This window comes from Gymnogyps californianus, chromosome 3 (genome assembly GCF_018139145.2).
Source record: "Gymnogyps californianus isolate 813 chromosome 3, ASM1813914v2, whole genome shotgun sequence".
Taxonomy (NCBI): Eukaryota; Metazoa; Chordata; class Aves; order Accipitriformes; family Cathartidae; genus Gymnogyps; species Gymnogyps californianus.
In genome coordinates this window covers 40,267,353-40,511,145 of record NC_059473.1, presented here as the reverse complement: position 1 = coordinate 40,511,145, position 243,793 = coordinate 40,267,353, and the positions used below count along the sequence as shown (strand labels likewise).

Below are 243,793 nucleotides of genomic sequence, written 5' to 3'. Positions count from 1 at the left end.
TATAAGACCCCTTAAACAACTTCAACTGCTGCTTTTATGCCTTCATTTCTTGCATGTATAATGTTCGATTCTCCATGATTGCACATGAACCTGGAAGTTCTAAGTGGCAGGCTGGGTGAGCCCAGCCCTTCTGCTTCTTCTGTAGTATCCAACAGTAATTAAAAAATAATATATATATATATTTATATATATCAACAGTTTAAGTCCTTCTCTCAAATGTTTCCCAAACAAATTCCAGCCAGATGTTAATGACAGAGACCTGCTTCAAGTAATGATATGCCTAACAAAAACCTTGCATATGTACATCACCACCCCTATGTTTCCTCCTTCTAACCAGCACAAACAGATGCAAGAAAATGTTATAGACTAGTCTTTTTAGACTAATTACAATTTTGATTCATCTTCTGGTAGAAGATAAGCTGGACCAACACGTTTTTTGTCTAGCCTCCACTGTGAGGAAAAATAGATGACTACTTGTGCACAAAGTGTACAATGCTGAAGTCAAGTCATCTACCTTCAAAGAAACTGTTAGTAAGTTCTTGACGTTGCTATTATACCGAGACTGTGTGCAGGAGCGACAGCAGGAGAGCGTAGTAGAGAAAATCTCATATTTCATGCAAAACCAAAATGGATTTTAGGTAGGTTTGCGAAAGAAACTTGTTCAATTTGGAATGGTCTCTGAAAGTGCCCCTGCTATCTTAAATAGTATCTAGTACTGGTGGTGATGTTCAGGAATCGTTTTCAGTGATAAACCTAAGATGACAGTGAAGCAGCAGAACAAAACAGTTATTCTCGTCCACTTGCAGAGTAGGAAAACTGGGGGAAATGCGGCCGCCTCTCATTGTCCATGCAGTCCATACCATCCTCATCATCTGTATTAAGGGAGAAGTTCAAAATGTCATTATATTTGCAAGAAAATTGTATTATCCACCTGATATGCAGTACATCTTTCAGGGTTCAATGCTGAAGTTAAAGGCTCAAGTTAAAGTAAGACTTTACTCATGTAAGCTTATGCTCATACAGTAGAACGATGCTCACTGAAAGGATATCCTTTCAATAAGTCACCATTTATTTCAGGGTGGGTTGGTTGGTTTGTTTGTTTTATTATGACTATCACCTGAGAACTTCAAGCATTACTACCTGTTCTAGGCTAATCAAAACATGCCAGCACACCTAGCTTCTGGTAGCACAGAAGCCGATTGCTGATTGAAGTGGCCAGTTGTCATTGTTTCTTAAGCTGAGTTCAGGAAATTATAAACTTACTGTAGATATATTTAAATATTCCTCCATTTCGAAGGGAGTTAAAAGGAAAAACAGCTACAAAATTAATAATTCATGCAGGTTCTACGTGTTTCAATTCTTACATATTATTTTTTAGTAAACTATTTATTTTTAGTGTATTTACTGGGATCACAGGAAACACAGACTAAGCCAAATTCATAAATATTTTTATTTACATATTTCCTGCAGTGCCAATGGAAACCAGGCACCAGATGTTGCCTGACTCTGAGAATTTGGATCTACAGTCTCACATGGGTTTTTTGACAGTGCTTATCCTTAAAGACTCCTACTGAAACTGTTATTCTAATGATGTATTTATATGCAACCTTTCAGAATTATGTATCTTTTGTATCTTCATATATTCTACATATAAAAAACTAGAGTTAATGCAGGTTTGAGCAATTGCTATGATTAGGCTGCTTGACTTCAACAGTGCCTCTCAGTTCTGTAACTTCAAATACAATCTCCCTTTTACGCCGTCAATTTAAATTAGGTTCATGTACAGAGCTTGTTTGGTTTGCTATCAGTTTGATTACTATAGATACAAGATATAGTTTCAATATTCACTTAGCATGATTTATAAAACTTTGATATCTGAATAACTGGCCTAAATGTTATGAAAATTATTTCTTGAACTATAAAAGATCTTTAGTTCAGCAGTAACTTTCTGATACACAGTTACGAAGCCTCCATCTCTAAAACACGTTTTAACCGCCTTTTGCATAATCACGTCAGGCACAGGTGACGCCATAGTGTAGATAACACAATTACTTGTAGATTTTAAAAGAAAAATAATTAAAAATCATTTCCTGTTGCAATACCCAGAAAAGGGAAAACCCCATGTGGTCCCTGAACCACTGCAGTTCACTAAAAATGGCAGCAGTTTTCCAGATCTACCTGGCACGAGAGTAAATTCACCTTTGTGCTGCTGGTGATGCTACTTACCGCAGCCTCAGGTGAGGCAGCCCTGCCAGCTCTCTGGGAGGGCTTCCCGCATCAGCAACGCCGCAGTTGATCTCTGCACTGCTGCCGGTCATCACCCCCCCGTTTTATTATTCTTATGATCGGGGTGGGGTTGCAGCCCGTGCTATGTTTCATGCTGCAGCCGCCAGACCATTACCAGAGGCCAAGACGGGTACTTTAGGCAGGTAGGTCATTTCCCTGCATTGGTACTGATCACCTGCTCTGAATGCAATAAATTTAAAGCTGAAGTCTTGGTAGCATACATGTATTTTGTATTGCTTCAACTTTCGATGGATAAATAGCCATTCTCATTGCATATATGGAGTTTCAAGAGATCAGGACTTCATGACATTGAATCAACTCACTCCAAGTTAATCCAAATTTTAGCAAAATTTGTTCAAATTACAAATATGAACAAATTCTTATCAAGATAGATGGGAGAAGAAAGAGTTATTTTTTTCACAGCAGGAAGACTTAAAATCACTTAAATGACTGTGTTCAAACACTAAAAATGCAAAATCCAGAAAATATTCCAGATCTATATACGAAAAGAAAACTGCAGCTAAACCTGGAAATCCTAAAACACCACAAAATGAGCTAGCTCTATGAAAGGGTAATCAACCTTAACTATAGCCTTTATTGTCTACCTTTCTGATCCTCCTTCCCCATCCTCCAATTTAAAAAAAGAAAAATAAAAATCTCACTTAAAGGAAATTCATTCAAGAACTCAGCAGCAAGATTTTAACTGCTCTGGCTTGGTAAGTAACTCTGTTAAGCCCTAGCTCGGCCGATCAGATGATGATTCTTGTGTGTGTAGCGGAAGATGACAAAAATACAAACTGTGGTGAAGTTACATTCACTCCAACAAAGAAACTCTGTGCAAGGCCCAGTGCAGCGGTTACATCTATATTAATAACTTCTTTAAGAGCTCTGCTGAAGCACAGGACTTGATAGGAAATTTAATTTTCAAGTAATTGATATCTACACAAGAGATATCCACTTGTCTCTGGCAGCTTTTTTTTTTTTTTCCTTGGTCCTCAGAGTATTTTAAAATATGCCTAACTCACTAAACCTAGACAACCCACTGAAGCCACTAGCAGTGTCCACATGCCTAAAGCAGGGTCCATGTTCCAAATACTTTGCTGAACTGGGACCTTGACTGCCAACCAGCAAACATTTGAAGCTGGTGTTTTCTCTTATTTAAAAAGAAAACAAAACAAAGCAAAACAAAAACCCCAAACAAACAAAAACAAAACACACACCAAAAATGCCCCCAAAACCCAACCCAGAGTGATCTAATATTCTAAGCTTTGTAATTACTCCTTCTTTAAAAGAACACTGTCATTCAGAGTTACTCTCACACACTTCCATATGAAGATTTTTATTACTAACAGTGAGAATAGCTTTTCCATTCAAACAGAAAAAACTTTACACAGTGCTTTATTATAAACTGATTATTTTTAAGTTATGCTTACGCATAATTTCTGACTTACATTTTTCAGGCGGCGTTATTGTAATAGTCTGAGCTGTAAATTCTTCATCAAAATACCTGGTGTCTGTCTCAGATGTCACTTGAGGTTTAAAAGGAGGTACAAGCTGAAAGGGACGAAGAAACAAAATGAAATTACTATAGCTGAAAGCAGCCAAACTACTACCAGGAAAACAAGTAAGTTGTTCTTTTTCCCTGCACCCCAGATCAAACGAGTAGGTCTGTGGAGAGGCAGCTGAGTCTCTAACTTCTAGTAAGAGACAGAAGCCATTAGAGTCAATCCCAAAAATACTAGTTCACAATGTACCTAATAGCACAACACGGCTAAATTCCAAGTATCACTCTCACATGACTTGCAGATAAATTGAGCTGCATAAAGATAATTACCTAGAAACTCTTCAGGCCATTCTAATTACCCACATAGATGTCAGGCAAAGACACCTCTAGGTACTTCACCACAACTGGGTGGTATAAACAGCTAAGGCAAAAAGGACTACACAGAGAGCACAGTAAGCACAATGCATTTTTTTTGCAGGGTTAAGGCCTACATCTGAACTTACCTTTAGAAGAAACTATGTGAATGTGAAAATAAATTTTATATTCAAAAAAAGGCCAGTTCATACTTAAGTGAGTTGCTGGATCTAATCCTGCCTACTGCTTTCACAGTACAGTGCGGTATTTCCCAACAGCAAATCACTAGTATTTGCTCACTGCTCACAGGCAGGACTTCCTTGCCCCTCTTTTGAACCAGCCTTGCTATCCACCTTCTCCTCCAGAACAGCCGCCTATAGGCCAAAGATTTTAACTGGAAGGCATATTCAGTATGGAATATCACACTGCATGGTGCCAGTCCAAAACGATACAGCCGTTTAGTATGTACGATATTGCAAATGGGGGGCAGGGGGGTGACAATGTTTTGGGTTGTACCTTGGAGCCCTTTGGTGTTTTCTCCTCATATGCAATTTAAAATACACACCCTGAAGACAGTGTATGTATTTCCCTTTCTATATAACAGGTTACATTATGGCTCACTGATACTATCAGAGCTTGCATGCGGTTTTCACTGGTTTTATGTTATCTCTCTCCTCAACTTCAGAACACTAACACCGAACAATTAATTTGTTCATTTACCCCACAGCAAAGGAAGGAGAACTGCTGTTAAACCCCCTCCCCTCACCAAGTTCAATGCACTAGACACAATTTACAATACACGATGTACATTGCAGAAACTCTTCTTTGTGATGATAATTTTTAACAATAGTAAGAATCTTTGTTATTTTACTATGTTCGATACACGAGACTTTTTTTCTTTTTTTACAGCTTGGAGAGATCTGCATGAACTGGTGAATGTTAGAAGCAGCTCTGGATCTCAGTGCTAACCAAAGGAGACTACACAATACACAAATAGAGCCATCCAAAAACCAAAAAAGCTAGCCTGCCCTGTGAGGACTAGACTGTGTAAGTATGTAGTGCTGCACAACCAGCCAGAGAAAGGTGGCTTTCAACAAGATGCTCTTCACAGTAGATTTCTATCCAGAAAATTATTAATTCCTAATACTTTACAGTTTGGGATGAGGTATAAAAGATTAAAACGTGGTAAAGTGCATAAATGGGGCACTTAAACAGCAAGACAACAGCAAAAAAAACCTAAACAAAAGCATGTGTAGGTGCATACACTCACACAGAACCTCTCTCCATTTTTTAATCACCATTACAAACGCACACACAAACTCCCATTGTTTCCAAATCCAGGTTGAAAACTGCCACCCAGTTCTTTTCATGTTTTCCCTCTCACACAGGACATATTACACTGACAGCTGGTAACGTGAAAGCCATGTTAGCTGGAGAAAGACACCTTCACTGTACTTTGCAATATGAGAACCACACCAGAACGCTGGGTGGTTCTTTGGACACAGGACCAGATTCTGCTGCCATCCCTCCCAGGATACACGTACAAGTCCTTCAGCATTACCCTTCATTCAACAATTTGACTCTTTTTCTCCCTGCAACAGTTTATTTGTCCTTTTGAGTACACACTAAGAGCTCTATTTTACCTGATCCAAACCTTCAGTAACAGTCCAAGCAATTATTAAGCAACAATAAATCTATCACTTGCATATATTTAAAACAGTACAATAAATCTGATTAATACTTTTACAAAACTAAATTCAGTTTTCCCTTACATTTTCCTGAATGGAAAACATACAACAGCAGAGGGGTATTTGAAGTAAAGGTTTTGGGCATTGTAGGATAAATGCTTAAGGAGCTAACATATATAAACTTAACATCAGAAGAATCTTCCAGGTAAAAATCCAGTTACAGCCAGTGTTTAAAAACAAAGTATTCTGTTTTATTGTACAAATTCCTGCACTTTTATGAAAATTATTTTTGTATGCATCCTGGCTATCCCAATCAATTCTGCACTATTAAAACAGACTTCCAAAGTTGTACATCTCCCCAGCAAAGCAGCCACACAATTCCTAAGCACAGAATTACTCCAGTGGAACATCCCACACTGCCATTTTTCTCATTTTTCTGTCTCAGAGAAGAACACTCAAAAAGTCAAAAAAAAAGAATTTTTTTTTACATGAAGCCAAGTAACGTACTCTGCTCAAGGCCAAGTGACTGCCACTGCACATCCTTTTAAAAGACACTTTCACAGTTCTCAGCAACTGAAGTAAACTTCAGATAAATTCAGTATGAAAAAAATCCATTAGATAACAGGTTATTATAACAATTTTACTGCTTCCCCGATTGGGATCATTTTTCCAGATCAGAAACAAAAAATGCCATTTCACAAGAATTAAAACTTTTCATATGAAAATACAAGCTTAAGAAAAATTTTCTTATTTCTCAAGTCAAGGACAAGAAACAATGTCTTTCCAATGGTGCAATATACCTCTCCAGTAGAACAAACCACTCTTGCTATAAAGTAAACCAGAGACCTTTCATGCTACAACTACTGTATGCAGAGAAGGAGAAAACACTCACTCTGCAGTCTTTAACAACTGTGATTTAGGTCAAAGTAGTTAATGAAAAACAAAAGGAAGGGCAGGGTGAGATCATAATATATAACAACGTATGGATCTGCAACTGGAGAGGAAAAAGAGAATGCATTAGCTGACAAGTTTCTTCCTCAAAAACTTACTGGCTAATTACTGGTTTATTCATGGTCCCCCCCCCCTTTTTTTTTTTGTCCACTGAAATGAACAGGCCTCACTAAAACTTTAGATCACCCCCTTGTTCTCTCCATCTATCTGAAATAGTAAAGGTTATGAAAATACTTCGAAAACTTTACTTTGGGAAGAGAAGCACAGTACTAAATGACTCTCAAGGAACAAATAATTACAATAATAATTTCAATCAGGTATGAAAAGCACCATTAAAACAAAATTCATCGGTCACTGGTGATGGGAGGAAGTTGGTGCTCCAATTCGATGCTCAGTAGCTAGGCTTAACAGAAAAATGTTTATCAATAACATCCAGTAAGTCAGCTGATGAAAATTCCAGTTATGGCAGAAGTTTAGCTGACTGGGGAAGTGAAACAAGTAAAACACACAGAACTCCAGGCTGTAACCAGAAGGGAGGAACCCGATGCAAATTTATGCCACTGGTGTTTTAGGATTCATGTGTCTTACAGCAGTACCTTTCATATCCTGGACATTAAAAGCAGTCAGAAACTCCAGTGACTGCAAAAACAAACCATGCAGCCACGTGGCTCTCCACAACAGCTTATGCTGGTATTTATACAAGCTATACCCTCACATACACCAACCATCCCCTACAGCCTATAGAAAAGAGGAAACGGTAGCTGAGATTAAGACGCACACATACAATTCAACAGAGCGCAGCAGGAAGGTTTCTTAATTCTTTCCACACACTTTGCTTCCTTCCCCCACAGTATCATTTCCACCAGCACAGCTGGGAGGACAGCCAGAACTGGGGATCACTCCTTTCAATCTGCTCTACCCCAACTACACCAAACCAACTGTGGCTAAAAGTCTTGTGGACATCCCACTCCAGACTCCTGATCTGCCACCAAAGGCACACCTCTCCCTCCCCCAGGTAAATTCTTTCTCTGACCTTCATATAATTGTTGGGATACTTGCAAGACACACTCCCATTTCTAATGGGAGAACCTCTAAAATAATTCTTGTCAAGAAATGAGGAACTGGCACACAGAGCTCGACCATCACCTCCAGAAGAAAAAGAGAGAAATGCAGTAAGAAATCCTTTCCTAACAGCCTTTCAGACAAAGCAGAAGCATAGAGTATGACATAAATGATGCGCGCAAGTGTACGCAGAGGAACACGGTACTTCAACACCACATTCAGGAGACTGGGGACAGAACCATTCAAGACCGATTCTGTAAGCCATTTCACCAACACGCCAGGCCATGCTACAGAAACTTGGCAATCATCTTTCTGGAGGGGTGCCACCTTTGTTCACTAATTGTCAGATTTTATTTAAAAACAGAAAGTAAAATCTCCACAAATTTCAGCTGTAACGAAACTGTTAGAAAGACAAATAAGGTGCAACTGCTGCAGAGCATGTGCACTTAGATTGCACAAACAACCTAAGTGTGTGCCACTTAGATGGACACACAGCCTGAATAAGAACTCAGAAGCTTCTCCATATGTCCCAAGGGAGACTGAAGCTGAGGTTTAATGACAAAGAACAAAACACCCAACATTAACTACACCTCTGACAATCACAATATGAAGATGCCACTCTACAGCCAGCGGCATTTCATGTTTGGTGCCACAAGGAAACGGTATCCAGCCGCTTTTCCCCAATTCTGACCTGAGAAGTCAGGATGTCCAAGAGTAATGTGAGCACTGCAAGGCACACCCAGTAACCTCTGTCCAAAAGGAATAAGATGAGCTTTTGATGAGCACAGGCCTTGTCAGTCTGCAAGAGAATCACACTGCTTGGTCCCGACTGCCAAGCTTCCGTACAGGACAATTTTCCTCCTCTAGCAGTCTGCGCAAATTCAGGCAGAACACACTTGAACCAGACAGGAGACTGCACCTCCAGCACCTGACAATTTACTCTAAGGACCAGAAATACAGATTTTCTGCGTTTATGCATTACACACACACATATACATAGATATGTATGTGTGTGTACAAATAAAGAAATAAAAGTCTAAACTCAGTGTGACTTAAAGCAACTCTAAGAGTTGACGTTCAAGACAAAAATTCAATTTCACACCCATCTGTCAAGCTGAATCCTCCCCGGACATTTCCAAGGCTTGATGTTAGAAATGACAGCAAAAGCAATATCAAATTCTTAGTGTCTTTATTATCTCCAGTGAATGGCATTTCCATTTGGCATCCATCAAGAGCAGTGTGTGAGAAACACCACTGTTTTTCTACAGTTCAAGACCTGGGAAACCTGCCACCCATCTCTCAGGGGAAGGAAAGGGGCAGGTACAGTACCTGATTGTTACGGTCACACAGAGGTGAATGGACAGGCTCTATCCTACACCTTGAGCTTTCTCACCCCTACTGAACAACTACACAAATACTTCAGTATGAGAGAAAATACGTAACGTTATTTGCTCAAAGATAATCTGACAGGAATCATTTGTCTTGATGTTGTATAGGAAGTGGCTGAAGCTACTTCAAAGTAACTGATGCACTCGATCTGCCAAATGAAAAATACAATGCTTAAGAACATCAAGCTGATCTTCCTTCTCCTTTTAATTTAAAGGCAATTTTCCTTCCAGTGAACTCAAAATTAACACTACCATAAGAATCTCATCTACCAACAGACTGCAGCTGAATAGTACTCTGAGATAAACTGTGAAAGGAATAAGAGGAGCAGCTATACATCACCCCCACTGAATTATTCATTTACATAAATGAGATAACTACATTATAATCTCAAAACTCCAAAACACATTAATTCTTTATGTATAATATAAATAGTAAAGAGTGAGCACCGTTGTTCAATTTCAGGTTTTATTCATAAGGAGCAACTATGTGAATCTTACTTATGGTTCAACTTCAGTATGACATTCCAAGTTGTCCAATTAAAAAAAGTCACTGCGGCATCCCAACATATACGCCTCTTCTTTATTAATAAATTACAATGTATGAGATGAATTCTGCTTTTCTCACAGCTTATGTATTTTGAAAATTTATTATAAAAATAACTACAGAACAGGTATTTCAATAATGCCTTGTATTGTCATCATATGCTGTATTTCAACAATTTCCATTTAGTTTATTATTCAAGTCTGACATATGTCAAAAACCGTGTCAAATGTTACAGTTCCTTCTGACTATGAAAGTTAATTAAGTATTGGTAATTAAGTGCTCATGATTTGATGTCCAGAAATCAAACTTTCACCTACCTTAAACTTTCCTGGAGAACCAAAACTGCAAACTTGGTATTTTCAAGAATCAAACAGAAGAGAGACAGATTAGCCAAAATAGAATGGTGGAAAAAATAAATTATACTGTGAGAAGAGAATGGGGTCACATCACTGAAATACACCTTTGTATTTCATCACAAGCATGCTCAGCTGGAAGTGCCAAGAACATGTCACAATTCACAGACTTCTCAAAAAAAAAAAAGTATTTGTATTAACAAACTAGCTAACTTACTAAATGACGTTCCAAGTAAACAGTCTATTTTCACATAAACTGAAATTAATTAACGTACAAAATAGCACTATAAAACATTTTAAAAGGACACTAGCAAAGCTTGTCTCAAAATTTTATATTTTTCTGATGCCTATCTGTTAATGCATGTTCCCTCATTTATACATCTTTTAAGCTCCCATCAAAGCAAATGCTTGGTGACCCTAAAAATCATGCAGAGATACTAACAACACAAAACCTTAGTTCAGTCTTTCAACATTAGATGCTCAACAACAGTATTTTAATTAAAAATATGTAAGTCCTTTAAAATACCAATTTTCCTTTCCTAACAGTAATTTTCTGTCCTTTTTCTGATATTAGCTCAGTTACCAAAGGAAACAGGAGCTGATGAGATTATGGAATCTGTCAGTCTGTATGTCCTTCCCTAATAAATTTTGAAAGGCTGGGCAAACGCACCACGACAGAGAAAAGACTAGGAACACAGACACTTCCCACAGACTTACTTAATCTAGTTTACTGAATAGGAGAGAGACATCCCTGTCCATCCCCACCCCCCCCCCAACTAGAGTTTCCACTGAGGGAAACACAGTAATTTGAGTTGAGCTTCAAGCCAGTCAGTAAGCATTCATGTAGGGACTGGTTCATCCCCATACCCGGCCCAGAAGCAGGCAGCCTGCTGCCCAGCCAGCAGCCACAGCACGGCCAGGAGCTGGAAATACCCTGCGAACCCTGCTAGGACACTGCATGTGGTGGTCCTAGGCAGGGGGAGGAGGAAGAGCTGGGATTTCAGTGGTGGAAAGACACACAACACAAATCCACAGGAAGGCAGGCTGCAGTGGGGGTTTTGCCCATGGACAAACTCTGTTTTCCAAGTGATACAATGCTGATACAATGGACAGAGAGAAACCATGACCCCCAGGACTACAGCAACAATTTAAGTTTAAGAATCAGACACCCTTATGTGTATTTTCCTCCCTGTAAATTCAAGCAGCTGGGGGAAGGGGTGGTAATCAACCACTAGGTCTGCCCATAAAGTTTAAAGTATCACTGAAAACACAATGAAAAGATCAGACTGGTTAGCAGTTTTCTGATCTTTTTACTACTTCGCATGGCAACGACACAAAAGCAAGTTAACGAGGGTCATTTCTATAAGCTTTGTTGCACTGCAGATAATTGTACAAAAATAGTACGACTCAAATAGCAATGGCCTAAAACCAGATGTTAGTATTTTCTTATTTCCCTCCTGCCCGTTCCCTTAAAATCTGATACACGAAAGTACTTAAACATGCATTTAAGATTATAGTTATATCGCAGATTTTGTCAGGCCTGAACCCAGTGCTTCAATCACGGGGTTTCATCATCTGCTGTTGTTGTGTCTTAAGTAAAGCAAAGGTAGTCGCAGCTGAAGGGTAAGGAACAGCTTCTTGCCGCTGTCAGACTTCACGCTCAAAGTTGCTGCCTCCACACTGAGATAGGTGCCTTCACAAGTGCTGCACCTGCAGCAAAGTCAGACACCCCAGCTTTAACCACTACTGCCACTTGCCCCTACTCCCTTCCCAGTACTAACAAATAAATTTGTTAGCACTCCCTAATTTGCTTCAGGAACAATCAGAGGTGTTATCAGAAATCAGAAGGATATATATCTATCTCAGCCCAAATTCCTGTATGGTTTCTTTCTTATTTCATCCATATTACATGCAGGAGCAAACCTAGGCTTTGCTAAAAGGTCTGGATCTCCTTTGCCATGAGGCTACCTGATTGCTTCAAGCTGCCAGCCTGAAGACATACCCAAATTCCTACCTTTAAATTAATGCCCATATGGTTTTTGTTTGGTGAAAGACCCTGGGCAGAACATCCGACAACTTAAGAATATTTCTACAACCCAAATAAAAATATGCTAAAACAATTCTTAAATGAGTAACAGAGAAATTTCAAAAAGCTTCCTGATTCTAGCTAAAATTAAAACAAATATTTTATTTAGAAGTATATGGGCTTTTGAAGTCTTCAGAGTTTGCCAAACTATTCAATTTCTCATACTCAGGCACAGAGATAAAAACTCATCAGGGCTGAGATGATCACAGGAAGAACCTGGCACAAGCTGCTCTCTTTCATATGCCCTCATGGTTTTTCTGCCAAAAATAAATACATCTGATCACAAATGTTAACTACTATACATTTTTCATTTAAAGGCAACGACCTTCTCTGCTCCAGTGTGCCATACAACATTTTATTATCATTGCATAGTACCAAATTAGTTTAACTAGTCAGCAGTATCAGAGATCTAATAATTCCATTTGACCATTTGGATCCATTTGACCTGACAGAGCTACTGTTTGTTGCATGAAATACTCTAAGTTTACAGATATATAATTCCATCTCTAATCACACTAGTAAAGTGATAACCTATTAGGTACAGAGATGTACTTAATCTCCAGTAAAAATTATAAAATTAGTGGCACAGGAGCATAGTGTGCACATGCACAAAACTATCTCCCAGCAACTACCTGGAATACACGATTTTTTGGTTTCCATCACTCTGAATGTGAACATCAGTTCTTTCATTGCTGACAGAAACACACCCCTGAAATGCAGCCAGAAAATTACAGTTTCATGGTGCATAAACCTCAGTCAAGAATACTGTGAAATATTTTTATTATGCAAATACTTATATCAACTATCAATTTCATCAAGTGACCCTACTGCTGAAGACTATGCTACTAATAATAAACGGCAACAGAAGCAAGCATAGAATAAATCTATTTGAAAATCAAATTTGTTTGATGCACATCCCTCCTGAGTTATTTTAGAATACCAAAACCTCAAAAATATTCATGTAAGCATTCTAATAAACATACTCAGTGAAAGTTCATTAACCTTATTATTATGTTTGAAGTTTATATTTCAGAGCACAGTCTTACACTCTGTATACTTCAGAACTGATAAGGCTGTGTGTGCAGAAGGAACAGCTGGATATTTTAACCAACCAGACAAATGGCTTTGTAATAGGAACAAAACTATTTTTTAATTAAACAGAAAAACATACTGTCAGAAGTCATTTTCATGAGTTATTTTTCCATAAAGAAACACATTGTGGGCCAATACTGCACAAAAGCAATTCCTATCATCCTTGAAGTTAACTGTTCAACTGAGGAAATTCAATTGATTTTTTACTGGCAAATTTAGTATCTCAAAGCAACAGTGGACAGAGTAAACAATGAATGACTACAATTTCTCCAGTTACAATACTCCAATAAGCCATATCCACCTCCATTAGCATAAAAACAAAATACCTGCATTTATATACTTACATGTATTTTTATATATTTATATAAATCCATAAAAATATATATATATATATACACCTGCAAAATATCTCCTTTTATTTTAATAGCTCAGAATAAGATCTTGACTGATTTGCCATGTTGATTTGGAAAGACTCAAAGCTCATGCTTAACAATTAAGAGTATCTACATTTTCTTAACTAAATATGATGTTGAACACAGTATAGAATTGAGCGTTCTATTTCTAATGTAAAATAATTACAAAATCTTTTTCAACAGAGCAAGAGTAATGTAACAGCTTTTTCTTTCTCACCCACTCCTAGCACAGTGCAAGCCAATCGATTTTAGTGGGTTTTTCTGAACTCCAGAAAGGTCCTCAACTTGTATTTTTAGGTTTTATCCTCAAAGTGCTTCTCTACAATGTCCTTACATAACCAACCAGTGGTGGAGCTCATAAAGTAACCTGATTAATATACTTGCTCTGCTTATTTATTTTAGAGTTTCTTGAAACCTCACAATACTGCCAGGGAAAAATCACACTTGTATCAAGTAACTTCAGAGTACCATATTTTGTATCATCATATACAGGCTCTTATTTCAATTCCGGTATTTGTCAGAGAAGTACCACACCAACAACCACACATTTTTAAAATTCCAGTTCAACAACAACTGAAAAAACAGTTTGTATCATTGACATTGTAGCATAAACATATTCTGCTCATTCGTATGTCTTCCATTTTCCTTTTATTTGAACAAAGCAAAAAAAGGAGAAAAATCTATCTTTTAAAATTACGCAGCTCAACTGGCAGATTAACAATGCAAAACAGTTGGGGGGAAAAAAAAGACTATCAAAATAGAAGGGGTTTATAGCAACAAGTAAATTCTTACAAAAGTACTGAGATAAAATCAGCTTCTGTATATAAAACAACTTAAGTCAAATTGAGTTTCACTACTGAGTAAGATAAATTCATTTTCTAAAATCATCCCCAAAGTGTTGATCATTACAGGAACAGGACTGGGTTTAGAGAAAACTGTTCCAATTGGATTCCCAGTACTCACTTTCTCCACAAGCTGTTTTGGCTCAGCGTTTTAATGCTATTTTAATTTTCTTAGATATCTCTTTAAAAATAAGTTTGAAAAAGATTTCAACTTAAACACAAACAATCAGAAAGTAGACTTTTGCTATGAGTCCCTTCCAATCACTTCATGTTCCTATTTCCATTAAACAACTTCTCAATAAAAGCAGAAATAAAAAGATAATTCAGGATAAACTTCCATTACATTTTCTCACATTATCTTGAGTCATACACCAACTTTTCTCTTGAAGGCCCAGGAAGAAAAAAGGAAAGGAAAAGATTTGGACATTTACATAATAAAAGAAAAATCTTTGCTGAGTTTCGGTTGGTTTGCAAAATTTATTTTTGGTCCACTGACAAATAATTACTGAAAAGCAAAAGATTAAGTAAGTACATCTAGTTCAGAATAATTATTCATTTGTATTAACACAAAAAGTTGCAAAGAAAAACATGACTAACTTCAGAGAGCAGCAGTCCTATGACTATCAGTTGAAACCACCTTGCAGAAGCCAGATTATTCAATGTCATATAAAGACATACCTTTTTATCATATACATCTTGCCAGTTTACTCCAGCAAAGAAACTATGACGCATGATTTCTTTTGCATCATCTGGGCCTCCACCAAGTCTAAAGAGAGTAGAAAAAAAAAAATCATATTAAACAAGCGTTACTCTTAAAGGGATATTAAGTTATTGTAATGGTTGGAAAAGTAACCATTTGGTTTTGACTATCTAGGAACAATTCTCACCCATTTAATATGTAATTCTCCCCTGTTTAATATGAATCTAGGTGATCTCGAGAGAAAATGTGATAGCAGAAGTCTCCATGCCATGGTCTATTCTATTTGATTATTCCAACTACAGTGTTCATTACTGTCCATGATGAGCTTTTTTAATAATTCGTTCATTTTAAAAACATACTTAAGTTTAGTTTTCTTGAAAGACCAACTAACATTCTGACACTATTAAAAACCAAAACCAACCCAACAATGCTGACATAAAATTTTGCCAAGGAGGTGCCAGGCACTGAATCAGTAATGACTCACACATAATTTTTATACAGTTTTCACTGCTGTTGCATCTGGGTGCTGTAACAATTAACCAATTACCATAAAATAGTCTCAATCTGAGTCAATTAGTATAAATTAATAAATTGTAGGCCTGCTGAGAAGGTTATTTAAAGGCCATTGTAAATAACCACACTATTCACTGTGGCCCATAGCTTGCCAAAGCCAGACTCTGTCTGGTAAATCATCTTGGGAAGTGAATTCCACCTATTTTGGGTGAATTTGCCCAAGGTGATTTGAGCTCATGGAAGTGGTCACTGCTGCCAAAAGAGGAGGGTCCCACCCCTGCCCATACCTCTCCCCTCTCACTTGCATCTACAGCATCACTCCCACTGATGACTGTGAGCTGAGTCAGCTCACTAACCTGGAAGAAAACTAACCCCGCAATGAGAAAACGAGAAAGAACTGGCCGTTTTTGTTTGCATTAGCAAGTCAAATTTGACTCAACAAGTTTAGTGAGCTCCCTTGAGCTGCTGCTGTTGGTGGAGAAAGAACCACACATCCAGTGAGGAGAAAGAACCACACATCCAGTGAAGGGAATGTCTGCCCCTTTCAACAGCACGTGGACTTTCAGGACTGCTCAGCTCTCATCTAACTTCTTCCTGAGCCTGGCTATCCTACCAGTCTAACACAGAAGTTGCAACAGAAAAAAAACTAATCTTAACTGAACAAGCAGCCCATACATGTTAAAAATTGACAAGAAGAGTAACACAAGCAGTTTGTGTTTCATTAAAAGGAACTGCTAAAGATATAAAGACAAATTTTAAAAGCAACTTTTTCAGTAAGATAAATTCCTCTCTAAAGCATTTATTGCAAGGAGCAATAATTCCCACAACCAAGAAAAAAAATCTGTATTGGTGTTACCCTGCTGCCAAATTACAAAAATATTCTGGACTATTACCTCAGTCTTGCAGTAGCTGGGTGTAAAGTTATTCTCATTTCCAAGCTGTATTCCTCTTTGTTTCTCAACTACTCATTGTAAAATTCTCTATGTCTCTGCAAAGCATCCCAGTTAGCCTGCAGTCTCCAGACTTCTCTCAATATCTTCCCATCCAGCTGCTCAGAGAAAAGCTGAGTTGCAGTTAACCTCTGTGCTCTCACCCTATTTAGCATTCGCTAGCACCAGAACTTGAATATGAATAAGCTTGTAAATGTAAGTCTGTAATAAACACTACTGTCTGCAAAGATTAATTACAAGGAAGTATCTTTTCAATTCTAAAGGTTAATATATTTGATGGGTCAGATTGTTTGGAGGTTAAAAAGTATTAGGAGTTGCTACAGGAACAAATTTTTATTTCACTCTCCATGTATTTGGCTGCTTGGTCACAGTTTGCTTTTACTGCATACAGTAAATTCAGTTAAACAGGCATTGCCAGGCAGCAGCAGAAAGGCTGACCACTTGTGTTGCCTTGGCTGTTGCACTTGGCTGCATGCAGGCAAATCCCTCAGAGACACACAGCAACCAGTCCTGCTCTGAGTGCCAGCGAGCAATGCCCACTACCGAAAACTTCTTGAGAACAAACTGAGGATGAAGGAGGACTAGACAAGAGAGACACAGAAAGAAGAATGCCTGCAGCCTTAAAACGTGCCAGGAGACTCACAAGAACAACAAAGAGATTGGGGAAAAGAGGGGACCTACAGACAAATCTCACTGATTTACAAAGACAGAGATTTTTTTAGAACCACAGGTGACTGGACGCTGCTGGTCCAGTGCAGGAGCCACTCAAAAATGGCTCTCCTAGGCAACAATCCCAGAGGGAAAAGCCCACCACAAAAGGGCACAGGCAGCAGCTGGGTGATACTTGCTTTCAAACCACTGTATTTAAATTTCACTCAGAAGATGTATTCTTTAACAAGTTACTAGTTTACATGGTCTAATACGTGACTTACGTGCCCTAATAAAATTTAGCTGTGGCTGTCTATACATGTCTTCTGGCATAATCACTTCCAAGAAAAAGTGCTGTAGTCCCCATGAGACACTACAGCCAACTCAGGGTTAAGTCATACTCTGAAAAACAACTGAGAGCTTTCCCTTTGTTCCAGTACACAATCTAAACCTGAAAAGATCCCTGTGTTTGCTGTGACTGATTAAAAGTGTTCTCTTCCACGTGCTTTTTCCCCTTTTGCTTGTTAAACTCACTTTGTATATCGCTGCTGTATTGAAAAAGGGGAAATCTGAGACTGTATGGCTGCATACGGCCCTTTCCTGTGACTGACAGGTCCTTCAGCAAGGAAGACCAGGCACCACTGGCCTATTTTTACATTACCCAGTATAATTAGAGTATTTATTATGCCCGTATACCCAAGTAATTTCACTTACCGCTTATTTGGATCCTTTATCAGTAGGCCTGATAGTAATGATTTTGCATCTGCAGACAGAGTTCGAGGAAATTTTATGTCCTCCATTAGTATCAGTTCAAATAGTTTCTCATGATCTTGGTTGTAGAACGGTAATCTTCCACACATCATTTCATACATGACAACTCCTAATCCCCACCAGTCCACTGCACGACCATAGTCATTATCTTCCAACACCTAGACAGAAACCAGAACCAGCTGTTAAGACATTCGCTATTTCAGATACGATCATTTCAGTCTATTCGATGCATCTCTACATGAATGTGTTTCCAAGACTGTATTTTCACAGTGTGCTACAAGGACTCTCAGAACCTGGCTCAATACACGAAAATGCATGTATTGACTCACTGACTCACACACCCGAGCTCACGGAAATTCCAGGCATTCCAGGGACCGTACTGCTAAAAGCAAAATAAAAAATTGAGAATGACCTGCTCAAAATGATCATGACTGCATTTTCCCCTTTCCTATGTCCTCTACCATCCCATTTATAGTGCACACAGCTTTAGGAAGAGACACTATCTACGGGCACTACTGTCTCGGTTAGCATTCTTCTGGGAGAAGTGAAGCATCTCCTTGCTCAGTCACTTCCTCTCTCCTTACCTCACCTGTAAGAATAAAGCCTCAAATTTAGAAACACCTTAATCTTACTAAGACAAGCTTAGCTTCTTTATGATCTTTGTTTATATTAGAAGTCCTCAATGTGTTTCTCCTGACAGTTACAACGTTCCATGAAATAGTCCAAACAGCTGAACTGTGTTAACGCAAAGAAATATGACAATGTTTATATGATACTATGTTTACTATGATACTATGTTTATATGGTATTATACCATCACAGAAATATGGTAACATTTATATAATTTGTTAACATAATGCCTCCAACGCTGTGTACCTAAAAACAACCTACTCCACAGCCCTTCTCCCAGCAGCCCCAGAGAATTGGAATAAGGAATCTAAGCAGTGTGTCTTGACCTTAATACACCTTCATATTAAATTGTAGAAATGGAGACAATGTAAGAGCAGCATACACCCATAATGAAACCATACGCAATAAGGAAACTGAAGGCTACTGAATATATACATATATAATTCCAATTTCTGTGAACTTCTAGAAGATCATACCCTTTCATTCAAAAAAGAAGCAACAGTTAGAAGTTAATAAATGGTAATACAGAAGGCACTACAAGTGTATGTGCCAAATCGCCAATATTTGCTGCAGAAAGGTCTACTAAAGAGGCAAAAACCTTAAAACAAGGAATTAGACTTAAATAATAAACAGTTAGAAAGATCAAAGAAATGCAACTAATAAAGTTGGACTGTATTTATAAAGAATTAAATAATTCTTTATGAAGAATTGTTTCTGTATCATTAAAAGGCAGATTCTGAAAGGCAGCACATATGACTGACTTAAAAAAAACCCAACAAACTAATCCACAGAAAACAAAATACTTTCTACAACACACAGACACATGCAATCACCACCACAAAGAGCTCACCCACATTCAAACTGTAAGTAAACACACAGTCATTTAGATATATAGTAGTGAAAATCTGGTGATGTGTAGTAAAGCCTTCAGGCTTTAATGAATAAGGCAACCTCTAACAGATCAGAAATAACCTTTTTCCATGAGTACATTATCTTGTGATTGTCTAAAAAGTGTAAGATGACTTCCAATAATTTCCTCTGAAGCAAGGGCAGACACAGTCCTTACCCATCTGGGGACATTAAACGGCCGTGACCACATCACAGGACACGTGCACTACCCTAGCCAGTCCTAACAAGGGTTGTCGAGCTCGTTTATCCGCCTCTCCTTTTTCTCCCCCAGTGAATCCAAGCCTGCTCTGAAGTATCTGGTACATGCTATTAGCAGAAACAAAATGCAACCTGATCCAGTATGGCAATTTTGACAATCCCACAGTAATTAATGCATTCATATTCCTAGTTTTCACTGTCCTTAAGGATTAGTAGCAGAAACATGATGAAAAGAAGTGTATTACAAATCCCTCTTGTGTATATAAGATTAAAAAAATCATAAATATTAACACATTAACACATACTATTTACAACTGTGCCAAAACACACAGACTCGCTACATCATTGATATTTCCAAATGGAGGGTGAAATTTTGGAAAGTGTAAAATACAACAAATTACCTGAATACGTACATATGACAAAATTAACTAAAATAACTCCTGCATTTTAAAATTAATTAAATGTTTTATGAGTTTGAGCATATTGCAAGCTATTTGCTGAAAAACTGTATATGAAATCTGTGACGCTTGTCTTTAAATCACTGCTTCTTCTGCCACAGAATAAAAGCATTATATATTTTTCTACTATATTTATTAGCACTGTTACTATTTCTCCTATCTGTACAGTTAGCTACTCTTATCTTTTGAAGCTAGTAAAATATACAAAACTGCGAGGCAGTGGTAGATTCTTTTTAAAAGTAAGTTGAGGTGTAGTTTGCATGTGTGATTTATAAAAGAAGGCAATGGGATGATAAAACATATCATTCTCTGAACAAGGCAAATCACATGGCCAATAGCTAAAGCAAACTGTATCTGGGGCTTTACCTAATTTATGCAGGACTTCACCTAATAATAATAAAAAGTATGAGCAACCTTTTGCTGCATTCCCACAACAGCAACAAAACAGTGGTACAAAGAAAGAGCCAAATGTGATTTTTAACCTCTTTTTACATAAAATCATAAAAAAGCATAAAAGCTGGATTAACTGCCTCCCGAACCCGCATATCACCAGCCGGGTTCTCATCCCCAGCTGGCAAAACTGGCAACTCTTTATTTTTGTTTAAATACCTGGTTTACAGCCAGCCAGACAAGCAAGAGCATCAAAAGGGTTTCATTTAGGAGAAAGGAAAATAGCCTGAAAATAGTGTAAATAAAATAAGTTGAGAAGCATTTTGCTTTAATATAAATGTAATAAAATTGTGCATCATGCATTCACAGTAAATACACACAATTATTTTCTTTAAGTCATTTATACTCCTCATGGTGTTAAGAAACTCCAGGATTTGTAGACTGTGACAAATCAATGGAAGTGCTGGAGTCCAGCAGCTCCTACGACCAAATCCATACAATTAGGGCAGGCATGAGAACATGTCTATACACACTGTCCTAGCATTACAGAATCCTTTCCAAACAATTCTTGGATTTGATGGATTTGTTTTTAATTATACTGAACATAGGTCAAGACAGCTTCAACTCAGTGCTAAAATGACCACAACACACAGCTGCAGGCTTTGAACCTATGAATAATTCAATCTTTTGCCTGCCATGAGGTGGATACCTGTTTTTGGAAATGCCTCCTTTGGCTGTGAGGACTGATACTGCTGTCCCTCCAGTATTTGTGGGGTATCCTTGTATATGTGGGGTACCAGCCTAAGCACCTGGCCAGGCACAGACACAGTGGGAAGTTTGATCTCTTGGACTTTGTACGCTGCCCTTAAAAGCTGCCTCCATCATCTCCAGCCAATTCTTGTCCCCCCCTATAAGGACCCACAAATCTGTCTTTAAGCAAATATACTGTCCTAACAGTCCCTTCAAGGTCACAGCAGGAAAGGCAGCAGGCCCACCAAAACCATTGTAAAGGGCAGAAGCTCAACCACTCTGACATCTGTTGTAAAGTAATATATTAATATTTTCTAGGGTACCACACAGAAGGATCACATGGAACTCATAAGCTACAGAAAGAGCAGTTACACTGAGTATGTACTCCAGTCAGGTGCGTTTTCATGAAGTAAAGATGAAGTTACATGCTTTCTTCCACAAAATTTGACTATATAGTCAGATCATACAGATATATGACTTCCCTTCCTTCATCTGCTTCACACACATGGGGTGCCAAAATCCCAAGCCACCTCATCAAGATCTAGGTGAGGTTTTAGGAGATGACAGCTCTAGCACGATGTGACTTCAGTGCGTGGATAACATTCGTAGTCACTCATCCCTATTTTACACCTCACATCATCAGTGTACCCAAGTGACTTCCCAGTGTTGAGTAAAGCAGGAGGTAGGCTGACTGCAGTTCAGTCTGGATGACACCATAGATTATTGGAAATAAAACTCAAAAAATGACCATCATTTCTATTACTTGAGGGAATCATACTCCATTTGGTTTTAGGGCTCTAGTTCAACAACTGCTTCTTTCAGAGGTAGTGCCAGCCTAACTAACACTCTTGTTTCTGTTCCCTCACCACAGCTTCCCTTACCTTGTCAAAACTATGCAACACACTACATCAGAGACTAGATTAGTACTAAGAAGAAAAGGAAAAAAAGTTTCACTCTGGGTTATTTTTCAGCTGAATCAAGTTTTCTGACTTAAGCCACTCAATTGCCACACGAACAGTCATAGTAGCACAAGTGAGAACACCAGGGCAGGCAGCATCGAATGTGGTATTGCTGCAGAAAGAAATGCTTGTCAAACTCTGCCCCAAAGTTAACAAACTGCCCCAAGTCAGTGTAACTCTGCCACAGAAGTTACACTGACTCTGCCAGTTATTCCTGCATGCACAGACAGCTGCAACAGCCATGCTCACTTAATGGGACGATTAAGGGCCTGATTCTCTTCCCAACCTGTATTTCTCGAAAGCACTCCAGCAGTATAACAGGGTTCCAACGTGGGCATAAACTCATTGCTGCACTGAAACTGCTGCAGTTTTTACAGGCATTGATGCTCCTCTAAAACTTACACCTACACCTGCAGTACGAGGACACAGCCTGGGTTTATACAGATGCTTTTAAAAAAGCTGCAGAGGTGCTACTGAAGTTTGTATTTTTCCAGTCTTAGATAAATATGCAAGAGGTTAAGTAACATACACACTTTCTAACAAGCAGGAAACATTAGCCAGGCATCTGCTTCCACACATATACAGGTACTTAGTGCTTTTATGGATGTTTTAGAGGCACTGGACAATATAATAGTTTCAGCTAAGGGAAAGCTATTTATTTACCTTAAAACTTTCATTTGTATTGTGGTCAAAAAGCAACTCAACTCTTTTAAATTACTGAGATAGCAGAGATAGCCAACCGTAACAAGGGAAAACAAAGTATTCTCTAGTGACTCAACTGTCTTTGCACAGTTTGGGGTTTCTGGAGAGTATTGTCAGCAATGACCAAGTATACGATGGGATAGTGCTTCGTACACAGAGCAAAGACCATCAAGCCCTACATACAAAACAAAAAATTCAGTTCACAGCCTGAACTTTGCCTTTGTGATGACTAAGACAACACAAAGACGCTGCAGGGCTGCTAAGATCGCAGTAATTCAGTTGTGTTTGCCCCTCACACGTACCAATTCATTTTGTTGACAAGTAACTACAGATCAGAAAAGAAAATTATTCTTGTATTTGCATTTATTGACCAAAAAAAGCAATCTTCTAATACTATTCCCCGCTGCTGAAAAGTCCAGTGTCTTGGACTCGAAAATATTAATAAAAATTGTTAGCACCACTGGAAGTTTTCTCTTCCCCAGAAAACAAAATCCATTAAAAAGACTTCCTCTTCTACTTCACCAGTGGAGTAGAAGTAGATCTTAATCTTCAGGTTTATCAGTCAATACATCTCCAGGTGTCCTTTGCTTTAGCTATGTCACTCCTTTAAGAGACTAAAATACAGTCCACAGAATTTGATATCCATTTAATTTTTAGGGTGAAAACCAGTAAAAAGATATCTTTTATTATCTCTTTATTTCTTCAGGAGCTAGAGCTGAAAGTTATTTGGGAGGCAGCAGCTTGAGACACATCTGCAAACTCTTATTTACAAGGGCTTGGGGCAGAGACTTAGGAAGCAGGCAATTAAATGAGTCAGCCAGAGAGAAGTCAATACAAACACATGCAATGCTTTTATAAGATTCTGTGAAAATAAATTTTTTTAGGAGGCTAGCCAGCAGTCTTACAGGTGAAGTCTGTGACCACCTTAAGTCAATCATGTATTTCCCCTTGCCTTCAGTGAAACCAGGATTCTCTGATACTTCACTAATCACAGAATACTGGACAAGGTGTGACTGCCTCGGACACAAACTGAGCTGAATGTAGAAAATCCCTTAATTTTGTTTTTACTGCATTTTCTTGAAACAAAACATCCCCGATAAGCAACCTCTGGAAGATTTTTGGTTACACAGCAGAAATTCACACAACCAAGAAATGTACTTCCCACAGACCTCTAAATGGTAGTTAGTTGCTGTAACTTCTGCACTCTGCAAACACAGACAAATTTAGCAATAACCTTGAGCATGAAAGACTTCATACAATTCATTGTCAATCTTCTACAAAGGGTTGTCAGCACTGGGTTTTATCTTTAAAAGAATAATATCAAAACATTGGTTTCATACTTTGTGCTAGATAACCAAGGCAGCTTATTGGAAAAGCAATTACATTTTTGACCAAGTTATGGTTTCTCTTAATACATTAGATATAGACTTTCTGATAGGACATTACAAATAGCTTGTTGCTCAATCAATAATTTTGACAGAACAGATGGAAAAATATTTAAACATCTAAACAAACTGTCTGCACACCTATGTTGTGAAAGAAAACTGAGAACTTGGATACACCAATGTACCGTTAATTTAAGGGGAAAAAACTGTTTTCAATTAACCTTACAGTTCAGGTGGAGTGTATGTTCCTTAAGCATTCCTGGTAACCCTTCACACATTTTTATTGCTACAGTTGTTGATCTGCTAACAAATATTCACCCACGTATTATTCAACAAAAGTTAAAATATATTTGCTAGAACTTTCTATCAATTGTGGTAACAACTACAACAATGAGAAAGTTTATAATCTAACACTGATGAACAAAGGTAATATACATTTCTTTATAGAAACAGACTTTTATCCAAATGTATGAAAATCCTTCCTGCAGAAAGGTATGTTTGCCAAGTACTATACAAATTTAGTTAGTATAATTGTATCTTGGTATGAACAGTGAAAGTATTGCTGCGTCAATAGTAAAAAAACACTTGAATGAATACTCATTGCTTTTATTATACAGAGCTGAAAATACAAAATGTCAAGGTTATAGATACCCTGGGAAATAGATACCTGAGAATTAAGTCAAGGAGGAAAGTTTTCTATTACTGCTCTAATTTTCTACTGCTCTAATTTTTGCAGGCAGTTTTTCTCCATTTTGTATCTGGCTTGCACTGCTGTTTTACTTCTGGTCCTAATGCAGACTATCTTCCTAATACATTTTTGTACTAGAGATTTCCCTCGCCTTACCTAGCTTTTTGTTATGTAACCTCAAAAAAAAAAAAAGGGCAAACTAATTTTTTTTTAATTTGGTAATGGTTTACCAAATTAAAGAATTTATAAATTCTGGTATAAATGTGAATTAAGCAAAGCAACCTATCGTAAAGAGCATGCAATACTAATTAATGCGTTTAACCTCCTACAAGAGACTCTGACTTCAGTAGAAATTAAAATCTAAAAAACCAAAATAAGTTAAACTATTGCATACAAAAAAAGTTATTCTAACAAAGGACTGTAAGAAGTCAATGGCAACCCTGGCAATCAAAAACAACCCACAAACAAACAAACAAACCAACCAACCACCCACCACCAAAAAACCAACCCAAAAACACAAGAAAGCAATCACATCACATTAAAAAGACCCCCTCAAAAGTAAAACTTATTCAATGGACAAAAAAAACCCCCCAAACCAGAAAGCTAACATAACTCTGTTCTAGAATTAACAGACACCTTTCATAGAAGGTGGCAAGTAAAAGCAAAAGATTATTTCAGTCTACAGAAAGATGGTACTTGTCCCTCATAACTCTACCAACTCTACTGTTGGAAGAAAAACTGCAGACCTGTTCATATCTGTATTAATTATCACTGCACTAACAGTAGTCTCCATAACATACACTGCCATAAGATGCGAGATGTGTAGGAAGTAATAAATAATGACAATATTGTGATATTTCTTTCTGGTTGCTCATTCTTCCTGAAATGATTTTGAATTTTTACCGATGTTAAACAGCAGTTGTTCAGCTTTTGTTTATGCTTCATTACTCTCAGAAAAACTAAAGACTTTTGATGAGATGGAAATAATGTTTGCATTGATTAAATGAAAATTAATGAAAAAAAGCTTCAAGCATGTTATTGAGACAGTCTTTGTAAGAACTGTCATACTTATTTGTTTTACAAAAAAAATGTGGTTTTTATTAGGAAATTGCTCTCTGCTTTAAAGTTCTGGTTTGAATACAACAGTTTATTTATGGGCAGTGTGGAGCTAATCTGTTTTCTAGTCTTCTGTTTGTTTTCTTATTTTTGCATATTTGTTACAACTTTCCCCTTGAGAAGTCTGATACTGCATGTGGACAATTGGTTTTTGTGTCTGGTGAGATTAACCACATTGCATGAAAATTCAAATTCTTGTTACATCATTGGTTATCTGGCTTCAGGAGAAAGTCCAACTCTTGTGCTAATTTATCTGTTGTTGCACCAACTCTTCTGTATATGTAACTGAGCAATGCTTTCATACCCCCATCTAAATGCTCCCCATCTTTTGATCTTGATACTAGTTATTGCCAATAAATGATGTTCTGCTCTGGATACCCTGCCTTGCGAACATTCCATCATGTTCATCTCAGGGCCCCGCTGGCAACGCCAAGCTGACAAAAATGCCCAAATTCAAATCACTAGCATTTTTGATGACTTAGGAGCATGAGATGACACAATGTAATACACTAAAATACAGTAAGTGATAACAAAACAGAAAAAAGAACACATTTGAATTTTCATGAGGTGCTAGCATTTCAAGATAAAACAACTTTTTGCACTTCCATTTCCTTTCAACGTGAAAAAATAATTTGGTACTTGGAATTCTAGTGTAAAGAGAAAATTCCATATCATGAATCTTCCATAAATCAGAAGGGAAAATATTTTCAGGCATAGATGCTATTCATCCTCACCCCACCCCCCCACTGGTCCTCACCCAGAAATAAAATGTAGCCAAATATACAACAGACAGCTGTTGAAGAGCACACGCCAACACTAAACCACATTTCCACAGGTAAAATAAATTCTATTGTGCCTCTGCTAAGAATTAGATTATGCATGAAGCGTCTAGGTAAAGAGAGAGTAAATAAACTTGAACTATCCTTTCAAAGCCAAAAAAAAATTAATTAAGCAAAGCACAACAACATAACTACAGTGTTTGGGTACTGAGCAAACTAACTATACTTTCAGGAAAATGAGTACAAGTTATCAGAACTTGGGGCTTTCTGGTTTTAAGTAAAAGCCAACAACCAAAGGCAAAGCATTCTGCCTCACCAGGAAGTAATGTCTCATACTATAGGTTAAGACAAACACCTACTCAAATATATAAAGCAAAAATAATTACGGCATCAGGTAGAAGACTAAGCAATTAAATATTCATCAGATTAGATACTTTTTATCTTATGGAATAAAATACATCTCATCATTGAAATTTTTTTTAAAGGAATCTTTTTTTATTTATATAACTCCATAGATATGAAAGTTAAGATTTCATTAAACTAATGTAAATGAATAAGCAAATCTTCAATCTTCATAGTAGGGTAGGTCCTTGGATGTGGTGGTCCACATACAAAAGATGGTATTTTTTTGTTTATACCTTCTTTACTTTCTTAGCTTTACGTTTGCCTATATGACAAAGAGGTAATGCTACCTGTTACAGATTAGCTCTAGTCATACGGGTATCCCCATTACACACATAATTTATTTACCATTGTAATAAGAGGGTTAAAATCTTTCTTGTGACATCACAAGAAAAATATTATCACAACCTGCAACTCTACCGATATGTGACATTAAAGAATGACCCTTTTGACAGCATTCTTTGAGCATGGAACACAATTGATTTGAATGTATCATTTTAAAAGGAAGTAAGAATACAACTACCACCTTTCCAAGTCTCTGGCTGATAAAAACTAATGTTCTATCCCTGGACAAAACAACACTATATAACATACTTTCCTAAATATACATTGAACACTTATAGGTTCTATTTCTTTTTATCAGTAAAGTCTTTTTGGGTGGGTTTGGATTTTTTGGGGGGGAAGGGGGAGAGGCACTCTATTTTGTTCATTCTAACTTGGCGATCAAAGAATTTTTATTTTTACACTATTACAGAAGTGCATTTTTCTAGGTTTCCAAATCCACCTTATTCAACCTTCCCCATCTGTCACCATCTGCTTCTTTTTAGCATGTACTTTTTGTGTGATCACATAAGCATGTGAAAAATAACTAACATTCAGATGATTGTCTGCTGGTACATTTGAGGACTGGGCATAATAAAAGTGAACTGCCAAAACGTACTTAACACTTCTAATTTTGTTGGGTCTTGCATGTAAGCTACATTTGATTTTCAAACTGTTTTACAGTTGGAAAGTTGATCAGGTACTCTAACTCAACAGTAAAACTGAGACTACATAATTAGCTCAGCACTAAAAAGATTATATTCAGAGAGAGGAACAAAACCCAGAAATACATCCACACGAGTTCACACATCCATCTTGACTGAGTCTGTCTGCACAATGTTGCCTGAGGCACAGGATAAGATGCTACAAGCAGCCTACTTCTGGACAGTCACAGCCTGTGTCTTCTCTCCAAGCTACCACAGGACAAGGAATAAAGGACTGTCATAATTACAAGGGTGTATGCAATCTCATGGAAATGCTGGAGAAGCAAAGACACTAAGCCAAGGGTAGAAATGCATAGAAATGCAATGCAATTCCTCAACAACGCAGCAGATACTGCTTCTAGGTGCAAAGTAACTGGAAATTGCTATCAAGGCACAAAAGCTGAATGGTGAAGGTATCTGTTTCCAGAACTCTGTCATGCACAGTATTTCTGCTTGTAAATGCACTTCTTAATACAGTTTTAATGTGAAAAGAACAAAACAGGTCTAAAGCTAGAGAAACAAACTTACCTCCCACCCTCCAAAAATATATTAACCTTACCCTAAGAGAATTTCATATATGAAATTCTTTCTGTCTTGTTAGAGCACCACTACAGGCCTCTCAGGTCTTCAGCAAAACCACTATGAACCAGAATACCAATATATTTATATCAACACAGACAATTTGGTGGAGTGTCTCATTATTCTTTCTCTAAAAAAAGAATTAACAGAAGTGAAGAAAATAAAAAGAAGCCTAATAATAACAGGAACTACCCCTTCCCCTAAATAAATCCAAAAAGCCACCAACAATCAGTCTTCATTAATGCTTACTAGAGGTAACCAAGTATGAGTGAGAACTTGCTCTCTGGAGCATGATGGAAGACCGAGCCTAATATAAAGTTTCTTTTCCACTGTCTCTCTTTACAGTATTGTTCCAACTCTTAGAAGTTCATACTGGTCTTAAAGCCTTGTGAATGCAGATGCCATCTAGCAACATCTTAACAGCTACTTTCCCTTAATTTGTGCCATTTTCCACAAATTCCCTTTTCCCCTATCTACCTTTTCTATCCAGTAGTTCTAGAGGTGGAAAATAATGGCACATACAGATTATTTATATAAAAGTTGCATAGAATTTCAAAAAGCACATTACTTCGATGCCTCAATTATCTTTAAATTCAAATGAAATTTAAAGTAAAAGGAGATAAAAAGGAAACTGCATAAGCCATGACAAAAATTATTCTGTCCTTCAGTTCCTCTATATTCCTAGCGAAAAAACTCTCCAGTGAGCTCCTCTTCTTTTTAAGTTGCTCATCAATTTCTCCTGCCTTTTGTATCTCTCTGCAAAACATTCTACTAGTTTCTATTAAGAGAAAATTAACAAAATAATATAATTGTCTTTATTCCAAACTCTCTTTCCTGCCCACAACCACATTTTTCCCCGTAAGAAAAACCTTCTCATCTCTAAGCTGTGTTTTCTGGCCTATCAATCTACCTGCGAGATCATTAGATTCATTTCATGAATTCCTTTTACCTCCTGTTAACCTCCCTTGCTATCCTCCTTCTTATGTTACTCAAATTCTTTTCTCTCCTCCATTAAAAAAAAAGAAGAAAAGAAAAGAAAAAGGCCTTGGCTGTATTACCCATGCAACTTCACTTTCTCTGTAGTATAACATGCTGGTCTTTTTACATCCTCACCTTCGCTAATCTGTCTCAATTGGCCTGCCTCAGTTTATCCATGATGTTGGCTACTTTCATCAAGCTCTTTGCAAACAAGCACCTTCATGCTTTTCCCCACACCTGAAGGGGCTCTTTTGTAACATTCACATTGCAACTTCCATCTGCATTAAAATCCCTGTTTAAAACACTGTTTTGCTATGATACCTGCAAAAACTGGAAACATCAATTTCCATGCTAGCCTGTTGCAGTGTATTTCAGTGGTTCCCCCTCTGCCTATATATCACTTAGTTTCAACTCATATCAGACGAGCTATGTGGCAGATCATCGTATTCTCAGTCCAAAAATTTACCAGACTGCCTTTGGCAAATATCCTGATCCAACACAAGCAAGTGTTAAAAGAATGAAATAAATGTATAGCTGCACCAGTGACAAAATGCTTTTTCTGCCTCTACCACAACATTTTATAATCTGCATATACCACAACATTCTTAGAAAATTCAACTGTAAACATGGGAAAAGTGTTTTTTTCTTGCTATAACCATGCCTGCAGTACAGGGTACCATGCTTCCCCTTGCTGAAATTCAGCCATTGAACCTCGATGGCCAAGTTCTAGATTTTGGGTCACTCCTACATCAAAGCCATATCCTTCCCAAAAAGAAAAGCTGTAAGAAATTAAGTGAAAAGTCAGGAAAGACAGCAGTTGCTTCTTGATAAAAGAGTTTGACCTTTCATTTCTCTGAGATAAAATTCAGGGAAATAATTGATTACACATGATCTCTCTCACTCCCATTTCTAAAAGAAAGATCACCAAAAAAAATACCGGCCAAACAAGCATTGTGTAACTGATCTTAATATTTCCTTCATCTCCACTGGTCTCATTTTAAAATAAGTTATAAGACATGCAGATCTTCTCAGGCCTATGGACAAAGGCTATGAATCTACTCTGGTCTTATTTATTGTCACATACCTTTAAGTGATAGTAACTGCATAAACTATATTGAAAAGGTCTTGCTGTATTTTTTTTTAAATAAAAGACTACTGTTCTTATAGGAATGCATTCATCCATCTAGTCTGTACTTTTATGCTAATAAAACTTAACGAGGTCCTGCCATTTCCCCTGTTATTAGAATACACCTAAATATCATTGATCATCTATGAAGAGTCATTTGAATGATCATCCATGAAGTCTCTTACAGACTTGTCCATAGCCAAAACATCTTCTCTCCTGTTATTAAAAAGATTAAAAGCCTCAAAATTAATTTCTGATATTTAAACTTGTATCTCCCATGACACCAAAACTTAGTACCACAGTGACGGCCCTACTATAACTAAGACTGTGCACTTAGTCCTAAGAACTTGAACTGAAATGCCGAGCACCAGAAACTGCAATCTCATACAAGAAATTACCCTTAGAAATGATCAGAGCTGCAAGAACTTTTATTTCTCTGCCCAAGTAGCTTCATTTCCTGAATGTTCTATTAAAGAAAGTCTGTAGAGGTCTGTATCTTTATTAGCAGGTCTTTGATCCTTGACGATCAACTGAAAACTATCAAAATCCAAACTGCTTTTAAATGTCTCACAGGTATATTTACAAGCACAAGTACCTTCTCAGTTTTATTCTTTCTTTATTAAGCAAGTGATACTGTCTGGAAAAGACATATGGTCCTGTCCTGCCTTTGCCACTGCAAAACAGCAAAAGAAACATTTTGTGGGTTTTTTCTGAAAAAAATCACGAATACATCTGTGTTTCCTAAATGGGATCACAGTTCATCTTTTTCTCATTGGATCTATGTTTATTCTCTGACACCACAATGATCTCTAATGTGACAGCTTGCTTTGAAGGATAACAATGGAAACGGACTCCTAAGAAACAGTCTCTTCTTCCTGAAAAACTACTAAGGAATGAGAAATTATAAAATATTTTATACCTTTCAAATGGGGAATACCACAGATTCCTAGAGCAGAGGGAAATATTAAATATTACCACTACACTTACACACACAAAAAAATGAGGCTTGTATTAGTTCTACTGCAGATGATAAAGGAATTTCACTACTTATCAGATAACCAAATTACTCTTAAAAGACGATATAATTTCACAAATAAAGAGTTACTTACTCATTCTTCAGTAATTGTGACCAAAATATACATCTGTACTGTAAACATACATAAGCCCTGCTATTTGACAGTGGCAACTATTTTCTTGCTAGAGGACGTATTCATACTCTATGATCTTTTATGCTTGGCACATAAGTATGTAAGACAAGCACAGTCAATGCTATTTTAGTTTTCTTTAAACTATAGAATACTGGCATTGGATAACAGGGAAGGACCAGGAGAGGACAACAGGAAGGGAATGTACCTGTGGACCACCTAGCTCGAAGCCCTGCACACCCTTGTAACAGCACAGTGCTTGGTGAAGGTATGTATGAACTTCCAGTTGGGTGCCACGAACGATAAATCAGTGATGGTCCAGAGAAGTACTTCCAGCTCCAAAGATGAAAATTGCCGCCAACCTGGCAATCTCATTACATTTTTTTCCTGTGGTCCACCATCCATTTGATCTTCACATGGACAGGGGCATTTTTCTGGATCTGCTAGATATCAGCACAGTCAGTCTCAGGCCCTATATGAAAGGTCAGGCCCCATCAGTATGAGATGAAAGACCCTTTTCAACAGAGGGTGGGAAGGACTACTTTGATCTCAGAAACATAAGGTTTGCAGGGAAAACGCAGCAACAGGTGTGCTTATTTTCTGATTAATTCTGAAATCACCTTGGGAAATAATTCTATATGGATCCACAAGGACACCTTCACCTCAGAGAATGTCATGCAAGGAGGAAATCCACCTTACCCTGGCTTAGCTACTTCCCTGTTTTCCTGTTGGAAGCAACTGCAATCTAGTTTTTGCAAAAAGATGGAATAGCGAGCAGGACTCTCTGCCTCAAACAATGGTCCAAAAAGCATTTGGAGATCCAAGCTCAAGCTCTTGTTTGAAACTGAATCCACAACATTGAATTAATACAAAAGAAAACACTAAGTCAGTTTTCAGGCTAGGTATAGATTCCTGTCAGTGCAAGGTTCCTGGGTCAACTGCTTGCTGACTGGTAGACAGCAGCCTCAGGCTACCCCTGCATGTTACACAGTACACTGTCCTAGTGTCCTCTACCACCAGCCAACAAGTACATGGGAAACTGAATCAAAAGGCCTGCAGAAGGGATGCACCCACCACAACTGACCTAGATGAAAGAGAAGGATGCAAAGGTATTATTAAAAGGACAGATGCTGAATGGATTTCTCCACATAACTGGAGAATATGTTGCTTCTAAAGAAAGGCTAAAAGGTATCTGCCTTTACACTTACCACGACCAGGCAAAACATAAGTATATGCTGCCATTTGTCTTGCGATAAACAAGCAGGAATTCACTGTGGTAACAGGATTAAAGTCCAGCTGTAACACTAGGTTCTCATGATCTGCAATTTGTCAAAAGGTAGTAAGTCTTTGGCATCTGGTAATGATTTCTGTAGCCTGAATTGCAATGAGAAGTGATTTTTGCGCATTCTTTCTCTGACACATGCACATGAATAGACTGGAGGACCCAGTCTCTCTTGACGGTCCCTTTATCTGTCAGCTGTCCCAGGTATAAAAGAAGATACAATTGTCTCAGCTGAGCAACTAATCAGCCAATGCACTGGTAAACACTATTGTAGCAGAAGAGAGTACGAACAGAAAGTTTGTATTTTGCAATGGTGTCCACATACTGCTAACTTCACCCTTTTAAATAAGAATGTGTGGATAAAGGTGTTGAGTCTTCTTACGCTGTATCAGTAACCTGTCCAGGTTGCTTGCTCTAAACCCTTTATCTCTGAGGTAAAAGGGAATTAGTTCTGTGGTTCCCAGGGTTAATGAAGAGTCCATTTCCTTCAAGACAGATTTGTACCGGGTGGGTCTCCAAAAATACTCATAATGGGAGGTGGAGGAGAGGAGTGGGACTGCTAGAGAACAGAAAGGCAAACTGGATCAAGTAACTTGTGATAAGTGTCTAAAACTCAGAAAGATCCCTTGCCAAGTTTGATGGAAGAGAGCTAACACGTTTCCAAAAGTGAGAGATGGAGAAGCAGATGAAACTAACTGAATGGGATATTTGCACTCTTTGAGAATGTTTTCAAGACTGCTGACAAGAAGACAATGAGGGGGTAAGAGCTGGCAATGACACCTGTAGTCTATGCCAGTGATGACAGTATCATCCCTTGTGTTCTTCTTGTTGCTGGAACAGATTCTGGTTGTGGAACACAAGAAAAGTAGCCACTGTACCAAGCCAAACAGGCGGATCTGCAACTTCTTCTAAGTAGCCGTAAGAGATTCAAAGCAGGCTAAGAATAGTTCTGGAATCCTTAAATGTAGATAACCGCTGAATGTCCCTGCACTAAACACAAAGGAGATGTCAGAAATTGCCAAACAGGATAGGCACAATCTGCATCCAAGACTTCCTTGGAATCTATGGGATGGGATTCTGCAAAGGAGACCAGGTATCAATGAGTTTGTCTTCATAGCTAGAGCAGCTCGTGACTCACCAAACAGCTGAAATGAACACATTTAACCAACCAAAATTATTTAGGTACTTCAAACCTTCAGTGTGAGAGCATGACTGCTCAGATTTCTCTTCACTGCTGAAAGAATCAAGGAAGATGGAACCAGATGGACGAAGAGAAAGTTAGTGGCTCCTAAGAATACTGATGTTTCCTTTATAGTTGGAGAAAAAGAATGTATCAAAAGATCTTGCTATGATCCAAAATGATTTCATTAACTCTACATACCATATTAAGTTATAACCAACTATTAGCAGTTTCAATTTCGTCCCTGAGTGCAAATTGAAGGAGACTCCAAATTTGCTTTAAGAGGTTTAGAAAGACTCTCAAACCTGCAAACCTGACCATCCTAAAATCTTCATTTCCAGGCAGCAGTATCCAGAAGGTGATGTGTACCAGTTTCCTTGACATCCCTTAATTGTAAGGTTCAGAATAAAAAATGAAAGGCAATCTAAACTTGCTTGTTGAAATAGGCTCCAGGGCTTGCTGCTACTCAGGATTCAATATTCCTGAAAATAGTTGGGTAAAGAGCTATGCTGAATCAGTGCCTCCTCACCTCCTCCCCTCAAACTAAGGCACATTCTTCTTCAAAGACAATATGTAATAGAGACTTTCTGGTGGTGCTGAGTTGCTGCAAGAGGTGGGCAATCCCTTGAAGAATCCTTCTTAAAACAAATGGTAGGACTGAAGGGCCTTGTAAAGCCCTTTAAGTTGACTAGAAAGTTGTCTCAGTATCAGGTGTGTACTATGTCAATTAGCAATCTTGAATGCTGAAAAGAATGGAAATAAGGGCTAATTCAGCCTTCACAGAATCCTTGGCATTAAGTAAAAAAATAATGCTGTCTTTCATGTCAATACCAGAGTTGTGTTTGGTAACCCCAGGGGAGAGGCAGAACGACATTTCCGAGCACCACAATCAGTACTGTTGACTGAAGCCAGACAGGACAAAAACACAATTTTAAGAGTGCCTCCCTTGCTTTTTTTTGGTAGGCATCAGTGGCAGAGCTGTCAGCACTAATACTGCAGCAGATCATTTGGGTGACTTGAGCTTCCACAACAGATTCTCAAGTGACCAAACCAGAGCTGTGAAGGGAACCAAAACAACATCCTCATGTCCATCTTTTTATCAGTCCTCGAGAAGCATGATGTTTGGCACTCCAAGTGCTAGCTAATAGTAAAGATGGGGTGGCATACTCTGGGATGCCACTTCTGCTTACATGCTAGGAAACAGCTAAGTTTTGGTGCCCACCTCAACCAGTTCTGAGGTTGATACACTCAACTGTTTTTAGCAGAAATACCTAAAATTTCAACTCCCTCTCCCTGCAACTGGGGAGTTCGGATAAAACCCAGCAAACTCAGTACCTTCCTATTCCCCCTCGCCTCCACTGAGGCTATATAAATGCTAGTTATACAGCTCAGTTAAGCAGGATCATATGTTCCAAGTGACAGACAGATGGAAGATTATTTTTGAAGAAATCATTGGAAGATAAAAACTTTAACAGAGGAAGGCAAACATGAGAAGGAAAATGCACATTGGAGGCCTTTTTAAACACTAAGAAGCACAGCATCAATATACATACAATCACCACAAAGAGTAGTAGCACATACAACTCTGAATAACAACTCCATAGTATTAATCAGGCAGACTGTCAGTTCTTTACTACAATGAACAGTTTTCAGCATACAAACATCATAGTCTAAAATTAAATGAAAAATAAACATTTTATACTGTATTACAAGAATATCTTCTAAATCATACCTCGGGTGCCAGGTATTCTGGAGTACCACAGAATGTTTTCATAGTTGCTGCGTCTGTGATTCCTTCTTTGCAAAGTCCAAAATCTGTAATTTTTATGTGTCCATCTTTATCCAACATTAGATTTTCTAACTGTGTGTTGGGGAAAAAAATGTTCCCTTAGTATTTCTTAACAGGACAGGCTGATGCATTACATCAAATTTGTAAAAAAGATACAGAGTTATTGCTTGTAATAGAATGTAATTTGTAATTTAAAAAAAAAAATTACAACATCTATTATATTACAGCACTTAACAGTGTTTACTGTTATAGAATTTAAATAATTATTTAATACTTTAATACAGTTTACAATAGTAAATCCCAGGTCAATCAAAGTGTGACCTTTCATTCTGAAGTTTTACAAGTTTGGTGCATCTTCCATAGAACGAAAGCAAAATAATTTTCTAAATATTCTCAAGATACAATCAAATAATTCAAGGTTACAATCATGGCTGTCATTTGGTAAGAGTTCATAGGTTTCCTTTGCTGTAACATGACCTTCATTTATCAAGATGCATTTTACTTACTCTACTGTCATGAAACAGTTAGTATATATCCGTAAATCCTTAAAATATCTGCATCTTCCACAATCTTTTCAGTAACAGACAAAAGTGGGGGTAGAGAGGCTACTGATAAAAACAAAACCCTGAGGTAAATTCCTCCTTGTATACTTGCAAAGCACACTGTTCTTGAATTGTGTATGTGTACCTCTGCATGCTTTGTATCGCTTCTTAAATATATGATTCTTGCTTTGAAATGTGAAAACAGAATATAGCCTGTTATGAAGTATTTAAAGAACGGGAATAAAAACTACTGCAATATTTACTGTGGACTATCTCAAAAGCATGGCTAACATCACTTTCCCAAAAGCTTTTTATTAGCAATACTTTAAATACAGATAGAACTAAAAACAAGTAAAACATACTTCTGAACAACTTTTCTCAACAGAAAAAGGGGTTTTATTTCTAATTATAAGGTGTCTAGTGAAAATACCAACAAAGAACAATCATACCCCTGTCTTCCTAAGTCTGCATAAAGCCTGAAATACAATTCAAAGGCATATATTTCCTGTTGAGTCTAACAGTGTCATATAAAGAAGATGCAAAGTAGATGTCACCAGCAATAGAAGATTAATGACGTCGAATTCCTCTTCCCTTATTATTTAGAATTTAAAGCAAAAATCATGACCTATCATTCCTTGACCAGACAATTCCATATTTTTCCAAGATGTCACAGCATTTCATGTTATTACAACAGATTCTGCCACAAACAGGTAACCCAGTATTTTGTTTTCTGTCTGCCTCCCTGAGCAGAACTTGCCTACCATTACCTCCTTCTCCTCAGTTTCTGTACAAAGGAGTCCATGAATGAACTTCACTAGTGCACATGTATAATGGGAAAGCACAATTTCCCGTACAAGAAATTAAAGGCTTGTCACAGAAAAAAAATAGTCTCGTCGTGGAATTTAGAGGTTCCTCCCACATAAGTTAGAAAATGTTCCTGTTGAAAGCAGAGGTTATTTTCCATAGAACATGGTCATACTGTGTCACAGAGTACCTGGAGCTTCAGGCAACAGAGGATACACAACTGTATACGCAGGCAAATCTAAGATAAACTACATTCCAGTATTATAAATCTTTCCCAAGATACAAAAGACAAAATAATTTTTAAATTAAGGCTGAAATTCTTTTCCTATTGAAGTATTCTGAATTGTTTTAAATGTTTTCAAATCATACAAGAACATAACTCTTTGGTGATATAAACAGAATGCAGTCACGTTGTCCCATTTCCCCATTTCCGTTGGTTGGGGACATTGGGAATTTGAGATTTGTGTTGAAATCCAACTTAAGTTATAGGTAATGGGGGGGGGGGGGGGGGGGAGAGATCAGAAGTTTAAATCTCCTTCAAGTGCTGTTACCAAGGTATGCTGTTTCTTTTTTTAATCAAGTTAAAGTCAAGTAATGCACCCATCTATAGATTACCGTATCAAACGGCTTCCTTCAGCACACACAGAACCTTAAACTGAACACAGATTTTTTTCCCCATTAACTCTGAATAGTGCAACTTTATAATTACTTTGTGTTTGTCCCAATAGTCTCTGCAAAAACAAAAATTTGATTACTTTTTTTTTCTTTTTTTACCTTGAGATCACGGTACACAATCTTCCCAGAATGCAGATAGTCCAGGGCAGAGACAATTTCTGCACCATAGAAGCGTGTGCGGTCCTCTGAGAACACCCGCTCTCTCGACAAATGGAAAAACAGCTGCAGGGTAAACAGCAGGGACAGGATTGTAATAATTACTGATTTAGTGGGGGAAATTAACACAAACATAAAACACCTCTCATCACCATATTGTGATGATAGATAGTGTACTCTCAGTGGACACTCAGCACTCTTAGACAGCAGCTGGCTTATCTTTTCCAGGTTTCCAAAGGGAGAAAGCGAGCTGTTAAATCAGCGTTTTAATCAATATACCAATCTTGTTTAAGGCATTCTGCTTGCTACTCATTTAACCTTCAGTTACCAGAGGAAAAAAAAAAGTATGCAGCAGCATCATTCTGTACTTCTCCCTCCACCGCTTCCTCGGATTTTTATTTTAAGCCACTGAGAAGTATCACTAAAATACCCAGATTCTGGTTCTGCCTTAAGTTTTCCAGTAATTTAGTAACTTCCCTCTGAACTGAGAAAAGTCTAGTTCTTCAGTAGACTTCGACTGAACAGGTGAACTGACATTTTACAAAAACAGCACATTCATATTGCTAGCAAGATCACAGTCACTACAAAAAGTAAACCAACAACTGCTTAGGGCTTATAAAAACAAATCTAGGTATTTAGTGTATTTCTTTGCTACAATGTAAATATTTCTTTGGGGGTTTTGTCTCTTCTTTAATACTTTGTAAGTAACAGCACTTTGCAGACATTTCTTCAACTGAAGTCTTTCAGTGAAAAATATTAGTCATTACGTATTGCCAGTAACTTCAGCTGCAATGAAAAAGCGTAAGGTGAAGTTCTGTAAGGTTGTCAGCATCTTAGTGGATAAAACATCACCCTCAGAACCTGGAACACCACCTAAAACGGCAGAATTTGGCTGTTTAATTCAAATGCTCTCTAAAATGGCTAGTTTTATTTACTGCGTTATGAAAGCTTGGGAAAGTCCTCAAGCAAAGATTAGTATGTTTCCGTATTCTGCTTAAGACCAAACGGGCCGCCTGCCTTACTCCTTCAAGTTACAATGTTTTTGGTTTTACCACAAGAGCTAACAATCAACAAAACAAAAATACAGAAAATGTGATCATTAATAAACTAAATACAGACAGGGAAATCCACACAACAATCTGGTTTTTTTATCTTCACTGCTAAAAATATCAAGTAGATGAGAATTCCGAAATGGCAGGGTAGGTACAAAAAAACCCCAAAACCAACCAACCAAAAAACCAATAATGTGCTTAACCTGTCATTACCACTTTCTACTTTACACCTGTAGGAAATCTATGCTGCTCACACAGCACAGAACAGTGTAAGAATCACTGCAGCTATTTTCAGCGTGTGGAGTTTTCAAAAAGTAATTAAAAAGTCAATCCTATAAACAACTGGAAGTCAACTTCTTTCCTGACAGTTGTACTTCAAAAAATGTGTATTACTTTCTTCTGAACCTAAACAAACTTCCCACTAAACTGAGCCTTTTGGCAGCATATATTTCTATAAGCAGAGACTTCACAGAAAACAGAAACTGCAGTATGATTTAAAGAGACTACTTCATTTTTGTTCATTGTATCTGCTTCCCCTTTCAATTTCTTTTTGAATTCTCAAGACACCCTGTATAAAAATGGAATACTGGCATGACAAGGAGGATCATTATTTTGTAGGTATTTCAATTGCTCCTGCTGCTCGTTTCCCTGTTTAAACACCAATCCCTGCTGGCGACATCCGCCCTCCCTGTAGTAACCCGCTTTCTGTACTGACAACTGCTTAATTGCCAACGCAAACACAAGACCCATACAGAGTAAGCAACTAAGTCTGCCTTCATGAAGTGTCTCACATATTATAAAACTGGGAAAAGAGTAAATAAATTTCTCATTTGTGGGGTCTTTTCTACACATTTTTGCAAGATTTAAATAGGAAACAAGCACCGCTAAGCAGATCTTCATCCAAATAAAGCAAAATCCAAAATTTACGTAATTTATGCATTTATGTCTGTTTTGTGGTCTCCTTCATAAATAATGAGCTAATGTCACTCATTTTTAAGAGTTTTATTTGTTTTGATGGACTCAAAGTAATTCAAAATAAAGGCCAACTTTCAGATCACTTTTTAATGTGTACAAATAGCAAACACATTCCAAAAATTTGTAATATAACCTCCAGTTAGCCCTACATTCATATCTATGCAAAAGGACTATTGCAATTTTCTATATGAAAGAGACTAATCCAATAGCTGAGCAGCAAAGTCTTAGAAAATTCTAAAGCCTCAGGATACTTGTCAGCAACAGATGTATTAGTTTCCGCAAAAAAAAGTGTCCCAATTTGAATCTGAGAGTTGATAATCTGACAAGTTAATACAACAAAAATTTATTTTCTTTAGTGTTTACTTTCAACAAAATATTCTTGATATTAATTCAAAATACCAGCTTCAAAGTAAAATGACCAGCTAGAAACAACGAGCAACAGTTCTGTGTTTGCCAAAGAGACTATGAGTTCTCAAGTCGGTTTATTTTAACGTTATATATGACACTACAGTCACTCTTCATAAGCTTTCTTCATATTACTATAGCACTTGTTGTCATAAAACCATACATGCTAGTTTTGAATGAATAATGTACATTTAGATATAAAAATGCATGTTAAAAGTGAATTCATACACTCAGATATATGCTAAAGATACTAAAGCAAATTTTAAAATTATAATAGAAAAATCTAATTCAGTGAGAGTACAGCATTATTTTCAGCTAATTATTTAGTTGGTTCACTATTTTGGAATAATTATTCCACCAGGCTCTCTTTACAATTGTCAGAATATGAAGAGCAGATTTATTAAGTCAGAGAAGGAAAAGAAGAAATCTGATGGAAGGTTATGAAAAAAGCTTCCAACATTTGCACTATTTATTGATTTACAGTTATTAAATATGTGCTATAAAGTCATTGGAATTGCAATAGAAATAGCTTTGGCACAAAGAAAGCCATTTTGCACATAACATTTTTGACGGCATACGTGAGGGTGCTATAGTTACAGTGAGGGCTGGAGCTATAAATTTCCTGGTATGTCTTTATTTAAAAACTGAACAACAATGTTGCTATGGGGTTTTTTCCTAATAAAAAATTTTAATGGAAAAATTTTAACAAATAAAAACAAAGATCAAACATAAAAGTATATTCAACTATAGATCCAAGCATGCCAAATATATAAGACACAACCTTGTATCAATCGATATGTTAAACTTCTACACACGCTAGTGATCTATTTAGCATGTTGAAAGTTGTATGACTGGCTCTTTCTGTTGTACATTGGGTTTGCTCAGCTCTGCAGTTAAACACATTTTACATTTGACTGTTGATTTGACTCTTTTGCAAAGCATTTGCAGTAGCAGCCTTGAAGTTTTGAATTATTTGTTTATTGTTTCAGACTTTATACTGCTTCTAGGCACATTCTATACCCAAAGAAATATAGCACCCTTATCTTGGACTATCATAATTTTAGGCTAAGGAACATTCTCTCATTTACTTAGAGTTTAGGAAAACAAAACAGGACACAACTGAGATAAAAACAACAAAGCTTACAACAATATTCAGTTATTTTTCATTAGGTAGGTTGTAAATCCTCTGTCTTTTTTTCTAGACAGTAATAGCACTTGTTCAATTACAACAAACCATTTAGTTCTCTCTTGCCTAACAAAATGAAGTAAGAGCTGTGGAAAAAAAAAAAATGCCAAGTGGAACAGAGATTCAGAATTCTGGTGTGGAGAAACCATCTGAACAAATTTTAGTCTAATATTATTATACAGATAATTACCAATTAAGTTTGTTACAAATTACAGAATTTGGAATTATCCTGAAAGTGCAAAGCAAGGAAGTTAATCAACTTATTAGTCAGCTGAATCAGTGTACTCTGCAGAGTAATGTATGTAATAGATTTCATTCCTAAAGCTTTTCAACCTTTAAAGCAAAATAGTGCTAATAAAAAATGGGAAACACACACTCCAAAAGTATTCCCCTACAACAAAGAGCCATTCTTAGAATATCATTTTTTATACCACAGTTTATACCATTCTGTGTAGCCTGGAAGTTGGGGGAACACTGTAATGTACTACTAACATACCGCAATCACATAGTACTCAAAATTATAGGGGTTACAAAAGGAAGAGTAGGCAAATCAATACTAGCAGGAAAACCATCAACACAACCTTACACATTTTTTTCAAAATGTTGATAGGACAAGGACAGCAAAAAATGTACAAAAATGAAGCGGTTTTCTTTTCTTTAGAGTAGGCCTGTGTTCATCTGTAAGTACTGATAGTTTTACTTATTTAAAAATATTTACATGAATATTCTATATTTTGAACCAAAATAAAGAACACAGTTTATCATGCAATATTGCATGTACTTTTTTATCACACACTCATAAAATATACAATTTCAAAGTCTTGATAATGGAGTTTGGTCATCTCAAGCCAGATTAATTTTTTTTTTCTAAAACCAAATTTCAATGTCTTAATGCTACTGTCATGTAATTCCTTCAATCTAACAAAGGTATTGAGAAGTAATCACAATGTTAGAAGTATTCTTCTAGATCTGTACTGCAACATAGTTTATGATCAATAGACATAGCTAAACATTTCATCCACAGAGTCCAACAGCAATACTAAAAAAAGAAAAAGTTAAGCTTTCAGCCCACAACAAAGATTTCAAGATTGGGCCCTTAAGCAACAGAAAATTAACTGTAAAAGTTGTCAGTACAAGGAACATGTATTCAATATTTCCATCTGAATAATTTGCTTTAAAAAATCCTCTAATGTTTTGCTTTAATATATTTAGCTACAGAATATGCTGGGTTTTTTTTAAAGGAAGTCAAAAGAGAATTCGATATGGTAATACTTTGTATATTGTAAAAAAGCACACACATAGACCAGTAAAACTGATGCAGTTACATTTTCATTATAATGTGTTCCCTTAATAATTGAGCCTAGGCAAGGCAAGGCAAAGATAAATTGCTACTATTCTGGCGGGATATTAAATTCAACATGGATCTAGATTTTTAAAAGTTATAGAAGATTCTTGTTTAGAATCATTTTAACACAATTTCTTCTTCTCCAGAATGAAATTCAGTGAAGCCTTCCTTGACTGTTTTCCTTCCTAACCATAGGAAGAGGAACTGAAGACTCCTAGTACTGATGATACTTTTTATTACTGTATTAGGTCAGAAGCCTAAATTGTGGCATTTTCTTGCTTTCACCTGGGTAAGAGCCAAGAATATGGATACAAATTTCAAGAACTCCTTCATTCGGAGGACTGTTTGGGTAATGTGCTCCTGAAAGACATAATCCAAGAAAATTCCCAAGCAATTGACTCGGGCACAACTGTTTAACTAAACAGAAATCTTTAATCTAAAGGAATTTTAAACAGAAACACCCTGAAGGTAGTACAGCTCTGGAGAGAATCAAAAGCAACATGGTACTGCTACAGTCAATTTCCCACTGGAAGGATATAATTAAAAGATGAGTTTGCAACACCTTCAACAGTGAGAAACCATTGCAAGGAAATGAAACTTCCTTGGAACAGAGAGAACAGTAGAGGGAAGCAGCAAAAGAAAGAAGTCTGTGTACTGTATAGGAGGTATGCTTACAAATGGCTAAAATGCTGGCTAAACTTTGTGCAACTTACTTTCAGTAGTTCTGAGTTGGTAACAAGGCTATTTTTACAAATATGAAGTCCTTTGTATTTCTTAGCAGATGGTGACTAAAGTCTGAAATTCACAGGAAAATTTGGTAAGATTAAAGATTTTCCTATTAAAAAGGACAGTTTGTCCAACTTACTATTCCAGATCTCTAGTCAGAGAAGCACATAAGCAAATAAGGAGAGTTTCTTCAAAGAAAACTGCCTACTCTGAAAGGCCATTATTTCCCACTGTGGCAAAAATTTAGTTAGCTTCACTGCATTAGGGAACCATCAGCAAAAAACATGAGCAACACTGACAAACGAGCATCATACCTGGAAAAAAATGACCCACTCTTGGCAAAGTACACTGCAATTATTCAAATCCCAATAAGCAAAAGCAGGCTGCCACCAAGAAACCCATGACATGAGATGTTTGCAGCACTTGCCACAAAGGTGCACCACCCAATGCAGAGGAATGCAAGATACAAGCCTGATCAAAACACAGTGTCAGAGCATCCTCAATCATAAGAAAGGAGTCGAAAACATTCTCTGTGGGCTCTGCTCTGCATTCAAATAGGACGGGAAGTTATCTTTCAAAAAGATGAGTATCTAAATGATAGGCTGATGTTAAAAACATACTTTCAAAGTGCATCCCCTGAGATTACAGAAATGCAATAAGGTCTTACACAGAGAAAACTAAGAAGAATTAGCCAGTTTATAAGGCATCACTTTTAAAACTCGTTATAGATAGCACTGACTTAATATTGGTGACATAAGTTCAATGTCAAATAAGCCAGCTGAGTGTCCAATAGAAGGCTGTTACACCATTACTGCTGAGAGAGATTTTTGTCTAGTTCACCTAGCCAAAATGGTTCAACACCTGTGATGTCCAGAACCAGGTTTATACATATTGAGTCAAACAAGCCATCCTCCCATATGAGAACCCTACAGCACCATGTTTAGCCATGGCTGGTAGAGGACAGCCACGGATGAGTTAGGATGTAAATGGGCCTCAGACTGGGCCCAGAAATTGCCAGAGCAATGAATGCAAGACAGGCACTCTGGGGGTGCTCAGGCATTAGGGTTATAGCTGAAGACAGTTTTATTGTAGAAGAACACAGCAAAAGGGTAATGCAAAACATGGTATCATGCTGCAGCAATTCCTGAATGAAGAAACAATTTTCCAATTAAAAAAGCTAGTGGAAACACTTAGTCTTTTAACATTATTATGCAGCATATAGTAGACAAAATAAGGAAAACCCCTTAGTTCATGTTGTAACGAGATACAGTCTGAATAGCAAACAGCACCTAAAAGGTAGATAAAAGCCCTCTTCTTAGATTGTAATTCTCTTTAATTCCATTTGACAGGTACAGTTTTTGATATTCCATTCTTCAGTAAACAGCTGGAGGACAGCAACGGCTTAAAGGCTAACGACACTCTAAGAAGTTTAGCGCTTAAGTGGAAATTTCAAGACTACACAGCAAGTGAAGGGGACAGAAGTAATGAAAAATATGAACACTCCACTCTTTTCTGATAGGTATTTGCAACGGCTATACCGAAGAACAGAGCACATATTTCACATTAGGACAAAAGTAAGACTAGTCAACATTATTTTTGCTTGTTTGCACTAGATTATGACCATTTCATGCCAGAACATGCCATAATACACTTGAAGAAAAAACAATAAGCTATTTGTAATTATTTCTCTACCCTGAAATTATCTTTCACAATAAAACAGTCTGATTTTTCAAGAATGGGAACTACTTTTGACAGGATAGTTATAAAACATGTCTACATTTTAAAAAAAAACAACCTTCAAAGATACTAGAAAGCAAAAAAGGCAAGAAAAATTATATCCTTTAAAGTGTAACCCAGTGACAGCATAACCATTACAAGTCCAGAACCTCTTTTTTAAACTTACCTCTCCTCCGTTAACATACTCCATCACAAAACACAAACGATCCTTTGTCTGGAAGGAATATTTCAAGGACTTGCAAAGAAAACAGCAAAACCAAACCAGTTATCATCTTGTATTAACCCAATTTCTTGCACTTAAACTGTAACAAAATTTAATTTCATCCTCTTAAGCAGACTATTCTGACTTGGTGAGAACTTTCAGAGTAATTAAAAGTGTAACTTCCTATCTGGAGCTTGAGATGAATTAACACAAAAAACTTCATGTCTTCCTTCATCTCTGCCACATGGCCATTGATACAAGAATATCATGCTACTTGTAATAAAATACTAAATAGTTACTAAAATACACAATTTTATATTGCCTTTCTTACTGCCATACATGGTACCAGCTATTCTCACTCATCATATTTTATGATGTCCACTTCCACAATGCCCATGAAGAGAGAGATTACCATATTCTTTTTAATTTTTCCCAAATGAAATCTTAAAAGTGATCTTAACCTCCAGCCTGCTTTCATTTCCAAAGCAAGGACTCTCTAGTTTCACATACTATGCAATGTTAAAAACACTGAGTGCCAAATGAATATATTTATTTATTTATCATTTTAAAATCGTAACAAAGGTATTATGTTAATTAAAATTTTTGACTTATCAATGTTGAGTTGATTTTGCTTGGAAAAATGATACCAAAGAAAATCTACAGATGTGGGCTTGGCCTAAAAGGAACGAAATGCAGTAGAACTACACGTAACAAAATCATAAGGAGACTCATGTGACTTAAATACTGCATGTCTCCTTAAAAGATTTGTTTAATGATATCAGAAAGATATAAAGATACAACTGCAGCAACATTGTTGCATGATTTGATTGGAATTACACCCACTCCTGCTTACCTTTACACTCTAATTTAAGAAACTTTGGGGGATTTCATTTCTCTTGACTGAATTTCCAAGAATATTTTGGCCAAGCAATGTAAATGCAATCCTCTGCTTTCTAAAGGGTTTGTTTATGATTTTCTAAATAGGAAAGCTTCCATGTTATACTTCGATATCTTAATACAAAAAAGAAAATCATTTTTCCCTGTCTTAAAATACATGTTAATTATCTTTTGAAATCAATGAAAATATTTTCTAATATATTCTCAAAGGAGAGGAATCAGAATTACTTCTACAGAAGAAAGTCAGTTGTAAAATTAAAACTATTAATCATAATTTGTCATTAATCTCAAAATTTTAATCTTCAATATTTTCCTTCTATTAAATATTAACCATATGAAGACAAAGATATTGACGTAGTGGGGTTGGAGTTTTGTTACTCCATGGACAATTTATGTTGAACAAATAGTTATTTTTTATGATTTTACTGAATCCTTAATTAAGTTTTCTTGGTAAAAATTACTTACTTGACACTATGTGAAATCAATAACTTTTATTAAAAAAGCATTCATATATAAAAATCACAAAAATTGCAGAACAGTTACATTCTACAATTAAATTTTTTTTCAGTGCAGTTAAACTTTACAAAATCATTAGAAACTTTATTTCTGAACTCTTAAATACGTATTCTGATAAAGGATATCATAAACACCAGATAGCTACTGTTTTTTTACAAATCTTCATGAGAAAGACCTCAAAATTTGTTTGTAAATTATGTTCTTAACGGAATACCCATCATGTTTAAAATTATCTGCTAATGTACTTAAAACTAATTCCTAATACTTACTGTTAAAAAAGGGTGTCTGGTGTTTTTCAACACTCTGCTTTCTGTAAGCGTATGAGCCACTTCATCCTGAGAAATAAAGAGTAGAAGAAGTAGGTCTGAATTAAGGTATAAAATTGTTATTTAATTAATTATGAGGAAAAGGTCAGCACTTGTGAGAAGAGAAAGTTACAGTACAGTTTTGGAAAATTAACGAACCTGAAAGAAACATGACAAATAATTCATGTTTTTTGAGAAAAGATTTTAAAGTAAATTTAAGTTTGGCAAAATACAATTTAACATATTTTATTTGATTTTCTTATTTTCTTGCTTTAAAATGTCGTCTTTGACTTTATATCCAATGCAGGGAAGGAAGAAATGATAATATTGGATTTGATAGTTTAAAATAGTCATCACAAATTTGCAGTTCCAGTATGAATCATCTGAACAACACATCTACAGAGAGACTGAATCAATTTGCAAGAGACATACACAGGTAGTAACTGACAGGCAACTATGAAACCTAGTCTAACCTAGCCTAATGTTAAGTCAAGTCAGTTTTTCTGTTTTTAAACACTCGCTTGGTTAGGTGTTTGTTTTGTTTTTCTTTAAAACCATGCAGCCATACAAAACCCCCTCCCTCATCCACCTGGGCTGTCCTTCCTCGGATCGGGTCCAACCTCGCTCCCCGAGGACACAGACCCCGTCCACGGGAGGTGGCAGATGGCCACACAACCCCCACCCCATTTCCAGCCAGACTTTGAGAAGGGGGCAATTCAGAGAGAGACAGCGACACTCTCCTGTCTGTGAACCTGAACGGGGAAGATTAAAATGAGCCCTGTGCCAAAGGGAGAGAAAGAAACTAACCCGGCCCCCGCGGGTGTTTGTGCCCCGGGAAGCTCACCCGCACTCATCCCCGGCTCCCTCCACAGCCCGGGCCCTCTCGCCATCCCCCTGGGTGGCTGCCAGGCAAGGGGCACACCGGAGGCGAGAAGCAGCCTGGAGGGGTGACAGCGAGGCCCCAAGGGCAAGGGCTACGGCTACGGCCCCTCAGGCCATACCCCTAGGTGGCTGCCAGGCAAGGGGCACACCGGAGGCGAAAAGCAGCCCGGAGGGGTGACAGCGAGGCCCCAAGGGCAAGGGCTACGGCCCCTCACGCCACCAGGTTTGCAGAGAGCAGGGGCCGTGCAGGGGCGAGGGGGAGAGGATGGCGGGAAGAGGGCTCACCCTGTGCTACAACGGCGAGCAGCCCCTGAGGACTAGGGAGAAAAGCAGGGCACTTAGGAGGTTCATATTATGAATACGCAGCCCCTTTATGCAATTCTGCATGTAATACATGCTGTGAATCCCCCCTCCCCAGGCTGCCAGGGGCCGGACCTAAAAAGCCCGAGAGCCACTGGGCTGGTTTAGCCATTTTCTGTAGCATTAAGCTACTGTCGAGTATTATATTATACAGAATTGAAGACTAACTTAGTGCGACTCAAACTTCTACCATAATCCTGCAGAAGTAAATGTATTTAGTCAGGGTATAATTAATTATTGCTACAAATAATACCAATATAACATTATTGTACTACACATGCTTATCAGATTATGCTCTGAAGATAAGGTATTATTAAACTAGAAAGTAAACACAGATGTCAGGAGTTTTAAATTAGACTTTAAAAATTGTCAAAATAAGAAGTTAAACAACAACAGAGTTAGTGGTAATAAATTATGATGCCATTTAGCTGAATAGCAGTGCATCACTGAGTGTATACACTACAACCACATACAGGGGAAAAAACAAAAAACACTTCAAGGAGAAAAGCAAGCCTAAAGATTTTTTTTTTTTTTTAAAACCTCAGTGGTTCACCAGATATGGGACATAAAAAGTTGGCAACAGCCAGTTTTTCTGGCATTGTCTCAGAAGTTTGTAATACTGGTAGCAATTTCCCAGTAAGTGTAATATTAATCTGTCAAGAAAATTTACGATCAACAGATTTAGTCTGAACTGGGCAGATGCTATACAACCTTCTAGATACGGGTGTCAATGCACCACTTTTCTGCTTCATATTATGCTGTTACAGGTATGACCTTCTACAGTGTATATCACATTATAGGCTGAGTTGGGACTGCAGATCTATTCTACCTAGTGACTGTATCCTTAGCACTCATCTCCAGAGTTAAATGTTATTGATAAATCACCGTGGCATACTTACACACTGACTGGGCTAGACAGCTAAGTTCAGGCTCAAGTCTGCTTTTGTTTTTAGTTTGGGAAGGAGTGGAAAAACTGGTATTTGGTGACTATAGGGAAAAAAACACGATCACTCCACTTGTGAAGATCTAAGCATAGTCTATTTTTTATTCTTTCATCAGTTTCTTATCAATATACAACCATACTATGGAAAACTTAGAGGGACTCCCTTCAAAACAAAATTCCAGTTCTGAGGAAGTCAAATTTAAAAGACTGAGGTACTCCCATTTTCATCACAGGATGAAAGGCATCTTTCCTCACACACTTAATCATCTTGTTAGTCTACAAATAGGCAGAAAAACAGACCCTGGTCTGCTTCAGGGAGTGCCAGGTTCCGCCCAATCTATCACTGAGCTAGCTTTCTGTTTTCAGGTAAACAGATCAATGAACAGTTGCATTCCTGATCTCGTCAAAATTTCTCCAGCTTTACACATACTTCTATGAACAAGAATTTTCACTCAACAGAGACAGACAAAGTTATCTGAGAATCAGTTTTAACCCTTCTAAAAATTCAGTGATATTGTAGCAGCCAGCAAAGTAAAAGGAAAAACCCTAAAATTCAAAAATATGTTTTGTATTTTATTGATACAAAGAAACAAACTGAAATGCTCTGAAGGCTGGAAGGGTATAAACGAGCAGCAGCAGAACAGGAGCTCATAGCAGTCAGACGTAAGACTCCCCTGAGAACCCCCTGGGTGCCACAGGTGAGCAAAGCACTGGAGAAGGATGTCAGGCTGGAGACTGGGCCACAGCATGCAGCAACCAGATAGATTCTGAGACCCACAGGGCAACCCGCAGAGATTGCTGCCATTTACAGTCTTACAAGGAGGGCCACTGAGATGCTCCTTCCTGTGCAGAATCAGGAGAACACAGCAGCAATACCCTCTTTTCTTTCTGTATCTCCTGATGATGAAGAACAAAAGGGCACTCTGTTGCTGTTAGCCCAAATCGTATACATGCCGACTAGCCTGCCAGTGCATGCAAGACAGCTGCTAAGGGCATGCAGAACTCACACGTCAGTCTCTTCGATGCTGAAGACATAAATTTAAGTCTCTCTCCCTACACCAGGGCTGGTTTTAATGAAACTCAAGGAAATATAATTGTCTTTGAGGTTTCTACTCCTCTATCAAATTTAATCGAAACTGATCAACACGTTCTAAAGTTATTAGAAAGTGAGTGACAGATAGACAAATGAACATAGAGATACACTGCAGAACTCTGTAAGCCCTGTTTTCATAGGCCAATAGGAAAATTACAAAAATCTGAAGGATATTTTAAAATAAAATATATGCAACCCACAGTAGTTCCTATCCACATTCAGTTTTTACGAATACTGGTATTGTTAGCCTCAAGCATTCAAAAATCTCAGTCAGATCCACATCCCTCAAAAACTTCCTTACTTAATAATTGGGATTATTTTTAATTGTGTCTCATGGTGATAAGAGCATGTAGGTTTCTTGCTCTCAACTTGTTCTGTGCAAGTGGGATTCAAAACTTTAGAATTGCTAGAAACAAGGGTCAGAGTAGATGATCTGCAAGTCTAAACTTAGTACAATTATGACCAAGCACAAGAGCTAGTAACACTAAACTAATAAGAGCTAGTAACACTAAACTAATCAAGCTTAAGTGACTGGACAATGCCAGTTTAAACCACTTCTTCAGACATCAGCTTCAGACTTTTCTTGTTCCTCAAAAACTGAAAAAATGAAATTGTTAGTCCCATGCACAGCAATCTTATCTAACATATCAGGAACAGAGCACAGGCCCATTAAATTAATTGCATTTATCTGAATAAACTGCAGTTGACTTAGAAAAATTTTTGAAGTATGTAATATACCCTACAATGCACTTTTTCTTGTTTTAAACTTGGATTGCACTATCTTCCTGCCCAGTGAACTCTCTCAATGCTTTAGCACGCTCTAGGTTATAAAACACTGGAAAAAGGCATGCAAAATGGGTACACATACTTTTTTGTATTCTTGTTTTCTGAAGATACATATTTCTATCAAGCTCAGTTACCATCAAAAATCAAATACATCTTATGTATTAGATATTGATTATTCCATTCAAAAAAAAATGACCCAACAGAAAAACTATAACCTTCCTTACCTTTGCAATAATGACTTCTTTTTTCAAAATCTTCATAGCGTAGTATTTCCCACTAGCCTTCTCTCGGACCAGGATAACTTTGCCAAACGTGCCTTTGCCCAGTAGTTTTAAATAGTCAAAATCATTCATTGTCTATAAGGAGCAAAGAACAAGGATTAGCAAGACTTACGCTATCCACTTCCAATATGCACACAAGTGTGTCTGCATATGACCAAATGCTGTTACCAATATAATAAGAACAGTTTACAAAAATAGGTACACTTCTATGATTAAGTGCGTAATAGTTAACTGTATCCTTAAACCACCAGGATATATTGTTTGATAGTATTATTATAGTTCTCTAAAGTCAAGTACTGCACAGTATACTACACACACACACTTATTTTTACAAAGCACACACAGAACAAAGTCTTAGCCTATACCAGCATTTCATGAATGCTCCACATCTAAGAAAGCTCATCAAATCCTGTATTATCAGGGACACAAGAACGTGGCATATCAGTAGGTTTTGCCTAACACCACCCACTGCACTGATGGCTTTTTGAAACGTACATGATCCTCACTGCAATATCATACCAGTAAGACTCTACAACAGTCTTTGCATTAGAGGTGGACTTCTAAAAATCTGAGTACAGATAACGATTACATGGGGTTTACATTAATCAATCTGGCTCTGAAAAGGAAGAGGTGGCAAGTTTTCCTCTTTCATGTGACTCCATTATAGTGACCGTTCAAGCACCTAGTATCACCCTAGTTTTGCAGGTTAAACGTAGTATATCCAAGAGGTGGTTCCACCAACAATTTGAGTCTAGTAGGTTTATCAGCTCAACTGGAGTGTCACACATGGAAAGAATATGACCAGATGATCTCAGATCCCAAAGCAGTTTAGCCACTTTCACAAGCACAAAAGCTTGAGTCAATAATAATCTTAGTTCATTTCGCAGCCAGTTCAGAAGCATCAACCCTATGGTTTATGCATCAGACGCAAAGACGAGGATGTAGAAAAAACAGCACAATACTGAGAATGCAGTGACTGCACAGGGTCACCTTGGATTGACAGCAGGGTTTCTTTGGCCAACTCAGGGCCAATCATTGGCTTCCACTGTGTGTTTCCACAGCACGTCTTTCAGCACGCTGTGTTACTGGCTTGGTTGCAGTACCACATAACCACACAGAGACCGTTAAGGCACCCAGGAACCTTGAGGAAAGCAGTTAAAAGCTCTGAAAGACAACACACACCTATTCTTGTTATAGTACTGCCCTGCAGTATCAATAACCTTCAATAACCTTCCTTCCTTTGTGAATAATACACCTCAAAACTTTTATAAAGAGTAATTATACTCCGTGTCTCAGTTTTGCTAAGTTAAATATACTTAATCCTGTTATGTGTGAGGAAAAGAAAGGATCATGCCTTATCTTTCATTTTCCTAGTGCCTCTTTCTATCACTAGTTGCAGCCTCAGGCAGTTTTCTTGAATACTGGCATTCCAGATAAACTTCTACTTGTGTCTTCCACAATGGAATTAGTACTTCCCTTATCCCTACCAGAAACACCTCTAACAGTGCCTATGTATGTCACACACATTCCAAGTGTAGAGCTGTTGGGCATATCCTCGCTGTGCAATCACAAACAGTGGCAGCAAAATACATTCTCTCTTGTAAGAAAGAATAAATGGCAAAATTTCCTTATGAAATTATTTATTCCTTTAAGCTCAAGTGCATGATACTATTACTGTGGATCTGAAATTGCTGTCGACAAACTGTGAAAATAATTTATGCAACTGCTCACTCAGAGTCAGTTTGAAATCTGCTCACATAAGGGGTAGAACTGAAGTTCCATCAACCACTTTAATGCTATAATTCCTTAGCTTTTAAGTGTTCAACTTGCAACTTAAAAGCTGCAAAAGGTCTCCAACAGACTACTTAAGGTAACACCTGGATAGCTGAATATTTCTAAGTTTTATTAAAGAGAAGATGGATGCTTTCCATGTATCAATTTTCTAGCTATATCAGTAGGATTTAAATCTTTTTCCCATGTAATGGTTGATTGGTAGCTTCTAAGCAAACTAACCTTGGTGAATTCCATTCTTTGCTCAACCATAAACATACTTAGACATTTTGCAGTGAGAGATCTTCTTTTGCTGCCAAAACCACCTCACATCAGGAAGAACAAAACTTCATTTATCCCAGTAAGAAATACGAGTAACAGAGATTTCAAAGGCTCAGTATACTTTTTACATAAAGCAAACTCACTTTACACAAGTGAGTGTAAAGTTAAAGTTTATGACCACAGACAAATCCTTAAATGGTCAACTTTTCCAAAAACTAGTATAATGTGTTACAACTAGTGATGCACGATGTAGTATGTAAAGTTGTGATCCAAACACTATATGGCTACTAGTACTTAATCAACTAAAGGTAAGACTTCTCAAATATCACAGTCAGTACTTTGGAAAGTCAGGTTATCTACTTCAATAGTTCTATGATAACCATCAAGCAAAACCAACTGCCTTTGTGCTACAGCAGTGAAAATTGACAAAAACACATGAAAAATCAAAAATGCATTCAAAACACAATTCAGGCAGAAGATGAGTAATTCAGGGCAGAATCCTCCGTATCTGCAGTCATAACCTATCGCATTCCCCAACAAAGAATGGCCAACCCCTTTACTGATAAAGAATACCGAGTTAGTGACCGTAACACCTTATCACTTCTAACAGTCAAAAATTTATGAGATCATAAGCAGCCTCAAAGGGGTAACTTTTTCCCGTACTTATGATCTTCTTTGAGAGGCTGGACTTAGAGAGAGACCATCACAGTCTGAATAAAACCAGCTCAGAAAAGCAGCCCTTTGCCCACACACAGGAGGAGGATCTTGGCTCGACTGATCACAGACATGGGTTTCATGCTAAGGGCAGCAAGCCAGTCAAATCGAAAGACTCATTCGCCCAAAATTTGCTTACATAATGTTCATCAAAGCAGTCATGAATCTAGCTGCAAGCTCAGTGAAAACAAGTTAAAAAATATATGTATATTTATAAGAGGAAGGTAATAGGTTTGCAAGATTTTGAGCTGTAGCTTAACAGCAGGTTATGGCGGTAGTGCTAGTTCTAAGAATAAAGTCTCCTGATGCTCTCATTCTTTAGAAGCTCAGCAGAAGGCTTAGAGATGATACGCAGTGCAGGGTAACTCAAAAAGTCTGCCAAAGAACACAAGACCTTGGGAGATAAAAACACAGATGCCATAGCTAAGGGTGTGCTGAAAACTGGTGGAAAAATGGAAATACTTTCTAAACCTGAGGGATGTTGGTAAGCAAGTTTGGAGGCTCCCATAAGACTGGATTCTTTCTCCTTGATGATTTTCCCACCTTTTTCATTCCTACCGAACTCTGAGGATTGAATCTTTTTCCTCATTATATTACCTTTTAATTTCCTCTGAAAAATCTATTCTTTACTCATCCTGCACCCTGCAAAACAAATTTGTAAACAAAGGAAAAGCAATGAAGCTACAGGAAACTGCACTAACCAAAGAACCATATGATGTTCAGCCTTCCATAAAGCCTATTTACTCCCCTACGGATGATCTGTTCAAAAGAACACACCCTACTACCAGTGTTGAAAACTCCTACCAAGGAAATAATTTTTTAAAATTCCTGATTTGCACAAAATGTGTGTGTGTGTATATATATATATATATTTAAATACACACACACACACACACACACACACACACTCTTTGTGGTGTGTGTATATATATATACTTTGTGGTGTACATATATATATATACACACACCCCCCACTTGGAGTTTTCATCTGACTTCATCAGGAAGAAACTCTACTTACAAGGAATAGTGCAGCAAGAAACAAGAACAGTTTGCTAAGAATTTCTAGTGCTCCGAATTTTAGTGATGCTATTACTGTAAAACTTAAGTGGCACATTGACACCATTAAAAAAAATTGCAAAAAAAAAAAAATGTGCTTTTGGTTCTTCCAGCTAATCTGGCCAGGGACGTTGCTGTCATGTCTGTTCAAATCAAGTTCCACATCCTAAAGACTGTTTTCTTCATAAACCTTTTGCTACCTTTTTAGAGAAGAACAGGCCCACTCCTCTCTGTCTTGTTTCTTAATCTGATTATGCTCTTCTACTCATATGTATACCATCTGGTGCATGCACAAGCAAAATTCACTGGGCTTAGATGTAAAATCAGGTGACAAAACAAGCTTGTAGGACACACTGTGCAAAAAATCCCTGAAATGAAAAGAAATCCAATACCAAAAAAAACAATAAAAATGCATTAGGTCATTATAACTGAAATGGTTCTGATTATATTAACAACTACAAAAGCTTAAACAGAAGCTTTTCAGAAACATTTCTACAAAACAGAAACAGTTCTAACAACATGTATTTTTCCCAATTTCAGTTAACACAGAGGTAGTGACAACTCCCTGTCATTATGGTCACTTAATATTTTTTATTCCAAAAACTTCTGAGAACCTTTCACTAAAATCTTCCAACAGTCAGAAATCCACAGTGGGATTTTGAGTTTGGGGGCGGGGGGGGGAATCTTTGCAGTCATCAGTATGCTCTTCACTGGCTACAAAAACTCCATTCTGCTCTATTATTAGGTGTTGAATATCACCATTTTTCATTTCACCTTGTTTTGTAGAGTTTGGTTTTGGCTTGTTGCCAAAGCCATTAAATATTCTGCAGCACTGCACACACACTGTCCCAGCATCTTATTTAATCATTTCTTAAAGTGTAAGCGGCAAGACAGAAACAAAACTGATCTTCCTCCTCCCCCTGTTCCCACAACCCTTTTTGTTGTATGGGAAAATGCACTGCACTGTGAACAAGGAAAGCATACATTCCAGATAAACTACTTATATTAGACAGCATTAATTTTGACACCTTGAAAATGCTTGTTGTTATGCAGTGGTTTTGTACTCCACTAAGGGGATACACAGGCTTGGAACAGTGCTCAGATCTTTAATAGAGCAAACCCAAATCCCTTCCACATAATCGCACTGCCTCTCAGAAAGACTGACACATCTCGAACGCTGCCTCTGTCTTGCTGTCACTTATCATATTTTACCCTGGAGCACAATCATTAAACATCTATGCTGCAAGGCTAAAAGTTCAATGTCAACCTGACAATGTACGATGAGAGTATTGTTACAGCTGTATATAATTAGTTTTCACCTTTTTCTATAGCGGAAAAAGGTTAGAAAATTGCATACAATGAAACAACCTGAAAGAACTATGTTTGCACTGCAAACTCAAGTTCTCAAAAGTTAGGACATGACAGAATTAAGATTTCCTATGACACCTTTGTTATATTCATAAGGGTATAGTTTTCAGCCACTGATTTTTCTATTATTTTTGCTTCATACAGTGCAACGAACAAAAAATGCTCTATGAGTAAAGGCACACTTTCACCATTTTTTTTCATTGTTCATCATTCAAAGGCATTCAGTTACATTAGCTATAAGACTATTTTGCTCTGTCAGCAGACTTCCACTTAGTTTTTTACAGGTTTCACTTCTAGCTAGAAAGAATGAAGCCAGTCCTATAGAAACAGGTTATTATTTCTCATGCAATTTCAATGCATTTCTTGAGTCATGTCAATCCTGTGCAGTAAATGAGACATCCATTTGGATGATTCATTCTTCAAGAGTAGTCCGTACTTACAGAAGCACAGGACAAAATGGAAACACAAAATAATAAGCAAATTTTTGTGTGGCACTCAATCTTTAAAACATGCTCTTAGTTGTGTGTTTATCCTGTTGACTCTGGAGATACAACTACAAGTATGTTACAGGCAACAATGTACGTATTCCTACTTACACCAAAAGCTGTGAAGGACTGCAAAAAAATAAAACATTGTTTTCTCTTACTTCGTTGAAAACTAAAGCAGAGTTATTTTCCCAGATAGCAAAAAAACAAGGTCATTAAAAGCCAAATCCCGCCAGCCTTTCTCATGTAAATTATCTAATTTGTACCGGGTATTATTTGCATGAGAAAGGGGGCAAATCTACTTGTCTAAAGAAAATATTTTATTACCATACTTCTAAAAGAGTAAACAGGAAAAGATGAAAATAATACTCAAACAATAAGCAGAACGTTAACATGTGCCTGAATGGTTGAACTTTGTTTTTCAGAAGTGCTGTATTAGATAGCGTAACAAATAAATAAAACTAGAGCAGTTCACCTTCATTGAAATAAAACAAATAAGTACTTTTATGCTTGTAATACACTGAAATTTATGTAGAAATACTATTCCCTGTATATTGTTTTACCCAACTAGACCATTCTACAAAAGTTACTTACATATTAGTCTTGTCAGCTATTTTTTAATGTCATTACCTTTCTTTTATGATGGGTTGTTGAAGCATCCATCTCTTCTTCTCCTATATTGTCTATCTGTGAAGTTGGACTACAGTTCATCCTCTCCTCTTCTTGCCTCTGAAGTCTGTCTGCTACAGCCTGGATTGCTTCTGTCCATTCTTCCCTATCATGAACAAGCCAACAACCCTATTATAAACTCATAAAATACTTCCAAATAAATGGTTTACAATATTTTTCACATCCTACATTGCTTCAATGTTCAACTCTCATGTTACACAGCAGAAGACTCATACCAATTAACCACTTCAATTTCCTTCCAAATTCTGCATTATGTTAAAGGTGGTAAAGTTGACCAGCATCAAAAAAGATTACTGCGCAGTTCATTTCAAGAATTACCAGTGTCTGATTTTGTAAATATTTTAATAGTGAAAACTTGAAAACACTTGTTCCAGGTATAATACAGCTCAGAGCATAGAATGTCATCTCCTATCCGATACTATCTGATAATAGCTTGCTATTTTAAGAGACTTTTTGGTATTCCCCCTCCCTGCGAGACATTTTCACAGAAAATAAACGAGATTTATTAAGCCACACCGTGTGTTCAACTCTTTGTCCGTCTCCTCTTAAAACTCAACTTGTTGGCTAATTTCAAATTCCCCTAAGAAAGAGGCCCTCAAAGATAATTAAATTCCTACAAGCGTCATAAAAACGAGTGGTTGCACAGAGGGGCAGGCCCAGATGGGGGTTTCTGTGGAGGGACAAGCAGGGGCAGCTAAGCCCATGGCTATTCTGCGTGCTGGCTAACCAGCACAGATACACCAGCCGGCCCATCAGCACACCATAGCCCCACACCAAGTGCAGTACCTGCTGCTTTTTGCTCAGCCAGCAAGGGATACGGGAGGAGTCTGGTGGCATTAATGAATGCAGTAGGAGGTACTACACTGCATACACAGAAGAAAGATAGGGTGGAGAAACAGTACCAAGGTAGAATAAAACAAATTTTAAGTGAATATACTAATGGAAGAGAAACAACAGAAAAAGCAAAGTCGTTGGTTATTTATTGATACAAACAATATGAATAAAGCCAAATCATAGTATTAGTCTCAAAAGGACAGATGCCCACAGTGGGAAGACTCAGTGCATCTAACCAGAGACACAGTATAGAACACTTTAGCATGGTACACCATCCCGTATCTCCTACATGCTTTTGGTGCATTAAAAAAGTTAATTCTTAAGAGTTTGTGTATGTTTACTGAAACAAGAAAAACTAATAAGCAAATATAAAAGAAATTATAAAAAACATACTGCTTTCTGTGCCAAAAAAAGAAGCATATTAGGAGGAGTAAAAGGAAAACTTAAGACAGCGAGGCTGGAAAATACTTCAATGCAGGCTTCCATTGTTCAAAATTTAATACTTCAGAGACATATCGTGACATAGTTTTGGCTTATTTGAACACACTCATCCCACCTAATCGCAGGCAACTCTTACACTAGCTATGAGCTCAGATAATCTTTTACAGAAGCTGACTTATAAATTCTTCAAATAACTGTTCAGATGTGCTCAGAATGTCACAGTTCCAACTGCTGATCGCTGTGCAGTCCCAGCAGAGACTGTGCCGAGGCTTCTGCGTAAAGAACACAGAAAGCAAAACAAAAATAAAACCCTCACCGTTCCTCTGGAGTGTCTACATGGAACGTCCTCTCTATGACAGTGGTCCACTGAAGACATCTGATAATGAATGTGTTTGGCTTTGGTCGCTCTGTTTTCATTAGTTGACATTCTAGAGAAATACATGACATTGCCTTTTTTATACATTGCCAGTTAACGGGTGAAGAGCAAATAAAATTACTTAGATAAAATACATATAGCTTATGTATACCTATCCAGCATGTATTCAGCACATATAAGGAAATACAGAATGGCAATATAACCATGGGCTTGAACAAAAGGTAGCAGGTAATAATGATAAGGTGAAGCAAGCAGTTAGAGGAATTGATGGAACTTGTATTGTTGCCCATATAAAGAGTGCGATCTCCATTTGCAAACTAGGTCTGTGTTATGTGGGTAAGAGTATGAGATCCTGGATTGCTCTAGTATGCCAAGGTAACAGCAGTAGCCACAGGCACATTTTTCCATCTGTACCTGGCAGGAGGAATATGACATTTTCCCTTCAATGGTAACCATGCCACAATTACCCATGCTACTGTCACTTCAGGATCAGATTTATTGTAAAATACCCTATCTGAGAAAATTCAGATGTTGAAACTAGTCTGATTATTAAATATAGAATAACCCTACGCACACCCCCAGCAGGGCTGCCCCAGGAAATCATCTAGTTCTCTTTGTGCCCCAGGGCAGAATCAGGTCTACTTATGCTATTTCTCATAAGTATTTCTCTAAACTCTTTCTACAATCCCGAAAAGTAGTAATTTCAAAACCTCTGTAAGCAAACTATCCCATCCAACTATAAGGAAATTAATTATTTTTATAGTTGGAAGATTTTTCCTAGCATTTAATGCAACTGTTCCTACAATTTAAGCATACTGTTTCTTGTCCTATTGACTAATTTATTTTACCTTTTCAGCAGCTATCCCTTTCAGACATTTGAACACTATTCTATCTCTCTTCGGTCTTCTCTGGCCTAAATCAGTTCAACCAATCTGTCCCCACAGGTTGTGCTTTCAGATCCAACATCTTCCTTGTCACACAATTCTAGACATACAGTAGACTGCCTATTAGTCCTTTATCACAAGACCACAACACTGGTAATTCAGGCAATGGTTCAACGAGACTGTGTATTAGATTTTTACGATGTAGCACACTGCACTAAACATCGCATCTGCAAAACACTGACCTACCAGAACTCTTTATTCATACAAATATATTTAAACATTTTTGTGAAGTTAAGGTTACTCTGTTAAAAGTATAATTTGTTTTCCTGCAGCTACCACAAAATTGACACAAACATCACATCTCATGTTCTGGAATGCTACTGCTTGTTCAAAGCTGATCCAGATCAGATGTGTGATCTAAAATGATTTATCAGGTTCACAAATCAGTCAATAATGAATACGGCAACAGAATTCCTGTTCACTTATGATCCTACTGCAACTTCCTTTTGGCAGAGCTACCACCTAACAGTTGACCCACACCTTTTACTGATGTAGTTGACTATTCTTTAGCATAAAACCTTGCACTTCTTCTTGGTGAATTACATTTTATTTATTTCAGTTAATGTCAACACTTTACAAAAGTCATGTTATATGACATGTACCACCTCACAAGACATGTTCTTCTTTTACAGAAATAAATTATATTGGCTTGACGTATTTTTTCTTCACAAATTCAGGGTCCTGAAACCTCAACTAGTATCCGCAATTTTACAGGAATGCATTTTAAATATTCTCCAAGGAACTGCATCAGACCCAGCAAATTTCTAAACACCCAAGATACGTTAAGTACCCTCTACCCTGCTTTTGCTTTCTCTCTTATGCCTTTGTTGCTGGTGTTAATTGTACAAGATGCAAACTCATAGCTGACCTTCTGAAATGCAGCTGCATACTAAAAATACATTAAAGCAATTCTCTTTAATATTACTAGCTCATAACAAGCTTAAAGCCTTAGTTCAAGGCATTGATTTGTATGCCTGAACACCTAAACAATTTGGGACACAATTATCTAAGAAATGGCCTCTCTCTCCATGATACAGAGCCACAGCAAATATCAGCAGACTTACTTGTACTGGACCATCCTTAATATAGGCATGAAAGAACTGATATTAGGGGGGGGCTTTGCGAGGACGCCTTAAGAACTTTCATGCATACTGTAATTTTTTTATTTGAAAAAGCAAAGAGTGGAAGTGGATATGTCTGTCAATAGGATTTTTTCTGCAGCTTAGCAGAACATCTCAGAAGCTTGACAAACACATGTATAAAAACCGAAAGACGAATAAAGTAAATATTGCACTACTCAGGTGTGTATTCTTTGATGCACAAACCTATATCTTCACCATACATCTACAAATTATGACGTAAGTCAGACTGCTCACTGGTCAAGGAGATGACATGACTTTTAACAAACCTGCATACACTGTGGAGACTCAAAAGAGAAACAGTAATCCAACCTCACCGTTTTTATAAACTCAGCTACGTCTTGGATGGGATGAAAGTCATCCTCAACATTTAGAGGAAAGAGCTACAGCAGGATGGACACAGCAAGAGGGAATTTAACACAAAAGCTGGAAGAGAAACGAGGAGGACAGAAGCAGATGACAGGAACTTGGGGAGCATGATGAAGTAGAGCTGCTTAGGATACTTAACCAGGCTTGTAGCTGGGTGCAAATATTACTCATGAGATCAAAGAAACCCCCACCTTCAGGGATATGGTTGAAGTCCAAGTTATGATCACGGTGACAGTGAGACTAGGGTTAACAGGCTATTTGTTTCCTTAACTTCCTCAGCTGTAGCTCTAAGGAATGTGTCAGGCTACCTTCATAACAGAAGAGACTAGAAGCATTGTCTGCTCTAAGATTATCTCATCTTACTCCTGATGAAACCATCCTCTCATCTTTAATCCTATCACACTTCAATCATGTAGGCTGAAATTTTCTTTGCTGGGTGTCTGCCTAAAGCTGCACACTGCTGGAAAATACTACTTTTTGGAGACGAGACTTAAAACTTGGCAAACCAAGACCTTTGATATCCTTTTAGTATTCCTGTGAAAATGTAAGGCATCTGGCCACCCTACATGTGGGAGGGATAAGAGTGCAGTGGGAGGAGGGTAAAAAATTACAATAACAATTACTAAAGCATAAAATCATTGAAAAATCTATGCATTGAGTATAATCCAGAGGCTACAGCTATCTCCTGCATCTACACCTGCTAAATGGAAAGCTCTTTCGCCTATATTCATAATCCCTCATCCTATTGCTCAGATAATATGAAAAAGAAACTATCTCGTTGAGGCAAAATCCAATATGGAAAGATGGCATACTGCTAGTTATTTACAGAAGAGATGTTGGGAACAAAAGACTAGGGAATAAAGGGAGAAGAGTGGAAATGGGACAGAAAAAACACTGGAACCTGTGTGAGAAAGAAAAATTTGGGGGATAGCTAGAGTATAGCTAAACAAGAGTAGCTAGTTTAGGAGAAGGAAGATAAAAAAAGCTGCCAGGGACAGAAAAGTGAGATGACTGTTAGGACAATCTGATGGCAAAAAGGTACAGAGTCAAACCTGCAGAAAAGTCTGTACCAATTAAAAAGCACATCCTCTCCAGTGCCTGTAATGGAGCCGAAGATTTTGAATTTCATCATTCATTTTCTGATTGCAAATACATACAAAAATGCATACATTAAAATGGCATTAATTTAAGTTTGCCAACTCAAGCACGCAAAAATTGAAACTAACAGAATTAAGCCAGCCTATGTTCAAATGCTATCTATAATATGGTCTTTACCTATATATATAGTATACTACATACAGTATAATAAATATATTATATATATTAGTACGTACATTATGTAAACCTGTACCTAATATATAGACGTATTATTGGTACTACCTATATTAATTTTTTCAGACAGTCCCCAAAGTGATGATGCGCATTATTAACAAGAACAAAACATATGGATGCGTATACTGAGCTCTGTAACTACCAAAGAGTATTTACTCTCTGAGTTTTCATTACAGATGATTAACTAAATCAATTAAAGGTAATAAAAAATACCTTAGCAATTGAAAATGGCACTGAAAACATAAAACCCAAAAATGTCATTTCACTATCACTGAAGGACACTATTGAAAAATAAAATCTAGCAAAACTTAATGAGCTTTTTTAATATTGTGTTAAAAGTGGCTAAAGATTTAATTCCCTTGTGGAAGGTTAAAATTGAATATGTTTGTATCCTTCCTTTCTGAAGCAAAAAGAGTTTCAGAAAGAAGTGGAGGACCAATGTGTTTCTAAAAGTGGTGTGCTACCATCCTTCTCAAGTAGATAAAAGTAACTGAAGTCTGCTGATATTTAGTACACCCACACGCTTCATGTGCTGCTGTATACAAATGTATGGGATAAACAATATTCCTGTCATGATTGCAACATGAATAAAAATTTGTTTGTGAATGTCTTTCACCTACAGCTAGAAAAAAAAAAATCTATTAAGATGAATAAGTGCTGTAATACACAGTTACTGCTAATTACCAAAATATTTTTCTACTAATTACTGGAAAAATTGTAGTAGTTTTAGAGAGAATACTTTGGAAACTACAAAAGCACAGAAGAACGAGTGAAACTGGCTAGTGAGAGCTGGCTCCAAACGCTCGAGTGATAGTTGGGTCATTACCAAGAGTAGAGAACACTCTACCATAATGTCTTCAAGTTTGCTACTATACATAAACATATGTAATTAAAGGGCTGAATCTCAACTCAAAACAGTTGGAAGTCTAAATTATCATTCAAAAAGATGAGTAAGCCAGTAAACAGACAGACTCAACTTTGTGTTCTTGTATGCTAGCCATCTACAACTTGGAATTACACATTTTAATCCTAAAGCTTTCTGTCTTGCTGGGATTAAACATCAGTCATGAGAATTTTCCCCTTTAATATTAGAGGGGATGAAAAACCCTGGGGGAGAACACTTGTTCAAAGCAGCAAAAAACAAAATCAGTAACAGAAACTGACAACTCTGTTCCAACAAGTCTGTAGCACTCATTTGGCCATTTCTGGATCTATACAGAAAATGGAAAAAAATGAAATAAAACCAGTATAAAGAAATGCAATAGATGTTTCTCAAGTATTGAACTTCTCTTTTTAAAACAAAAGAAGTCAGGTACGCACCAGAGGTTAACTTTGTCTCCATATCCACAAACAATCTGACAATTCTAAAATGTTAGACTATCTTTTTCAAATAACTGCTACTATCTAAATTAAGTAGTTATGCTAGTTAAACTCTCCTGAGCAACTCTAACTACAAACTGTATTTCAAAACGTTCTGTTTACTTTACACCATTCTGAACCACAGATGACAAAGTTTGCTTGAAGCTGTAATTACTCTGCAAAGCTGGGAAGCCAATTAGAGGGCCTGAAACCTGCCAGTTCCAAAAAAAAAAGCACAGATCATCTGTTCAGATTTTATTAAAAAGTTTAAAGTTTGAATTCTATAACTTTAACCATATAATTACCAGTGTTCTTTTCCCAAATACATTCATTCAGCATAAAAAATAGAAAGAACACTAATACCATTTTATTATTTCATATATGGAAGCTTTCAACTTCAGCAGAATTTGTTGATATGGCTAGACAAGAATACTAAACATACAAGCAGCCATAAAAAAATGCACTAAAAAAACGAACAGAAGGTTGCATATTTGAGAAATTATTTCTAATACAGACTGAGTTTTAGCACAAAAGGTAACTTCCTGTGATTATCATATGATATAAAAGAAGCAGTATCGAACCATTGCTTACATTGTTTAGAATATATGCACTTTTAAATATATAGAGAGTGCTATCTATATACAGATACATATATCTATCTATGTATCTATCTATTTGCATTACAACTTAACCTTGATTTCTCATTCTTCCCTTGGTCTTTCCTTCACAAGATAAACACTTGTCCCAACCTTTTCCTATTCAGTTGCTACTCCCATTTTTTTCTTTCTCATGTCAGAATTTAATGAACACATTGCTTACAAATACTTTTTTCCACTACTGCTACTCTGCGCTCCAAATCCACACTTTCCTCTGATGACCTTTTTTGTTAGACAAATAGTAGACAAGCAGCAGAACTAATACACCATTTTCATAACATTGAGACAGATGTATGTGCTTTTGCTCATATACATATGAAAAGCCATGGCTTTTACATATATGTACAAATATATGTGTATACACACACACCCCCACACACCCTTAGCTTGGTCCTCTCTCAATTCTCCCACTTTTTTACCTGCTCCCTACGGAAAACCTATTTTCCTGAGGCTTTCCAAAAGGTTCTGTCCTTTCTCACTACATTTTATCTATGGGGACTAGGACCCTAAAAATAACTTTGGTCACATAGAGATTCATGTGAACAATTTAATATCCCTTCTTTGGTCCCAACAAATGCAGTTTTCCTCTAAAAATGTCATCCCCAAAACTGCTGAACAGATCATTTTTCTCCGTTGTCCCTTTGATCATATCACTCTTCTCTTTGCATTCCTCATTTCCTACCCAGCTCTATCACATCAAATATAGGTAGCTTTTCAACATGGTCTGTCCCCACAGCCTACCCTCATCCTCGGTATCACTCTTTATTCAGTATCAAAATGCCACCCACCCTTCTACTGTTCCAATTTCAGCACCATTTCTCAAAAGCAATTCTAATTTCCCTCTGTTTGCCATACTGGTTCTCTTTTAAATCCTCCTTAAAACTCTCCTTCACCATGTCTTAAAAAACAGGAGAGAGGGAAGGAGGAAGAGAGAAAAGAAGGGAGAAGAGAGTAAAAATCTAACCTTGACAATGGATTAGTTGTTGATGTGCTGCGACCACTGCCTGTACTACAGGCTAATACTGTCTCATTGTTTTCTCATACTCCCCCCATCTGTTTGCATCCATCTGCTGTCCCTTGTTTTATATTTGGAATTTTAGTATTTTGGAGCAGGGATTGACTTTTTGTTCTGTACGGGTAGAAATCCCATTTCTGTGGGGCTTGGCTCATGACAAGTACTTACATGTGCTTTGATGATACAACAACATATATGACTGCATAATAAACACAAAAAACTTAATTATGTTCCTTGAAGCTGAAAAAGATCATCCTTGATGCACTTCATCATGCTGGAAAGTCTTTTATTTCCAATACTCCAAAAAGTACTGAAGTAGCATCCATGTCTTTCTGTCATTATAACTAGTTTGCCATTTGCTCCTTCATGCAAAGAGGGAGAATGAAAATAGGAGATTTCCGCATGTTATTGTTGGGGTTTGCCTGGGTTTAGTTTGTTTTCATGGAAGACAGTAAAATTACACATCCTTCTCTGTGTTTCAGGCAAACACCCCAATTTTATTTATGCAACTGGGTGTATCACACCAGCAAAAAAACTCTCAGACCCGGCTATAAACTTTGACCTGCCATGCTCATACCAGGCCCTATTTAGAGATAATTGGAAATTACAGTATGCTATACTGGTGTCTGAGAAAGCACTGTCCATTAAAAGGGAAGGATGAGACCAAGGAACTCATTTTCATTCATGACCCAAGCCAACAACTGAATCCAAACTTCTAAGTCAAATGACAGAATACCAACTATACCACCTAGAAACCATTCATAAGTAATATGAAAGCCTCCCAAATAAAATTACAGGGCCAGTCTTCCAGAAAGCTAAACATTTCCCCATCCAACACAGACAGTAATATTGGTTATACACATTAGGTTTGAGTTTGAATTTCCATAGATGCATTTGCTTATGCAGTACATTAAACATACACTGCCTTTTTCTCCCTGCAAGTATTTTCAGTGTTGAATGAACATTATTTAGTAATTGCACCACTATTATTTTGGAATTAAATCTATACTGTAATTATAAGTATCTACAGTTACATGCTTATCTCTGGGTTCATGTCATCCAGTGTTGTGACAATTAAAAAAACCGAGACTTTAAACTTAAATCTCATTGAAAAGTTAATTGTGGAGTTGCACACAAGGTCACGTCTAATGCCGAAGTATTTTGATGCATAATTTAATCTCACTTAAAACATACATATATATTTTCCTACCCATTTCTTTAGAGAGTGTCTTCAGAATTCTTTATAGTCCTAACATTATTCCCCTGAAACCTTTCAATTTTCATGTTTTGAAGATTTTTAAATCCCCAAAATAATAAAACCTTGTCTCTGGCCCACTGAAAGATTAAGATTAGGAAAAAGTAGCACAGCTTCTCCATTTAGAATAGCCAAGGTTCATCGATAATCATTTCTGTAGAGAAAAAAAAATAAAGGAAAGGTTATAAAAGGTTACCTTCTCACAATAACTAAAATTCGCTTTTTCTTTTCAAAAACAAGAAAAGGGTAGCTGTACCACAGAGTGCTTAGAAAGCACTATCTTTCAAGATAGGAAAGAAATTCCAGGTGACATCATTTTTGGCCAAAGCTCAAAGGCTACTGTGAAGGGATACAGCTCTTCCCAATTATTCCCCACGTAAAGATCAAAATGAAGGCAAAGGGCCAATTCTTAGAGATATCTCATCCCAAATGTGCTATGTGACCTACATACTCATTGCATATGTGAGAAGTATTTTTTTATCAGTAAAGCCACAAATGCTTCTTACGTAGAACTGAAGTAGAATTCTTCCCCACTCTGCTTTCTCTAATAACGATGACTATCAAAGACCAAAGTAGTTTACACAAAGCAGTGTTGATTCTACTTATGCAACACTGAACCAGTTAAAAACAGCATTGTAAGGCCATGTTGGTTTTTGGGGGGGCCACTGAGGGTATACATCCTGTCACCCAGAGTATTAGTTTTGTTCCAAAGAAGCAGAATGGAGTTTTAAAAGCCAGGACATTTTTTTCAGGCCTCCGCCTGTACAGAGAAGTTATACCAATCGAATCCAAATTATTTTTAATCTGGTTCTGACTGCATAAATGCCTAAGCAAAAGCAATTTACATTAACATATTTTATTTTGCAGTTGAAGTGGGCTAGGAATGCACACCCACTCAGTTACCGTGACTCAGTCAATCAAGAGTATCTCTTTAAGCTACAATAGCTTGATTACTTGCAACTGCTTGTCTCTACCTGAAAAGAGCTGAACTGATTTTGAACCAGCCAATTCACGTAAGTTTGCACTTCTGAATTTATCTCTGAAAACCAGTATCAACCAGTTTTAAATTTCCACAATGAATTTCCCACCAATGTAATTACATTGCCTTTATTTATCTTTAAGTGTATGGTTAGATACCATGGCACAACTTTTTGTGAGTTTAAGTGTCAGGGCATGAGCATTAGGGAACTAAAAGCATACTTCAAATACACAGCTCTCTCAACTCCCATGTTAAAAAAAGAAGGCTGTTCGGTGTAAAATAAGCTGGCTCCACAGGAGAGAAACCAGAGTGATTCCTACACACTATCCAGTGTCACCAGATCTGGCTGATTTGTTCACCCCTGCAACCTTGCAGCAGCTTCGCAGATGCAGTGCGGGGTGCTCATCGCTGCCTTTCACATGTGCCTGAAGGCAGGAGAGCAGCAGCCACGGGGAGGCAAAGTGAAGCCCCTATCCAGGACACCGAGGGGCCAGTCCTGTATCCTTCCCCGGGGCTCAGCTCCATCCAGCCCCGCTCTGTCATACCCTTCAGTCAACTCTGTTACGCCTTCAGGGACATACTTATGCTCCAAGGAAGAGAGATCCCTCACCTCCATTTTAGGCGCACGCGGTTCCCCTGCGTTTTGGGCGGACGACACTGGGCTGAAGCATGCGTGCACTGCCTCAGGTTCTCCCTCTCTATGTAAAGCATCTACCTGTTTACACACCTGCTTCCCAATGCTTTCCCCCATATTTCCTCCCAGATCACCCCAAGCAAAAGGGATGGCCTCTGAACACTCCATCCTATGACAAAAAACTACACGATGAGAAAGGCTTTATTAACAAAGACATATTTAGCACTGCAAGCACTGTTAGCAGTATGTAAAATAACTTCATTCTCTCTGGCCTTCCCGTCATTCCTGATGGAAGTACGCGGATGACACAAGACCAGGGAGAGAGTAATGCTCAGGTGCGGGACTTTAAAGTTATCTTGGAAGAAATCAGGGAGCCACTCTAGGGAAAATGATATTATGCCTGGGAAACAGCCTTTTGCAAAAGTAAAGCTGGTGTCGCAGGAGTGGAAGGCAGCGGACACTGCTGGGAAAATATCCACATGATGGAAGTAACGAGTTTGACAGAGCTGGATATAAAAGTTTTAAACTACAGAACAAGTATACAAAGCAGAGCTGTGCAAACTTTCCAACGTTCAACTCCAACAGTACTACGAAAATAATACCACAGCCTTGGCCTTTTCTGCTTAAATAACAAGCTGTAAGCAAGAGCCAAAGATGTCTATCATTTGGAGAGCAAAAAGTAGACTGAGACCACACTCTCACTTTACAGATAGCTACAAAGATTACATGAAGATAGGACTGTAAAGACATATCTTTAAGTCCCTGCCAACCTAATCAAGATGGTATTAACAGTGATCTCACACTCCATCTGCCTGGCTAGTAATTTATGAAAAACGTACTTCACTATTACAGGAAAAATATGTTGCACTGCTTGTGGCCACAAACCTACTGCAGCAGCTCGGGAACTCTTGGATCAGAGGCCGTGAGACCAGTTCTTGACATTTACCAGGTACTGCTCATGAGATCTGATTCATTCATATAGCGATTTTGTTTGTTTGCCCTACTGATGATCTCATCTTCAGACAGATAAAATAGCTGATGAAAAACTTACAGTCCCTTGCAATTTAGAGTGTAATACCACACAGTTTTGCTTTTCACCCTGTGAATTCTACATAGGTACTTCACTTAATCTCATGGGAATCTTTTTATGAGTGAAAAATCTCCCTATTCTTGCACTGATCAGCAATCATTTCTGATTCAATTACTCCTTTTCCTGCCAGAAAACAGAAAAACTCATCCTGCTTACCAAAACTGTATTTCTTCAATTAATATTGCATGCCTGTTCCTTTAGATTACATTGCCTAAGAATCAGACTTATGGGGCTTGCTAGTTGCAGAAAGGATTTTTTTTTTTTTTGGGGGGGGGGGGGGGAAGACTGGGTAGGTAGTGGTGGTGATGGTATCATTTTGGAAAACAATATGAAATCTTCCAATTTCCATCAAGGCAAAGTTCAGGGGCAGCATTCTAATATCAGAATTACATAACATGACCTCTGGGTATCAAAACAACAAAAAAACCCCCACCAGTATCAACGCACTGGAATTAATTGCTAATTATGCATTTCTTCGCTTAGCAGAACTACCGTTTGGATCATCCTTCTAGTTGCTGCAGCAAAGGAAGGCAGGATATGTGATGAAGAACATGGTAAAGCAGGACAAAAAACCCTACTGTAGTTCTACAAATGTTCTTTCTGCTGCGCATTGGGAAAAAGTATCTAGGAAACTACTAACGGCTATAAATGAGTAGGTTAGGATATTCACAGCAATAACTAAGGAATAACAGCCTATGACCTAGTCAATTCCTACTCATATGAACAACTTAAAGACATCACTGCTTTTTACGCTGAATAGCAACAAGGTGAAATAAGCCTCTAATATTATTAGAAGGCTTACACGCTCAATACCATTTGCAAGACTTCTGTCACAATCAGAACATGCAAAGTTTTCCTCCTCTAGTTGTGGGACAAGACATGGGCTTGGAGCACGAGATTATTTTCTTACCAAATAAAATACCCAAATTACTTTGTATACAAAGGCTGAGTCAATCTCAAGAACAATTTTATCAAGAAAATAGGTAAATGCAGTCTCAGTACCATTTGTTCCATCTTCAGCAATGCAGATGAAGGGAACCCTTTCCCTAAGTACATATGCTCTGGTGGCTCCAATACTGCTCTATAAAACTAAACACTGCCATTTATTGTATTGCAGTATGCTAATATAATTTTGAAAGGAACTGGGTAAATTTGCTAGCGTTCCTTTGAAAGTTTCTAGCTATGACATCCACAACTCATACTCAGGGAGATTTTTCGCCCCCTTAGTTTTTGCTCTTCAAATACTTTCATTTCTGTTCAGAAACACTCTTCTACCAATCTCACTTTGCCAGATCAAAAAAACTACAGATTTATCTTTTAGAAACATTCTTGGAAAACAAGAAATCAAAAAGTCTTCACTTTATCCAACAGATACACACTTCGTAGCTTTGCTAATATATGCCAATTGTCTGATTGCTTGAAATTACTGATTAACCAGACTGGAGAGCTGATTACCTGATTATCCAAGAGAAAAATAATTTAGCATGATTTTGTGTCATTTGACAGTCTAGATAATTTTCTAATTAATTTGAGTTTTCAAGTGAATTCAGAGATACTACTGAAAAAAAGAGGCCAATGATCTGAATAAAGGTAAGCTTTCCAGGAATTTTCTTCTTATAACAATCATTTGTCAAATGTTATTGTTAGTTACAGACACTTCAGACACACACACACAAAAATGAGAACTTAGACTTCCAAAAATATTCAAAAAACAACCCATGGTAAAATCTTCAATGCTCTTGTAAAGATATCTTGTAGAGCTGGACATAAGATCAGTGGTGCACTGACACATGGCATCAAACTTGCAGTGTTACCAATAAATTCTGAACTACACATGAAGCAATATGTAGCAGATATTTTGTCAATATGCTGAGAGAATAATAAATACTGGAAATACGTACTTGCCACTGAAAAGTTGTTGAGTGGATATGGCAGATCCACATCCTGGGGCTTCTCCTTGTAGCCTATGAAAGAGCCATCTGTCTTTAGCAGGAAATATCTTGGCCGCCAGTTTTTTATATATTCTCCTAAAGGAGAAAAAAAAAAAAAAAGAATGTTCATTAGTACTGTAGAAAAAAACCTTTGATATAAAAAAAAAAAAACATATTATCCATGTCGAACATGAATTATACCAAAATCTTTTCAGACGTTTTCAATTTACAGAGGAAATCTTAACTTCCTTCAAAAGAAGAGAAAATGGAATTGCAATGGTAAGCCTGGACTATACAATGATGCCTCTGGAATAAGAAGCTACACACACTGTGTAGTAATACTCTATAATTCTAAATTTTATCACACTATACTCTTCAAAATCCTACATCTTTATACCTATAAACAGTTCGAAATTTGCTGCAGGCAAAAATAAGCACTACAGCTTGATTTTTAACAACAAAATGAAATCTAAACTACAACAAGGTAGAACATTTATCCTGCTGAGCCAAAGCAAAACCCATTAATTTCCTCAAAACATACACTAACCAAATACAAGAAGATTGGGGGTAATGGGAGAACCTACACAAAATATACTTAACAAATATATCTGAAAGCAAAAGGAATAAAAAAGAAAAAGTAGAAGCCAATTACCTTCTAAGAGGTAAGTCCACCAATAAACCCACCACCTCCACCTTCCCCCTACCCCAGTCTGAGCAGAAGATTCTGCAAGCCATGAAGTATTCAGGACCAGAAACATACAGAATAAGTCAGCAAAGACATGATAGCTTAATTAATGCCACTTATTTGCTATTTAAGGGTGAAAAATCTCTTTACTGGCATTATACTTTACAATGCCACACCAAAATCTCAGCAACAATTTCATTTTTAAAGTGCAATTACTCAGTTAAGTACAGGCAAGTTTAGATCCACCCAACTTTCCCTGTCTTTGATTTCTATCAGCTCTGCAGAGTAAATAACGTATGTACAAGTACTTACTAAGACTTTAAATAAGTCAGTATTTCATCATTATACAAGTGAACGTTTTAAGGAAAAAAGTGTATTAACAGTGCAGAATTTCCAGCTGTGCCCAGGACTTCTCACCGTTTGCAAAATGCTCAGAACTGACCAGTCCAGGGGCTGCACTGGTCCTGGGCTAAACCCAGCTCTTTAGTGCCATTTACCACCTCAGCACCCTGTTAGCTGTAGCTACGTAGCTTTTAGACAATTCAAAGGTCAGAAGGAACTTTACATCCATCTGACATGGAGATTACTCCATTAAAGGCTAATCTAAAAATTCATTAATTGCATCTTCACCTTTCCATCAGAGCAATCAACTAATTGTCACTGAAGTTCAACATGGGAATTGTTAATATGGCCTTGCTAAACTTGAGCACAACTTGTAAGGATTTTGATGATGCCCATGGCTTAAAAATCTAACTACAGCCATTAACATTTCCAATTTTCAACATGTATTTAAGTGGAGAAGCAGGGCAGGGAGTAGGATATGGAGAAGAGGAAAGAGTGAGAAAAATTAACACCAGGCTATTCATGCTGACTTATGTTTCCTGGCCCTCAGCAGCAAAACTCTTCCTATTTAGTCCTGCTTCTAGATAGCAGGGTACCTGCTTGATTTTGTTATCTAGACATTTTCATATAAGTAGAAAGAAAATTGAAAAAGTCAAAGTGTTACTTAATTTGACCACAAAATTAACGGAGCAGATATAGCACTTGTTACACTTGTATTGACTCAGAGCTTTCTGTCTCACATCTGTGGTGCTAGTTCAGCTGGAAACATCCCTACTGACACAGTCAGTCTGAACTGATTTCACAATGGGAAATCCCAGCTAACATAAAAGCAAACAATAAAAAAACAAGACAAAACAAAAAAAACGGTATGAGATATTTGTAAATGAGATAGTGTAATGAGAAGAAATATAAGTGCAGTATGGGAAAACAAATGTGTAACTTTAATATCAACAACAGTGAAAAACTATCATCATTACATGAAAAGGTAAAGACATTTCTCGAATTAAGTTTGCTGAATACTTGAAAACTAAATAATCATAGGCCTAAGTAAAGGTATGACTCATATTTTAAGAACACTTAAAATATGCCCTGCGATAAATTTGCTGAAATCTGCATGGACTCAAAAACTGAAGCCAAAACAGAACCTTACACATCAGATCATCCAATGTAAGTTTTAAAAATATTAACATCCTAGTTGCTTTCTTAAACAGACCATAAAGAGAATCTTCTGTACAATTCTAATAAATTATATTTTATTTAGTTGTAACAGTAAATGACTGTTACGAGAGAAAGTGCCTGTTACTAGGTTTAAAATCTATCAAGATCTTAGTCTTATCTAGAAGGTGCATTAACTGGAAGGCAGGCACCTAAAACTACCAAAGAAGAGTTCAAGGACAGCATGGAGAGAACACCAACATGCCTAAAACAGGTCAGCCATCTAATGGTTCAGGTTTCAAAGAGAGTCCTCCTTTCTGTAAGGAATAAACTGGACAGGGAGATAAGTAGACTCTGCTCTAAGAATCAGAGATGATAGGGTAAGTACACTCATCAGTCACTTCAGGAAAGAACAGAATCCTTCATTTACTTACATACACACTCTCCAGAACTAAACCTGTAGAAAAGGAGACTGTTCTAGCAGGTGCCCTTAGAGACCCAGCGCACACTTCCATGATCACCTACTCCCTCTTCTCCTCTGAGGACAACACTTTAGATTCCATTTGGCTTCTAGTAGGTACTCAGAATCTCTTAATCAGAAAACTGAGCAGATTTTTGATCATCTACTGAGTTACGCAGCTGATGTTCTGCCTGGAGAAAAACCATTAGAAGAGTATGACTAGCACTTCCAAGCTCCTCTAAAGAGAGCTAGCGACTTTGGACAAAAGCTAATCACAAGAAGATATAAATATTGAATGACGTATAAGTACCAGTTTATCCATGAGCACAGCTGTACCTCTGTCTTCGCCCTGCAAACTATAGCCAGACACAGGACATGTAATTTAAGAGCAATTGCAAAACACTATGGCTTCATAAGGATCCATATATTTCTTTCATAGACACGTTTCTTTGAAGAATGTTTCTCCTAAATGGTTCCCCAACATGAATCATGGTCAGACTACTTTTTCAAGATGTCTGTACAAACACACACACACAAAAAAAACCCTAGTTTTGTCTTGAAATGACCAATATTTCAATCCCTCTTCAAGGCCTATACGTGAATATTTATCATCTGCCCTTTATTTATTTTGTTATTTAATTAACAAATAGGTGAACTTTTGAAGACTAAAGTAAACAGTGGTATCAGTGAACAGTTCACTTAGCTGCTCAAGTGGTTTAATGGCTCTCAAGATGCACTCTAGGTGCTCTCTTATAACTGCATTCCTTCTACACAATCTGCTTAAAGACAGAAAAACATTTTAGTCCATACTTCTTAATAGACATCTGCTTACTGAACTGCTTTGAAAGAGAAATCCTCCATACAAAAAATACTAAAACACAGCAGAGTATTTGAAAAGGAAAAAAACACTTCCACATGTCTTCTAATTTACCAGCCCCGCGTTGGCGTGGGGGGAAGTGTATTTTACATTATGAGCAATATTAAATTACTTTGAAAGGTATTTGGAGTCTGTGTTTATCGAATACCTCAACACAAGCAAACAACAGGAAATTTACATCTGAAATTCATTAATTCAAGTGAAAAGAAATTCCATGAGAAAGGAGAAGTCCAGGCAGGCTAACTAAACCACAAGATATCCTGACAATTTAATGAAATGGAGCTGCAGTACTTAAAAAAGCAGTGGATCTGCCATAGAGAATTAATCAGTTTGTACCCTGCTTCCTGCTGAGTTAATGTAAGCTAAATGATTATTTTGCTTAAATTTACACCCTTCCAAGTTGAAAAACATGTTGTTTTAGGATCTGTTTATTAGACAGTAAGAAGAGGTCTCTAATTTCAACCACTGCAGTGAAGAAAGCCAAGTAATTCCTACATCATTTTAATTCTACTCAAAGTTTTTAAAGCTACTTGAAAAAAGGGGCACTAGAATATACATCTTACAGATATATACAGACAATAAATACATACACACACAAAATACAAATTTAGAATCAGTTCTAGGTTGTTGGGGTCTGCTTTTTTAATAACTACCAAGAGAATACACCCAAAAGATGAAATAAGACAGCAGTACATTCTTGAAGCACATGAAAATGCAATCTGATCTTCATGCAAAAAGAACCCTCATAACATGCAACTCTTTAATTAACGTTGTGTTTAATAGTACACTGGCTAACAACAGTAACAAAGAATGCTTAATGAAGGTTTGTTTAGAACATGACCCTCGCGGCTGGCTCTGTATTCGCCTCTGTACTGCAACCTTAATGATTTTTCTTTTTTGCCGTTGACAGCTAGTAACAAGAATCCTGCCTTCAGGACATTTCACAAAATATGTTTATTCTAGTGATGCAATGTTTGTAGTTTTGATACTGCTGAGGAGCTTCACAAAGAAGAGCTTTCTAAGAAACCATATGAGTAGTCAACAAATCTGTGTTAGACAAATGTATCACTCAAAGTTCGTAATTTTTTTACTTCACCTCAGAACTCAAACTCTCTCTTCAAACATATACTTCACCTCAGATTTGATGGTTGCTATTGTTAGTCTCACCACTTGTAATCCTTAAGCATATGGAAATTTAGCAATTCTTGAAAAATTATTCAGTAATTTAAAATTAATCTTATTATTTTTAAAAAACTGTATTTTTTTTTAAAAATCACTTTTGCAAAACATCTACATTTTTCAATATGTAAATGGTTTTAGAGGTGTGAAGGAAATGTCTTTAATATACAGTGCTGATAAGCAACAGAAACCTGAGTTCAAAAACTTGCTTCCTTAAAAGAAGCAACAGCTGCCACACAGACATAAGTGAGATTTAAGAGAAGGAGGGGGGAAAAAAAAAAAAGAAAAAAAGAAAAAAACCCAAAAACCTCCAAGCAGAGAACACCAAAAATCTGCCTCTTGTCTGTGTCATCAATTTACTAAAATGAATTTAACAGAAATAATACACAAATATTGTTCTCCCTTCTTTTTTTCTTTTTCTTTCTTTTTTAAGGCACTCTCTTTTTAAATCAAACTCCAGTTCCCCTACACTAACATTTAATAAAGAGGAAGAAAAAAATTTAATTTATCTAAGAGCATTTAAAAAAATTATGTAACAGTAAATAAAACAACTTAATCGTATGCAATTTTTCTTTAAAAGAAACAACTGTAATTAATGTCAGGTCAAGTAAAATATCAGAAGTAATGCCAGTGGTTTTGAGATTGAATTTACTTACCTTGGCCCTCTGAGGGCAGTGTTACCTAACACACGATTAGAAGCATCAGCAGACTATTTGATTAAGTCAGTAGACACTAGTAAATGTAAAGCACTTCTGCTAAATATTTACTTACTTCTGATTTCATAACAAATTTGCAATACAGTTCAAAGCCACTGTAAAAAATAAATGTTTAAAAAACCTAAAAAGTATACCTGTCCTCATGATTCAATACATGTCCTTCAATCTAATGTAAATGTGTAATTTTACGTCATGCAAAAGAATTGACAAAATCTTATTGCATACCAAAAAATTAAATTGTGATTTTTCCTAACGTGCCTTATAGCATTTTAAAAGCTATTTTTATTATATATCCCCTCCCAAGTATTTGCCGGCAGTTCAAAGAAAAGCAGAATTTTGAACTAATGCTTTCTGATTCTGTCTTTTATACTGTAAGACAGTGATTATTTATTTATACTAACTGTTTTCCCACAGTTCCCAGTAATGCTAAATGACATTTTGAGCACATCTGTACTTAAGACAACTGAATTTTTCCAGTCACAACTGAGAAATAGGAAGCATTTCATGCTATGTGTGGGCATCGGCTTATACCACAGCTAAGCTTCCATTAAGTTTCCTGCAAATTGGGGAATTAAGGTGAGAAAGTTCAAGTGCCCTTCACTGTCCATGACATCGCAACAATCCAGTGCAGACATAAAGACCAGTCAATTTATGTTCAGCTATTCACAGCTGTGTGGCCAGAAACCGGTGAAAACCACCCAGATGTTAAGATTTTGCAGAAGGCAGCAAGCAGCCTCGGGAACGAGCTCTAGCAGTTCCTCAGCTGAGCAAGGGCAGAGGAAAGCAGGGACAACCCTCTCTCCTCCATGCCAGCCAAGATGCACTGAAGGCTAGGCAAACAGTAGGATCTTTTTTCCTGAAGCAGTAGTAGGTAGTGATCAAAGACAAGGGCTCCTACTAGTAAAAGAGAGTACTTCCAAGTGGAGAGGTGCAGTCACCAGGCAGGGTGAAGCCACAGAGCGGCTCTCCATGGTCTCCGCATGCACCTCTGCAGCTAAAGTGACAGGGAGGACCACCCTCCTCAACAGAAAGTTTTTCCCTGCTCTTACTGTGGGGTTTTCTTCCCCCCAGGTTCTGAATGCAACCTACAAACATGTTCCAGCTAGAGGCTCACTAAGGTTCAAATCACCAGCTGCCCTGACTTTTTCATTACGACTACTGGAGTGAGTCACTGTCCTATCTTGTATAAATGCAACAGTACTTCAGCTCCTGCTGTTTATTCAATCCTTTCCTGTTGCATTAATAATCTTTTCTCTAAAATATTGAAAAATCTAGAGGAAAACATTCAATAACAGAGAGACATACTGCTATTCAAACGCAAATGCAGTTTTGAAACTGAGCATCTACAATATCCACACAAAATTATTGATGTGTTTTGGCATCTCATGGAAAATAAATGCTCATAGCACATACTCAATTTTCATATGCACAAAATTTTGTCCTTTTAAAAAATTGTACCAGAAATACTGACTTAGCTGACATCCTGACAAATTGAGAATTGACCTTTACCATGTCCATTTTGAGCCAACAGGAAGAAAAACTTGCCAGTTTCAACATCACTCTCACTTCCCCTTCATTCTTGAAGGATAAGAATTAGAACAATAAATAAATTAAATAGAAGTTGATTATTAGCACATGCTGTCTGGAATAACAGAGTCCTGTATTGCATCAGCATCCCTGAAAAACAAAGGAGATCAATATTTTCTAAATATGCCTGCTATTCAGGAATGGAAAACCAAGGTCTATATCCTGGAAATATTTAGGGACACTGCTCACATTTTCTAAATTTCTCTCTTGCATAAGGCTTTATAGGATCACAGTCCAAAATGCTGCACTATTTAGCTGCTTCTCAAAGCAGTTTTGTAGTTTTTAATAGTGTTGAGATGTATTTGTGGTAAATGCAAAAAAAACATTTTAGAATATTGTCTCACATAATTTTTTTTATAGCTAAAAACCTTCATGTTCTCAGTACTTTAAAATATTTATAATTTTTTATATAGGACTATCAGCATCAAGCGGTACTTTGTGTAACAGAAAAAATACGACTTTCCTTTCTTCTGTTTTTATCAAGTGCTAGTAGACCAAAGGATCTTTTTCAGATTTTGAAAATACTTGAAGAGTAGGACAAGTATACAAATATTCATCTATAAATTACACTGAATAAGAGTCAGCTACAGCAGCAATGATTTAAGCTCATGTACTTGGTACAAACGTATATATTAAATCAGACAATTAAAAAGTAAATGCTTTTTACATGTAGCTAAGTTGAATTAAACATCTTCGTAATATTCTCTACTTAGAACATTCTGTAAAACAGCCAACTCTAGTTTACACAAGAAATCTCAAACTTTCCATTGTTTGCAAAAGAGTATGATAAGTTTGACAACAGCATTATCATTCAGCTGAGTTTCTTTGACAGACTAATGTGTTGTCAAAAATTATGTGACTTTCCCCTCTTAAAACTGGTATACTTGCTAGCATGTTTTCACAAAGCAAACTGTCTCACTTTTAAAACTGGCACATCACAATAATTTTAAAATAGCTCCTCTGAACTTTCTCCTTGTCACTAGGTGTGTTTCTAGCCTCAGACCTTGCCCGGTGCCAAAAAGCTAGCATCAACATTGTTCATCTACATTACTTCCTCAAGCACATCGCTAAAGCCAACCTTTTTGCTTTACCAGTTAGCCCGCATCATTTGCAAAGAATCAGTCCAAGATATGCAGAAGCATTCCTCAAACTGCTTGAGTTGAAAGAACAGCTCCATTACTGCTATACACATCAGGAGAACTTTTTGGTTGCATGACATGCTTCAGGGTAAGCAGCAATGCAGCACTACTCAGAGTAACTTGGGCTTCACACCAGCAATGACAGAACACAGAAAACGGCACAATTCTGTGGAAAAGAACCAACAACCCAACTACAGGCAAAAAGCAATTCTCCATTTGCAGTGCTGTTCACCTCTGTCTAGGCTCAGATGCAGAAATTGGTACTTGGGTAGGAGGCAGCCACACCTGAATTTTCAGTTAAAATTAAGTTGACATAATCCAAAACTGACTTCTTCCACTCTGCCACAGTGATGATAAAAGGGGACATCAAATGCTCCCATCAGCAGTTATTATTATCAATGACCTACAGACCTGATGCTTATTAGATCTAAGACAGAAGACACAATAAAAAGGGGTTCCTTCACTTTCGGTGAGGGCTTGGTGGGAAGGGGTGGTTAGGTTCATTCAGATAATATTTAAGTGATGCTGTGACTGACCAAAAAACCTGATATGTACTGATAACCGGAAGACAGATCTGTAATCCACAGCTACAGTGCACCTCAACCACGATTTCATTTTCCATTTTTCAGTTCAATACAGATATCAGAACGTTGAATTTCACATAATATAAGAAAATTCATTATTTTAAAGTTTCCATTTTTATTTTTAAAGGAAGAGATCACCTGGATAAGACAATGCTTTCGTTTAGCCTTTCTGGGCTAACAATTTCCCTCCATGCTTGTATCCTTTTTCACGTTTCTTTCACATTATCCTGGAAACTCATCAGCAGCAGAAATCACCGAACAAGAAATAGAAACGACTTTAGTGGAAGAAAGAAAACTGTATTCCTATAGAGCGATCAAAATTTATTTTATGTGCAACTGTCAAATAGGAAAATGTAAGTTATGTCTGACCAGCTCCTTGCCTTTGGAGAAAGAACTGAAAATAAGATCAAGTGAAAGAGAAAATTAGTTGCTAATCTCATTCTAACCCCTAGCATTTACTTGTCTACTATATAATGCTAGACAATCACCAATTGGCACTTTCTGCATAAGAAAAGCTCAGGATGCAATAGTAGGAGTATGCAATGTATCAGTCTTGAGGTAGACAGACAAAGCTATGTAAGAACTTGTATAGCACCTGTCCACCAAATGTCTGAGACTGAAATAACTGCATTACTCTTTCTACTTCCACAAGTACCAAATTTATTAAGTTGTTGGGGTTTTTTTAAACTCACCACATGGAGAAATCAAAAGTTTTCTTCCCTGCAAGAAAAGGCTCTTTTTAGGAATAAACAACAGAGGGAGGGAAGATATTAAACTCCTGAACTAATTAACAGAAGTAAAGGAGGCGGTGGGGGACAATGATAATTAATATGTACCCTCCTCCTAACCAAATCTCCACGTACATTCATTCTGTATATGCACACACAACAGCAGCATCATAAACCGTCTCAAGTTCTTGCCATTATTCAGTTCGACATCTGCACATGTTTATGCGTCTCTCCAAACAACCTCTTGAACACCCTGCTGGAGCTGTCATTTTTTTCTTCTCCCTATCTGGCAGATGGCAAGTCAACAATCGGCATCAACAGCAGCCGAATATCTCCCCCCTCCATCCGACCCCCCTAAACAGACACAATAATAACTTCTTTGTGCTTCCCCACAATGCAGCTGCTTAAACCATTTCGCTACAAGGCTGCTTTGCCTTAATAAAAAAAAAAAAAAAAAAAAAAAAAATCCCTTCTGTCAAGTCTAAAAAGCAGCATAATGTTAAGCAAGCTAAAGCCACAGCACAGCTGCAAACGGGCAGACACATTGACAGCTCCTCCCTTAACAAAGCCCTGTGAATTGAAGGGGGTTCATCTGAGGCTCACACAGTAATTAGTATAAAAAAGTCCGACAGCCTCTATTATGCTACGAAAAAAAAACTGGACAGAACTGGGCTGCTGTTTTGCGTCAAGAGTTCTGCTGCAGAGTAGATAAATCATGTTGGGTTTTTTTCCTCTCTTTTTAAAGACAGTAATAAGGAGGATGAGAGAAGCTAATTTGAAAACTTGGACACAGTAATTGTACCATATGGTGAGCATTTATCCCTTCTGAAATACACGCTAACAGTCACTTACATGCACAGTGCTTTGTTTTACAGTTGTTATTCTCTCTACCATATTCATAAAATGGATCTGAATATCCGATACTCCAGAGAAGTTGGGTGTAATTAGCAGCAAAACTGCCTGAGCTTAATATATTGGCCTACCATAGCAATCTAGTTAATTGCAGAAAATCCCATGCCCCCAAATTTAAATAGTGTCCACTTCAAGGATTTTTTTATTTCTCTCAAACTGGCTAAATATCACACATAATAAAGTTCAGAGAAGTAATTTATTGACACTAATACTCCTTGATGCTGTTGGCTCTAAAATGCATGAGCAGGAGGTATTTTCCTTTTCATCCATGCAGTATAGAGGAATTAATTCAAGAACCATTTAACAGTAACCACAAAATATTTCGGTTCCATCGTACTTGGGAAAGGAATTGCTCCGTAAACTTAAAGGTGAAACTGAACTTCAGCACGGGACACAGGAGGGAGACAAAGACTTCAAATCCAATCCCCCACCTCCACCCTCATTTTCTTCCTGGATCGTATTTTGCAGTATTTTTGTTAGCAATCCAAACATGTCATTCATAAGGACCTTCAAAATTTGGAAAATATACCATCCAGCCCTCAGGGTCTGCTTGCTCTTTACCACATACTTCCAGCTTTTCACCCTGTTCATGCCACCAAATCATCCTGGAATCACAGAAGATAAGGAACCAGTTGAGTGGAGCTGGGAAAATGTAGGCTTCTTTAAATAAAGGAAACACTGTAGTTAAATGTCAAAATTAATAAAACTTAGAAGTACTGCTTACACAAAATAAGACATAGTGAACTTCCAAGCAAGGGAAATAAAAAACTCAAGCAAAATAAAAGATGAAAATTGGGTGAAAAATTAACCAGATATAAAATGAAGTCTGCAACTGAGGATAATGGTATTTGTGAAGAACCAGAATGGTTTCTTTCTATCAGTCTTTACCTCAGAAGACAACAACAGAAATCTGCTTCAGGTAACAGACAAATACTTTCACTGTCTCTGGATCAAAAAGGAGGTATTGGAGCAGAGTGCTAGGTACTAAAGAGTCCCAGAACTAGGCAGAACACATCCACAATTACTAAGAAATTGTAAGTGAGGTGAAAACTACTGGCAAAAACCAGCTATCGTTCAATGATGACAGTTAAACTGAAGGATTATAAATGGAGAATTACACCCCACACCCCCAAGAACTAAAAAAGGTTAAAAAAAAAAAAAAAACAACTTGAAAATTTCAAGTCAATTGGCTGGATGGTAATCACAGAAAACTCTTTATAATTCTGTTTTTAATCATACACTTAAATAACGCAAGCTGACGTAAGATAAACAATGCAGCACTGCCTTTCAGTAGGAAAATCATGCCCATCATACATATGGGATTTCTTTAAGAATGTCAAGAAAATAAAATGGATAAAGACTAACTGACACAATTTATTTCATCTTTTAAAAAGCTTTTAATAAGTTTAAGGAAACTGTAGTTGTATGGATGAAAAAAGCTGTGTGGTGGAACAGAACAGAAATAGGAAATTGGGTAAAAGGAAGAGAGCGAAATAGGATTACATAGTCAAATTTCAACCCGTGATGCTCTGCAGTTCTCTGTTAGGAACACTTTTAGTTAATATATACAACAATGATCTGGGATCACCACTGCATATACTGCAAGACAGTAAAACTACTCAAGTTTATTAAGAATGTGAAGAATTTCAGAGTGGCAAAGCTATGCCAGTGAGCTGAGCAACACCAGATGAAATACAAGAAGAATTACTTGAATTAATAAACAGTTACAGGAATAACCTGAAATACTCATACACTGTGTTAGTTTTAAATTAACCATAAAGAACAATTAATGTAACCTTTGCTTAAGTATGCAGTACTGAGAAGAAAGAAAGAAAAATATCATCATTTGTAAAGTTGCACAATTTTAGGAACACGGAAAATATTATTATTCCATGATAAACAAATAAATTACAGTTTTGCTAACTATATTAAAAAAAAAAAAAATGACAAGAGAACAGAAGGGCTTCAGAGACAAAACACACACAAAAAAAAGTAACCGGAGTTAGAGAGAAGCAGAGTGAGGAGAGAAAGACTGGATTAGGCTTCGGTTTCAAAGGAAGGACTACAACAAAAGGTTTTAATGACACAAATGGCCAACAGTAGAATACCAGTCATCTCACAGCAACACATTTTCAGAAGAGTTCAGGAACACATTTTCAAACTTTCAGCATCTACAGTTCTAGCTGGATTCAGTAACATCACCACGTAACTAGCAGTTTGCACCATGGCAATGCCAGCCACTTTCCCACCAATTCAGCACCCAACACCTACTAGCACCTTTAGAAAAAGCCAGCCTCTCCTTGAACGCTGTAAGGCATCTCCAAATTTGTGCGAGCACTTTTTCTTAAAAAATTAAAATCTCACATTCAGGAAATCGGAGTAAACATTCAACATAGGCAGGTTCTTCCTTTAATTGCTATGCAGTTTTGTCCTAGCACAAATCTGGTACTAGCCACGGAGTCCTGATGGTGAATGACAGTCCCAGTCCTTGGCCACTTTGGTTCACCTTAAATACAATCTACTACCAGCTCAGTGCATTTGGGAAGGTGTGGAACACTTGAGAAGGAAGTGTGCAGTGCATCCCATGGCCTGCTCCACTGCGTCAGCACTGGCATCCACGCAGCTGAGGCAGGTCTACAAAATGATCTAACCAAAAACACACCCCAAGAAAATAGGTTTTGACTAGATCAAAACAATTTCACCTCACTATAGAGCTAGTATCAGCACAAAGGAGAGACGCAGAATAACTGGCTGGGGGCAAGAAAGATGCAAGAGAGAAGGGGCATCAGCATGAACTTATGCAAGATTAACAACTGATTAATTGGACTGCTGGTCTACCTCGTGATTGCAATTCTTGTTTTCCAGTTAAGCTAGAAAATCAGCTTCAGGCGATTCAAATTTCTAAGATCAACTGCATCTCTAAGCAACGATACCATGATAGTTCTGACACAGTATTAAACCAAGAATTTCCCTAATATAATTTCACATTGTATACAAGCAAAGTATATTCTGACATATGTGTCAGAATATATTCTGACAACTTTTTCTTTTCACATGTACACAGAAATTATAGATACAAAATATGTAAACTATAAGGAATATGTACAAATCTCTGTACTCTGGCAAATAATTGAAAAATCACTTAAAATTCACAATTTGAAAAAAGCTAGAAATACAATAATTTGACATGTATTTGTGAAGTAGTTACTACAATTTAATAATATTAACAAAATCTTAGCAACACAGAGATCCCAATATAAATTCATATTTTGAGTTAGTCGTGCAATACTTCACATACTAGAAACAGTGCCAAGAAGATAAGAACAATTTGGTCAGTAAAGTATTTTCTTAAATTTGCAGACTATAATTAAAGTAATAGAAGCTAAAAAAAACAACTCAAGTTTTTAACCTCAGGATTCTACATACTTCTAAAATATTTCACTGCCTTAAAATGAATAAAACTGCTCATAACACCCACATAAGAATCATAATACAGTTCAATTTTAATATAACTAATTTACAGTATTTTATCTTGCATTATTATATTACAATGGCAATAAATATTCAGGCAAGTGAGGTCTTAAAAAGTCTTCTGCTTCAAGTTTTTCCAGTCCTCTGAATTAACAGAAAGCTTGACTGATAAGCAGAAATGCAAAATTCTCAACCCTGCAATTTTACTAGCACAAAATTTTTGCCTCATTTTCAGTGACTTTAGAAACTTTTAAAACAGAGCCTTAAATTAGGAACCCCAAAATTCCAGCCACAAGATGGAACTGAAAGATGACTGATCTGGATAAGCTATATAAATTTATCTAGCCAATCTCAGAATGAGGTTTGCTACTGTTTTTCCGCTAACAGACACACATTTTGTGGTTTCTCTGCTATAAGCATACATTTTTTTTTTCCTAATCTGAATTACTGAAAAGTTTTTAATGACTTAGCCTCCAAAATAGTTTTGATGCAAAAGGCAGTCTAATAACTTACAGGATGACCTTAAAGAGATCTCAGCAAATTCTACAATTATTTTATTCGATGCAGAAGTCAGATTTCATACAAAAGAAAACACTGATAATCTCCTCCTACATCTGGCCTTCCTGAAATTCTGATTATACATACAATAATTAACTGGCACCAAATATTTAACATTTGTGACACCAAAATAATAGGGACCAATAAGACACTGTAATTTTCAAAAAATATATTTGCATCACTATTGAATTAACTAAACAAATTTGATATGGTTTTCGTGGATGTTTTTTCCTCTAGAGAGTAAACAGCACAATTTTCTAATTAATAAAAACAAAATGGAAACTGACTTACAACACTGACTTCAAAATCCTTGTGAGTGTCTGTACTGGTGATGTCACAAATGCTGTCACATCTGAGCGGGTATTGTCTGTAGAAGGTTCAGAAATGTCCATTTTAATCAAAACATTTATTAGAGGTAGTTGTGTCTTTTGTTTTTATTTTAATGAATTACAGAATTCCTTAAGAATCATGGTTGCAACTCCCTTTAAAAATAATTAAGTAAAATCTAAATAGCTGAAATATAAGGATCTGATTTATAATGGATATAGAAACCCATGTAAGAGTTAGTGGAAATCCATACTTTATGCTTCCATCGGCCTTTAATAATGATGTTTGCATAAGACTGACGTTAACACTCACATCTCCTAATTTGCTTAAAATGAACTATAAATTACTTCCTCAGAGTACTAAAATGCCAGAAAACACAATTTCTCCAAGCTTGCAGTTACTTTTAAATTAAACCTTTTAACTTCATGATACTTCAAAGCCACGTATTATTTTCCATTTCTCCCCACTGCAAAACACTAACTACTAAAGAATTATTTTTCTTACATCAAGAAATCCTCACATCACTGGTCCAAATCCCAGAGACAGAGATGTGGACACTTGTTCACTTAGATGCAAGTTGTGTCTGAAAAAAACCTTCTCCTTCTCTCCTTTTTCTCTGTGCAATTTGGGAGCATGGCACGGCCAAAAGGCCCATGCTGTACGATGGGAAGGGATTTGAGCTGTGTAGGTGCCTGAAGAACTCTTAAAGATTCATCTTCCTATTTAGAGCATTTATAGCGTAACTATTTATATACTTAAGTTCCTTTTGATGCAAGTCATCTACATTCTATAATCATTTCTGTACGTCCCCAGTAAAGATAACCAAAGAAAGAAAGAAGCCTTTCCAATAAAGACTTACAGTGAGAAAAATAAATTCAGGTACAGAACTTCTTAAAACATCTTCTAAAATTTCCTATCTGTGACATAAGAACTGGAACAAATGACAACGGAATAAAGCAATGCTTTTATTTCAAATTCCAAAGAGGGGAAAAAAAAAAAATCTCATGCCAGAATGAGGTATGAGGACATATGGGCAGTCTATCACCTGACTACCAAACAGCAGTACTAAAGCTGACACATGTTTGTTAATCCTGAGAGGTAAAACACTGCTTTGTCTTCCGGGGGTCATGCTGCAGATGAGTGCCCGTTATGATGCTGATGCATTTTTCCATGCTGACGTTCCCCAGGGAATTTGAGTTCCCCATCGGGAAGAAGCGACACAAATTTTTCATCTCCTCTAAGAGTCTTCCATATTTTTGTTTACCAAGTGTGCACATAAGAATAGCAAGCATCAGCAGCACAGCTGAAACAGTTTTAACAAAAGCTTTTCTTCTGGATGTCTACAGTTTAATTCAGTTAAATTTTATACCAAGACTATTTAGTTTTCAGTGACAGCTTGATCTTGTACCAACAGATCACAGTTTGATAGGGAATGACTGAAATTTAGTGACATGATTATTGGTTACAGACAGCAAGCCCTCTTCAGACAATCTGAGATGATTAAGGGGAGGAACATTTCGCAGAGATCTGGCCATTCTCTAATGTACTTTTTATCTCCATACGGGGCAGAATAAGGTGAGGTCAAGGGATCAATGATCAGTAAGCTACAGAAACACTCTAGTCCTCTACAAATTTCTTATTCTCCTGAAATAAGTCTGTTTTCAGACTCCTCTAGTTCCAACAAAACCCCTCAGAGAATCCCAGGTGCAATTTTTCATTATACCTCAGCTGATTCGGCTGAGGAGAAACCCTGCCTCTTCCTCCTTCCAGTCCTGCAGTCCAGTGGTCCTCCTTGTCTGATCTGCCACTTGTCCAGCTCACTAGTCCAGAAGGGGGGGGAAAAAAAGGGGGGGGGGGGGAGCGGGGAGAAGGGCAAGAATAGGACAGTTTCCTGCAAGGTCAGATAACTGACCCCATCAGCTGGCAAGTCATATTCTTGCTAAATTCATCACAAGGTGGCAAGGGGGATATGTTCCAGGCAGGGTCTAGCTGAACCTCCTCCTTCATTAGCAGCATACCATTAGATCTGATTAGGTATTATAAAAAGAAAACATCCTCTGGATACCATTTTCAAAACTTCCCTCCCTGACACACTGGGCATCTGTTTAAAGGATCTGGTTATGTGAGTAACAAGTGGGAGGGCTGTATGTGTATCTATTGTTGATTGTACCAGCACCAAAGCAGACAACATACAGCTTCTTGTTGCAGCCTCTGTTTGTGAAAGGATGGTCCTGCTGCCCAGTTGCACCCTTCGTGCACATTTGCTCCTTAGGTGGAAGTGCAGAAATAGTAACACTCCTGCCTTCATTTAAGGAGGAAAATTAACAGTGACTTACACAATACTTTTAGCTCGCTCGCTCTCTCCAAGTCTGCATTTGTGCTACCACAATCACAACTTTTTTATTCTTAACCCAGCAACACTCCACACACTAGAGAAAGTGCCTTTACAGTATCTTTAAACAACTCCATTTACTTAACATGTCAAAGCAATATTAAGAAATTACTTGATTACCATGAATCAGTACCTTCACATAGAAAAGTGTAAAGGACTAATGGACTTAACTTAGTATAATGAGAAAACAAAAATACACAGCAAAGGAAGTATGTGGACACTCCACATCCAATAAGACAGCTCTAACTGTCCGTCATATTGAGTACGAAAGCACCAAACTGCTGGCAACAGCAACACCCAGCTAAGAGAGACTATGAAACACACCAGGAACCACAGTAATTTTATCTTTTAATACTGATACAGTGTTTCTCAAACAGCATGTCAGCGGGGACCTCAGCAAAGAACAACTGGTTTTTTACTGTTTCATTTGAATAACACTCTGAGCAAGTCTTGGACAAATTCTCAACAAGTTTACATTTCATTACTAATCTGAGTATCTCATGCGCACATCTGTATAGGACATTTTGTGATTTTTATTCATGGTATCATATATTTTAAGACAAAAACGAACATCTCATCATTTCAGTATGACCTCGTCAAGGAAACACGCCACAGCATTTTCCCCCACTATGCATATACTCGTAAAAAACTATTTGGTTTTTTAGTGCTTATCTTCCAAAATGCACTCTGTCTTCTTTTGAGGGTATCAAGATGCTCTCCTTAGTATTTTTCAATCTTTCTCTCAGTCACCCTCATCTTGGTTCTGAATGCATCTGGATTCAACACTCAGTCATAGAGCTCCTTTACTCCTTATGCTGCTACATTAAAGAGCTCTTTACGTTTCCCCATTAAGGTTCTTCCTCATGGCAAGGCAATCCCATGACCCTCAATATCCACACAGGTTCTCAGAGTCTCATGTTCTAAAGTCATTCTCTCCAATGCTGAACACATTACCATTTTTCTTCTCTACTGTTTCTCCAGGATGTAAATATTCATTTTAATATTAAATATTAAAAGAGAAACTGGAATGGAACTCATAATTCCCATCTCCCTATGCTAATTTACTTCCCTGTATTCTTACTATGCATCTTGAGAGGCTGCAAGGAAACCATTTTCTGCAGAACTTGACTAGGAACTCTCAAGAATTACAAGCATTAAAGAACCCGAAGACTTTATTTAACTCTATGGGTTTCAAAATTTTTCAGTTCATGGAACCCTAACATTTTCCAGCAGAAACATGGAGTCCTGAATACCAAGAGAAGTGCTGTGTCCTATACCCTGGACAAGTTGGCTGCATTTTTTTCAGTAACCTTTTGTAGACTCTTCCAAAGCAGTCCACAGATCCCCCTGGATCTGCAAACAGGATAGAAACTACTATTATTACTTTTAACTACTATTAACTTATTATTTAAAATAATACTACTTCTCTAGTGGAAGATTTCTCCATCTCCCAGGAATCTATCTGAATGCTTCATGAGTAGGTTTAGCACTGGAGTGGAAGACAGCTGCCCAAGTAAATCTGATATGCAAATATTCAACATCAACAGAAAAATATAGGTAAAAATAAGAAAAAGAGTGTTAAAAAAAAGGAAAGAAAAAAAAAAAGGCAAACAACCAGCTCAAAAGACCTTACAAACAGGCAGAAGGCTACTGAAAATACTGTAAGGCCAGGAAAAATGGCTGCCACAATTCAAAAAGAAAATAAAGTAGTTCTCCCTTCCTCTCCCTTCCCACCCACCAAAATCCACCTGGATGTCTTACTGGAAAAGTTAAAAGGTGATTATAGGGAAAAGGTCAGTATTAAGAATGAAAAGCTTGCCCAAATAAGGAGGACAAGGAAAGATGATAAAATATGTCAGCACAATGTAAACAAAAAATTAAGAGAGCTAGAAAAGAATTTGAAGAGCTTCTTGCAAATGATGCTCATCATCAAAACCAGGAAGTCAGACATGAAATCAGTGGAACTGCTCGATAACAAAAGCACAGAAAGGGAACTCAAAGATAACAAGGCCACAGCAGAGAAGCACTATGAGTTATTCACCCTGGTCTTTACTGCTAAACACACTGGAAAGATACCCAAACCCAGACCATTCCCTGCAGTAGACAAGTGGAAGCTAGATGATTTAATGTAAACATGTCGGAATTATTAGATGTCAGTAAGTCACCAAGACTTGATGACAGTCAGCCAGGAGTGCTGAAGGACCTGAAATGTGAAAGCACAGAGGTGCTGGCCAAGGAGTACAACCCATTATTACAAATGGCCACACACCCAGAAGACTGATGGACTGCCAACACAACTTCAAACAAAAAGAGACTCTAGAAATGATCCCAGAAACTACCTGCGGGTCTGACTCCTGCTTCTGGGAGGTCACTAGAGTCTATAATAACTAAGATCACAGAGCAGATGAGACAACATGGATCTGTTGGGAAAGAGCCATCACAGCTGCTGTGAAGGGAAAGCCTGCCTCACTAACCTGATGGAGTTCTACAAGGTGGGCAATACACATGAGGGCAAAGGGCATCCAGTAGGCATAATGTGTTTGTCAAGGTTCCTCCCCAAATACAATTAAAGAAATTAAATTGCCACAGGATTGGAGAAGAGGTTCTTATAGAGTCTGAGAGTTGGGTAAAGAAGAGGAAACAAAACATAAGGCTTAATGGTCACTTTTCAGCATAAGAGAGTCAGGAGGCCCCCCAGGGATCCATGCTGGCATCATTTTTATATGACATCTTCACCAATGACCTGGACAGTGGTGTGATCCATTAAATCTTACAGCTTACAGATGATATTACACTGTAGTGGATAGTCAAATGCCATGTCTATGGCATGGAAAAACAGAAGGATCTCACAAAATTGAATGGGCAAAGATGACAAATGAACATGGGGTACATAAATGTGAGGTAAAGTATCTAGGAAAAAAATAATCTAAACTACGCCTCATAATGTTTACCTTAGAACCACAAATTATAGTTTAGGTGAGTCCTGGATTCACCACTGACAGCTCTATGACATCGTAAGTTCACGTACCGCAGCAGCCAAAAAAAACTGACAAAATGTTGGGCATGTCAGAAAAGATACTGAGAAGAAGAGAAAGGACGTCATTTTGATGATACAGAAAACACTGCTGTGCCCACATCTTCATTACCCTGCACAGTCTCATCTCCACATCTCAGGAAGAATGTAGCGGAATTATGAGAAAATACAGAGAAGGGCAACCAAAACGATCCAGGGGATGGAGCAACTGCCTTTTCTGAGACAGGATGAAAAGACAGGGACTCTTTAGTTCAGAGAGGAGAAGGTTGAGGTTTACAAAATCATGAAGGCAGCAGGTAAGTGCAGAACTGCTGTTCACCAAATACCACAACACAATAGTTAGGGCACTTGGTGAAACAGGTCCATAAATGGATACTAGAAGGATCACACAAAGATATATCATCTAACTTTACTAATACAACAGTTCTGGACACCTGGAAAGTGCAAGAGGAACAGAATGAAAGAAAATGGACAAGTTTGCAAGCTCTCCCTAAACAACATCTCCTCTGCCACTGCTGCAGGCAGAATACTGGGCTAGATGGGCCACTGGTACGACTCAGTATGCTATTTCTTATGTTATGCTTACTTGGAAAAAGTTTTCCTGGTTTGTAAGCCAACTGCCTTGCAACAATTTAAAACCATAATTTCTTCTCCTCTCTGTTGTACACATGAAAAACAGATTATATTATTACTTCTCTTTTCTTATTTAGCCTCAGTAATTGCAATTCGTTCAACCTATACTCATAGGTCACAATCCCTAAATCGCTGATCACTCTCATTGCTGGTCTCGGTTTATAGTCTTTATAATCTGGAACTGCAGCACCCAGAAATTGATTCAGTTGTCCAGCTAAGACCTTAAGTGCTCAAAGGAGCAGAAAGATGCATCTTAGAGGCTCTATTACTGTTTATGCATGAGTTTGCCTTCTTCACAACAGTGAGATATAAATAATATCCAGTTTGTGATCCACGGTAGCTACTGGACTTTTTTCTGAAGAGCTACTTACCTAGCCACTCGTTCTCCATTCATTTCTTTGTAAAGTAGATCATTCTAGAGCGCACGTCAAACTTGCTCCCCCTGAACAGTTTCCAGCTCCTCACACACCACGTCTTCACGTTACCGATACCATTCTGAATTCCAATGCCATCCTCCAGCACACCTGCAGTCCCTTTCATTTTGGAGACACCTCAAAACATTAATAACCATTCTCTTTTCCATTACTCACCTCATCGATGAAAGTACTGCCTAGGCAGAAGTCAGGAAACAGCCTAACAAAATTCTACTCCATATTTACTTCCATTTTGATACCAAACTTTTAATAATTACTCAGCATAGTTTTCTAACAGTTTTGCTCTTAGAAACAAACCTCACAGTTGTTTCATCTAATGTGTCTCTTGTTTCCTTATGAAAATGTTATTCACAGAATATCAGAAGACTGACTAAATGCAAGAAAAGACATCCAAAGCTTCTCTCCTATACACAAAGACTGCTACCTTGTCAATAAAAGGGAATTTGAAGTTTGATACAATTTAACCTTGCCAAATCCACAGTGACTCATCTCATTTTCTAGACGTTCATAGTCTACTTGTTCTAGCATCTTCCCTTACGTTAAACTGATGTTAAGCATTTTGCCATATTAAAACACATTTTATTTGAACATAAAAAACATGAAAAGCAATCCAGATAATTTTCTTAGTGTTACTTATTACATTACAGTCTATGTTGTCCATAAATTTTATCATCAATGATTTTGTATTTGTTTTCTAAAGTACTGAACCTGTCAAATAGAGCCAGTCGTAAAACTGATCACTGCAGAATACAAGAACAGTATCATCACATACATTCATCTCTCAAATTTTTAGACATACCTTCCAGTTTGACTTTGGGTTATACAAAAATAGGAAGGAAAAAAAATGGAATCCAGCTGAGTCTCATAAAATTATGAAGGAAGAAAAAAAGAATCCAGCCTAACCTCAAAAGAAGCAAAGGATTTATTAAAGGTCTTATTCCTTTGTGTACAACAGGCCACATGACCAATCTTTAACTCTGACATTAACACAACATAGTGAGAGTGTTCCAGAATAATGGCATAATTAACTCAAAATGCCCACTGCAAATATAAAAGAAAAACACCTTCAAATATTCAACAAATAGCACCTTGCCACGACTATTGTTATCTGCTGCTGCCAATCAGTATTGTTATGGTTGTACAAAGACTCCAGTGCACCAGACTGTCGCTAATTATGTATATTCAAGTGATTAGCAAGCACTTGTTGCCTCGTTCACACCACCCTCCAAACAGCAGCCTTTGAGAGGAGAATAGACTGCAAATTTATTGAGAGAACACTGTTAATCCTTTGGGGAGAATGTAAATGTAAACAGGACTACTCTACATCAAGGTGCTTTGACAACAAAAATCATCTGCATAAACACATGCTCAACAACAAACAGGTGTTCTATTTCACAACTAGCGCCCATTTGATGCTTTCAAGTAAGCATTATGCACAAACTGTTAGAAGTACTTTGAAACCAGCTGCAATTACTATAATTAGCTGTTTTCCTACACTTTTTTTTTTCCTTTACCTGTTCAGTATTGTGTTGGTTGCAATCTGTAAACTCAAGTGAAACTAAGGTTCAAGCCTCCTGTTTAAAGTTTACTATCCTCTCAGTTCAGTATGCACTGTGATAAGTTCATACTTATCATTAAAGTGCCACTAGTTATAAGATGATGTTTGCATTAAATAATTTAACAGCCCTACAAATGTCAGGCCACTTATCTAACGCTCATCGTGAATAGGAAAACAAGGACAATTGCCAAAATAGCACCATAAAAATAGTAAGCCTTCAATGTTCAGGATTTCCCTTTTTTACAGAAATGTCCCCAGGAACTAACAAGATTTATTTTTAATAACAAGAACTTTACTTCTAGTTTTATCAGACAATGGAGCGGTGAAAAGTCTTGCTTGTAGACAGCTACTCGTTCTAATATGCTCCAAGTAAAAGTTTTTTAAAATTATTTTATTAGAATGCACCTGCTTCCTTCTGTTTAATGAATACAAAATACATACAAAGCACCTCTACATTATTTTTTATTCTTATTAAAATGATGTATTCAAGTGTCTTTCTATTCTCACTCAGCCTTTCGTGGCATCTACACAGCTCTTGGTTTACAGCAGTTCCAAACGCTCCACCACAATGATGCACTTCTGTAGGTGAGTTCAACATGAACAATGAACAAGTCGAGTGGCCTTTTCTCGAAAGTCAAACCGTAATGTGCTAATTTCATAAGCTTGGCAGTGCCACCTATAAATAGCTAAAATCCAATTCTCCTACCTTATGATTTGCCAGATTTTAACCACTGAACTGAATAATTCCATATTCAGCACCTGCTGAGAGAAGATTTTTTTTCACAAATGAAAAGCTTAACAAGCAAAGACTGGGACTGCCCAGGGAGTAAGAACACAGCTGGGAGGAAGGGCTAAAGATGATAAATACACAGTACTAGAAGAAGGACAGGCTACAGGCGACAGAAGGAAAGAGGCTCTGTCACCTTGGGTGAAACAGGCAGGAAAATCTATGATCAGCATATGAAAATCTATGATACAGCACCTTTCCAAGACTAGGAGACAGCCTACTGTTGACAGGTTAATTTGACATCCTCCACCGATATCAAAATGTACTTGAGGTTCCTCTAATGCTTTTTCCATCTGTAACAGAAGAGTTCTATTTTTGCAGACGTCCACACCGGGTGATTTACAGAGTTCTGTACATTTTTAACAACGGCCACTACTTTCTTCCCACCAACTTCTGCTCAGCTGGAAATGATACAAAAGCTTCAGTTCTGTTGGGCCAGCCAAGCAATACACACTGTATTCATAGCAGTTATTCCCTAAGAGACCAATGAAATGCAGGGAGCATCACATGTCTAGAAAATTCCAGGCAAAGCTAATTTTTGGGCCTTTTCCAGAGAGACACCATCCTTTGAGAAGCCCAAACAGAGGATGACAAACCAATAGTTGCTCTCATTTTCTCCATTAGCTCTTATGGCAAAGATGTATGTAGTGAACCCAGCAGTTTCAATTGTACAAGCAATCCCCACAATGACATGGACATTTCTTTTTCTCTGCTGCTTCTTTCTTGACAAACAGAAAAATCTGGCAAAAATAAAGATGACTGTATCTACAGCTTATATATTCAAATATGAAGAAACACCAGATTCAGAGTTACCTTAAGCTTTTAATGTACACTAGCAACTGTAAGTTAGAGAATGTTGTCTTGTATTAGTCATCTTTGTGATTTGTATTCCTAGCTTTCACACTGTAATCCCAAATCAAATTTCACAATACAGTAGCACCCAGCCACTGAAAAAATGTAAACACTGCATAGCATCAACACTACCATTCATTTGACCTGCAGTAAGGTAATTCAAGGAGCTAGACTTTTCTTTTTGGTATAGGGTATTTTTTTATGCCAGTTTAATTCCCTGAACCAACACTGCTCACTTAAGATGAACACTGCTGCTACACCAAAAGATGTAGCTGAAATGCATATGCAAAGGTTGCAGTTAGCAGCCCCTTCTTCCCCCTTCTAGAGAGCCAGACATTAGTTTAGCTAATCTAAGTGTATCATAATCTCTCTGCCTCAGCACATGAACTGATATGCAATGGTTTAAGCTAACCCTTCTGATTTTGTAGTAAAATAGACTAAGAGTTAGTAACTTGTTACATAATTTCTGATGGGAATGGTAACGTCTACTGTCACCACATGAAGGGGTTGGAAGTGGGGAACAAACAGCTGTGAAATGCTTAAACAGCTCCAAGTAAATATACAAATATGGTTCAGCTATTTTATCGTTAAATAAGTCAGCTATATGCTAAACAGAAAATACGACTATAAGGGTATTTACTACTCATTCATATCATCACCACGCATAAAGTTACATGCAGACACATCCGCTTTCTGTTTGTTTATTTAAGACTCTTTGTGAGACTCAAAGGCAACTAATTAGGAGAAATACTGTATTGAATTCCAACATAAGGAGGAGTTTAGAGCCTGGCATCCCATTTACACACACAAGCATGTACTGTTTCTGTGTTTCAAGTAAAAGCTATGAGACAGAGTAAAAGAAGAGTACATAACAGAGGTCACTATCAGCATTTGCAAAGAAATACACGTTATTTGATAAAAGTATTAAAGCTTTACAAGCTAGCAGCATCCTGAAAAATCCATGCATATGTTAACATTCACTTTATTACAGGGCATATATTTAGGCATGCATATGAGATCGATATGAAAACATTCTAAAGAAATGCTTTGAAATTGCAAGTCTTAAGTGCACCAGTCAAAGTAAAAAAAAAAAAAACAAAAAAAAAAAAACTAATCAGCCATGGTTTCCACAGAAGAAAGAAATATAATTTTAACATGAGACCATTCTGAGCTTTATAGCACGACAGTTACCTCTGATTTACTGCGTTTCATTACACTCTTCTCTTAAAAACCCCTTTTCCATGAATGCTGCATCCAGATTTTTCATTTTTTGCATGTGTTCTGATGAAAGGTGAGATCTTCCTAAAAACAGAGTTTGGCAGATGAAAAGGACAGAAATTTTTGTATCAAGCTAATGTTCTTAGCTAACGCTCCTAGCAAGTCTCATAGCAGTCCATTGTTTTAAGACTATATTCTTCCTGCAAAACACTATATAGTGGTTACACATGCATTACATCCAAAAAGGTCAGATCTGACTGCTGGATTTCCTCAGGAAGACTGAGGATCTTTAGGATGGACCAGCTGCTCCTTCCAAAAGCTCAGGTAAGCAAGCAGGGCGAAGTCTGAAGGGGACAATCAGCCCTTCCTTTCAGGACTCCAAAGAGTAATTTGTTAGCTAGCAGCCATCAGGAATGAAAAGGTAAGTGACTAGCCCCAGCCACAGCATCACACCTACACAGACCTTGCATATATTTCTCATATTAGTTTGATGTCTTCCTGTTAAAGAGAACTAACTTGGAATGCCAGAGAAATTATGGTATTTATTAATGTGCTGAAGAAAGCACGAGCAATCTAACCATGTTCGATATTCTCCAAATGAAGTAATGTAGCCCACAGTTGTAGCCTGTAAGCTTTGGTGACTAAACTTTAGCCAAAGGTGAGGTGAGAACTTGTTTAATTGTTGGTAAGGAAAGTAAAATCTCTTTTCAGAAAGTCCTCCTTTTGTGACAAGGACTCCATACAGGTTGTGTACATGACCATCTACCGCAAAAATGAAACACTCGGGGCTGCTATGAGAGGAGATACAAAGCAACAGAGGAGTTGCAGCTAACAGACTGGGTGACGGAGCAAGCTAAGAGGCATAGCTAATGGGAGCAGTTACACACCACGCCAGTTTCGGAAATGACTAGCAGTGAACAAAGTTAGCAGGAGCAATTAAAAAAACTGTCAGAAACAACCTGGCATGGACAATGCACTAAAGCCTACACAAGAGTGACCACCTAAAGCTCTAACTGTTCATACAGCCCTGGCAACTGGGACCGATGAACTACCCTGCCCACCAGGTAGGACTACTCCACCAACAAACCAAATGAAATACAACTAGAGGAACGGGATTAGTGGCAGGCTACTTTGGCAAGGCCTCATAGCTGTAGGAGATTTGGGTCATGACTACTGCCAACATGTTTTGGGCATGATTACTGATACTGTTACAGTATTATCAATGATTCAGACTTCCCAAATGGATCTTACGTTGTGTTTTACTCCTTTTAATGACTTGCTGCAATGGGGAAAGTACTGCTTACAGACCAGCTAGAAAATGTAGTTTAGTGTCTTCGTTTTCTAGGCAAGAAATTAAGTTGGTGACGTTTAAGTGTTTCTGTAAGGACCCCTCAAACACCTAACAACAAGGTTTTGGCAGAACAGCCTCCTTCCTCGTAGACCAAGCTTCTGGAAAGAGCACATTCTCCCTACAAGAATGTGTGCTGTAAGTTGTATTCTCTGGCTGCCTCCATACTCCATTCCTCCTGATTTCCTGCAAAAAAAACCCCAAAACAAAAAAGATCATATGCTTATATAAAACGTATATACTCTCTGAAATCCTTCTTCAGCAGATTGGGTGAAAGTACTCTGCTGGTTTGTTGTTTAACAAATAAGCAATGTCTAGTGGTTGGAACAGTATTTAAAAGTGGTGAGGCAGCAGTACTTGTACACATACTTAAAATAAGTACACTTTCAAAAGCAGCTTGTTAAACAGGGCCATATTATAACTAAAACACTATAATGCATTTACAACTAAGGCTGACTAAATGAAATTTGCTTACACCAAAATATCCACGGCAGAGTTAGTGCATTGTGATGGAGATTAGAGTCCCCCACGCCACTCTAACTGCAGTATAGCAACTCTTTTTAAGTAGCCTTTGTGATGCTCACTTTCACAACCCCAATGCAGTGTAAAGCAGTTGCTCCTCTTATATCCTGTTCCCAGAGCGGGCTGGGGCTGTAAGCGGCTTTCGGAGCAGTGCCCGGGATGATGTCACTCTGGTACTGCAGGGGAGGAACAGTACCAGGAAGCGTCAAACCCTCGCATTGTGCAAGGGGATCGGCACATGGGGGCAGGTTGTAAATCTGGCCCGGGACCAGCGAGACTTTAGATCACGATTTCACCCGAGGAGGCAGCTGTAGCAATAAACACAACGTTCGCTTCTGTTCCACGGGATGTTTCAAATGTAAACATTCAGTCTATAGCTGAATTCCCAGTTTACATGACACTAAGCACAAAGAAGAAGAAATGCAAATAGCTGACCTCTAGTAAAGCTAATAAATCTCTAAGTGTTGATTCCCAAATACTTTCAGATAATTCCCTTCCCCTCTTCCACAAAATACCTTTGGAGTGACATCACTACAGTTTTAAACAGCAAACTACATTTATGACCCTGAGAAGTTAAACAGGAGGAGGAAACAATGAATGAGATCATCCAGGGAGGGGGGGGGATATGTCTTTTCACAAATTACCGCCACTTTCTTCTTCTTTTTTTTTTTTTTAATTTTTACTTTAAAAAATTTGCATCCTAAAGCTTTTCTCAGTCTCTCCATTATGTAACAGTTCTTTAGGAAACGCCAGCTACCCTGACAACTGGGATGTTTTGCCAGAGTGGCTTTGTCTAAATCCTAAAGCAGTACTTGGCTATGCGCTGAGCCCAGTGGCTGCCTGTGATCTGAATGCCAATTAAGAGTGCTGCCCCTCTTGTCTGACAAGTCAGAGACTTAAAGGTCTATCTGAGGTCAGCAAACTGTCTGGGCTACTTTTGTGAGCTTAAGAGACTGAGAAACACAGCCAACTTTTCTTTAAGTGTCACACTGGGCAAAGAGCATTTCATGTACAATTGTCATTGCATTTTATTTAAAGCAGGAAGAAGTATATTCTTCATGTTTTGCTTCTGTTTGCTTCCGAGTCTTACTTTCATTCCGTGCATCACCAATGAAATTCAACCTCCTAGTGGACAGGTAGGGATGAAGACTAAACTACTTGTACTTTAAAATCAATCAAATAAACATACATATCCAAAAGTCAATTAACAAGATTACCAAAACTTAACAGTGAAATACAGAATGTGTCCAGTTTGGCATACGCACTCTAACTCTGGTGTACTGGCTCTATACTATTTGATTCTCCAGTCTTCGAGTCCCCATTCAAACAAGCCCTATATCATATACTTTAAACTTCTATTTTCTGTCGCAAATCATGAGAAATAGTGCAGCAGGCCAAAAAGCGCTCAAAAATGCTGTTTGCCCAGATTTGTTATAAACACCTTGAAATTCTCTTTTTTTTGACACTTAGATCTTTTAAGATGGCAATGGATATATAATCCATCAACATCAGTATTTATGAGGAAGCAGTAACTTCCTTTCCATTCTTTCACATCATTTCTACTTTTGGAGGCAGAGATGTAATTATCTGCTAGCTACACAAAATGTTAACTTATTTTCTTTCTTACTATTGCTTTTTATGTAAACAGTGAAATCTTACTTTGTTTTATGAGCTCTACAACGCATGCCAACTTCTTTTGTAAATATTTAGCTAAAACTATGAGCTGAGACAATTTTCTAGTCTCAGAAACCATATCATTTACATTCCCAGTTTTACCACCTTTCTGTTGTAATTGGTGATTTAAGCTTCAGTTCTTTTCATGGGAAACTGCAGTTTAAACACTCTGAATGCTTACAGATAAGCATCTTTCATAAACCCCAAAAGGAAAGGACACCTTGCTTTCCAGGATGATGAAGACTGAAGACAACTAAATTTTGCATGAGATCTTACTCTATTCTTTTCATGAAGGCTTGGTGAGAACCTGCGTTACTGGGTATTTACCATACAGAATTCCAAGAGATGAGACGAAGAAAAATTGTAATGTATCTACTGATTTTCAGAAGGCATTTCAATTTTAGGCATTACAGCTCAAAAATTAATGAAAAAATACAAAGTTGGTCATTAACTTGTCAGATAAAACCACAAACTAAAGAGAGAGTTAAGAGAACAGCTTTGCTGAAACCAAGGCTAAGTCTGCCACTGAGAAAGGCTGCTAATACGTTTTTGAACTTGCAAACTATTCCTTGTACAGCTACATTAAGAAAAGAACTTTCGGTGATGTATTTTTGGCATATGATCTTGAGGAGGAGGTTGCTTTTTTACTTTATTTTACCTACAGTAATTCATTCATTCTGAATGTTACTGTGAGCAAGAGGGAGAATCGGTACGGAGTAACAGTTACGTAATTGATAAAACAAAATTCTGTGTGGTATTTATAAATATATAGATGTATATTTAAAGCTGCTTTTAAAATACTGAAATGAGACAGAGCTGTATCTTTTTAAGGAAAGAATTTAATAAAGCAGATATCGTATTTTTTTCAATCCATCACCTTCATTACAATACCTTAATTCTCCTCATATCTCAAAGTGTTCACCCTAATTCCTGGCCAGAAAGGGCATTTCACAGATACATCCCTATACAAAACTTACACAAAACTTACTGAAAATATTCCAAAATCTTCCTCCCAACTTTTAAGTAAGGCCCCCAGTACTTCTGCCACCGATGTCTACAAAACATGGTATGCACATCTCGCATCAGTGAGCTCCCCTCTGAAGCCTCTAGCTTTCATGATACATCTCCAACTTCTGTTCACTCTTTCACGTTCACAGGCTGTTGAGGCCTTGTGGAAATCTTCCCTCCTAATGAAGTGCTGAGCAAAATGCCTCTTAAGTCAGTGTTGTACAAGAAACCTCAGATCTCACAGAACAGCAATTAAAATTGCATCATCATTAACGTCAAGGGTGGCTTGGGGCCAAAACATCAAATTTCCGTTACGTAAAACTGAGGCATTTTCTACCCCAAATAAGTATTATGACCTTCCAAAGTGATCAAGAAGGTCTTGTGTGACCATGGAAAAATAACTCTTTATCTGATGAATTTCACAACCTCATAAAGAGTGGAAATAAGTTCATGAAAAAGAAATAAAATCAATAAACCCTGCACCAATTTTTGACCCCAAGTATTCAAAGTCTTCAGCCATGCTTTCAGTACTGCTGAAAGGCACACGCCTAACACCCCTTCCATAGCAACACGCACCTCCAGGCTCGCTGTCAGCTGATGAATCACTGACTGACAGCACTGGAAGACAAACTCCCAGAAGAAGAAATTCAAAGCTTCCTCCACAGTTTGAGGTAATTGTTAGACCAGAACTGCACTACTAATTTATCTTATCAGCCACTTGATTGCTCGTCGGCATCAGGAATAGCCATATATTAAGTGAAACCTATTAAGAAAAATACCATGATAAAATTAACTGCTCATTTTGATTTCTCTCTTTTGTCTTCTCTCCCAGTATCCATGCAGCATCACAGTGGTCATAGGGGAAGCGATTTTACATACTGACATCACTTACACCACTCTCAATACATGGCCACAACCTCCACATCCGCTAGCAAACAAAATCATTGTGCTCAGCACTACACAGCAGCAGTTGGAAAACACAGCAATTTCAAAAGGATGCCAACCAGCAAAATATCAGCTGATGTCTGAAATACAGAGAGGCCATGCAGGTTTGACAGTCTCACAGTTACAGTACATTTTACTTTAAAAAAAAAAACCCAAACCAGATTTTTACATATTTTGGGATACCTATTGTGATAAATATTTATACGTTGAGCACAGCAGAGTAGAAGTTTGCTATGTGGAATATAAATTATGTAAGTAAGCCACCTTATCTAGGCTACTTCATCTGGATTCACTCTTTTAGGAAGTAAGAAACATAATGTATTTTCTCAACTCCTTTTTTCTTCCTCCAGTTCTCCTGTAATTTTATTTCAAGCCCTGTTCCTATATTTCAATCTCTTTTACTCACTTCATGTAAGTGCAGAGCTACTGTACTTTCAACAATTTTAAGAATTGCCTCTAAAACGAACCCCCAAACTCATTCAAACCTACAAACTTAAGAGACTTTGTTGAACAAATTTCTGGAACATTGGAAGCCAATGTGCTACGTTTTCTTCCAATGTGAAGAAGTCCACTCCATGAATCTTTAAAAAACAATTGCAAAGAAAGAGAATATCCTTAACACAATGCATGCTGCATGTATGAGCACTATGATCCCCTCAGATTCTGGGTTCACAACTGAATCACAATCCCTATCTTTTGCTAAAAAACTTGGATATGACAAGGAAAAAAAAAAAAAAAGAAAAGTATCGAGAAAAAAAAGATTGTCCAAAGATGTGTTTCAGCATCCTGGACCATTGCAAGGTTTTGAGATCAGGTGAGAACATCTTACATGTCTTGACAAGCAAATTCCGTAACTGTCCATTACTGATCATCACTGCTCCTTTCTGATAACTTTTGACCTTTTTACAACAGCCCATATGTGTACACTCACTGTCTCCTCCTCAGACAACTCTGACTTTAAAAGGATTTTAATTACTATAGATTTACAAGTTTGATCACATTTTTGAGGATTTTCACCCAAGTGGTTGTGCCAGAAAAGCATGGCTATAAACTTCTTTAGGTTTATATGTTAATACAGGAAATCAGATCGAGTGCTTTTATCAAGTCTCTTCCTGCTAAAAGACGAAGGAGTTAAGCAATGTAAAAGGTAACAGCTCTCCTTCAAAGCAAATACTCTTTGGTGTCTTGACTATCCTTTCAAACCTTTGGCCTTTGTGAAAGGATGGTCTGCCTTTGCATTTGTTTACATGTGTTGATAATTCAAGAAGTGCCACCTAGGCAGATCTTCCAGGGCAACTCTGATTTCCTCTGCACTCTTCCAATTGTAATATGGCTCAAAGAAATTCTAATTTGAGTTCCAAAAGAGATCCAGAAAAACTGCAAACCAAAAATCTTGACATCTGAATTGAGCAAATCAGTATAAACTATTCTCAAGAACAGAATTAGTGGGCAGACAAATAAGTATGGAAAAATTGTCAAAACAGCCTCTGTAAAAAGAAATTACACCTCAGAAATCTGAGGGTTCTTTTTAAAGAGTTAATAAGCATTTAGATCAGAAAACAATCCAATTGATATAGACTGTGTAGGTTTCCAAGCAACACTGAACAATATCCTTAACCTAAAAAAACTAAACTTCCACAGGACGAAAGGGGTGTTCCTCGCAATAAAAATAAATAAAATAAATAAAACCATCCAGGGTCAGAAGACAGGCATCAAAAAGGCAGAGTAAATGGTCAGTTTTTGCAATGAAAAGCAAGGTCATCAGTGGAGACCTGCAATGATCTTCCCTTGGGTCCAATAGTCATAAATGACCAGTAAAAGAAGGTAAAAGGTGGTGAACCAAAGCTGGTGATTACACAAAGCTGTTCCAGCTAGTAAAGAGGAAACCCAACTGTGAAGGACTGCAGAAGGACTTAACTGTTCTTTAGGACTTTCAGGACTTCCCCTGTTCTTTATACTCTTCCCTAGCATCAAATGTTAGCTACTGTCAGAGACAGGATATGCGTTAGAGTAACCACTGGTGCTATTCTTACTCCCTTGTTAATTTGCAGGAGAACAGGTCACTTCTGTAGATATAACCAAACTGAGTCAACAGTAAGCTCCTGACTGAGTTCATTCATGCACACATTCCAGGACTTCCATTGTCACAAGCTCTAGTTTGGAGATGGATGTTGTTAAATGGTTTGTGTTTGCTTCTAAGTGGCTTCTCCTGAATGATACTTCTAGGCAGGAGTCTTCTATTCAATAACAAAAGGTTTTAGAGAATCTTTCTCAAATTCAGATCTCTACCTACATGAAGATCTCTAAACCCTTGGACACAGAGGCCAAGTCTCTCAAAAATAGAATGAGAGTGTTTTAACTTTTGAACACAGGTGCCGTAACTATGAGTACTGTTTATTTCAAGGACAGATGACAGCTGAAAGGTCTTTTTCCTGTGTGAATCCAAGCTCTCGCATATTATTTCAGTGAGAGCTGGCCACACTTAAGCCATATTTGCTTCAAAATACAATTTCCAAATTAAATCAGGTGCCCACCTTCCACATTTGTTGTACCAAGTGGGCAGTTACAAAGAGACCAAATATATTCTGGTACATAGGAGAAAGTATAATCTACAGATGATAGGGATTTCAATATCTGACCAATACAAGAATATCCTTGCAAAAAATACATATTGGGTGGGGGTAGAAAAACGCTGGTACTTTTAGCATTGAAAAAGAACCTCTGCGGTTTCATTTTATTGATGAGTAATTCTCTATCCATAGAGTTCCAGTATAAATATCATCATCTTTATAAACAACCAGGAGCATAGTTATACTTAGTAATACAATCCTCCTTCTAGATTTTTAGGTCTTGTTCAATTTAATCATTCTTGACTTCATCTTCCTAAGAAGGGGCATCATTATTTGAGAAACTCCCTGATAATCAGGGGCTGATCCCAGGAAAGCAGGACATTGATAATCTTGACTTTGAAGGAGTACAGGATCATAAGAGTAACAGAAGGGGAAGAGAACTGAGCATTTAAACAGATGTTAGAAAATTCAGTATATGAATGTGAAAAAGACTATTTAGTCACATTTTACATCTAAACAAGTATTTGCAGTGGAAGAATGAGAATAGTGGGACAAAAAAAATTTTACTGAATTAAAAAAAATAATAAAAATCACAAAAAGCAGGTTTGGGAGCTCAGGCAAAAAAACCCACTTTTGAACAGAAATACAGTTCCACTGGGAGCAAAGTGCTTAAATAAACCATGCTAAATGGTACTTCCTTACTAAGCACATTCAGCAAGTATACACAAGCATTTTAAGCCATTTCTTTCCAAACCAATTACCCTGATTTTTTTTTTTAACTTTACACTCTTACAGCCTTCTTACATTAATAGAACCAGTTGAGAAAAGGAAGTAACAACTCTGCCACCACATACCTAGACAGTCTTGCCAGACATCAAGAGTACAAACTCTCTTCTTACACTTGTGTAAAGAAAAATCCTAAGTGACATCTACTGTAAACATCATTCTCTGGTCATCTGGACAGCAGACTTCAGGGGTGCAAACAAGATGCTGGACATAATCCTGCCTTGTGTGCTGATTACCTACACTAACTGTCATACCTTACATGTTATTTTGACAGATCAACAAGTCTGAACTTCTTGGGCAACCAAGAATTAACTACTACCCAATTTCTTTGCACAATTAGCATCAGAAATAATTTTCCAAAACTACACCTAGTAAACAATTTTAAGACTCTGATTTATCAAAATTCAGGCAATTTCATTCCAAAGGGGAAAATAAATATATAATTACATATATGTATATACTTTATGCATCCTCTTAAACACATTTATGTTTTAGAAGCTCTTTGAGCTCTGTATCGGTTTACTTATTATATTTTTGTCAAATACATGGAATATTCATATTTAGTTTATATACACTTAAATTATAAGTGTCATGTCTGCATTTTGAAACATCTTTTTTCCCTCATAATGCAAATCAATTCCTTTAAATTACCTTGGGCTTTTCACAGAAGAATATGTTAAGATTGTGCAACCTCTCTACCTTCCTCCTTTGCAGTGTAACAACCATCAATTTCTGGAAGAAAATCTGAGAGTGCTAAAGGGCAGTGTCACCATATTCAAAGCATGAAAGAGCAGACAGAAGCGTGGCTGTCACCACCTCCTTGAACAGGAGTAACCTCAGCAGCCTGAGCCAATTCCCATGTTACCTACAGGCAGTCTTTCCACTGATTTAGCTGAAGTTGAATACAAGTTGAAACAAGTTAACTCAAGTCAGTTATTTCTCAGGGAATTAGGGGAAGCTACGTTGTCACGCTATTGTATAAAAACACTATAGGAAACCTTCTGTCAAAAAGCTCTAGTAACTAGGCTTGAAATTTGACTTGGAACTTGCAGTTTGGCAGGGGATTCACCTGATGTCAGAGATGTCTGTAGGAAGAGCCACCCAAATGTGATGAATATTAAAAAAAAAAAATATATATCACTTCACATCTGCTAAGATAAGACTTCTTGAGTCTGGCAGCCCAATTCTCCAAAGGCTTGTTATGCAGACCATTTTCTCTCCCCTGATGCAGTGACTGACCAGGTCATTTCCTGCAATTGCTCCTTCTGACAATCAATTTTCTGCAACAGTGCCAGGCAACTGAATGAGAGAAGAGAGGCTCTTTCTTGCACTCCAAATATTACCTTTAATGATGTCCAGGTAGCACAGAGATTAAGGAAGCAGTCCTTAAGGAATAATTCAGGTTGGGACAAATGCATTGCAGAATTGTGAATGGGGCAATGAGGCAGCAGGAGATAAAAAGCACAAGATGGCCAGAGTGGGCAAGTGGATGGCTAGAGCTGAGAGAAATTCAGAATAGTCATAGAAATGAGCTGGGAGCACAGAGCAAGAGCTGGGACTCACGATGGTCTGAGAAGACAAAGAGAAAGAAGGTGGCCAGATCTGGAAGGTGCAAGTGCAAATGAATAGCAGCAGGGCAAACAAAAGAGGAGAATTTGAATATAGAAGGGGAACGTGGGATTAAGTAGAAGGGGAAAGAAATGTGAGTGGCAAGGTCAGAACATTTTCCAAAAAGATCTGAACTTAGGGGTCCAGAGTTGTTACATTCTTCTGGCAGCATACAGCTGTGAAAACCACTGGAAGTAGTGTTTCATTCCCCTCTAGTAGCTAGTTCTCATTAGAGATAAGAGCTTGTTACAGCTACCAATTACGTATTTCAAGTGCAAATGTCTGTTCTAACCCAAACTGAGAGATGATATAACTCCACATGACGTAACTACTTTTCAGTTGGCTTTTAAATAGGAAATCATATCCAAAGCAAACTCCTTTAAAAGGCTGACTAGTTAGTTACTAAGTGAAGTATTCAAGAAGTTTAAAAAATGCCAGAACTAAAGCTGACTACGCAGACTTAATTTCAGGTACATACACATTAGCATGGGAACTCTGCTCCTGTCACTGAGCAAGAAGCTACTCAGTATTTCCTTTATTCTTTATTTAGGAGCTGGCCCCAACTCTGTTTCATATTGTCTGTTCAAATTCTCCAGCAGATACGCTGAATTTAAGAACTCTTACACACAGTTACTTATTAGAAAGCCTACCTTGTATGCATATTAGTCTTAATTTTATGTGTATATATTTGACAGTGAATTTTCCATGTTACTTTATTATTTACCTACATTTTAATTCATGGTTTTATTTTAAAGAGTAACTGTTGGCACACCATATTTTTTCTTGCATTTCTGTATCTAGAGATCTTCCCAGAAAAAAAAAACACCCCCCCCAAAATCAACAAAAAAAACCCCAAAACAAAAAACCCCAAACTCAGTGGCAACTGCAATAACAGTATTCACTCACAGTATCAAATAACTGAGAACTGTAAAACAACAGAAATTGCTCCAGCTCATACATCATCTAAAATACATGAGTGTATCTTTCACAGTGTTGAACAGCTGAGGTAAACCTAAAAATAAAATGAGCAATTTCCCTTATTTATTTTCTACAATTGCATATTTTTTCAACAGGTAGCAAAGAGTTGGAATATAAAAATTCCTATAATTTTTTTGAAAATGCAGTACAAAACTTGCAAATGGTTATCACGTTCCACTCCCCCAGCCCCAAGAAAAACCCCAAACCACAGAAAAATGATAAACACAGATCTGTTCCTCAATGAGAAATGTCATATGCCAAATGTGAAATTTTAGCATTTGAATGTTTGGAATTATTTCAATACTGAAAGCTGAAAGACTGTTTTAAAGAGAAAACAAACAAATGAATACAAAAATCATGCTTTCTTGCTTTCTGCTATTCTGAATTCCCTAAAAAAAAAAAAAAACAAACATTATGAGGCTCTTATCAGGCAAATGAAGTTTATGCTGTGATCTAACACCTCTAACAAAGTGATCTGCAACAGAACAGGAATCTATTCTAAATTATGTCAGTCTCCCATACGAAACTATGAGGATCTTTCTTTCACGCCTCTTTTTGTAAACTACTACTCACTTTGTACATTATAGAACCTAACTGGACTGATGTACATTCTTAATACACAATACTTTATCTTCCTAAAAAAATGCAGATGGCAAGTTTGTTTCTCACAACAACTGACCTTGTATACCTCTTTTTTCCATTAGTTTCGTAACTTATGAATGCTAAACTGAACATTCAAATTTTTAAGTAGAAAACTATGTTTTGTCAAAATTGTTTTTACAATGTTTCAACTCAGAAGAGAAGCTGAAGGACAAGCACACCAATAGTGGAATGGGGGGGGTCTGGTGGTGACTCATTTTAAATGTGAATCATCAAGATCTTCCTCCCTCCTATGATTTATACAGCTATCAGAAACCGCTAAGAGAAAGTCAACCTTTCATTGTAGCATATATTTTGTGTTTTCTATACAGTATGCTTTCATTACCACCCCTTAAAAAAAAAAAATGGTTTTAACATTTGATCAAGATACCATAGTATTTTGAAGTAAGACGTTATCTGCTGAATAAAGAAATGTATCAGAATGATCTCTTTTATCTGGCTGATGCATAATCAATGATCCTCCCTCTACAGATGGCTATGAAAGCATCCAAAAATGCTTAGATGTGAGAGTTCATCATGTGCCACAAGATGCTTTTTTTTTTTCCTTATTTTTTTAATTAGATTTTTAACATACACCCTCCTCCCTGATCACTAGTCCCTTCAGGGCTTCAGCAATTTTTAACAATAAATAACTAAATATGTGAATAGCTAGAGTCCTGACCTCATCACATCTGGCACCACAATTTATGCATAATAAGTACAGTATTGATGATTTCAGATGCGACTATTCCAGAATTAAATACACCTACTTGTAGGCAAACAGGCTAAAATAAAAACATACATGTCACTTGTAGGCAAACAGGCTAAAATAAAAACATACAAATGTCTCATGGATACAGCATATCAGGCTTATCAGGATTGAATATTACTGCTTTAAGTCTTCCTCCTCACCCACATCCCTCTACCTGTACTGTCAACAGATACTCAATCACTTTCTGCTACTGAAAGAGTAACTTATTCACAAAGTTAATTTTATTTAGATAAAATTATCAATTAAAGATTACAGAAATATTTATAATTTAACAAAAAGCAGAATCATCAGGTGTTAAACCAAGTAAAACTTCTAGACTTTAAACTGCTTCCACTTATTTCCATCTGTGATCATGCTCTTAATGCTTCAGTGATATGCAGAAATAAATAGTTAAGTAAATAAATAGTTTGATCAGCTGGACGGTTTTGGGGGGAGGTAGGCTGTGAGAAACTTACCTCTATCTGCAATTTACTATATCCATTTAAAATATTTTAATGAGTAATTCTTAGTACATGTTGTAAGTGCCAGGCATAACCAAAGGAAAGCAAGCAGCAAAACACAATTTCATTGGTAGAAATCATGATTTGGTTCTCTTCTCTAGCCAAAGAGCCTGCCAGAAAATATCATCTGAGCATCTTATACAAAAAAGCAAGACACATATTAAAGCACTCTTTTTACAAAAATTACCTAAAAGAAAAAAGAAATGTAATCAGTGTAAGAAAGAAAGTCCAAACAACATTGTACATAGTGCTAGACATCTTGGCTGTGTGAAAATGGCACTCCCAGTCTCATCTTTCTTGGGCTGTTTTCCTCTCCACTAATACCATAGCCACCAAGACACAATTCTCCATTTGCTCCTCCCAAGCAGTAGGAGATTTTCTCTCTCTCTCTCGTACGTATCAGCATAGGTTTTTCACTCTCCTGTAAGAAAAGGATGGCCACATTCAAGTAAAAATTGTTGCCATGCTTCTTGTAATAGTTAAAACCCCTTCTTCATTCTGTAGCCACAGTTATAGGCTGTATGAAAAGGCTTCAAAAGTGAAGCTGCAGCTACTATGAATTCAGATTCTGTGATAACCTAGCACCATCTCCAGCAATGCAAAACTGATGAGCAACAGAGTTCCTTTAGATCCAAATTAATTAATTGTCATTTTTATAGCAATAAAATCCCCACATCTTTCATTTCATTTGATACTGAAATACAGACAAAAGCATGACTTGCAAAAAAATTCTTATTCAACTCGGAACACAATTCCCACACATACTTAGCCCCCATCAACATGCATCCTTTCCCTTCTCCCACCACCACCAGCAGCTTTCTCATGTATCCTTTACTTTCTCCAACCCTCCTCCCCCAAAATCACCTTTCTGCTTCCATTTTGTTCCTCATTTTCACCTGAAACATTTTTATTTCCTTCCTCATTTGTGCGTCACTATCACTAAATTATATCTTGGGTTGCTCATTCCACTTGTTGACACTGAAATAATACAGTTTGAAATTTGCTCTAAATTATAATAATAGATAAATGAAATTTAAAACTAGGTAAAGCTTCTGATTACTTTTATTACAAAAGAAAACATTTATTTATTCTAATACAATCTTTACATGCAGCCTCCTAAGGAATGGCAGAACCACCTCTCATGAAACATGATACAGTTCGTTATGGCTTTGTAGACTGAATGAGAAATTGTTCCAAAAATACCTCTGTCCTCCTTTTTATGACATAATAAATTACAATAGCTTATTAAAGTAAGTTTCAATATATTACATATAGGGGGAGCAACATGCATTTTCTACCAATCTTTCAAAAATGTTTTCGCTCCTACTCTCGAGGACACACATCTAAACATTCGGCAGCAAGTTTCACGTTTTACAAAATACAGGTCAAAATGTACATAATCTCAATTAATGCTACCAAAATCAGAAGGCTATGACAAAGAGAGGTGAATTGTCTGCCTCAGTAAATTTCACCAAGGCACAGCACTGTGGTAGTAATATGTTTTAAATGTCTTACAAACATATAAAGAATCCTATTTCATGCACAACGGAAAATAAGAGGAGTTTAAATTGTAGTAACAAAGAACCACTAATAAAAGAAGTGAAAAACTGGAAAGTCTATATTTAACTTGGTGCTCAATCATTAGAAAGGTGCCCCATAACGACCATATGTTACTCAAATATGTTATCACACCTACAATTTCATCATATGTCTCCCAAGAAATTAATTAGCTCTAACTTTTTCAACTTTGACAAAAATGTCTGCAGTAAGTCAGATTACTAGCTGTTGCAAATGCTTCAAAATTCAAAGCTTGCCTCAGCTTTTATTTAACCTTTTAATTACAACCATTGAATAACATTTGGAAGGCAGATGTTCCTTTTTTTGCATATGTAGTTAATAATAAAAAAGACCATTTATTTTAAATTAATATTACTTTTTCAACTACAAAAATGCTACAAAGACAGTCATCATTTTATACGGCAAAGAATGGACACATCAGCAATGTTAAAATACCAGTTACCTTAACTGGACATGGAGTAACCTGAAGAGAATGAATTCCAATAAAAATCACATAGTGTGATTCATTTACACAGAAGACTGGGAACAGATTAAGACTCTCAGCTGATCCTAATATACTGAAGCAATACAGAAGAGCTCAACTTTCAGCTGCCACCTCACTTCACAAAAATTGGTGAGAATTATGTTCAAGATGAACAGGGGCATGATGAGAATTGTTTCATTCCATGTTTTGGAACCAAATAAAATATAAGGGGAAAGTCACAAGGACATGGCACCAAAAAGCAATGATATATAACCTAATCTAACAGTACACACTAAACTACCATCCCAGCAGTGGAGGTCAAGCCTATCTCACAACAAACCATAATAAACAGTCTTGGTAGATGTCATCCACAAATCTGATTTATTTTGTTGTGATAGTTACAGAAGACCTGCAAAAGTTATTCCAACAACTTTTTAAGTCTAAAAATTATCCAATAAATCATTACCTATGGAGGAAATACTAACATAAAGCTATTTTAATACAGGCATACAGACAAATCCTAAATGTTTTTACTGCAAAACACTCTTAAGTTTCAGTCTTGTTATCAACAAAAATTAATAAAAACCTAATTAATTTTACAATCTATACTTCCTCAGTTCTTAAAAAGTATTAGGCACATCAGTATAGAGCTTTTTGAAGAAGATTAGTACTTCATCATAAAATCATGAAACATATGAAAATAAAGAGGTTACATCACTGTTGAAGGGTTACACTTAGAGTTTCTTGAGGAACGACTCTATAAAGCTATTAACCTTGCACAGAATTAACAACTAAACGTTCAATGAACAATCAAGACTTTCAATAAAAAGGGTGAAACAATAATGTTTCGACCAACTTTTTCTTAAGGTAGCATGATGTAACATGTCCCCATAAAAAGTAAAACAAGTAATTCAATACTTCATTATTTTCTCTTCCAAGCTCAGAGGAAGGTTCCTATCACTTCATCCACTGTTGAAACTACCCTTTATTACTAGAATGTAAATTTAACCATGGACATACATGCATGAACACACATATGGAAACACTAAAATGGAATACATTTTTGAACAGGTCTGAAGATAGCTGTGTTATTCCTGTGATTGTCTACAAGTGTTATAAACCTAAGCTATCAGAGTTAAGCCAAAACCTAAGATAAACCCAGTTTTTTTAAATTATGGAGGAAAAAAAAAAAGTAATCACTTTTAACAAACACTAACTCTGTGTGCAATGATATCATAACTGAATTAAAGATGAGAAACAATGAAAGAAAGAACAAAAAAGTATCTCCCAAAAGGAAAAATAATTTGAAAGCTCATTTGGGTCTACATATTTTCAAATACTTTAATCCAGCAGCTACAGCTATTTGAAAGCATTCATTCAACTGCCTTTGTATACCTTTATGCTTATTTCATTCTAACTTTCCACGAGATTTTCCGTATGCTGGAATTCCTGGAAATATAAATTATTGATGTGGATGCTGAACTTCAATTTTATCTTCCTCCATTTTTCTCTAGAAATGTTTATATTCTTACTTAAAGAATAAGGTGTCACGATGCAGTATTTCTAATTAAATCTGTATGCCACTAATATCTAAATGCTACTGTATATTTGGGTATACAAAATATAATGGGCCAATTACAGTAAAACATGATCATATCCAAATATAATTTCTACACTGTCAAACATACAGGGACAATATGAGACTACAAAACTGACTTTAAAATAAATATTAAAAATATTTACAACATAAAAAGAAAAATTAATGAGTGAAAATTCATGAGTACAGCTGTACTATAAATAAAATACTAAAAAATCATACATTAAAAATGAAAAGAAAAAAAATACTGTCTAGACAAGCTCTCTAAAACCAGCAAACCATTACTATCACCCACCCCATAACTCATTCAATCCTACATTATAATTCCAAGTAGCTTTTCTACATGTCTTCTGCATCGAAACTAAATCAAAATGCAAGGTTTATCTTTGACTAGAAGAAATCTAGAAAATATTAAATTTAGAAATGTTGCTGTGGTGTCTCATGAAACTACAGTTCAGCCAACATATGCTCCAATTTTCGCTTTGAGATAGCTTCTGCAGTAGAATTACATGTTTCATAAGGCAGCGCAATGAATGAGCAAAAGAGGTGAATGAGGTGAATTACAGGAAACACAGTTTTGCCAGAAAGCCCAGCCAACAACAGAGACCAAGGAAATTAGGTGCTCAAATAACAACTCTATTTCTTTCCCCTATACCTTTTAAAACCAGCAGCTGATACCATCTAAGTGTGACAAAAAGCAGGCATCTCTGATACGTTCCCACAAAATTTGTGAAAGCGGACACCCATGTCAAAGGGAGGGAGAGATGTGTAACCGGTTGGGCAGGAGGAAAATCCCCGGCAGAAGATGATATATTATCGGACAGCAGAGGACTCCGCACAGGAGAGGTCAAACAGAGGCAGAAACACAGGAACAAGCTTTAAACTGGCCACAGATGACAGTGGGGCACAAGTCCGCAGGGAGCTGAGCCCCATCCACCACAGCCCCTGGGGGCTCTGCAGGCCACCCCAACCCGCTCCACCCAGTGGCTGAAGACACTTAGAGCCCATAATGATTTGGGGGTAACTGTCCTCAACACCAAAAACCAAACTAACTGGACCATCTGCAGGCAGTGCTTCAGCATAAGCAGACTACTAATTTTTAAAAGTGTTCATCCTATGTGTTGCGCTTAGAAAAAAAAGTCTTCCCAATCTAAAAAAAGACTGGGATGAAAATCATGCACCTATGCATTTTTCTGCTTGAAATATAAAACTGAGTTCACAATATTTTTCTAATAACCAGTCTCCAAACACTTCAGTACAGGTATAAAAACAGGAAGGTTGCTTCCCTGTCCTCAATGGACAGGTGTTGATTCACATCTCCTCAGGAATGTTCTAAAAAAGCAGATGACACCTCACTCTGATAGAAATCATACCTACCTTCAAAAGAAATCCTTATACAGGCATGTTTTATGTCCTTAAAGTGCTTTAAAGGTAACACAGAAATAGCTGTTACGTTTAAAAAATATATATATATATCCTTTTAACAAACTTATCTTTAAACTGAACTTTTGTGTGCTAGGAATATCTATATATTTTTAAAAAGCAAACTTTAATATTTACCATCATCACCTAGTTCCCTTTTTTTGAGGTCAGTCACACAAAGAGGTGCAACAAAACCCAAAGAAAATCAGTTGTGATTCAGACTGCTGTAAGTGTATGAATATGCAAACCAAAGTTGGTACGCAAGTCATGTTTTAAATGGTAGCAAAAAATTTTGTTTGGTATTCTCAAGCAACACTCCTTATATTTCTGCATCAGTGCTCTTACAACAACCATTAGTAAATATTGTCCAGCTTTTTAGTGGCCAAAGACCTTTTTCATATTAGTAATTTTAATTAACCATTTTTATATTTCTAATTAATACATGTTAAAAAATATATTTTTATATTATATGCAACCAAAGTCTTCACGTTCTCTTATTTAAAAAAAAAAAAAAAAAAAAAAAAAAAAAAAGGAGTTCCTTCAATACAAATGCCAATGAATTCACCTTTCTTGCCCTCCCACAAGACCCATGTGCTAGCATGGATGTTTCTGAAAGGAAAATGCCAGTCCATCGTAAGAAACATTTTCAAGAAACATTTTTCACCTCACACTGGAAACCAAGATCCTTGAGCACAAAGATCAGTAGAAATTATCCACGTCTCTTTCAACCCTGATCTACAAAATCCAAGAAAACCCCAAGAAAAACACTACAAGATACCATGCCATAATCAGCATAGCAAAGGGATGCCTACAAAGGGAGGAAACAAATCCAGGAACACTTATCCTGCTCAACAAGTACTGAGCACCTTACGCACTGATCCGTGCGGCTATTCTCCTTTTCCACAGGGAAGCCACCATTCTTCCAGTGTCTCTGAACACAGCACTGTAACTCCTAACAAATACAGAGCACTGAGAAGAGAGGATTCCACTCTGCTTGAAGGCCAGGTGAATATGGGTATTACCAGGAGTTTTGCTAAAGACAACCCAGAGTTCTCCTGAGCGCAGGAGCAAAATGACACACTTCACCAAAAAGTTTCTGAAACTGCCCCAGTTAAACTCTCCAGATGTAATTTCTTTTGTAGCAATCAGACTTTACTTGTTATTTCATATCCTAATCAAAACAACACAGACAAAAATAATTTGCTTACTGACGACACTTTTTTCTTAAAAACTGTCTTTTTAATGCTCTTCCTCTCCCACTTTCATTGCATTGAAATAGCGACTGACATCAGAAAGCAGCTGTGCTGCACACACCCGACCATAGTGCCACAACTGCACGAGAGCCTTCCAGTCTCCCTCTGAAAAGCTGAAACCTAATTAGGATGCTTAAGATAGCATTATGGATATTGCAAATGATAAATAACTAACCCAAACATATAAGCTATCACAAATGCAATGGATAATTTTTTAATCTTTTTCATCTAAAAATATTCTGGTGTTCCTACATATTGCAGAGAAAACAATCGATGCCACTTGAAAAAATGCTTGCTTTTCTATTTTGCACCTGCGCTATTCTGCTGTGAAAGTGTGTTTCACATCAAGATTTTTATCATCAGCTCTCGAGGTGGGTTGAATTAGAGTGACAGTATTTCTGGAAAACAGACCACCAATACACTGTGAGATTCCTTTGCGGATATAAGTAAGCAATAAAACGTCATCTTCACATTCTTAAGACTATTTTATGGTTTTGTCTGTATCCCATGAGTTTGCAATTATGTGAAAAGCAGACTTAAAAATACTTTTCCATTTTCAACATTAAAGAAATTATGCACATAAATATTCACATAACTTTGTAATTTTGTGAGTAAGCTACATAAGGAGTCAGGGTCTGCCTTCAAACACTATAGGATTATGCTTATTTAGGCACCTCAATATTTAGAGACATTCCAAGGTGTAAACATCACAGGCTGCAGAAACGTTAATACATCCAGCAGGGCAGCAGTATCTTCAGCAAAACAGGGAGCCCTACCCTTAGGGATGTAAAATTCTGGTATTGATGTTTCAACATTCTGGTGACTAGAGAGAGAGGGGAGAAAATGAGAGAGAAAGAGAACACCAAATGCGTTGCTGAACAAAGATTTTACTAATTCAGGTAGAATAACAGCAGAAGCCTGGTAAAAACAATAGATAGGCCTGATCCATCACACTTATCTCATTTTAAAGTTCTCTGATCAGCCACCAGCATAGGTCACCTAGGCAGAGTTCAAGCATAACTCTGCCGAGGTGCAGGGATCTACGCAGCTCCTCTATCCACAAGGTGCACCAGCCACAGGCAGGAGGCATCCGTAAGAAGCCCCAAGGAAGCCAGTACCAATCTGAAGGCAGAGTCTACACTCGTTTGCGAGGTCAAGGCCCTTGTTCAGTCTTCTATTATTATGTTTCACCCTAAAACCAATCTTAGAGTATGTATATTTAAATTGCAGTGCCATATTAGCTTGGAATCTATAATTTTAAGGAGAAAATAGCACTGTAAGAAGTAAGGCTGTAACAGACCAGAGCAACGCGCTGGCACTGATTCAAATTCACCTCAACAGGGCTCAGCACAGACATCAAAGACCCATACAGGCAAAACCTCCTGCAGAAAATAAGCATTCAATTACATGATATAGTAACACTACAGAGTTTGATTTAACTACTACAGGCTTTCGTATTTTTATCTGCGCAATGTTTTGCTGTACATGTAAAACGGTAAGATATGCTCACAGTTTCACATATAACAATACTACAAATTTTTACAGGAGCTCTCAGATATTTAAACATAATTCCTGCCTGGTCTTAGAAGCCTCATTTCAATGTCTGAAGCTTGATAATGAACTTCTTAAATGCATTCACTAGCAAATTTTTATTATTACAGATATATTAAATAGTTATATTCAGTTTCCCTTACACTCCCTTGATGCAGTGCAAGTCACAATTTGCGTTTCTGACATGAACTAAAATGATTTTACTCACAGGTCTTTATTCAGGTCCTTCCTCCCCACCCCAGACATCAATGGCTGGAATTGTAAGCATTACCTCTTATCTGTGTCTATCACCACATTTCTGTCAGGTTTCAAATAAGTCTTCCAAATCTAATGGCAATGAAGCAACAAGTCAAGGTACTACAGCATAACTATGAAAATATTTCTCTGTACAAGGACCATATTGATAGTCCAGACATTTGTACCAAACCACAAAGGATCCTGGGATATGATAAAACAAGTGAATATTTGAAAACATAATTTACTTTCCAATTTGTAATTTGTGCAAGTGTACTAATTCACAACCACATCCCTCATATTCCATTAAGCAAACATTAGTTTATAGAAGGGAATGACAAAATGCAGCTCTTCCCATAGGTACGCGTTCTGAAGAAATTGTACCTATCAAAATGAGTTCTAAAAGTAGAAAAGGCAAAATTTGCTACTGCAAAGCTAAAGTGAATTAGGCCAGGATTCAAAATTGCTCCAGTATCACCATCTTACACTACTTCAGTGACGTTTTATGTATCAATGCACTTACATACTGCAGAAAAAAATCTACAATGTTAAACTGCAAGAAAAGACTATTCAAGTAATATTCAGGGTAGGTTTTTTTCATCCAGAAAAGTTATTCACACAATGTACAGTCAAACACACATTAAAAAGAAGTATCTGTATCATCATCTAGATTGCTGAAAACAATGCCAACTGGGTCACTGGACACTCATATCCAATAAAAACAATTTGATTTTGAAGTAAGTTTATGAAAATTTAAAAATACAGTATGACCAAAGTTCGTAGCCCCGTTTCTTCTATTCCTGTGTTTCGCGCTTCTTGGAAGAGGGACTTCAAAATTCAGAAGCAGGTTTCAAAAAGCTGATTCGCACTCCCAAAACATTTGACACATTTGGAAAAGCATAAATTTAGCTGATTACGGAGCCCTTATTGTGTCTGGCACCACAAACAAAGCATCCAACTACATCCACAGGTAAGAATCAAACCCAATACAGAATAAAACAGACAAACTTTTTTAGGCTACTTGCAGCAACTGAAAACAGATTTCTAAGTGTTTAAGAGCTGTAAGAACAAAGAATGGAAAAGGAATTGACTATTTTACACAGAACAAATGAAATAAAAATCTCTGCTGGCTAGCTTTCTCAAAATTTAAAAAAGGAAATTTAAAAAAAAAATCAAAAAAGGGAGAAATAATGATCAGCTGTTGGAAAAATAGCTTTAATGAGCACTTGTAGCACCACATTAAAACACCCAATTTGCTTAATAAGTAGGGAATGTGAGTCTAAAACTACAAAAGGAGTGTGAATGCCGTGCTACAACAAAAACTGTATCAGAAGAGGACAGAGTGCACTGAATTTAAGTAGAATTCTACATGGAAATGTACAGTAACTTCCCAGGAAAAGTATACCAAACTTCGTATGTCCAGCTAGCACTACACGGCACTTCCAACCTCCAAAATAATCAAAGCCCTCAAAAGTAAGTGTTTACCAACATATCATGTCAGAAATCCTAGATGATGGAGATCAGGGAAAGCTGGGGGCTGGGAGTCGGGGGAGCAAGAAGGGAAATCAGAATAAACATCTATCAGAAACAGTGTTTACTGTTGGCTACATACTCCTAGGTAACCATATATTAGGGCAGCTGTGATCAGCAAGTTAAACCTGACTGGCCTATCTGCAGGTTTTGGAGCCTCTCTTGTCACCAGCTGGAAGGGTAGAAAAAGAAAAGGAGTGTCAGTGGGACAGGCCCTCCCTGCTGGGGGCTGGGATCCCAAACATTTCTGCAGATACCCAAAAGCTGAAGGCAAAAATTACTGCTTCTTTAAAAACAAAACAAAACAAACAAAAAAAAACCCCAAAACCCTCCACGTTAAGGTTTCATCTGCTGTGCAAATTCCTGCTAATGTAGCTGTCTTGTTGGAGAAATGCCTATCCACCGCAGGAAACCCCCACCTTTGACTAGGGCAGAACCTGGAAGAATCCTCCTTCACTGAGGGATTCGTTCTGGGTTGTAAGAAGATTATCTCCTCTTCAGTGGCCTCAGGTACTATGGTCAGTCCGTTGCTGACTGCTAAATGGAGCAAGGTGAACTACCATGCTACAGCAAACAGTCACGTGTGACTGCTCTCCTAGGAATTACCTTGCTTGAGCTCTAAAATATGAGGTGTCTGACAGAGATGTCAGTGAGAAGACTGCCTGCAAGTTTCCCAAAAAAAGGGAGGTGTATCTGCTAAACGTTCAGGATACATGCTGGAAACTTGTATCTCACTAACATTTAGGAAAACGGACATACTGGGTACACCCTACTCTATTTCGTTAGAGGCAAGAGAAAGGGAAGGAGGGAAACACTTCAGAAACTGATTTCCTGTATAACCACATTTACAAGCTGCTGGTACAAAAGGAACAGCCAAGGAGATCACAGCACCAGAAAGGCTCTCCTAGATCATCAAGTCCACTCCCAAGCCTATCGCAGCATCGGCCCGTTTTTGCAAACAAACTGGCGGGGAAGGAAGAAAAAACACACAAATAAACAAACACACACACATATCAAAAAGCCATGGAAGATAAATTGCCATTTTCTCTTTAAAATTAGCACTAGCACAAACTTGAAAGAAAACCTCTCAAACAGAAGTAAATGCACTGAAATAACATTCCACCTAAGCGCAGCCCCACTTTCAAAGAGATTTTGTAAGCCTCACACAATGTATGAATCTATTAAAAATACCTGATAGTAGGGGTCACAAGTAAAAACCATCTAATCTTTCATCAAAACAAGAGCTCTATGGTGATCACTGGCAAAGATTTTGTATAACATTGCTCAGGGTATCTTTGCCACCTCTGACAATTCAGAGTACCACTATATTTTCTTCAGGTGAAATCAGTATGCTTTATATAAGCAAACAGAAACTGATTTTTTTTCCAGAGAGTAAAACATCACAAAAATCCATTATTTTCATTTAAAAAGGTAATCTCTTTCTGTAGAAAAGACTAAAGATTACTAAAACATCCCAAACAGAAACAAAAAATTTAAAAAACCATGAGCAGTTAAACACTACTTCCAACTCTCTTTATAATACATTAAAACAAACAAAAAATCCTTAGCAAAAAAAGCCAGTGGCAAATTTAAATGTAATAGGATGTGTTAATAAAAGATTATAATAATATAAGATTATAATAACACTATTACAGTTGATGGAAATCAACAGATTAAAAAAAGTATTTGAGTATTATTCATCCAGCTTCCCAGAACAAACAATATATTCTGGATCACTCTGTTGTCACCACTCACTAAAAGCCAATATAACTAATCTTGCCTCAGATTTTTTTTTTTCCCAACATTTCAAATGATGGAAGAAACAATAATTCTCCACTTCTTATTTCTTTGACTTCTGTTTTTACTGATCAGGGAGTTGAATGTCACAGACACACTGAAGAGATCATTTATTTCAGTATAACAAAAAAAGCTATTTATCTTTAGCATCAACAACAAATAAAACCACCACAGAACAGTTAAGTACATCTCAAAAAATAAGAAAAAACAACTTTGGAGTAAGTATGTTTTTAGCAAATCAGCTACAGAACAATAAAGAGCAAGACAAATATTCCAAAAGGTAAAAAAAATATAATAATCCGGTTACAAATCAGTCACATATGGAGACACCCAGACAGCAAGAGCTCTTTAGAAAAGTAGTCCAGATTTAGAAATTTGATTGTCCTTGAAAAAAATCTGGGAAAAACAAACAATGCAATCATGTTACAAAAGAGACAAATATCAAGAGACAAATATCATTATGCGACATATTAACAAAATTTTTGTATATAAATCAAGGGAAAAAACTGAAACAAGAATTTATTCTTCTCTATCAGGCAAAGATAAAAGCTCTGACATATCACCATTCACAAATTTTGAGCACTACTAAATTAAGGGGGGGAACAAAAAAAGCTAAATTGAGAAAAGTCCTGAGAGAACAAGACTGTAAAGTTTTTTCTTTGTTTGTTTGTAAGAAAATACCAAGTTTGAAGTACAGTTAAAATAACTGGCTAGGCTTAGCCTAGAACAGAGAATATGGTAGGGAATAAGAGGGAGGCGGAATATAATAATCTTAAAATATGCGAGTCTCATAAGGAGGACAGTGATTAATTGTGCTTCACATCTACAGATGGCAGGACAAAAACTGATCAGCAGGGAAATTTAGATTACATATTGTTAGAAAGTTGGTCCAAATAAAGTTTAAGTTGCAGAACAACTTCGTGTCGGAAGGTCACTGGAGCTTTCAAGAACACCCCAGACAAACATTGTGCAAAGACTATTTTTGGTTTTGACTCAGCATCAAAATGGGGGACAGACAACTAACACTCAAAATCTCTTCCAACACTACATTTTTAAGTCCATTAAAAATGTATCAATACATAATCTAAGTTGGCAGCCCTGTTGGAAACACAGGCCAATATTTTTGAAGTTAACTAGTTATTTTGGTAGGTAATTTGCAACATAAGGACAGCTGTACTAGTTCACCTAGCTTAGTAAGGTTAATGAGGAAGTGATACACTTTTCCATTTTCTTATTAAGACTCACATATCCGCACTGCAAGTGAACTGCAACCGTGCATTTGTTCAATAAACATTTTTTTATACACAGGAAGTACTCTTTCGTCATCGTAAGTACAACCTTGACAACAGTCATGGATCACCTTCAAACATCATAAAATTAAAGATTACCTAGATTTTAAGAAAAGTGGGTTTGGAGGGGAATTTCTATTTTGGTTTTAATTGGACATGAGTTACACTCCTTATTCCACTCAGTTTTACTGGGGAAAATATGGAGCACCTCTCATTCCACCTGGATCTTCAACTAGACCAAATGGACTTGTTCACAAAGGAAGAGTCCGAGTCACACCTTCGCCAGCCTGGCAAGAGAAAGAGCTATGGGAAGCAGCGAGCTCTCTCTGAACTTTAACCAGAATCCTAAACAGAATTAAAATAAAAAGGTGACTTTATCCATACATCTCTTCTCATATTCCAATCCAGTGGTCTAGTTCCCCAGCTCAGGAAGAAGTCAGCTCTCTCCTATTTGCTTGTTGCTGCCCAAAATTATTATTCATGTTAACCTTAACTGCAGGTAACAGTTTTCTGGGAGAAGGGAGTGACTACATTCAGCAGTACACGCAAAGGGCAAGTGGTAGGAAATGCCAGTCTTCCTTCACAGGCAATTCCCAAAACAACATCTCAAACCAGCTATGAAAGGAATAAAGTTGAGATGGGGACAAGGACAAAATAACGCAGGCGTGCCGACCCTACAGAGCAGAAAGACAAAGACTGAAACATTCCGATTTTATTACAGAACTAATTTAGTCAAAAGCCTGGCATAAACTCTACTCTGGGAACCCACGCACTCTCATCTGTGCAAACCAGATTTCTATACCAGAGAATCACTCATTCAAGACCATCAACCTGGCAACCCCTCTTAGTCGTAACTACTACCCTGTATGTCTAGTTTGATTTTGACTCTGCATCAAAATGGGGGGATTAAGTCTTCCGCCAGTCTTTGGCAAAAAACCACTGAGGGTGTCCCTTCATCCTACTGGAGAACCTCTACGTGGAGAGGTTGCCTCTCTCTCCTAGAGATCAAGATTCTGTTAAATTAAGATTTTGTAGTATATTGTTTCAAAACACTGCAAGGAAAATACACAGAAAAATACACAATTTCCATAAACAACCACTTCCTCGATAACTAGAATTCAACGTACAAATCTTCAGTTGTAAAATAATGTTTTCTTTTTGTTCCTACTTTGTTTAATGCAATCCAACTGAATACTTAAAAACCCTCTTTCTTCAAGGTGTGTTTTTAATCCTCTGCTCCTGAAAAATAATATGTCAATATTTTTAACGATCATCCTATAATTGTTCTCTTCAAACAAACCTTGAACAAACAATACAAGGCTACTCCTGCCAACTGACTGACCACAGGTCAAAGCATGTAGTAATCCTGTATTTTTAGCTCTTTAATATTTTTTATTGTTACTTACTGTTCAGCAAAAATCTTTAGCAGTGAGCACAGGACAACTGTATTTCAAAACACTAGTCAACACATAACTTGAAATAGTATGCCTCACAATGTCTTTTCACTTTTTTTATTTCCAGAGACATAACTTCTAAGCCTGCCTTCAGTACTACTGAAAGTACTTTATTACAAACTGAATACACGGACATTTCAGTTGCCAAGCACACAAAAGAGCAAACGGTCATGGAAACGAAAGAAGAAAAAGATATTCAGGGGTGTGCTGGGTTTAGTTTTCCATATAACATAACCAAAGGCTGCTCTGAATTTGGCAGAATGGACAATCTCCGATAAAATTTTGTTAAACTAAGTTTTACCTACAGTCCTAACTGGATCTAATTACACAATAAATCAGAAACAGAATCTGTCAAAGCAGAAAATCATGACCACGTAGGCTCTGAAGGACAGACAATAGCTAGATGCCTTACCTCCAAGGCACAGGAGGAAGGCATCTAAACCGAGTTCCATCAACACCAAATGTGTAAAAATATCTGCAAATATTTTAAAAGTAAAAACAAATTATGTTACCTGAATGTTGAGCCTTTAAGTGCAGCTGAATTGCATTTGCAAGCTTTTCTCACCTTTATGAGGCATTAAGAAATAATCACTATAACACTCATCATACTCTAAGTGGAAGAAACAGAAAAGCTGCAGCTACCAATACACCTTTGAAATGTTTGAGGAGCTATTCACTTTGCCTAAACTTGTTACCCTGCTAAGCAGAACTAACAATCTTGATTCACTACTTAGACTCATAAAATGCATCTAGAAGGTGAATGGGTTGTCCAAACTTCTCACAGGAAGCATCCAGTCCCACATGTTAGCTTGGGTGTCAGTGAGATGATTCAACGAGAGGAAAAAAACCCAAGCAACCCAAATTAAAAAAAAAAAAACAACAACGTATCACATACACACACACACACACACACACACACACACTTGCTTGGGAGTGCCTCCATGTTACTGAGTGAAGACTTCTTTTTTTTGCCTGGAAAATCAAAAGGGAAAAAAAGAACACAAAACAATGCTATTTACTAAGTCTAAGATATAACTGAATACTTACATTGGACAAACTTAGTTCAGATCGTTATATTGTAATAAAATGTTTTGCATGATACAAGATCAAGAGACAGACTGAGGTAATAGATTTGAAAGCTTACATTTCAACAAGAAGTCTTTTATGAAATTTAAATTCTGCTAAGGTGCTTCTAACACAAACCTTTGTAACATTAGGCTAATACTAGGGCAAGTTAAAAAACAGTATAGTGCAGAGAGCTACTAGTTCAGAAACTCCAGAACTCCTGAAAAGTCACAAAAAGTAGAAAAAGATAAGAGCAAGTGTTCTCAGAGGAAAGGAAATCCATAGTACTGTCATTAACTGTAGGTTACTTGGATAAAATATTTCTGGATTTTTATCCAAGTAATCCTGAATGCTCTATTATAGATTAAGCCAAACAGTGGGAATGCATCTGAAGATTTATTTAATTACACAATCTTCTTTCTCTTTTCATGGCTAAAGAAGTCATATAAAAATTCTAAAATAAATGAAAATACATGACAATTAAGTACTGTACTTAATCTGTACTTTTTAATTCTGACCTTCAATTTTTAATCATCCCTTACCATCTGCAATCTTAACAGAAAACAACCCAAAACCTTCAGTTCACACACACTGAAAAAAACCAAAAAGCCAAAAAGCCTTGTGCAGTTTTTGTCTACTCTGAGCCACTCCTTGTGCATCCGGTGTGATGTCCCACAATTTTTTTTTACCTTAGGCGTTGTTCAATGGAGAGACTCTTTCAGTTGGTGCTTTCTGCGCCTTCCTCCAGCTGCCCAGTGGCATGCTTTCCATGACAGATGCTCTGGCTTCATTCTTAACATATGTTCCAGATGATAATTCCATCTTCTTTTCTGGATAACTTTAGAGCCAAGGGGTTTTTGAGCTGTCTAATGAATCTTGGCATCTGTTATAAATTCATTCCATTTAATACATAGTATTTTTCTAAGGCATTTGCTTTCAAAGGCATTTAGATGTCTGTACCTTTGTTGGATTTCCAGCTTTCACATCCATATGTTGAGATGGAAAGAAATATCTGAGTTGAAGTTTCACACCCTGGTCTTTAAAACATGGATTTTTATGACCATATCTTATTTAGTTGGTAAATGAAGCTGTTGCCTTGCCAATTTGTAATGCTAGCTCCTTACTGAAATCCCCAGATGACAGGCACCTTACTACCAAGATACATAAATTTATTCCCTTCTTGTATTCCTTTACTTTCCAGTGCAGTATTTGAGCTGGGAGTTTCCAGGCATTAATTATATTTGTCTAGATTTTTTCCTTATAATTACATAATAGCATTGTAAACAAAACAAACAAACAAACAAAGATAATACTTTTCATTTAACTTCATCTTCTAATCACTGAAGGACAAGGACATGTTGCAGCATCTCAGAAGTTACTGCAATTACCACGGATTTTTTCTTTGTTACAGAAACTTCTCATGATTTCTTAAGCAATTAAAAATTACCAGTCTCTCCAATGTAAGCTTTCAGTATTTTTTTTCTGAAACCTTATCCTCACATTAAACTTTCTCTATTTTTTTCTGATTTGATGCTACTGTATCTAGCAATAGTTACTTCATTTCTATACCAAAGTTGCTCACATTCCCAGCCTATCCAACCCATCTTTTAAATGTCTCCATGCTCTGTATCCTTCCCATTTCATCAATTGCTCTCTACCCTCGACAGGTCCACCAGCTGCTTAGAACCATGCAAAAATAGTAGCATTTACCAGCGACTCTTTCAAACAAGACCAGAGAACAACTGTGGCCAAGGGAAAGGTATAGCAAAACTAATGACAGACTTTTACACCGGGAATAACCAATAGCAGTTACAGTATGAACCAAAAGGAAAGCATCTGTAAGGGATTCTAATTCTTCCATTTTTATCATTGCAAACCAGGAACAGAATCTCTAACTACAGTAGAAGCTGAAATCATCACTGCATGTTTCTCTTTCAGAAACGAAAGCGCTCTTCAGCATGGCATGAGCATAAAAGGCTACTTCCTTGGACACTTTCCTTACAACAGCCTCTGAGAAAGTTCTCCTGATCTTTACTGCTCTCGGTACCTGGTCCGTAACCCAGGCTACACAGCAGCTCACACCATTCCATAGTTAAAAAGGCACATCAATGCAGTTAAAATTGAAAAAAAATCCACCTCTTTTCTCATAATGAGAACTTAAGGGAACTGCCATCTTTACATGCATTGTTGAGTCCTATCTTTCCAATTTTAAGCCTCTCTAAGGCTTTATGTACACTAAAAGCATTTGTATTTAAGATGATGCATTTTTAAACACCATTCTCTTCCTATACGGTATGTTCTAAATAGCATTTAATAATGCGTTCTTCAAGCATTGGTTAAATCACGATGCATCAAATTTCTTGGTAGAGAGTAATTGTTAATATTTATCTATTCTGAGGAAAGATTAAAATGTTAATGAATGGATTCATTTCTTGCTTTGTGTATTAAAAAATAAAATATGCACACTCTAAGTGAAGAAATACAAAAAGATTTTCAAGGAACTCCAAAGAAGACAAGATATTTGGAGCATATTTTAAAATGTCGATTGGCAAAAGACAGAGATTGTGGTAAGCCATCCTTTTTATAAACTGTGCATCTAATCAGTACAAAACTTTCCTCTACACTACAGCTACAAATATATTGACATCAACAGTCTACCAACCATGGATGGCTTTTAGGGAATAAAGTGGATTGTAAAAAAGCAAAGGCTATCAATATGCTAAACCTCTAATGCAGGATCGTATTTACTACAAAAATACAAACACCTATTGTGAGGCAATTTACCAGTCACAATGATTTCACTGAATATGAAGACCTGCGACTTTCTGTCTAGCAAAACTCACTTCATTATAGAGATATTTTCCTTTTGTAAGGAAAAGTCAGACACACTATGGACAACCAGACAGTGATGCTTTTGCACTCATGTTGCCTCTCAATAAAAAGAGCTTTTCTCTCTCGTTTTACCCAGCTCTAGAGTAGCAACTTGTTAACTCTTTTATAAGAAAATTCATTACAAGAAACCAACACAATTTCAGACTTTATGTTCTTATGTAAGAATAAGTTTAATTATTGAAGTATGTTCCTCAAAAACACTCAAAATACCTACTAATATTAGAATTTTTCAGAATGTGACCTTGTTTGAGCGGGTCAAGCTTTTATTATCGAAGGTAGTATTTATTATCATTTGCCTATCTACAGCAGATTATTTAAACGCTCACTACCAATACACTCAACATTTGTGGCATTATCTATTAATGACTATACTGACACTCAAGAGGCTGGCACAAAAAAAAAACCCTCACTTAGACTTATACGTAAGTATGTATTACACAGCTATTATATACCACAAATAATGTACTATGACCATAACTGCTTCCCTAACTTTCTCTTTGTAGACTAAATAGTATCTACAGCTATCTTCTTGGAGACGGTGCAGGGGAACACAAACTGTTAGAAAGGATCCCTAAATAAAGCCGGGTTTGTTTGGTTTGGGTTTTTGTTATGTTGGTTTTGTTGTTGTTATTGTTATTTTTATTAGAAAAGAGAGCTAGCACTATGGTTGTGGCAAATGGGAAACTATAAGGTGTCTGTATGTGCCTGGAGAATATGACACTCACTTGCCGTGAAATTTATCCATTTGGTCTAATATCAGCATGGTTGCTCACACTGCTGCACATAACAGCAATTCCCCATCTCCTTTGGAGCAAGGATCGTTGGATCAAGTGAGGAAAAAGTTCATCAGCTCTACATAAGCCTCTTTGTGCCAACAGCAGTTCCACATAAAATCCTATGCATATGGTGTAAATTAAATGTGTAAGATCTAGGCTGTGATTGAAAACCATCCAAAGGGATCCCAAATACAAATGTTTACAACAAAAATTTGTTTCAAATATTCATTGTGCAAGCTGAAATCATAAAGAGCTTGAACCTCCTCCAAATTTTGGTATACAACCAAACCAACCCAGAAGTAGGCCTGCAAAGAATGAATTTCAGCCAAAATCTACTTTTACAGGAATTCTACCAAATGTAGCAGAAACTCTATGGAAACTCTACTGCAGAAACTCTGTGGAAAACTCAAGAGGCTGAAAAGTTAACATTATCTGAAGGTTCACTGATTGTCCACCAACACAGTATGTATATTCTGAACTCTAAGAACCTTAAGTATAATTTTAATCTTGAGTAACACTCAGAAGCCAATAACTCATTAGCCTCAGAAGGATATCTGTCTTTTTGGTTAAAATACTCTTTTTAAACAGCTTTTAAACTCTAAACCCAAGAGGATTACAAAGCTACTGTATCATTTGGATTAAGGAACCACTTAATGTTTCAGACATTAGCCAAGTCACTATTCTGTTAAAAATTACTGTTTGTTTAAAAACTATAAACACACAGGAACAGGAACTAGCTAACCTCCTGGTGGCATTTTTTAATTCAATCACGTTTAGGACTAGCACAGAGAGTAAATCAATGGCCCTTTTCTAAACATGAACTTCAAAGAAAACCATCTTGAAATACAAACTAGTTGTGCTGCAGTCTGGTTGTAGTGATAACCTAAGTTTTAGGTGCAGTTCTATAACCAATTTACTCTTGCAAAGGGGGGGGTTGCCACTAGGAGGGAGCTGTCCTGCCCCTCCGCACTGCCACTCATGCATTCCCATGTGTGCCAGCACTACTGTTTCTGCAGCTACACGGTGAGTCAGGTCAGGGAAATGATCCATCTGAAAGTTAGCTAGGAAAATAAAAATAGATTTATTTTCAGCCAGATAAATTTCCTGGCATGATTCACCATGTCACCATTACGAGCACAAGTGCCAACACAATCGAGGAAGAAGAGGACATGACACTTCCCGCATTTCAGCAACAGCTTCCACTTAACACAAGTTTCAAGTAAACATGGAACTGCATCTATTGGGGGCAAGTTCACAAGCTCCTAATTAAAATACAGTAGTTGCTGCTGTTTCTCAAGCTAAGAATAAACTTGTTCAGAAAAGTTTCCAATGTATTAGTCAGCATACATAAACTGGCATGATGTTATAAAAGCCAGCACAGTTCAAAACAGAGTGAATACTAGTTTTAAAGTAAAGCAATCAATGCTGTATGAAAGCACACTATTTTGTAAGTATTTACAAGTGTGTAAAAGTTATACCACTAATCCATCTGCACAGTTTCATTAAGTCAAAAGAGTGTAAGTATAGGTAGAGATGTTGTCATGTTCCTATGGATTACTCTCCCAGCGATCGCTGTTCAGGGGCTTCCTCCACTCTCTCTGAAGACATGTAGCAAAAAAACTAACCTTAAGAATTGATAAAGGACAACTGGTTTTTTGCATCTTACTAACAACTCCCTTTGAACACCCTAACAGATTTCACCTCTTCCTCTGCAACATGTCAGGAAGATAAACAAAACCCAGAAAATCCACTGCTTCTCCATCAGGCTGAACTTCAACTACTGTTAGACTCATTCTACTTCCTATATAAACAATTACATTTTCAAAAGCGTGAATATTGAAATGTAAGGCACTCAAAAGTTTCACAAGGATGAACAAACTTACATCCAGGAAGCCTCTGAGGTGAAGTAGCAATACTATTTCCATTTTGTCTGAGGGAAACTGTGACTTGGACAAATTCAGGTTAAAATCCACAATACTGAGTGCCAAATTTAAGATACTGTTGGCCCAATTCTTTACATAATTTACCATCTTACATGTCTTTCTTCATTATGAACACAGTTGTCCGTGAGCTTATCGCAATCAAAAGCACAGAGCACTTGTATGAAGTGGCAATCGGATCTCTCTCTGGTGGTGTGATTCTCATTATCTAGGCCTAGTTAGCTGCTACCTGTGAAGACTATTCTGGTTTCAGTAACTTTCTTAGCATGACAATGTTGATAAAAGACCAGCAGGAAGCTAAACCCAGTAAAATTTTTACACTTCAACTGTTCAAACGTGAATAACTGAGGATTACGCAGTTTGGAATTTCAATGTAAAAATGGTAACAACTAATGAAATTGGGAACTTTCTAATTTTACACAGTTAATATGCTACCATACTGTAATTAAATATTTTTGGGAAGACCACCCCCAAAGGCAAGACAGACAACATTTTGAAAGTGAACTTTTGAATCTATCTTGAAAAAGGGTATGTGTTTTCTTATCAGTGTGCTGGCATTTGACACATTCATTTCGGATCTTCCTATCAGTTTTTAGAAAGCACTCTGCAAGAAAGCAAACTGTAAATTGAGAATTTACGGTAAACAAGATGTCAGTTACAATGATCTGATTCCAAAGAAATGTACTTAGATTTATAAAAAGTAAGCTAACACTGCCCTGATTTGCAAGGGAAGTAATCAATAATAACACAGACTAGCTGGGACACAGAGATAGTACTGAAGAGGACTGGAAAAAATGAGACTGAAGGTACATCTACATTACAGATAAGGAGTACACATCTGAAGCAAATCTCCCAATTATCAACTATTACAAGCTTTGGCTTACACTGTGACCACACCTCATACATTCCCACTGCCAAGAGGCTCTCAGCCCATAGGAACAGACATGACAGTGAGTCCAAAGCAAAGCTCTGGAAACATGCATAGATAGTACGGACACCAAAATCTAAGCACCTCTCAACAGATTCGCTCCTATTGTGCTATATTAGGGAGCTCCATTGTGCTAATGGAGAACTACCCTGAGACCCAGGAAACCCTCCCAGCGCAAGTCAAGGTCTGTGCTGCTGGAACTGAGCAACACTCTTTTGCCTGTAATTTAGGAAAGATCAAACTACTCTCAGTAAGTTAGAGGTTGAATAAATCCCAGCCACTACCACCATCTTCTTTCCACGTTTTGGTGGGGAAAAAAACTCTCATTTTGTCAACAGATTGTAGAGATGCTCATGAAGGGTCAACAGTTCCTCCAAGAAAACAGAAGGCAACCAAGACACCACCCGAGTGGTTACAAAACCTTCTTCCCTTGTCCTCCGCCTTCTATTCATTCCCAAAATCATCATTAGCCTGAGTGCTTCCGAAAGCTTATTTTTCTATAGCTCAATTTGGAGTCTCAATTGCCTCTTTGATATTCGTGCCCTAAAACTTTGACTTCTCAGTCCAGTCCTAAAACTCCTTCAGGACCTAGTTTCAAGTCACAGCTGTTGACCTTATTAATGTTTTTGATGATTACAGCAGGGGTAGTATAAAAGAAGTGGGTCCCACAGAGGCATAAGCTGATTGACCTAGCTGAGGTGAGAAGAACAGGTACATGGATTGCCTTTGAAATAAAAGAAAGCACAAAGACTTGGGAGATGTGTTGGACTGGCACGTAGGTATATTGAGGGAAGATGATTTTTAATGAGACATCAAAAGTCCTGGTATTGCAAGCAAGTTATCCTTACAATAACAACATCTTCAATGTGAAAGTGACATAAACACAAATGAATTTAAGTTTAATCAACAGATTACTGTATTCCAAAGGTATTATACAGTGTGACTATTTAAGCTTTAAGTAAAAATAAAAAGTAGTTTTATTAAATAGAAAACACATATTTGGGAAACAGTTCCTCAAAGTCTTCCCCAACAGCACACTTTCAACATCTGCTAGTCATGCAAAACTGCCAAGCCAAAAGGATTCTGAGCAGGAAGGACAATGAATTGTTAACATCTTGCTTCCCTAATCCCTGCAACAGAGAATGTTAACCTTGCTTCTTTGAAAGTATTGCCCTCATGGGTAACAAACTGGTATGAATAAGAGAAACCAGTATGAATGGAGAAAACCTTCAGAACATGAGCAATAAGGCAGCATTCATTTCATAGGAAATGGAACAGACATACAAAAATATGTAACCCAGTGTGTCCAGAATATTCAAAAAACCCCGTTGCCTACGTGTTTTCCTGTGTAACAAGCAACTTGTTGTCAGGAATAGTAAAAGCACTTTTCTACCATAAAACTCGGGACATGTGAAAGCCCAAAGCCCAAGGTAATAAGCACCAGAAACATGCCTTACAAGCCACTGAAAGGATGACAATAAACAGGGATTCTGTTTAGGTATTGAATTTGTTCAACTTCTTTTCAAAAATCTGATAATCAATAGCACCAAGGTCAAACAACGTTCATACTCCCATGAACGTTCCACATTAATAATACCCTGTTAATACAAACATAGGATAACACCTTCCTCCTTCTGAATATATTACTGCACCTTCTATCTGACATATTAGTGGTAGGAACTAATATATTTCATCAAAGAACATGTACAGAATTTTAGCCACTATCATCTACAAGACAGCTCCATCTAGAAGAGCGTCATTTTTACCGATCAGAATCACAACTGTACAACCACTTAAAAACTGGGAACAGGCTGTATTACAGCTACATCGAAACAAAAACAATTTTTAAAAAAATTTAAAAATTAATCAACCATGCACAATTATCTAAACTGGCATTCAGCAAGGTTATTGCAGAGAAAAATCTTGAGACTGTTTAAAATACCTTGCATTTCAGGCTTCAATTACTATAGCAAACTGACTTTACCTGCAGAAACTGGTAATAATCCAAGGTGGAGAGCTGCAAAAATAACACTCACCTATTTACTACCTAAAAAGTACCTGGAATAAACAGTTATTTAGCAATGAGAACACCCCACACTCATCCTAGTTACATCAAGTTTTAAGATTTTCACATGGTTCTGACCTTCCTTCAGGGACAAGTAAGGTTAAAAAGGTTATAATTATTCCAAAAAGAAGAGCTTGGTACTCAACTATAAAGTGAAGGGGACAGAGGAAGGGCATAGAGGGCTCTTCTCCTCTCCCAGTGGGGTAGCTGCAGGTAAACAGCCTCTAAATACACAGATCTCTGCTCAGAGTGTATGCAGAAGCAAAAAAAAAAAAAAAAAAAAAACCAAAAACCACAACAAAACTGTGTGAGGTTTCCCTGACTGAAAGCAACTTTAGATTGGATTTACCTAAATCCATTTCTACACTGAGTGCATGATACAGAAATCTCTAACTATTTGAGAACTTAAAAAAAAATCTAGTTTAGTTATACGGATGTATAAACATTTATATAAGAGAGCTTGCACTGTCATTTTTTCTCTCTTTGGTCCTCATGGAGCTGCCTCTTTTACATTCATATATTTTATTGGAACTTTACAGTAATTCACATTTTCTATTCATTAGATAGAATTAGAGTAGAAAGATTATAATAAGAAAGGCTTATTTAGTTTCAAGTGGTTCATCAATGAAGACTTTACCTTAAACTACTATTCGCTAAGACAATTAGAAAAAAATAGTTTCAATTTCTTCTACTTTGTGTAGCAGATGTTCAAGATAGTCTATTTAAATTTGTCTTTGTTAGAGGTGTGTTAAACTACTCAAATAATTCAGACAATCTGCAAACAAGATTTCTGACAGGTTGTGAATAACACTCAATTAGTACCATAACTTCTGAGATTAATTTTTCAATCAAGGCATTCCTGCCCCCACCCAAAAAAACAAAACAAAACAAAACAAAAAAAAAATCCCCAAACATATCACATGAACTCAATCTCCAGTGTGTATTTCCAAAATTAACATCTGTTTGGTCTTGGTTCAACTGTAAAACCCAATGTCCATTACTTAGTTCTTTTTCTGGGTTTGGGGGCAGGGGGAAGAGGGGAGGGGAAGACATGTTACCCTAAGACTGTAAATAATTTGTACTTTAAACAACAATTGTATTCCTATTTGGAACAATAGTTTTATTCCACTACACTATTTATTCTTCTTGATAGTAGATATAAAACAATAAATAATTTCCACACGGTTATTTCTTAAAATCCCATGATACCTGCATCATGTCCTGAATTGCAAAAATGAAAACGGACTAGCAGTTGAGTGAATCTCATTACAGTAGATGAGACACATCTTGTTCTACAAACTCTATGAGTTTAGAAATACTAACACTACTTCAGGTAATTCAATTCTGGATACTAAGTTATGAAAGGCTGTATTTAAAAAAAAAAAAAGAAAGAAAAATATTGAGTGAAAAATGATACTACAGTATTTCAGTGACACACTGTTTACAGGACAATCTCATTACAGGAAAGCTTCATGACATCTGTTTTTTACCACTGTCTCACTACATCAAACTTCTTAAGTTATCATGGTTAAGCCACAGCAATTTTATACTTCAGTTCCCTCTCTATAAAATTGGTATACTAGTACTTCTGTACTTCAGGTGAGTGTTGTGAGACAAAATGAGGGCATCAAAAATTGTGAGATTATATTAAAGTCACCCCCATAAGCAAGTCAGATACATTATCTACTCTATATAATTTGGTTTAAAATATATCAGGTAAGCCATGTAAAGATTGCCATGACAAACAGCATTATCTAATGTAACACACTTGAACACAGAAGCCCAAACAGAGTTATGGTAATTGAAGTATGACAACAGAAGCACTGACTGAAATTGACAACATTTTGCTTTATCTTTAAATAATGATTTATCCATCTTGTTATGCAACACACATTTAGGTATATTCTCCCCAGATAAAAAAAAAAAAACACCTTACTCCTTCAATTAAAGAAAAAGTTAGTTGACATGTTTAATTTAAAACTGGGTCCTTTAAAAAGTTTGCATCTGTGTCAATTTTTCCTTTGTCCCAAATGATCTTTTAATAACATGGTAACAAAGACTCTTAAACCTTTTCATATGTTTAAACTAATTGGAATCTTGTGCACAGGTTATATATAAAGAAATTAGGTTGCAATTAAGCATAGTTATTAATGATTCTTAAATCTAATTGTTGTGACTATTATAGACCACAGACAAGGTCAACTCTACAATTCAGGAAACTTTAGCTTTAAAGAAAAAAATACCACCTGAATTATATGCATAAAACCCACTTTTGTAATGATATAGCTCTAATCATACAAAGCATGTTCATCCATTTAAAAAACCAGCTGTTTCCAAGCTGATAAATTAAAAACATATCCTCTCTCTGTAAAACATTAAATTTAAGTTAGTAAATACTGTAAAAACACATTAAGTAAAATTAAAAATACTAACTCTTACAATAATTTAAAAAAAAAAACCCACTCTGCAAAACGTTGTGCTTATAAGCAAATCCAAAACATAAAAGTCATTTCAGCAATCACTGCAGACTCCTTACACTAACTGCATAAATGTCAAATATGTGTTTTAACTTCTGCATATCAGCAGCAAGGTTTGGATCACTGTATTTCAGATTTTTAGTCAAGATCACTTCCCTTTCACTTGTATGAATTAGAAGGAAAAATGTTGGTGTCATCTAAAAAGGAACCTCATAAAGGAAGACAACACATCTCTTTCCTAATCTGGCTACAGGAATAACTGGAGAACAGAAAGAAGAAAGAAAAATAATTATCACCTCTGAAACAAAACACACTGAGCCAGTGTATTGCAAGAATATCTTTGTGGCAGCGCAGGGACATAAGGCCATGAGATGCTTCGATCTTATCAGTAGATCTGAGACAGTAAGTCACAGACAACCATACGACTGTCCATACAAAATACATTCCCACTCCTCTCTTGCCTGAGCAGCGACTCCACTCTAAGAGACAACTGCTCTGCTGGCTCTCTGCTTGTACAAGTTCTGATGTCTCACAGGGTACATCTGCATTAGTACTTTAGTTCAGATAAGGAGAGCACTTTTGCAACAAATCTTCCTATCACCCTAGTTAATGCACTTTTGTTTGCTGCATTAAGCAGTCCTGGAGTGCACAAACCTGGTTCCTTTCAGATGAAACTAAAAACCACAAGATGTACTCCAGGAGCCCTGCCAAAGGGGCACAGGAACAGACAGGAGCCAGTCCAAAGTAACACCCACTTCACTTTGCAAATGCACTGAGTGTAGATAGGTATCATTTCATTCTCTGAATCTGCTCTCACTGGACTGCACTACTTGCTCAGGCAGGCTCAGCCGCTGTGCTTCAGGGTCTCCTTTCACCTGTGAGATGGGACCTGACCGCACCTGAGGTTCACTGAGCTTCTCGGGCTTTGCTTCCTCTTGGGTTTTGTGTCTTCTATTGTCCAAAGTTCTCTGTCATCTCTGATGATCAGCCTGTCATCTCTGCCCATTCGACCATTCACATATAACAGCTTACTCTTCCTCGGTTATCTTCTAGTCTCACCACACTGAAACTTCTCCTAAAGACTACTCAAAGCCTGAGTATGACCATCCTTAATTAAATAAACTTAATTCTGGCATTTCTTTACTTTGAGTGCTGGCTGATTTTAAAATAGTAACACTTTAATGGGTTCATCATTTAAGCACGCACAGGAAAAGAAAGCATTGAAGCCAATTGTGTAGCATCACATCGACTCTTCAGTGTTCAACAGCAGGGTTAAAAGCTCACAAACATAGAGCCCTCAGCCCTCTATTATTGACATGGATACAGCACTAAGGATAACAAAGTGAACATTTTCTCAGTGCATTTCACAGCCATTAAGAATTGTAACACTGTGCCTAACAGACCCTGTATTCCCCAGCCTCTCTCTATCAGAGTCTCAGCTCAGAGAGAGATCCCCAGCCCAACTTTTAGTCCTCCCCTCTCATTCCTACATTCAGTTTACTTAACCCGCCTTTGTAATGGCCTATTTCATCAGCTGGCTCCTCAAAACTGTTCTTCATCCCAGTACTTTCAAGTCATCCTCATACTCCTCAACTGGGCTGTGAATCACAGAGAGAGATTGTTCTGTTCTTTTCCTTCTATCACAAACCTTCCTGACTGCTGAAGGTAACAATTTTAAAAGGTCCTAGGCTATAGCCACATGACCAAATAATTTGGCATAACAGAAGCAGACCAGTCAACTGAAGCAGCTGGTGCCCGGGCCCCTAAGTTTCCAGCATGTAGGGTTTATGAGTTTTATTGCAAGTTAAATTCAGTCTGGAGCCTCAGACTGAACATTGCACCACACACGTGGTTCAGCGCTGTCCAAAGGACCGATCGCTGGGGCTGGAGTTCACTCAGTGTCTGCCTGGAGAAGAGATCCCACACTCAGCTTCCTCCAGGAGGAACCTGGTTTGTACCTACCAAAACCACCCTGTGAACTGAGCCCATGAGTGTCAAGTGGGGATGATCAAAGAATTCACTTTAAAACTGTAATAGCATGATAGCTTGCGGAAGCAGGGCAGCTTCACCCAATCCCACAACGCTTCTTGGTACAGAGAGAGAATATTTAGCTGCCAAAATGAGAAGTGTCTACTAAGTATATTCCAACTTTCAGAATTTCGATTAAGGTTGGATACTTTTACTTGGCAACAATAAAAAAAAAGCGCTTAACAACTTTGATTCTCTTGCTCCAGAGCAAGGTCAGGGTAGAAGTTGTAATTACATGAAATGTATAACCATTGAATTAAATGCTTACAAATTCTTGACATTGGAAAACACCACTGCACTTTTCCTTTTGTCTTCAGAAACAAACAAAACGAATGCTTTAATCCAACAACAACCAGAACAAGTCAGACACAGAAAACTAAGGACAATATTAGATCTAACTAAAAAGAAAACAACTTAAACCTACAGTTACCTATAGCAAGAACAAAAAGAACAACCATACATTCACTCAAAGTTAATTAAAATAAGGAAAAATGCATGTCATGAAATGTCTTTACTTAGAAAAGAAAATAATTACCAACAAAACTAACATCCAAATGTCAACTCAGCAGGCTTTTCTTCAATTAATAGATAGTAAAACAGCATAAGGAGGAAAACCTTTATTTTACATTTCAGAATTTCAAATATTCAGTAAGACATTGAGTTTCATTGTACATTGTCCTTTTCTGGACCCCAGGGATTAATATATGCATATCCAGTGCTCACAGAGTTGGTATCAGGGTGTAATAAGAATGAGTGATATTACATGAAGGAACTGATGTCATGTAAAAGAAAATTATTTAGATCATCCTAATCATTCTAATACATTTGAAAGAAATTTATATGGAATAATCAAAAAAAAGGAAATCAGATACCCAAACTGAGTAAACAACAACAAGATGGGAAGGAAAAATAATTTAAAATTTTAAATAGTTCCTGTCATGTAAAATTTGATTTGTTATAAATGTAAGTATATATTCCAAAATAGAAAGCGGGCCTTAAGCTTCACATAGTTTAGCCCATTTTCATCTACAATACCCATAATGCATCCTGAAATACAATTTATGCAGGAATAATAACAGAATAATAAACTTTTTCTCTCATTTTCTTGGCTTCTTTGACATTTAATGTCAATCTGCAATAACAAAGCTAATAATGATCTTTGTCTTCACACACTGCTATTGAAACAAAGCATTTCTTTGTAAATTAAAGGCTAATTTTGTTCCCACTATTCCAGTCTAAATCTTTCTGGGCTAGAATCACAGAAGGTCATGGCATAAATCACCCCATAATCCAGATCATCTTCTCTCTGCAAGAGAGATGATGTCTTTTGGAAATAATCATCTGTGCAACCACAATCCAAAGCAGAGCAGCATGAAACATGGAAGATTTCATCCAAAGTTCATTACATGATACAAATGCCAGATATTTCTAGAGGTTTCCCATTCAAAGCTTAACATACAGCAACCTTCCCAAACCTGTAAATCACACGGTGACACATTATAAAGTGACATCTCAAGAATTTACAGGAATTCAAATGTAACAGAAAATCATACTTTAGAGTGGCTTATAGTTAGGAACATATTCTTTAATCATACGGCTTCCAGGTCTGCTAAGTAATTAGGTATATGCTGAGCTTTATGCAAGCATTGTGTTGATTTTATGGGGGCTACACTTGCATTTGTAATACAAGCTGAGCCACAGTAAATGATTTTGGCATCTAGGAAGTTTCACACGAAGTATTGCATCCACAACAGCTTCCAGGCAACCTTGTACTGTGCACCTCTATTACTACCTCTTCCAGCTGCCGCAACAGCCTACTTAGTCTGATACATAGGTGACAGCAGCTGCAACAGCAAGGTTAAGTGGGAATTACTGAGTCTACCTTCCTCTTCACTGTCAGTTACCCCTATAAACAGGGGCAGCGCTGAGGGTTAAGTATTAACAAGACCAAGGCCTTAATGGCCATTAATTCTGTATGGTCAGATTAGCTCGCTGCAGACTGGAAGACAAAGTAAGAATGCTCATATGTGTAACCATGTAATGCCACTGTGCACAGCACACAATACGTCAGAAGAACTTTCCATTAAAAGGTAGAACTTACCCCTCTTCTGAACCCAACCTTCCTTCACAATGGTAACATCGCTCATGATGGCTCCACTCTGAACCCCCAACTCAAAAGAGTATTTCTTTGAGTTATCAGCTTGTCTGTTTGGCTTTTCTTCTGCAGCTCTTCCCAATTTCTACTGATGAGTCAGCCTGGAAGGAAATATTAGAGAAAGAATTTAAGTCTTTTCTGTTTTTCTCACTTGACAGCCAACAAAAAGTCTTTGTTGATGTCTTCCACTGACTGAGCTCATATTAAAAATCTGCCCTTTTTTTTAATTAACCATATAACAGAATCACGTTTCTTGTCTTACAGCACATTTTCCATGAACACTGTAATACTTAAAAGAAGCAGAATGTGTTAAATTTAAAGTTGTACGGCACTTACAAAATGCACACAATAGAATTCTCTCGTACTAATGCACAGGATGCTGTTAAATGAAAGGGTGCCGGTACTGCTTCACAGGTCCAACTCTGAACCCACAGGAGCTTTAACCATTCCCACATTTGTCAGAATCCATGCAATGGACAAGTGGTTCCTCTACTATGGCTACACTGATCATAGCAAGAGTGCAAGAAAATTAAAGGAAAGGTTCTGTAAAGGAGCTTAAAACCAAAGCCTTAAGTATTATGGATATGGTTATCCTCGTAACTGTTAAAATCTGTAGTAACCAGTTTACCAGCCATGCAATTAATTTTTTTAATGCTTGAATTAAAAAAAAAAAAAAAAAAGTAAAGCCTACAGGAATACAACCTTCCTACTTCCACTGTAACTTCGTTATAGCCAATACAAATCCTTAACTTACAGAAGTTTTTAAAAAACAGCATCATCTGCAAATACACGAACAGAAAAACAACTTGAGGAGTACAAATTAACCAAAAAAGCCAATGTTTAGTTTATGAAAAGAAAGAGTGCACATTCTCTCAAGGCTTTAAGCCAGGCAGTGACAAGAGTGCTCTTTTCTCTACAAAGCTCAGCTTGCAAGGGACAGAAGGGAAGTCAGCCCTCAAACAGGACATGCCACTCTCAGAAGCTACAACTCTCTCTTCTGACCACCTCACTCACAGAGTACCTAACAGCTGTGAAGAAGAGATAAATAGCACTACAATCAAGTAGGAAGAGAAGCCAGAGGGCAGGAGAGGTTTCCTTTTGCCAGCAGACTACCTTTCCCCTCCATCCTTCAAAATAAAGAGCAGCATTCAAATAATGCTCATCTAGAAAAGGGGGGGAAGCCAAGAAAAGGGATTTCTCTGATGGTGGAGGAACACCCTTCCATGGCTGTACACACAGGAGCATGCATGTACACAGTGCTCGCACGGAACAGGAACCCACACACCAGTTTAGTACTATCAAATGCAGCACATACATATCCATTAAGTAGACTGACCAACAAATGTAAACGTGGTAGAAACAAATATGACTGTGCTAGAAGCAATCTGTGCAACAAATGAATGGAGAAAGGACTGGGAAATAAGCTCTTTTAATCCAACCACGTACAGGCTAAGAACCGAACCATTACACACATGCAAGTTATTTCTTACTTATCGTTCGAAAAATGTGTATTTGCACCACGCAGCAGCTAGATGAAAGGCTATTTCTGAACGGATGCTGTGCTGTGCAAAATAAACCTTGGTATGAGTATTTTTTTTCAAGTGGTATGCAACAAAAAATGCAGTACAACCTGATTTTACAGAAACACTGAAGTGTGTCCATTTTACAGTTCTGCTTTCACTGCGCTATTTTTTCAAAAACATGCAGTATTTCAGCTGCATAAAAGTAAAAACTGCAGTGCTAAATTCATTAATACTGCAAAGTTTAAGTAATATTGAATATAGTGAGACATCTCCATGGCACTGGCAAATATGACAGTAAGACCTATGCAGGTGATGCACAGCCTTTTGCACTGGCATCATACCCTGTTGTGTCTAAAAGGACACCGGACACCTATGTTTATGCAACTGCACGCTGCCTTAAGACTTAAATATTGTTTAAGCTTTCATAAGAGTTAAAAGAAAATGTTATGTACAAGGTTTCGGAAGGACATGAGACTGCTTCATTACTGTTAATTGATCTCACTAGCTTTAGCTGTTCAGACTTTGTATTATGTAAGTCAGTGTGGCAGAAATAACCAGAACATGCATTTCCACATCCTTCACCTTACTAGTGTGAGTGTTATTTTCTGGGTCATACATTATCAGAACTTTTGTTTGCGCACTTCAAAGTAGAGATAAGCAAGTCTATCAGCTGTGCGTGGAAAGAGATCCTGACAGATTAAGACATGCACCTGAAAGCAGGCTGCAGTTTTGCCGTTCTGGATCACCGCAGCACAGTATCAGCTCTTATTACAAACACACAAATCTTTACAAAGCCAGCGGTGAGTGTCAAACAACTGTGACCTAAAAGCAGCTGTTCTGTGAAGGAAGTGTAAGCACATTAATATCCAAATATCTGACTTAAGTTCGATTTTCCTACAAGACTTTCATTGCATTATTTAAGAAGTGATCACAGGTGACTTTTTTTTTCAACTATAAAGATAAAAGCAGCAATGTAACACACAGTACTTAGCTTAGGCTGGCATATGCTGCAATATGTTTTACCCTTTTCGCAAATTTAATGTACTTTCCAATTTTGGTGTGTGCTTATGAAAAGTGCAATAATTTATTGGTAGAGACTAAGCTGTAAGAAATGAACTTCTGTACTAAGTAGCAATAATCTTGTCTGCCCACATACTGATCATTAAGTCCATGATTTCAGTAGACACCCAGTTTTAATGAATGAATTTATGCTTAAAGCTCCCTATTTATCCACTGATTACAATTAAGTTAGTATTACTCAATCAAAATCTGATCTATGGCTGATTTTCATGTCAGCCAGTGTCCCAACAACCTCAAGTGTATGTCTGTAGGATTGAATCCCACCCATCGCATGTACTGCTTTACTGAATTTTGAACAAAACCCCCAAAATACAAAAATCAGATAAATATGGTGACAAAACTAACTGAATTATCTCCAATTTAGCTTCACAATATTACTAGGAACAACTTAAGTAGAATTATTAACAGTTGTATGGTTATATTGATCACTCCCTTAATGGGTAATTAAAAGTCAAGCTGAATTACATAGTAAGCTGAAGGAGATAAAGCATTAAAAGACTAATGAAAATAAAGGTTATACGTTCACACTACACTTTCAAGAAGCCATTTGTAAGCATCTGTAGTATTATCCCTTATTAAATTCCTTTGAGGCTTTTTAAAAGCTGTATTCCTTGTACTCTGAAAGTCACTCAGCAAAGCTCTAGAAGAGCAGACTTTTGAGAATTACTTCTTATCATGACAAAAACTGACCTTAATAAAAAATAGTCATATAGAAATCTTCTTCCCTGAAGATGTAATAAAGAATTGTCTATAGACGTAAAGGAGTTGCCTGAAACACATGGAACAAGAACTCTCACATGAAAATAGCACTTCATCTCTAGTTCAACTATCTTAAGAAAACCTACAGAAATGTTTATTCTGCACAGCTGGCATAGGACTTAAATACTTGTTAGCAATCAACTCTGCTTTCCCAATGTGCTTCAAGTTTCAGCAGCTGGTATACAGTAATTTTTACAGTTTCCTTATTGCTATAGGATGAATCCACAGAAATAGGGAAAAAATGCGTAAGAACTAAAGTTGAAGATATTTTGCATTCCAGCTGCTTCCTACAGGGAAAAACTTGACTTGTTTTTATACATGTTCCATTAACTGGAGAACAGGCTGGATTGCCCGCCTCCCCCCCCCCCCCCCCCCCAGTTATCAAACAGAACTTGGAAGATACTTTTCCAACAGTATATTGTGTGTATTCTGCAGACAGTATCAGATAGTCATGTATATGCATAACACATACAAAAACCTATTGTCTGCATGCTTTATGGTGCAGGTGTAAAAATTTACTCCATTGCAGTCAGTCATGTGAAGAAAACACCTGTATTTTTTTGGATCAGGTAAAAAAAATAGTAAAACTTTTCCTTTCTTCTGTGGAAAGCTTTTAAGCCACTTTTATAGTGTCAGATGGAAGAATTCAGCACACTTCTAAAGAGCTAGTATTACACTTCTGAGTTCCTAGCTGTAGAGGTTGCAAAGGCATCTTTCTGAACAAAGATTAAGCAGAAACTATTACATGCAACAGAGTTCCAGATCCCCCTGCCAAGGCTCACAGTTTTCCCAAGCTGTGGTGAAAACTAGCCAACACCTTTTCAGTTTTCATCTTGAACTTTAAGAATAACAGCAATATAGAGAAGAACCAACTCATTTCATGATGCTACCACATGGGAACTACAAGACGAACCATTAAAATGAGCAATGGACCATTCAGTAGGAAGACACCTTTTCCTCAACTCGTATTTTTAAATTAAAGGAGGCTCTCAAGCCCATCACAGCAGTCAGGTACCTCTACAGACCCAGTGGATGGGGAAAGGAAAGAAATCCCTTCCAAGCAGAAGGACTAAAAACAGTGGTTCAGGTCTACACTTAACAACCACTATGTGTAAGTGAATAATCATCGAGATTCATAAGAACAGACAACACTCCCTTGGAATCTGGGCATCCTCCCATTTCCCCCGTGACAAGAGACAGCTGAGTAAAGAAGACAGTGCCCATAAATTCAGTGTAAATTGTATGATTCAGGTCTCTGTTGTAAGAACTTTCATAAACACAGGCTCCTACTTTCAACAATTTTGGAGCTGAGAAAAAACAGATACTCTGACATTTACCAACTCAAGTTACCAGAGAGAATACCAACAGGATCAGTTTCAGCACTTCCAGAGACGATCCCTATAACTTCTTGTAGCATTATCAACTTAGCGATTCATCCAATCTTATTCTCTTAATATATAAGGGAACTAAGGGAATTTTCCCTTTTTACAAGTAATCATTTGTTTAATAAAATGTTTGGGGAAAAAAACAGCAAGTGAATCTTTCTGATTCACTTTGCCTGACTCACTGAGATTCTTTGGTCCTCAACATAAGCAGCGCCAAATCTCATCATCTCTATCTCCTTATTTCTCAGAAAGGTAACTGAAAAATTTTGTGCATGCACACACAAGACACACTACCAAAAAAAGCAGCTCTTACTCATCCTCTAGTGGCTTCCATCACACACATGTTTGTTTCCCTGCTTTGGGGGCTTTTTTTGTAGCAGATCAAGCTCTTAAGAGATTTTCTCAAATCTGAGTTTGAATCCTCCTAGACAACCGAACAGGCTGTAACTGTCTCCAGTGCCGGTTGCAATCACAGAGCAAGGAATTCAAAAGATAAGGCTCTAAACTAAAAACAGACTTGTCTTTAGAATTGGAAGCTGAGACCCAAGTTTTATTTATATGAAAAACGCATGCATATCCTCTTCCCTTACCAAAGTTGTTATCTAAAAGTCTGGTCAAACAATTAAAGGATATATTGCACATCATCAAAAATTACACAAAAGACTACAGTGCAGAACAGAGATTGCTACAAAACCTACTAAATCAAATTAGCCTATATTGCTAATGGAAGAATCACATTCAGTTGAGTGCTTTATCTAAAAAGTATAGAGTGTTTATACAGGCTTTTACAAACTACCTATTCTGGAATTTTGGTTATACTTCAAACACACCAGAATGGATTATGTCCCTTTTTAGGGTCTCAGGAGGACTGACTGATTTAAATATTATCACTGCATAGGTTGAGAAAAAGGAATCTGCAGGCAGATAGTATTTCTTCAACTTAATAGAGTCAATTTTAAAAAAAAAAAAAAAAAACAACAAAAAAAACCCCAGCCCAAACCAACACAAAACAAAACATGAACTGGTTTGACATGAAATCAAAAAAACAGGATTATTAAAAGACAATAGATCCTAAATTTATAAAATGGTAATCTTTATGTATGCACAACTAAGACACTTAAAGATACTCCTAAACACTTTCTAAGTAGAAATGTTCATACTTCACCAATTTTAAAACAAATATAAAAAGTTCCAAGATATCTCCGTGATAGGCATTGCAAATATTTTTTAAACTCTCTTTTGTACTAAAAGCCTCAATGTCTTTAAGAATACTGGTATCAACAATTTACTCCTAACAACTTTACTTCATAACCCTTGACTTGGAATAATGAGGGGGATAATAGGAAAATGGCACTGCCTACACCTTCTGATAAGGAAAAACAACGTACTTTGGAAAAGATAAATAGCTCTTTTTAAAGCACGCTTACGCATATGCTTTGTGCCTTAATATTTTCAGTGTTCTATTTTCACTTTCAGTATGTCAAAAAGCTGCACATAACTAATATATGCTCAGATAAGCCTAGTTAGGAGACTACAGGCACACTGAAATATTAATATACAAGTTAGATGTTTTATTTAGATTCTGCAACTGAATAAGTTTATCAGGAAAGAAACCATCATTCTGTATTTCTTTTCCTATTATAGTGACAAAGCAAGTTATTTTAAGGCACAAAGGTATAATTAAAGTAAGGTGAACAAAGCCACCCTTGCCTTTGTTTACCAAGGTATAAAGGAAGTTTCTAAATGTAACTAAATTGTTTCTTTAGAATCCCACGTGAAACATTAACAACCCATTGTTTTGCATTGTGTTTATTGACAAAAATGCTTTAAATCCTTTTTGTCCTCCCCAATCACATAGAACAATAACTGAAAATCAGACAGAAGCAGTGATAAAACATACTAGAGTATAGGTCTGAAATTTAACCAAAGAATACATTTAAAGTAGAAAAGGTGAAGGGAGGGCTAAAGTTACACATCAAAAACAAGTTACTGAGACAATGAACTTGGGAGAGTTTTGAGACTTAAAGGAAGTCAAATCACGGATTAGCTGAGCTGAGTATCACAACTATGATAATGTTATTCCACTCAACACTTCAAAATACATGTAATAACTTTAACTTGCTGAGGATTAATGTAGGAATACTAATTCTTGCCTTTTTAAGACAAAGTTCCTTTGCCCTTTAAAAGAATAGTTTAGTAATGACTCAAACAATCAAGTAACATTAAACCCAAGTTCCATATTTTTAAAACAAATTAAAATTGGCTTTCTATGTCTAGAATACTCCAAAAAAGGTAATCTAATTTTCAAAAGTTCAAAGAACCTAGAAATTCCTATTCATTCTGAGATGAGGGATTTTAAAAGATATCTTCAAGAGATACGAAATAAAGTTTCATTAAGCTCATATATTTATTTGTATGATAGTAATTTTTCTGCAGCACAACATTGTATTGTGTAAAAAACACAAAGCACACTGCTGAAGATAATAAAAACCAGAAATATGCGAAGTGTCATGAGTTACAAGGAAAGTACTGAGATAAAAATGTGTTCTCAAACTATTAATATAAAAGATGGAAAAAGTTCAATGACATGTCTACCAAGTAGCTTTCTTTTAAACTCTTATAGTAGGATTTATTTATTAGCTGGATATTGAACAAATTAAATTCTGAATTGCCTTGCAACAATAAGAATGAGCTTTGTGATTCCTTCCTACAAAGCAATCAAACATTGCTGAACCTACTAACTGTCAAATTCTGACACTGCAATATAACTAGAACATAATCAGCTTCTAACCTAAAACCTTTGGATCTTCTTGTTCACTTCAAAAGCATTATTCTCATCAACTTCAGATCTGAATTTCCTAAGGACAGAAGGAATTCTCTACAACCTTAAATGAAGATTGTGTATTTTTCAAAGGTATACTATTGCTTACACACATTTAAGGCTAGATGCAGAGCTCACTAGATGAAGGTCTTTGGCAGATGTTACACAAAAAGCCAGATTACATGAAACTCACACATACAACCTCAACTCTCTGCCTCAAAGTATATCAATACATTTGTAAAAAGATACAATAATTTTAAGAAAATCTCACAAGGCAAGCTGCACCGATTACGTATCTCGAGAAGCAGACTAAATGCTTAGGGAAAAAAAATTATATGTGTTGGTAGAAATTGTTTTGCAAGATTGCTGGGACTCAACTGAGAAATACTGTATTAATTCTGTGGTGCTAACTCAACTGTACAAGAAGTTTTTGACTGTTGGGCACTGCCATTCCACACCTACAAAAAGGCAGTGCTAAGACCTTCATTGATCTCAGTGAAGCTGAAGCAGGCTCTTCATCTCTGCTCCTGCTATAGAAGGCACTCAAATAACTTTACCACATGGACAACACAGGGAAGTCTGACAAACCATGCTGTCAAGTCATTCAGACATATGAAATATTGAGGTCCCAGTTGCATTCTTAAGGGAATATGAAAATTACTACTGTTCTTTAGTCAGGATACTACAGAGAAGAAAAAAAATATCACAGGGCAACAACTTGTTCTTAATGCTATTTTTTATCAGTATGACTCACACCTAGACACTCACATAGAAATACGCGGAAAAAGAGTGTTGGTCAAGATGGACTCAACATATATGAAGTTATTTAATCTAAACATAACAAGTGTTGACACAAATAGTATCAAAAATCAAAGAAACATTTAAAGTGACCAAAAGTAAGCATCTTCATATACACAAGCCAAAAATACTTACTCTCCTTGACAGTAACATTTAATGATATACAATCCCGGGGGGATTTTTTTGGAAGTATTAACTTTGCCACAGCTTCCTACTACACCTGAACACCACCTTTAAATAATAAAGACAAAAAGAATCTGTTTGAAATCCACGGCAGGCATCAAAACAACCTGAATGTCCATACTTAATGTTTATCTAGAGCTATGGAACAAGGACAAAATGTCAAATAATGGACTACTACACCCTTGCATTTTCTGCAGTCTTTTTATTAGTATATATTAGTGATTTGTCTAAATAAGCTTCATTTATAAATTCTTCTCTTCATATAGGTAGCCCGGAATGTTGTTCATACAAGTAGTCAAGATGAAAATATAAACCAAAACTTTAAAGATGACTTTTTACACCATGTAAAACACTAAAAAGTTAACTTTTACATTCAACGTTTTGTTACTTGCCAGTAGTTTTTTGTTTCTCTGGCTTTAACAGATTTTTTAAAAAACACTTCGAACCAGCTTTTCCATTTACTATGTAACATCTTTAGAAAATAATCTTTTCTATACCACATCAACTTGTTGCAAAGAAGAGTAACTAGTGCAACACATTTACCAAGGAGACCCTGCGATACTGGGAAAGTCTCTTCTGTACAACCAAGAGGAAACGTACTGGTTGACGAGAGATTCTCACTGAAAACACACTTTTCCTCACAAGCAATGCGAAACTCCCTGAAGTACATGCTGTGCTCAAAAGTATCCCCTGCCCCCTCCACGGTATTCTTATTAGGCATATCCTAACAGAATGATAATCCGAAATGACACAAATTAATCTAACATTCTAGAATAATTTTAAAGGGCACTTAAGTTGGCGATCTTTTCTTACAGAAAACAGTACTTAAAACAACAAGTGTAAATTTCATACACACACTGAAAATAAAAGCAATGTTTTAATGTTAGACGAAACTCATGGATGCACATATTTAACTATTCCCCTCTTTTTGAATTGCTACTGTTGTTCACAAAGGGAGTACTGCGTGTTTTGAACAGAATGTTTATCTTATTAGTTGGGAAAAAGAGAACAGAGGGCTTTCGGTATATAGACAACTAACATACCTACAAAACACACAGTTACAGTATGGTGCATTACTTTTAAGGCAAATCAATTCATTTATGCATTATCCATATCAAAATGGAAGTACGGTACAACAAAGTTTCCACTCAGTGTATTTCAATGTCCTTCCACTCTCCAGTGTTGATTAAGATTAGTAGTATGCCCAAGCCATTAAAGATGCCAAAGAATACTGGGTGTCTTTGCAAAACTGAAGGAAAGCTAGGCTACCACGTCACCAAGTCCACCTCCCCCACTGCATTAACAGCACAAAAGGAAACTATAACCAAACACGGTTATAAGAAACTGTATCTTCTTTGTACTAAGAACGGCACAGATTTCAAATGTATTTTAACACAAACCGCTGTAGTAATGGTGTCATATCTTCCAAAACAATTGAGTATTTCAAACTTCTTTAGCAAATAATGCTTCTTGGGTATAAGAACGATTATTCAATAGGTCTCTTTAAATTAGGAAAATGTGCACCCAGAAAGTGAAAGAACACTCACTCAACCAGTGCTAGACAAATTCCAAGTAGTCTGAAGGATCTTTTAGTTATTATACAAACTTCAGACACATGCTGTTTCAAACTGTAGTCGGAAGTCAAGATAATGGTTTCTGGTAACATCTTGCAAACAGAAACTTGGGTTACAAACAATAGCAGAGCTCCAGTAAGTGTTTCTGGGTTAAGCTTAAAAAACCCACCAAACTATTTTCCCATTCACAAAGCATTTGTTACAGCGTCAAAAAAGTCAACATTTTCTAGTGCAAATTAATGCCATCCAATCCTTAAAACTGTACCTACTTCAACTGGGACAAAATAAAAACTAGTACCTGTCTGAATTCCCATCAACTTCCCGTGGAAAGGCAGCATTTTGCTTAACAACACATCATCTTCCCCCAAAACGCAAAACAAATGAGGGAGTAAGACACTGAAATACTGCTTTCTATGAACCTATTTATGAAACTAAGGAGACTACTGAATTCGTTCAAACCTAGTTAAAATAAGTAGGAATACACAATAGAATAAACTGTCTAAAACAAGACAGTCTTGTTAATATTACCTGTGTATACGCATACACCACGCACCTACATTAGAGAAAAAATGAGTTATTCAAATATTATGTGTAGCCTTCTAGGAAACAGAGACATTTTCTTATCTCTCCAGTTTTTCTTTGGCCTTTATTTTAACTTGACTTACTGGTTACATCCAACCAAAATATATCCACATGGACTATAATTAGCAATCCAATCCAATTAAAGATATTGGGGTCAACTTAAAGGCTCCTGTCAAAAACCCAAATAGTCCTACAAACAGAATCTTCTTAAGTAGTACACTTACTTTAAAAGTCAAAATAAGCTTCCTTCCCTATCTTATGTACACTCTTTCCATATTACAGTGCAGAACAACCAGAACTGGCCTGTACAGAAGCTGGCAGAAACAAGAGATCATGCTTAAAATGTTACTTGTCAGAAGTTTAGCTCTTCTTATTAGCATGCTTGTTGCCTTGAGAGATAAAGAGCTCTATACACAAAATGTGGGGAACCACGTTCGCCTATTAGCAAAGTTTTAGCGAAACCTAAATGAGCATTAGCAGAAGAGACTGCTATAAGTTTCTTCAGTACTGAAAAAAGCTGGCAATGCAGATATCAGGTATATCATAAATTTTGTAATAAAACTCTTAAAGAGAGGCTAAGTGAATCAAGTCCGAGACATGTTTTCATAAAAACGATGAGATGATGTAGATATATACAAGTAGCCAGTCAAATAATAATTACATTAAAGAAAAAAATTTAGACTAAAGGTCAAGAGAGATTAAATTGTTTATTCCTTTTCAGCTGTAAGACAATAAGATTTTTATTTTTTTTTTACATACACCCTTTAAATAACATATCATGGGAGAACGTGAAAGGAACAGCACTGGCTATTTCATGCCTCTTAGCTTGCCATCCAAAAGTAAACCAAGAAGCGCAGCTCTTGCAACCAAACAGCCTATAAGCCTGTTACTGCTCATTACATCACGATCATTTGCATTTAAACTACAATATATAACGGTGTGATCCAATAACTTTTTGTTCAGAGGCGCCGTACTGACCTGTCAAAACAGATCCCCATCACGTACTCGCAGTATTTCTGCATGTGTACGTACACAGGCACCCCCCGGTGCACCCATGTACATCTGGGGTGCGAGCAGACACGTGTGCTGCCCCCGGCTTACCCCACGGGAGCGTTCGGTGTTCCCCGCCCCGCAGCACCACCCGCCGGGACCCCCCCCCCGGCACCCCCACGGCCAGGGCAGGCCTTCGGGCAGACCCCGCCGCAGGCCAGGCCCGCCCCGGCCCCACCTCCGCCCGGTCAAGCGGCCGGTAACCCCCAACAGCCGGCTGCGCATCAACTTTCGCATGTGGGCCGCGGCCTCCATGATGGCCGGTGCGGGAGGGCGGGGGGGCCGGTTTGTTTACTTGCAGCCAGAGCGGCCGCCGGCGGCGGCGGCAGCATCACTTGAGCGAGGCGCTGCCACCAGCGGCCCGCCGGCCGCGCTGCTATTCTTAGCGCAGGGGCACGGGCACACGCACGCACAGAAGTTCCCAGCGGATAAAACCTTTACTACTCTCAGCACCGGCATCCCGCCTCACAGCCACCCCCGGCGCACGCACGGCGGCGGGAGGGGGGGGTGGGGAGGGGTTGGCGCGCGCGCCCGGCGGGGAGGGGCCGCCGCCGCCGCGTGGGAACCGCCGGCCCCGCGCCCGCGCAGGCAGCGCCCCCGGGCGCGCGCCCTGCCCTGCCCCTGCCCCCCCCCCCCCCCCGTTACATAACCTCTCCCCGCCGAAACGCCCCCCCCCCGCCCCGCCTTGCCCTTCTCCACCTCAGCCCCGCGCCGCCGAGAGGGCGACCCCCCCCCTCCCCTCCGCTCCCGCCCCGCCGGCAGCGCTAGGCCACGGGCGCCCCCGCCCCGCGCTCCCCGCCGCCCCCGGCCGCGCAGCGCCGCCGCCCCGCATCCCCTCACGCGCCGCCGCCCAAGCGCCCCGCCGCCGCCCGGCCCCTCCCGCCCCGTACCTGCAGAGGCGGCGGCGCCGCGGGCGCTGCTGCGAAGCCGGAGGGCGGCGGCGGCTCCGGGGGGAGAAGGGGAGGGAGGGCGCCGCTGCCTCCTCCCCTGTCCCCCCGCCGGGCTCGGCGGTCCCTGGCGGCCGGTGTCTCCGCGGGGGCGGGAGGAGGCGGCTCCGGCCCCAGGGCGCTGGCGGCGGCGGCGGCTACATGGAGCTGCCCGCCCCGCTACGCAGGGAGGCGCCCGGGCGGGCAGCGCGGCCGCAGCATCGATGCGCGGGGTCAGGAGGGCGGCGGCGGCGGCTCCCCCCGGCGCACTCACCCCGGAGCCGCCCGGGCCCCGCTCTCGGCTCCTCCCGCCGCCTCCGCCGGGCTCGTTATTGACTTTCAGGAAAACTCCCGACGTCACTGGCTCCCCCCGAGTGTCTCCCCCTCCGCGGCGGCGGCGGCGGCGGCGGCATCCCCAGCTCTCGCGAGAAGCGCGACGGGGACGGGGGGGGCCGCCAGACAGAACGGGGGGAGCCAGACAGAGGGGGGCGGCTGAGGTGAGGGTGGGGGAGGCGAGGGGCCGGCGGCGGGAGGGAGGGGGGGAGGCGAGGCGAGTCAAGGCAGCCAGCCAGGCAGGCAGGCAGGGGCGGGAGCGGAGCGGGGCGGTGTGTCCCGTCCCGCCGCCGGGCCGCGGGTGGGAGCGGGAGGATGGATGCAGGCAGCCGCGTCCGCCGGCACCGGGCGCTGCGCCGCGCCGCGCCTGAGTCTTTCCTTTAGGCTGAGGCCGGTGCCGGCGGGCGGTGCCTGCCAGGCCGGGAGACGGCCCGCCTGCGGCCGGGGAGCAGCCGCCGGGGGTCCTGCGCCTGGCTGGGCCGGGGGCCGCGGAGACGGAGCTGCCCCTGTCCCTCTCGGGAACAGAAATCCGCCTGCCGTGCCCGCGCTGCCGCTGCCCCTCTTCCCGCTGCGGCTGGAGTCTGCAGCAGCACGTCTCCTTGCCAGACCCGTATATACGTCCCGAGTTTTATTTCCTTTGTTCTCGCACTCATGCGTTTACGTGCTCCCTTATCTTGCCTTGGTACCCGGAGTGGTCCACTAAGCTCTGCAAACTCTTCCAAGAATAAAACTACCAGTTACGCAGCAGGAAGCTGTAATTCATCCCTCGTTGAAGCGTTTAGTGGGTGCACCAGCCTCAATATTGCTAAATTATCTGCAGACTTCGAGTTACCCCAACGGGTAAATAAACATCTAGAGAAACCTTACGCCACCGTTCATCAGCTCATGACTCTCTGACATGCCCTGTTGCCACAAGCAATATAGAAATGTAACGGGTGTCAACGGGGCAACCGTGTTGCAGGGTGCTGAGCGCGGCATTCTGCTTGCTTAGCAGTGGTGCCTCTGGAGCTGCACAGGCTGGGAATCCCTGGCCTGCACGCTGCTGCAGCTGAAGCCGAGCATGATCCTGCAACTCTAATTAGAGTGTGACGTTCATAGGTATGGTGCCCTCGACGCTTTATTTTATGGCTAAGTGGCTGTGTGTATGTGTCTACATACGTGAGTTTAGTGCACATAATTATGTTTTCTATCATTCATGGTTTAAATAATATGCACAGATTAATTTTCTGCATAAATGCATCTATTATACATGCAGTTGACACTGACTTGTGTCAGAACCTGTTACTGCAAAGGGGAAACATATTTCTGATTGCTTGAAATACAACTGTTTGCACTGTTTCATCAGTGCGGAATTTATTCTAAAAATGGACATGAAGACATTCATCAAAATTACATTAAAAAAACCAAACCAATACAAAAAAATGTTTCTTTAGGATGCACCCCATATTTGTTTTTTAAATTTTCCTTCCTTTCACATCCCACCTTCCTCTATAACAATTTGAAACATCAGTCCTTTTCCCTGTGCCGCTACAGGGCTTCACAGAGACTTTTTAGAGGATCTAAATAATCATATGAGTTGGCACAGGACTGGAAAGTTGCCTCCGGGGGCAGTGAATCCTTTCCCTGCTGCGGCAGGCGACCACACCAATAATCCCATTCATAAATACGCTGAGTTTCATCTCAGAACTATGAAGTTTGTTTGCTGCACTGTTCTTACTAGCAGGCTGCAGCCTAAGCTCTCCATCCCTCTAATTCTGAAGAAAAGCAAAATTTATCATGTATTTGATTAATGCATCTTCTTGAAAAAGAAGTTAAAAAGGACCTTGCCAAGCATTACTTCCTTTCCCAGAATTTACCGTTCAGTCTTCCTCTTTCTCAGAAACACTTTACTAAAGCGAGTATCTTATCAACTATCAATATTTACAGAGAGCCATAGTATCAATTATTAAAATACATTTTTTCACTAATGTCTCCTTTCATCGTTGTTGCTGTGCGGCTCCTGAAAAACTAAAGGTGTAGTTCTTGGAACGTGCCTTCTGTTTGCTGCAATTCCTCCGAAGGACCCAGAACCTGAGGCAGCATGAAATCTGCCTGGGCAGTAGCTGATACACTGGCAATCAACTGTTCAGATGCCAAATGCTGAGTGTGAAATCTGGGCCCACAGAAAGTCGTGGTATTTGATATCAGTCAGATCTGGAATTTATGTTGCATTCCTGCTATATGTTAATCCTTGCCACTAAAAATCACAAATTTCTTATTAGTAAAGTATATTTGTATAGTTGATCATCCTAGTTTATTTCTCCTAATTTTCAAAAGCCACCTATGAGATACTTCTTTTATGATGACAGTAAGTTTGCTTACATTTATAAATAGATACTTGGTGTAAATCACCCTGGAAAATCTGACATAAAAGCACATTTGTTTACATTTAAAAAGAAAAAAACTTACACCATGGTAAAAATATTTTTATTAGAGAGGATAACATTTACCTACAAGGAAAGATAGTCTTCTACATTTTTATTTTGTTACAAATTGCTGAAAATTAAACAATGGGCTGAAATCTGTCATACTGAGCTGGAGACTAAACATGTATTTTTTAGCAATACTTGATTAGGATAATTTTGATTTATCTATAAAATATGGACAACTATTCACGGGCAAATCATTTTTTTGCTCAGTATGACTTTAAAATCGGATTCACCATCATCTTACTCCTTAGAAATCAAATGTCATTGCTCTGTTTGGAAATTCATAGTTACTAGCTACTCCTAAGTTTTTGATCCTGCTCAGCCTTATATATTGACCTCGGTGTGCTGAATCTAACCTGTCATTTTTTTTGTATGGATTATTAAACGTGCTATATAAATAAATGCTACTATGCAACTTTTTTTTTTTCTTCAAGTATATAATAATTTTACTGGTTAGTATCTTACTCCAAGGCTTCAGAACGATTTCTTGTAAAGAGTTAATCACTGTAAATCGGGCAGAAATGACCCCTTGATTAATAACCAAATAGAGGCATACCTCTTTCAGAAATAACATGGCTGTGATGTACATACTGTGAACATAATGAGGTTGTAGGTTCTGCAGAAATGACATCATTTTCAGATTAATTACAATGTGACATGAATTTAATGAACATATTAACAGCATATGCTAATGAAGAAAGTATTGCAGTTCACATGAGAAGGACAATAGGACTGCATGTAAATTCAGGAGAAAATGGGAACCTCTGACGTTACATGTTCCAAATACAGAATCATGAAACAAACCAAACAAAACCCATTCATTGTCATCTATACTGGCCAAGAAGGTTGATAAACTTTTATATGATCACTTGTAATCATGATTTCAACAGAAATCAAAGGGAAAACTTGCAGATAATCTCCATAAATTCTGTCCATTCTGAGGCAAAAAAGGATGTACCTCTTGTTTCACTTAACATACTTATGTTAAGTGTTATCGCTACCAGAGTGATAGGGTCTAAGACTACAGAGATATAAATCCTGAAAATAAATAGTTAAACAGGAGAGGAGAAGATTCTGCCTGCAGAACACTGGTTCTCTCTGCCTCTACGGATTACATCGCCTTCAGTTTAATTTCATTCCTCGTTCCTCATGTCAGCTAATAAGCTTGCTTCCCTGTAAGAATGCATTTTTTTTTTTTTAAATTAACTTGAAGTGTAGCAATTTTTGAAAAAAAAAAAAAAGGACAGTAGGTCAGATAACAATCTCTGGTTTTAAACTCCCTATTACCGTCTGCCTTGTTATTCTCTGAAAAGCACACACAAATATCAGTGCAAACTAAGTGACAGGACAGCAACGAAATTTGCTCTGCATAAAGTGGTGCTTAAAATATATATGATACATTTTGTTACAGTGAAGTTAAGGTGTTGCCTGCAAAAGTTGTGGCTTAAGTGTTACATATATGTATAGCTCTTAAAAAGCTGAAACACGTCTACTAGTGAGCTTCAGTTCAGCTACTACAAGGGGTGAACATGTTCAGCTTATGTTGAGCTGTGACTCTGGATTCTCTGTATCATCGTAGGCACACAGACACTTCAGGACTTTAACCACTGCCATCCAAATTGTAGTCGTGTCTCGTGACAATTGGATTCCTCACAACAAGAAAGAGCTCATTGTAAAGCTGCAGAATTCAGATAAGACATGTAGGAAGAACATGGGCAGGGGATGTTGCAATCCACTGGACACTGGGAGGAAACAGAACTCACTTGTGGTCAGTTGCATTTTACAGTGCATTTTGTTTTCCTTTCTGTCACATTCACTTCTAAATAATGTTATTGCTTTAACCTCTTTCTCCTTTGTCTTTACTGTCTTTGAGTCTCAGTTAATTTATTTTTGGCATTTCTGCCTCTGAGGCTGTCTCAGAGGGCAATATCCCAGTCCATGTCCCTGGATATCTGTGATACGTTTGGATAAAAAACATTAGAGAGTCATTCATTTATTTCTAATATATAAAGAGTGGAGAAAAAAAAACAATCTGGACTCTAGATTTTGCCTCCTCAGGCTGTGTTTTGCTAAACATTCCACCAGTTCCATGGAACTGCTTCAACATCAGCTGTCAGTGGCTGGCTGGGCTGACCCACATTCCTGGGTGTCTCCTACATATATTGTAAAAATTGTCTGGACCCAGAAAGTTCTCCTTTCCGCAGATGGTCACAGTTCATCAGTGCTTACAGAAGGTACTAATATATAGACTCATGTTATTATTATTTTAGACCTGCAGGGTGTAGGCTATCTGTGAATAGGCAGTAAAGCAAGATAGCAATAAAGGAATTATTATTCTGTCCACCTATATTTTGCTGAGCAGCACTATAATTATGCTGAACACAGTAGAGACTTTAGATAAAAGACTGTGTAAATATCAGTTGATAGCATTTATTTTACAGCACGTTATTATTGCTTTATTATTTATCCTCCTAAGATCTAAAAAAGTGTTTTCCTTCCCCTTCTTTCCCGTACTCCCACACACTGGAGCTCTACAAAAGCAGAGGAAGGCACGTGCCCTACCCCAGTGACCTTACCCTGCTTTGAAACCAGATATGACAGTAAGGATGACAAACAACAGGAGGGAAGGATGGGAAGAGGGCAGTAAGATTACACAGTTGCACAGTTTAGCTATATGCTTAACTTGATGTATAGGCCTTCAGCTGAACTTGGAAATTTTTCCTCAGTGAGAAAATAGTTTCCATGGTGCACAGATTTATCTGAGGGAGGTCAATCTACTACAGAAGCAACCCGAAAAAAACAAAATGCCAGCCTTTCTGCCTAAGCTTTTTTCTCCCTCTTTCCTATCCTGTTTTAATTTCATCAACACAGATAAAATATGTCTTTGAATAAAATTCTGCAATTACCAGCATACAGTGATTTCTCACACAGAACCTTATCTGCGTTCTGGTCTCACTTAATTGAAGTCAATGAGGAAATGCCAGTTGAGGCTAGTTAGGAGGATCAAGTCTGTAATGCATGAGCAAAATCAAGGAGTATAAAGCTTAATGGAGAGAGGGACAGAATTTTAAACACATGTCTTCTCTTCAGAGATTTCGTGACTAGAGAAATTTTCCCCATGTGGTCCTGAGAGGGTCACAGCTGCCTGAAGAGTTAGAAAGAAACAGCTGAGGAGAAAGCTGGCTGCTGATGGAGAGAGGGGAAGCCATCTATTGCCAGGTTTAGTCCAGGTCTTCGCCTTTATTTAGAACGTTCCTCTGTCTTTGGCAAATAATTGGGTTATCAGTGGTACAGTGCACCTTACCCTTTGAGTGTGTTACTTGGAGCACCTTCCTGTGCCCCTTACTACCATGCAGACTTCACAGTGTGATTTGCTGGATGGCTTCCCTTCTGTATCAATCACCTGATTTGTAGCTGAGATAGTTCTCCATCTTTTCAATCTGTAAGAGAGTGGCTGAAGTATGAGGAAATTGTTTTAGTGTCAACAATAAAAGTATTCCACTAGACTAGACTGTTGGCTACCCTCATTGCCAGATGCTACCCTTGATCCATTACATGTCAGAAAGTACTTGCATTTTCTGGAAACTAAGTTGTGACATGAAATCAAAGAATTAGCATGAAAGTTTAGAAAACAAAGGCGGATTGGGGTTGTGATAACAAAGACCTCCTCAGATCTGATAAGTATGTTCTTGTTAATAACAAAATATAACGAGGTACTAAAATATTAATGGAGCATTCGTTAATAGTCTTCAGAACTGAAGGACAGATTGCCTTGAAGACTTCAATTACCTTACACTAGTTTGGCTGGTTTAACTGGATATAGATCTGCTTTGTACAAGGCAAAGCTAACAAAAGATAGTGCTGAATCTGTCCCTTCATACATACCTATTGTATACAGGAATCTGGTATGAGATAAGAGGAAAGGCTACAGTAAGATTTTTCTGCCAAATTTGTTAGCAATCTGTTTAATAAAACTTCATGGTAACAGAAATCTGATCAATTATTCACTTCTTTATAACTTTATTTACCATGAGCTGAAGGAAAAAAAAAGTGCATTAGCAAAGAATGGCAAGTTGTAACTAAGTGCAAGAGACAAAAGTATTCATCCATCCTCTCCTAATGCCAAGATTTGAACAGGGTGCTCCTGAGCAGATGGTTTAACAGACTAAAGCATTAGTTTGCTGATCCTCCGTGCTTGCTAATTAATTCTTCAGTTTACTAGGATTTAAGATGATTGTTAAAAACAAGGCTTCTCTTAAAATAAACTTTAGGTAAATGTTATAAAATGGTGGTTAAGATCATAATGGTTGTAACAAGAACGTTGTGTATTTTCTAGAAAAGACATTAATTATCTTAATGTCCTGAGTACTATCCTTAACAATTCTGTCTCTGAAATTTTCTTCTTACAAGAATTTGCTTTTGTTTTCCCAGCTAATTAATCCTCTGACTTCCTGTTGACACTCTTGGTTCAAGATTATGTCCTTGACTTCTGTGAGAATGGCATATACACAACCATGGGAAGGATTTAATCTTTTGTAACAAAATTGCCCCCTCCCCCTGAATTGTTGTAAGCTCGCTATCATACAAAATGTAAAACTGAAATATCTCCTTTATTGTTTTTAAAGTCATTGTCATTCTAAACAGTTAGGATTTCACATGGTAATTTATTTCAGGTTAACATTAAAACAATGAAATCTCATTAAATATCTTAAAATGCAGTATTGTAGAGTAGCTTGCTGTCCATTAGATTTAGACAGTGGGCAAATAATTTATTTCAGATTTCATTTTTATAGCAGTTTTTATAAACTGGACACCAATTTGAAGACATCAGAACTCCACCCAACAGAAATTATGGAATTTATACCACAGAAACGTAAAAAAGAATCAAGGAAAAAATATTATGATAAAATAACGTTTTACAAACAAAGTAGGAAGCAGGAAGAAAACAAAATAGCACTAGGAAAACAAGATCTTCACTTACTAAAGCTAAGGCATAAATTTTGAAGCCCCCATCTGTTGCTTGCAAAGGGGTGATCCATGCTGATATTAGTGGACTTTGAAAATTGTGAGTGGACTCTGAGAATGTCTCTCCAGTCGGCTCATGATGGCCTAAAAGAAGCTCCTCTTCCACGGTCTCGCTTTGCCAGAGGAGGCACTGTGACGTTCTGCATTTGATTTTCATGTCCTGTTTTGTTACATGTGTGTTTGTATGCATTTTGTGGTATCTTCCTTCAGGTAGAGGTTTGGATTTACTGATGAGAATTCAGAGTTTTATGTCATCTCTGTAACTGTTCCTTCTGTCAAAAACATTATTGGTTGTTTGTTATGTTAAAAACTCTTGGCAATTCCCCTTTCAGAACAACAGATAAGAATTCTTATTACTATTGTAAGGAATTCATAACTTGCCTCATTCTATAATCTATCCATCTTGTAAACCAAGAAAAAGCTGTTATTATAGATGATTCAAGGGTGAACTTTTTAGTAAGCTGTCAGTATGTCGTCTTCACAGAACCATTCTTCAGTTCCTTTCAAAAAGTAATTTTCTTATTCAAAATAACTGCAAGGAATTTTGAAATAGTTTTAACATATCCTTCACAGGGAATCTACATTGAGGCCACCGAGAATACAACATATTTGTTACATGACATTTGGATTGAAATGAAAGTAACACAATAAGCTGCTTGGTGTGAATTAATGCTAGTAAACTTGAAGTACTAATTTTAATAATTTTAGATAGGTGGGTTATTACCATATTAATTAAAGCAGTACTAGAATACTATGTCCAGCCAGTGCTCACATTTTAAAAGCTACTGAGAAAATTAAAAACAATTTAAAAATTGATCATCTGATGTTGAAATCTTACTTTACAGTGAAAGATTATAGTCTGATCTCTTTAAGAAAGGAAGAATTAAGATTTTGTATCACGTAAAATGTTTTTTTCTGTGTAATAAATTATGGTAGAGTAATGAGAGTACTCTATGGAGTACTCTATAATTCAGCATATAAAGGCAAAGGTCTTTTTTATGCGTCTTTGGGAAGATCTGGTAAATGAAAACTGAGAGCAGACGAACTCCAAACAGAAGTATAGCTTTAGCAGTGAGGAGTATTAAATTTTGGCACAATATTAATTTGGAACCATTTAAGCAATGTGTGCTAGATTCTCTGTTACTTTTGATCGCAATTAAATACCCTTGTTCAGCTCACCTGAAATTATAGTCTCGATCAAGAAATTAGGAAAATGCTGAGGTTTGCATTAACTTGGCAGTCCAGATTGATGATCACGGTAATCTTTTCTGGTCCTAAAACCTGAGCTTGTGAACAGTTTGTTTTTTTCCTTTGAACCCCAATATAGTGATCTGGAGACAAATATTGGCTGTTAAACATAGACAAATATAAATCAAAAAATAAGATGTCCCATGAGTAGTGGAACTGAAGAAGCTGGGATTCTTTATAGATTAATCCTGTCCTATTTCCCACATCGTTACACTTCTTGATTCCAGCTGCCTTGCAGATCCCTAAAATCTCACTTCTTCAAGAATACACTAAGTCCTCCCTATGTGCCCAAGACCACTGTGATTCCTCCAGTTAATATTTCAGACTTTGCCATATAGAAAACACTAACAGTAGACAGCTCCTCCACTCAGTGGCCAGTTTTCATGAGAATTTTAGGAATTTACTCTCTCTGAGATTTTCACCTCTCTTTGAAACTTGTTTGGAAGAGGGAACATAGATAAAAAGTTACTGGAAGAGAAAGGACAGACAGGGACACAGATGGGCATAAAGATAGACAGTGCAAGAATTTCCTTAGTTACCAGGCTGAAAATGATCAGGAAAGTTGTGCTTATATATCTACTTGACTTACCATAAATTTTAATGAAAACTTCAAGAGGCTGAGACTGCTTAGATAAATATCAGTTCTAGGAAAGATTCTATGCTTCTACCCTATGCTTTACACTAGTACATGACAGTACCAGAGTATTAATTGTCACTTTACTCACAAACCAAATCCAGTCTTTTCTGAGTTGAACAAGACAGCTCGCTTTACTGCACATAGCAATGCTACACAACAGTTTTTTGGGGGGAAAGAATAGAATAAGGTTGTATTTAGACCTCTGAGAATATTTAGGGAGTCAAAATCTGATTGCCAACCTTGTAACTTGATCTACAAATCTGAAATGCACATATGGTTGATATTTTTCTATTAATTAGCATTTATTTCTGGAAGTCCTTCCACTTTTGTCCCTTTTTGATCTGAAAAACATTTTTGGCACGGCCTTAAGCTGAAATTTCAAATCAACATGAAACATTTAACTCCCTTCACTAGCCAATAGGGACAGCTATCAGTAGGTGCTCCAACTATAATATCTCCTTATGAATCACTGGTATGAGATTGTAATTATAGTAAAATCTTTTTACTTTTTAACACACAATAAAGAAAGATATTGTGAGTTGAGAAAGTGCTTTGTACCATACGTTTCATTGGGGTTATGTATCTGACAGTGACTTTTTAATCATAGCTAATTATAAATGATTCATCAGAATGTTTAAAACCCTACAGAAATGTTTAAATAACTCATGGCTCTTATGCATCGTAGTACTTTAAAATATTACACTTCTCTTACAACAAAAGAGTAAATGCACTTAACACTGTTGTTGTTCTTATCTTCTTGAAGCAAGTTATAAACTGATTCCTCTGAATCATCTACAAAACATAGCACTACTAATAGACCTCACCTGGGCTGTAGCTTCATAAAATTTTTATCATTTGTCTTGTTTTCAGGTTATTTATTCCTCACTATCCTTCATTTGTGCAAATCAAGTCTATGCAAATGAGCCTGCCACTCCCATAGCTTTTTATTTCCCACTTTCAGTTGTGAACAAAGCTAGAAAACCTTTCCAAATCATACTAAAGGCCTGGGCTTAGTTCTGCATAGGGTATAGGTGAAAATTCAAATAGTTTTTTCCACTGTCCTAGTCCTTGCAACCATTGGTAGGTTTATTTGTTTCAAAAGGGTTGTAATTAAGAATTACTATAATAACTCTTGAGCCTGGCTATAGGGTTGCAGATAATCATGGGCATAAGCTGAAAATGGATTTCAGATCTCCACTCTTGATTAAACTTCCCAACTGCACATTTAGAAGTCTAAGTTATGATACTAGTTAGAAGGAGAATTCCCTGAGGGTTTCTGTGTTGTTAATGGAGTCCTGCCCTGAATCACCTCCTAGAAGAACCTGCCTGTCTCCATTCATTTGTGGGTGGTCTCAGCAGATTTGCTTTTTAATTCAAAAATGTAATTTGGGTGTCTAAAGTTACACAAGGTGAATATTGTCTTGCTTCTACTTGTCAATTCCACAGCAATTTCTTTAATTTTTAAGGAATAATTTGATAATAGAGAATGCTGATACAGAAGGAAAGCATGTTTTAGTGCTGTGCTAATTACCATCTTGATTTGGTTCTTAGATTATATTGCACCAAAAAAATGCCCTTTGTTTCTTGTAGTGCGAAAGAAAAAAGTTGATTGTTAAAGAAGAGCCCTATCTTGACAATAAACCATTGTCATTCTAGGTTAGAAGACGTGATAAACCCTTTATTCTTAATCCCTTTCAGTATTTCCCACTGTGTGCGAGATGCTTCCCAAATGTTTAATAAACGTGTGCTCCAAAGAAATTCAAATCTTGCAGCAATTGAATGGAAAGAAGTCAGAAAACTGGGAATGATGGTAAACAATGTTTGTACAGGTCCACAAGACAGAAGACAGGTTTTCATAAGACTTAAATTTGAACTAAATGGGCCTCTAAATGAGTTTGTGCAAACTGTAAAGCTGACACAAAAATATTTTCAGCTCAGAAACAGAATGTGACAGATAAATATTGAATTTGATACTATAGGTTTTTTCCCTTGGAGGGGGTGAGGAAGTATTTATTTGTGTTTCTCCTCCCTGTCTAGCTACAAATTTTCACAATGTTTGTAGAAACATAATACTTTTGAGATTTCTATATCCCTGCCAAATTTGACTGGAATTGGATAATGGATTCAAAAGTTATTAGGAAGAACTGGAAGATGAACAGATAATGACAACGTAAGACGACCTGATAACCTTATGAAACCAGGCTAAAACCTATGAAATTTTGATGCCCTCAAGTTTAGAGGGCAGTGGAGCAGCAGAGCTCTTCAGAGTGCCACTGTATACTTGTAAGCACCATTGTCTTCTCTGCATCTTGCTTCTCAAACAGTAAATGAAGCATAGACATAAGTTTCCCCAGCTTCAGCACACGGGATCACGTGGAACATCTGGTAACAATATTTTTAATTTCCTAGGAGTGGAGCAGCACAAGCTTTATGAGTAACATACAGTGTCTTTTTCTCTTTTAGTGGAAATCTGTTTTATTTTATAAACAAGGAAGTATATCATAACCTAAGAGAGTTCTCCAGGAAACAACAAAAAAGTATATGTAGCTGTTGCTGCTGGCACTAAAAAGGTACAGATGCAAACACCTGAGCTTTGTCTTAACAATCTCAAATAAAACTGACTTAAATATTTACCTTGCAACCCGGGAAACTGAATTGCATCATCATCTCAGTATAATCTGTGAGCAGTATTTCTCAACCTTCAAACACTACGTCCAGGTCTTAATTTAAACCCATTATCTGGGATAGGACATTCATTGAGAAGTCAAGTGAATAAATCTGCAATAGGATTTCAACACCTTTCTGTGGTGATTTTGCAATTATTTTATTCCGTATCTCCCTTTCACAGTTAAGTGGCTAATGAACTTGCTGATTGCCAGTCTTCCTTTTTTAAATATCCCTACAGCTATGGGAAAGTTGTCCCTGGCTGAAAGGGACCAATTCTTTGGTGGATTCATCTCCTGTCCATGAGGTGTGCTCCTGAAGCTACAGCGATCCCCAGAGAGGGATAATATTGTTTTATTTTGTTCACTCTTTTGAAGCTCCAGGTACTTTTTGAACCTCTGTGCATTTGCAAAACTACATTTCATTTGTGGTACCTAATTCAGTAGTCCTTCATAAAGATCATCAACATATGCAGTGGAGAAGGTGATCTGAGAAGTACTCATAAGGGCAGTAAAATTTTTTGGAACTGCTAAAATCAACAAGAATATTCTTAAAGTTCAGTTTCAAGCTCATGTGGTTGGTTTAGGCATGCTTGCAAGAAGTCTTTGGTGTAGTCTTTATTACTATTTTAGTTTAAAGTCTGTATTTAAGAAGCCATTCTTCAAATAGATCATATAAGTTTGTTTCGCTGCCTTCTGAAAATCTTGAAATTCTTGTTTTCTGTGTTTCTCATTATAATGAATGTTCTTTTAATTGCACTTTGGCCTGATTATGCTTACTCTCATAATGAACTCTTGTGTCTTCCAGTCCAGAAATGTCTTTCCACTTTGTTAACTGCTCTTCTTGATAAAGTACCTAGAGAACTGTTTGTTGATTAAATTCATTCTTCCTTTATACAGTCTCTTGAATCAGGTGTCCAAAACAGTAATTAAAAAGAAAGAACTTCTGAAGAAACATTTTTAGTAATTTTTTTTTGCTTCTGTAAAATCATTCCTTTTGGTCACAACTCTATCACTAATTTGTGATTATAATGTATACATGTTTTTTCTTAAACCATAATTCTGGTAAAAGTATCTTCATATTACTTTGTAATTTATAGTATTTCCTGACATTTTAATGTTGACATACTGCATTGTCTTCAGTAGTCCTGATTTTCACTGGCTCAAGAGCTATGCCTTGTCTGTTTGTATGTGATCTTAATATAATTTAGAAAACACAGTAAGAAGTGAAGAAGGCATTCTAAATAAATTACCTCTCAGGGGTTATGGTTGGGAGACTTTACTAATAAATTCTCCCTGAAATTTGAGGTAGTGGAGTAGTACAAGTTTAATTTATACCATGTTATTCATTTTAATTAGGTTAGTGGACAAGAAAAATCAAATTAAAGGTAGGTTAAAAAAAATGCCATTTAGTTACCCATGAAAAAGACATCAATGGCCCAGCAGAGCAAGCTTTTCTGAGCAACATGACCGTTCTTCCCGAGCTGTGATACAGAGAATGGCATGGAAGTGCAGACTGACAGCTCAGTCAACATTCACATGCAGTCCTTAGACTCTTCATAGAGGCTCCTTAGACTCTTTATTAAGGCTGCAAGATTGCCAGCTGGTTAGATGTTTAGATGCATATTTCCACAATAAGACCACCATAACTTATAGGAAATATGCATTATATGTTGAGCAACTTGGACAGTCTGTTCAAAGCTTGAACTGGTGTTTCACAGTATCAGCTCCTGCAGGTCAGAACTGTTATATAGAAATATACATGTAATCTCTGCTATCCTGAACTTATGTCATGCTGCAACTTTGGACAATAAATCTGAAAAGAACCAATATGCACCACACCACCCTTTCATATAAAAAGTTAGTACTAAAGGGGAATGGAAAATAAGTGCAATGCTTCAATTTTCAAGACAAATGCTCATGACATTTCTTCTGTTACATTTCTTCTGAGTACAAAAGCCACTGCCAAGTTAAAGAATGTTAGGGGACATATGCAAAGAAAGAACAGCAATGTTTATTAATAATGAACATACTGATAGCTCAGGGCTCAGCAAGAACTTCATATTATTCAGCTCGGCTGGCAAATCTCAGCAACCTCGTTTTCCAGGAATTCAACATCCATGAAGAATCCTTCCCAAATATTTTAAATCACAGGGATGATATTTTACATTTCTGAGGTTGCTTAGCTTCAATTTGCTTGCTTTCTCATTTGTACCCTGTAGAATTTAAATGTGATCTAAATATAGGTATATATTTAAATCAAAGGGTTTTTTTTCAAGACTGTTCCTATTCATTTGGGGTTTAAATCTTTAGCTTTTAAATAAATATTTTTTCACCCATCGTTAATTGAAGATGTTAATTAAAAACATTAATACTTTTAATTAGTAATAATACATTCCGAAGCCCAGTCCCATGTTTCAGGACCTTGGACAGCACCTATGGTTCTACCAGGCACTCATGATGCCGCACACCAAAGAAAAACCAACACAAAGACAAGAAGACTCCAGCAAAGGGATTATTTTTTAATGATATTGTTAATAATCTCTGGAGTACTGAAACATTTTGAGATCCATCTCTTGAAAGAAAAACTGTTAAATTACTTAGAGAATATCATACATGAAATCACATTTTGCGTGTTCTGGATACTCTGCTGGCTTCATCTGTTTCGTCAGTTGAAAGAAGTCTGAAATAATTTTCTCATATTAAGAATTTATTGATATTTCCCAATTTAGTGTGAAGACCACTGTCTGTGACTTGGTCCGATATTGTGAAAGAAATATGGGACAAACCTTATTTGGATAAAATCACAGCATAGAATTCACAGGAAGATTCTGTTTCAGTAAAGGAAATAGATTCCGCAGAAATGAAGCAATAGGTCTGCCTATTAAGGCAGATCTGGGCTAATTTGGCCTTCATTTCAGAAATGGCCAAGAAGACATCTGTATTTACATATGCACACTATTCTACATCCATAGCAGTCTGTCTTTTCATTCTCATGCAACAACCACTTTTTTAAATGAACAACAGGAGAATTTTCAGAAAACATTAGCTGCAGTCTAGACTTTTCTGTTTGTTTCTACTATTGTAAAGCTTGTTTCAGACTGAAAATAGGCTGGCAGAGGGGAGAAGCAGCAGCATTCATTCTGCGGCAGAGAGGTAAAGCAGCTTGTTTTGATACTAAAAGTCGAGTGAGGGATGTCTCTGGTTATAGTCTCTAAGTATCTAGCACCACTTAAGATCCATAAGATTTCTGAGGTAGATGTGGAACCTGCAGAAGACCTCTACTTTTCTAGAGTGGCAGCATACCAGGGGCATCTAAAATGGCATAGGTACCTATGGTATCTGAATACAATCCTTGAAGGTTCATGGCAAATAGATACTCTTTTTCAGAAACAAGAGGGGGGAAAATGCATTTGTACAGAATCAGGAAGCTGTGTTACTTTGAAGATGTGCCATTTACAACTCATTTAGGGCTTGTAAATGTTGTACGTTGTAATAAGCCAGAGTGTTTATTTAAATCATTGCAGCTATAGCAGATATATCATACCTAACCCATATCTCAGAATGAGTGGCTTTTTTTCCCCTCTTGATTTCTGTCACATTAGAAGACTCTAATCCCAAAACACCATTTTTCCTTTTTTTGATCTGTATTGAGTTAAGAAGTAGTGTAACTATATTGCCTTAACTGATGAAACTTACCCCTCTACACAAATCCTTAGATTTTTGGTTTTTCCTGGGACAGTGGGAAACGTTGTCTGTGGTTTCGTCCAGGACCTGGACACCAAATTCATGGTCATGGGCAGACCAGAATCAGAGATCAAGCCAGGTTCAAACAGCTCAATCAGAAAGCCTGAGATCATACCAAGTTCATGAAGCAAAGATCAGTAAGCCATGACAGGGAAACTATATGTCATGCCATAGTATAGTCAGAGAGAAATTGATATCAAAGCCCAAAGCAGGGTATAAGCAACAAAGCTGATGATCTGAAAGACGGCTCTGGATAGTCTATAACTCAGGGGGGGCTTGCATAGACTAGAGACTGTGAGCAATATTTGCACGTCTCACATGAAATCAGTGACACAATTTTCAGGGGGTTTTTTTTGGGTGTTTGGAAAATATCCTCCAAGGGCATGAGAAAGCATCCAAAGGATAGAGAAAGTGGGATGGAAGACTTTCAGACTGGTATTTTTTTTAGCCATTTCTTTTCTGTTCAATTAATGGTTGCAATAACAAGCCAAGCAAAATCCTAATGTAGACAACTGCTATCTATGAGACAGTGTTTGTGTCTGTAAAGGCAGCAGCCAATGGCTGCCTGCTTGAAGGATGATTCAGTCCCAGGTGCTGAGGGGATGATTCATCCTCAGTTGGGCAATGACTCACTACAACTTTCTGCACCTGTTTGAGTCTAGCCCTTAAACATGTATACGTAGATGTTTGACATCACGTGTTGATACTATGTGTAAGAAAATTCTCTGAAAGATAATAAATGGGTATCAAATGTAAAAATTCCTAGGCAATTTCCCTTAACTTGAATCCAGAGAAGGGTGCTACGTAAAGAAGTGGAACTGCAGAACTATGGTGAAAGAATCATTGCAAATGAGAAAAAAAAAAGGGCAAATAAAGTTCTGCTGGCTTTCAACCAAACCTAAAGGATTTTCACAACAATTTCCACCTGAAATTAAAATTACATAAAACTAAGCTTGGAATGGTAAGCTGATGAAAGAATGTAAGTATAAGAGCACTGTTGCTATTCTTCACAAAGCATAAAAGTCAAGTCAGGTACATCCCATGAAAAAGAAATAAAAATATATTTGTTGGAGTCCGAAATTCATCATACCTAGAAGCTTTAAGGGTCTTTTGATTCTCTGAAGCTACACTTGGAGTCTGTTCTTGGGTGATAATTTGTCAATTAAAGGTGTACTGGAAATAACAAGCAAAGACATCTAAAAAACCTGCTGTGTCTATATGTTAATTATTCTTCTTCTGCCTCATAATCTAGCAATCCAAAGCAATGAGATGGGTTTCTTACTCAGTAGCCACAGATTTTAAATGTCACCCTTCCCATTTCCCTGGAACTCAAGGGAACATAGTCAAAAGTAAATAGACAGATTTTGTTTCATGTTTCTGTTAGTGTTTAGATGTCCATCTTTCTTTCCTAAGCAGTGTAACATCTCTTGATTTCTCTTGTGGCCCTCCTCATATGTATTTATTTTCTTCACCTTTTTATGTTAGTTCAATGTGTACTAGTTATTTTTACACATTTTCTTTTGCTGCACATACATCTGTGTTTGGAACCATGAAAAACATTTATTAATACGAACAGCTTCACAACTAGCATATACTTTATGCATTTGTATGTGTATGTGTATATTTACAAATACCCTTAAAATATTACACAAAAATAAATTAGTGTGTAAAGCAGTGTGTAAAGTGATGTGCATATATATACATTGCATATATTGATACATTCCGGTTAGCAGGGAGTAGAACAGGGCAGCTGAAATCTTCATAAAGTCCAACACTTACAGTTGTTGACAAAAAATAAGGTATGTTTTATGATAGTCCTATCATGGAGCTATAGCAGAAAACTGAGGAGGAACTGACACATTCAGACTCAGCTAATATGAAATTGGGGTAAGGGAGAAACCCAGCATACCTTTATAGTTAAACTGGAAAAGCAAGCCTTTAATTTTATTAACTACACCTTGCCTTTCGGCTGGCATCCTTTATGTAACAGAATTCTAGTATAAAATCCTCTGTGAACATTTGTGAATTTCAAATGAATCTCATAACTCATACATCTGTTTAATGTTTCTTTAAACTTACCTGCATGAATATAAAGTTGGTGAAAAATATTCATTTTCGCTACTTTTTGTACGTCTGAAAAAACTCAGACTTAGTATTATTCAAACAAAAATCCACCTTTCCAAATTATCTGCTTATGGACGTGTTGGTATTAAGAGTACCCTCCTTCATTCACAAACACATCTGTAAAATGTTTATTTGTCAGTGGCGGCAAAGGCACAACCCTATGAAGGGTTACTACCGGTGCTCACTTCACTTCAACCCCTGAGGTGGAGGCAGTCCTCTGGCCACCCACTCCCCTGATCCAGAGAGACCCAGAGCCACAGGCTGACTCTCCTCCGGCTTTACCCAGCCTGCCCCATCACCCGGGGCTTGCCTGGCGGTTGCTGGCCCCTGGCTGATTTTGGTTATTGTCTCCAGACTTGCCCCTGCCTTGCTGAACTGCAAAAACAGGTTGGCGTGGGGTGCAGCATCTCCCCAGATGACCACCCCTGAGCGCTCCCCTCCCACCCAGCCAGCGCCTCAGCCACTTACCACGCTCATCCTCCTCCCTTTGCCCTAAATGATCCTCCTGCTGTGATTCCCCACCCTCTGAATCATATCAGCCCTTTCCTATCCAGATATGTGTAAATCATTATCTTTAAGAAAATAATTTGAATGTCTCTGATTTATCTAATATATCCAGATGACTTTCCTCTCAAATATCCCATCTTTCAGGGGAGGGGACTCAACTCTACTGGGTTGAAGCAATAACAATAACACATCTCCAGAGCTTTCTCCAGCTTCTGTCAAGAGAGGGATGCACTTGGTTTACTCAGTGGTCCTGGCATATGTTTCGGAGTCACTCATGTCATGTGGCAGTTGACACATGACCTAGAAAGTCCACAGACTACTTTTTCTGCTTTTTTGTCCTTGCAGAATTCATCAGGTCAGAAAGCCTGACTTTTTTCCCCCCACTATAATGACTTATTCAATATTGTGTTTCCAATGAGACTCTTGAGCCAGGATCAGTGGGTATATAAATGGGCCTGAAGCTCAAAATATCAGTAGAGCATAGCAATTTTCAGAATACTTTTATTTAGGGGACTGCCCCTTCTTCCATTTAGGCTCCATTTGCATCCCTGACCCTCAGGGCGTATTTCCATGACGCACCCCACATTTCGAGGCAGCCCATCTAGCCATACATACTTTATATTGCTTAGAAGTTCCTCCATGTTACCTATAGCAGTTCTATGGCCTTGGGCAAAGTAGGAACTTTGACACCATCCTTGCTGGTACAAGAAATACACCTGAAATACTCCTTCAAAATAACAATGCGAAGTTGTAAACAATTGTCATAAAAGGTAAATAAAAAGCATGCTGTCCTTGGATTAACAAAGCATGTAAATATTGATGAACTGAATTCCTCGTAATCTGTTACTTGTTTACTGTGATATTAACCCTCCCTCAAACAGAAAATCTTGAGAAATATTATCAAATATTGTAAAAGTCATGCAATGAAAACAAAAATGCCTTCCAGCTGGTAAAAGTTGGGATGCTAGTCACAGCCTACACACTGTGTGAATGGAGTTGGTACTTATGCTCTCTGTTTCATAGGTCAGCTATGCTCTCCCATGAGCTACAAAAGAAATCTTTACATCTTGAACGTTTGTCATCTAGGAGGGGGTCTGCTCAAGACACGTTACCCAAATCCTATTCTGGGACTGCTCCAGTCCTTTGAGACCCGTGGCCATTGTCATCCTTCATGTTTCCACTACAAATGCACACGCAGTGCAGCCTGAGCTGCAACAGCAAACACGCATTACTGTCAGGCAATCACAATTTTTGGAAACGAGAAGGAGTGCTCTTTTGGACTGAACGTGGTCAGTTCCAGTGGCTTTCAGGGGCTAACTTGCAGTGGTGCAAAATGCACAGATGCTCAAATACAGACCCAAGCATTTTTAGCAATTTGGTCCTTACTATCCCATTTCTTGTATAAGTAGTCCCACTTGGAAATAAAATAATTCCATACCTTAAACATTTAAATGAGAAAGGTTTTTGTTATGCTTTGATGATGTGTGTTTTAAACACTGTGATTTTTTTTGCTTCTTTTGACTCCTTCATTGACTTTTTAATCTGTATGGGAATTTGACTATTTCCATGTTTTTCACCATCTAACTATGTAATACTCTTCTACTGTTACTTTCCACTATAGCTAAAGAAAACAATTATAAACAGAAAATCATTAAAGAAATATTACAGTTAGATAGAGGCAAAAATAGTAATGAAGAAATAGAAGTCATAAAAGAAAGCTTGCCATGGGAAATCAATTATAAATATCCAAAGATTGATCTTACAAAAATTATTTAGTAGAGCACTGCATTTTTTCCCTTTTATATTGATCCTGCTTCCTTTAGAAGTTAAAAAAATAGACCACCTATAAGCTAACTATAAAAAATCAACATGGCATCTTGGGATTGGGTATGAGCTCTTTCTACACTCAACACAGGCTTCAGAACATGAAATTCAGGCTCTAAATAATATCTGTGCAGCTACATTCTTCATGAGTCTGAGCCAAATTGCACAAAGTGAATGAAAAGAAGGTATTTCAGCAGGATTCAGATCAGGCCACAAAAGGAAGAGTTCTGAAAATTTGGCACAAATATAATCAATCAAAACTGAGGAAACTGATCTATTGATGAGACGCTGCATTGCTGCAGTCTGAACACAAGCAAACAGCATTAAAGTTGTTGTCTTTAAAGCAAACAGATGTGGCTGACTAAGAACTGCTGAGCAAAAACCTACGATTTTCCATCATTGATTTTCATTGTAGTGTCATACTTAGAAACAAATTCTTCCCAGACTGTCCGCATTGGCTTCAAATCTCTTGAGAATTACTGATTTTTTTCAGTGACTTTAAAACATACAGTTTTTCCTTATAACAAACTTCTGAGTTCACAGATTTAAAAAAAAAAGGGGAGGGAGAAAATTGTCCTAACATAGGACTAACTTACAAGCTTTTCAGCGGGAAGCCAAACTATTTAGTCATTCAGCTGATTGCATCCTTGTCAGCAGAAAGGCCCATCTCACCGTTCAGGATGACACTTTTCGAGGTGATGCTAATGGGAGTGACTTCCAGCCTGGTCTCGGAGGGGCCCCCTGCCACGGCCCCGCGCGGGGAGCTCAGGTGCGTTCATAATCTGCGTGCGTGGCAGGAGCCTGACGCCGAGGTACCCCTATTAAAAATTCACAAGTGCTATGTACATCTCTGTGTGTGTGTGTCTGCAGTGAATGTGTGTATATTTACACACTTGTACAAACCCTCTCCTTTTATTCTCTTGTAGCTTTTCCTTTTCTTTTTCTTTTCCATTCACTCCTTGTTCCCATTTATTTCCTGTTCATATTCTTTTCTTCCTCACTTCCTCCTTCTGAGACATTTTCATTTTTTTTTCCTTTATAAGTTCAGTACCTACTACCTTTATAAAAGACAACCCTTAGGATCTTTTTTCCCCATGCTGCTAGTTATGGAAGCAAGACAGATGTTAGCAAAGCCACTGTGATTCCTCTATGCCCTACTTACTCCAGCTACAAACTCAGGAGGAAGGAGTTTTATCCGTTCTTATGAAATGCTTTGGGATCTATGAACGAAAAAGTGCTACATATGTCCCAAACAGTAATATCTTGCAATTTTTTTTTTTTGCAATTTCACCTACTTAATATTTGAATTCAGCCTGCTTTCTGTCCCTGTCAATACTGATTTACAACTCATGCCAATTTGTGCTATTTTTTTCTCTCAATGATAGCAGTGTCCGTCCTCTTACCTTTGGAAATGTAATGACACTTTTGGCCTTGTTCAGATTATATACCACCTAATTCTAACAATTCATGGCTTTTCTCAAGGAAATGGATCCTTGTGGAAGGATATTTTCCTGGGTAGGACTTTTTGATTTCTTTTGGATTGTGTGGATGCAAATATGCACACATGTGTTTCCACCTGCAGATGTTTGCCTTAATCTGGCCGTAATTATTTGCTGGTATTGATCTTGATGCACACTGATATTTTGATTTTATGGTAAAGTTCTGTAATTCTGCACAGACTATATATGCATTTCATTCTGTGCTGGTACACTGAAGAGATGGGGTTTACATGCCACTACAATAAAAGACTGATTTTCTAGATACCTTTTTAGTCCTGGGGTTGTGGGTTTGTTTCTCATTATATCAGTCAAGAGATGCTTGACACCAGGCATTGACACAGCATTGTGAGCAGACATTCAAGTAGCAAGTTATAGGACTGATACAACTTACATTATCAATTTAAAATTCAGAAAGGCAACTTGTTCTAGTTTTTTTGCTTATTTTCCTTTTTCTAGTATGTTGGGGTAAAACTAATCTAACTAACTATTAATAGACTAACTCAGATTTCAGTGAGTTCAGGTGAGAGAAGAAGTTGAACCAGATTCTCTGAGGTATTTACAGAAAATTGTTCCGCTGACATTTTTTTTTAATTCTGTATCTTCCTAACAGAAGATGTATACTGTTTCAAGTATTTTGGAGTACAGATTTTCATGGAAGAAAGAGCCTCTACAAGAGTTAAACACCTAAATAGACCTTTGAGGGTCTGGGCCTTTGCTCTGTATCTCCTTCATTAAACCCCTTACTGCTATGTGGAAAAGTTCAAGAGTTTACTGGGACTGAGGTAATCATTTTTGGCCGGGAATCCTTTGTGAAGACAGATGGCCATTGCTCATCATGTTAGTAAGAAGGCTAATACTTCTGGTCTTCAGCTGTTAATGCTAGTGTATTTGGAGTAATTCTAACTTCAGGTATCAACTGTGTTTCCCCTGTCTTTTTATACCCAACAGTTTATAATAATGTACTGAATTTAGGAATATAAGGTATAATACAAAGCATAATTGTAAATGTTCTTGCTTTAGCATGTGAGAGGAATAAAGAAGGCACTACAGATCATCAGATTTTATTAAGATGAAAAATCAAGAATACTGTCTTTTCAACAAAACATGATACCTCCGAAATAATTTTTATGAGTCTAGGGAGTTACCGGTAGATTTTTAATGATTTTTCTCAAGATTTTCTCAAGGTTTTAAAAATAATTAATTTCTTGTTTATTCCACGTTATTTGTTAACACATTCATAAAACCATTGTTGTCTTTTATTTCCATCTTTTCATCAAAAGACAAAAGAAATTGCTGCTTCTTTAATTTGTGGCGCAACCTTTCAAATTTGTGCATAATTGTTTGTAATTTTGACAGGCTCCAACAACACTTCTGTACAAGTAGCTTGAGACAATAAGCCTCACTCTGTTCAATCTGTTCTTCAGCATCAACAAGAGGGGCTCAGCAAAGTGTAATAGTTTACATTTAGCCCAAGAAAAAGCAACATGTTTACTCTGGCTTCTGATGACAGCTCATGGAAACCATTTTAATATGTTAAAATGAAGTTTTAGGAAGAAAGAAAAATGAAGGATCTGTTAACAAGTGGAAACTTATGCGATGCCATGAGACTGCCACAAGCCCACCAAACGAAGTTCAGGCTTTACCATGTTCTTTTTAGTGCAATCCTGCTTGTTATACCCATAAGCAAGTGGCTTGCCAAGTTATTTTGGGTATCGTCTGTGGTTTTCTGTTGCAGGTTGTGCAGAAGTGAAAGAAAACTACAAATTACTTTGTGCATGCTGGCTGCAGATTACTGGTGCTCACAAAGAGAGGATTATTACTTTAAGTGGAGAATGGGGGTTATTCTGTTGATAATGCACTACAGTAACCTCTGTTCATTCCTTTCATTCCTTTGAAGAAGCTCAAAATATGATCGCGCACCATCACAACCCCTGCCAAGCGACATCGACTATAGCAGCCACAGGCATCCCACACCTGCTGCCTGCTAAGCCTCTCGCTGAACAGCAGCGTGGAGTGGCCCTTACAAGCAAAGGCTCAGACAATCCCTCTCCTGGCTCAACCATCTTCTGGAAGTTCACCAAATCTCTCTTCATTTTAGCCCTTTAAGACTGTTCTGTCACTTGAGGCAGTGTCTTCAGCACACCCATGTGCTGAGGGCTCTACTCTGTGATTTTTCTGCCTGGAACACTCAGGCCAAAGTGGTAAACATTCACATATTTTCCATGATTAAGGGAGAGGAGATAGATCTCCGAAGTTAAAAGAGACGCTTTTAAATATACAGAACAAGTACAGCAACAGATATTTCTCTTATGGTGGATGGTGCTTATTTCAATCACTGGCATACCAAGTCACGGTGTTCACATTTCTTTGATAAATTATTCTTTGACCTTACAAATAATAGATGTCTCGGTACAGTAACTTGCCACCACCCTGAGTTCTATTTACAGCTCTTTTTACTCACACCAAACTCTCAGTGATTCATCTTGGATGTTTGTTTTCCCTTTAGGGTTTCTACTTAAATTCCTAGGAAAAAAAATAGAAAATTAGTTTTGGAGACCTTGATAATCAAGCCCCTGTGATTAGACATCATGTCTGTCCAACAGAATTGTAATGGGATAAACCTTCAGCAGACACAGGTCAGTGCAACTCTGCTGAAATCAACGGTGGCATTTTAAGATGTTAAAGGTATGTTATAGCTGCAAAGTCAAATAATCACAGTTAGGAAGGAGGAACTGCCCATGAAACTTTAATTTGCCCCCCTTGTAGTGTGAATCAGACTCTACACTGAATACCAAATTGTTAATCTCACCATTTTCTCTGCAGGGCTCTAAGCATGGGTTCTGATCATTTTCCTTTGCAATACTCCAAAAGCAGTAGGATTATACTCATAAAGAGGGACCTGAGACAAGGCAATTCAAGCCAACACCTTTTACTGTCCATTTGTTTAGGGCTCCCAGCTTAAAACATTCAGCTCTGGTTTTCCAAGATACACAGCCGTAGAGTAGTGCCATATTTTTGCCATCCTTCCTAAACATTCAAAGCAGGGGCTGTACAGACAGCAAGCTCATACACAGAAAACAGGTTGCCCCTGAAGCACCTGGACACCCTGTACCCTGAGGAAAGCCCTGCTGGCAAGCGCAACACCATCCAGCACTCAGAGGTTGCACGAGCCACTGAAATGCTAACACGGGTCATGGATTTGCAGGACATAGGACTTATTATTTACACAGCATCCAAAATACTCGCTGTGTCTACACTCTGCCTGAAGTGCTGTGACTAAGGACCCTCTCAAAGGTAAAGGCACCCCAAGGACCAGCACCTGGCACTGCTGTGGACTGGACTGAAGGCCCTCTGAACCCACTTCAGCCTCTAGCAGATCTCGTCCGCCTTCCAGGTTAGCTGGCGGAGCCTGGTCGCACACGGGGAACCACCGCAGAGCAAGGTGGGACTCGTGAGGTTTCCCTCAGCATAAGACCGGCACAGCCTGGTAGGTGCCAGGCATTTCAGTTTTGCAGGTGGCCCAGCTTGCCTCCAGGGAGCGGCACAGAAACCAGACAGAAGAGAGTCTAGTCCGCCTGCCTGCAAGTTTCTTCAAAGCCTTACAGCACTGATAATAAGGGAAATGATCAATACCAAGATTAAGAAATTGCTGCACTTTCCAAAAACCTATTGTTTCCAAGGATGTAATTGTGATAGTATTTTTCCTCTAGCAGAGCTATGCAAAGGCAGATTATATTTGTTTGGCATCTGCTAAATTTCTAGCAAATTGATTCTGAACTTGGAGCTACTAAAAGAAGGGTTTGCATCATTACCCCTTCCTCCGCACCTGCGCTCTAATAACATCTCCTGCTACAGCCAACATGTTCCTTGCACCAGAGAGGCCTGCAGAACCACATGCAGAAAATACATGTCATCTCCACTGCAACAAGAGGTGTGGGAGCAGTATTTCTGCAAAGGAAAGTCAAATGATAAGCCAGCAATCCGCTTTATAAATACTAAAACGGTAGCTGTGATCATGTCTTTTAATGTAAGACCCCTTGCAATTTCCCTGTGGAGAAATTAGGATCTCTCTCCAGTTCATTGGTACAGTCAGTCCTGTGAAACCTAATTTCTTATGTCCCCTCCTTGACTATTCCGTGTTCTCTTTACCTTCTCGTCAGATGACAAGCTGTGAGCTTTCCTGGTCAAACTCTGAGCCTCTAAAAATTCAAGCCTTCTGCCAGCGTTTCTCCATACCTCACTTTCTTTGTCACTTTGTTGTCTTCTTTCTTGCCATCCCAGTCCACTCAGGCTCTCTTTTTCTTAAAGACTATTTGATTAGATACCACTCCTGACTTGAACTTTTTGAACAATACAGACTACCATCCAGTGGTCCCTACTGGGGGAAGAAGAAGCATTCAACATGAATTACAGGATATTTCCTATGTTGGAGAACAGTATCATTTATGTTCAGCTTCCAAGAGGATCGTGATTATTGGCAAATGACAATGTCATTGTCATTTCGTAGAAAGCAGCATGGTGTATGTCAAGCAACATTTCAAGGAAACTCCTGTTTGTAAAATCCAGGTGACACAGCCTGGCTTCCAAACATAGTCCTGCAAATATTTTCCTTTAATTGCTGTTCATGTTACAAGCTTTATTGAAGCTGGTGCTTGCATATTAAAATCCTTTTTAAAAATAGTGGAAAACTGAAGAACAAAATATAACATTTTAAATACATATGACAAAAATAGAACAAAATCGATGTATTTTAAAAAACCTGGCACATTAAATATAGTCATAAATATGCACTTCTGACCCAATCTTTCTTTCATTTAGGAAAAAAATCATCCCTATATAATATGAACAGCATGAGTCCTGTGTACCATGACAACCCCACTGATAAAGTGATCAAGGACTTTAAACTCCATTTGACTTGTCCTGGTCTTCTGCATGGGGATAGCTTTCTTTGACAGTGCATAATTATATACAGCTTCAGTGTTTCAGCCTTCAGAAATTTCTTTGGTGATGAATAGTTTTGATGTCAGAATCTTTCTTGATCTTTCACGAGCTTTGTTATCACAAAGCCAACATTTAATTCAGGAGATAAAGTCTCTTCCGTAGATCTGTAGGAAAGCATGTATTTGAATGGATTAAGGAATTCAATAACAGTCTCTGGTTGTGCCCTTATTAGGCAATCACACCTTTGATTCTCTGCTTAAATGGAGAAGACCCAACACTAGCACTGAATGTGTGTTGCCATATACCTTATCTTACTTATACGTAAGTGAAGAACTTAAACTCATTTCAGATTTGCACCCTTAGAGATGCCCACCCCTACAGTCAAAATATGTTAGAAGGAACGATTTAGATGTGGTCGCAAATTTGTGCTTTAAATATTGACAGGACTCTCCTCTCACCACCACACTTGTTTTTCTATTATCGCCTTCTCTCACGGTTTGACTTCAGTGCATGTCTAAATAATGTCACTGCACCAGTGACAGCACAAGACTAGAAATATTAAGAGTCTCAAATAGGATGGTAAATCCACTGTGCAAACAGTTTCTTCTCTGTTGACTGTATTCTGCAGCTCACACTAAGTGCTGCACTACCCTTCCATTTAAGTAAGTCCCATCAAGCCAGTAAATCATTGCTCACTGTGAGTACAGACCTAGGCATTTGGCCCTGAGTAACTGGAAACAGAGCCGATAAATGAGTAGTATCAACCCAGTAGTGCTCTCACTGCAGAGGTATTTCCTTCCAAAGAGAACACACTTGGGCTTTCCACCCAGGCAGCTGACCATGAGCAATGGCGAGAGGGAAGGGTCTTGGCCAAACACCAGGGCACCTACCAGAGCCCCACATTGTATCAGACAACAAGGGCAATGAAGGGCAAAACATAACGATCAACATAATTCAAGTTGCGCAGGAGCTTCTAATGACCCACTTAGCGCTGACAGGCGCTATACTGAAGCAAATGTGAGTAAAAAGCAACAGGGTGAAAACAAATACAGGCATTTTTATGCATACTTCTGGCCTATGATATACCTTTTTAAACAAATGCCTTTGAGAAGAGCATTCTCCAAACCACTTTTTCTTTCTATTTCATCCTGCAGTGAATCTGTACTTCTGTTTTTACATGACTTGCTGAGATGATAAAATTGAAGAGTCACCTATTCATCATTATGACTTTATCGTAAAGTCAAACAGAAAGAAAAGACAACCAGTGAGGATGCGAGTCCTTATTTTCACACAAAACAACCGTAGTGCTTTGCAAGGAAGAGGAATAATCAGGCAAGGCAGATTAATAATCTGGCAAAGGCAGTAAAAGCTTTCTCACCGATTTATAAAGGTACAGACTCAAAGCATGTCAGAAAATACCTGACTGTGAGTTCAAGGTATCTGTGATCATGCTCCACAGAGCTCTAAATAATAAAAACCTGCAACTATTATGTTTCAAAGAGATCCATTGGTTTTACACTTACTGATTGTTTTTTTATTTCAGTTTATAGCAGCTTCAAGAAATGTATACAATGTATACATTGTATACAAAAATAAATGCATACGAATTTAAACAGACATTTCATGCCCATAAATTGAGTTATGCTCATAAATTGAGTTATGCCGCTATTTAAAAGAAGCTTGGGATTTAAAATAAATTGGATGTCCAAAGGGAGCTGGTGGGTCGTGGGAGGGACTATATCTTGCACAGCTTAGAAAATCCAAGCCCTAATAAGTATATATTAAATACAAATGAGCTGTTAGATTAGCATTTATTGAGTACTGGGAAAGATAAACAAAAATGGATTTGTCTGAGTCCTATATTTAAGACAAATTATAACTATCCACAATGAAAAGCTTTAAAACAGTTTTTAAAGCTTCTCCAAATTGCACATAACAAAATCTAAAATCAGAGAATAGAGCACCTGGGAAAGCATACTTTGAAGTGGTCACTATCTGTAAGTAAATGTATATATATATGAACAAATAAGACATGCACAGATGAATACAACATGAAAGATAGAACATATATAAGTTTCATTTTATTGTTCCATGTAGTTCAAACTGGAAGTCACAATGACTGTAGGCAATATGAACAAAAAATCATATTATTATATACTTTCTAGTTCTTGAAATCTAAGACACCGTATCTGAGAATGCTTTAAGGATACAGAGACATGTGAAAAGCATAGGAAGACTTTCACTTGGCTTATTTCTACTGGGGGAAATTTCATTTTATTGACATACAAAGGAATGGCAAAATAAATATTATCAGTAGCAGTTTTGATGAAATGCATCTAGTTTAAGTAACATTAATGCAACAACAATATCTCTAAATATTGGCAAAAGCGGTGGAATTAAATGAATAGAGTTCGAGGGAGTTTTCTGTTCCCCATGACATCACATAAGACAATTAGAGGAGGAAGGCAAACTTTTCGTTAGAAGTACTGAGAAGATGCTTGCAGAGCATGAGCCTTCTTGCACTGTCGTCGTGTTTTTTTTTTTTCATTACAGATAGGCTATCAATAAAGTAAGAATGAAATAAATTTACTTGATTTTAATCAGGAGTTATCTTTCCTTGTCAACCTCTGCCATGGTGTCCAACAAGTGTAGTTTTGAAGGATTTTTACCAGTGTGAAAAACTTTTCAGGGATAAATGTGCATTTTGAAACATTTAAGAAACTAGTGGAAGCTACAAGTTGGCTGCAGGAGGAATGAGAGATCCAACCAGCATTTGTGAGTTTACCACCTCAAAGAAACAGGGGATTCACTTAGTATTAATGAACCCCAAGTGGCTACATACAAAACACAGGCAATCCGGCCTGACCCGTGGCCTGAAAGAGGGAGGACTCATCACTCAAGGCTCCACCTCTTTCCAGTGACCTTCCAACAATAGTTCTGTCCTGAAATCATTTCTATCTCTTGCAATTTTGTGCTTTAGCTGTATTTGACATAAAATGCCAAGTACTGTGACTGAGATTTACTCATGCTTGCAAACATTGCTTTTATTTGCATTGAGTGAATCCCCTTGGGCATCTCTTATTTTGTCTGTAACAGGACAAAGTACAGTCATAAATATTCATGCTGCTGAAAGGTATACCGAGAGGGAAAGAGTAGTGCATGAGACCCCAAACAGCCCCATCCACATTTTTCAATTGCTTTTGGTTGTACCATCTCTCAGGTTGAAAAGATAATTCAATCTTTTGTTCCTTGGTTCCTGCCTAACAAGACTGCCAACAGGAGCATGTCAGTGATGGTGATTTGCTTTAGCACGTGGACACTTGTCCAATGGAAATGCCGTGAAATCACCAGCACATTTTACATAAGCCACTGAACAGTCATCAGCGAGTAGGAAAAGGATGCTGCGACATGATCAGTAAATAAGTAGGTGAAATTCTGTCTTGTGTGTAGAGATGTTGGAAGTGAAATCTGCTGCACAGCTTGCGGGTTTATATGAACAGTTTGCTAATTAGAGTTGTATAAAATGACAATTTTTCAAGAAAATTTCCACCCTTCATAGCAGCCCAGTGTGAAATCTGATATTTTTTGAAAATCCAACAAACGAGCTATTCTCATATTTTTAAAAAAGTTTCTACAGGCAATCCAATACCACTGCTCAATACTGCAAATTTTTCAGTACCACCTAAACAGTTTTTGCTGCATAGATATTCGCTGGTTTTTGGCACCCTTCAGCTGCTTTCCTCCTCCCTCCCCTGCCTATTTCTGTTGCCCACCAGGATAATGAAAAAAGTGTCAGGAGAGCTCACACAAACTCACTGTCATTTTCTAAGCTGCAAGTAATGACATTCGTTAAATGAATGCAATAAAAACTAAAAATACTGAAGCGGGTTCATTCTTTTCGAAAGCCTGGGTGTTTGCTGCTGCAAGAAAAAAATCGTTTCCAGTCACACCCATTGGGCTGTTCATGTGCAGAGTTTGCTGTGGAAATTCCTTTTTTGAGGAACTCTTCGGGAGAATTTTGAAGAGGATGCTTCTGTCTTTGTTACCGCCGCCCAGATGAAACCAGAAAGGTGCAAAAAAGCTGAGAAAGAACAGGAGCCCTATAAAATTCTTCAACGCAATCTCAGTTCCAATTACGTCCCTTTTCCATCACTCTGTTGAGCTCTGCTAACTGAGAATTTCCCCTGTGGGGGCAGCCAGAGTAGGAGAGTCTCTTGATGAAGCCTCCCTCTCCATAGGGAGAACTGCCAAGGGTGGATGTGGGATGAGGACCGTTTTTGACCTTTGGCCAGTCCCAAGATCAGGCCAGCCAGAGAAGCTAATTGGGATGGAGCACATTGCTTTTGCCCAGCATGCAAACCCTCCCTCGAATTCAATCTGGATAGTCCCTCTGTTGAAAGAATGGAAAATAAAATATTTTTAATTCTTCATACTTTTAAATCTTTTATTTACAAAATGCTATGGAAAAAAAAGATATCCTGAATGTGATTTATGCCCAGTGAGCTCAAGAGTTGGACTTTAATGGGAACTGGCTTGTGCTGCCTACAAACACAGCAGTAAAGAGACAATCATCTGGGTGTGTGTGTGAATGTGTGCACATTCATGTTAGTGTTATTGGTAGCGGTGGCAAGGAGCAAAGTGAGTATTTTTAAATAGCTAGTGCTCCACAATGCCAGGTTTTAACATATAGCCCTCTCAGCCACGTTCTTTTTCCTTTTTAAGCATACAAGCTAAACTCAAGCTAAACTGGGAGCTGCTCTGTATTCCCAGTCTTGTATGTTATTTTTTTTTTTAATAAAAAAAAGTGACCTACCTTTGCTAGCTAGGTGGCAAACGGAGTGATTAAAGGGTCAGCTGTGCTGCTTGGGACAGGGAGGGGGAGATCCATGTAATTCAAGAAGACTTGAAAGGGGAAGAAGCAATGACCTTTAGGGAAAAAGGGAATAAATCTCTTCAGGACAAAACTGAAAGCTGATAATATCCCCAGGGCTATGCCACAACACCTTCTTTTAAAGGAAAGGCTGGTTCTCCGTCTCCCTGGCCTCCAAAACTTCTCCTTATTTTTTAAAGTGAAATATGGAAAGAATCCCATATGTGACCCATCGCCAAAGGCAGCATGAAATGATGGGGGTGACAAGTCCTTCTTCACTGCTGTTCCCTTAGGAAACAGGTCACAGGGGGCAGTGAAGATGTCTGAGACACCCAGTGGGATTGTGCTTCTGGCAGGGACTACCTGCACTGCTGAGGCCAACCGTAGGAACCAGTAAGGAGATAACCAGCTCCTGCCACCACACAACAGTGGTCACCAAACACAGCCCAGTGCCCTATAGCAAACCCAGGACCTGCAGTAAACACTGAAAAGCCAGCAGAAGGCCAATGGAATAGGAAAGAGAAGCTGTTCCACCTTCTGGGCTACGAGCAAATCTCTTGGATGGCTGCAGGAAGCAGACAGTGTGATAGAAAGAGGTAAAAAATACCCCAAAGGTCCTAGCCAACCTGACTTGGAGAAAAAAAGTTCCTTTTTATGCCTGGGACAAAATCTCTTCAGCTCAGTTGTTGAGGAAAATAGCCTCAGAAATGCTTTCCAAGGACTCCTCCATAAGCCCTGCTAAGGAGGCAGGGGTGGGCTGAAGCCCGTGCATTGCTTCACAGCAGTGCAGTGATGGGATAGCCTATGCAGGTGACCGTGGAGCAGAGAAAGGATTATTTCGTTATTACTATCAGATGGTGTTTTGCAGTAGTCAGAGTGAAGACCAGGGACCACTGTTGCAAACACCATAGAAATAAATAGTTTTGCCCCTCTCAAGGCATTTGCAATATGAGTAAAGACAACGCCTGGCAGGTGGCCGCCGACCACAATGGCAGAGCTCGCAGACCGGGGGACGGGGTGTCCTCCAGTTGCACAATTTGGAAATCCAAAGAATTTCTAAAGTAATGAATCACAGATTTCAGCCAGAGTTTTGCCTGAGAAACTGCAGGAGCTATTTCTTAATTAGAAATCTGTCCCTCTCATTGGCTGCCAATTCAGTTACCCAAACCAGACGCAGAAAACATTTCTTCCTTATTTTCTCTCTCTGTTTTCTCCTTATTTCTTAATCCCATAGAAGAAAGGGACAAACAAATCAGATGGGACTGCACTTTGGAGCCCTTGGGCGCAGTAACCTCCCTGAGCTCAAGGAGCTTTTAAGATGAAATTTGTTGTGACAGCTGCAGGACAGGACCGAAGTCATCTGCAGCGTCACTGGGATCCTCTCCCTCACGGGTCCCTGCCGCCAGTGGGAGAGGTCCCCAGCACACACATCTCCAGGGCGCTGCTGGACCTCCAGCCTCCTTCCACGCCCACCGCCTTCCTCTCTGTTAAATGCCTCTTTTGCCTCTGCCTCTGCCCCCTTTCCTAAATTAACTGACTCGCTATTTTTTAATCTCTACCTTCCTTTGATGAGGAACTGTCAGCTCTGCTCATTTCAATAGCTCGGAGTGGCAGGCTGAGTTTATGCAAACCCGTTTTCTGGCTCCCCACATGGCAGAGCCGCATCTCTCCGGTGCCACGCTGCTGTCTGCGGTGGGGGATGAGTAATTCTGCCACGGCGGGGGGGCACGGATGGGACTACAGGCAACACCTCCAGCACTGCGGGTTCAGGACGCCGGGATGCCACGTATGGCTCCCAAGCTGTCGAGCGCGCTCATGCCCACGTGGGGCCATAGGTGTAGGTGCCAACGGTGCCCGGTTCCTCACGTGCAGCAACTCGCAGGTTGGACTGCAGTGCCAAGAGCTCACATCGGAGCCACTGGGTCAGAGCCGGGACACATAGGGATCTGGTCTGGGCTTGTCACTTGTGCTGAACGAGCACCCATGCAGTCGCAGTCACCTACAGGCCTTGGGCCAGCACGGTACGCCATCTGCGTCCTACTTACGTTTTATCATGAAAGCTATTTTGAGCGGTATTAGACAGGGATGCAAAACCTGGGCTTGTTCTCTTACGCAAGAATGAACTTTATTTTGAGATACCTGACAGTGGCAAATTTTTACTCTCCTTACTGACCCAGAGCGCCAAATCCCAGAGGATATGACGCACCCAGAAGTCCCATCACCTTCAATGAACATAGTGTGATCTTTCGGGATCTGGCCAAGGACACAAACTGGGACAGTCCTGTGAGTAAGCAATGAACCCAAATAAATAGTGACTCACGGATTTGGCTTTCCAATATTATGTCATTAGTGAAGCACAGAAAAGGCAGACCACATGTCACCCAAATCAATACAGGTTCAACTTTCCAATAGAAAAGCTATCGAGACTGGGTGCAGCCACAGGGTGGTTGTGGAGGGCCAGTGGCAGCACAACGGCTCCCTCTCTCCTGAGCAGGACGGTTGTGCGGAGAACAGACCTTTAGCACAGCCCTGGTAAACATGCCCATGGTCAGTACACATCCAGAGCTTCGTTTTCCTCTGTCCCTTGCAGCTTAACATACTTGGTGCAACTAAACCGACATCGGATGGGCTTCTGATCTGCAGTGGTGGAATAAGGGATTGGGACCAGGAATTTCTCAGTCAGTATATCAATGTGTGGGCAATTTTTACTGTAACCATGGGGATTATTTACAGCCTGGATACCACGACCCTCATCTTTTTCTGTTCATTTCTCTGCAGCTACATGCTCTAGAGGAAAAAAATAATCTTGCCATTAAGACAGAACTTGTATCATCACACACGATTTAATAAGATCAAAATAATTTTGACCGAACACGAGATGACAAACAAAGTTCTGTTTATGGCGAGATAGATGTAAAGCAGTTGTAGTGGTGATTTAGAATTCATTCGATCTAAGTGCATCTCAAAAAATTGTGAAATAGAATCTACCAGCTAAAACTAATGAGCACAAAACTACATTGATTTGGCCCAGGGTGGACAAATAGAACATCTGGCATATTTGGCACCGATGACACAGCTGGCATTGTTGGACCCGTTTCTGCAGAAGGTACAGATGCAGAAATGGGAGAATTGGTACAAACAGTGCAGATGGAACAGTTGGAACAGATGACAGTGGGCAGAGCTGGCGATGCTGGCACAGGTGTCATAACCTCAACAGCTGGCACAAGTTGTGACAATCCTGGGATTTCTTAGTGCAAGGCACATGTTCATTTTGGCTTTGGCTGCAGAGAGATAAGAGCATTTTATAATTAGTAAATGTGCCATTTAAAAAAGAACTTTTTTTCCCATCCTTAAGGACATCCACCTCCAACTGTTACAGCCTGGAATGTGGAGCATTTCTGCAAATTACAATTTCCCAGAGAAAGCCACAATTGATAAATACAGATTTAATATAAGGTAATTAGACATTTTTATTCTCATATAGATAATAATCATGAATAGGATTTCTTCATAAGAGGTTTGTTAAAAAACATGGTCAGATCTGTGTCCTGATCATGGAGATTAAAACAAGCTTTGTCTTAAAGCCAAGGCTTGTTTACCACCAAATTGGTGGGCTATATTTTCCAAAAGTGCAATGCTTCACAATAAAATGGAGTTTGATAGAAGCCACCAGGAAGAGCAGGGCACCGGGTGAGCACTGCAGAAATGGTTAACTCTTTGGCTGAAAAATGAACCGTACTTAGGGCAAGAATGAAAAAATGGAGAAGCCACGATATTGCCTTTTCTTTAGCAATGCAGCTTTGTTAAACGTTATTGAAAATACCACCGGTCAGAATCTGATTTTCATCTGAGAAAGCAAATACCTTGCTCTCCCTCGAGCCCCTACTCCATGAGTAGCTGTAATGAGGCAGGATCCTTTGATTCCCATGAAAAGATAAGCAACGAGGTGAAGTTGCTTGCCAAGGATTTAAAACAGAAATTAATTCTTTCTTTTATTTCGGCTGTTAAATGCTGTGGAGAGCAGCCAGGAAGTAAATTTTGCTGAACTCTGGGGCCTGATCCTGCAAAACCTTATTCATGGTTGTCTGCAGTAGCAGCACAAGCCTGCAATGGAAGGGCTTGCAGGATTCGGCTTCCCTTTTCAGAAGACTTACACCCTGCAGAGAGCTTACTTGTTGGATATATTTTTGAATGCAGCTTTTATCATGCTGCTTGCACAAAACCAGTTTTCACCAACGTGACTTCATCGCACAAAGAGACCGTTGGTTGGTATTTTTAGTAAAGTGAATTCACAGGCAAAAGGATTAAAAAAAAAAAGGGCAAGACCCAGGACAAACTAATAAAAATACTGAATTGAAAAATATTTAACAGCTTGAAAAACCTCAAACGAGTACGTACTGTCGCGGCTGGAGAGGTTTTTAGTACTTAGCCGTTTTAAGCAATTCTTTGTCCTCTGTTTAGTCATATGCTCCCCTACCTTGTGCTGTACAGTGCAAAACCACTAGTCAGTCAGCCGCACTTTATATCAAGCGATAACTACAATTTAAACCCTCATAAAACAAAAAAGGGAATAGTTTGGAGTAGAGGAAGTCAAAGCTGTGTTGCTCAGCTGTAGTCCCAGCTATGCCACAAGGAACGGTGATATTCAAAGCAAAAGTCAAATTTCCTGTCCCTCCGTTTCAAGCACAAATAGGTATCGGTCTTAGCGGATTGCTACAAAACCCAGCCTTTAAATGTCCATAAAATTAGGAGTAGGTCCTTTATGCCGGTGTAGCTGCAGTAACCTTTCCTTTCCAGGTTGCCCAGCTGATGAGCTGACCCTGGCAATTTAAAACAGGTCTGTTTCCTTCAAGCCAAGTTCAGGTAATAGCTATAGCTCTCCTGGTTTCCTGGACGTGGCCACACAGCCAGCACCACCGCCTGCTCCCAGTGGGGACCGGGAGCACCCTACAGCTGGTCACACAGCCATCCCTTCATAGCTGTCAGCCACCACTGGCTGGTCACTACCTGCCACGCATGAACGGCAGATCCGCAGCAGGAGCCAACCTGAATGCTCGACACGAGGGGAGGGAGACAAGGACTTGGGCTGCTGCCTTACTGCTCGCTGGGCTTCTTGAGAAGAAATAAACATGTGGTTTCCTGTGTTTTGTGAGTGCTTTGCTCTCTGCCTTTTCTTTAATAGCTGTCTGCACACCCAGCGCTTCATATCCTATGGATGTCTCATGAAAACATTCCTCTCTTGCTTCTGGCCGCAAGCTTTTACGACGTGCTTTAATCCCCCCTTCAAACAGTTGCTGCACATGCTGGCTCGCTGCTGTCCCTGGAGAGCTACCGCCGGGGTGTGATATTCCAGCTGGGGTGGCAACTGGGGGGCGGCAGCTAATCCCCCCTCGTACGCCAGCAGACACACCCCGAAGAAAATTTCTATTGACCTTGGGGTGAGCTTCCTGCTGCTGGTGTGTCCTACAGTAAAATGTGGCCATTTGTCTGTGGAAAAAAGCTAATGATGGACATCATCTTTTTCCTCTGCTTTGTATATGCAGTGGGTGTCCCTTCATGATACACAATGACCTTTTACTTTTGTATTAGGTGTTGCATTTTTATTTAGTCTTCCCAAATTTCTGATTTGAGTCCACCATGTTCACCAAAGCCTACTCGTAAAATTAACTCTTATGCACCATTTTTATTCCACTTAGACCTTCAAAATAAAGGTCACGTGGGATTTAATTACTGTCTGTGATGGGTGTCGCCTCTCTGTGCATAGACCATATTTCACCCATCCCCCTGGAAAGGAAGCCTGTTAATCATTCTCAAGATGCTGCTCAGTCATCACAGCTCAACATTTTCTCTTATATCAACACTCCGTGATTGAGGATCGGTATCCTAGCAGATATGAATCATTACATCTTCTCCAAAGTCAATGCAACTCTGCTGATTGCCTTATTGAGGATCTGGCCCTGTATATTATGGAGGCAACATCTCCATGAAATTGATTTTGGAAGCAGAAGTGCAATTTTTCTAATATGATTAAAGCACACGCTGTTGCGACAGCAGGTACAGGTTGGACATTGAGTTAGTAAATAATGAGTAATGGCCCTTTGTACGCTCAGGCACCAGCCTCAATGATCCCCTCCTTTGCCGAATCCACGTGCTGCCCACTGTGCATGGAGTGTTCTCCCAGTACCATGTAAATCTGGTTGTCTGGGTACTGGTTTAGGAGCAAGAAGCCTGCTCCATCACAGACTTCTTGTGTAACCTGGAGCAAGTCTTTTGTCTCCCTGCTATTCCTGGTGTGTGAACCTGGGAAAACTTACAATTCCTGGGTCTGGCTGGGTACCCCAACCCACCGGGACAGGACACCAATACCCACTCATCCTCCTGCCTTTGCTGCACTTCTGCAAAACAGAAGCCCGGGCGTAGTGGCCGCAAGGAGCCATGGTGTGCGCCAGCCAGGTGGCTGACCTTGCCTGCCTCAAGAGCCAGGGAGACCAGCTTTCCAATTTCCAAAAAAGCCATGCATAGCTTTTACTAAACCATCGAAATAGCCCTGTGCCCCCACTGGGTAACACTGTCATCTTACTACTTCTATCTCTTCCTCACACCTTTGCTACACTAAGTCTAACACCCAGAATAAAAGTAGTAGTGTCTTCATTTACCGTCCGTGAAGTGCCCAGAGCCTTGGATTCACTGCAGTCGCAGTAAGCGTAACAGTCACCAACTAATTATTCATGAACAGAGGCGCACTAGTTTTTGCTGTAATTCCATACCTTACCTTGAATTGATTCCTATATTGATGGAGTTAATCCAAGTTTCTAAATTAATTTTTAACCTGATTTCTAGTCAGTGAAATGATGAGCACTCTCATCTAGCAGTGTAACTTCTTTGCTATATCAGAAAATTGTCTAGGTTTTTTTTTTTCCCCAGTATGTTATGTAGATCTTAAATTCAAATCTGGACAAGGCTGTTGCAGGCTCTGATCCAAAACTCAATTAGGTCAATGGAAGTCTCTCCTTGGGCTCTGAATCAGGGTATTTTCAAGATTACCTGCCCCCCACATCATTTCCCCAGGACTGGTCTAGGTACTTAGGCTGCATGCTGGGGATCTTCTTGGGGCCCTGGAGAGAGGAAGGTAACTCACTTCTCTTAGTCCAACATTAATCCAGGGTATTTGCACTTTCATCCAGAGGTACCTCTGGCTTCCTCTCTGAACAGTTTATGGAGTTAAATAATCAGGAATTAACAGCCTGTGCCCTGAAACACACTCCCCTGGCCCACAGGGCAGGTGTGCTTTTGCAGCAAATTCCCAAATTCTGGAGGTCCCTTGCCAACCGTTTTCACTGCAGGCTTCAAGTGGGAGTCGGAGAGGCAGGTCTGCCTCTCTTTCCTTGTCTTGAGTAATCAGTTAGGTCTATCAGCAGAGTACGTGCACGTGCGAATAACCTCCAGCAGCGAGTTGCATCCCTGGAGTTAGCACTACGTAAATGCTCAGGAAACAAATGTTGGTGCCTTTACACTGTGCAAATTTAACTCCATAAATCTCCTCAAAGACTTCACTGGTGCTGTTTGCTGAGCAAAGTACTGTTCTTCTGCATGCTATCAGAATACGGCCCTAAGTGCTTTCCTGGACTAAGGCCCAATACCTGCACATTCGCCATGGAAGATAAAATAAGTAATGATATATAGGGCTGGGTGAGAGTCATCTCATTACATTGTCTGCTTTTTCTTGGCTACTGCAGGTTTTCTGATGTGGCTGTGGCTGAGAGAGGACAAATGTCTCTGCAGGTTCTGTCTTTGCGAGTTACTGGGCTTTGCACACTCAAGAACTGGACAGTATTTTTTCCAGTCTAGACTGGACCTTCCTTTCCCATCCAAATATGAAATTTCAGTATTGGGTCTATCCATGTACCCAGAAGAACTGCATGTTCTGCCTCTTCAGAGGTCTAATTCTGTCTCACAGTAGCTGCAATCACTATGGGAAAGACAGCCTCATTTTTGTGTCAGTGTTGGGTCATCTTTGTCATCTTAAGCCTGTGTGACCAGCCTCCACTTTCATTCTAGGTGGCCCTTTTCCCTTGTAACCTGAGAATACAAACTTGTGAAGTGCAAAGCTAGCTCCAGCACTCTCTCACTCTTTTCAGATACTAGGCACAGCTCTGTATTTCATTTCAGTTGATGAGCCTGGGCAGGGTTTGCACAGCCTCTCCTCCCTGGACCCCGCAGAGGAACCTTCTCCAATGAGGAAATGCACTCACTGTTATAAACGGCAGCGCAGAGCATGATAAAAAATGATGATGCTTGTTTTGTCTCACTGGGATATGCTTTTCTTCACTTTCTGGTACCCAGCACACCAGGATCTTGGATGAAGCACAGTTTATTGAGATTTCTGGCACCAATATCGCTGAATTATGCTTAATTCAGCTCTACAGCCACAAACCCTCAGTGCTGAAGGGCTACACATCAGGCTTCGCTGCCTTCCAGTAGGTTTCTATATTCTTTGGTCTTTTCATCTGCAACGCTCCCTTAAAAGCAGCTGATGTTCAGACAGTGTGTAAATTATTAGAATAATCTCTTTGGGGCTACTCATCTTCGGCATTTTGGTAGCCGTCCCTGCATGTAGTTGTTTCTTACTTGTGTTTTCAGGTGTTCATGTACTTTTAAGCAATTCTAGGCTGAAGTGGGGTCCTGATTCCAGGCCCAATACTTCTGCAATGCGTGTTGCACAGTTACTATTAACAATACTAATAGCAATACTAATAGCATGCTGCTGAAGAGGAAAAGAGTTCCACAGACCGTCGGTATTAGAAAATGGGACCACTTGTTTCCTGTAGCTGCAATGATTTTGTACCTATAACCAGCAGAAAAGAGTAGGTTTCCTGGAATGGAAAGGTGAAAAAAATCAGTGAGGCACTGAGGGGATCTAGAATCTAACAGGATAGTCTGGGGGGAAGCCTTTCCTGGTCTGACAGAAAATAGCTGGAAATCACATCTGTTTTGAGGGAGAGGGAGAGGGAGGAGAAGAGGGAGAGAGGGAGGAGAAGAGGGAGAGAGAGAGGAAAGGGGGAAAGGAAACAGAAAGGGAAAGGAAAAGGGAAGGTGAAAGGGGAAAAACAGGAAAAGCAGCTTTCTAACAAAAAATGTGTTTTACACCAACTTTTGCAGGGTTACTCTTTGAAATCAATGAGATTGACTGATCAAGGAGACAGCTATCTATTTCACCAGACCACGACCCAGAAGCCGGCAGTTTAAGAAACCAAAGGTTGAAGGGAAGCAAGCATTTGGATAAGAAGGAGAAGGAACAGCTGTCTCCTACGTGGGAGGTGATCAGCACATAAAAATGTTTGGTGAAGGGGCACAACACCAGCACCTGGCAGGGGCAGATCCTCCTAATCCCCGCCAGCAGCTGGCCGCACGCATCGCCCCATGCCCCGGGGAGGCCTCGCTGCGGTTGGGGCTTCCTGGAGTTGCCAACCGGGAAATTTAAAAGGCGCTTGTGACCCTCCCGATGGGCCCATGGAAACATTTGCCCCTGCAGCCTGAAGCCCTGCAAACTTTCCCTATCCAGGTGAGCTATTCCTACCAGCTTTCACTATGAGTAGAGATCGCAGCGTTCGGCTTTGTCATACCTTTTGGTAATTATGTAAATAGACCGTCTAATTTACTTCTGTCATAACCACCCACTAATCAGTATGTGTGCCAGTCTTGGAGATACAATTCATGAGACTGGAGGACAAACGAAAGGACAAGGCTGCACTCACCATGCAAGTGTCTCATTCTTCCACTCACACCTGTTGTGCATCATTTGCTTGCGGTGCAGGACATACGCTTACATCCACTGCCTTGGCAACAGTCTTGATTTGCACCACCATAAGGCAGAACCCACTAAATTTGCATGAGAAAATACATAATTATGTGATTTTATATCTTCAGATACCTTATCAGCCAAAGTTTCTAAGTTCCTATATACTTAAACACCGGGAGACAAGGATTGCACTGAAGAGGCACTTGGTGTTGATTAATACTTGCTCTCTCCTATCGTCCCTGCCTGTTTTCACAGAACGGGAGCTTTCTTCCCAGTTTCCACGTGTGATCACGTCCAGTGCTGTACCCTGACTCTGTATTCAGTAAACCTGACAAAAACCTGTGTGCTGATCGCAGACTTTCATTGCAGTCTGTGCACATTCCACACACACACACGGGATCTCCGGAGCCCTCACCGAGTTTATGTAATGCTTTCCTTAATCACATGCTGAAACCACAAAGATGTCTCCTATGAGACATCTCCCCTCATGGAGGATAATGGAGATGAGATTTCATAGGACAAAGAAAAGGACTGCCTGCTGAAGTATCCAGGGCAGTCACCCACTAGGCATCAGCAAAAAAATTAACAACAAACTAGTGTCTGTACAGTTTCTGTTACTTGTAATATATAAGAAGAAACATAATCAAAAGCTGATATTTTTTTTAGACCTGGTTGAGCTTAGAGTGTAAGAAGTAGCTAGAGAAAAGCTCAGCAAGTCTGATATGGTTGTTACTAAAGAAAAGCCAGTACAGAACCCCGTGAATTGTTGAGGCAATCCTGTATCCATAACCAATGCCATCATGCTGGCAGGCATGTTTTTGTTGGGCTGTCACATCTACGTCAGTTCAGAAGTGGTGTCAGATATTGCTACAACAAATTATCTTGTTATAAAAAATGGGGGTGCATATTTTTATAATATTAATATATAATACATAAAATAGTTGGAATTCATACCAGTTGGCACTTGGTATAAGAGTCTTGTTTTTGCTGATATATACAGCATATTGGGAGAGGAAGAAATTTGCTTTCTTTGCAAACACGATGACTTTCCACAAATCAGAATTCTTCCCCTCCTGTTGAATATTGCGGGGGCTTTTCACAATTGAGCGGAACAAATTTAGGGCTGTAAGTAATTGAGAGTTGGCTGCTTGCACACAGGAAAAAAGGAAGACAAACAAAATGTCACAGTGATTATTTTTATCTCTGTAAAGTGTGTGAAATTAATTTATGAAAGCAACATTTTTGCCCTTTTGAAAGTATACGTACACAAGTTAGAAGTCTGGGTGGTTCTCTCCAGGCTACCAGGAAAGCAAAACATGTACTGTATATCTGCCCTTTAATCTAGCAGATCTTTATTTGCAGATCTGGCTGTGCATCATGTTTCTGTATCTGTGCTTCTGCCAAGTGCAGAACCAGATTTGGTTCTTAGATATAATGGTTCAAAGCTGGAGGAATCTCACTGGCTTCAGCATACACTGCTGAAGGAGAAGAGGAGAGGAGAAGTGGGCATCCTCTCCGTTTCACCCCAACCTTTTCTGTCCATAGGGATGTCCCTCCCTACATGGAGTTTTGCTACTTAGGTATTATTTATTTTAGGTATTATCAGGTATTATATCTGTGGTTGGACAGATGGGAAGAAATGAGGTAATGCTCATGGCAGCTGAACCCCATCATCTTGAACAGGGGCTCATCCGTGGTGTAAGACCATTCACTTTACCTAGTCACTCCACTTTGATAAAGCTGTGAAAGCAGAATTGTTGCCCAACAGCATGTCAGCACAGTATGTTACCAGTCATCGTATTAAACCATCCTAGCCAAGGTCATTAGGAGGACCTTAAATTCAGGGATCAAACTAAGTAAAACAGCCCAAAGTAGCAGATAGGTCAGTCTATACAAGCTTGGTCTATGTAAAGTTAAGTTGACACTGGTTATCTGGGGGAGGAAATATTCTGAAAGCCAGTTTTCACAGCGTAGAACCCAGAAAGGGCCACTACAGATGACGGTGAGGAGGCAAGGAAGCTGCTTGCTGGGAATGCTGAGCTTCCTTCTGTCCTCCTTGGAGACTGCCCCAAGCTGCTGCTGGCTTTAAATAGTCCTCCAGGGATTACTCTCAGAATAATGTAGCCTTTTACGGTCAAACACAAGTAGAACTGTTAGTGGAGAGATTTTACTTTGGCTTTTTAAATGGCAGATTCTCTGTCACAGGGGAGGGGTGGGAGAAGGGGTTGCATTTTTAGGTGAAGCTCAAGCAGTTCAGCTCACAGAGAGAATACCAGATGTGCTCCTCTGGGGAAGAAAAACTAAATTACATTGCAGAAGAAGATCCAGCATTATACCCCTCTTCTTCCTCTTTCCCCTACCCCATCTGCTCCTAAGCTTTGCTTAATTATTTTCCTTTGTCCTTAAAATTTCCTGTAGTTACTTGTCTTTCTCTAGACTTACATGGGTCTTTAACCTTCCCCTGACCCTTGAAAAGATCTTTTTTTTTTAATTATTCCTACCCTGCCCCTAATGCTATCAGCTACTCATTCACATCACTTGTAAGAGTGCTTCAAACTCTGTAGAAACCCCATTGCACATTTTGATGTATTGGTAGAGTCGGTGGTGGCTCTAACACTTTTTAGCAGGTGGGGAATCTCAGCAGAAAATTTTGTAATAGACTTGGGTATGTGTGTATGAGTGTGTGTGTGCACGTACATTACCAAAGGTTTAAGAGAGCAATGCCATACAAAACAAGAACAGCACAGAGTATTCGTTATCGATATAACACTATCAAGGTGAGAATGTTTAGTTGTCGTATGATGGAAAATAGAAAAAGTGGACATTATTTTGTAAAGGACCTTGTAGCTTTCTCCTGCGTGCCCCTTTTCAGGCTCATCCTGTCACTGTGAGCTCAGGGATAGTCAGGGAAACCCCCACTGGGGGCTACTATGCAGGCACCCTGGGCCTCCTCTGTCAGGGTGTACGGCCTCTCCTGGTGGGTCACCATGCTGGGCTTGGCTCTAGCAGGGGCAACATCTGCACTTCATGCATAAGGGAAATAAGTCTCAGAAAGATTTCACCAAAGGCTGTGAAGTTCTGGCAGGGATGGACCAACTGTCCCCATGGTAAGAGCACAGATACTTGTCTGTTTAAAAAGTGCAGTAAGGAGCATAAGATGGACCCAAAGGCAGCATCAGCTGCAGGCAAGGGAAGGAGATGGTGGTCACCAAGGTGCTAGAGAGCAGCCTTAACTCCCTGCAAGATCCATGAGCCACAATTGCCAGCACAGTTAGAAACTCAGAGAGATGGGGATGGGGTTGGGGTGATTGACAGATTAAGAAGAACCGCCAAGCCTGGGTACTCTAGGTGACAAAGACACATTGCTCTACATGGCGTCCTTCAGATCCCCTCCCTCACTCTAGTTAGCACTCCCTCCATGAGCAACTCCACTGAGACCAATTCACTGACCAAGCCGTTATTCCAAGTGATTCAGGGTACCAGAAACCAGCCCACCAGGAGGTCAGTATTACCATTTATTCATGTCTGCGTCAGAAAGCTTTCTTGTCCTCAACATTTTAGGAAAGCATGAGGGCAGCTTTACAAGAGTACTGTTCATCTTTCAGGGCTGCTGGTTGGAGAATTGTTCCTGTACCAGTGTTGTCACTGATTTGCACCCCGAGTTTGGTTACATTTCCTAAGCCTTTTGTATGCTCATTCCACCACTAGTAAGGTGAAACCACCAATACTTGCCCATCTGCTCTATCAATAAGCACAAGAAACAGTAAAAACATGAAGACTGTAACATAAATCCAAGTCCTCATGTGAAAGCTCTGTAAACATTAGCTATTACTGTCTAAAAAGATTAACCAAAGAAATGTAATCCAAGTGCTAACAGGGATAAATCCATCTAGGCGTGGAGATTATGCAAAGTTTCCTAAGATTTTCTAAATATGGCTAAAATGTGGAGTTTCATTACCAGTTTGCTGTCTTAATTAACTAGTCTATTGAGTGATAATATGCAGGTCTTGCCAGGCACAACCACCCGTTACTGAAGGGCATGTTACTTTGGGGAATCAGATGAGGAAGTTGGGTGCCCTGGAAGCACTCCTGCATGTCATGGCATTTGATCAAAGCAGGCTGTAAATGTTCTGCTTCATCAAATGATAGCTTCAACAGAAAGCAATCAACACAGCAGGAGAGACAACTAGTACAGATTTCTGTATTTGTTATTTCTTTTTTATATTTGTTATTTCTTTCATGTTTATTGTTGAGAGCAAGGGGTTGAGAAAGCCTTTAAAATAAAATGGACTTGGTGGTGTGGTTGCTGAACCGTAATTTAGATTTTGGCTACTTGTTTTCCAAGTATATCAGTGAATTCTCTTTTCACTCTCACTTCTTTCAGCTAGAGGCATCTCCAGAACTTACTGGGGGAAGAGATGCTCCTTAAATAAGGTAACATATTATTAGCACCATGTTTCCAAATATAATATCCCTATTGTCTTAATTTTGTTACTATGGTGGCCAATTTGGAATGGGATGGAAAAGCTTTTGGAGGTTTTCCATGCCAGATTCCCTGCCTTGAGCGTGGAACAAGCTTAGTTTGCTAATTATAACTGAGGGCTTTTCCAGACGTCATGCCCCTTCCAGCCAGAATGGGTACGACGTCGGAGTTTCGATGGGCATGACCTCATCTTGCCTGATGCCACATGTTTCTTCCAAGGTGAACCAATCTTCACATTCCTGGACATGAGCAGTGTGTAAACTAGTTTATGCCAATGCCATGGATGCTCTAACAACAGGGGAAATTTATCAGGTTTAATAATTATGAGTCATCTCATTCTTAATAATAATAACTGAAGTTGAAATATTGAAAGTACTCACATAGACAAGGTGAACCTATGTATGATTTTCAGTTGTTGGGTTTGGGGTTTTTTTTCCACATCAAAAATGTAATTTAACTTACCCCTCATGAATGTACCTATTACTCTTCCACAGCCCAAACCCTGCCATCCTTACTTGCAAGACCTCTGTCTGGTTCCAGGTCTCTACCAAACCCAAGCTGCCAGTTGTTCTGCACAGCTATTTTGTGCTCCGCACAAGCCAGGATTATAACACAGAGTAATACATGGACTGATACTTTCTTCTGGATCCAGGCAGCATTTTGAAGAGTTAGACTACAAGCAAACATAAGGCCACAGACCTTAATTTTGCAAACATTGCGCACCTAAAGCCATTACTACCTCTTGGACTCTTGCCACCACTCATGGCCTTGGGATTACCCCAAATTTCTTCGATGCAGAGTTAATCACATCAGCTGAAACCACCTTCACCACTGATTTGTGCTCACTTACTGCCAGGGGAAAAGGAGGAGTACCAGCTTTTCCACCCCTCGCAGAAGAAAGGTGGAAGCAACCAGCGAGGACTGGTGATACTTCTGACCTTTTGCAAGGTAAATGTGTGGCTGTGGTCTCCCCACTGTTGGTAACCTCAGCTTTAGCAGGCACACAGCTTTCCACAAGTGGAAGGTTAGTTCCCTACTGAAAACAGTAGGAAAGATTAGGGCTTAGTTTGACACATGCAACTTATCACCATTATTAAGACCTCTCTCAAAAGAATCTGAGGAGTTTTGCCCTGAGGTAATCATCCTAATAGAGGGACTTAAAAAATTTCCATCATCACTGAAAGTACATTTAACTGAAACACTGGATTTTTGTTGCAGAAAATAAGAATGATGTTAGCAAATCTAGTATAGAACATATACAACGTATGAAGGGGGGTTTTTGTTTCTTTGCTTTTTTTTTTTTTTTTAAAGTGGTGTTTGTCTACCTACAGTTGCAACTATGTCCTTTGGAATACATAATGTAATATGTTGCTGCAGGAGCCCTGATACTTCAGTTATTTTAGGGCAGTTATGTCAGAATGAAAGAAAAAAAAAAACCCTTCTCAGTGCTTTACATTTAAAAACTATTGGCATGACATGTGCTAATTCATTAAAAAAAATCTCATTCATCAAAACAATTCATTTTTTGTTTGAACAGGCTGAACAAACAATTTCTTACTGATTTAATCCTGGCAGCATTTCTAGTGACAAGTGGCTCCAGTTCATGTACAAGCACCACGGTGTCCTTAAGTATCAAGAACAAATTGGGTACATAAAGGACATTTAGTGATCACCTCTGCATGACTGCCCAGCATTCCCACCCACCTTTTTCTTCCCCTTTTTTCATTATTTTTCTATTCTAGCAAATGACGTTAAAATCTTGAGGTTTATCAGAACATTCTGAGAAACATCTGGGTTGGATCCTTTCTTTTCTTTCTCCCGCCAATGATGGGCTGACATGGCATGAAACGTCGTCCTGAATCAGCACTAGATTGTGTACTTTCAAAAAAGGTCACAGAATAGCGCTGGAACAGTGAACAGCCGCTTGGAAATGTGCTTACCACAGAGCTCACTCTTGTGAAAATAGCGGAAAACTTAGAATATTTTCAGTACTTTGAAATGTATACATTTGTTTTGCTTATTATTTCCTTTTTCAATCAGCCAGTAAGCATAAAGGCAAAATCTTCATGCACCATGATGAAGAATACATGCTAATATCCAACAGCTACACAGGTGTGTGGCAAAAAATTAAATACATTAAAAACAGATGAACATCTAGTCCACTTGCCCTGAAGCGGTCAGGCAGTTGGACTAGATGGTCATTGTAGGTCCCTTCCAACTGAACTAGTCTAGTTCTATTCTATTCTATTCTATTCCATTCTATTCTATTCTGTTACAAGCCACTTGGTTCTTCTCTGAGTCAGGTCCAGTCAATCCGAGACAAACCTCCTCTCACACTAAGTGGTTGTCTGTCTCCATTCTCTGAACTTCTGAATGGGTTCCTCCGCTTGGCACTATTTGGTTACTCACTGCACCATCTTTCAAGACAGTTCTGCCTTGAAAATGCTATGAAAAAAATGGCACCCTCTTATACTTGAGATGTTTCTTTTGCCAATACAGCCATGCTACCATTTTAGTGATGAACATAATTTTTTCCTGGTTTTTCAGCAAGTTCTGAAGAGCAATAGCTTTCATGTAATGGGCACCCAGGCTGTTTTCCTTTTGGTGCACCAGCCGTATCACCATTAACCCTCAAACTCCATATGCAGTGCCTAATTCTGCCTGTGAAATACACACAGCCTATTCCACGGTGACTGGGAGCCAACATAGGCAGAAGCAAGGAGACTTGGTCTACTTGATTGGTAGCGTCCACAATGAAATGGGAGCCAGCAGAGGCCGAAATGGAAAGTCAGCTTATTTCAGCTAACAAGAGCCAGGAAAAAAATGATCTCTTCTTTCATATTCCAGGCTATTTTTCAGGCTTGACCATTAACAATGATCTGTTTTTATCTTGTCAGATATATTTTATCAGTATGGATAAATACAAGAGTTTTTCATCTCCATCTTACTAGTCAATTTTCATCAGAAGATTCCACGTAGCAGCTTATGAAGACACTGATAGGTAGAAATGTAAACCTTTCAGTGGCACCCAGCACTTAATTTTCCCCTCACAGACCAGGATTCAGGACTTTCCCAACTAGAAACATATCAGGTTAAACATGGGTTTGCCAACAACAGTAAAAATTAGGTTACAATTTCAAGAATTAAAATAATTTCCCTACAAAATCACATGTAGAAGTAAGATTTTTTCTAAAACTTCCCCATGTGTCCTTGCTGCACGTGTCCTTAAAAACTTGAGCTGAGCAGTTGGTACTTGTATTAGTCAGTACTTCCAATGATAATTCTCATCTTTAAGAAGAAATCCCACCCTGTTTTAATGGAAACAAATTGAAAAACCAAGTAACAAAAAAAAAACTTGAAGAAGCTCAGCTCCGCCCCTCCTGGGTATGCTCTAAGCTTAGATATCCTCCTCTCTTCCTCTTCCTAGTGCACACAAGGAAAGAAGGGAGCCTGGCAGTTACTGAGTGATTTACAGAAAATCAAATCAACACATGAGAGTTTCCAGAGACTTTTAAAAACATTTAGTTGCATATGTTCAAATGGAAGCCCGTGCAGGGTTTTTTTGGTTTGGCTGATTGGTTTTTCCATGAAAGTCATTTAAAGCTGATGGTTGGAGCCACTTTTATTTTTTAATTAAAGCTTAATGATGGTGGAAGGCAGGGAGGACTCTGCCAGCCTGATAAAAGTAGTATGGATGAGTCTATCTGGAAGATACTTACCACAACATGCAAGCTGCGTGCACTGGGCAGTCTGCGGCACACATTGGGTAGTTGTCACCATTACGTTGCCATTAACCTCACATGGGGAAAACCCCCAGGACTAATTTTGACCTCGCGGTCTCCAATGGTCTCCAAGCAGGAATTGAACCAGGGGAGAAGAGAACAGCAAAGTGGCCAAGGCAGAGGGGGGAATGGAGCCAAGCAGTCCAAGTTCTTCTTACACCCAGGAAGGAAAGACATAAGGTTTAGATCTCATGCCTTACAGAATCATGGCACAAAACCATATTTTCAGGGAATATTGATGGGGGACTAGCTGCAGCACTTTGAACTCTTGAGAAAAGCAAATGTTAGGAGAGAGATTTGACCGGTCTGCCTCCAGACACTGCTCTTTTTAGGGTCCCCAGTAAGAGGATGAACACATTACACCTTCTAGGGGATCTGCAAGCAGAAGGTAAGTAAGGCTTTGGAGTATTGTTTTCACTGAGTGTTAGGAGGACATTTATAATGCAGTCGGAGAGCTTCCACCATTTCAGAATTAAAAAGTGGGTCCCGCAACTGGACAGGATAAGGTTCACGTTTCTGTGTTTCCCCATCTCTTTCCTCTCTGCCATTCCTCCTCGGAGCAGGCTCAATTCCTTCTTATCTCACTCATAGCCAGCTTTGCACACAACATTTCTTCTTCCAGTTCGCATCTTTTTGTCCTCCTCTTCTATTACTCTCAAGCTTCCCCTTCAACCCCAGCTCGCTTTCTGTCCCACATCGCCTCCCCCCATCTCCCATGTCGTCCGCGCAGTCCCCAGCTCCTTCTGCTGCTGCGGGACCTAGCGGTGCCAGAAAATGTCCTCCTCTGCCATGGGAGGAGTTGGCAGGTTTAGGAGGGCTGGTGGGCCCTGGAGGGATTTGCAGCGGCGACTCCTGCACACCTGCCTGCAGGTGCAGAGAGACCCAGCACCATGAACCTCTACTCCCTTTGCATTTGGAAGATTTTTTGGGGTAATAGTGGGAGGAATTAATTCCTTAGGAAACATCTGTTGTCATATAGTATTGGAATAGAGCAACAAAAAGGGAAGCTCCTCACCTCAAATTGTGTCACTTTAAAAGCCGCCACTCCCAGTTTTTGCAGCAAAACAAAGAAGGTCTTGTTGGGGTAGTGGGCACCACTTCCCCTGCAGCTGGTGCTGGAGGTGGAATAGCTTTCCTTGCCAGTTGTGGGCTACTTCACAGATGTCCTTTTGTTCCCCTTTCACACTAGCCACAATTTCCTCTTAAACTTTAATCCTCTCTCCGTTTCTAATGTATGCAAATATATGCCAAAAATCAAGTCAGAGATACAAGACAGAGCAAGTTATTGGGGTGGAGGCGGGAGGGAGGGAGGAGAGGAGGCAGTGGAATTTCTTTGTTAGTATAAATGTTTCAAGGATGAAAACTGTTTAGAAAAATATCTGAAAGCAGAGAGTGAAGCGCCTTTATTATCCATGCTAACCTGCGGGAACGGGAAACAGCTGAATTTTCTATACTGCACAGTTTACATGAAAAGGGCTCTCAGAGCAAGGAAAAAAACATCTGCTTGTCCTCCCCGTATGCCAGGTTTCAGCCAATGTGCTGATGGAGGAGAGGCTTTCCCCCTCCTGGGATTCCTCAGGATTCCCATTTTGGCTCTTCCTCAGTCCAGGGCAGCGGCGCGCCTCACCTCCCACGGCTGCTCAAGTCGCATGAGCAACTGCTTGGAGGACCTAGTTCTCAAAAGCAGCAGATGCATACGGTCATCTCCAGCAACAGATGAAGAGCACAGAGAAATGCCTGAAACATAAGCAAAAAAAATCCAAACTGAACCAAAAAGAAAAAAAGATAGAAGCATTAATTGCTACTTAAGTGGGAAAATCTTTCTGGTGGCATGTCCAAGGGCCAGGCCAGCAATGTGGGAGCAGGTCAGGAGATGAGAGACTGGTTCCATCGCTGGCTGCCATTACCCTGGGTAGCTCGTATACCTCCTCACTTCCCAGCGTGTAAAACAAGGCTTTGGATGCTGCAAACTGTGAAGTGCTTGAAGATCTATTCAGAAAAATCAGGAGATTTTTATTTTATCAACCCTGAAGGAACAAAAGGGAAAACAGTTATATTGCGTGCCCACAACCTCTACCTTTCCACCTTCTGAATAGAAACAGTTTCCTAATACCCCCAGCGTACCAGCCAAAACTCACTGCCACCATAAGTGGGTGCAAACCAGTTCCATTCAATGAATTTCTGTCCCCTCATATTTGTGCAGTGCTTAGTTTTCCTCACAAAACAGAAAACTAAGATAACTGCTGAGATTTGAGCCTCTTGGAAAGGAAGCTTCCTGTGTAGTTCACAAGTGTTTACTCTCTTCTTTGTCTCCACATTTCCTTTTAATGACACCCACTTCTCTGTCCTCCTCACCTTCCTCTCACCTCCTTCCATTCCTTCGGTCGACCCTCTCATCTCCACTTCTCCTGCCATCATGTTCTACCATTCTACTGTCTACCAGAGTCTTTCTCTTTCCCTCAGTCCCTTAAGTCCTCCACATTTGCAAATATCATGTTAAAAAAAAAACCCTGTGCAACCTAACTTGTAATTTTGAAAAGTGTTGTGGTTTAACCCCAGTCAGCAACTCAGCACCACACAGCCGCTTCCCCCTCCCCCCTCCCAGTGGGGTGAGGAGGAGGAAAGGGAAAAAAAAAGTAAAACTCGTGGGTTAAGAACAGTTTAATAACTAAAGTAAAATATAATACTAACAATAGTAATAATGAAAAATAATGATAATAATAGTAATGAAAAGGAATATAACAAAAAAAGGAGGGGGGGGGGGGGGAGAAAAAAACCAGTGATGCACAATGCAATTGCTCACCACCGGCTGACCGATGCCCAGTTAGTTCCCGAGCCGCGATCCGTGCCGCCCGGCCAACTCCCCCCTGTTTATATACTGGGCATGACGTTCCATGGTATGGAATACCCCTTTGGCTAGGTCAGGTCAGCTGCCCCGGCTCTGCTCCCTCCCAGCTTCTTGCACACCTGCTTGCTGGCAGAGCATGGGAAACTGAAAAGTCCCTGGCTTAAGATAAGCGCTACTTAGCAACAACTAAAACATCAGTGTGTTATCAACATCATTCTCACACTAAACCCAAAACACAGCGCTGTACCAGCTACTAAGAAGAGAGTTAACTCTGTCCCAGCCGAAACCAGGACAAAAAGCTCAGTAGTAACCTTTTGATAGAAAGGGATCTTTTGGTCCCAGAAACGTTGGGTTCTACTAAAGAATATGGAAGAAGAGGGGGAGATGAAAAGCCTGGTTTAAATTGGTTGCTTGTTGGTTCAAACTGAAAAACATACACCAGGAGGTCTTCTCTCTGAGTCCTTTGTGCAGAACTCAGCATGGCAGGTGAGTTTTCTGTATGAAATGGTGCATACCTGTATGACGAAACGCATGCGTAGAACCAAGACACAATGCTGTTGTGGTCTCACTGGGTGTTAGGTGTCCCCCTCTAGTTCCATCACATATAGGTCTACTACGGTTCCCTCTTGTTCCTCTCCTGTTACTCCCTTGGGCTGTCAAGGTTGCAGCATGAATACCCACTGCTAGCAGCTTGGGAGTGCTGGTTCAGTCTCTACGGGGCTGACACAGCAGTTGTCACTGGCACGGGATCATCTGAAATTTAAAGTGCTGTGGGCCTCGGGCATTTAGCACGTGCTTTTGCTGGCCAAAGGAAACATGAAGCCTGCTGGCCAGGATGTATCTTACTAATCTCCTTTTAACAAATTTATGGATAGCAATCTCATGAAGGTTTTCACTAGACTCATCTATTAACTTGTGAAGCTATCCATTTCAATCCAAGAATCTAGATTATATTAAGATTTTTATGTAGGTCCATAAGATGATATCTAAATGTCTCAAAATCTTTAACATAGTCATTCATCATCAATGTCTCAGTGAGGTAAACCAGTGCTATCATTTCTCATTTTCAGAAATGGAGAATGAAGGTATGGAAGGTTAAATTGCTTGCCTGATTTAATCACCCATAGGAAGTCTGTGACAGAGCTTGAAGTAAGAGATAGCGCTCTGAATTGCACCACCGTCCCTACCTCTTCCATGAATCCATTCTGATTTCTTAGACAAAAGGCACAGGCAGACCTTGTGGATGCAAAACTAAAATGATGCTTTTAAAAAAAACTACAGACACGAAAAATGCTTCAGATAATGATAACCAAGGGAAAGGGTCTGAGCCTGACTGTGAATGCCAGATTTGGGGGAAAAACTGCCAGAAATTTAAAAAATAAGACCAAGATTGATAATCTATTTCAAGTATACGTCTCTTGTGTCTATAGGTATCAACGTGCTGGTGTGTAAGATCTCTCTAATATCACACACTATGTAACTTCTGATTTTGGGTCACTCACTTGTTCTGAGTGACCTGAGTTTGTCAGAAGATGTTTTTGAGGTAGACCAGGGTAAGAAGACAGGCACAGTCGCTGTTTTGGATGTTCCTGACTCCTGCTCTGATGTTCCCCTAACCCTGTTATAGGCTAATGCCAGTCAGAACAATCATAATATTACCTGGTCTTGTAAAAACCATCTTCACGCTGTTCAGGGAGGAAAACTATGGATCCAAGACTTCCATAAAGAAGCCTACAAAAGAGTTTACTGAAGGCTTGGTAGCTGCAAGGTCCACCTGAGTTACATTCACATATAAAGGCCATAAATAAAGCCAAGATCCAGCAAATAGATGTTCTTATCTTGAAACTCACTCATGACAAACTTCAAACTCTTGAGTGAGACTTCTGATGCTGGTACAAAAACCTCTGAGCCTAGTTCTTTGTTGGAAGATCAACTCCAGAACCCCATCTAAAACCCAGAAAACAACTCTGAAGAAACAAAGGTACGTGGAGTAGATCTTGATGCTATTCTTGAAGGGCAGATGAGCAGTTTCTAAGGTAGCTGTTGCATGAAGTTTAAGATCAGTTAACTGCATTCATTAGTGGCGCTCCTTGTTAGCCATGGATACGTTCTGCAGACCAGAGAGAGACGACTGCAGATGGACTTATGCACACGCATGGAGCAAGGTATAGAGTTCAAGCTATAGGTGCAGTATACATGCATGCCTTCTGTTCCAAAAGTTCTACCACTTGACCCACACAGAATATTTTTAAACTTTATTTTTTGGCTGATAAGTATTTCAATTTTGGTTTTTTGCTGAGAGAACCTCTTTTTTTATTTTATTTTTCAGCAGGAAGGCAAATCATCTTTGAATACTGCCAAATATAACAAACATCTACAGATGGGTTGGTCTGCAGCTGGAGGCTTTAACTTTGTAGTATTTATTTGAAATATCAAAGCCAGCAGAGCAAGGCTAAAACATAGTGGGCACAATTCACAGTGTTTTGGCTCTTGAGCAAATAGCAGTTGAACTTAGAGGTTGGGGTTTTTTTTCCTGCTGAAATGGAATTTATGCAGATGTGCTTTGCACTAAATTCATTAACAATTACATCCTGGTGCGGTTTTCACATTTTTGTAAGGGATCTGCATAAGCACTAATTAGATCTAAAACAATGTTACTGTGCAAATTACAGTGCTGATTGTTCAAGTCGCCTTACATTCTGCATCTGCTTTGCGACGATGATAACATAGGTGCATGCAGTACAAATGCCAGCTTTTTACATTTAGTAGGACTATTTATTTAAAAGATAGCATTGAACAGATAATGCTGCAGTTTAAATTTCTTGGAGCTGCTTTTAGGTAATATTGTAAAGTAAAATAAATACTAATGCTAATAAGTTGCATAAACTAATTGCCATTTCATTAGTCAAGAGTGATCTTCTCTGAGGCACATCCACGTTCCATTTGGCAACAAGTACCAACTGGGTATAGCTAAATGAAAGCAGTGCTTTGCAAAGATTGCATTCTTGCTTCAATGGGGGAAGGAGGAGAGCGAACATCTCAAATCTATTGCTTCAAACCATGGAAATGAAGTCATTGACTCGCTTATTCAACTTCAGTTCCAGATAACGTGTGGCAGTGGAAGGTCACTAGGAATGTAATCTATTTTTAAGGGAACACTAGTACTTCAGTATCTTCGTCCCCACTCCATCTGTAAGGCCCCCAAGTGTGATAAGACAGCATTAAGCTTTAAAGTCACTTTAAAGACAAAGTTTTAAATTCAGTCATTGTGCTGCTCTCTTATTAGTTTTAGTGCGAGTTGAAAAAGCAGTACGATAGGATAGGGTCCGAGATGTCACAACGACATTCATGCATGCAATGAACAATACTGTCAGCCCAAATTCATTTTCCGAAGGAGTCATCCATAAAGATCTTCTTGCCTCCCAACCAGCTACACCTTCACTCAGGATACTAACCAAGCACATAGACATGCTGGAAGTGTCCCAGCATGCGCGTCTCCCCCAGCGTTCCTCGCGGGTGGAAGCAGTGCCACGAGGCCAGTGCATGTGCGTGAACACAAGGGCACCATACTCACGCTCACCGTCTTAATCATCATTTTCAGGGAGAGCAACTGTTCTTCCCTGATCAGTTGAAGCCTTTGGGAAGGGCAGGGTAACGTGCAAGAAATTTTCCAGTTTAGCTCTCTTACAGAAGAAGCCAGAAGGAAACCATCTTTTAGGGGAAGAAAGGGTTTCCCGGCACAGCTACTAGACCATGAAGGATGTCTCTTCTCACCAGGCTTTCTACAGCTGTGATGGGAAAATAGGATAAATGGAAAACATGAGGTTTTGCTTTTTCTGGTAAATACTGGAGGAACGTCAGCAGCCCAAGAGAAACACCTGCAGGGACTGAGACAGGAGTTCCAGCTACCTTTCCTTGGGAGAGCCATGGGCTATAAGTACCACGTCTACTAAAGCCTAATAATTTTCCTGGTTCCCTGTTTACTTGTGCTTAAGCATTTCTGTTCATCCATCCACTCTAGCTCTTCTTGAACAAAACAATTTAATTTTCATCTACCTTGTAGATTCATGCACATTGTATCAGCAATGACAAAGTAGACCAGGACTCTTCTGCCTGGAAAAGAAGGGGACATGGCAAGAGTCTATAAAAAAATGAGTGGTGTAAAGAGGGTGAATAGGGACAGATTGTTTATTGTCTCTTCTGATACAAGAACTATACCGTCAGATGGCAGGTCCAAAACACATGAAAGAAGATTCACCACCTTGACACACAGCATATGGTGTAGCTAGAGATGGTCTGCCACAAGAGGCTGAAAGTTTATATAGGCTTAAGAAGCAACTGGACAAATTCATAGAAGAAAAGAAAATCCACCGAGGACAGTTAAACACCAAGATACCACCTCTAGCTCACAAGGTCATTGAGTTGCAAATCGCTGGAGGCTGGGGGACTGTTATGGGGGGATGTTTCACTACATGCTTCTCTTGCTCTTATATTCTTCCCACAAGATACTTTCGTCACTGCTCAGTGCAGAATATTTGACTAGATGGACACTTGATCTGACACAGCATGGCTCTTCTCATGCCCTCCATATCCTCTGTCAACCATTGAACTTGCACTACTGAACTTCAGCTACCGAACTTCAAACATTGACTGCACATAGTGACTTCTGTCTCACCTCTATGGACAAATGCTTTAGGCATAAAAAGCAGGCATTGTTCTGAACACACTATGGAGAGGATTCACGCTAGCCTATTCCAAATACTTCTGTTAGATATGTTGCTCAGCAGCTATTCTCTGCTACGCTTCCCTTATGGCAACAGAGAGAGGGGAGGTCCTGTCCTGGGCCCCATGTTGGGCAGGGCTCTGGAGTGCAGGTCTAATGAAGAGACCTCAGGGGAGTACCTCCCTCTTCATCGATTAGAAAGAGAGTCTTGGGAGCCTGTTCTTATCAAATTAAAGTTAATATTCATGAATAGCTCTCTGTCTTATATTCAGAACTGTCTAAAATGCCTAAATCCTGCAGACTTTCATGAGCAGGGCTATCAACATGCCTAATCTCTTTGGGTTTAGGCTCTGCAGTTACTCACATGCAAATCTTATATGTGTGTTTGAAATAAAAAAAGGAAGTTGGAATAGTATTAAAAATAAAATTAAATATAGTAGTATGCTTAAACGGTAGGCACTTTTCTGCTTATTTTATAAAAGCGCAGTAGTCTCCTAAATTTAATTAAGCCAGTCTGAGGACATGATGAAAGGGTTCTTTAGCATAAAAGCCTTTGAAGTTTCTAGAAAAGAGTGAGGTATATAACTCTGAATAAGGGAATCCCACAAGATTTCTCTGTGCTGAAATTAAAGTGCAAGCTCTTACCTCGAGGATGCTATTTCCATCATCTCCAGGGTATTATTAGCTTTTGTAGCACGTGCCGCTATGGGTTACACTGCATTGCCCACACAGGCCGAAAGCACAGACAAAGAAAGAGAGAGGATCCAAATAATCCGTAGGACTGTGTTGAAGTAAAGGCTGGGCGTATGAGCATCGTGGTCTCTCTCTACCCATGCACGGGAAGACAACTTTACTGTGTGGTCTCACCTCCTACCTTAAATACAAGCCAGCTATTCTTTCCTTCATTTCACAATTTACACCAGGTCAGCTCTAGCAGAGGTGGGAGCGCAATCCTGGTTTCTCACATGGCACACTTAGCCACTTTTTCTAGCTCTGAGACTCCAGCAGCTGCTTTCCTTTAATCAAGAAGAGACCCGGGAGTCTGGTTCTCCAGTACGTTATTGATGCGTTGCCAAATACTTGCAGAATCTATCACTTAAATCTCTGTCAGATCCTCTTCAGTAGCTGGGCTACATAAAATACATTAGTTGCTTCCCTAAGTAGTATTTATCTGATAAGGTAACTGAAAGTTTGTGGTTTAAATCTGCATGATGACATGTGCTCTTGTCTTCTTTTCGGTTTTCCTTTTTTAAACCCTCCTGCTTACATAATGAAACAGCATCCTTCGCACAATTTTTGCCACTAACCCCATGTGAATCTATGAGTTTGGATAGTTGGGGAGGAGAACTGGAGCCGGTCGCGGTTTGGTCCTTTGTCGCATGTTTCAATTGCTGGTGTCACACCTTGACAAACCTGAAAGGTGAGAAGCAGATTCCTTCCTGCTACATGGGGCACATTTATGCTCGGAGTCTCCTGCCGTTGGTCCTGAACTCAGTTTATGTAAAAAATACTGATTTCTGGAGGATTATCCTAGCTCAATAAATCTTGAGATCTAATTATTGTAATGGCATCAGGGTGCTTTCACCGGCTCCCTGGAAAAATCCAGTTATTACCATCAAGCAGCGACAGCGCGCACATATTGCAAGGTGGCAGAACTCTTGTGTCATGAATGTAATACAGAAACATTTGCCTCCAGCTCAGACACATTCTGTCAGAGCATCCTCAACGCATCTCTCCCGAGGAGTCAGATCTGACACTTGGGATGGCTGGCTGTCTACTCATCCACCCACTTCTTCTCAGGGTTTCTCTTTGCCTAGCAGGAGTGGGTACAGGGTTCACCGAGAACCCTGAAAGTAGGCTATTAAGTGACCTAGATTATTGCAGGGGGGGTTTCTATTTCTGTGCTTCTCGGCCTATGTGCTTATGTTAGTCCCTTTGTCTCCGGGGCGGCCTCTACCCAGCAGGAAATCTGGTAGGGGGAGTGGAAGATGTATTAAGGAGAGCCGGCTGTCTAGAGAGAGGAGAGAAGACGATGGTGAATAAAAATAATGGACCCGAGGAATAACTGGAATACAAAAATGCAGTTGAAATCCAATACTTTCTTATGTTTGTGGCTTAACATGTGTCAGTTGGCACATTAACAGTAGCATATGGGTTGCTCTGATGTGAGTTACTGCATACAGTATGTTATGTTCAGGCCTAAAATGTGTAATTCTTTTGGATTAGTGTTGGCAGATTTCAGTGCGCAGCGTACAGTAAATGTTCATAAATTTAATATATTTATAAGCTTTTCTGTGGAGCTCATTGCCATCTAATCTGAGAACCTCCCAAGTAGCTCTGCAGAGCACAGCCCTGGTAACTTGAGCCTCCTTTACCGAGGTAGGGGATGCCACAGGGAGTCTGCTGCAGGGCTGAGGGCAGAGCTTAGACAATCTCCCGAGTCCTAGCCCAATGACCTAAACCACTTGGTCTCTCTTCTTGAGGTTCCTACAGGGAAACCCCCATGTCACTGAAGAAAACATAGGTTTGCTGGTGAGCTGGTGGCAGGTAATGTAGATTTAGTGCTTTCTACCATGCCCTTCCTCTGGGTACTGCAGCTGAAATCAAGTACCTTCCAGATGACTTCCTTGGCTCATCTCGCCATTCCTACAAAACCCAGTCTGAACACAGAGGATGCTCTCTGAGAGTGTCGTTTTTTTATGGAGCACATCAACAAATAAGCACGCTCCACACGAGCTCTGTCCGGCAGGACAGGAGTCAGTGCTTCTCCAGAAATGAGGTGGCCAGGTTAAATCTTGCTTCCTGGCTCCCACCCCGCTGAGGGGTGGCGGGTGGTAGGGCGAGGGTGCAATCACCTGCCCTGACCCACCCTGAGGTTGAGTAAGGTCTCAAAGAAAGAAACAGCAATGTTCCAGTATCTAATGCTTTTGAAATAAAGGAACAGAGACAAATTACGTATTTCTTTAAAGCTGATTTCAGTGGAGTCTCTCTGTTCATTCCTTTCCCTGGAACTATTGCTAGCCCCATGCTCTCGGTGAAGTGGGAAAGCTCTGGTTGTGGCTGGTTCCCGGAGGTCTTTGTCCCATCAGCAGAAGGCTTAAGTATCATCAGGAGAACAAAATCCTTGGCAGAGAATATCTTGAAAGCACGACACTATTGCTCAGCCTTGCGAAATGTTTGTTCATTTGGCTGGGGCAAGGAATATTTTCTAGAGATGTGCATAATGTTTTTTCAGCCTCTTGCTAAAATTGGTCAAATTGACTTTTGCGCTTGGAAAAAGTATGTGACTCCATGTCAAGCTGGCTACTAGTAGGGACTGATACATGAGAAACTTTTGTATCGTGGTATTTCTAGCATTTTATGACGACTAGAGACAAAATAAGACCAACCAGTGGAAAAAATGCTGGAAATCATTTTTGTTAACAAGAAAATGTAACCTAACAATGAAAAGCAACCACACAAATCTGCATGAAAAACTAAGATCAAGTGTTTTGTCCTGGCTCCGGGCTACAGTCCAGCCTCTCCACTAAGAGCTGCCTCGACGGACATGAGCCCCCTGTGTCATATGGGAGACCTGGAAGGTTTCCCCGACCTGCCCTGGTGCCAGGTGCGTAAGTCCAGAACAGTGCCAGAGACTGAGGAGCATAACCAGAGGGAGAAAATGGGAAACCTCCAGAGGCGTCTCCCACCTGGGCTGCTGGGGACCCCCGCACTTGGGGGCTGCAACTGGCACCCACCCCCTGAGGGTGGCCCAGGCTGGGCTGTGCATTGATTGGGCATCTGCCCATTTCCAAGATCCCCAGGACTTAGAGCAGGCTGGCATGCAGCCACCCCTCTGCATCCTCAGCTGCACCTATGGAGCAAGTACAGCCCTGTGGCAGTGTGGTAAATATACAATACAAAAAGGAAAAAACCAAAATTTGTTTCTGAAAACTGGGGAGAAAATGTGGTATGTAATCAATATTTTCAGTACTGATTTGAATCCTGTACATCACGTATGAAGATGGCAGTGGACAAGGTTATGCAGCTTGACAGTCTGCTTGCTTTCCCCCAGTACTTTAATTTTCAGCAGAGTTTGTTTGTTTTTTTACAGTGACGAAATGCATACTTTTTTTTTCTGAAGCCCACTTGTACCTGTTCATCCTCAAAGCCTCACTGTGACTGTCTTAACAGCTCTGAAGAGAGTTTTCTCAGTTTTGGTTGTTATCATTTTTTTTAAAAAAAGGCTACTAGCAATGAGTTTTTAACAATGAAAACTTGGGTTTTCTTGGGATTTGTTAGGAAGGAAAAAGAAGGTCCTTTTTGTTGGTATTACTAGTGGGAAACTAAAACCTACTTATCCATATCAAGACAGACAAATATGCAGGCAATGACTGACATAAATAGTGTTGACAAGGCCCAGTTTTTAAACCCATGGCCCACCAGCTAGCTCTCATTCCCCTTTAAACAGGAACCAAACTATAGTATCTCCAAAGAAGTGGGTGCTGGGGGGTGTGATGGAAGGGGAGAAGAAATATTACCCCAAAATAGCCAAGTGCTACTGAAAGAATAAGGTGTCCCTGCAAAGCATGCGCTGCATAACATGCCATAAGATGGCTTTATTAAGCAGAGAGTGAACTCCAGCTTTCCTCCTTCCTTGAAAGAAAGGAGAGGCAGGGCATAGTGAAGATGACTGGGGAGACAGGGGAAGCATGTCTGTGGGGCAGGTCCGCTCCCTGCCTGGATGCAGGAACATCGACCCCCCTGGGCTGAGGAAGCTTTTGTTTGTTATTCTTTTTGCTTGTTTTACCTAGTTTGATTTGCAAAGGGTCTCCCCAGGCAAACATACCTTCCTGCCCTGCTGACGCGGTTTGCTCCTGCTCGGTTATCTCCTCATCCGACACCTGCCGTATCCCCAGGAGTGAGTGCAAGCTTCTGGGCATGGAGGAAGCAGCTCCGGCACCCTCTTAGGAGCCAGGATGCACACAGCTACCTGGAAATGGGCAGCCCTTGCTTTCTGATAGTTAGTCTTGCTACTGGTCACTGCTATGTGGACTTAAGTAATGCTAGCTAGCTCCTGACAGTCCCCCGAAGCAGCATGGTGTATTTGTAGTGGAAGTGCAACCATAATGAGTTGGCACCAGTTCTCGTTACCTAGTTTTCTCCCTACCTCCAACATGAGGCTTCACTTGCCCCTCTCTGATGGCATTCGCTAAGCTCCCTTCTTCCATCGTTTCTCACTGGATTAGAAAATGAAACCTACCCGGGCATGGACTGGGCTCACTAGGCATAGGGCTGGCACGTGCGGCCATATAAACCACATTGGGGTGAATCTCACGTGCCTGGTGGGGGTCTGGTGACTACAGCACTGGACGCCCTTGCACTGCACCCCCTTAGCTCTGGGAAGGAGCTGTGAAGACGGCACCCAAAAGCTTCCGCACATCTACAAACCCACCCTTCAAGTGGCGTTATGTAAAAGGATGATGTGCAATACGAACAACTGTGGTTTGGTCTTGCATTCGCCTGAGTGCGCTGGAAGTCGTCTCCTCGTTTCTTGTAGTTGCATCACTTCCTCAGTCTTAGATATGAGTTCACAATGTGACGTAGAAGCAAAACATCCCCAGCGACGCCAAGCCCAGGACAGACCAGATAAACTGCTGATGGCTCTGGAGTACGCTCCAGTAACTCTAGGTATGTAACTGAGGCTAAACATCAAAGAGTTGATAAACCAGACAAGAATCTACAACTGCTTACAGGCTTGGAAGGCCTAATTTGGAGGGAAATACTAAAGAGAAAAGTGGAAAACTGCTATGTGTCAATTAAATTCAGGGCATAAACCTGCTAATGTTTGAAAACTATATGGGTAAAAGAAAAAGGAAAAGGGATTCTTGACTCAGCAAGACCCAGCTTAATGACATGACACTAACAAAGCAGTGTTTTCCCAGAGAAACTGGTAAAAACCTTGTTATTTTTACTTAAGAAATCACGCAACAAAGACTCAGCAACCTAGATTGGGCAAAACACTCAAAATGGAATAATCATCCATCTGCAGTAGGATAGACAGACAGGGATGGGAGGATTTAATACATCTTTCTAGCTCTATTTTATTACTCGAACAGTAGAAAATCAAATTAAGTTATTGCTAAAGTAGTTACCTGAATTATAATGTTCTGTTTCCACTACTTCTGGCTTTTCAGAAGTTTCCTCTCTGGATTGAAACTTGTTGTGCTGAGTGTTAAACCAAAACAATTTGTTTGAAAACTCGAGCAAACCCTCTTTTTTTCAGTCAAGAGAATGGAGTAAAATAGACACTTTTGCTGGTATAGATATACATGCACCCATATTGAAAGTGGTTGAAATGGCAAGTAAAAAGATCTCCTGATGTGCAAACTTAACAGCATTTTTTTGTGTGTGTGTGTGTCTATAGACAGAAGAAAGTGCTGTGTGCCTGTTTAAAGATCCCAGGTGTTGCAGTAGGTATACTTGCAGGGCATTAAAACACAGCCAAGAGATGTGTGTGGATGTATTGTGGAAAAAAGGGTAACCATTTTTATGGGATGATTTCCCATATATAGGGGAGTGGGTAGCACTGACACAGAAGACTTGAGTATCAGATGAAGCTCATGAAGCGTGTGCGTGTTCACAGGCACATGGGCACATTCGCAGAACAGAATAAGCATTTGTGGACGAGGACGCAAAACGTACAGCTATTGCTTGTGGTATCATGGTTTCAGGATTTTAGCCTCTAAGTAAGAACTTAGGTAGGGTTTTTTTTTCCCCCTTCCCTTAAAAGAGGGGAAGAAACTTGGGTCAATTTGTGATGAGGTAAGGGAACAGATTAAGTTTGCAGTCGGTTTTCTCTCCCCTCCTTTTCTCCTGAGTGGCATAAAAAGGAGCCTCCATATTCCTCTCCCACATGCTGTCCTGAATTTCTCTCCTTTCCTCAACACTTAACTTTTTCTTGGAATGCCTTTACGTGCCAGATGACAGTGAGTTACTGTGCTAATTGCTTTATTCTTCAATAAGGACATTTACTATACCAAACTCCTACAATACTTATGTGTAAATTAGAATTTGGCCTTGGAACAGCCCTCTTTCAACAATTAAAAAGCTTTCTTGAATGGATATCTTTATAGATTTAAAAGGCTTTGTCTTGGATAGATTTTTTCCTTTTCTTTCTTTTTTCAGCATTAGTGGCTGTTTTCACCCTTATGTACCCTTATCAGCCAAGAGAAGACTAATAAGTCTCACCAAATTGCTCTTGTTTATTAATAAATCTGCATTCAGATCTATTCCATGATACAGAATTATGGAGCCCTGCATACAAATTCCCTTCTTTAAATAACAGTGGTCTTCAAATACATAAGCTGAAGTTTTAGACACATGTTTATCAACCTGTCAGCTATGCTGAACAGGGTTGCAGCTGCATGGCGAGCATGGAGAGCCACATGGAGTAAAAGAGGAACTTACCACTTAGTTCTTTTTGCCCAGAGAAGAAATGGTAATTTTAGTTATACTTTGCTCGCTTGCAACAATAAAAACAAAACGAAGCCACAGAAGAAAACTGTCATGTTACACCCCTTCCATCTGGCCTGTGCTACACACCCACATATCCCGTCATTCTACAAATTAATCTTTCACACATTTTTTAACAAAAAAAATGTGTTAATGTTATAGAAGAGAAAATAAGGTAAACAGAGAGCTGTGTAAAAATACATTAACATTAAAATATGGTGGCAGTTATGGATTTTCTTAATTGAATAGGAGAGTAAATATTCACATCAAATCAATGCCAATGGCATGCAAATTAAAGCTACATTAGGGCAGCCTTGATATAGGCATTACCATTTTTGACACTTCTGTGATTTAAAATAATGTGCAGTCTTTATTCGTTAATTTTTTCCTCCCTTCTTTATGTTATTTTTGAGTGGGTAATTTGCCATTACAGAGCAAAATCCTTCTCCTGTGCCCTCTTATGTTACGCTATCTTATTTTCTTCTTCTGCCTGGAAAGCCCTGTGAACACTGGCTCAGTTTAATTTAGGGTTAATATTGAAGCCTTCCTGTTGCAGGACAGACCTCTTTGAGCACCTGCCTTCAGGTTGTACCTGGCCCCAGCACACAGCCAAATAACCTGTTGAAAGAGTCTGAGGAAAGGTGCCTTTGATTCACCACGCCAGGTCCTACAGGCATCCCCCTCTCCTAGTTCTGTGCCTACATCTCCCCCTAGATCTTTCTTCCACCTTCCGTTCAAAAATTGCTTAAAAAAAAAAAGAACAAAAGCAAAGGCCATAGCACCTCAAGGAGGAGAAACCTGGCAGGGGCTCTTAGAAGCTGTATGGCTCCAGAGGTGAAAGTAGGAGGTATGAAACTTGCTGCCTGGCATAAAAATCAACTCCACTGTGCAGGAAAGTGAGACTGATGGATCTATATGGGACAGAGATGAAGGAGTACACAGCCGATGTGATGCCAGCAGCTGGTGAGTAGAAGTTGTACCATGCTGTGGATTATGCAGGTATTTCCTCCTGGATGACCGGAGGGAAGTTCAACCCCTACCCTGTGAGGCAGCAGCAGCACCATACATGTGCAGCCTGCGCCCCTATAGCACTTCGTTTTCTTTGGAAGCTTCTCTCTTCCCTGGCACTTTTTCAGTCCTCATCAATCACTAATGCTTCTACATGCCGTCTCCAGATTTTATGAAGATGGGTCCGCAATCACACCACCATGCCCCCAGAAGAGGCTACATGCACAGGCGAGCTCACGCAGTGAGAGCCAGCACACGCCTCGAAGTGCTCTCCTCGCAGGACCAAAGAGTGGTCAGATGGACTGGAGAAAGCAAGTGCAGGATGAAGACAAAGAGCAACACTATATCCCCAGCTTGACTGTTCACCCTCCATTCATACAGACTCAGGAGGTGACTCAAGCTTTCTCTATAGCGTACATGCACAGCTAAAAGCTCTAAAGCTTAACAAAGACTTGATGGAAAGAAAAATTTGAATTCTTCTAAACACAAAGTCCCAATAAAAGGAGTCTGTACTGGAACTCATGCATCTGAATCCTATACAAAGCTAAGAGCCAGCATTCAGGTTTTCTTTCTGCTCTTCAATACGTCCCAGGAAAATCAGGTACAAATCAATCACAGGGTCACACTACAAGTGTTAGCTGTATGTCTCGGACGTTGCTCATCAGAGTCCACACAAAAGGTAAGAAGGGCTCTTGGCTGCAGCAAGAACAGTAAAACTGCCACCGCTCCGGAGGTTTTAGCACAAAAGAGAGTCTGTGAACCTTTGCTTCAGAGGGCTTCGTGCTAAATTGGGTGACCAGCAAGATTAGGACAGAGGAGTCTGTGAGGAGCCTTTTCTGCTTTGTTCTGGTGAGCCCTATCTCATTCACCAAGGTTGATGTGACTGGGGAGAAGGGAGACAGGGGCTGCAAGGGCGTATGTTTTTGGTTTGAGTGAGCACCTTGTACCAAAGCAGAGAGCTCAGAAGATGCTCTCAAAGTTTCTCACAGGCACTGAAGACCTAGGTCATATACATAAACAAATTTCCTTCCCTTTACTGCCTAATTTCTTCTAACCTTAGCTTTACCTCTGACTCCCATTCTCCTTTTCTTTCTCCTCAACTCTTCTTTCCAGCTCCCTCTCTTACCTTTTTCTCCCTCTTTTACATTTTTTTCTTCCCCATACATTCCCAGGTGGGCGGGAGGTGTCGTTTGGGGGGTTTTCTTTCTTTGTTACAGGGAAATAAGGGGATTTCAGAGTTAGGAAGCCAGGATGCCGAGTTCTTATAGCAGTCTGACACCTATTTACTGCCTGAAAAAAATCCACCTCATGGTCTATCTCTGCTTTTTAATCTGAAGAGCTGAGATGATAAATGCCAATTGCAAAGACAGTTGGCTGTAATAGTTAATGTTTGTGCAACACTTCACATATCTAACCATTGTATCCGAACTTCACCACCAGAAACACACGGAGCTGCTGCCACTGCCACCCAGACTGTCTCTAAGCGTGATGATTAATGAGCTCACAGCCCTATTTTGCTGTTGAAGTTAATGTTGCTTCCTGAGGGCAACATGCCTGATGAGAGAATTTGCAGCAGTCCATACGCTATATTGATTCAAAATGCCACTGTATGTTTTAATTAGCTTTTAACCATTAAAAAGTAGGGCTGGAAATGAAAATGGCACACATGCTTATGCAGCAAATGTCTGTACCAAAAAGGTGAGCATTAGGCCCAGTTATCGACCTGTATGCTGAACCGCCACTGGCAGTTAAAACCCATCTTTGTGGCAGTTAATATATTTCCATGGCTTTCCTTTTTGTTAGTTTTATGCCAAATATCCACTTACATCTATTTTCAAGCCTTGAGGAATGTATTTTTTCACCCACCCACGCTATCTTTTGAGAGTTATAACATGCTAGAAAAGTTTAATTTTGCGGAGTTGTGGTTTAGGAGCTAACGTGAGGGCGCGGGCTCCATTGAGGCTGATGAGAAAGCGGTGTGCTGGGATGAAAGGCTGCACCGGGACCCCTCCTTTGCACCACCAAACAGTTTCTGTTAAGTCATTGATAATCATTGCTCATTACTTCCTAACCTGTATTGTACTTATCCTTCAGCATCTGGATAGCAAAGGGCTGGTTGAAGCAACCTCCTGATCAGCAGCAGTCATTTTTGAGTACTCATGGAGGACAAGGGGGGTATTTTATCCTTCAGAGAGGATGAAAAGAGAATTATGGGCCAGTTATCAAACTTAATTTCTCAGACAAATACAGGAACAAATAATTAAACATGTTAAAACCACCTAGAAGACAACAAGGAGATGAGCATCAGTCCACACTGACTTATCACGAATGAAGCATGTTAAACAAATCCAGTTCCTCCCTGTGACAGGTTAAGAGGCCTTGAGAAAAGGGGAGGTAATCAACACTATGTCTTGCCTTCAGCCAGGCTGTTTACCTTGCCCTACCTGATGCTCTCGTGACTAAACCAGGGAACATGGTTAAGTCAAAACTAACCAGTGGTGGCAGGACTGGCTGAAAAGCTATACGCAAGGGATCATTACCAAAAATTCACTGCCAAACTGAAGGGCTATATTGAGTCCAGTTCTCTAGGTAGCTGTCCTAGATTCGATAGAACTCAATTTTTTCATTAACAATACAGATAAACAGATTAAAAGTACAACTCTTAAATCTGCAGATGACACCAGCTTGGAATGAGCTGCAAGCACACCAGAGGAAAGATTATAATTCAAAATGGTTCTGCCAGATTGGAAAATGGCGCGAAAAAGCTGGGTGCATGGCAGACAGGATGAAAGCAAAATTTTCTGCTTTGATAGGAATAATAAACTGTGTAAGTGCAGGATCCACAGCCAGGGCATGGCCAAGAAGGATGTGGACCAACTAGAAGATGAAAACAATGAAACAAAACGTGACAAACATGACCTACAAGGAACATGCAGGGCTGTTTAATCTAAAGAAGACAAGGCTGGACAAGGTATGATGGCTGACCTCCAGTACATGAGCTATTAGGGTGCAGAAGAAATAAACTCTTCCGCGTGGCCACTCTGTGTAAGACAAGCTTCTTACAACAATACTTGCTAGAAGACACCAGGAAAAACCTATCTCTGGAAAGGCTAATGGAGCAGTGGGAAGGATTGCCTGGGTGGACGGTGGGGTCTCCTTCACTGGAGATTTCCAAGAACAGGATGGACCAGCGTTTCTCAGAAACAGCCCAGATACAGATGATCTTGACAGTGATCCAGGCAGGGAGATGATCTAAGTGATCTCTTGAAATTCATTCAATCCTATTTTTTTTTTAATGTCTATGTTACCCATGGGAGGTACAGAACTACTTTGTGCCTCAACTCCACACCAGTGAAACAGAGTATCAGGGGCCAAATTAAACAAATCAATGAAAATGACTCGCATTGAGCTTGGCTGTCTCAAACTGGTTAATCACTTGGGGTTTGCAACTCATACAATTTATCATCTGTGCCTGCTTTATCACCCAAAGCAGATATTTGCCAATCATAGTGTGGAGAAAATCAGATATTGTTGTCATGACTGAATGTTCTTAAATGCATTTAAAGCTTTACAGACTAGTTAGACGTAACGTATATTTAAAATTCTTTAAACCAGCAAAAGATCAGATTGAGGAAGGAGAGAAAGATGGTAGAACAGTGACACTGTGCAAGTTGGTTTAAATAAGGAATCTTATCAACTCCACTGACTACTTGTTCACATCTGTCCAAATATAACTTATGCCATATGTCCTACTATATAAGTCAGCTTGGAGGCAGGACACTTCCCTAAGCAGCAATTCACTTCCTGAGTCTGCTCTATCTTCTGGAGAATTGGGGGGGGGGGAATGATACATCACAGAAAAATCTGAGAAACAAACAAAATAACCTTCTAAAAGCCTCTGGGAAATAAAAATCTTTTCTCTACCCTAACAGTATGGTTAGCTGATTCTTTTGTCTTCTTGTGTACTAGAAAGAATAATCACAGAGATGCTGTTCTTACCAAAAGCTGCCTTTGAGGAAACCAGATGCCTCAGTTTTACTTCACCTTTTCAGCCTGCCAAAGTGGTAAATATTCTCTTGCCAGTCACCTCAGTGACCATCCTCCCATCATGGAAACACAGCTTACGGTTGCAACCTCTCAGGTCAGACTCCCAGGTACGGCCAGTCAATCCCTCTACCATTTATGGGTCTCCCAAGGGCTTTGGTGCTACCCTGAGCAGCAGGCAGGGGAGGGGAGGGGAGGGGAGGCTCAGCCCTGCCCAGCCGCGGTGCTTCCCAGTGAAGCGCTTTCCAATGGGAGCTTTCAGCTGGTAATGTCGGATAAAAATATCGGCATCAAAATCCCGTTTCAGATACCAGAAGCCTCCTTATGGCTCTACGAGCTTAATTTTCATTTAAACATCAATAAATAAGAGGCATAAGGGTTTAAGATGAATTATGTAAGCCCTTTAGCCATAGCCATTACATTCTGCCACAAAAATGAGCTGCTGTTCTCACTTTGTTTTATGGGCTCACTGTAGCCTGTTGTTATTGTAGCTGCCAAATAAAAACCAGCAAACCATGCAAACGAAAATATAATCTTTTATGCTTTCATAGTCTTAGGATAAACGGGCATGTGCAGTTTTAGAGGAGGGGGTTTTTTGCAGTCTGTAGTGTTATGCCCCTCTCCTGGGAGTCTCTGTGAGTGGAGAGCAGCAGTGGCTTCTTGGTGGAGACCCCTTGGTCAGCTGCTCTCCCGTCTCCAACTGCAGCACTGTCACAAGCTCACAGGCAAGGAAACACACAATAGCTTCCTGAAGGTATGAAGAAAGGGTGGATTACGGGTCCTTGCATGAAACTGGGAAGTCCTCTTGCCTTAAAAATAATAGATTTTCCACCTCTAACATCTCTCAAGCCTCCTCATTCCCTGACGGGAGCACATACCCCACGATTTGCTCCAAGCCATGTGTTTCCCGAGGGTCTGTCACCCAGCAAACGTGCCAAGAGAGAAAGCCACGCAAAGTAATCGTGACAGGGAACAGCAGCTGAAGCCGAGTGGTAAAAGCATATGACTCTGCACAGAAATACCTGGGACAAAATGTGCACCAGTACATGGAGAGAGAGAAAAAGAAGAGCCAAGAGGGAACGAAGTCAGGGACAGGGTCTTATTCATGCAATGTAAAAAACATGACTGTAAGCATGAGTTAATGTGCTTTCAAGCTAATTACAGCAGAGCACAGCAACTATACTAATGGCAGAATATAGAGAATACGAGCACGTGGACTAACACCTAACATTTAGTCCATAACTTTTCCACCTAGAATTGAGATTCAAAGATTGTCTCCTTCACCTTTGCAATGTCTCGTCTCTTTCTTTTGTCTGTCTCGGTTTATTTTCGTAGTCACATTCACTGGTGATAACATTTTATATTTTGTGCTTCCTAGTGGGAGCTATGCTGGATGCTGACACCCACTCTTGTGCAGAGATTTTTGCATATATTTTTTTTCTCTTCCACCCGTTTTACACAAGATGGTAACATATGGCCTTGGGTGATTAAATGATTTAGTGAATGAACTGAGCAGAAAGAGCAGGCTGATTGGAAGAAGACAGCTTCTGTTTAGGCATAAATGTCTTTGTAATCTGTAATGACAGGAAAGAAATTACAGAAAAAGCATAAGACAATTTAATTGGGTTTTGGTTAAATATTGTATTTTTCAGGTCTGCTTTAAATATAGTGAAATAATAGTATAGCAGCTATGACTTATTTTGTTTCTACAGCATGTCCTTGTAGAAGGGGCACCCCCCAACTGTACACAGATGCGTACACCCACACACAGCATATAAAGAGAGAAAAATTAAGCAAACGGTTTTGTAAAACAAAGTTGGCATTTTATTTATTAACTTCTGAACAAGGCAATCCTACAGAACTTGGTGTTGGCCACCACACTAGTTGAAAAGGCTTCACACCTTCAAGTTTTCTCATAATTACTCCAACTACAATACCCAGTCGCACCTATTTGATCTCAGCAGGAACTGCAGAAGGTTTTGTGGAAGGAAGGTATCTAGACATCTTCTGAGCAGTCCCACCAGTACACCTCTGCCACTGCAGGGGCCCAGGGCACAAATTAACAACCACTCCGGCTCTCTTCCTTTCAGGGCATCACGATTTGTATCTCTTCTCTTTGTGAACTCTAGGTTTTGCATTTGTTATATATGTTTGGGGAAATCCTTGTGTGTTCTTGCGAGCATGCAGTGGCACATGGTGTAGGTCTGTCCTGGACTAAGCATCTGTTCATGGCTGGCCAGGGTTGTGGGAGACTGGACTCCAGCAGCCAGGTGTTCCTAGGCTAGAAATTTGAAGCCAATTCCTTTGTATCCAAAACAAGCCATCTTTTGAGAGAAAACATTTCTATTCTGGTTCCAGTGATGGTGTGCATATCATTAATACTCAACAAACAAATCCAGCTGAATTCCAGTTCACGTCTCCACCCACGAGGCCAATTCCATTCTTTATGATCAAATTTTTACACAGAGCCTTGAAATTGTTTTGGGACATCACAAAGAAGTCACTGATCTCGGTAATTATCCCCGTGTGAAGCAGAAGCTGTAGCTTAAAGCTAGACAAATCTATGCTCCAGAAAAGGACAGCTAGACCTAAAGAAAGTGTATCAGTGGTGCCTGTCCTCAGCTTGCAGCGGGAATGCTAGCAGCCACCTCGGTGATAAATCTCAGTGCATGGCGCTTCTTCTCCTTTACGTGATAGTATTTGAGAGGAGAGAGAAATTTTTGGCCCACATGCTAAGAAAAGCTCTTAGCTGAGCACATCCTGGTGGCTTACCCAGCATGGCTAGGGCTGATAAGAATTACTGATCCAGTCAGACTCTGGCACAATAAGATGCACATTTAGCCAATTCATGCAAAGGCTGTATTATATTATCTTGGCACTTCCTCAGCACTGGTTCCCCAGAGAGAAAACTCAGTTCCATGGTGACATCAGCTGAACCTCAAGTGTGATGGCAGCTCCAGAAACTACTTAACTTTTAATTTTTCTGAAAACCAGGCTGCCATTAACTAAGTTTCACTACAATTAAAAAAAAAGTATCAAAAATAAAACAAACAAACAAAAAAAAAATCAAGAGTGCCGTGATCACAAGTCCTAATTTTCACTTCTCTGGGATACGTAACCCTGGAGATACTTGCTGCTGTACCTCCAGTCCTATTAGTCAAAGCATTCTGGGAGAGTTTTAATTTATCAAGGGGGTACCCACTTTCCATTGTTCTATCAATGAAAACAGTAGTAATGCATATGGGTGACAGTATCTGGTCCAAAATAACCTATAGAGCATAAACCTGGGATATTTGACTACAGATGAGCAGTTTTCATTGTCGATTTCTTTTTTTCCATGGAGAACAAAATGGATGGTATGTATGGCAATTAGTACAGCACTGCTGTACAATTTGAAGAAACTGTAGAAAATTGCGTTACAGCAGGTATAAGAAAGAAGTATTAAGGGCCAAATTTGCAGCTGGTTCCACGGTATAGCTGCGTTATGTTAACATCTAAATCTATGGCTCTGGACTCCAATGTCACACAGGCACCTTTGACCTTTGTCAGCTCTGGCTCCTCTGCTGGACTGTCCTCAAGAAGAGTTTCCAAGAGCACAGAGCACCATTCAAGCTCCAGAAACAAATGCGACGAACACATTTTGAGGCTTGCAGGCAAAGCTGGCATCTGCAAAGCAGCTCGCTACGTATTAATGAATCTTGAGCAGCAACAAACAATACCAGGAGATTCACCACACAAACCGTTCCAGAAAAGACGCCAGGAAACCTCGACGTTCTCAGATCAGAGGCGAGCAGGGAGGCTCTACCAGAGCTGCAGGCGCTCCTGTAGCACCACACTGCAACGTCAGCATTGGTTATGAGCCAAAGGCCTTCAGGCTTGCTTGTTGCCTGGAGGATATAAATGAAAGTCAGCAGGTGCAAAGGTGCAAGAAGTGCAAAATCGCATCATGTCTTTCCAAACTGTGTTTGTGCAGTAAATGAGACTCATTTCTTTCCATGCTATACTGAGAACATTTTTATTTTCTTTGGCTTATGAATGTTCTTAGTTCAATTTTCGTGTGTGTTCTCTACGGTACCTTGGGATGCCTGAGGTGATTTATAAATATGTGTAGAGACCAGGTGTATTGCCAGATGTTTATGTCCCTTTACAACAAGGCTTCACCATCCCTTCCAATGGAACACCCATCTTATATTATTTTTTCTAATAGAGGATCAACTGGACTACAGGGTATTTGTGAGTTTTCCCTGTGTAAGATTTTTTCTTAATTCACTTTTCTATCGTCTTGTTTCTATATTTACAATAATGTTAAGTCTTTAAACCTCTCTAAGTACTCTTTAAAAAAATTAGAGTTCCTTTCACATAAAAAAAATCACAGACAAATGTCAACAGTTCCAGGTTTAAATCAATGAAGTTTGACTCACTGCCAAAAAAGATTTTTAATCTTAAAGTGTTACCTACACTTTTTTTCTGTTTCACTCCATCTCCTATTTAGAAATAGTAAAAAATTGTTTTATTATAATAGCTGGATAAACGGTAATTGCAGATCATTCTCTTAAATATAACTGTAGTAAGAAATAACCTGTAGCCCCGAGGGCAAACCAGTCTGAAGAGGCAAAAAGAACAAAGTGATTTGCCCAAGGTCATATAGTCAAATGACAGAATGGAAAAGAAAATGCAACCTGATTTAATTAGGAGTCAGCACTGTAAATACTAGGTGAGAGGCAGTAAGATTTTTCTCAGTACATCTTAAGACATACGGAGGTAAGTTCATGTGTATGAGGAGGAAATAATAAATGAACAGAACGTATAAACAGTAAAGCCCCATGAAATTTTATTTTAAGATTATTTTTAAATTCCGGGTCTTGTAAAAGTCTGTAAGGACCTGAGAAAGTCCATTTGCTCAATGTCCTCTTTAGCAAATAGATTGTTTGAGTTTTTTTCACATTAAGCCTCATTTTTCCCAGAGTTTTGTATCATGAAAATGACTAAACTGCCTCCCTCAGTAAAGCTGCACTTGCATAAGTAAGTATTCACAAACTGAGGTCTTACTAACCGACCCTGAGCAGTTGGTGAGATGGCTTATACTAGGAAGCATGAGGCAGGATGCAGTTTAGAGATCTAGGACAACATAGTTAATGTAATCATTTCAGGCACATTCACTGACAGTTCAAATATATATAACTGCGTAAGTTATTTGTATGTTTTAGATTAAAAAAAACTTTAGAACTATTTTCAACAGTATTTCCTATTAAAATACTTTCAACATTTATTTTTGCAATTGAAAGAAAAAGCAGTTTAGTAGTTATAGGGAACATGTTCAAGAAATGACAGGCAGCAGGGAATAGAGCACCAATTTTTCTCAGATGAAGTGATTATTAGCACTGAGGAGACAATCAGGAAACATAAAGAGTCAGCATCTTAGCTGCTGTATCTTGAAGACAAGGACAAAACCCCATCGAGTTCCAGGTATAATGGAATATGGAACATGATGCCAATGGAAAAAAAAAACCCTTAAAGATGGAATTGTATCAGTATCCAAGAAGGACTGAAACACTATGAGGTTAATAATTAAAAAATCCCACACCGGGTCTGCATGAGCAATCAGTTCACCAAAGGATAGAGGGAAAAGTGTTTTCTTTTGTACGTATGTATATATTTTTTTATATATATGTATGTAATGCTTGAAGCATATGGACACCTAGATGCTAGCTGCTGTGTGATATACATAGCAGTGCTGTCAAATAAACTAGGCATAGCTACAGTTCAGTATGTTTCTTTATAACAGTTTCATACTACTGAAGGAGACTAAGTACGTGCCTTCAGCTTTTCTATCTACTCAATCAATTTTGGTTACTAATACATAACTGAGTTCTTTTTCTTTAAACTCAGAGTCTCTGTTGGTGAGCCTTGTTTTCAAAATACTTCCCTGTGTTAACTGTTTACCTGAAACTGAAGGGGAGATAGGGAAGTACCCAACTCCTTGGATTAGTCTTTTCATAAGGAAGACCTTAGCTCTTCAAACCTGGCCTCCACTGCCCTATCCTAACCCACCATTAAGCTGTGGTATTCTCCAAAGCTGCTGACCTCAATCTGCCTGTGAACCACCGCGAGGTCTGGAGAGCTCCTTTTCCCCTCAGGCACCGTCCTTCCCACCACTGCCCAGGAGCAGGCAGGCCTGGGTACGTGCACACCCCAAATGACGCCGACCTGCTGGCACTGCTCCTTGTAACCTGCCCTGCCGTGGCGGGAAGCACAAAGATTACCAACATCGCTTTACATTGATTACAACACAACGCTAGAGGTGGAAACTCTAGCCCGGGGCTGGGCAATTCATTAAAAGAAAGAGGAGCCAAAGCATGCTCCCATCGCACTCTCGTTACAAATTCACAACTGGCCTGTGCCAGCCGAGGAGAGAGGCTAGGACACAAACCATGGAATTACAGAGGTAAATATTTATTCATTCGCGTGAAGTGCCCCAGCCAAACTGGGCACACCCCAGGGATTTTTCTTTAGGAGTTTTACACAAGGGTATGATATGAATCACCTAATTACCTGCTAACGCATATTTCTAATTATCCAATCATAAATGTGGTACAGCAAAGCAACTATTTTTTGGTATGTCTTGCAGCACCAGCATCCATCGGCATCCTTGTGGCTTATCTGTTAATCCAGATGTTTCTGTCATCAACTTCTGCAAAGTTATCACGCATCAGCAACTTGTGTTTCTCTTAGATATGGATCCCTCAGTAAATTTTGTGAAAAGTTTCCTTATCTTAGTTGATCGCTTGTTCTTCTTAGTAGGGGCTGGTGGTGGGTCTTGGGTCTCTAGATAATAACACAGCAATTATATGCTAACAATGTTCTTGGCTCCTAATGGCTGTTTGGTCTCAGTAATTTACACCACACTCTCCATCCTGAACGGCCCCGAGGTACCACAGGGAGTAACGTCCAGGCGGCGGGCCTGCCTGCACCAGGCCAGCGGCGACTGTGGGCAAACTTCTTGCGAAGAGAGAACAGGGCTGGGCAGCTTCCTCAGGGCGGGCACGCCAGCCTAGCCAGCACTGGCGGCCGCCATGGCCTCCCCGGCCAGGCTGTGCACACTTACACACAAACCCACCAGGTATGGCCTAGCCCGGCACAGGCGGCCCCACCACCTGCGTGGCCAGACGAGAGTGCAGGGGCATGCTAGAGGCAGGCGGCCGGCCTCACCCCCCGGGGACGGCAGCCCAGCCCAGCCCAGCAGACCCCACCGGGGCACGGCCACGGCCGACCCCCAGCCTCGGCCGCACCTGCCGCCCCGTCACCCCTCCGCCGTCCCGCCATGCACCGCGCCACCCCCCCCGCCCCGGCAACCGGCGCGAGGCCGCGGCCCGCGCGCGCCCTCCGGAGCAGAGCTCCGCCTCCGCCGGCCCCGCCCCCTCCTCGCTCGCCCCACCCGCGGCCCTGACACCTCCCCGGGCTCGGCGGGGCCCCGCCCCCTTCCGCCTCGGCTCCCCGCCGGGTCACGCCCCCTGCCTCGCCGCGCGCCGCGATTGGCGGCGCCGCCGGCCTTCCCGGGCCGCCCTCCTCCACTCAGCGCCCGCCGCGGCCCGTCACTCATCGCCGGGTCGCCGCGCCGGTTGGCGGCGGCGGCGGCGCGGGCGGGTCGGGCTGTCAGTCAGGGAGCGGAGTCCGAAGTGGGGAGCGGGGAGGGGGCGAACATCTGTCTGCCGCAGCCCGGGCCCGGCTGTGCCGCCGCCGCCGCCGCCGCCGTGCGTGCGCCCGCCCGCCCGTGCTGCGTGCGCCCGGCGCCCCCGCCCTCCCTCCCCCCGGCCCCCGCCCCTCCCCCGCGCCCGGCCCCGGGCTCCGCGCCGTCTCCGGCCGTCGGTGCTATGGGGAGCCGCTGAGCGCGGGGCCCGCTTCGCTCCGCCGGCTGCCCCGCTCGCTCCTCAGCTGCCGGCAGGGGGGAGGCCGGGGGGGCGGCGGCCAGCGGGCGCGGGGGCGGGCGGGGGGAGGGCGGGAGGGGGGCGAGACGCGATCCCGGAGCGGCAAGTGAGCGAAGAGGAGCCGGCGGGCGGCGGCGGCGGGAGCGCGGGGACTTCGGGCCGCCGCGGAGTGTGAGTCCCGCTGCCCCCATCCCCACACACCCGCCGGGCCGGGGCCGGGGCCGGGGCCGGGACCGGTGCGGCCCCGCGGGGCGGGCGGAGTTGGCGGCGGGTCCGGCGGGGGGTGGGCGCAGCCGGGCGGAGAGGCGGGGGGCGGGGGCAGCCCTCCCCGGGCGGCGGGACCGGCCGCCCCGGCGGCGCTCCCGGTTACTTTTCTTTTGTTGCCGCCGTGACCCGGGGGCGGCTTTTCCTGCGCGCCGGGCAGCTGCTTCCTTCCCCGCGGGGCGGCCGCCGGCGCGCCCGGCCACGGCCCCGGGCGGGGGTGAGGGCCGCCGCTGCCCGGCGGGACCAGGCTCCCGCGCCGCGGGGGGCGGCCGGCCCCGGCGTGGGGTGTCGGGGCGGGGTGGGGGGGCAGCCCCGGCGAAAAGTTGCCGCCGCCCGGCGGGGATGGGGGGCCGGGCCCGCCGGGAACTTGCTGCGCGCCGCCGCTGCCGCCTCCCCGCCGGCCCGCGGCGCCGCGCCTCCCCTCACGGCCCGGCCCGGCCCGGGGCGCGGCGGGCTCGTCCCCCGCCCGGCAGCGGGCAGGTGAACGGCCCGACTTTGGTAGACGTGAGCGGGGCGTGAGTGTCACCGGAAGGGCCGGGGGGAGGCCGGCGGGGCCGATCCCGCCGGCGGTGCGAGGGGCACGGCGCCCGGCCGCGCCGACTCCCGCTCCCCTCCCTGCCGAGCGGCTGGCGGGGGGGAATGGGGCTGCCGGAGCCTGCCGGGCTGGGGGCCGGCGTCCCGGTGCCACAGCAGTCAAATAAATGACAGCCCGAGCCCCCGCAGGGGAAGAGCGATTTATGAGTAAAGCTGAACGCTTGAAATAGTGCCCCGGCCAGGTTAACTGCTTCGCTGTGTAAATGAGCTGGAGTTTGAGTGCTCGGTATCACTTACGCTGTCGAAACGTTGAAACTGAAAGGACCGGCGGCGAAGCGGGGAGCTGTGTGTTGAGTAAATAGGTTCGGTTAATTTCTTCTCTTAACTGAACCTCTGGGCTCAGTAAAACCGAATCGGTATGGATTTCTCGGGTAACCCCGTGGCTGGGGTATGCTGTCAGTATATAAAGCGGTCCTCCAACTTAAGGCAGAAGTGTTGCTATGCTGCAAATACAGTAGAGCCCCATATGTTTAGGATTTTCTTTTTTTTTTTCCCTCCCTGTTAGAAAGTTTGAAAAAAAGAGACTTTGAAGTATTTTGTTTATACTAACAGAAGAGAAAAGTTCTCCTAAGAAAAAGCTGGTGGCAGGAGTGTAGAGGAGTAGCATATGGCATTAAAAGGAGCACAGCTGGAGGTAGCATTTCCATCTGAACATGATGTCAGAGCAGCTGACAGCCTGCCATCCCTCAGCCTTTTATTCTAACACACAGACAGGGAGTTAGTGTGTGCAGATCTGTGTGTGGAGAAGGTATCTCATTCCTCTCTAACATCATCTCCACTTTGCATCTGTCTCTCCTAGTCTGCTTTTTTTCCACCGATCTAACAGACCTGGAGCCAGCAAGACTCAGAGGAAAGGACTTAATCAGGTTTATGTGTACTAAAGGTAGGAGTAGCAATAGATTAGATACAGCATATTTCTGTTTTGGTGTGTTGTTTATTGAATTTCAGAAAAAAAATCACATTACTTTTCTAACCAAGTTTAGAGGTAATATATGAAATTGAGTATTAAATAGATAAGTGGACTTAGTCAAAAGGCTTGGGCTACAGTTGGAGAGTATCAGTTCTTGGGCACATTGTTAGCATTAACTTTAATGCATATTGTGAGAATATCTTGGTTTGGAAGAAGGAGAGAGCAAGTTCATTCTTCGTTTCTGAGACCAAAACTGCAATGGATTTAGTGGCAAGCCTAAAGAGAGTTCTGCTTTATGTTCTTGTATTGCATCTTTTAAATGACTTTACGGGGGTTTTAGGGAAATATACAAAAGTGCTTTTTTAAAAAAGGACCGTTCTGGCTAAAATGTGGTTGTGGGGAAGTCTTTCATTAAACTTCACGGTTAAATATCCAGCAGCTCAGAACCGTAGTAGCATACAGCTGTAGTGCTTCTGAAAGATAGAAATCAGTTATGTGTTTAAAAACTTTTGTACCCGGGAGAATGGCTTGACTGGTTTCCTCTTTTCTTTCTTGTGTGTAGCATTTGAAATCTTTTATTTCAGCATAACAATAATTATTTGAAGGAGTTTTTGTATTTGCGACTAATTTAGAACTTGTAGATTTGAGCTGCCTGAATTGGCCAGACAGCTGTAATCGCACTCCTCTATTCTTAATCTCTTTATCTGGGCAGCAGCTGCCATATGGCCACAGTCAGCTGGATCAGATGTTTATAAGCTTCCTTCTTCGTCCCTCTCTGTCCTTTCAGCCTCCTAATTTGATCACAGCTACCTTGTGAGCTGCCCTCCAATCTTTATTTTTAGCCCTCTTAAGGATTAGGATTGATGTTGGCTGTGGGGCACTTAAAGTGATTGTATTGTAAATCTTCGTGCTTTACTCTAGCAATGGTATTTTACAGAATATAGTAGGGGTTGTGTTGTAAGTTTTAGTACATCTTGGTTTGCGAGGGATGAGGATTTTTCAATAATATCTGCCAGCCTAGAGAGACACGATCTGCTTAGATGGTTTGGGAGAGCATTGCTATCAATCACAGAAGAATAGATTAAGACAGGTTTTTAAGAGATTTTACTTTCCATTTGAGTTTTGACTTCTCTACTTCTTTTTTATTTTTTCTTTATCATCAAGGAAAGTGAATAGAAAAATACTAGGGTAAGAACAGTAAGAACAGTACTCAGGATACTGATTTTAAATATGCACACATGCACACACGCTCACATTGAATGACTTTTTTTTTTTTTTTTTTTTTTTTTAAGTTTGGTACTGCAAACTCTGCCTGGTATGGGAGGGGAGGGAAATTTCTGTCCTGCATAGGGGAAGCGGTGCTCATTGGCATTTTGGTTGTTAGTTTCTTTTGTAAATTCTGCATGTTGGCAAAAAATGTTTGTGTTCTATTGTACAGTATGGAGAAGGTTTAAAACCTGAAACTGTACTTACTACAAGAAGAAAACCACACGAACTAAATTTCTAAAAACCTTGATTTTGCTGTCGATATAAATTGACACCCATAAATAATTTTTATACTTGATGAATGCTAGACCTTCAGATTTGGGTATATTAGCGTTTCTTCATGCACGAACCTCTCCTCTTACTACAATTTGACTTTAAAAAGAAGATTGATCATCTGATTTTTTTTTTTCTTCCCCCTCTGTGATCTCTCAAACTTAGTGTAAAAAAAAAAAAAAATTTTTTTTTTTTTGGGTCTGCCCTCCTAAGGATGCAATCTGGAGGAAGTTCCCTAAAAAAAATAACTGTTGAACAGATTTTATGAACAGCAGTGATACTTTAAAAAAATTACAAATGTACCTATGCGCTTATTAGAATGGGTTATTTACCATGGGAAGGAAATCGTAACTTCAGTGGTTGATCGAGGAAGGACTTGCCATCGTACGTGTGTGTTAAATAATCTTTGCATGGTGTCAGTCCCAGAATTCTGGCAATATAAATACGAGGGGTTTAGAGTGGAATAACTTGGATTCGTAAGTTCTGTGATTCCGACCTACATTTAATTTTTAAAAATCTTGTTGCTTATAGGTTATGAAGACAGTATGGAGTTTCCTGACCACAGTAGACATTTGCTACAGTGTCTGAGTGAGCAGAGACATCAGGGTTTTCTTTGTGATTGCACTGTTCTGGTAGGAGATGCCCAGTTCCGAGCGCACAGAGCTGTACTGGCTTCATGCAGCATGTATTTCCACCTCTTTTACAAGGACCAGCTGGACAAAAGGGACATTGTTCATCTGAACAGCGACATTGTTACAGCCCCAGCTTTCGCTCTCCTGCTTGAATTCATGTACGAAGGAAAGCTCCAGTTCAAAGACTTGCCCATTGAAGACGTGCTAGCAGCTGCCAGTTATCTCCACATGTATGACATTGTCAAAGTCTGCAAAAAGAAGCTGAAAGAGAAAGCAACCACGGAGGCAGACAGTACAAAAAAGGAGGAAGACGCCTCAAGTTGTTCAGACAAAGTGGAGAGCCTCTCCGACGGCAGCAGCCACATGCCAGGAGACTTGCCCAGCGATGAAGACGACGGAGAAGATGAAAAATTGAACATCCTGCCTAGCAAAAGGGACTTGGCGGCCGAGCCTGGGAACATGTGGATGAGATTGCCCTCAGACTCAGCAGGCATTCCCCAGACTGGCGGAGAGGCAGAGACGCACGCAGCAGCAGCTGGAAAAACAGTAGCCAGCCCCTGCAGCTCAACAGAGTCTTTGTCCCAGAGGTCTGTCACCTCCGTGAGGGATTCAGCAGATGTTGACTGCGTGCTGGACCTGTCTGTCAAGTCCAGCCTTTCAGGAGTTGAAAATTTGAACAGTTCTTATTTCTCTTCGCAGGACATGCTTAGAAGCAGCCTGGTTCAGGTGAAGGTGGAGAAAGAGGCTTCCTGTGATGAGAGTGATGTTGGCACTAATGACTATGATATGGAACATAGCACTGTGAAAGAAAGTGTGAGCACTAATAACAGGGTACAGTACGAGCCGGCCCACCTGGCTCCGATGAGGGAAGATTCGGTCTTGAGGGAGCTAGATAGAGAGGACAAGGCAAGCGATGATGAAATGATAACTCCAGAGAACGAGAGAGTCCAGGTGGAAGGAAACATGGACAGCAGCTTGCTCCCTTACGTGTCAAACATACTTAGCCCCGCTGGCCAAATTTTCATGTGTCCTCTCTGCAACAAGGTCTTTCCTAGCCCCCACATCCTGCAGATCCATTTAAGCACGCACTTTCGAGAGCAGGACGGGATCCGCAGCAAGCCTGCTACCGATGTCAATGTCCCGACCTGCTCGTTGTGTGGTAAGACTTTTTCTTGCATGTACACCTTGAAACGTCATGAGAGGACTCATTCAGGTGAAAAGCCCTACACTTGCACCCAGTGTGGGAAGAGCTTCCAGTACTCCCACAACCTGAGCCGCCATGCAGTGGTTCACACGCGGGAGAAGCCTCATGCTTGTAAGTGGTGTGAACGCAGGTTCACGCAGTCCGGAGACCTTTACAGACACATTCGGAAGTTTCACTGTGAGTTGGTGAACTCATTGTCTGTCAAAAGCGAAGCACTGAGCTTACCTACTGTCAGAGACTGGACCTTAGAAGATAGCTCACAAGAACTTTGGAAATAAAATTTTTATATATATAAATAATATATATATAAATCTATATAGTTGTGGTACAGTCTAAAAGCAATCTTGTTTCCTTGAACTGAAAGTTTGGCTACTAGCTTGTTTTTGCACTTTAAGGCAGCATGAATATTTCACTAATTTAGCACTCCGATAAAAATGAACTGTAGAGGTAATCCGACAAAGTAACAAATTATGGAACGTATTTTCCCCCCTTTTCGGAGTAGAAGCCAGCGGATACTTTACTTCTAAGGAATCTCCAATTCAAAAAATTTGGACGTGGCTTTATTCTCCCCAAAACACTGCGTTCTTTTAAGCTCTCGATCTTTTTCCTCTTAAAATCTGAATGTAGAAATCCTCTCCCAATTTTGTCAGTTCCTTTACATTTCTATAATTGCATGAGTCCTTTCTAGCTGTTGGAAACCTGAATGCTTTTAGACCCAAATGGAAAATTTCTGAAATGCTGGATTATCTATTTTTAAACAAGCGGTTGACTTAAAACTTATTATGGCAACTTCTGGATTTCTGACAGTTCCCACTGGAAAAAAAAACAAAAAACGACACAAAAACACAAAACAAAAACCCTGAGAGTACACTGGGATCACTGGGACTCTGTCTTACGTGAAGGTTTGCTTGGGATGAAAAAGGATATTGCAGCTTCAGCAGTGATGAACTGTGTGTTTTAAAAATGTGAATTACTGTTATTGTATACTGTAATTGATTACATGGGCCGGGGGGAGGTATCAAAGAACTTGGCAGGTTGTGTTGATGCTCTTAGTTGAGTCTTGAAAAGTAAATATTAACGCTACAGAAATGCATGATTTTCAGTATATTTTTGTCTTTGTTTGCATTGTATAACTTTAACGAGTGAGTTGAAAATTATTTAATTTCCTTAGGAAAAAAAAACGACACCGTTGAAAATGCCGGTGTTACAAAGAAGAGAAATGCACTGTTTTTATTTTATCTAATTTAAATTTACTTTCCCACTGTCTTTAAGTTGAGAAGAACTTAAGCTACGAGTCGCCGATTTAGCTACGTTAACAAGGAAAAAAAAAAAAAATGAATGTTTACAACCAGGCTTCGAGATTTGCATGTGCGGTGTGCATTTACTAACCCCAGACCCCTTCTAATTGCACAGACCCCACGCCAGCTCCAACTGAGGTGCGTCCATTTCCCCAGATGAGCATTTGTAGGATTCCTGCTGCACCACTCCACCACAATAGGTCGTTCTTTTTTTTCCCCCCCGTTGAAAAGAGGCTGTGGACTGAAAAAAAAAAAGAAAAAGGCAAAAAAAAAAAAAAAAAAAAAGCCCCGGGCTGAAAGGCCTGGGAAGGCCTGAGTGACAGGGGGGCCGGGGGAGGGCAGGGGAAGGACTATGTGTATCCAAGCAGCAGAGACTGCAGCCTGACGTGTGGTTTTAATGACCAACACGCAGGTCAAAAGCATTTTGCACAGTGTTTGTTTTCCTGTCTTGCACTTACAAATAAGGTCTATGGGAGTAGCATGGAAAACGTTTGCTGTTTTTTCCTTTTTTTTTTCTTTTTTTTTTTTCCTCTGCTTTTGTTTAAAATTTGATCGCCTTAACTACTGTAAACATAGCCTATTTTTGTGCTTAAGATACTGAATGGAAAACTCCATTGTGTATTGCTGGACTGTTTTGGAAATATTTGGTCAAATGTGTGTTAATTTGGCTGTAATGGCATTTAAAACAAAAAAAAAAGCTGTGAAAATGGCCTTGGAGCGTTATCTTTAGTTACTTGAATAGTTTCTAGGTTTTAAAACTACATTCTTTTCTTAAGTTAGAGAAGACAATCAGTGTCTGAGGAAAATGGACTTTCTCTTGGATTTTTTTGTGGTCCTCGTGAGTGATTGCTTTTTTCCTTTCCTTAGTTTCACATTCTTCTTTTGTTCTAAAACTTAGACTGACATCTAGCTTTGACAATCATAGTATGTTTTATTTTCCTGAGGGGGGAATAACTTATAATGCTGTTTAGTTTTGTACTATTGGTGTGTTGGTGAATTTTTAAACTGTGTGCTAACTGCAATAAATTATATGAACTGAGAAATCAATTCCCTTGTCTTTTTTCCCTCTTTTAAATTATAGTTACGGAGTATTTTTTATAATGTGTAACTTTATTACTTTTGTACAGACTTCTATTGCTAACTGTGTATGGAATATGTTTTCAGTATGCTTTTGAGCACTTTGTTGCTAACGTACATATTTACATCTCACTTAACATTTAAAAAAAATTAAATGCTTGTGTTTTGAAAGCATTTCTGTGTGTGTAGCTCTTGATCATTCTGTAGAGGGATTTTTTTATTATTATTTTTTTTCTTCCCCAAAGACTTTTGCAGAAGCAATCTACTAAACTCCAGAAATTTTGCTACCATGCAAATATCTGTGCAGACACACAATTCCTTTTCTGGGCTTAATTTCACCCCAAGGAGCTCTCTCGGGCTCACTCTTTTGTATTCAGTCTCTATCAGAACACTAGAGCAGAAGGCAACAACTTAATCTGAAGCACTGGCCGGGTACTGACTGACCATCAGCATTACAGTAGGCAGTCAAAATATCCAAAATACCGGTAATACATCAAAATGTCTGGACGACAGAGGAAAATTGAAACAATCGTGTCTGTTTGGGGGTTTCTCTTACAGACTAAATGTTTCTTTAAAAAGAAATAAAATGAGGATTAGCAAAACCTTTGAAAAAGACCTGGTTTAGATGCTTGTTGCAGGATATACCCAGAATTCTTGTTTGAGGCCGCTCCATCCTAGGAACGAGACCAGCACTGCAGAGCCCAATGGGAATACGAAAGTAGAGCTAAATCAGAAGTCTGGAACAGAGACAGCAGGACCAATTTGAAGGGAAAAAAAAAAAATCTTAATTTAAACATTTCATTACATTTGTCATCTGCCTAGGTACAACTGAAGTTGTGCCTTGACCAAGAGAATCTCAGTGCCTAATGCTATTCTGCTTATCTTCCTACATCTATGGTAATTTGTACCTAGCCAAAATGATCTTTTTCACTGTTTTATTCTTTATAACAATTTTCAATCATCATTTGCTGTGTTTAGGGGTGTTTTTGTGTTATTACAGATATTTTAGAAACATTTCCTTTTGCCAATGTTAGCGTCTTCAGCCGCATAGATTTCTCTTTTTCTAGCAGCAGACCTTTCTGTAGGCTTTCATATGATAGAGTATTATGTGTAGTTAAGACGGTTTAAAGTATCATCAAGACTGAAAAACGGCTAATATTGCAGTTCTGAAATCCGTGCAGCTGATGAGCTTTGGATGTGGCTCTAGGCAGATTCACCATTTGTTCTCCAACATTAAGATTTTCAAGGATTGTAGATTCCCAAATAAAACTAGACTTAGAAGGAGCCCTTCTTCAGAAGGGTAACAGAAAACATAACTTAGCCATTAACGACAAAATAATTCAAAATATCCTTTATACTTTCGGGTTTTATCTAGATGGTCTATACATGTACAGCACGCGCTTGCTTGTGGCTTTCAAAGTGTTTCTTCAATGAAAAGATGAAACATACTCCTGTGTGTTGCTTCTATTCGTAAGGTTTAATGTACTGACATATCTAAATAGCTGTAACTTTTTTTTTCTTTTTTTTTTTTTTCTTTTGGTAATACAGTCCCTAGATAATGAAGCATGAGAGAACATTTTATTTGGCTTGAGGATATGTGGTAACAAAATCCTCACCGTTCATGTTGCCATGATGGTCGAAGGCAAATTGCGGGAATGGAAACCGTATGCTCTAAACTTCACAGGTTCAGAAGACTTTCTCTGACTGGTGATAGTCATCACGTTTTAACTGTGAGTACTTCTAGCCCAAGACTCACAGGGAACATGCTAAATGTATCATTCGGCTATTTTTTTAACCACTGCCTGTGACTGATAGCTTAATATTTTTTAATTACGAATGATTTCTCTAAACTCAAGCTTAGGCGTTCGGTGTAACAGAGACTTTTGAATCAGGTATAGCATTCTACAGACCATCTACTTACTGAGACCTTTGCGTGTTTTAGGTGCAATTTGAAGAAGAACTTGGTAGGAGTTTAAAACGAAACTTTCTGGCCAAGGAAGGGAAGGGATCCTCATTGCTTTTCCTCCTCCCCTGTGTTAGGGTAAAAGTGAATACCAAACAATCCCATATACTTCTGCTGAGCCTAAGTGAAACTAGCGTATACTTTCAAAACTTGCATCACCTTGTTGGAAGCCTAAATGAAATTTTAAAATTAATTTGCAAAGGGACAGGTTCCCTTTTCCCCCTGTGCTGCCTCACTCCAGCGGCTGTGCTGGCTCACCTGCTCGGGAAGGACACCACCGTTTTCTCTCCCTGCCGCAGCACACCCTCTGCTTTCCTTCTACAGATGATGGATCAAGTGATTTGTCGGTGGTGGACTGACTTATTTCCCTCCCCAATTAATTCTACAATAATCAAAAGTTCTAACTTTTTAATAGACTCCTAATATATAACTTTAAAAATATTTTTTTCCAGCCTACTTTCAAAAATGAAACCCTGAGCCCCCCTTTTTATGATCAACAATGCTGCAGCAATTTGTAGCTAAGGAGAACTTGGAAGGGGAGAAAATTTCTACCTGCTCCCTCCCCTCACTTTGAAGCAATGCAAATTCCTTCAGAATGAAGGTGAAGCACATTTCAAGTCTGCAAAAATACCCTAAAATTAGAAAACTGATTCTAAAATATTGTCATGTAGTCCTCTATAGCAGGGTTCTCAAACTTATACATGATTAACACTATTTGTCCATGTGATTTCCAAACTGAAATATTTACAGAGAGTATGGTCTTTTATTAAAGAAATCTAACCAAAGCATTAAGGTTTTTTTGCTGGGATGGTAAACGTGAATTTTAACAGAACTGTCTGATATTTTTAAAGGGAAGAAAAAGTGATGCACAAATCTTCTGGGCTCTTTCAAAATATTCTAGTTCAGGGGTCCTTTTTTAATTTTTGTTGCACCTCACTCATATTTTAATCATGTCATTAAATATA

The 243,793-nt window shown here is 39.1% G+C and overlaps 2 protein-coding genes across 2 annotated transcripts; one reads left to right on the top strand and one right to left on the bottom strand.

The window, feature by feature from the left end:
• Nucleotides 1–786: 786 nt before the first annotated feature.
• AKT3 (AKT serine/threonine kinase 3) lies at nucleotides 787–155,351 on the bottom strand. The gene is made up of 14 exons (XM_050894208.1): nucleotides 155,320–155,351; nucleotides 142,621–142,775; nucleotides 73,173–73,298; nucleotides 60,440–60,551; nucleotides 58,789–58,933; nucleotides 52,427–52,558; nucleotides 48,103–48,168; nucleotides 46,385–46,453; nucleotides 38,736–38,858; nucleotides 36,559–36,687; nucleotides 18,089–18,303; nucleotides 15,242–15,329; nucleotides 3,738–3,840; nucleotides 787–872 (listed from the first exon to the last, which is right to left on the bottom strand). Exons 2-14 carry the CDS (start codon nucleotides 142,664–142,666, stop codon nucleotides 787–789), a joined length of 1,440 nt encoding a protein of 479 aa, XP_050750165.1. The 5' UTR covers nucleotides 142,667–142,775; nucleotides 155,320–155,351.
• Nucleotides 155,352–235,075: 79,724 nt separating this feature from the next.
• On the top strand, nucleotides 235,076–238,812 carry ZBTB18 (zinc finger and BTB domain containing 18). The gene is made up of 2 exons (XM_050894385.1): nucleotides 235,076–235,088; nucleotides 237,186–238,812. Exons 1-2 carry the CDS (start codon nucleotides 235,076–235,078, stop codon nucleotides 238,766–238,768), a joined length of 1,596 nt encoding a protein of 531 aa, XP_050750342.1. The 3' UTR covers nucleotides 238,769–238,812.
• Nucleotides 238,813–243,793: the final 4,981 nt, after the last annotated feature.

Bases quoted from the DNA above. Each gene is read 5' to 3' on its own strand.
- AKT3 (XM_050894208.1), bottom strand. From the start codon at position 142,666: ATGAGCGATGTTACCATTGTGAAGGAAGGTTGGGTTCAGAAGAGGG. The intron at 46,454-48,102 runs GTAAGTATTAGG...TTTCTTTGCAAG, and splicing joins CCAGACACCCTTTTTTAACA to TCCTTGAAATATTCCTTCCA. The intron at 38,859-46,384 runs GTAAGTTTAAAA...TTTACCCTGCAG, and splicing joins AGTATGTTAACGGAGGAGAG to CTGTTTTTCCATTTGTCGAG.